Below are 279021 nucleotides of genomic sequence, written 5' to 3'. Positions count from 1 at the left end.
AGAAGGTCTGATTTCATGATCCATGACATGTTTTTCATGGCTGTGAATTTGGTAGGACCCTAACAATAAGCAGCAGGGAAATCACTCCAATTTTTATCATCTTTTAAGCAAGAAGTTCCTGACATCCCACTCCAACACATAATTATAAGGTGCACAGGGCACAGAGTTTTCTGTCTCTATGAACCAAAGTTCTTGATAGGTCATCTATTAGTGGAGAATGAGGTACATAGAGACAGTTTCCTCTACTGAAGTGCAGGATACCATGAATGCTGCCTGGAGGATGAGACTAGAGGTGCAGGGGTGTGGTAAGTTCTGTTTATGCATCTTGTTTTTCGCACCTTGGGGTTAGGCAGACACCTTCATTCTCTGAATAACCTTTCGGCTTGCCCATTCCAGCTTGATGTGAGGGAAGTTTTTCCTACCACAGGTCCCTTCACTTTTACTCTTTTCCTAATAATGTTTTTTTGCAGCTACTGGCCCTTGTTCTGTCAGTTTCTCCCTGTCCCCACTTCATACTGACTGCTGCCACATTTCTACCACCTTTCCCTGGCTGCTACTAATTTGGTAAGGTACTGTCACAGCACTGGCATTGAGCAACTTTGTTTCATGCCTGATGCCATACAGAGTGGGGAAGGAGGTTATGGGATATGATGTGGATGGATGGCACCCTGTGCAGTGCTCTCAATTTGGGGTTCCCCAAAGATAGCCTCTATTCAGGCACAAGGCAGAGAGGTAGGGTATAAACACAATCATACCAAATATGCTTTGAGACTGCATCATCCAGTGCAACTGATGTTGCGATGCATGGCTAGAAAGGGTTAAACATCCTGCAAAATAAATAACCCTCAAAAGACATAGGGCGATAACGTTTGTGTTTTTGTGTATTTACATATATATGAGTAGGGTCGACAATGTAATCAACAGTCCCTGTCTATGCTGTATTCTGATAATTCAGAGGTGAAAAGAACATCCTACCATTTAAAGGTTTCAGAGTAACAGCCGTGTTAGTCTGTATTCGCAAAAAGAAAAGGAGTACTTGTGGCACCTTAGAGACTAACCAATTTATTTGAGCATGAGCTTTCGTGAGCTACAGCTCACTTCATCGGATGCATACCGTGGAAACTGCAGCAGACTTTATATATACACAGAGAATATGAAACAATACCTCCTCCCACCCCACTGTCCTGCTGGTAATAGCTTATCTAAAGTGATCATCAGGTTGGGCCATTTCCAGCACAAATCCAGGTTTTCTCACCCTCCACCCCCCCACACAAATTCACTCTCCTGCTGGGCTATCACAACCTAAGGGAAGTGAACATTTGTTCAAAAAACAGACCAAAATCCCTGTCTCCCTTTGGCATTTTTTACAGTGGATGTTAAGAAACCATGTATTTCTCTGAAGATGGTGTACAAGGTGTGTCCTGAGGGCATCCTTTGTTGATTCTGGAGTTCTGTCTTCAACAAGCCCTCTACTCTCTGTAGCCAGCTTGTGAGAGGTGTGTGAGAATCACCTACTCTTTACTTCTGGGACTTTTGAGGGTTGGGGGTTTTAAATCAGAACAGTGTTTTGGATATTTGGGGTGACATTCCCCAAATAAAGAGGTTGAAATTTTGGTGGTGGTACACACCCAACTCACAGAAATTAATAGTCATTCTTTGGCAGGGTACCAGTTCACACTTAGAATAGAAAGATAGGAAAAGGAAGATTCCAATATCATTGTTTGATGTGCTGAGCATTGTCTCTCAGGGTAGCCAGAGCTCATTCTCCTTTAATGGTAGCTATGTGCCTTCTCTCTGGGTTCATTCTTTAATCCTGGACACTTTTTTATCATTCCTTTCCCATATACCAACTGCCAGGATAAACTGGCTTTTCTTTCTTGTGGTGATCTCTTCCATTGTCAAACACTGCAAAGAGTGGCAGGTATGACTCAGCAGTTAGGCAGCAGCATAGATGGTTGGGTTTCTTTAATAATACCAGTTTCTGAACCAAGGCACCATTCATCAGATTAACACTTTTTACCTAAACAATAATATTCAGATTTATTTTCCCATAAAATTTCCCTTTACTTTTAGCCAAAATATCCCTACTTAAAATGCCCTATGGCTAATATAAAGTACACTTACAGATTTCTAAATAGTATTCAACTTAATTTTTGTAAAGGTCCATAACATATTGTCCCCAAACCAGGATATTTATACAAAATGAATGATTGAATTCTAGCTATCAAAGCTAGTCTTGCTCCTTTAAATGTCTGTTCTGTCTCTTCACTGGCTGACATTTACCAACTACAGTACAGTTCAAGGGTAACTGGCTGTTTCTTTGTATGTAATTAAATATTTGTATTACTATCTTGAAATTAATACAAACAGAAAATAATACAATTGAGGACAGGAAGATACAATCAATGAGGTCATACAGTCCCACCTCTGCTTGCTGTGCCCTCCCTCTCCAAAAGACCTATATTATAATACTGAAAAGTAGAGTAGAAGGGCCTTGTGATGGGGTGTATGAGTCCAAGAGGCCTCCTGCTGGAGGCCTCACAATCCTACCACTCCCCATCCCAAAAAGAACAGTGGAGGTAGGTCCTCCAAGCTGCCTAGAGGGGCTGCGTGGGATGCAGCCAATCAGAAAGAGGCTGCAGGAAAGCAGCCAGTCAGGGCCCATCAGGCTTGTATAAAAGGAGCTGCAGGGGTAGAGTGAGTTTAGTCTGCTGGCAGGGAGTGGGGGAGCAATGAAGGTGCTCTGAGTCCTGACTGGCTGCTGGGCCTCAAAGAAGATAAGGGCGGGCCGTGGGGAAGTGGCTCAGGGCAATGTAGTTAGTTAAAGGGATGTGGAACGTGGCTGCTACTTAGAGGGTCCTTGGGTTGAGACTCAGAGTAGTGGGTGGGCCTGACTCTTGCCCCCCCCCCCAGAGCCATTGTGGAAGTAGCTATGCCCTGAGAAAAGGAATTTAAACAAGCCCAAGAAAGGGGCAGTATCTGGAACTGTGTTACATCCATGGAAGGGGGCCGAACTGAGGGCATGTCTACACTACAAAGTTAAGTTGACATCCAGCTGCCGCAGTAATTGAGTCGGTCATGTGTGTCCATGCTCATTGTGTCAGTGGAGTGTGTCCTCACTAGCTGTGCTTGCATCGATGCACAGAGCAGTGCAACACTAATTGAACACACTACACTAACTGAAGTCACAGCACCTTCTATAGTCATTTTATTCAGCATCTAAAACCAAATCCAATTTTTTTCTAAAGTATTGGTGGGAACAAGGGGAGGGGGAGGGGCGAAGAAGCCATGCCTGCCCTATCAGATGCCTTTTCAGTATGGAGAAAAATGATAGCACAGAGGTCAACAGCCTGTTGTGTTAATGCCAGAATACCAATAAACTGGCACAGATCACCCACCTCATACCTTCTCCCAATAAAGCTTACTTGATGAGGATGGATGATACAGTGTAGAATAACTTCCAACCTTTTAATGACTTAGGCAAAATTTTGCAGTTTGAATTAATCAATGCTATGGGAGTGTTACAGACAGAGTTATCCATAGGCTTGTTGAGTTTGAATAGAACTGATCTGAGAGCTGGCTGTAGAATAGGGGGCACTCCTGTAGCTTTGGCCTAATTGGCATGTCAAGAATCATCATGTCTAGCTGATTTTAAAAAGACTGATAAAATTCTTTAAGAGAACTATCAGATCTCAGGGCCTTCCCTGCCTCCATATTTTTTAATGGCATCCTTTTTTCCTAGAGCTTCTGATTTTAGGTTTTAACCAATAAAATACATGCAATACAACAATAAATAAATCAGTGTTTTTCCAATAAGCACTGGAAATGGTTACTTATATCAAAGTTAACACAGAGCAGTAATGCGGACTACAGGGATGTCACTTCTAAAGCACACTAACATGTTGTGCATTAATTGGTCTGTGTAGACCCTGCTGGTGCGCACTAAAGATTCTCTAGCCCAGTGGTTCTCAAACTTTTATTTTCCCGAACCACTTGAAAATTGCTGAGGGTCTTGGCGGACCACTTAATGATCTTTCCAAATGTTGTTTGTACCGTTAGCTAACTATTGTAAAGCGCTTTGGATAAAAGTGCTATATAAAAAACGTTATTATAATGAACATTTTTTTGTTCTACAAATAAAAGCGTACAACTCATATTTTAATATCAGTAGTCTTACCTTTCTAATGTGATGGATGTGCCCTCTCTCCCCGCTGCAGCAGCCCCCGAGCTGGGGTTGGGAAGAAGGGGGGTCTCTCCCCAGCAGCTCTAGCCCTGGAGCTGGGGAAAGTCGCCTCTTTCTCTGGCCACTGCAGCCCTGCATGTCCCAAATTCCCCCCACCCCCTCTTCTCACCCCACTTCCCCCTCCCACCTATCCCCTATTCCCCCCCCAAGGCCACCACCTCATCTTACATGTGTGTCTTCTCCAGGGTCCAGGCACATAATCAGTGGAGCCACGCCTGCGCGGCTCCACTAATTCGGTGGGTGGCCCTTCATTCTCTTGTGTGCAGCCACCCAGGCGTACATCTTAGAGGGAACTATCCACGGACCACCTGAATGGAGCTCACAGACCACTGGTGGTCCACGGACCACAGTTTGAGAACCTCTGCTCTAGTGCACTTTACTATAGTGCTGTTTGAAATAGTATTACATTAAAGTGTGCAAGTGAACATTACAAAGAGATTACTCATCACAGTACATACTACTGTAATGAGCGATGTGTAGAGTATGCATTACTCATTACAGTATGTATAAAGAGCGCCCCCAAACCTTCCGATTTTTAGACCTCTTCATAAAACTCAAAAATTGCTAAAAAATAAACCATGAAAAATAGAAGCCCTCTTTATTCCCTACAATTCAGTGAGGGCTTCAGAGAAATCCATTTAGTCTTGGGCTAACTTACAGCCTGGTAGTATATCCACAACATTATCAAGGTCCTCATTTGAGGGGAATGGATCAATTGTGTATAATGCCGTACAAAATTCTGCTGAGGGCCAGATCCTTATCTCACGTAACCTGGCCTAGCTCCATTGACTTCAGTGGTGCTGTGACAGTTTATACCAGTTGAGGATCTGGCCCTGGGTTCTTATCCTTGCTGTGAAGTGTGAAATGTGTCATAGGATTCTTGGACTGTAGCACTTATGGCTCTCCCTTGTTTTCTGTTAAGTCAATGTGTTATAAGTTTCTTTGTCTCTCCTTGGATACTTAATAGGATTGCTGAAGCCTAAATGCAGTTAATTCAGCCTGGGCAATATACTTAATATCTAGTTTCACAAGCTTTTCAGGAATGGGGATAACTATTTAATTCTTTCCATTTAATTGGGAAATCTGTCAAAATAAGTTGCTGGGGTTGGGGTTTTTTTTGTTTTATTAGGTGTAAATGCTGCCTTTCTTCCCCTGAAACAAGCTTTCATAGCTTTCCTAAGGGTGGCTTGTAAAGCTGCTAACTGGTTGTTTGTATTCAAGTACAAGTTTCTGTTTCAAGAAAGGTTTCTTGTCTATCTTCTTTGACGGGATGAAGCTGATCCAGGCTTGTCTAGGGTTAAAAAAAAAAAAAAAGTGGAACGTTAATCACTGTGGGATCCCCCTAGCACACCTATAACATACCATCTGTCCTCATACAAGTGTTCCCAATGGTGCACAGATGTTGCAGCCGTCGTTTGGATTACATTTGTTTCAAGCCAGGCTATCTACTGAGAAGTCTCCATTTCCAGGTCTCCACTGGTGGAGATCACTGGTGTAATTGTCCCAGTAGTACAAATAATCTTCCTAATTTCTGGTTGTGGCCTGTTTAATCTACTTTTTGCACTTCACTACACATGGGTGTAGTGGACAAACATTGGCATACTCTAAATCGAGCAAAAGCTGGGATGGCAAAGACTGATGACAGTATGACCAAGTGGAAGCTGAGGAATGACCCCACATGTATGTGGAGAGTGTGGGCAAACACTTGAACACTGCCTGATGCAATGCCCCCTGACCTGTCAACATCTTGTACTTCTGAGGAACTACGTGTGAAAACACCAAGTCTTGGCTGCAGTTTTAGAGTGACAAGCTGTGATGATGACGACATCATTGGCCAAATTGACCAGAAGCCATGAGGCTGTACAAGTAGTACTGGCACTCAAATGCACACTGTTTTCACAACAATCAACTAATTCAAACTCATCCAATTCTGTTGCTACCTATTCTAGTCCTGGGACTAAGCTGAACACAGACTGGCAATTGTATATTGATTCTGTGAAGTGTGCAAATGGGAGACTGAACTGAGAGACTGTTTCTCCATCCAACTCTTACTCCTTTCCATGTATGTGCTGGGTAACTTGTGTGGCAGGAGGTCAAAGGTGAACATAGTAACCCACTGTGTCACAAGGCCCACACTATACAAATATGAGATCACTATGATAAATGAACCTCTCTGTGGGTTGAGACATTACCAGGACCCTGTCCATAAAAGTGATTGCCCCTGTAAACCTAGTGTTGGTATCATCTGCAGGCTCCACTTGTGGTGCTTAGTAACAGATTCTCTCTGAAATCTTCCCTCTTTGTTTCCTTGGACAGAGGGAGATTCAGATACAGAGGATCTGACAGCCTTTCAGCTCCTTTATTGCCCCCCTAAAGATGAGCTGGAGGGGGTCATGCTGCTTTGACATTTCATGGAATACAATTTGAAACCATTTCAACAAGATAATTCAGAAGGCAGCTGGTTGGCATAGCAACTGCATTTCCCATGGCTGGTATTGATGTTTTATGTTGTCTTTCTTCCCTCCCTTTAGTCCTAGCAGGAGATTTTTTGGAGGAACTCCCCTCCCCTCCCCCCCCACTATTTCAGAGATAAATATATTGTTTAACTTCCCCTGGGTTGGCAAATTCATGTTAAATCAGAAACTAAACAGTGTGTGTATGCATGAGAGGGAAAGTGAAAGGATCTCCCAAAAAGAGGGGCTGAATCGGTGTTTTGTGACTCATGAGGAGACAATGTCAGCATCATGACATGTTACCCTACTTGCCTCCATTCCTAATTTCATCTCTTTCTGTTCACTAGCCCATGCATTCTCTATGCTCCTCAAATATGGCTTCTCACTTTCCTCCCCATATCTGTCCAGAACCAATGCTACACTCACCCATCTTCTGGCAATGCCTCCTTGAACTCCCTCCCTCACCTGGAGCAGGCTTTGAGGAAGTAGGATATTAGGAAGGGATGAATTAAACCTCCTTCTCTCCCCTCTTCCTCTGGTTACTCCCTCTAATCGGCATAGGGGGGCACTTGACCCTGCATGCTCCACCACGCAACACCTCTGCTGGCTCTGTATCTACCTCCCAGGAGAGAGCAGTTATTTCTCATGTTGAACTCTGTTGGGAGGATGAGCTGGGCTATTGTTATGTTGCAAGATGTTAATGAGTACCATTGAACAGGTGGCAGCATGTGTTCCCCCTTTCCCTGTTCCAAATGTCCCCAATAATCAGGAAGGTTTTGGCCACTGATGCCTAAAACATTCCCTGAGATTTTGGAATTGACTGGATCCCGCATTAGAAAGTTATTGCATCAAAAAGTCCACCAACTAGCAAATGTTTTTTTCAGAGCTGTACTGATCTAGTTAAAAATGCAGAAACTCAAATGTAATCCCAGGTCAGGAGAGACCGAGTCATTACAATTTGAAGGCTGTTTGGTAGCCCGATGTGAAATTAGTTGTAGGGGAGAGGAAAGGTACTGCGTTTCAGTTCCTAAGAGACAAGTGTCCACATAATAAAAGCCACCCCACACTTGGCAGTACTTGACACCCAAGTTGGCAATCTTGATAGAGAAGCCAAAGATTGTTAGTGTAATGGAGACTGAACTCCATTTGTACCCCATAGGGATAGTCCCACACAAGACAAAGCATGTATGCAGGGGGGTGAACCAAAGGCACTGCTGCAGATGCTGTATTCTGTGGATAAAATGCGACAGCCTCCAGGGGTTGTCAATACAACATTTTTCTTGAATACTAAATTAACTTTAAGAGGAACATATTGTGCTTAAGCCTCAATTTACTGTTCCTTTCCATCACTGAAGTTTGTACGTTTGTTTCTACTGTGCCACTTACTTCCATCTCTATTGTAGGAGTTTTCCCTATTGTTTGATATTTAGCATCAATTTTGCATGGTATTCAGCAAATGTTTGTGCATACTGTTATGTGTTTGAATTTAATAACGATTTGAGATTAAATAATTCCATTTGAGCCTGTTACTTGACAAAGATTATTACTCTTTGATTAATACAGCATTATATAGAATACAAAAGAATAGATACATCAAAGGTGTTAATGTAAGGTAAAGAGATGACCTCTCTCAGCCTGCACTCCTCACAATAACTTCTAAACACTGGGTTTATGGTTTATTACAACAATCTGTAACCCACTAACCCCCTCTTTTTGTCCAGTGACTGCATAGGTGTTAATGGGCCATTCTACTTTGAATAAAAACAAGGAGGAGTCCTTGTGGCACCTTAGAGACTGATACAGACTAACATGGCTACCCCTTTGAAACCTGTCTACTTTGAATGGTCCCTTACAATATGTGCTAACTACTTACGCTAAACAATCTGTTCCATCTTGCATAGATGAACCAAAGCCAGAATTGCTAAAGCAAGTATGACCTTTGGCAGACTTTGTGCAAATGTGTGGGTGGGTAGAGGCATTAGTTAACAAACAAAACTGAAGGTCTACAAAGCCATCGTGTTGCCAACTCTTGATATATGCACGTGAAACCTGGATGGTGTGCAGACACCATGCTGAGAAGCAGAATCACTTTCATAGGGGCTGTCTGAGGAAACCGGTGAGGATAAGATGGCAAGACAAGGTTCCAGGTACTGAGGTTCTCATACGGGCAGGTATTCCAGGCATCCATACTCTGTTGATGAATTCATAGCGAGATGGCAGGCCATGTCACCAGAATCTCAGATGAGCAACTGCCAAAAATCTTTTACTGCGAGCTAACGGTGGGAAGGCGCTCTCAGGGAGGCCAGAAGAAACATTTCAAGGAGTCCCTCAAGTTATACTTGTGGCATTTCAACACTGACCCAGAGTTTTGGGAAGATCTCGCTCATGATCATTCTACCTGGCAAAGCCTTATCCATACTGGAGCTACAGTCTATGAGCAGAGGAGAACTGCTGAGGCAGCGCAGAGCACCAGCAGCATAAATCTCACAACAGCAACATGTCTGCTGTTAACCAAGTAACCCATAGCGGCATCTCTTGTTCAGTGTGCCACAGACTGTTCAAAGCTCGAATTGGCCTGATCAGCCACTCATGTGTTCACAGAAACCAAACCAACCAGTGATGTTATGGCCTTCTTCAAACTCCACGGATGAACAACACTAACGTGCTAACTGCTTATGCTAAACAATCTGGTTCATCTTGCTTTTAGCTGTAATGCTAGGAGTACCTTGCCCAGTCCTGAAGAAGAGCTCTGTGTGGCTTGCAAGCTTGTCTGTCTCACCAACAGAAGTTGGTCTCAAAAAAAAAAATTACCCCACCTTGTCTCTTTCAAACCCTCTATCATTTTCTAGGTGTGAAACAAAAAAAACTCCTTTTTGGAGAGAAAATACTTTTGCATGATTAGTTTTAGCATGCGTTCTGTTTTCATAATTACTAATGGAATCTCTTATGGTCCTCAGTTTACCTGATTGTGGAGCACACAGCAAGCAGTAATAACAGTGGGAATATTGGTTTCACTGAGGTCTAAGCGAGTCAGTAAACTGCGCCAGCGCGCCTTTAAACGTCCAAATGCACATTCTACCACCATTCTGCACTTGCTCAGCCTGTAGTTGAACAGCTCCTGACTACTGTCCAGGCTGCCTGTGTACGGCTTCATGAGCCATGGCATTAAGGGGTAGGCTGGGTCCCCAAGGATACATATAGGCATTTCAACATCCCCAACAGTTATTTTCTGGTCTGGGAATAAAGTCCCTTTCTGCAGCTTTTGAAACAGACCAGAGTTCCTGAAGATGCGAACGTCATGTACCTTTCCCGGCCATCCCACGTTGATGTTGATGAAACGTCCGTTGTGATCCACCAGAGCTTGCAGCACTATTGAAAAGTACCCCTTGCAGTTTATGAACTCGCCAGCTTGGTGCTCCGGTGCCAAGATAGGGATATGGGTTCCGTCTATGGCCCCACCACAGTTAGGGAATCCCATTGCAGCAAAGCCATCCACTATGACCTGCACATTTCCCAGGGTCACTACCCTTGATATCAGCAGATCTTTGATTGCGTGGGCTATTTGCATCACAGCAGCCCCAACAGTAGATTTGCCCACTCCAAATTGATTCCCAACTGACCGGTAGCTGTCTAGCATTGCAAGCTTCCACAGGGCTATCGCCACTCGCTTCTCAACTGTGAGGGCTGCTCTCATCTTGGTATTCATGTGCCTCAGGGCAGGGGAAAGCAAGTCACAAAGTTCCATGAAAGTGCCCTTACGCATGCGAAAGTTTCGCAGCCACTGGGAATCGTCCCAGACCTGCAACACTATGCGGTCCCACCAGTCTGTGCTTGTTTCCCGAGCCCAGAATCGGCGTTCCACAGCATGAACCGGACCCATTAGCACCATGATGCATGCATTGGCAGGGCCATGCTTTCAGAGAAATCTGTGTCCATGTTCTGATCACTCACGCGACCGCACTGACGTCGCCTCCTCGCCCGGTATCACTCTGCCAGGTTCTGGTGCTGCATATACTGCTGGATAATGCGTGTGGTGTTTAATGTGTTTCTAATTGCCAAAGTGAGCTGAGCGGCCTCCATGCTTGCCTTGGTATGGCGTCCGCACAGAAAAAAGGCGCAGAACGATTGTCTGCCGTTGCTCTGACGGAGGGAGGGGCAACTGACGACATGGCTTACAGGGTTGGCTTCAGGGAGCTAACATCAACAAAGGGGGTGGCTTTACATCAAGGAGTGTTTCAGGCAGGACTTCACGGAGGGTTCCAATAAGAAATGGTGCACCTAAGTTATTGTTCTTATTGGAATAAGGAGGTTAGTCTGGCCTCTGATTGATACATGGCTAGATTTACCTCGCTGCACCTTCTCTGTGAGTGACTGCAGTGTGACCTAGAGGAATGAGTCCCCTAGACGGGGGAGGAGGGGAAGCAAATGAGTACAAAACAAATCTGGTGTATTTCTTGTTTTGATCCATTCCATCTATCTTTTACATCTTTGGCTGGCAGCAGACGGTGCAGAAGGACTGCATGCCATCCACATCTCATGGCTGCCTGGCAGAAGATGATGCAATAGGACTGCTAGCAATCCGTATCACCTGCCTGCTTACCATAAGACGGTTCAATAGGACTGACTGCAGGACTAAAGAGAATGACCTGGTCAAGTCACTCCAAATTTAGTCCCTGCGCCCATGTCTGCCCAAGCGCTCCTGGCCGACGTGGCCAGGAGCACCTCGGACATGATGATGACGGCTACCAGTCGTACTGTACCGTCTGCTGACACAAGGCAAGGGGTTGATGCTGCTGTGTAGCAATGCAGTACCACGTCTGCCAGCACCCAGGAGACATAGGGTGACGGTTACCTGAGCTGGCTCCATGCTTGCCGTGGTATGGCGTCTGCACAGGTAACTCAGGAAAAAAGGCACGAAACGATTGTCTGCCCTTGCTTTCACGGAGGGAGGGAGGGAACGGGGGCCTGACGATATGTACCCAGAACCACCCGCGACAATGTTTTAGCCCCATCAGGCATTGGGATCTCAACCCAGAATTCCAATGGGCAGCGGAGACTGCGGGAACTGTGGGTTAGCTACCCACAGTGCAACACTCCAGAAGTCGACGCTTGCCTCGGTACTGTGGAAGCACTCCGCCGAGTTAATGCACTTAATGCACTTAGAGCATTTTCTGTGGGGACACACACACTCGAATATATAAAACCGATTTCTAAAAAACTGACTTCTATAAATTCGACCTAATTCCGTAGTGTAGACATACCCTGACGCAGGTCACATGAAAACACCCCCAGGCAGAGCTAAGCAAGTTACTGCTTGCACGAACTTCTCAGATGCCTCCTACATGTGCAGAGAACTTCTGTGTAGACACAAAAATAAACACCATCAAGCAGAGGAACATTATTTATTTTTCTAGTACTATTTTCTGAGAAGTCTGATAACATTCAGGGTTTCTTTGTCATCTAACTACAGACAATATAAGCCACCCAGTCACAATCAGTTGAACTACTGCTCACCTTAAACATGGCTTATGTATGTGCCCTTATTTCCAGGGCCGTCCCAACCCATACGCAAAGTACACAGATGCGTAGGACACCAGGAAATTTGGTGCCCCAAGCAGCTGTGTGCTGCTCCAGCCCCTACTTCACATCTTCCCCATGCCCACCCCACCCCACTCTGCGTCAGCCCCGCCTCTTCCTACCCCTGCTCTGCATAGGGGGGCTGCATAGGGCACCAAAATGGCGGCGGGATAGCTCAGTGGTTTGAGCATTGGCCTGCTAAACCCCAGGGTTGTGAGTTCAATCCTTGAGGGGGCCATTTAGGGATCTGGGGCAAAAATAAGGGACGGTACTTGGTCTGGTCCTGCTTTAAGCAGCGGGTTGGACTAGATGATCTGAGGTCCCTTCCAACCCTGATATTCAATGAAAGCTAGGGACAGCCCTGCTTATTCCTCTCAGGCTTACCTACATTGAGCTTTTCTTAACATTTCCCACAGCTGCAGTCCCACCAGCAGTAGGAGTTCCAGTGTAGACAGTGGCCTGGTATTTTTACCACTGTATCATCCAGTCCTGCTCAGAGTGAGTCTGGATGACATAAATAGATCTAAACACACCGGATCATTGCGGACGCTAGCATGTGTCCATTGATATCACCAGTAGAACTGTGCTGGTGTTAGCAAAGGTGAGAAATGTTTGCCTATCATAGACAAAGCCTAACATGTTTCTGCCTACATAGGCAAGAGGCATAGGCATAGGAATAAGCTACAGTAATATTATAAGACAGCAGATGGCATCTAAGTGCAAGCAGCCAGTCCAAGGGGACCGATATAGAGCATCCTTACAAATCCTTACCTACAATAACCATATGGTTGAAGTATGATAGCTTGAAAATTTTTCTAATATGGATCATAAACCCCTAGCTACCATAGTGTAAATAAAGTGCAGCCATTCACACATTAAGGCCAGAAGGGACATCGTGATCATCTAGTCTGACCTTCTATATAATACAGGAGATTAAATTTCACTCAGTTACGCCTGTATTGAGCCCAATAACTTGTGTTTGGCAAAGGAAATATAAGAAGCAGAGCTATCTGATTTTAGTTCTGGTATATACTGAAAATACTGGCAATTAACATCAATGTTCTCTCTAATTTTTTCCATCCACGTGCGGAATGAATTTTGTTCTGTGCACCAATATCAAGGTAATGTGCAGATATGTGTCACCAGTAGAAACAAAAATCCTAGATATAATATATATATATTTTAAAAGCTACCATAGGGATAATTACTCCAGGCAGCATAGATTAGGCATTTTAGAACTCACTATTCAAAGAATTAATTTTAAGCACAAGAGAAATAAAATTATGAAATGCATAGACCAGTGAAAAAACTAAAACAACAGCACTTTGAAAGACTAAAATTACAGAGAATGTATGTACATTGCAGGAAGTACCAAGAAGTATGTGTTGGGAGGTGTGTGTGAGAGAGACTGGGTGTGTGTGTGTGTATAGATATATGTGTGTTTGTGTGTGTGTGAGAGAGAGAGAGAGAGACACACACACACACACACACAGAGCGAAGTTCCCGCTAAGCTGTGCAGCCATACAGCAGCCTATAAAGCGCCGCACAGGCACTCAGGGCTGTGGCGGGGAGAGATGCCTCTCCCCCAGTCCTGGACCTGCCAAGGCCATAGGAGAGGTGCCCCTCTTCCAGCCCTGCTGCGGCCAGGGGAGAGGTACCCCTTTCCCGACCCGAACCCAGCCTGGCCCGGACCTGCCGTGAATGGGGGAGAGGCACCTATCCCACGGCCCTAGCCCCGGAGCTGCCACGGTGGGGAGAGGCACCTCTCCCCACACCAGCCCAGGTACTGCTGTGGGGAGAAAGAGCTGGGGGGAGTCCTCTCTCCCCGCCGTAGACCCGAGGCAGCCTGGACCCCAAAGCCCTCATCCCTGGCCCCACCCCAGAGCCTGCACCCCCAGCCGGAGCCCTCCCCCTCCCCCCCGCACTCCAACCCTCTGCCCCAGCCCTGAGCCCCCTGCCACACTCTGAACCCCTCGGCCCCACCTCTGCCTCATTAATTTTGTTATGTGCAGCAATATCACCTCCATATTGGTGCACATAACAACAAAATTCATTACGCACATGGGTGGGAAAAATCAGAGGGAACTCAGAGACAGTGAATGTGTGTGTGTGCTGGCTGCTGGGGAAGTCTATGAGAGACTGCGTGCTGTCTTTTTAAGCACAGTGGAACTCATCAGGAGGCTCATTCAGACAGCAGCTGCTTCTGGCAGCTCTGTCCTGCTCCTGAGCCCTGTCCTCCCTCCCCTGCTCTGTGAAGATGGGGTACATGGGTGGAAGGGAGGCAAGGGGAGGGGGACACCCTGACATCAGCTGCCCCCCCACCTGCCTCCACTCTGCATAGCAAGCAGGCAGGTTCCAGGAGCAGCTGGCCAGGGGCTCCAAGGAAGAGGGTAAGAGCAACGTGGCTGCAGAGAAGCAGCTGGGAGGGGTACCTGAACACATGTTGCTGGACGTGCGGGGCTCGGCTAATCAAGTTTGCGGCACTTGATTGATTCTTGGGCAGCCATGTGGCTGCACAGCTTAGAGGAAACACAGATTAGCATACTATAAACATAGCTCAACATTCCCTCACACTGCCAGACACATATGAGCCACTGATTCAAACATACAGGCCCCCACTCAGAGCCTAGTGTACTACATCTGTCCTCCAAAACACTGAGTGGAATTACCCCACATATTTTCAGCCTCCACTCAAATACTACAGCATCTTATGTTGAGGATATACAAAGAGAGTAGAGGCTGTTTGTGGAAACTTAACTTTGACTTTCAAATATTTGTCACCACTAACTTTAATTTGAATGTCCAGGTGTTCAAACATTTTGCTTTTGTCATAACTACAGCTTTCTCTAATAATGCATTAACTAATATCTATGTCCACTCTTAACTGAATCTTCAACTTTATATAATCATGATCTTACATATAAAGCATGTTTTGTAAGGTATCGGGGAAAGGTTATGATCTGCTGAAAGTCATTTCTCTATCCATAGATGTATATCATTAATGCATATGAAGTTATGAGAATTGTGTTGTATGCTTGTCACTACAACATGCTATAAGTTGATGAATCAGCCAGATATTAGCTCCCCAGAGGCAACAACAAGGAAAGTAACCAACTCCCGAGCAGGGTGTCAAACAACCCGTCAACAACCATTGTCCAGCAAGGGAGCTACAATTCATTGACTCATCTACATGAGGCCACACCAGAGGAATTGCTCAACCTTGCCCGGAGACTCAGCAATGCCCCCAGACATTCCTGGACTTGTGCTCCCCAAGCATATGGGACTGAGGGTATAAAACAGAACACAGTGGCCACATGCTTGGCCTTTCTCCTTCACCCACCTACACTGCAAGCAACAAGGATATTCTGAAGACTCGAACCGAGGGGACTGGCCCAGATTTCAAGGATGAAATCTGTGTACTATGAACTGCAATAGCAAGTGGGGTGAGAAAAACTGCTTAATCTAGATGTTGTCCAGTCTAATAGGGTTGAGAGTTTAGACTGTGTGCTTATATTTTATTTCTTTTGGTAACTAATTTTGACTTTTTGCCTATCACTTAATATCACTTAAAATCTATCTTCTGTAGTCAATACATCTGTTTTAGTATTTATCTTTACCAGTGAGTTTGTATGAAGTGTGTGGCAGATCTGCTCAGGTTTTGCAAAGGTTGGTGTATATCCACTTTCCATTGATGAAGTGGTGAACCAATTAATAAATCTGCATTGCTCATCTTGAGCAGTGCAAGATGGTATGGGGCTGGGAGCTGGGGGGATTTGGCTCTGGTGCCTTTCTGTGTGTGATTCATGAGTGCCTCTGGGAGCATTCATGCAATCTAGCTAGGTATGGGGTCTCCACGTGCAGTTGTGCTGAGTGATAACAGCACCTGAAGGGGTTTGCTGCTGGTTACTAGCAAGGCATTGTGAGAGACAGTCCAGGCTTGAGAGAGTTCAGGGGGCACAGCGGTCCCACAGTCCCAGGCTGCACCCTGGGGATGCCATCACACATCCCAGTGGAGAAAGTATACCCAACTGCTGAGTAGGAGGCAATTGCTTGTTAAGAAACTACTACTGTAGTCCGCAGTTCAGACTTTTCTTCCATGCCATACTGTCTGTGTCTTTATTGACATAAACTGTGACCTTATAGATCATTGTTGCAACCAGGGTCCTCTGGTGGCACCAGGTCTTGTACAGAGGAGGTCAAGTGGGGTGTCTATGGGAAGGTTGTAGTTTGCTGGTTATGATTATGCTGTCTGTATGTGTGTATCATTTTTGTAGTTGAAGTTATGAATATTGGCTATGTATCTGTTTAATTCTAAGTAGCCTCAGTGAAGCATTTGGTCAGCTTCTTGAGAAAGGACTATTCTCAGTAAGTGCCCAATCAAGAAACACTTAACTGACAATGGACTTTGGGAGATGCCAATCGACATCTGAGCTTTCCTGGGAATGTTCAAACTAACATGTAAACAATGGTGTTGGCCTGCAAAAAGCTGAATCATTCATAGACATTTGACTTGCCCAGGTGACTGCAAACTCCGTCTTGTTGAGGGGATTTTACAGAGGAGAACAAAGGGGTTTCCACTGACAAGAGAGAGACTATATAAGGCCCTGGAAACCCCTCCATTTTGTCTTCAGCTGGCTCAAAAGAAAGCCTCTCCACCCCAAAGAGATGTCTGAAAGAAACTGGAATAAAGGACAGTAACTACGGGGGTGTGAGTTATTGCTGGACCCAGACTAGGAAGGAGTCTGGTCTGTCAAAGAAGCTCACTGGAACATCTCTGAGGGTGAGATTTACCTGCATTTAGTTTCTTACTGTATCAGGCTTAGACTTGCGTGTTTTTGTTTTATTTTGCTTGGTAATTTACTTTGTTCTGTCTGTTACTTGGAACCACTTAAATCCTACTTTTTATATTTAATAAAATCACTTTTTACTTATTAATTAACCCAGAGCTAGTAATTAATTCCTGGAGGAGCAAACAGCTGTGCATATCTCTCTATCAGTGTTATAGAGGGTGAACAATTTAGGAGTTTACCCTGTATAAGCTTTATACACAGTAAAACAGATTTATTTGGGGTTTGGACCCCACTGGGAACTGGGCATCTGGGTGTTGGAGACAGGAGCACTTCTTAAGCGGTTTTCAGTTAAACCTGCAGCTTTTGGGTGACATGGTTCAGACCTGGGTCTGTGTTTGCAGCAGGCTAGCATGTCTGGCTCAACAAGACAGGATACTGAAGTCCCAAGCTGCCAGGGAAAATGGGCTCAGAGGTAGTCTCAGCACATCAGGTAGCAGTCCCAAGGAGGTTTCTGTGACTCAACCCATCACACTGTCCTCTTCCTGCCAGCTTTTTATCTGTGATTAAAGGGGCTGACAGTTGTCTCCTCAAGCCATGTTCCTCTCTGGAAGGAGGAGAGAAAGAGCAAATCAATTCTGGAGCAGGAGAAAACAATTCACTGGTGCCAAATTAATTATCTCCAGAATTGGCAGAAGTACCTGTTACATAATAACAGAAATTAGAAATGAAAAAAACATAATGTAGTTTATCCTCCATGCTTGCTGACCAGTGAAAGATTACTCAATACAGTATATACCCCAGCGTGTTGTTTAGTTCCTGTGGGGCTTCTATTGCACACTGACTCAAGTCACTCCTGGGCTCAGGACAAATCACTACCACATCGCCATTCAAGAGTAAAGGAACCAGAGCGGTTTTATTTGGCTATCACCCCATTAGGCAGGACACCATCTATCACTGCCTGCCTTTGCAGCCACAGGGAAGTCATTGGTAGCAAGGTTGAACGACATTTACACATCAGGCCTACCTTCCCTTCAGGGATGCTCTGACTGGCTGTAGACCCTCAAGCACATCACAGATAGGACATCACAACTATAATCCTGCATCAGGCTTGCTTTCCCTCAGGCATACTATGGTGACAGGCACCTGTCTCTTAAGCAGCCCCTCCCTTCCTCCCTGCCTGCCAGCCAGCCAGATCTGTCCCACATAGTGAGAGCTGAAGGTCTGCTTTCCTTGTGAGTCAGCCCTCAATTGAACTGTGCTCTCCCCTTTTAACCTCTCCCTCTAAACCTGCCACCGCAGGTATGCTGGGGCAGGGCTGACTGAGACCATAGCAGCTCATTCCTGGTAAGTGTGCAGTTGTATTCCCCATTGCACAGATGCTGGTTTCCTCCAGGCCCCAGAGGTGCTCAACCCCCAGCTCTGCCCCCAACCACCCACTTCCCCAAGCCCCCACCCTGCCTCGCCTCTCCCCCGCTGCTTCTCCCCACCCCCACCCCAGCTCCCCCCAAGCTCCCACCCTTACCCATTCCCACCCCTGCTCTGCCCCACCTCTTCCCACCCAGTTCCACTCCCTCCCCCAGGTATGCCCTGTCCCTTCTTCTCCCCATTGCCCCCCCCCCACAGATCCTCCTGCATGCTGCAAAACAGCCGATCACAGTAGGTGGGAGGCACAGGGAAGGAGGGGGAGGCTCTGATCAGCAGGGCCACTGGCAGATGGGAGGCGCTGCAGGGGGGGAGGGGAGGAGCTGGCTGCCAGTGGGTGCTAAGCACCCACTAATTTTTTTCCATTAAAAGCACCCACAGAGTTGGCACCTATGCCCCATCGCAGTCTCCTAGGGAGATTATTCCAGTCAAATGGAGATCACTGGCAGGAGATCTATTTTAAATGTAATACCGCCACCCATCACAGTGGTATCTGAGTACCTTTCAAATAAAATTGATAGCAATAGTGAAGTCTCTACTGGATTTAATGGAGTAGCTGCCACTTCTCCCTTTTTGGGGCAAAAATTTTAGTTGGGGTGTGGGATTCATTTACCCTTTTTTCAGTTTGATGTGTTACAGGGTTTGGGGGGAATGACTGGGGGGAGGCGTTAAAGTAATATTTGTTTCCTGTATCCAGCTAAAATTTTCCTTTACTCAGATTCACTCAGTTACTCTTATTTATATCCCTAATACCATTTCAATCAATCCTTCTTCCATGGTGTTTACATCCTTCAAGTTTTCTAGGTAGTCATCCTCTTCCCCTCCGTAGTTGTTAAGTCAAGTTATATATTTAATTATTTTAATCTTTTCTTGTGCGTCAAACTCTTGATCTTTTTGTTGTTGTTGTTCTTGGAATATTCTCTAGTTATTCAAAGTCTTTCTGGACTTGAGGTGCCTGTCACCATACTCTCTATCCCTTTTAGGTCAGGTGTTCTTAATCTTTGACCTGGTATCAGCTATCTGGTAATGGCAGAATGAACTTGTGCTACTCCTTTGCCATTGGCTTGACAGAGAGAACCAGGTGTTTGCGAAAAGTTTCACACAGCACAATGTACACAAAGGGGTTGAGGCAACTGTTCGCATAGCCTAGGCTGATGGCTGCATTATATGTGTAATAGAAGATAAGAGTGGGGTGACTGATAGACAGCTGTATCAACTGTAGTAAGTGATATGGTGACCAACAGATAAAGAAGACCAGGCATATAGCAATGGCAATCACTCTTCTCATCCTCAGCCAGACACTGCATTGGTTAGCTGGGACTACAAAGGACTTCATGTGTCGAAGTATCTGTGCATATGCGGCAACAATAACTACAAAGGGAAGAGCGAAGGCCAGGAAGAACTGGTACAAGGTGAACCAGTACAGGTCAGTCTCTGGATTGGGGAGGCGGATGTCACAGCCCACAGTACCACCAGGAAATGGGATGAGCCTGGCAAAGAGCCATACTGGAGTAATGCTGATGAACAAGAGTGCCCAGAGGAGGCAGATGACCGAGGTAACGACAAAGGGCTTCCTGAATCTTGAAGAGGAAATGGGGTGAACCGTGGCCAAATATCGGTCTATGGACATAGCAGTAAGAATATAAGTGCTGGTGAACTGGCTGTTGGCATCCATGGCAGTGATGAGTGTGCACATGATTTCACCAAAGTGCCAGATCCCATTCCCCATGAGTTGGTGGACCATGAATGGCATGCCCAAGGGGAAAAGGAGGTCCACTACCGAGAGATTGGTGATGAAGATGTCTGGGACATAATGGCACCAAGGAACTTGGATTTCTTCACTATTGTAAAGATGATCATAGAGTTGCCAGCAATGCCAAAGAGACAGATGATGCCAAACACAGAGGGCAGGATGGTGCTGGTATAAGAAAAGCTCTGCAGTCGTGGCCACTCTGAAACCAAAGGAAACATATTTATAACAGGTGGACTTTTGTCATTTATGTTTGTGACAGAATTTGGTGCTGGAAAAATGACTCTGCCAATGCACCTCCAGACTAGCCCTATCACACTGTTTGCTGTTCCACACAAACTCTGCCAATGCAGCAGCCTTTGTTATTCCAGTTCTGGGCCACACCGCTCTACCAATACACCTCAACAGGAACACAGGAATTGCCAAACTAGATCAAACCAGTAGCTCCTGGAGTCTAGTATCCTGTCTCTAATAGAGAGCAATAAGAGATTCTTCAAGGGAAGATTAAAGAAGACCCATAATGTACAATTATGGCATAATTTACCCTTTGAGAAAGTTTCTTTCTGAATCCAGACATTTCATGATTAACTTATACCCTGAAGCGTGTGGGATTTTATCCCTTATACTTTATTATCCTAGTTAATGTAACTGCAGATGTTCTTCTTATCTGTTTTAACCAAAGTCTAATCATATTTGAAATCACAGTAAGCTCTTGGCCTCGATATCTTGTGGCAGTGAGTTTCACAAGTTAACAGTGTATTGTATAAAAACGTGTCTCCTTTTAGTTGAGTAAATGCCCCTTTTGTTGTTGTGTTGAAGAGGGAGTAATAAGCAGCATCCAATGTACCTTCTCTGGACTCTGTATTATTTTCTATACCTCTATTATTTTCCTTTTTATTAATCTCTTTTCTGAAACAGTTCTAGTCTTTTCAGTTTCAACATGGAAATCTCTCCGTGCCTTTATCATTATTACAACCCATCTCTGGACCCTTTCTATTTCTGCAGTATCTTTTTTGAGATTTAGTGACCAGGCTGAACCCAGTTGTAATGAGGTGGAACAACTTCATTCTGGCACACAGGGGGTTAACTCATCCTGTTGGGCTCAGCTAACCCTGCCCCTTCCCCCTGGCAGGAAGTGTAGGGGTGGGGCAGTAAATATAAGAGCAGGAACCTATTGCTTAGTTGAGAGGAGACTAGGGAAAGAGTCAGATGTCCTTCCCAGGGAGCTGAGCCATCCATGGAGACAATGACTGGCTGTGGCAGGCAATGTCTCCTGAATCAGCCTGGAGACAGGCAAGTAGAGCCCTGCGTGGATAGCCATGGATATAAATTGGTATCTGTGGAATGGCAGGGCTCTCCTGGGAACTGCAGCAACAAAAGGAGCAGAACATGAGGTTGCTGCTCCCAGGAGCCAGTGGCCCATGCTGGTGGCTCCTCTGGCACAGCTGTACCATCTCCAGCCCCGCCCCTGTCCCTTCCATGCAGCTGTCTGTGTCTCCTGTCTGGGGGTGTGTGTGCCACTTGAACACAAGAGCATGACCAGTGACAGCTGCCGGTCAGCCTGGTGCCTGCCCCAGTGGTCGAGGCTGGGGGTGATACAGCCGTGCCAGAGGAGCTTCTGGTGTGGGGCGCTGGCTCCTGGGAGAGGCAGCCCCATGTTCTTCTCCTTTTGCTGCTGCAGTTCCTGGGAGAGCCCTGCGGTTCTGCCGATACTGATCTATATCTGCATCTGTGGGTATAAATTTGTATCTGTGCAGGGCTCTAAAGGCAAGCCACTGCCCTGGGAGGCTGAGGAACCCACAGAGAAAGTGGAGAATGAGCTGTTCATCAGGGAGCCTGGGAACCAGCTCCCAGCAGCTGCAGAGCAATCCAACCAGATGCCGATAGGAGCCAGTCCAGGGAAATGAAACATTGGCTTTGTGTTGCTCGGAGGCAAGGCAGTGACTTCATGTTTCCCTGACAACCCAGTGATGGGATCACCTGTTGCTTAAAGGGCCCTGGGCTGGAACCCCTTGGCCCTGTCCCTGCACTTATGGTTGGATGAGTGCTAACCCCAAGGCCAAGAGGCCTCAGCTATTGCCTGTTTATTGGCCCAGCCCACACCCAGGAAGCCTGAGCTATTGCTTGTTTAGTTGCCCCTCTGGATGCCAGGATGCCTGAGTGATAGATCCAATGTGGATGCTGAGTCCCAAGTGCTGCCAAGAGGGAATGCCCTGACCCTGAGATGCAGGAGCCATACACCAATATGCCAGGTGAGGGCGTACCATTGATTTATATATGGCATTATACTCCTTTCTTGAGAAAACAGCTTGATTCAGAACTGATAGGGGGTTTTTTTGTTTGTTTTGTTTTACACTGTGCTTTTAGCCCTGATCCTATGCTATGGTTAAGGAGCGCTCCCAGCAAGCACTGAAGGGAGTTGCAACAATGGCTTGGGGGTCATCTCTGTCTGGTCCCTGGCATATATTAAAAGCCCAGGTTTCAGAGTAACAGCCATGTTAGTCTGTATTTGCAAAAAGAAAAGGAGTACTTGTGGCACCTTAGAGACTAACCAATTTATTTGCGCATAAGCTTTCGTGAGCTACAGCTCACTTCATCACTTCAAGTGAGCTGTAGCTCACGAAAGCTTATGCTCAAATAAATTGGTTAGTCTCTAAGGTGCCACAAGTACTCCTTTTCTTTTTATTAAAAGCCCACAGGGTGTTCTCTGATAAATTGGCTGCCAATGGCAGCTGGAGATCAGAAAGCATAAAGGAGCTTGGTCACACGCAGTTTCCTCCAGCAATGCCCCTGACACCAGCGGCTGGGGGGAGGGAGGGTACGGGGTTCCTTAGGAGGCTCTGTAGGAACTCTGCCACCCAGGAATTCCTTTACTCTTGGGAAATCTTCAACTGGCTTGATATGCTCAGTTTAGTGCTGCTTTGTAGCAATGGACAGTGCAAATCAGCCCCAATGTACCAGAGAAGCAGGGCATTTTTCTTTAAATTTCCCACCATTGTAGCATTGGTGCAGCTCCATCAGTAGCCGTGATAGCTGAAGTTCTTGTGTAGACAGGGTACCAGCCACTGCTAGTATTGCAAAACCTTTGTCATCTAGGCCTGCTCCAAACAGGGTAGAGGACATAGTGGCTAAAATGCCAGAAGCCTATCTACACTAGTACTCTCACAATTGGTGGAACAGCAACAGTGGGAAATAGCCTGCAGACACAGAACCCAAGAAATCTAACAGGAGAAAGTTGGGCTATATTATTTAAAAATTAATCTTGTTCCTGATTTCTTAATTCTTTCCTCTCTTTCCCAGGACAGTAGCAGGTGGGTTTATTATTTTGTGGGTGGAGCGTTTTTGGGTCTAAGGCCTACTTTACACTTAAGATTTAGGATGATATAGTTACTGTGATCAGAGGTGTGAAAATCCACATTCTGAGTGGCATAGTTATACCCAACCTACCTCCTAGCTAGCATTGCTTGGAGAGGTGGTATTCCTACAGCAACAGAAAAACGCGCAGAAATGCCTGGCTGCCTCTGAGCCTAGGAGCCACAGGGACATGCCGGCTGCTTCCGGGAGCCACCTGAGGTAAGCATCGACTGGCCAGAGCCTGCGCCCCTTCCCGCACCTCAACCTTTGGACCCAGCCGTGAGCCCCCTCCCGCACCCAAACTCCCTCGCAGAGCCCGCACCCCAACCTCCTGCCCCAGGCTCAGCCCGGAGCCCCCTCCCACACTTTGAACCGCTTGGCCCCAGCCCAGAGCCCACACCCCAACCTCCTGCCCCAACCCAGTGAAAGTGAGTGAGGGTGTGGGAGAGCGAGTGATGGAGGGAGCGAGGATGGAGTGAGAAGGGGCAGGGCAGGGGTGTGACCTTGGGGAATAGGCAGGGCAGGAGGCAGGGCAAGGGTGCTTGGGTTTGTGCAATAAGACGGTTGGCAACCCTAATGTAGCCATAGCGTTATTCTGTGAAGCTAAAGGAGATGGGTGGGAGGTGGTCTGGAAGACAGAGACTTAGAACCTTAAGTGTCAAGTGTAGCTGTCCACCATTGGGTCCTGGTCTGGAGCTTGGCGGACGGGACAGGCCCAGAGGATATTACAACACCAGAGCCTTTCACCTAAGGTAAGAGGCCTGCTGGAAAAGACCTTTATTGCTCAAGGGCCCAGACCCCCAAATCCCTGTACTGAAGAGGAAGGCTGGACACCCTTGGGGTGGGAGTGCTGAAGGGCAGGTGTTTTCAATGGGGAGATGACCTGTCTGACCACTAGGTGGCATTGTGGGCAGTTGTGCATCTTCTATAGCCTCAGATTTTTGTTTCCCAGATTTCTAATATCTACTGCTTCAAAACACTCTTTTCCCAATATGCATCTCATTTTACCCCTCACCCTCCCTTGAGCTGGTTACTGGCAGGTTTCAGTTCATTTGGCTTCTGTACTTCTAGTTACAGAGACAAAGTGGGAGAGGTAATATCTTTTATTGGACCAACTTCTGTTGGTCAGAGAGACAAGGTTTAGAGCTTACACAGAGCTTTCCTTCAGGTTTTGCAAGCAGTTTGGTTAAAAGGTGAATTACTTATATCACCCATTGAACCCCCCATCACACTCCTCCTCCCTCCCTGGGATAGAAAGCTATACTCACTGGTGGAGGTCAGAGGGACTCCAGGTTCAGAGCTGATGCAGATATTCAGTTCAAGAGGCAGCTGATCCATGGTTACATCTCACTCTTCCCCAGCTGATCACTCCTGTGGTCTCATGCAGATTACTGCAGCCTCAGTGCTAGCAGTTTCTTGTAACAGCCTCTCTGATTCCAAGGGGGAGGGTCTGTCTCCCAGCGTTGCTGCTTCACTGCTTACATTTGGTACACACCACTTTCTCTCCTTCCTTCTCCATCAGTTCTCACGGACATCACCCAGATACAGTAATATGCAGAAGGAGATATAAATTAACCTTTTCCCTGCCTGTCAGATATACCAACACTGCAACTTGCATTTGCTAATATTGCTACATCTGTGGAGATGTTGGTCAGCCAGAGAAGCTAACCTTCACCTGCCTATCTTTGTTTTCATAGAAAGGTTCACCAGGTGTTTGGGACTTAGTCTCTTTAGCTGAACAGTTTCTGACAACAGCTTTTTTACTCACTGCAACACTGGGTTCTACAAAGGAAAAGTATTTATTTACTAATTTTTAGAGTGTGCATTGCCATAGCAGCATGGGGTTGCAACTACAAAGAATAAAACAAAAAATGGATTGAAAAACCAAAACATAGTCAGCCAAGTGCTAAAGACAATAAATGCCTCTCCGGCTGCTCTGAAGGTTGCTAGACTCAGGCTCTGTCAAACTGCTAATGGGAGGGGATTCAAAGATGGGCTCCCTCAATTGAGAGAACTCTGCCCCTAAACATGGAGGGCTAGAATCTGGTCTGTCATTCTGGTGTAAATGGGAGTTGTTCCCCTGACAGTAGATTTACACCAACGTAAACTGAGAGCAGAATCTAGGCTGAAGTGTTCAGTTGCAGCTTCACCAACAATTTTAACTGCCATAAAGGGTGTAAGCTCTAAAGTTAATAACCATCAACTTGAACTGCAGTAGGAAATATATAGGAGGCCAGTGCAGTGTGATCGCTGTCAATGATCTTGGCAAATTGGAGAATTGGCCTGAAATCAATAAGGTTAACTTGAATAAAAACAAGCATAAAGTAAGCACTTAGGATGGAAAAAAATAAATGCACAAATAAAAAAAAGGGGGGGGAATAACTAGCTGGCAGCTCTGGTCAGCACTGCTGACCAGGCCATTAAAAATCCGGTCGGTGCAGGGCTGGCAAGATCCCTATCCGGCTCTACGCAGCTCCCAGGAAGTGGCCAGCATGTCCCTTCAGCTCTTGGGTATAGGGGCAGCCACGGGGGCTCCGTGTGCTGCCCCTGCCTCAACCCGAGCGCTGGCTCTGCAGCTCCCATTGGCCAGGAACCGTGGTCAATGGCAACGCTCAGAGCTGCTTGGCCATACCTCCACGTAGGAGCTGAGGGACATGCTGCTGCTTGCAGGGAACTGCCCGAGGTGAGTATCGCCTGGAGCCCACCCTCTTCACTTCCTCCCGCACCACAACCCCCTTCCCCAGCCCTGAGCTCCCCCCGCACCCAAACTCCCTCCTGGAGCCCACACCCCATCCCACGCCTATGTTTACCAGTTTTGTCTGCATGGTTTGATGGGCAGAAGATGCTGAAAGAGAAGGGGAGGAGTCCTTCCCTTTTGCTCTCTTAAGCCTGCAAAATGTAACTCCTAGTTCTTAACAGCACATAGGAGTTCCAGAAATCCAGCAAGAATCGTAACAGCTCAGCACATTATTATTTATTTAGTTATTTGTATTAGCATAGCGCCTGGGAGCCCTACCAGGACCCCATTGTGCTAAGCACTGTACAAACACAGAACAAAAAGAGATTTCAAAGCATCTTACTAAGGAAGATAAGTATTCTTATATCTCTTTTAGATGCAGAAACTTGCCACACTATGGTAAGTGGCAGAGAGAAGGCTAGAACTTAGCTTTCAAGTCCTAGTCTAGTGCCCTATCCACTGGAACCATACTACTGTGTTGCAAGATATAGTGGCAACCAAGGATTAGATTTAACATATGTAAATCAAGGTGGGTGATCTTTATATCATTTGAAAAACTTCTCAAGCTGTGTGTGGGATGTGAGTACCAGAATGGGACAATCCCCTTACCCTCCCTATTGACATTGGATAGAAAGTGCAGAATAAGGAGCCAGAAGACAACATTAGGGTATTGGACGAATGAGAAGGAAATATTTCCTGAAAGCCAGATGATACTTATTACAGCAAAAGAAAAATCCTCTCTCTGTTTTCCTCAGTCTACAATTCATTAGGCCTTTGTTCAGGCAAAGCCCAAACAACTGGAATATATGAGCTTGGCTCCATCTAGGGGCAGGAGTAAAAAATTCACTAACCACAGGTTTCAGAGTAACAGCCGTGTTAGTCTGTATTCGCAAAAAGAAAAGGAGGACTTGTGGCACCTTAGAGACTAACCAATTTATTAGAGCATAAGCTTTCGTGAGCTACAGCTCACTTCTTCAGATGCATATCGTGGAAACTATATAAAGCCTGCTGCAGTTTCCACGATATGCATCTGAAGAAGTGAGCTGTAGCTCACGAAAGCTTATGCTCTAATAAATTGGTTAGTCTCTAAGGTGCCACAAGTCCTCCTTTTCTTTTCACTAACCACAGTATTTCTTAAATTAATAGCTTATATGTTTACTGGTAGTAAAAACTGTAGTTAGTAAGCCTTCGCTGTACTTTCCAGATGAACCACGCTTTTTCAGCACTCATAACTTTCTAAAACAAATTCCCCAGGCTTGGTCTCTGCCCAAAGGTGATTTTTTTGAAGGTTTGAGTAGAATTGATTTGAGCTGCTTGAGTTATGTCAATGTTAAAAGCAAGTGAACAAAACAACCCATTTTTCCTATTTCTATTGTAGTAGCACCCAGAAGCCTCAAGCTCAGGACCCTACTATGCTGTCCCCTGTTGAAACACACAGGAAAATATGGTGCCTGCCCAGAAGAGCTTATATTAACTGAAACATTGGTGTTCGCCTAACAGCTGAAGCCAGAAATTCCAAACTTGGCTTCAGCTCTAAAGTCCACAGTGAGCAAAGAAAACCAGTTGCACCTTATGCTTGGAACACTGCCCTTCGAACTAGTCCATTAGGCCACTACTCTCTCCTCCTCAAGACATACTTCTGCTTTGACTACAGGAAATCAGCCAGCTAATGATGGCTAGGTCAGAGGAAAAAAACTTTTAACATAATTTGGGACTAAGATGTGTACATACTAGCATCTGTAAATTCATTAACCACCTCTCTTATCTCCTATTGTTTAACCACACTCATTCGTCATATCTCCTCGTAAATTAGACTGTACATTCATATATATGCACACGCACCCCCCCAACATATGATTTGTATGTATCATCCCTTCCTCACTTCTTTGTTTGTATTACACCTAATAAAGACTGTAAGATCCTCAGGGCAGGCACTTTTCCTTGTATATCTGTCAAGTGCCATGTATATCTCTGGAAGTGTACAAATTATAATGATTGTTAACAACATCAGCAGTGTGGTCAAATTAAAATTGCATCAGACACCTTAACTTTTGAATATCCTGACTCTTGTGTACTTTATTTCTCAGGCTTAATGTTACTTTCACATCAGTTTTTGCATTTCATTTTTATTAATAGTGAAATAATGTATACTGTTATTCACTGAGTAGCCCCAATGTGCTTGATACTGTATGAACATGTAAGAAAACACAGTCCCTGACAACAGTATCGTATAGTCTAAATCAGACACAAATAATCCAGTACAGATACAAACAGTATACCCTGGTGAAAGGTCTAATCTTTGGATCAGCAGTGCAGATATTTGTTTTGTTTTTGTTTTTTTATTTTTTGCATATCATATATATAAAATACAGTTTTGAAGGGGCAACCAGACCTGTCCAGATGACTGTTTTTAATTAGTCAGTGGGTATGTCTAGCAAGCATTTTGGAGCAAGCTTCTTAGTTGGGGATGAAAAACTCCTGCTAGTGCTCTAAAAATAGCCATATAGACACCTTGTTGAAGTTGAAGAAGAAAAGGAGTATTTGTGGCACCTTAGAGACTAACAAATTTATTTGAGCATAAGCTTTCGTGAGCTACAGCTCACTTCATCGGATGCATTCAGTGGAAAATACAGTGGGGAGATTTATATACATAGAGAACATGAAACAATGGGTGTTACCATACACACTGTAATGAGAGTGATCACTTAAGGGGAGCTATTACCAGCAGGAGAGCGGGGGGGATGACACATTTTGTAGTGATAATCAAGGTGGGCCATTTCCAGCAGTTGACAAGAACGTCTGAGGAACAGTGGGGGGTGGGGGGGCAGAAATAGTTTTACTTTGTGTAATGACCCATCCACTCCCAGTCTCTATTCAAGCCTAAGTTAATTGTATCCAGTTTGCAAATTAATTCCAATTCAGCAGCCTCTTGTTGGAGTCTGTTTTTGAAGTTTTTTTATTGAAGAATTGCAACTTTTAGGTCTGTAATCGCGTGACCAAAGAGATTGAAGTGTTCTCCAACTGGTTTTTGAACGTTATAATTCTTGATGTCTGATTTGTGTCCATTTATTCTTTTACGTAGAGACTGTCCAGTTTGACCAATGTACATGGCAGAGGGGCATTGCTGGCACATGATGGCATATATCACATTGGTGGATGTGCAGGTGAACGAGCCTCTGATAGTGTGGCTGATGTGATTAAGCCCTATGATGGTGTCCCCTGAATAGCTATGTGGACACAGCTGGCAACGGGCTTTGTTGCAAGGATAGGTTCCTGGGTTAATGGTTCTGTTGTGTGGTGTATGGTTGCTGGTGAGTATTTGCTTCAGGTTGGGGGGCTGTCTGTAAGCAAGGACTGGCCTGTGTCCCAAGATCTGTGAGAGTGATGGGTCATCCTTCAGGATAGGTTGTAGATCCTTGATGATGTGTTGGAGAGGTTTTAGTTGGGGGCTGAAGGTGATGGCTAGTGGCGTTCTGTTATTTTCTTTGTTGGGCCTGTCCAGTAGTAGGTGACTTCTGGGTACTCTTCTGGCTGTTCCTCAGATGTTCTTGTCAACTGCTGGAAATGGCCCACCTTGATTATCACTACAAAAGGATTTTCCCCGCCCCCGCTCTCCTGCTGGTAGTAGCTCCCCTTAAGTGATCACTCTCATTACAGTGTGTATGGTAACACCCATTGTTTCATGTTCTCTATGTATATAAATCTCCCCACTGTATTTTCCACTGAATGCATCCGATGAAGTGAGTGTAGCTCATGAAAGCTTATGTTCAAATAAATTGGTTAGTCTCTAAGGTGCCACAAGTCCTCCTTTTCTTTTGCGAATACAGACTAACACGGCTGCTACTCTGACACTTGTTGAAGTTGCGGCTTGCCGAGCTCCAACCCTTGCTGTAACATTAATGTACTGTCTATACAGCTATTTTTAGAGCACTACCACAAGCCCTGCTAGTCAGTTTGTCATCCTGGGCTGGGAGGCTTGCTACAAAATGTCTCGACATACCCAGTAAGGTTTCAATAGGAGGTAAGCACCTTGATACTTTCGTGGATCTGAGTCTAATGTATTTCTCCTCTGACCAGATGGACTCAAATCTGCCTTAAGCATTCTGAATTATTTGGTCTCGGCCTTCACCCTGGTGGTCACTGCTCCAGATCACAAAAACATATAGGGCCAGATCATCCTCCCACAGATCAACGCATGGAGGAGTCCTTCATATGGGTCTCTATCCTCCTCCACATGGAAGTGGGACTTGGGTGCCTGGGTCTGCTTGTAGGGAAGGAATAGAGTCATGGTAGATCAGGGCAAGGAGGACACACATCTTGCCCTCCTTCAGACCAGTACAACTTCACTAGAAAAGTTAAGTCAGTTTCAGAGATTAACAACTCTTTTTGAGGACCTGTCCCCTAAGGAAGCCACTGCCAAGGGAGCAGAGCCTCAGTTGGAGAAGTACAGAGACTCTGAGGGGATGGCTTTGACTTCCTGCAGTACATCTAAAAAGAAAAGGAGGACTTGTGGCACCTTAGAGACTAACCAATTTATTTGAGCATAAGCTTTCGTGAGCTACAGCTCACTTGAAGTGATGAAGTGAGCTGTAGCTCACGAAAGCTTATGCTCAAATGAATTGGTTAGTCTCTAAGGTGCCACAAGTACTCCTTTTCTTTTTGCGAATACAGACTAACATGGCTGTTACTCTGAAACCTGCAGTACCTCTGTAATTCACCAGTTTTGGAGCCTGTCCTCCTGATGGAATGATGCAGGTATATCCCAGTGCAGGAATCCTCATAGATATGCTCCATTAAAAAGTCTTGTGCTTCCACAGCTTTTACCAGAAAGGGGGATGATCTGGGCCACAATGAGATATAATTAGTCATCTCTGCCCAGTAAAAGCTCACAGCTTAAATAACAGGGATGTTGCATCTCAGTGAAGTGGTAGAACCATATTGTTTTCATTTTATATAATATGTTCATCCAGTGCTCCGGCAGCATACATAAGCTTTAAAAAAAAAAAACCATCACTATCCCAAGTCACCCATAATAAGGTAGTTTTCCCATCTTACTATCATGAGCGAAGGTCAAAAACAAAAGTAAAAATCCCCTTCTCTTCAACACTCAAAAAGAGTGCTTGTTCCTGTAAGCAAGGAGTAGTGTGGCCTAAGGAACAGGGCACTGGACAGGGAATTAGAAGACCTGGCTTTAGTTCCATCTCTGCTACTGATGTGCTGCGTGATCGTGGGAGGGTCAATTTGCGTTTCCTTGTCCTCATCTATAAAATGGATATAATATTTAGTCTCCTTTGCAAATTGTTTTGAGACCTACTGGTGAAATGTTATTAAAAACCCCTGTGATTTGTAGATTCCAAGACCAGAAGGGACAATTATGATAATCTAGTCTGACTTCCTCTATAACTCTGGCCAAAGAACTTCCCCAAAATAATTCCCAGAGCAGATCTTTTAGAAAAACATCCAATCTTGATTTACAAATTGTCAGTCAAGGAGAATCCACCACAACCCTTGGTAAGTGGTTCCAATAGTTAATTACTCTCACCATTAAAAATTGATGCCTTACTTCCAGTCCGAATTTGTCTAGATTAATCTTCCAGTCATTAGATCATATTATACCTTTCTCTACTAGACTGAAGAGCCCATTGTTAGGATATAGATATTCAGGCCGGTCTGTAAAGGCCTATACTCTAAGAATTTAGGTGTATTCTTATCACTTAGCTAGTTATAGAGGTATAAAGAAAGAATCAAAATCACTGTCTATCGGTGTAAGGGCCTGCTCTTACTGTGACAGTCTGAGGCCCTGTTCTTAGGCTAAGATCTTTGGTTAAGCAGCAGAGGCAGCCATAAGCTGGGAAGCGAACGGTCACATCCTCACATCTCAAACTAGTCACATTGAAATAAGGTGCTATTGGGCTCTTAGGAATACAATCCTGTCCTGATAATGCCTATCACCTCCAGAGAAAGGGAAGTGCCTAGAAAATGTAAAAGGAAACTTAGTTTGATAGCATCCTGTTTGGCAAGAACTCACTTATCAATAGCTGGGATGTGAAATCCTCATTTCGGTGTTGTTCTATCACCGTAGTCCCCATTTCCCTATTGTTTGTCTGTATAATCTCTGTCTGGTTCTGTGATTGTTTCTGTCTGCTGTATAATTAATTTTGCTGGGTGTAAACTAATTAAGGTGGTGGGATATAATTGGTTACATAATCATGTTACAATATGTTAGGATTGGTTAGTTAAATTTCAGGAAAATGATTGGTTAAGGTATAGCTAACAGAACTCAAGTTTTACTATATAGTGTGCAGTCAATCAGGAAGTAAGCGGGGGAATGGGAACAGGGAATGGGGGTGGGGAAATTGGAATCATGTTTTGCTAAGGGGGGGAATGGGAAGAGGGACACAGGTAAGGCTCTGTGGTGTCAGAGCGGAGAAGGGGGACACTAAGGAAGGAAACTGGAATCATGCTTGCTGGAAGTTCACCCCAATAAACATTGAATTGTTTGTACCTTTGGACTTCGGGTATTGTTGCTCTCTGTTCATGCGAGAAGGACCAGGGAAGTAAGCAGGTGAAGTAATAAGCCCCCTAACACCCACTGTTAACTGTTTGTTCCCCATGTAAATACTTATAGATCAGGGACGGGCAACCTTTGGCATGCAGCCCGTCAGGGAAATCCGCTGGCGGGCCGGGACGGTTTGTTTACCTGCAGCGTCCACAGGTTCGGCCGATCACAGCTCCCACTGGCCGCGGTTCACTGTTCCAGACCAATGGGGGCTGCAGGAAGCCATGTGGGCTGAGGGATGTGATTCCCAGGATAGAATCCCCCCTCTGTAAATATGGCCTACATTTTTTGTTTGTTTGCTTTGTCCAGTTTTCCACATGATCCAGATCTCTCTGAATCAGTGACCTGTCCTCTTCGCTATTGATTACTCTCAAAATTTTTGTGTCATCTGCAAGTTTTATAGTGATTGTTGGGGACACTGGGGCATGGCCACTAGGTAACTCGAGGGGATGGAAGACCACGAGTGTCGATGAAGCCCCCTCGCACTAGGCCCAGGTGTCCTTGGTCCCCCGCTCCCGCCTGGAGGCACTCGCAGCAGCTCTGCGTACTAGGCCCAAGTGTCCTTGCCCCCCACCCCCCACCCCCAGGCCTGGAGGCACACACAGCAGTTATACTGAGGATCTGCAACAATATGCTGCAGAGTCAGACTGCCTGAAACTAAGCAAGGCCAAACAGGACAGATATGGAAGAACAATGCTGAATAAAGCAGCTTTATGTATAGTTTAACTAATGATACAGAGAACCAGGGAACTAGCTGGGAACTGGATTGGCTGGCTATATGGATACTTGGGGCAGCTTGCTATTGGATAAGTATGCTGGGAAAAAGGATGTATAAAAGCCTGTGTAATTTCCTGCTCTGTGTACAGGATTTGAGATTCAAATCTCCCTGTAGCTATTTGAAGCTTCAAATAAACTTTTCTGCTTCTCCACCCCGTTGTGATTATTGGGTGTAGCACACCAGGTAACGAACCACTCAAGCTGTTGTTCAGCCTCTCGGCACTGGGCGCCGGCAACATGATTATTTGTTTTCTTCCAGGTCATTGACAAAAATGTTTAATAGCATAGGGCCAAGAATTGATCCCAGTGGGATCCATTTAATGTGTACCATGTTAATTTTATATTGTTCTAGTTTTTTAATCAAAATGTTGTGTGGAATCAAGTCAAATTTCTTACAGAAGCTTAAGTATGTTATGTCAACACTATTACAATTTTGGTTGATAAAAGTAAATTCATCAAAAAAAAAATCAAGTTAGTTTGAGATCTGTTGATTTGCATTAACTACATTACCTTCCTTTAATTCTTCATTAATTGAGTCCTGTGTCAGCTGCTCCATTATCTTGCCCAGGATCTATGTCAGGCTGACAGGCCTATAATTACCTGGGTCATCCCATTTACCCTTTTTAAAAATTGGCACAACATAATTTTCTTCCAGTCTTCTGGAACTTTCCCAGTGCTCCAAGACTTATTGAAAATCAACATTAATGATCCAGTGAGCTCTTCAGCCAGCTCTTTTAAGACTATTGGATGCAAGATATCGGGAATTGCTGATTTTAAAATATCTGATTTTAGTAGCATCTGTTTAACATCCCCCCAAGATACTAGTGGAACAAAAAGAGTAATATCGCTATATGATGAGATGAAGGAAAACAGGACACCATCACCTTCCCTCCTCTTGCGAACTCTGCCTTGAGTACCCCAGTGTGATTTTTAGAATAGATGGAAAGAGGGAAATAAGTATTCCTAACCTGTCATTAAACCTTCAACTCCCTGAGAATGCTTTCATCCTTGGGTATATTTCAACTCATCAAACTTTTCTCTTTTCACTAAATTAACTGAGGGAACTAACCCTGTCACAGGATTTAAGAGTAGAATTACTTTGTCTGGATTATTTGCGTAGCTAAAGCTGAACTGGATCCTCAGCAAACAAATTGGGTGCGTCAGGATTGGGCTTTGGGGTAAGGTAAAGTTTGTGTAGCACCAGGCTACAATTTTTGCGAATACTCCCACTTTTTGGATTATTACATTAATTACAATGAGCTCCGTGGGTTAATTTTGCATTGCGTAAATGTTTTCTTCTATCATTTGTATATTTGTTACCTTTCATTTGTACAGTGTCCCCTCATTCCTGTATTATGAGAAGGTAAATAGGAATGCCCAATTTACCTTCTTTATACCATTCATTATTTTATACCTCCTTCATGTCCCATTTTATTTGATTATTCTCTCAGGTAAACAGTCCCAATACTTTTCAGTTTCTCATCATATGAAAGGTGTTCCATGACAATAAGCATTTTAATCCCTAGTTTCTGGACCGCCCCCCCCTTCTGCAATATCTTTTTTGAGATAGGATGACCAGAACTGAATACAGTATTCCAGATGTCCCAGTTATTTATATAACGGTTTTAGAATATTCCCTGTATTATATTCTATCCCATTCTTTATGCATCATAGCATTTTGTTTGATTTCTTGACCACCACTTCACACTGAGCGGAAGTTTTCTTTGAGCTGTCCATAATGATGTCCAGGTTCTTTAGTTAATTTAGAATCCAGTAATAGGTATAAGTAGTTCAAATGACTCTTACTAAAGTAAAATGCTGTTGCTCTGCATTAGGTATATTTACTGGGCAAACATACCCTTTGTCTCAGCAAATCATTACTGGATCTTTACATCAAATCATTACTGGGTCTCTACATCAAATCATTTCATGCTTGGGTCTCCTTTCTTGGTAGCTGTATTTGCGTCTGAGACAGAGTTGTAAACTTTAACCACTAGAGGTCATAGACTATCTGCAATTCAATATGACAGGTTTCAGAGTAGCAGCCATGTTAGTCAGTATTCGCAAAAAGAACAGGAGTACTTGTGGCACCTTAGCGACTAACCAATTTATTTGAGCATAAGTTTTCATGAGCTACAGCTCACTTCATGGGATGCATAAAAGTGGAAAATGCAGTGAGGATATTTTTATACACACAGACCATGAAATTCAATATGGTTAGGTTTGGAAAGATTTCATTTTTATTGGTAAATGTTGATTTCAGCAAACACACAACAAATAATGAAACAGATGATGATTGAAACGTACAGCTAGGCAAAGAACAAAAACCACCACTTTTGAACTTAGCAGAGTTTGATTTAAAGCTATTTATTTTGTATAGTTTGACATGATGTTGACAACTTGTGTGTTAGGTTATAAAGCTTTAGCTTTTTGAATCTCAATTTCTACTGTAATTGAACAATTATTGTCTTACCCCCTCACATAAATTCCTGCAACTGTGAAAGTTTAAATGGATAAAAATAAAAAAGCTTAAAATAAAATTGATATTTTCAAATTATTTTTAATAATGTCTATTTAATTTTGCCAAGTCTAAAGATGGTACTTGACAGGTGAAAAAATGTTTTCTACAGAGTGGAGGAAAGATGGATCCTCACTCCTGCCCAGCGGCTCCCCTGCTGTCCTCGTGCTGGGCTCCCGGCACAGATTTATACTAAGTTGCTGACCCAGTATTTTGGGATGTCTCTTTTCTGGGCCTGCAGTGTCGGTGAAACGAGATTTCCATTGCCGCACTGATCGTGCCGCCCTCCCTTGGGTAAGGGCCGCCCATGGCAGGTGCCCCGGCGCCCGGGCACACGGAGGGAGTTCCAGGGAAGTTTGAGGCCTCATGGGTACTGTCCCTTTAAGAGTCCAGACGTCTCCTCCGTTCCCCAGGGGACTAAACACTCTAACCTCGCCTACTGCCGAGGACATGATTTCTATCTTCTAATTGGCTGCTTTACAAGACAGTCACAAGTAGTTCCGCCCCATCCCCTCTCGCCCTGCCCATTCATGTCCGTTAGCTTCCCAGGCCGCTCGACAGCCACTGGTTGGCATTCGTGACACTCAACTAGCTCCGAGTATGCCGATTGGCAACAGGAGCTGTCAATCATCTAGCCTAGGGGCGGGAGGGGGCGGGGCAGTTTCCGTGGCTGAGGGAGCCGGCGGCGGCGAGGCAGGGTTACCACCAGTTCGGGGAAGTTTAGTCTCGGGGGGCGGCTCCGGAAGGGGACGAGGCGATGCCGAAGCCGGGATGGAGCCGTGACCAGGTGCGTGGGAGGCTCAGGCCTCGGAGAGAACCGAGACCCCTCCCCCCCCTTTGCTGCAGGGTCCCTCCGTGTAAGGGGGAGGGATCCGCCCCTCCTCGGAGACCCTGGGGCCCGCTCCCCGCCTGTTAGCGCCGCGGATGGTTCTGCGCCTCCGGCACGCCGCGCCCCCGGCACGCCCCCCCCACCGAGACCGGGCCCCTGCTCGCTGCCGGCGGCGCCTTTCCCTCCGCACTCGCTGCCCCGGGGAGACACCCCGTATCCCGCAGCGCAGGGAGACACCCCGCCCCCGACCCTGGAGAGGCCCCTCCATGAGCTCCCCCCCCCCGGGAGATGCTTTGTTGCCAGCCCGCCCCAGTTGAGACCCCTCGTTCTCCTCTCCTCAGTCAGGGCCCCAGTGAGATTCCTCGTTCCCTTCTGAGACCCCCCGTCCCCCGAGAGACACTTCACCTCTGAGAAACCTCTTCCGCCCCCCCAGAATAACCTCTCATCTCTCATTACCTCATCCTCGTGAGCCCCCCCCCCGTTGAGACACCTCATTTCCTCCTGCTCCTCCCTCTCTGCTCTAATGAAACAGCTCCTCGTTCTATGAGTCTGCCCGTGAAATACGTCACCCCCCGTGAACCCCCTTCCAGCGAGCTGCAGAATTCCCTCCCTGAGACACCTGAAGTGCTGAATCCCCCCCGCTGCCCCAGCCCCTCCTGTAATGACCTGTTGTATCTTTCCCTTTCCTTCTCTGTGGCCTTGGATTTTCGCTGTGTGGGTAATGCATATTTAAAGGAACTCGAATGCCGTGGTGGATCAGGAGCTACCTAGAAGACTCCCAGTTCTTTACCTGTGTAACCCTAGAATCTTGCATGAGAAATACTTGTATGTTCTGATGTAAGCAGAGTGATCATATGTGAAAACTGATTTTTTGCATTAGTGTGTACTGGTGGTGCAACAAGTATTGCAAATCATGTTTGTGAGCAAAACATATAGCAAAGACCTTTGTCCATGATATCTGTGTATGTGTTCCCTACTGCATCATGCAAACTTTTAGCTGATGTGGTCTTGTCATGTTTCTGTTCTACCGATGCTAAACCTAGAGTGGGCTGGGCGAATGGTTTTGGATTTGTTCGTGTTTACAGCCAAAAATATTTATTTTAACATTTTTAAGTTCTTTCCTCAGCATCCTTTAATCCTGTCACTTTTTTGTTCACTGAAGATAGTTCTGAAAGCATCATTCTATGACATCACAGGTACCAGAAATCTTATTGCAATGATGAGATTTCCTTTCCTTCATCCTTGTAAAGCTTAAGTAGCAGTGCATTTGCAATTGCGTCTCAGCCTGTGCTAAACAAGAAATGTGTTGTGAAGGGTTGCAAAGTACTTACGTTTGAAACTATTTTATAGATCTTTTACAGAGCATTTTGTCTTTAGGTGAGCCAACAGATATTCAGTGTACCATAAGATTTTGATGAGAAAGTTGCTGCAGAACATGGGGGACTTTTACTGTGTACTTTGCTATGGACTATAACACAAAATTTAAATTGCAAAGCTACCTAAGCACAAACGTCTGTACTTACTACCTCCACCAAGCATGCTGAAGGGGACATTAAGAAATAAATATTAGCTAAGCCTTAATTGTTTTCACTTCGAAATGTGCATGTCTGAAGTGGGCTGTAGCCCATGAAAGCTTATGCTCAAATAAGTTTGTTAGTCTCTAAGGTGCCACAAGTCCTCCTGTTCTTTTTGCGGATACAGACGAACACGGCTGCTACTCTGAAACATGTCACTTTTGGTTTGTGAAAATGTCCTTGAATGCATCATTGCAATAAGATTTCTGGTACCTCTGATGTCATAGAATGATGCTTTCAGAACTATCTTCAGTGAACAAAAAAGTGACAGGAGTAAAGGATGCTGAGGAAAGAACTTAAAAATGTTAAGTTAAATATTTTTGGCTAGCTCCTCCCCGCCCCCCTCATGGCTTTTGGCAGGATTTAATACACATGAGATAAATTCAGTCTTTATTGTACCTTTGTATTTCACCTTTATAATAAGTTTACCTTGCTATTCTATCTTTTAACTGCTCATAACTGTGGTTTCTTAACCGAGTAATTCTGAAAGGTGTGTTGACCTTCAGAAATACGTATAAGTGAACTCTGCAGCATCAGTTCCAAAGTGTATCTTGTTTCTTGTATCTAAAGCATTGATCAGGGAAGTGGACCATTTGTTAAAGCATTGTTATAATTCATAAAAAGAAAAGGAGGACTTATGGCACCTTAGAGACTAACAAATTTATTTGAGCATAAGCTTTCGTGAGCGACAGCTCACTTTATCGGATGCATTCAGTGGAAAATACAGTGGGGAGATTTATATACATAGAGAACATGAAACAATGGGTGTTACCATACACACTGTAATGAGTGATCAGTTAAGGTGAGCTATTACCAGCAGGGGGGGAGGAGAGGGTCGAACCTTTTGCAGTGATAATCAAGGTGGGCAATTTCCAGCAGTTGACAAGAACATCTGAGGAACGGTGGGGTATGGGGGGAATAAACATGGGGAAATAGTTTTACTTTGTGTAATGACCCATCCACTCCCAGTCTCTATTCAAGCCTAAGTTAATTGTATCTAGTTTACAAATTAATTCCAATTCAGCAGTCTCTCGTTGGAGTCTGTTTTTGAAGTTTTTTTGTTGAAGAATTGCAACTTTTAGGTCTGTAATTGAGTGACCAAAGAGATTGAAGTGTTCTCCAGCTGGTTTTTGAATGTTATAATTCTTGACGTCTGATTTGTGTCCATTTATTCTTTTACGTAGAGACTGTCCAGTTTACCAAGGTACATGGCAGAGGGGCATTGCTGGCACATGATGGCATATATCACATTGGTGGATGTGCAGGTGAACGAGCCTCTGATAGCATGGCTGATGTGATTAGGCCCTATGATGATGTCCCCTGAATAGATATGTGGGCACAGTTGGCAACGGGCTTTGTTGCAAGGATAGGTTCCTGGGTTAATGGTTCTGTTGTGTGGTGTGTGGTTGCTGGTGAGTATTTGCTTCAGGTTGGGGGGCTGTCTGTAAGCAAGGACTGGCCTGTGTCCCAAGATCTGTGAGAGTGATGGGTCATCCTTCAGGATAGGTTGTAGATCCTTGATGATGCTTTGGAGAGGTTTTAGTTGGGGGCTGAAGGTGATGGCTAGTGGCGTTCTGTTATTTTCTTTGTTGGGCCTGTCCAGTAGTAGGTAACTTCTGGGTACTCTTCTGGCTCTCTCAATCTGTTTCTTCATTTCAGCAGATAGGTATTGTAAGAACGCTTGATAGAGCTCTTGTAGGTGTTTGTCTCTGCGTGAGGGGTTGGAGCAAATGCAGTTGTATCGTAGAGCTTGGCTGTAGACAATGGATCGTGTGGTGTGGTCTGGATGAAAGCTGGAGGCATGTAGGTAAGTATAGCGGTCAGTAGGTTTCCGGTATAGGGTGGTGTTTATGTGACCATCGTTTATTAGCACTGTAGTGTCCAGGAAGTGGATCTCTTGTGTGGACTGGTCCAGGCTGAGGTTGATGGTGGGATGTAAATTGTTGAAATCATGGTGGAATTCCTCAAGAGCTTTTTTTCCATGGGTCCAAATGATGAAGACATCATCAATGTAGCGCAAGTAGAGTAGGGGCATTAGGGGACAAGGGCTGAGGAAGCGTTGTTCTTGGTCAGCCATAAAAATGTTGGCATACTGTGGGACAATGCAGGTACCCATAGCAGTGCTGCTGATTTGAAGGTATACATTGTCCCCAAATGTGAAATAGTTATGGGTGAGGAGAAAGTCACAAAGTTCAGCCACCAGGTTAGCCGTGATATTATCGGGGATAGTGTTCTTGACGGCTTGTAGTCCATCTTTGTGTGGAATGTTGGTGTAGAGGGCTTCTACATCCATAGTAGCCAGGATGGTGTTATCAGGAAGATCACCGATGGATTGTAGTTTCCTCAGGAAGTCAGTGGTGTCTCAAAGATAGCTGGGAGTGCTGGTCGCTTAGGGCCTGAGGAGGGAGTCTACATAGTCAGACAATCCTGCTGTCAGGGTGCCAATGCCTGAGATGATGGGGCGTCCAGGATTTCCAGGTTTATGGATCTTGGGTAGCAGAATACCGCAGGTCGGGGTTCCAGGGGTGTGTGTGTGGATTTGTTCTTGTGCTTTTTCAGGGAGTTTCTTGAGCAAATGGTGTAGTTTCTTTTGGTAACCCTCAGTGGGATCAGAGGGTAATGGCTTGTAGAAAGTGGTGTTGGAGAGCTGCCTAGCAGCCTCTTGTTCATATTCTGACCTATTCATGAAGACGACAGCACCTCCTTTGTCAGCCTTTTTGATTATGGTGTCAGAGTTGTTTCTGAGGCTGTGGATGGCATTGTGTTCTGCATGGCTGAGGTTATGGGGCAAGTGATGCTGCTTTTCCATAATTCATGTTGTAGGAGTGCTTCAGGTGCAGTGCACTTGAGGGAGTGGCAGAATGGAATCCATTGTAATAGTATCTCATTCCTGTTGATTAAGGAATAGTTTAAGGGAGTCTGACCTATTCATACGGTCTGGAATTATATTAGCTAGCAGTTGTGGTCTAGGCCAGGACACCAAAGTGAAGATAGAAAATAGCAGCGTAACTGCAAGTTGACTCTAAACTCCTGTTTCTGTTCTTTACACACTCCTGCTGAAAGGAGGAGAAAAAGCCTGATCACACTTGAAAATAAATGCCACATAATCTTGGGAGAAAAAGGAAAACTTGGTATCTCTGTCCGCCGTTAGTAACTTGCTGAGAAAGGGCCCCATCCACCTCCTTTCATTCCCTTTCATAATATTTGTGGCATCTGAATTGTCAGGAAAAAAGGACATTTTAATTTCTAATTATTGCTGCCTTTGCAACAGTTTTCCTTCAGCAAATAAAATATATGTAGATAATCTGCCTCTGCTCTAGTGGGTTGAATCAGTAGTTGTGTTAACATCAGTTCAGCTTGGACAGATCACTTTTTTATCATTTGGGAAAGTTGGCAACACCTTTTTTTAGAGACAAACAGTTTGTCAGATATGACACACAGAAAGAAATGGTATTCAGGCAGTGTGTGTCTGTGGGGAGTGAGTATTGTCTGAAAGTATCATGATAACAGTGATATGGCAGCTTCTCCCCTTAAATATGAAGTAACAAGAGATCCTTAGATTCAAAGATTGATACTTGCTTTCGATTGTAAAGCAGAGGGATGCTTTGGCTCTTAGTGCATTTTGCTTGTGTTCATTCCATAAAAATCTGTATTTTGCACTGACCCTTCTATCCCTAAATCCTAACAGGAATGTTGCATCTTCCACCAGTTAGCCATCCTTGCTTTTCAAGGAAAATGTGACTTCTTGATTTCTCTTAGCACTGATCTCTGATCATATTGCAGATTACCCTCAATTGCAGGGATAATAGATGTACAGGAAAACCAAAGCAGACTACAGACAGTTATGGAGTTTAGAGTCATGGGAGCTGTAAGCAACAAAAGGTGACTGGCCCCAATAAAAGTGAAGTCTTGCATCCAGATAGAGGAAATAAGCAGCCCAAATAGAGAGTGGGGGGTAGGAAATGTAACTCAGCAACTGTTCCCATTCATTAAAGGGATTTTTTCCATCCTGTTTCATTAATACTATGCTAACATTGTTTTCATTACATCAATCTCTAACTTTCACAGGGAAGTTTGGAATTGTGTGGCTGGGAGAGGAGGTGTGCAACAGAGGGGTGCTCTCTTAATAAATGGTCCACACTGTGAATATATTTGAGAATTGTTCTGTAGTGACACCTATACAAGAGACCACCTTTATGAGAATATTCAGTCAAGAGACTACCCCAGAATATTCACTGATACCCTGAGTACAACTCTGCTGCACCTGTAATAGAAAACTATCTCCAATAAGTTAAGGATTTGTCAGTCCCTTTAGTGGTTGATTCAGACAAGTTTCATTATATTAAATACCTGAAATGTTTTTAGAAATACAGTGGAACCTGCTTAAAACTAAATTGTATCTAGTAAATCTATAGTGACGCAAAACTGGTTGAAATTCTGTGGCCTGTATTGTGCGAGATGTCAGAGTAGACAATCATAATAGTCCTTTCTGGCCTTAAAATATATGAATATAGGAAAACAAAATTTCCACATCGTTCAGTGTTTTGAAAAATTATACAAGATGCAGTGACCCTTTGCCGGGACTGGCTTTAAGCATCAGCAAAGCCCTGTAACTTATGGGCCAACACTCACTCTCTCCTGGCCAGTGGGACCAGAATGAGAGGCAGCTCGTAGCCTGGATTTCCACTCTGTTGCCCCATCTTTTTCTGGAGAGGAATTCCATGCTGCTTAAATTGAAATTCTGGGGTGAGGGAGAGAAGGGGATTAAATGCTTCACTATAAGAAAGTTTCATTATACCTGTTAAAAATGTATCTCTAGTTTACTTAAGTGAATCTGATGTGTATGAAGTGGTTTCATATATGCTTTCTACCCAAATATACTCAAATACAAGGTATAGCAACTTTGATGAGTCTTCAGCCTCTCATGCTGTCATAAGACTGTCTCAATAGCTGCTCCATTCTTAATAATTCACTATTACGTGTAAGATGCCTTTTGAAAAATACTGGTGATTTACTTGTAACTAGATCTAATGTTCAATAAGTCCTATGTATTACACAGTATTCTTCCTTTAAGGATTTTTATTTAGCAAAGTTGGGGTGATGGTCAGATCTTCTTCTGGGAGACTGAAGAGGAGGAGGTGGTAGTGTTATAAGCTAGGAAAATTAATTTGTTCGTCAGCCTGGAACTACCAAATCCTTCCTCCAGGCAAGTGAAATGTAATTGTTTCATGCTGAACTCAGTGCTGAGGTGCATTGATGAGTGTATCTGATCTGAAACTGAAAACTAAAACTGGCATATGAAATGGATGATTATCTGCTCAGCCAGCCACTTTGGTGAATTTTCTTTTCTGGCTACCTTCAGCTAGTACCATTCTGCACTTCAGGAAGAGAACATATGGTTAATTACATATGTACATTGCCCTTCACCTCCCCCATTCACGTTGGAGTGTAGCTCCTTTAGAGGAAATGAATGGGAGTGGGATGAGAACAGTTTTAATTTTCAGCCTCCTGTCTGAGGTGCTGGTCTGTTGCTTCTCTTGAGATTTTTAAGTGCAGGTTGGATCAGCAGTGTGTCCTTGAAGGAAAGAAATGACATGCATTCTTTATATGGGAGCCTTCCTTCTGCCATGATGTCATGTTTTTGGCAGTGAGAAACAATGGCAGTAACAGTAGTTCATCCTCTTCAGCCCCATTATTGATCCATATCAATTTCTGTTTTGAGACAAACTTATTTTTTGGTCACTTAATTTGTCTTTGGAAATGTTATCTTCTATTTTGTATCATAGGTTCAGCTTTATATTTAAGAAATCAAAAGTAATGGATATAATCTGTATAATGCTCTTTTCTTCTGTGCTTCATACTATCATTACACCACCTCTGTAGTTTCAGGCATTGTCAGATTAGTTAGTTGAATTTTTATATAAATCTTTTAAAAATTAACATACTCTTTTTAAAGCTTAGAACCTGAATTATGAGTTGCTAATTGGGGGTTTCCTTTTGGTCTGTTTGTAAAGTACTGTTATGTCCTGCCTCTCAGGTGGAATTCTAGTCCTGTTTCATTTAGTCTTGTTCATGGGCTTCTCTTTCAGTTTGGTCCTCCCTTCGTAATAGGAAAGGCATGTAGCTTCCTCTTCCATAGCATTCAAATAATTGTGGGCCATGAAAACCCTTTTAGCCAGAGACCTCAGGTGCACAATTAATTTAATCAGAGGGAGGAAATGAAACATGAGATTGTTTTGAACTGCATATAGAAGTCACACGCGTTTGACTTTTCTCTTCTTGGGCAGGCAAAGAGCAGGATAAGGAATGCATCACTTTGTAATCTGGATGTGTAGCATGTACTTGGTAGCCCCAAAGTCCTCTCTGTTCGCAAACCACACTTAAGTAAACCACCAATGTGGTGATTTTTGTGAATTTTTGATAAGGTGAATATAGGTGTGAATTGAACATAGGACTGGGAGCCAGGTGCTCCAGACTTCTGGTCCTGGCTGTTACTGACAGCCTTTATGGAATTGGACAAATTATTTAACCTCTAATTCTCAGTTTCCTTAAATGGAGAATTCTTTCTCTCCTGTTGGCCGTTAAAGATTAATACTTGTAAAGTGTCTCAAAGATGAAAATCACTATGAAAGTATTAATATTTTATTATTATGGACTGAGGCCTAATACTAGTATGGTTTTGGCCTCAGAATAAGCAGTTCACTCTTTCTTATTGACAAAAAGTGTTCCTTTTCTGTCATCACACTTGGTCTCCCACATTTTCTTCCTCTGCTGTGCACAGTCGAAAGGGGAGCCAATTTTCTGTCATATATTAGGAACAGTTCCTAATCTGTTAAGAATAAATAAATTTCAGGGGTGTAGTATTAGTGGAGAGATTTTCCACAGCAGGAAAAGTGTGAGAGTGAGTATAATGAACTATTTGCTTTGTGCCCTGTTAGTGCATTGGCCCAAAGATATAGTCTGTGTATAACTGTATATTATGTATGTTAGAATATGACCGAGAATAGTAGCTGTGTAAGAGGGTGAAGACTCTAATTCTGGCAGTCTGTCAGAATTCAGGTTGGTTTAGTTGTACCATTTGCTGACTTTGCTTGGGACTGATAGCCTTAATTTTTCCAACCCATTTTATGTAAATGCTAAACAGGAGGGTTTGTTTTTTTTAGAAATGTTGGGATAAAATCTCATTCCTACACAGATGTGGAACAGATTGTAATCTCTTCAGTGGCACAGCTTTTAAAATATTTGCAATCTCCAGCAGCTCCATTTTCTAATTTAGTTTATAAAAGCAGCAAGTAAGGATTAGATTTGCATCTGAGAGCCCATGTTCTCAAAAACCGAACAGTGGGAAATATGTGGGGGACAGCATGCAAGTGTAGGGTGACAAATGATATAGAAGGATTTAGAAGTTCCCAGGATTGGTTTAACCCATAAAATTTGAGAGAATGTTAGGGAGTGATGCTCTACTCTCTGTGATGCTCCCACAGGTACTTAGGGTTTTGAGGTACTTCACCACCACCACCTGCCCTTAATGCAAAGCAGTTTTACCTGCCGTATCTCAGCACCCTGAAACCAACAGCTTCTGGCCACAGACAAGCACTGACTTCCAGATCTCTGCAGACCTCTGTGCTCCTCTGAAAGCCATCCCCCTCTGTAGTATCCAGCTAGACACTAGAAACTCTCAGAAATAACCAGGGAAGCTGTCTCCGAAGAGACAGTGTACACACACAGTTTGACTGGCACAACTCAGGACCATATCCTTTATGATAACACAGCATTGGAATCTACTTACTGAAAACACTTACTTAATGAAAACACTTATGTTTATTTATAAAGATTAAGATTTTTAAGAGATTACAAGTAAAAGAAAAGGAATAACATGTTTCTTAGAGTTTAAACTTAATTCTGACAGGCTAAATTTTTGTCTAAAGCAATTTCTCACCGAGAGCAATCTCCCAGCGTCACTAGCCCACGTGACCAGATCAAACTTTCATGAATGCAAAAAGCACTGTCCTTTTGACTTCCTCATTGCAGGATAAGAAAGGGGTCATTTTCCTTTCCTCATATGGTCCAGTAAACTGTTGAAATGTCCCTTTTGAAGTGCACCCCCAGATAAGACTCTTCTCCCATGTTGCTTGTTCAATGTGCTTCCCCCACTGTTGGTTTCACATATTCCTGTCAACCATTTTTCTCATTGTCTTCCTGTGCAAATTGGACTTCCATTGTGTTGGCTATACCATGCTTAATTTACATCAAAGACCGGGATAGGTGAATAGCTATGCTTATATCTGGCAGAAGACCTGTTTGTTCACTCTGCCTTGTTATAGACTTTAAAACATAATTTCAGTGTGTGTATATATACGCTTCTTTATATAGTGTCAGTAGGTACATTTCACAGTGATATTAATGGCTAGTGTGTCATATAAAACACTTTTTGGGGAATTACTGGGAAAGCAGTGTTTTGTTGTCTAGTGAGTTTATCAGACCAGATAGGAGCTTGGTGATATAGACTAGTGAACCCGTTCCCAACTGGCACCAAAGGACCTCTGTATCACACCCTCTGTGGCTGATTTTACTAGTTTATTAGCTGGGAATTTATCTTACTTATGGATTGAGTTGCGATAAATTACAGTGTTAGTGGGCTCAGATACAGTTCAATTGGGCAGCAAGCCTGAGGCTGCTCATAAAGTAGGCATTGCACAGCTGCAGGGAAGACAGCAGGTGTGAGGAGGGGCAGCTATGCAACTGAAATATCAGTTGCCAGTAAAGATTGGTGTGGAGAGATGCAGAGAACTCCGTTTCTCCACAATCTAAGGAGGGAGGTGAATGTGCTGGCTCCACAGCACCACTTTCTAGTTTAGGGGAGCAAGAAATCAAAATTGGAAAGCTAGTCTTGGTTTTGTGCATGGTACTGTGTGAAATTAGGTTTGCTTTTTGTTCATGTTATTGTGGGACAGGAGTCCACATCACAAATTGCTGTAATCTCATTTAATTCTTTTTTTCATCCCGGTTGACGGTCTGAGTGACCAAGAACTGATAGATGAAGAATGAATTCTGTGCTTGTTCTTTTAAGTCTTTACTGCAAAGTTGACTGAGTCCCTAACTTGAGTCCCATTCACATACAACCCTTAACCTGAGTGTAGTTGTGCTTTCAACTCCAGTTGGCTGACCCATCAGGGGGTATAGGCTAAAACTCAAATTAGCAGAACCGGTCAGTTGCTAACATGATGACTGAAATGTGGATGCAGGCTAGCACCACTCAAGTGGCACTAATCTTACAGTGCCTTTCCACAGTTCCCCCCACTATGTGGATAGAAAGGATTGGCAAATTCTCCCACAATTCAGTGGGAAAGAATTTATAAAGTGGCTAAGCTTACTGTAAGTAAATGGAACCCTGGGCTATGCCCCCAGAAGTCTGTTCCACACACATCAGTGCCAGTGTGAGCACGGCAGCTTGAGTGTTGTTTTGAGGTGTCTGCTCTCACTTGAGCTGGGCTAAGTCAAGAGGAATAACTTGAGTTTAGACAAAAAGAAAAGGAGGACTTGTGGCACCTTAGAGACTAACCAATTTATTTGAGTGTAAGCTTTCGTGAGCTACAGCTCACTTCATTCACTGAATGCATCCGATGAAGTGAGCTGTAATACTCCTTTTCTTTTTGCGGATACAGACTAACGCGCCTGCTACTCTGAAACTTGAGTTTATATAACTCAGGTTAACTCTGCAGTGAAAACATACCTAAGTTGGGGTTCCTGCACTTTTGTGCCTGGAAGTGGAGGAGGAGGAGGAGTATGTACTGAGTCCTTGTGCTCTACCTTTTCTACTGTTTCTATGACTGTCCATCTGGTACTAATCACCAGAACAATTCATGTAAAGGCTTTTAAAAGACATAGGTTCAATCTGAAAGGCAGTTTGGCTGCAGGAACAATTGGGTACATAAGAACATAAGAATGGCCATACTAGGTCAGACCAAAGGTCCATCCAGCCCAGTATCCTGTCTGCCGACAGTGGTCAATGCCAGGTGCCCCAGAGGGAGCAAAAACCTAACAGGTAATGATCAAGTGATTTGTTTTAAACCTGCTGCCCATTAATTTCATTTGGTGGTCCCTAGTTCTTATATTATGGGAACAAGTAAATAACTTTTCCTTATTCACTTTCTCCACATCGCTCATGATTTTATAGACCTCTATCATATCCCCCCTGAGTCTCCTCTTTTCCAAAATGAAAAGTCCTAGCCTCTTTAATCTGTCCTCATATGGGACCCATTCCAAACCCCTAATCGTTTTAGTTGCCCTTCTCTGAACCTTTTCCAATGCCAGTATATCTTTTTTGAGATGAGGAGACCACATCTGAACGCAGTATTCAAGATGTGGGCGTACCATGGATTTATATAAGGGCAATAAGATATTCTCCGTCTCTCTCCCTTTTTTAGAATAGAACCTCAGTTGCCACATTCAGATCAGAGACTTGTGCCAGTTGGTAAATTTCCATGCTGTTCAGCCACTCCCAAGTTCCAAGTCACCAGCAAAGGCAAATAACCTATTGTAATCACTGGAGTAGCAGCAGTTTGGCCTGAACATGTAAACAGTGGTGTATAAACATTTCCATTGGATGAAGAAGGTTTATTAGCAAGATGAGACGTCTGCATTTCTTAAAGATGATGACACTCCTTTTTTTTCTTCCGAAAAACTTAGGTGGTAGAATTTTGCCTGCAGTGGTTTCTTATAGTTACAGGCAAAAAGGAGTGGAAAAGTACGTACTTTTTGACCATGTCCTGGTAGAGGCAGGCAGTAAAGGCAATCTAATTAAAATATTCTCCATCAATAATGAACAGTTATCAGATTAATCTTTGCTCTGTGACTGAGACACTGAAAATCTTTTCCCATTGCTTCTTCTCTTCAGGCTCTTAAAATCAAAAAAGGACATGTTAAGTGTTACCCAGTGACCAAAAATTGACAGGCCAGCAGTAGTTCAGCTGAAAGGCCTCACCAGCTCCTCTCAATTTTCATGTAAGTGGAGTTGCTCTAGAGGTCACTTACAGTCTACTGGTAAAAGAAAAAGGGAGATTGCAAATGGAGTAGGGAGTTGTAAATAAGAGTTATCAGTACAATATGTTGGAAATAAAAAAATCGCAGGAAATGCACACGCATGAATGTTCTTCAGAGCTTTCCATTACCCAATGTTTAGGGCACAATCTCCATAAATAATATAAGGAAGTCTAGCAGAATCATCTTAGGAAATCAGTAGATAACAAGGCTTTTTATGCAGCAAAGTGAGAGACTAAACTTTTGTCTTATATCATTCTCTACCTTTGTGTTTAGGAGACTTTCCAAGGTGTTTTGAGTCTTCAGGAATAATTTTTTTAGCCTTGCCTAGCCTAGGAAAATTAGGATCTGTTTGTCAGTGTAGCCTCACCAGTGCTAGCAATGGTGGAGGAGCAGTGTGGATGTGAGACCAGCATATATATTCTCCCCCCCTCCTTTGTTGGGTTGTAAGTACAATCCCGTGAATTTGTCAGAATCTTTCTAAAAAGATGTTTTGACTTCTGCTACGTGTCCATTTTCGTAAGCAGGCATTTTGTGTTGACATTTAAATGGTCAGAAGTAGGTCTAGAAATTAATAACTCATTGAGGTGAATGTTGTAAGGAGTGGGGGCCATCTTGGCTGGTTTGGCTGGCAAGGCTGGACAGTGCTACAGTATACAGAGTTCACGTGAAGGATAGAAATGTTTTTCACAATGACAGTTCAAATTCTGTCTGAAGATCTTAAAATGGCAAGATCTTCAAGTTTAATATTTGCGTCAGTTTAGATTAGTGTGGTAATAGTTTAACCACCTTGCAGTGTGCTGCCTCCAGGACAGTAGTTGGCCAGGTAGAAGTGGAATTCTTTCTAAAAAATTTATAATTTTGCTGTTGCCTTGGACATGTGTTTCTCTTCTCAGCTTTTATGCAGTGGAGTGAGTTTTTTTTACATTTGGGCCTGTCTCGTAACTGTCCAAGCACCTAAGTGTAGGTCACATGTTTCTTCAGTCCTCTTGACCCTATCCCTTCTGTTGCTCATAATATGTTCTTTTGCACATTCCCTACATTTTTCAGCCTTGCTCTGTTACTTCATAATGGCTCCAGGACTGTCAGGTCTGAAGCCTGTACAGTGAGAAGCAGAGGCTGTTTTTTTTCCAGAGATGATGTGATAATCTGCCACTGACTGCAGTCATTTCCTCCACCTCTTTAGTGTGGTGGTAGTGATGTTTTTGTAGCCCTTACTATAAACAGAAATGTATTTTGGAGTAGAAAGCAGAATAAAGTTTTGTATCTGAGGCTATGTCTACACTACTGCGGTAAGTCAACCTACGCTACACAACTCCAGCGATGCGAATAACGTAAGTCTCCCGTTGACTTACCTTATTCTTCTTGTTGGGGGTAGAGTACATGGGTTGACTGGAGAGCGATCTGCTGTCAATTTGGTGGGTCTTCATTAGACCCGCTAAATCGACTGCCAGTGGATTGATCTCAGAGCGTTGATCCCGGCTGTAGTGTAGATGTAGCCTGAGTCCTTTGTATGGCTACTCATCATTTTATTATGAAAGTTATATGTATGGAGGATGGATGTGAGTGAGGAGAGCCCACAGTTAGTGGTTGGAAACCTGTTTCCATCCTTACTGTCTTCTCATTAAGATGGCAGGCTTTAAGGAGGATCTGAAATAATGACTAACCTTAGTTTCTGGTCCGCTTTAGTTAGTGTTTCTGCCGTATGTTCATGTTCAGTCTATGGCACCAAGCAAAAATAGGGGTTTTTAACGTTCACATGTTTAACTCAGCATCTCACATAAGGTTTCAAGAAAAAGTCTGCAGAAATATAAGATTTCTGTTGCAATCTTGGCAAAGTCATGCCATGTATGCTGCTTTTGTCTTCTCTTCTCTTCTGTTTGGATGGGTAACATGAAGAAATAAACTAGTCATAATGTTCTCCCAGATTCCTCATTCTATGTTTAGGGCTTGACTGGTTGAGGGAGAGGCAGCTTGTGTACTGAATATTGTTGGCACTCAAGGTCTCAAGACAGTGTGGTCCTTGGAACAGAAAGATCAACAAAACTGAACTAGAAGTGATTCTTTGGCAGTGCTAAGGGTGCAACTGCCAAAATGGTAGGTGGTATTTACCTGTTTCAATCCTACTTTTGTCAATGTGTGTACCAAAATACTTAAAGGTAGTGACAAGAAACCCTCTGGGAGGAACTCTGTCTCATGCTAAGACAGAATGTAGGCTGTTTTGTGTATGAAGAGCCTTGAATTTGTGTTCGTTTTTTCCCTTTTCAGTGATCAGAGGTTGCTGCTGGCATGGAACCAAACTGTGTTTGTTTGTGGGAACTGTAAGCAAGGTATGTATAAACATATTTCCCCTCTATCCTCTCCAGTCTTATACCTTTGTTTTCAAATCTATTTGCTCTTTTGTATTATATCTTTATATTTACCATTGCTTTGTTGGCACTATCCGTGATGGTCACTGTCATTGCCCTACTCCACTGAAGATGGAATTTTGGAAATCCATATAGACATGAGACCTGACAGCTTCCCAGAAGAGATAAAAACACAGGACACAGCTATACTAGTACCATGTCAAGTGTAAACAGACTTTGACATTCTGTTGTAGTTACATCTAACACTGAGAGCATCCATTTTTTCTAGTCATCAGAAAGTTAGTTGTACCTTGCTGAAGAGCCCAGTTTGTATTGTTTTGTCCAAACAACGTTGTTTCTACCCATACTGTTTCAGCTGCTGGTCTCAGTACAGAGAAGTGTGTTAAATACAGTATGTTCATATGGGATGTTTTCCTGTACTGAGACTGTTCTATATAAATTCTTATACCAGGCTTGTATCTGAACGCCTTCATGGTAGGTAGGCTGGCTCACTCAGTTGTACACAACAAGGGGATTCTGTCTACACAGAAGAATTGCCATATTAGAACTCAATTATGGCCTGGCACTTGTGATATAAACCTGCCCAAAAGAAGGGATGATGCAGGGTAGGCCTCAGGATCAGGAGCCATGTGTTAAACAATCATTTTTGGCCATAGGCTAAATGTAGTCATCTGTATCTGTTACAGCCTGGTTACTAACTTGATAAAAGTTTACTGTAGTGGAGTCCAAAGAGATAGAAAAGCATTAGTTCATTTCTAGTAGCACTGACAGGAAGGCTGTAAAGCCAGGCTTAAGGCTTGTTTTAGATTTCTCCAATGTTCTGGTTCAGTATTACTCCTTTTTTTTGGAGGGGGAAAAAGAGCCAGCCTATTTGACTGTAGTGGAGGCTGAATCCTTTACCGCAGAATTGGTAAAGTATGGGCAACACCAATGCAAACTTCTCCCACATTATTTATTACCCATTTATTCTCCACCAGTGTGCCTTAGGTCTCAAGTGATAGGGCCACGTTTAGGGTTGAGAAGAATAAATTTCCCCGCCTATTGAGTCCTTAATACCTTTGGCTAACACACCAATCATCTTGGGTGGAATGTTAAAATGTTCTAAAGGAGTGGTGGGAAGCCCTTGGGATGCCCGTCAGGGTAATCCGCTGGCAGGCTGCAAGACCGTTTCTTTACATTGACCATCCGCAGGCACAGTCGCCCACAACTCCCAGTGGCTGCAGTTTGCTGTTCCCAGCCAATGGGAGCTGCGGGAAGCAGCGGCCTGCACGTCCCTGCGGCCTACGCAGCTTCCTGCAGCTCCCATTGGCCAGGAACGGCGAACCGTGGCCACTGGGAGCTGCGGGTGGCCGTGCCTGTGGACGGTCAATGTAAAGAAACTGTCTTGCAGACTGCCAGCGGATTACCCTGACGGTCAATGTAAACAAATTGTCTCGCGGCCCACCAGTGGATTACCCATATGGGCTGCAGTTTGCCCATCACTGTTCTAAAGCATACCAGGATCATTGCTGCAGATGAAACTGCCTAGACAGTTGCAATAGCTGGAAATCCATAGGTTGATGTAGGCAGGTGTCACAATGGAAATAAAAGGAGTAAAAGATCTTGGATAATTTGGTATCATATTCTGGCCTTGATATTGAAATAGATGTCATGTTAGTATTCAGAGAGCTGAAAACCATATTGAAGAAACTGGGATTCCAAATTGGGGACCACTGAGGGGGAAGGTAGGGAAGTTAAACTCAGATTGGTGTAACTCCTGGGGATTCCACATCATGTGAGATTCTCATGATTAGAGAGAGTGAATGGGCCTAGAAAACTTCTGGCAGTCTCTGCTCTTGACCACACGGATGGGTTAGTCTGATTTTAAAAAAACTTCAGGGAGTATACCTCTTCAGTACCTGTAAATTAGTATTCCTCCAAATCCTCTGCTTTCCACAGTAAAGGTCTTGTATTAATAACTCACCAGCCTATGTGAATGAAATAAACCTGGCCCTTTGCTCTGCTCTTGAATGGTAGTGGTTGCTCTAGAATGCCAGAGAAAATTATTTTATACTATGGCTGAAACCTTTAAAGGAATATTGCACAAAGTGGGCAGTAAATTGTACCACAAACAATATTTGAGCTGTGTATAAATGGGATTAGATGCTCATTTGGTGACTTTTACCAGTTCAAAGTTTAATAGATTGCTGCTCTTGAATTGTAAGGAATTCTTCCCCTCACACCCACTGCAGGGCTTTAGTACAGACTTTGATGGGAAAAAGAGGTTATTTTCATGTTTTTGAGCAGGATTAGTTTTAGTAAATACCACATCATGAGTTTCCTAAAACAGTGACAAGTGACACTTCTGATACCGCAGTCCTTTGTTTTAATGTCCACCCAGGCTTCTGTTGCAATGTTCGAAGAGTTTGAAAGCCACAGAATGCCTCCTATAAGCATTGGATTATGAAATGTATTTGAAAATATTTGGGATTCTGGTCTGTATTTCTGAACCTGCTATTCATGTATTCAAGAAATAAATGGTCATTTGACAATTATTTTTATGAGCTTTTGTTTAAACCTTTATCACTGCTGGACTGAGTAAAATGAATGTGAATTTTTTTGAGGAAAATTTCTATAGAGCATTAGAAATATGGTCCTGGATGAGAGTGGGTTTTTTAAGGCTAATGGGGGAATTGCCTTTATCTACATGGATTTATCAGCCATTGTACAGATGATGCTGTTTTTGATGCAATTACGCAGACATGCTCATTCTTGCTCCTTCTCCTTCTAAGCCCTAACAAACAGCTGTTCAGACCTTTTAGTCTGATAAGATTTCTTGCTATTTCCTTGCTGGCCCCAACATGTTTTGTTTTGGATCTTATATTGGCAGATTTGCTCAAGGCAACAGTGAAAAGATTTCAGGTGATCTTCAAAGATGGCCTGTCCCCTACTCTTTAAGGTAATTGGGGCAGGATACAGTCGTGGCACCACACCCATCTGTTCCTTATCAACTTTTCTGTTTGCATGTGTTGCAAGAATGTTTTTTTTGTTTTGTTTTTTGTTTTTTAAATGAAGGCCTGGAGGATGGTGACTCAAGGAATCAGGGATGGGATAAACACAACCTTTCACCTTGGAGTCACTGGTCTAATCCAGCCTATGGTTAATAGTAACTGAAAATGGTTCATTTGCTTTTATGAAATGAGTTGATCACAGTCCTGTTCCCAGAGGACCAGTGTCTGAATTTTATGTTTACATATAATAATAAAAAAATTGCGCTAATTAATAGATCATGTCATGGGCATTCTCTGCAGCAGAGGCTGTCATTTACCTTAAGGTGAGTTCCCCGACGTCAGAGATGTTGCACGCTGTCGAGATGCAGAGTTTGTGAGAAGCTTGCACTACTGCTGCCTGTGCTATAGTATAGACAGCTATGGTGTCAGTCTTCAGGCCAATCTGCCCAGACCTAAATTTACTGGAAAAATAGTCCTGTCTCCATGTGTTGCCTACTTGCAATCTAAGTGGAAGTATACTGAATACTTTCCTTACTATATCATTTTGGAGACCCTTGTGGAGGTAACTTCCTTCATATCCAAAGATAAAAGGAAAGATTGAGAATTGCTTCACTTCTGGAGAACCTCTTACTGGGCAAGCCATGGATTGACATTGACTTAGTGTGGCTAGAATGGAGGGAAATGGAAGGAGGCATATTGAAAGAAGTGGTTGAGCTAGCAAATTAACATTATCCAGTCCCTCTACGATAGTCTTGTATCTGATTTTTTTAAGTCAGTGGTCTCCAGCCTTTTTACGCCCAAGATCACTTTTTGAGTTTAAGGGCAACCCAGGATCTACCCCGCCCCTTCCCCAAAGGCTCGCCCCACTCACTCCATCTCCCCCTCTCTCTGTCACTCGCTCTCCCCCACCTCACTCTGTTTCACCGGGCTGGGGTGGAGTGTGGAAAGGGATGTGGGCTCTGGGTTGGGACCGAAGGGTTTGCAGTATGGGAGGGGGCCCTGGGCTGAGCCTGGGGCAGTGGTGGCCACCTGAGCCTGAGAAGGAGCTGGAATTTACCAATGTACATTGCCAAAGAGACACAGTAATACGTCAGCAGCCTCCCATTAGCTCCCCCACTCCCAGCACCTCCCACCCACCAGCAACCCTGCTGATCAGAACCTCCCCCTCTCTCTCGACTCCTCCTGATCAGCTGTTTTGTGGCATGCAGGAGGTTCTGGGGCGGGGGGAGGAGCAAGGGCACGGCAGGGGAGGGGGAGGGAAGGGGTGGAGTGGGGGCAGGGCCTGTGGCAGAGCCAGGGGTTGAGAGGTGAGCATTTCCCGGCACATTGGAAAGTTGGCACCTGTAGCTCCTGCCCCAGAGTTGGTGCCTATACAAGGAGCCGCATATTAACTTCTGAAGAGCCGCATGTGGCTCTGGAGCCACAGGTTGGCCACCCCTGCAGTAGGCGGTGAGGGTGCAAGTTCTGGGAGGGAGTTTGGGTGCAGGAGGGGGCTACAGGCTGGGTCAGAGTGTTGGGGTGGAGGACAGGGTGCTGGCTCTGGGCGGGGGGGGAATCAGGGCTGGGGTTTGGGCTGCAGGAGGGGGTTTGGGGTGCAGGCTCCGGGAGGGGGCTCTGGGCTGGGGGTTGGGGTATGGCCTCCTGCTGGGCAGCACTTACCTCCGTCAGCTCCCGGTTGGTGGTGCAGCGTGGCTGCCTACCCCAGCCCCACACCTCTCCCAGAAGGGGTCAATCTGCTCCTGTGGCCCCTGGCGGGGGCGCGGGTGGGCAGCACATGGTAATGTGCGCTGCCCCTCTCTGCAAGCACTGTCCCCACAGCTCCATTGGCCACAGCTCCCCGTTCCTGGCCAATGGGAGCTGCGGGGGCAGTGCTTGGAGGCAGGAGCAGTGCGTGGAGGGATACCCGCCCCCCCGAGTGGCGTGGGACCAGGGCAGGCAGGGAGTCTGTCTTAGCAGCAGCCCCGCTGCGCTGCAGGAGATCGTGATCATCTGGGAGATCCTCTAGGATTGACCAGTTGATTGCAATCGACCAGTTGGTGACCACTGGTTTAAGGGATGCTGTGTCTGAGTTTGAAATTCAGAATTTGTTGTCAGCCACAAAAAGTCCCATTGGGGGATTTTCTTGGAGACCATTTGGATATTTAATTGCTTTCTCCTTCAGATCATTAAACAGTGTTTCAGGGCTAACAGAAATCTTGGAAACCAGGACTTGGTTTCACTCGAATATGCATATAGCTGTCTTCAAGCAGCTTCAGAGCAAGGGAGGGTATTTTTACCAAGAAGCAGTCAGGAACTGGGACAGTTAGCTCTGAAAGATTGTATAGTATGTCTTTAGAAAAACTCTCCACTGAAGACATTTGTGTAAAATACTACATTGGGGAGGCAAGTGGGAACAGAAGTGTTGCTTCCCATCCGAACTTTCTTAACCAAAGAGGATTTCCTTATTTCTGTCTCTTATTTTTGGAATTGAGGAGAAAATCTGATCAGGGTTAAATTTCTGTAATAGCCTCATGTCCTTTGTTTTTGTGTAAATACCATGTTCTTCTGTGGCTGGGATTCCAGTGGTGTCGGAGCAAGCCTGTGCTTCCTTATGGAGTGCACACATGATCTTTGTTTTATAACTGTTTCCTGTGTTTTACTTTACTATAACTCTCTGAAGTCCTGAACAATCTGGCACAAGACTCTATACTTAGAGATATCTAAGTGATCAGATATTCAATGGCAGTTGCTTTTGGAATTTTGTATAATCTTTCCAAAACATTTTAGACTCTGTGGCTCAGTCTTCCCTTCTCTCTGCTCCAGCAGCCTTCAGCTTCACCAGTTTCTTTGCTCCTTTGTGGCTTTGGCAACCATTAGCCAATTAATTATCAATGTAAGTTAAAAAAAATTTAATGGGGTAGGGGACACAGACATTTCAGAACTTAGTAGTGTAGCAGCTGAGCAACCATAGGCCACTACATTTACTATGATTAGCCACTGATATTTGTGGATAATAAGCAGAGCACTCATGAGATTTTATTTAGCAGTATCTCAATTTAACATATTGCTGATGCTGCCATTTGCTTCAGATTTCCCTTCTCCTGGATTATTCTGCTGAGTTGTGATGATCTGGAGGCACTGATGCCTCTGGGCACAACATGACTGTGTCTCTTCCTTCTGTTCATTCATCTCAAAGCCTGATCCACTTAAAGCCACTCTGCTCCAAGATTACCTCTTCTTTTGGCTGGCTGATCACAGCTGGCACAATCGTTTAACAGAAGGCTGTTCTTAAGTTTTAAAAAAAAGTGACTACCTCTTCCTAAAATAGCCCAGCTGTACATGCATGCTGCTGCTGTTAGCTGCTCCAGGTTGCTTAGCAATTCTTAAATTGATAGAAATTGCTATTACTCTGGCAACACTGCAAATGCGAACAGATTTCAAGGAGAAAAAAAATGGGAAATGCTGTTCATAGCAGTATTGTCACTTGACTAGGAAAACGTATGGTGGGTTTTTCTTTCTTCCTCTTTTCACCTCCCCCCATTTTTAAATCTGTTTTGTCCTGAAGGGTTTCTGTTAGTATTTACTGGCATTTCATATTGGGGAAACTATTGCTGTTTTTTTAATTAATTAAAATATTCAGTGGTAAGGACTGAATTCCTTCCCTACTATGTGAAACTATCACTGAAACCCATGGGAGGTCCATGCATTGAGCATCTACAGCACTGGGACTCTAATGAATGTGTGTATGTATTTGGGTAGAGAGACTGTAGGAACACTTGATCTCTCTCTCACCTCCCTGGAAAGTAGTCCACTTCTCTCTGGCAGTATGTTAGTCTCCAGCAAGTTTATCAAAAATATTATTGATATCTATGTAACGATCCTAAATCTTGAAATTTGTTTGTGTGGCCGCTACTATAGGCTAAATTTCAGAGTAGCAGCTGTGTTAGTCTGTATCCGCAAAAAGAAAAGGAGTACTTGTGGTACCTTAGAGACTAACCAATTTATTTGAGCATAAGATAAGTCTCTCTTGAATTTGGAGTGGTCTGATGCATTCAAAACCCAGAAGACAATGGGGCATAATCTCCCCCTGGGGGGAGAGGACAGTCTTTTTTTTCTCATTATCTGCATGACCAACACTCCAGTTTTCATTGACTGATTCCAGAGACAATTGTTTCTGTCCTTAAATGGAGAGTTGTTGTGACCCAAGTCTTTTGACTGACAGGGAAATAGGGTTAAAATCTCAGAAGACCCTCATTCCCCAAAACTCTTATTGGCTCCTTATTTTTATGTAAGGATTCTCCATCAATCTTCTAGCTCAATTCAGTTCTTCATGTTGTTGTATATTTGCTTCTGTGCAGAATGCTCTTATTTTTTTTAAAAAGAGTGACAGCACAACAAAAATTTTAAATATTTAATTATCTTCTAAATATTAATGTGTGTAACTGACAGCTCACTGTAAAACGCTCTTGTTGTGCATGTGGCATGAGGGATTGCTACTGAAAAGATCAAGCTTCTGGCTATAGAAGTCAAGATTCAGCATCTTTTGCATACAGCATTTGAAGCACCATACCAAATTCTGTCAAACAAAACTAACTTTTAACAAACCACCACACCTGCTTCTTCCCTAGGTGATGGTTGAATCTCATCAGTCTTTGCATCCTAGTATTCGCAAAATATCTGCTTTTCCTGAGACTTGTAGGGGCATTGACTGTCAGGAGCACTCAAGATGCAATGAGCTTGGGTTGCTGCATTTGTCAGACTGCTGTTTTTCCTTTGCAGTCACTGTTTGTAAAGTGGTCCACAATGTGGAACAGAACCCCACAAAAGGGAGACACCCTCTATAAGAATTAAATACAGTGCAGTCAGGGATTTAGAGTAACCCATTTGCTCTCATTGCTCATATCCATTTGAAAGTAGCACTTATGTTTCTGTTAAAGAGGAAATGTACTTAGGAAGGTGTAGGCATATTTTAAATAAAGTGTGATGTAAAACCAAATACAGTACTTCATATTGCAGCAGACTTGTTTCACTTCACTAGAGTCTTGTCAGAACAAGCACTGATTTCCTTTGACTTCTTCATAGTCTTTTCTGCTTCCACCTCCTTTCCCTTGCTTGTTCTGATTAGACCATGACCTGGGATCTGAGGGATGAATATATGACAACATAGGTGAAATAACTCGGTATGCAATTTGCCACCAGTTCTCAGTATTTATTTGTGCATGTGCTGTGTTTGCAGTGTTGTAGCCATGTTGGTCCCAAGATAGAAGAGAGACAAAATGGACAAGTTATTAAGCATTCTTCTGAGAAAAAGTTACTACAACTTAGTACTTTGGTATTAGTTTTCAAAGTGCTTTGCAAACATTAATCATCTCTGAGATGGGGGAAGAAAGGGAAATGGAAGCAAAGTAATTGAAACCTTGCCTACAAAAGGGGAATGGGAAAGCAGTTTGAACCAATTTCAAACTGGTTCAGGTTAATAGTTTATGTGCTGGCCATTTGGATCAATATACATGCCAAGAGTGGGAAGGCTGTGGAAATCTTTAACTAAAAAAGTTTCTATTTTTTTTGATTGAACAGTAAGTTCTGCACCAGGTTTAGGGCTTGGCTACGCTTGCGTGTTCGAGCGCATTAAAGCAGCCCCAGGCGTCCTAACTCATGACATGTCCACACTGGCAAGGCACGTAGAGTGCCCGGACTCCGCGGCTGGAGCGCTCCTGGTAATCCACCTCAACAAGAGGCATAAAGCTTGCTGCGCCCCAGCTGGAGTGCCGCAACGCCAGTGTGGATGCCCTGGTCTGTTAATGCGCTCTGATTGGCTTCCAGAAGTGTCCCACAATGCCTATTCTAGCCACTCTGGTTATCACTTTGAACTCTACTGCCCTGCCCTCAGATGACCAACCATCAGACCTGCCCTTTAAATTCCCTTGGAATTTTGAAAATCCCCTTCCTCTTTGCTCAGCAAGGCTTGGAGTGTTCTCAGTGAATCTTTGCAGGACCATGCCTCCACGTGCCAGGCTATCCCCAGTATGGAGCAATGGCGAGGTGCTGGTCCTCATCAGTGTTTGTGGGGAGGAAGCTGTCCAGTCCCAGCTGCGCTCGAGCCGTAGGAATTACGATACCTTCAGGCAGATATCAAGGGACATGATGGAAAGGGTCCATGACCGGGACACACAGCAGTGCAGGGTTAAAGTGAAGGAGCTGCGGAATGCCTACCGCAAAGCCCACAATGCAAACTGCTGCTCAAGTGCTGCCCCTGCGACCTGCCGTTTCTACAAAGAGCTGGACGCTATACTTGGGGCTGACCTCACCTCCACTCCGAGGCTCACCATGGACACTTCAGAGCCCAGTTCAACAAGGCAGAAGGAGGAGGAGGAAAGTGGGAGCAAGGGTGCTGAGGAGGAGGGAGACACCCTGGCATCCCTAGATGCATGCAGCCAGGAGCTGCTCTCAAGCCAAGAGGAAGGTAGCCAGTCACAGTGGCCGGTGCTTGGGGAAGGACAAACACCCGAGGAAGTGCCCGGTAAGTGGCTTTTATTTCGGGAAGGAAGTTGTTTGGTGCAGGCACTTAGGGCGAGGAGGGTTAGGGCTGCATGCGTGCCTAGATGCGGAATAGGGTGTTGATGTGCTTTCTCACATTGTGGTAATTGGCCTCAGTGATATCTTCAAAGGTCTCATGCAGAAGCTGGGCAATGCACTTGCACAGGTTCCTTGGGAGAGCTTCTGTGCTCCTTGTCCCAGTCAGGCTAACATATCCGCGCCGCTGTGCCGTGAGGGGCGGGGGTCCATTGCTGCACACAGGCAAGCTGCATATGGGCCAGGGCGGAAGCTGCATTGTAGTAGAAGACCCTCCCTTGTTTTCCAGGTCACCCTGAGCAGCGAGATATCTTCCAGGATGAAATCCTTTGGAAAATGTGGGGACAGTGTTCAGTATAGGGGCCCCCTGCAACTGTTGGCTCTCCCCAAGGCACAGGACCCCAGAGGACAGTACGACAGTGAAACAATCAGTCCCCCTCGACCCTGTGCTTGCTGATCATTTTGGGGCTCCTGTGGGTTATGTGCGCTCGCTTTGGGATGGGCAAATTCTGCTATTGTGTAGACTGTGCTTGTCTTTAAGTATGGACAAATCATTGCTCTCTCTTGTGTGAACAATGCTGCCTCTGTTAAATGTTGCATTTTGCCTTTACAGATGCAACCTTGAGATCTCAGCCGTCTGTGTTATCACCGGCCAAAAGACTCCAAAGAATTAGTAAGAGGCCATGTAGAAGCAAAGAGGACATTATAGAATCATAGAATATCAGGGTTGGAAGGGACCTCAGGAGGTCATCTAGTCCAACTCCCTGCTTAAAGCAGGACCAATCCCCAACTAAATCATCCCAGCCAGGGCTTTGTCAAGCCTGACCTTAAAAACTTCTAAGGAAGGAGATTCCACCACCTCCCTAGGTAACGCATTCCAGTGTTTCACCACCCTCCTAGTGAAAAAGTTTTTCCTAATATCCAATCTAAATGTCCCCCACTGCAACTTGAGACCATTACTCTTTGTTCTGTCATCAGCTCTCACTGAGAACAGTCTAGATCCATCCTCTTTGGAACCCCCTTTCAGGTAGTTGAAAGCAGCTATCAAATCCCCCCTCATTCTTCTCTTCTGCAGACTAAACAATCCCAGTTCCCTCAGCCTCTCCTCATAAGTCATGTGTTCCAGTCCCCTAATCATTTTTGTTGTCCTCCGCTGGACGTTTTCCAATTTTTCCACATCCTTCTTGTAGTGTGGGGCCCAAAACTGGACACAGTACTCCAGATGAGGCCTCACCAATGTCGAATAGAGGGGAACGATCACGTCCCTCGATCTGCTGGCAATGCCCCTACTTATATATCCCAAAATGCCATTGGCGTTCTTGGCAACAAGGGCACACTGTTGACTCATATCCAGCTTCTCGTCCACTGTAACCCCTAGGTCCTTTTCTGCAGAACTGCTGCCTAGCCATTCGGTCCCTAGTCTGTAGCGGTGCATGGAATTCCTCCGTCCTAAGTGCAGGACTCTGCACTTGTCCTTGTTGAACCTCATCAGATTTCTTTTGGCCCAATCCTCTAATTTGTCTAGGGTCCTCTGTATCCCATCCCTACCCTCCAGTGTATCTACCTCTCCTCCCAGTTTAGTGTCATCTGCAAACTTGCTGAGGGTGCAATCCATGCCATCCTCCAGATCATTAATGAAGATATTGAACAAAACCGGCCCGAGGACCGACCCTTGGGGCACTCCACTTGATACAGACTCCCAACTAGATATGGAGCCATTGATCACTACCCGTTGAGCCCGACAATCAAGCCAGCTTTCTATCCACCTTATCGTCCATTCATCCAGCCCATACTACTTTAACTTACTGGCAAGAATACTGTGGGAGACCATGTCAAAAGCTTTGCTAAAGTCAAGGAACAACACGTCCACTGCATTCCCCTCATCCACCGAGCCAGTTATCTCGTCATAGAAGGCAATTAGATGAGTCAGCATGACTTGCCCTTGGTGAATCCATGCTGACTGTTCCTGATCACTTTCCTCTCCTCTAAGTGCTTCAGAATTGATTTCTTGAGGACCTGCTCCATGATTTTTCCAGGGAGTGAGGTGAGGCTGACTGGCCTGTAGTTCCCAGGATCCTCCTCCTTCCCTTTTTTAAAGATGGGCACTACATTAGCCTTTTTCCAGTTGTCCGCGACCTCCCCCGATCGCCATGAGTTTTCAAAGATAATGGCCGATGGCTCTGCAGTCACATCCGCCAACTCCTTTAGCACTCTCAGATGCAGCGCATCTGGCCCTATGGATTTGTGCTCATCCAGCTTTTCTAAATAGTTCCGAGCCACTTCTTTCTTCACAGAGGGCTGCTCACCTCCTCCCCATGTTGTGCTGCCCAGTGCAGCAGTCTGGGAGCTGACCTTGTTCATGAAGACAGAGGCAAAAAAAATATTGAGTACATTAGCTTTTTCCACATCCTCTGTCACTAGGTTGCCTCCCTCATTCAGTAAGGGGCCCACGCTTTCCTTGACTTTCTTCTTGTTGCTGACATACCTGAAGAAACCCTTCTTGTTACTCTTAACATCTCTTGCTAGCTGCACCTCCAGGTGTGATTTGGCCTTCCTGATTTCACTCCTGCGTGCCCGAACAATGTTTTTATACTCTTCCCTGGTCATTTGTCCAATCTTCCACTTTTTGTAAGCTTTTTTGTGTTTAAGATCAGCAAGGATTTCACTGTTAAGCCAAGCTGATCGCCTGCCATATTTACTATTCTTTCTACACATCTGGATGGTTTGTCCCTGTAACCTCAATAAGGAGGTTTAAAATACAGCCAGCTCTCCTGGACTCCTTTCCCCCTCATGTTATTTTCCCAGAGGATCCTGCCCATCAGTTCCCTGAGGTTGTCAAAATCTGTTTTTTTGAAGTCCAGGGTCTGTATTCTGCTGCTCTCCTTTCTTCCCTGTGTCAGGATCCTGAACTTGACCATCTCATGGTCACTGCCTCCCAGGTTCCCATCCACTTTTGCTTCCCCTACTAATTCTTCCCGGTTTGTGAGCAGCAGGTCAAGAAGAGCTCTGCCCCTAGTTGGTTCCTCCAGCACTTGCACCAGGAAATTGTCCCCTACACTTTCCAAAAACTTCCTGCATTGTCTGTGCACCGCTGTATTGCTCTCCCAGCAGATATCCGGGTGATTGAAGTCTCCCATGAGAACCAGGGCCTGCGATCTAGTAACTTCCGTTAGTTGTCGGAAGAAAGCCTCATCCCCCTGATCCAGTGGTCTATAGCAGACTCCCACCTCAACATCACCCTTGTTGCTCACGCTTCTAAACTTAAACTAGAGACACTCAGGTTTTTCCGCAGTTTCATACTGGAGCTCTGAGCAGTCATACTGCTCTCTTACATACAATGCAACTCCCCCACCTTTTCTGCTCTGCCTGTCCTTCCTGAACAGTTTATATCCATCCATGACAGTACTCCAGTCATGTGAGTTATCGCACAAAGTCTCTGTTATTCCAGTCACATCATAATTCCTTGACTGTTCCAGGACTTCCAGTTCTCCCTACTTGTTTCCCAGGCTTCTTGCATTTGTGTATAGGCACTTGAGATAACTTGCTGTTTGTCCTGCTTTCTTAGTATGAGGCAGGAGCCCTCCCCTTTCGCGTTCTCCTGCTCATGCTTCCTCCCGGTATCCCACTTCCCCACTTACCTCAGGGCTTTGGTCTCCTTCCACTGGTGAACCTCGTTTAAAGCCCTCCTCACTAGGTTAGCCAGCCTGCTTGCGAAGATGCTCTTCCCTCTCTTCATTAGGTGGAGCCCGTCTCTGCCTAGCACTCCTCCTTCTTGGAACACCATCCCATGGTCAAAGAATCCAAAGCCTTCTCTCTGACCCAGCCTTCGTAGCCATTCGTTGACTTCCACAATTCAACGCTCTCTACCCAGGCCTTTTCCTCCTATGGGGAGGATGGACGAAAACACCACTTGCGCCTCAAACTCCTTTATCCTTCTTTCCAGAGCCATATAGTCTGCAGTGATCCGCTCAAGCTCATTCTTGGCAGTATCATTGGTGCCCACGTGGAGAAGCAGGAAAGGGTAGTGGTCCAAGGCCCTGATGAGTCTCGGCAGTCTCTCCGTCACATCGTGAATCCTAGCTCCTGGCAAGCAGCAGACTTCTCGGTTTTCCCGGTTGGGGCGACAGATAGATGACTCAGTCCCCCTGAGGAGAGAGTCCCCGACCACCACCACCCACCTCCTTCTCTTGGGAACAGTGGTCGTGGAACCCCCATCCCTACAACAGTGCATCTCATGCCTTCCAATCGGCGGAGTCTCCTTCTGTTCCCTTCCTCAGATGTATCATCTAGTCCACTGTCCGCATTAGTACCTGTGGAGAGAACATGAAAACGGTTGCTTACCTGTATCTGCGCTGCTAGTACATGGATGCTCCCCTTTCTTCTTCAGGAGGTGACATGTTGCCAAATTTCTTCACTGTCCTCTTGAAGTAATGCAGCAGTCCCTTAATGAAAATCAAAAAGTGCAGGAGTGGTGGGAGAGTGAAAGGAGGGTCCGCCAGCAGAATGCGGAATGCCAGCACCAAAGCACGGAGCGGCTGCTAAGCATTATGGAGCACCAAGCGGATTCGATACAGGCGCTCGTAGCTATGCAGGTGGAGCACTACCGCGCCCGCCCCCCCTGCAGCCCTTGTCACAAAACTTTCCCTTGTGCCCCCATGTCACCTCCAACCTACTTTTCCCCACATCCGGGTTCTTATTGCCACCAGCTGCCTCCAACACCTGTAGCTTCACCACCCAGCCCTGCAAACCATGACCCTTACCCACTGCACTCAACCCCCATCACCATGCATTTTAGCTAGCCTGAAGTGCCGCACTCCAGACAGGAAGGCAGAGTATGAGAACGGGACATACGCAAATCTGTGATTGAATCGTTCCCCACTCCACCCCACCCCCTTGCCCTTTCTGTTTCCCAAGCAGTTGTGTTTCTTTTTAATGAATGAATTTTCTTTTAAATAAATGGATTTTTTTTGGCTTTGAAAACATTCTTTATTATTGCATAAAGTAAAAGATACCTTAGCCCAGGAAAGCAACAGGCACTGCAAGTCAGTGTAGCAAACACAGATTCCTTCTAACATTGGAACCACTGCTCTTCACTCCCGTGCAGAGCACCAAACATTACTGGTGGCTTTCAGCCTCAGAGTGCTCCCTCAAGGCAGCCCTAATCCTTGCAGCCCCGTGCTGGGCCCTTCTAATAGCCCTGCTCTCTGGCTGTTCAAATTCAGCCTCCAGGTGTTGAACCTCTGAGTTCCATGCCTGAGTGAATCTTTCACCTTTGCCTTCACAAATATTATGGAGGGTACACCATGCGGATATAACCACGGGGATGTTGTCATCGGTCAGGTCCAGCTTCCCATACAGAGAGTGCCAGCGGCCCTTTAAACGGCCAAAAGCACACTCCACAGTCATTCTACACCGACTCAGCCTGTTGTTGAAATGCTCCTTGCTGCTTAAAGGGAAAGCAGAGTCTCCGAGGATCACAATGGGCATTTTGTCTTCCCCTATGGTGATCTTCTGGTCTGTGGAAAAAAAGTCCTGGCTTGCAGCTTCCTGAACAGGCCAGTGTTTCGAAAGATGTATGCGTCATGCACCTTTCCGGGCCAGCTGTGTTAATGTCAATGAAATGCCTACGGTGATCCACAAGCGCTTGGAGAACCATAGAGAAGTACCCCTTCCAATTAATGTACTCAGAGGCTAGGGGGCTGGTGCCAGAATTGGAATCTGCGTCCCATCTATTGCTCCTCCACAGTTAGGGAAACCCATTTGTGCAAAGCCAGCCACAATGTCATGCATGTTACCCAGAGTCATGGTTCTTCTGAGCAGGATGCGATTAATGGCCCTGCAAACTTGCATCAACACGATTCCAACGGTCGACTTTCCCGCTCCAAAGTGGTTAGCGACTGATCGGTAACTGTCTAGAGTTGCCAGCTTCCAGATTGCAATAGCCACCTGCTTCTCCACCGTCAGGGAAGCTCTCAATCTTGTGTCCTTGCGCCGCAGGGTGGGGGCAAGCTCAGCACACAGTCGCAAGAAAGTGGCTTTTCCCATCTGAAAGTTGCCACTGCTCGTCATCCCAGACTTGCATAACAATGTGATCCCACCACTCAGAGCTTGTTTCCTGAGCCCAAAAGCAGCGTTCCACGGTGGTGAGCATGTCTGTGAATGCCACAAGCAATCTCATGTCATATGTGTTATGCTAGTCGACATCATCATCTGACTCCTCACTGTCAGTTTGTAGCTTAAGGAATAACTCGACTGCCAAACGTGACGTGCTGGCAAGACTCATCAGCATATTCCTCAGCACTTCAGGCTCCATTCCCGCAGACTGAAAGGGAAGACAGCGCGCGCAGTACAAAAAACATTGCAAGATGGTGCCAAATGTGGACTGAAGCACAGGGATTGCTGGGATGCAAAGCGATGCATCATAGGGTGTTGGGACAGGACCCAGAATGCCCCGCCCCCTTCCCACAAGCCACAGCGCCAGAATGGGAAGAGGTCCTCTGTGGGATAGCTGCCCATAATGCACTGCTCCCAATGCCACTGGAGGTGCTGCAAATGTGGCCACACCAGTGCGCTGTCAGCTGTCAGTGTGAATCCATGGCAGTGCTTTCCCTACTGCGCTCTCTGAGGGGTGGTTTAACTCACAGCGCTCTACACCTGCAAGTGTAGCCATGCCCTTAGGCTTTTACACTGTTTGGAGGGTTTTCTAGATTAGATAGAGATTTCCTGCTGAATTTACCTTTTCTTCATAGCTAGCTCACAACTCTTTAAAATGGAAATTTAGCTTCTGAAAAGCCTTCAGATTGAGGCATGGCTTCAGCACAGCCAAAGTAGTGCAGGGCTGTTTGGCTTCTCAGTCTAGAAGCAGTGCTAAGGAGCAGGAAACTGCCATACCTATCAAGTGCATGTGAATGGTCCAGTATAAATTGCCATTACCATGTAAATATTAATGTTAGTAACCATTTTACTGATGATTCTCATATGGAAGCCAGCCAGTCATCCAGTGTGCTTCAGTCTGTGTAGCTGGATATACTACTCGTGTCTTGGATGTTCCAGACATTTGAAAGGGAGTTGCATGAAAGGACAGCTGTGAATTTTAAATATTCACATTTAATCTGATTGTTAATTCAGATTTTGGATAACTGAGGCTCTTAATCTTGTCCTTTACATTACTATTGTTCAGAGATTAAAGAGGAAAACGCCTCAGTTTGTTTACTCTGTGTAGCTGACAATACTTTAAGATTGTTTTCTCCATAGTAAACTTTCACTATTTACATGGATTTTTTGCATAATGGGGAAAGATGGCAACTTTTTAGGTGTGAAAATCTGTGTGTAAAACCACAATGGCAGGTGAACGCGTGCATTTAGTCCCTGAAATTACTTTCTTCATTTTAAGAAAATGACTAGATTTTAAGTTGATAATTAACCTTTTAAGACCATATATTGCTATAAAACAAGGGGATCCCTTAAAAAGAGATCAGCAGGGAAGCTGAGTAAATGTGGTTAACTGGAAGATTAGGAAAGGTAAGCAGAATCAAGCTTGTGATCTTTACCCTGCTTGAAAATGTGGGCATTGAATTACCAATAGGTTGAGGATGCTGACCTGATAGATGGGTAGAGGGCAGGAGGAGGGTGATCATGCTCAGTAGCACGGCTAGCAAGCAGACTCAGCAATGATTGTGTTGAGGAGAAGAAAATGCCATATGAGTTTTTAACCCAGTGGGTGTACTGGGTTTGAATGACTAGTGGTGGGTTTGAATTGAACTCAGTTGAAAATGAATTCTAACAAAGATCTAGAAATAACATTGGTTTTAAATGTAGAGATACCATCTACAGCAAGGGAGGTGGGATAGTTCACTGTATAATAAGTACCAAACTTGTGTTCTCTGTCCCTTCAGCAGGTTGCCATCACGAAAGCCAAAGTGGATTTCTCCGGTGTGGTGTGCCTGCCCCCTTCCGCCATTGCTGGAAATGGGCTGGACGGAGGAGGGGCTGGCGAAAATGATGATGAACCGGTGTTGGTGTCGCTTTCTGCGGCACCAAGCCCCCAGAGCGAAGCTGTTGCTAATGAGCTACAGGAGCTCTCCCTGCAGCCCGAGCTGACCCTGAACCTTCACCATGGCCGAAACCCCAATCTCCCTCCGTTAAGTGAGAGGAAGAATGGTAAGTGGCACAGTTATCTGTGATGTCTTTGTTCCTGGTAATCCGGCTTCAGACGATACAGCAAGTTGACATGGCACATGCTTTGAATACAGTGCCACTTACATTCATAATATATAATTAATATGAACAGTTTGTAATCCAGAGCAGGTATAACTATGAGAAACTGAGGCAGAGCAGAAGAAGATTGACTTCTATGGAGAAGGATTGGTGACTTGTGTTGGCTTTTGAAGTCCCAGAGGACTCTAACGACGAATGCTTGTGGGTTATTGACCTGTGTAATTGGCAGTATAACTATCCCATGCTGTGTGGTGGTTAAGAATTGTGCAAAACCAAAAGATAAAAGCAAAGGAAGTGTCATCTAATCTTTAGGCTATCGTCTTGGAGCTGGTGACTCTTCTATGAGTCGTGTTTGCCTGTGTTCCGTCAGTGAGAAATCTTTCTTGCTATGACTGGCTAAAATGGCCAGTTAAGTTTATTAAAGTTGTGAAGGATCCTGAATTCAGAAACAGCAGATGAGCTAAGCCTGACTTTGTGTGGACACATCACCTAGGGCCTGATTCTGCAAGGTACAGTTGATGCTGAATGCTCAACCCTCATTGACACCTTTTTGTTTATAATTGCAACCCAACAAATCTCAAATTGGGAAACTTGAAATGGCTGTGGAGGCCATTGCTCAACATTTGGGGGAAAATGACTCCTAATTAACTGTGGTGGGTTAATTTGGGGCAGGGAGACTTTCAGGATGGATAAAAAAATTGATTAAAGAAAAAATTTGCATTTTTTGGGTTTAAGTTAAATACAGGTTTATTTTAAAAATGTATTTAAAATTACATAGGTTTTCAACTTTATATTTAAATACCTAAGCTGCTTATCTATTAAAATAATTTAATTTAAATACAGAAAATAATACTATGCAGTACATGTTTGCTGCAAAGTTTTAAAGAACTTACTGGCTAAGCACCTGGAACCAGTTTGTTGAATTGCTAAATCAGCTTTTGAGAGCAGTAGCCTCTTTTGGTGGTGCCAAGAGAATATTTTCTTTTTCAGTTTATTCGACTAGTTCAGTTCAGTGACTAGTTCATCCAAAGTTAAGAAAACTATTGGATGTTGAAAAGTAGGAAACCTTGTTTTCCTCTTCCAATCTATAAATTAAAAATCTGAGTGTGAAGATGAAATTGTCTAGTTTTAAAATCTTGAAGGATCGTAACCAGAAACAGTTTACAATTCTCTAACTATGAATAATACTTTCTTTGTTGAACAAATCAGTTTGTTTTAAATACAAAACATGTTTTAATAAACTTTTTGATAAATGTTTTTATGTATCTATCACACTTAAAGTTGTTTTATTTAATACAAAAATTTAGATGTTTTTATGCATTTTAAATTGAATTTTAATTTAATCCAAATAGAATTTGGCCCAAATGACAAGTAATAAATTAATCGCCTAGTAAGAAAGAAAATGTGCATCACTCACCATTTTCTAAGGTGATAAAAATGTAAAATGTAAGAATCTGAATAAATGTAAATTAAGCTATGTAATAGTTTAAATAAATGCATATAGATACACTATCTTCGTGGTTAGCAAAAAGAAGCACCAAATTTAGTGTAGTGATTTTATTTAGATTTCAGAGTAGCAGCCGTGTTAGTCTGTATTCGCAAAAAGAAAAGGAGTACTAGTGGCACCTTAGAGACTAACCAATTTATTTGAGCATACCATCTCAAATGCATGCATCTGATGAAGTGAGCTGTAGCTCACGAAAGCTTATGCTCAAATAAATTGGTTAGTCTCTAAGGTGCCACTACTACTCCTTTTCTTTTTGGTTTTATTTAGTTGCAAATCAACATGTTTTAATGGATACCAACCAGTTAGAATCAGTCTTTCTTTAGAAAAACAACTAAAATCTACAAATGTGGAATGTGATTAAAATCAGTTATTTCAATCAAGGTTTCCTGCTTCCTGATTTAAATCATGATTAAAATTGATGATTTAAGTCAATGTACTCTGCTTTTTGGGCTTATCCATTTTTTTGACTCAGGAAAGCTGGGAATGCCTTTCTCTGGAGGCTAACCCAATTACCTGTGTAACCTAGAGGGGTTTTCCTTAGCAACAAAAGTAAATCTCTTAAATGGGACAGGTAGGAAGGCAAGGGGAATTATTCATCCCAGCCGTTTCCCCTTATGCTGTGGTTACAATGTCCGCAGTTGAATATATTCCAATGGAGGTTATGTTTTATTTCTTGAGGCACGTCTCCTTGAGGTACAGCACTTAAGGATTGAGTCTATAGCTATATCACTGCGGGCTGTCATGTACTTAGCACAAACAAGTTAAACAGGGTTGGGTCTGGAAAGTACGTGAATGGAAGCACCTCTCCACCCACATTTTTCCTCAAGGGGAAACTAAAGGTACTGCAGGAAATGGTGTTAGTGATTGATTATGTGGTTCTCTGTAGGGTTGATACTGAAACAGTATCCAGCATGATAGGGGGAATTATGTTGCTGGAGGGTGCTATCTTTCAGACAAGACCTAAAGTCCAGTGTCTATAGATGGTCATGTTCACTAAAGATAACTTGTAATATTTTTGTAAGATCTACAAATGTTAGTTCTGGTGACGGGTGAGATTCCCAAGTCAGGTAACCTAAATACTTAAATTCCCCTTATAATTTCAAATGTATTCAATATTCTTCACTCCTAAAGCTGTGGTTTGTTGCTGTGTGCGTCTGAACAGCTGCTGTGTTTCATTTGTGGGCAAAGTGATCTGGGTGTGTATTTAACACTAATACATACACACACCCATTCTGCCTATAAGATACTGTAGGATGAAAGCTGTTACATAAATACAAGTATCTACAAACTGTGTCAATGTAAAAGGACACTCTGTTTAATGGTTCATGAGTTTCTGCAATGAATGATTTTGCTTGTGACATAATATATTAATGCATCTTAGATCAATAAATTTGTTCTTTAAAAATGTCTTTATAGAAGATATTTAAAATGGAGTTCTTAGTGACATTGATGGGATATTGATATTGATGATAGATATTGACCACTGTAGTTAGTTGTTTATGTAGGTGTGACTCTATTTCCAATTATATCTTTTGTTTTAAACGCTGATCAAAAAATCTCAGCTGTTCTGCCAGTTGGGTTGACATTTGATTGCCTGAACATTCCTTAGCTTTGTCAAATTGACTAGGGAAAAATGCCATGTGCAATGGAACTGCTTCTGTGACAGCTGACCAAACCCAAGGTATTGAGCAGTGGGTAGGGCGTGGCGGAGAGATCTTAAAATGACAGAGAAATGTTGGAGGTGCCTGTGTGTGTTGAAAGGGTGTATTTCATTTGCAGTTGCAGACAGGCACTGCTGACTCAGAGCTGAGCTAACTACTCGTGTCTAGTGGCCTTCTAACAGGGGTTAAGCCTTTGTGTTCCTTAAGCTTACAAAAGACTCTCTTTCTCTTTACAGTAGATGTTTATAGGAATAAATGTTGCATGTGCAGTTACACTAAACAACCATTACTAGGACTAATCCATGTGCTTCAGGGCATAAATTGATCATTTGTCGAGGTCGAGAAGAGACTTCTCTACACAGTGTAGTATTGCACAATTTAAATGCATAATGGGAGTTTACGCTTTTCTCTGAAGCATTTGGCATTGGCTGCTCTTGGGAACCTGGACTAAAAGAATCCTGGACTAAATACGTAATCAGTCTGTTCTAGTGTGGCAGATTCTATGTTCTTACTGCTGCAGAACCGAAATGCAAGAGACTATCAGTTTGTGTCCAATTTTTCCAAATCAGAGAGGTTCCTCTCTAGATTTCTCTGAACTTTATTACAATTACAAATGATCTTTGTGAACCTCACAGTGAGAAGATCTTTGGATGTCTTAGCACCCATAATCATGGTATCTGAGTGCCTTTCCCAGCCCTAAAGGCAAAAGATCAGACTTAAGAATTTCATGCAAGTTGATCACTTTTTTTTAAGTGAACTCCTTGTTTAGCTTTTAATTTCAGTCACATGGGAATGATTACCTCATCCTATCCTTGGCCTCTACCCACTGACCAGTCTAGTCACTAGAAGTCGTCATCTCTATGTCCTGAGGCCATGTAAAGTGTTCTGGAAGGAGTCTGAGGCTGTCCTGGTTTCTTCTTTCATTGTTTGAATGGCTCTGCATTCAGTTATGTTATTCAGAAGATCACTGCAACTACAGGTTTGGACAGAACTTGCAGTTGCTTGTCATATTTTTGGTTTGAGTTTGGGATGCTTGCACTCTACAGAACGCCAGGGGCATCTGGGGGGAGAGACTCTACTGGTTGGAATGTGTGGAGTTTCAGTGTGGTGACTGTACTTCTTGTAACAGGCATGTATGTGCTTTAGGTATCTGAGAGCTTTCACCGTGCAGTATAGTGAATGGTTTACAAAACCATGGAATTAATTTTTTGCCGCACTGGCTAACGTAGACTGGACTCTGCTAGACATTGCAACATAAGTATCCTGTAAATGGTTTTAAGGGGCTCAAACACATTTGTTCCTACACTTACACAGTTTTTAAATTATAGATGTTAATATCTTAGATGTACTGAATAGCGTTCAGCTTCATTTAGGGAAAGGTGCTGGTGGATGTTCCTGTATTAGCACTCTCTCTACCCCCGATCAGAGCAATATTTGTTAAAACAGATTCAGAAATGGTTGTCAAGCATAGTTTGCAAATACCTTGTTAAGCTTTTTAACTTACTTTTAGCTAGCACAGTTTTAGTATCCAGCACGTATATTATTTTCTTCAGAATAATCATGCCAGAAACTATCCCCTTTAACAAGTTTTGTGGCTTGTGAACATGTTTTTAAGAGAGTAGAGTTTGCATATGCCAACAGCAATTGGGATTAACACTGAACACTGTCATGATATTACAGGGGACATGGTCTTTGTAAAACAGTCTCTCCAAGCTTATTTATTTATTCTAGAGTGGGTAGTGCTTTGGGGGTTGCCCTCAATCCCTGTATTTGGTTATCAGGTGATAGTTGTTGCCTTATTTTGTACTTAAATGTGGAAAGTACACTAAGGATGTTGTAACAGTCACACACCAAAGGCAGGAAGTTCATAGTTCTAATTGATTTGTCCTTCACACACATTCCAAGTAGGCTTGCAGTCCCCTCACAGTTGTGTGAGTAAAAGGAATGGTATGTTGGTATAAGAACAACCAGTCTGCCTTGGATAGATTTAACGGAGAAATTGTTAGTTACATGTCTTAAAAGATTATGCCTTGCCCAAACATTGCTCATGCTTTTTTGAGGCGCAGATCTTGCTGGAAATGTTGGACTAATATTGATAGGGATTATCATACAGCACAGAAATTAGTCTTTTGGAATAAATCATGGTTAAAAAATACTGTCAAATAGTGATAAGGGCAAAGTAAATAGGCAGTTAAAAGTACTTAGTGAAGGCTGTCTTTACCATTAATGCGCTGGCTTCTTTATCAAGCTTACTCTCAACATCAGGTTTTGTTTGTTTCTACTGAAGACATCATGATTTTGTTTACCACCCCCCCCCCCCCGGTTTATGCTATTGCTCTCTACTTTTTCCTCCTTCCTCTCCTCTCTTTCCCCTCTGAGGTATCAAGGTGACATTGTGTGTAACCCTGTGGTTATTTAATACAGTCCTTGTTAATACATGGAAATGGCTCTCTAAATAAGCCAGGCCCAGAGCTGGGAATTGGTCGTTTTGGCCATTTCTTCATCCTGGTCATCATATTAATCATGGCTGTATAATTGCTTATCTAAATATGTATAGACATAGTTTATTTCCCTGGTTAGCAAAAATAAACTCCATGTGTATTGTAAAGGCTATTTTAAGTGCAAATAAAATGTTTCAGTGGTTACCAATGAATGAGTGTCAGCTGTTCCTTAGAATAAAAATTACAAATGCAAAACATGATTAAAATCAACAATTTAAATCAGGGTTTCCTGCTTGCTGATTTAAATAGTGATTAAAATTGGTGGTTTAAATCGCTTTGATTTTAAATCAGTCCACCCTGCAACTACCTATCTGTGTTAGTTTGGTAGGGGAATGTGAACACCAGTAATGGCACCTGAGTGTGGAGTAACTTCTAGGGTGCAAAATAGTGCTTTTCCTTGGTATTGGAAGGAAGGGCTTTCTGAAGGGGAAGGGAACTGTTTCTCTCATTCTTCCCTCCTCTTTCCCCCCCAAAAGAAGGAAACGCAAAGCATTTTTGTTGATAAACTAGGCGTCTCTCCCTTTGTTTATTGTGGATGTTCAGGTTTAAGATATTCTCCTATGGGTGGGCCCTGGATAAATTGTCAAGGTTCAGTTCCCTACTTCAGCTCCTCACTGTGTATGCTTATTAAGTAAAATCCTAGCCTTAAGGTCCGCATTATTATGTATGGACTGGTAGAACTGCCAATTAAGGTTGCTCAATGCTTCCCATTATAAGACACAGTTTTCAGTTGCTGTAACTTTGCCAAATTTGAAACAGGCTGAAATTTTCCATGCTGAGTGTCTTCCACTGGCTGAATTTGGAATGTTCACTATTTTCTGAGAATGAGGCTAGAGAAAAATGTTTTTGTTTTTTCAATGTTTTAAAAAAAAATTCTTGGTTAGCTTTTCTTTGGAAAGCTGTAGTGCTCCCATGTTTTGGAGCAGGGACTTGAAATTTGTCAGAGTGGCCAGTCAAAGGTCAAAGTTGTGTGCCTTTGTCAAAGGTGTGTGCCTTTTTGCCATTTCCATGAAAGTCTGCCCTAATAAGACTAAATTATAAGCCTTTGAAAAATCGCAGTTTCCATGAGATCAGTAGAGATTTGCTGGAGTTTAACAGCTAATAATCCTTGAGCCTCTCACAGCTTCTGTGGGTGATCAGACTATACATACACCAGTCCGTCCAAGTGACTGAGGCCATGTCTATACTACCACTTATGTCGGCAAAACTTATGTTGCTCAGAGGTTTGAAAAAAACCACACCCCTGAGCCATAGAGCTGCTACACAAGTGATCTTACAATGGCAAAGGGGACTGGGATCAGCAACTTGAGTGGAGCCTGGGACTGAATAGATGAAGGGTCAGTGATGAGGTACAGCTAGGCCAGGCCCAGGTTGGTGGGGATGTGGCAAAGAGGTCAAGCTTGGGGGTTGGGCAGAAGAGTCTGGCCAACTAGAGAACTCTACTCTGAGGAGACTGGAATGAAATCCAAAATCCCTGAGTGTCTCCATTCCTCTGCTGTCAGCAAATATCTGTGGAACCCATTGACAGTGTCATCCTCTGTAGTGCTGAACCACATAGAGGGTAGTCTACAACTGCTAGCAGTTAGTCCATTAGCTCAAGTGGCAGAGATTTGCGTGGTGGATCTAAACATTTCAACTCTGTGAATCAATCGTGTACATGTGTAAAATGACATGTTTTTCAGTTTGCTTTTTTAAAAGCGTAGGAAGTTGCACACAAAGGTATTAAAAGAACATTAATAAGATTGCAAAGTTAAGTACTCAAAAGCGAGAAAATGAGGCAATCTTAATCCTGAACCCATGTCTGTATGCATTATGATATAGTCTTTAATTGCAGAACTATGTACAAAGTTTTCCGCTGGACCCTGCCTCAGTCAGGGCTCAGAATGGATGCTCATTAAATTAGAAGCTGTTCAATATTTTGTTCTCCTCATTGTCAATGTGTAGTCCCAGGCCTGCTTTACTGCACGCTATTCAAACCTTATTCTGAAGACAGAATTATTAATTTCCTCATAGCTTTTCTGTGGTGCTTATCATGACAGTAAATGAGTGCTTCACATACATTTAATGAATTTATTGTCACATTCCCTATGAGATGAGGGGGTGATATTATCTCTGTTTTATACATGGAGAGCTGAGGCATAGAGAGATTAAGATCAGAAGTGTCCATTGACTTTGGGTGCCCAGTTTGAGATGCCTATGAACTGATTTTGCCCAATAGCTGGCTTCATATAGCATTTCATATGCACAACTCCCATTTACTTTAGTTGCAGCTCTGGCTGCTCAGTACTTCAAGAAATCAGACTCCAGAGTCTCAAATCAGGCACCTGGAAAATGAGGAACATCTGTGAAAAATGTGGTTTAAGTGACTTGCCTGATATCATACAGGCACTCTGTGACAGGGTCAGAACCCAGTTTCCTAGAGCAGTATTCTACTGCCATAATTGTGAGGTTGTCCTTTCTCTTCCTGTGATGTTCCACCTTGTTCACTACATTCCTTCAAACTTCTGCAACACACAAGATAAGGTCTTACAGACCACTGCTTCCTTCAATACATAACCCCGATTCATTCCCAGAGCACTGTCCATTCTGTGCACTGAATAAGACAAGATCCTGTGGAAATAATAGTGTGAGATCATGTAACTAAGCCTTATCATGTACCAGGCCGAATTAAGTTTGCATAGCAAACTTCATTTTGGCATTTCCTAACTTTTGAATGCTTGACTTTGCAACCTTAATGTTCTTTTAAGGGTGTGCATGTGAGAGAGAATATAAGCCTTGAAGCTAGGACTGCATAGGTCAGTGGTTCTCAAACTAGGGGTGCCGCTTGTTCAGGGAAAGCCCCTAGCGGGCCAGGCTGGTTTGTTTACCTGCCGCGTCTGCAGGTTCGGCCGATTGCGGCTCCCACTGGTTCGCCGCTCCAGGTGAATGGGGGCTGCGGGAAGCGGTGTAGGCCGAGGGATGTGCTGGCCTCCCTTTCTGCAGCCCCCATTGGCCTGGAGTGGCGAACCACAGCCAGTGGGAGCCGCGATCGGCTGAACCTGCTGATGCGGCAGGTAAACAAACCGGCTCGGCCCGCCAGGGGCTTTCCCTGAACAGGCGGCGCCCCTAGTTTTAGAACCACTGGCATAGATGGTATTTAGGTGAGCATGGTACCTTAAAGTCAAAAGGCCTAAATTATGTGTTGTGATTTAGTCTGTTTATGACACACTGTTGGTGTAAAAAGGATGGAAAACCAACAAACAGCCCTGCTGGAATATCACCTGCAGAAGGGGATTCCCTGGATGGTTTAAATCTGTCGTCATGAGACTGCTGAATCCTTCACAGACCCAGAAGTGTTGGAGGAGGAGGAGATGTTGCTACAATCTTCTGCACTTGGCTCTTCTAAGATGTTGTGCAGCCATTAGGGGACCATGACATGAGAGTAAAAGCAGCTTTGAGATCGGTTTAATTTAGGGCATAGAGGTGGGGATAAATAGCAGTGGGTACCTCCCGCACGTGGATTCTGGGGGCAGCAACTACAAGGATCCTGCTTTGCATTAATGTAGTCCTGTTTGAAGAGAACTATGTTATCGTGCACTATGAACCTTTTAGTTTGTACCCAAGTGTCCACACAGGGGAGTTACAGCACATCACTGTGGTGCATAGTAGTATTCGCTCAAACTGCAGGGCAACATAGACTTGCTGTTAAACAGGGATAAGGGCCCAGAATGTAGGAGGTGCAAATGCACCTTTGCAAATTCAGGTACTCCTCAGCTGAAAAAAGCTCTGCCAGAACAGAGACTCTGGCTTAACCCAAAGAACTTGAAGTCTAAAGGTGGGACCATGCCACTGTCTATTTGGTGCCTAACATGTTTTTGATCCTGATATAAGAAATAAATATAATAATTACTTACTGGCAGATGACCTAATGAGAAACACCACAAGCCATGGGGGAAAATGAAGATGGGGAAACAAGGGAGTGCTGCTCTTGGGACAGAAGAGTTGGAGTTGGTTCATTGCTAATTTAAATTATCTTAATCAAGTTACTTGAGACACTCTGTTCAGGGATCAAAATTGAAGTCCACTTCTGGTTGGGAGCCGGAGTTGCCCACTGAGTGAAAGTTATCCAATCTACTGTCCTAATTATCAGGAAATATTCAACTATAAAAGCCCCAACCCTCCCCTCCCCCCAACCAGCTATAGTGCATCATCTGAGCATGGGAAACATGGTTTAATTTTCTACTTCTTCAGCGGAAATGAGGGTTAAAGGGAGGCCATAGTCTGGAATGGAAAAGATTGGAGGTGGGGGGAAGAAAGAATACATTTTTAAAAACTGACTTTAAAATCTATTTTAAAAAGTTCTAACCCTAGGCTTTTAGTGCCTTGGGCTTAGCAGCCAACAAGGTGGAGTGGGGGAAATATTGCCAACTTTCTTCATTGATTTTTCTTCCTATTTGTAAGTATGACCAGACTTAATGTGGCAGACATGGGCAGCGTACTGTATTATTTTTAGCTTTGCTCTTTCCAAGTTAAGAATGTCTGTGTTTGTTAATGCAGGGTCTCCTTGTTCTTGGAACGAAACTGCTTCATCATCATAGCCACTTAGGGGATTCAAAGTTCATATAAAATCTCAGCTTCCTTTCTCAAAAGGGAAAAGCTGTCAGTATGCATTTTTTTGGAGAGTGTCGTCTTTTCTCCCCCCATCCCTCAAACTGCAGCATAGGGCGGAGCTTATTGTTGAAAACCACACATCTTAAGTTCCAGCTTGAGTATTCATTTTCCTACTAGCAGTTAATTGATTTTGGGCTGTCCCAACTTGTCTGTAGAGTGAATAAGCCAAGAACTGTGCAGGGAAAAGGACTGAGTTCTCAGTCACTGGAGTTGATAGCATTCAAGGGTGCTTTGTGGAACGTTTGGACAAGCCTGACGTCAAGATTCCTCTGTCTGTTTTTTTATTTATATTTTTAATCCATTGTTGCTGTTGAGAAGGGGACCAACATGACTCTACTAGAACCAGAGAAGCTGATGATGGCAGTCCAGTCAGGTAACACTCCAAACATATCTCATTAGTTAAAAATTGCTAGTGTGCCGGGCAGTTAGTTAGGGAGTGTGAAGAGGGTATATGATGCTGCATGAAAAACGGACCTAGAGATGGAATTGGGATGACTTCATGTGTTGTTGAAGATAGTGCAAATGGAATGTTACGTTTTGAACAGTTCAGGATTTTAATATGAAGAAATTAATATTTTTCCTTTTTTTTCCCCCCACTCCATATTTGAATAAATTAAGCTCTTTGGCTCTTGAGAATCAGCAAATACTTGCCAAGCCGAGGGCTGTGTAGTAAAGAGACTCAATTTGAGGCAAGCCAACCTACTCTGTTTAACTGTTAGCTGATTTTATTTCAGTTATTTTTTACTTGGTTTTAATGACTGATATAGAAAGTACTGTTGATACCTCTTGGGAAAACTTTGAATTGCATTGTGTTGGAAAAACTCTGCTTCTGTCTTGCACCGCTCCTCACCTTTCCTTTGTAGCTTACAGGATCCCTAGTTTCCCTAAGAGTTAATGTGTTCTTGTAGCATTTTCTCCAAGATGATGTCATCTTCCTTTTGTGATATCACAATTGGCTGCTAGAAATGCTTCAGATGTTGTACAGAATTGTGACTCCAGGGATGAGGATTAGTCATCAAGTTAGATGAGACTTGATACCTACCCATAATAGTATGGTGCACTTCTCACCTTTTTTTGAGGATCTCAAAACACTTTGCAAATATGAAGTCTCACAGAATGCCTGTCAGGTAAAGTTCCTTCACTTTAGAGATGGAGAAACTGACACGGAGATGGTGACCTTGGGCAGGTCATATACTGAATCAGTGGCACTTAAGATCAGTCTAGAAGTCTTGATTCACAGTAATTTTTAGGCAGTGCCCCTAATAAAGTTAGCTTGATTAAAGTTAGAATAGCTGGATTTAAAAAAAAACAAAGTCACACACAGTGATCTCTTCTAAATATGTTTTGTAAAACTTCTTCCTTTTCCACCTTCTGGTCTGGCAGTGGCTCTAAATGTATCTTTCATTATTCTTTCCTCCTTTTTTTTTCTGGTAATTTTATTTTATTTAGCATGTGGATAGTTGTCTAGCCAAGCGATGGCATCTTCAGTGGTGTGTTGCAGTTCTTCTAGGCCACCGCTGAACCTAGTCAGTAGGCATTCATTGACAATGTGCATCAATGTCTGTGTTGCGCCACAGCTGCACAAGGGGCTGTTGTGAAGGCCCCAGTGATACTGGTTGGCTGCACAGAGACCTTGCCTGGTCCGGATCCTGTTCAACAGGGACCACTGGTGACGGGGCTAATCAAAACAAGGCGGGCAAATTGTGGGGTTGTCGATGAGGGACTGGTTGGGGATTATAACAGATATCCATTCCTCTCGCCAGAGTGTTTCCACCCTGACATCCTGGTGTGGCTGATGAGACCATAATGGATAATGTAATGACAGATGTGCAGCTGGTGGTTTAAAAAGGTCATTGTGCAGCGACAGGCTTGAGTTGGCGCATATTTTCTTCAGTAACCTGCCAGTGGCAACCTCTCATCTGATATGAGGAGGTGCAGTATTGCTCAGAACTGGAAGCCATGGGAGTAGAGTCAGATGCAGGGTGCCAGAGATGATACGCATGGTGGCACGTAACTGCGTATCCACCAGTTTGATGTGTGACGATTGACTCCAAACTGGTGCACAGTACTCTGCCACCGAATACGAAGTGGCAAGAGCTGATGTCCGCGAAGTTAGAGCATGAGCACCCCAAGACGAACCTGCCAGTTTGCTAAGAAGATTGTCGCACGTCTTAACTTTAGCTGCTGTCTTTTTTATGTGGGCATGGTAACCCTATGTGCGGTCTAAGGTGACACCTAGATAGACCGGTTCTACTTCATGCTTTTTTTGGTTAAACACTTTAAAAAACATACAAAGCAATTTCTAAAATAGCTCATGTTGCTTTAGTTTTCTATCGTAGTTTGCGCGCTTCCTGTTTTTTAGAGCTTCTCTAAAGTGGTATTGAGTGATCTTCCTTCATCTGATGGCCTTCCTTCCAAAGCGGGAAGAATTTTTCAGTTCTGGCACTTCAGCAAGGGGATTTGATTCTACAGCATATCCTTGGGAGGTGGAGAGAGAGAGAGCGAGCAGGAGCCTTCTGGGTTGGTGGAATTATGAGAGCTGTCTTATGGGAGATAGTTGCTTCTATCCTTATTCTTAAATGCACAAAAGTTGCTTTTGGCCCTATACTTATTTGGCCATTCTCTAGTGATATACTTTTAATTTGCCATTCTTAGAATCCATATTTAAGCCCTAATAACATGCTTGGTTCTATACAGGACGCACATAGCAAGACAGTTCTGGCACTGCAAAAAATGTGTTTACATCAAACAAGCTAACTTGATGTAAAATCCTAGTGGAGACAAGACACTAGTTTGACCTCAGCTAGCTACACTGAGGTAAAAATACCTGTGCCTTGTTTCCACTAGGATTTTACATTCTTTTTGTAGTTAAGATAAAGGGCCATGATGATTTACAATCTAGAAGCCCATCTAACTGGATCTGTGCATGGCATCAGCATTGTAGGGAAATTCACAGAATAAAGCAAAGCTTCCTAAAATGAAGAAAGTCCCCTTACGTGCAGATGAAATTATCCTTTTTTCCAAAACTTTTACAGTGGCTCTTCTCTCTTATGCTCCAAATGATGAGAATCTTCTGGGATTTTTTTGTTCTTTCTTAGTTCCTATGATGATTCTTCCTTCATTTAAAGAGTGCTTGGATGTGGCATAAGCTAGAGTCCACTACTAATACCCCTGGGTCATCCAGAAGAATCATGCAGTGATGAGGCAATTCTTTGGTGTTCTTAACCCATGGAATGAGGGATACAAACCGATCACCACTTTATCTGAAATTGCAGTCCTTCCTTTGGCCAGGTCAACCACTGCCTAAAATGATAAGCAGGAAATAGGGAAGTGGGGTGAATTCATACAAATAAAGGTGATGGAAGTGAGCCTGAGAAATGACAAAAGGATGAAGGGTTCAGAGGGGTAGAGTGCAGATGAACTTCAGTGCTTACTGTAGTGTGGCCCTTGCTAAAGCCTAGGCCTAAGGTAAGGCGCAAAAGATAGACTACCACTATGCATAAAAGCCACTGACAGAAATGAAATATCTGAGAGGGGGCAACATGAGTAAAATCTGGAGGGATGTGAAGACTAGGGCCTTGTCTACGCTGCCAAGTTTTTTTCACCAAAAGGCAGCTTTTGGTGACTAAACAGTGGGAGGTGTACTCACTGCAATGCCACTTTCGGTGACAAAATAAAACCACCTCAATGAGAGTCGTAAGGCTTTTTATGCAAAAGTTTTGTTTTTAAAGCTCCAGTGTAGACACGATGCCTGATTTTTTTTTTTAATCACTGTAATTGGCCTTCGGAAGGTTGTCCCAGAATGCCCATCATGACCACTCTGGTCAGCAATTACAACTCCGCTGCCCTGTAGCCAGGTAACCGACTGACCGTCTGCACCTCCTCCTTTAAAGCCCTGTTAATTTTTGAATATCCACTTCCTGTTTGCTCCTGGAGAGCTTACATCGCATCTTCCCAGCTGACCATGGTGGCTACATGCTGCAAATGCTTTCCTGCTTGGACCACTGTGAGTCTGTTCAGTATTTGGAGAGAGGAGGCTGTGCAGTCCCAGCTGTGCTCCAGCCATAGGAATTTCAATACCTACGGACAGATTTATCAAAGCTTACATGAAAAGGGCTACGTTCGGGACGTGTTACAGTGCAGAGCAAAAATCAAGGAGCTGAGGCGGCATGCATATCAGAAGGCAAGGGAAGCTAACTGTCACTCCGGTGCTGCGTCCCAGACCTGCTGTTTGTATAAGGAGTCGGACACTATCCTCTGCTGAGACCACACCTCCGCTGCCAAGAGCCCTGTGGATATTTTGGTGGGACTGGAGCCAGAGGAATGTGGGCCTAGCCCTGAGGACGAATTCATTGACAAAGAGGTAGAGGCAGATGACGATGTGCAGCCCACAGCAGGATCGCCTGGTGGTTCATCCAGTCAGGAGCTGTTCTCCACTCCAGAGATGACTCGGCAGTTGCAATCCGGCAAGCAAGAAGCAGGAGAGCAGATCCCTGGTAAGTAATTTTGCTGTGTGAAGTGTGGAGGTGGGTTGAGGGCATAGACATGTACAAGGCTGGCTTTGTTTCTTCTGTGTGCTTGACATTTCCCTGTGCAGCTAAGCAGTACGGTGGAACAGATTGTTGATGCACACAGAGATTTCACAGGAATCCTCCAGAGAGATCTCTAGGAAACTTTCCTGCAAATACTTGGCAATCCTCTGCTGAAGGTTCCTTGGCAGAGCTGCTTTGTTCCTTGCCCCATTGAAGGAAACTTTCCCGTGCCATTCTACAGTCACTTCTGCAGGGACCAAAGCAGCAAACAGGCGAGCAGCATAGGGACCAGTGTGGAAGTCGCAAGCATGTTGTAAATGCACTGTTTCTTCCCTGCTTACCCTCAGGAGTGAGAGAGCAGGCAGAATGACACCCACCCGTGGAAAAGGGTGGGAAAATTTAGAATATTGTCCCTAGTTGACTGTACCACGACTCCCTTTCATATTGATTATCTCCCCATGTACAATGCTCCCCACCCCGGGAGCTTGGGGTGTTTGCCAGGCTTGGGGTGTTCGCCATCATGTGTGTTTGTCAAGGGTCAGTGAGAAAGTGATTGATATGTTGTTAGAGGTGTATTTTACTGCTCTGTTTCAATGCTCTGTGTGTGCTTGTGTATTGTTCCTTGTGCTTCTGCAGATGTCGCCTTGAGAGGCACCTCCTGCACACTGGTGGAGTGCTTCCCCTGGATAAGAAAGCGCCTGTGACGGAGCAAGGAAGAACTGTTCCAGGAGGTGATGCAATGCTTGGATGCCGCAAACAGAGAACACAGGCACTGGAGGGAAATCAAAAGGCAAGACAGACAAGAAAATCAGACCTACACTAGGGATGTAATGGAGAGGATGATTAAAGTTATGGAGAAGCAAACTGAGATGCTGCAGTCCCTCATAATGCTCCAGACTGAGCAGATGCATGCCCACTCTCCCCTTCAACACATTCAGAACTCTTTCCCATGCCCTCCCCAAACTCCACCCGCAAGTTCCTTTCTGCTCTCTGGGACTTCTCGCTATCCCGTTCATTCCACCCAATGGACACCTTTTCAAATGATAGTTGGACTTAAGCACAGCCCTCCCCTGATACTTCCCTATGTTCCCCTATCCCTCCAACGATATGTGTGTGTGTGGTGCTGTATATTTTTTTGTGTGCAATAAAAGTGAAGATTTTTGAATTATAAATAATTATTTGTCTCCTGCAAATTGTGATAGCAGATGGCAGCAACAAATACATCAGCAGTTAAATCATTTGCTTACATTGAATTCTAGGCCACAAAAATCACAAGTGCTTCCTTGCACAACTCAATTTCATTAAGCATTGTAGTCCAGAGCATAGCAACATACACTACTGGTTCTCATCTTCAAAGTGTTGTCTCAAAGCCTTCCTGATTTGAATAGCCGCCTGTTGTGGCCCTCTACTAGCCCTGGTAGCTGGCTGCTCAAAATCAGCTGCCAGACGTTCTGCCTCAGCAGTCCACACTGAGCAAACTTTTCACCCTTACCTTCACAAATATTGTGCAATGTGCAACACGTGGCTATGACCGTGGGAATATTATCCTCAATGAGGTCTAATCTGCCATAAAGACATCGCCAGTGTGCCTTTAATCTGCCAAAGGCACATTCTACGATCATCCTGCACCTACTCAGCCTATTGTTGAACTGCTCCTTACTGCTATCTAGGTTTCCTGTGTAAGGCTTTATGAGCCATGGTAGGCAGAGTTTCCCAGAATCACTACGGGCATTACAACATCCCCTGTTATTGGTCTGGAACATCTTCTGGTCTGAAAAGAGAGCTCCCGCTTTCGGCTTCCTGTACAGGCCGGTGTTCCAGAAGATACATATGTCATGCACCTTTCTGGATCACCCTGCATTGGTGTTAACGAAACACCTGTGGTGATCCAAAAGCACCTGCAATCCCATGGAGAAATACCTTCCTTTTGATGTACTCCGTCATAAGGTGGTCTGGCCTAAATTGGAATATGCGTGCCATCTATCGCCCCTTCGCTGTTAGGGATCTCCATTTCCGCAAAGCCACTATTTCATGCACGTTACCAAGAGTCCCGGTTCTTCGCAGCAGGATGCGATTAATGGCCCTGCACACTTGCTTTAACGCAGTTCCAGTGGTCGACTTCCCAACTCCAAACTGATTTGCGACTGACTGGTAGCAGTCTGGAGTCACCAGGTTCCACGCTGCGATTGCCATGCGCTTCTCCAACAAGAGGGCAGCTCTCATTTGGGTATCCTTGCGCCAGAGGGCTGGGGTGAGCTTAGCACACAGTTCCAGGAAGGTGGCATTCCTCATCCAGAAGTTCTGCAGCCATTGCTTATCATCCCACATGTGCAGAATGATGTGATCCCACCACTCACTGCTAGTTTTCTGAGCCCAAAAGTGATAGTCCACCGTGTGCAGCTGTTTTGTGAAAGCCAAAAGTAATAGTGTTGATCCTATCCAGGTCAGGTAGCACATCAGGCAACTGTGAATCCCATTGAGTTCAGAACTTCAAGTTTAACTGCACTGCCATTCGAGATGTGCTACTGACAGCTAGCAGAGCCCTGGAGAGCAGTGTGGGATCCATTCTTTCAGACAGATGACGAGATGTTGAAAAATGTCATAAATTTTATGTGCACTGAGATAATGTGCAGATGTGCGCCACCAGTAGAAACAAAATTACTCCAGCCAGGACAGGTTAGGCATTTTAGAACTCATTTCTCAAAGAATTAAAGTGTAAGAGAGAAATACAAATTATGAAATGCATAGACCAGTCAAAAAACTAAAGTAACACACTTTGAAAGAATAAAATTACAGAGAATATATGTGAATTGAAGGAATTACCAAGAAGTAACAACACCAATAATAAAAGTTTCTGTTGGGAAGTGAGTGTGAAAGTCTGTGTGTGTCTTTAAGGCATTCTCACTGACTGCCAGAAGGCTCGTTCAGACCTCAGACCACAGCAGCTCTCCTGCTTCTGAGCCCTGGCCCCGCTCTCCTGCTCCACAGAGATGAGGTACAGAGGCGGTGGGAGGGGGGAAGACAGAATGTGTGTGTGAGAGAGATTGAGATTCATTGTGTGCGCTGGCTGATGGGGAAGTCTCTGAGAGACCATGCGCTGTCTCTCTAAGGCACTCACTCACTGCCCGGAACACTCGTTCAGACCTCAGACTGCAGCAGCTTTCCTGCTCCTGAACCCTGTTCCTCCTCTCCTGCTCTGTAGAGATAGGGTACGGGGCAAGGGAGGTGGGGGACACCCTGACATTAGCACCCTCCTCCCCCTCCCACCCCTTCGCTCTGCACAGCCAGCAGGAGGGTCCTGGGAGCAGCTGGCCGGGGGCTCCAAGGCAGAGGGCAGGAGCAACAAGGCTGCAAAGCAGCGGGGGAGGGGCATCTGAACACACAGTGCCGGATGTGCACGGCTCTGCGTATCAGTGCGCTACACTTGAATAACTCCTGGGCGGCCACGCAGCTTAGATGGAACACAGTCGCTGGGGGACACCACTATTTACCTTTCTCCATTTTGAAAACAGACCATTTATTCCTACCCTCTTTGTTTTTAATCAGTTGCTGATCCATGAGAGGACCTTCCCTCTTATCCCATGACTGCTTACTTTGCTTTAAGAGCCTTTGGTGACGGACCTTGTTTAGGCTTTCTGAAAGTCCAAGTACATTATATGCACATTATATTAATTATATACCCTTGTCCATGTTTGCTCACCCCATCAAAGAGTTTTAATAGATTGGTGAGGCATGATTTCCCTTTACAAAAGCCGCATTGACTCTTCCTCAACAAATCTTGTTCATCTGTGTGTCTGATAATTCTGTTCTTTGCTATAATTTCAGCCAATTTGTCTAGTACTGAAGTTAGGCTCACCTGCTTATAATTGCCAGGATTGCCGCTGGAGACCTTTTAAAAAGCTGGTATCATATTGGCTACCCTCTAGTCATCTGGTACAGAAGCTGATTTTAAATGATAGGTTATGTACCATTTAGTAATTCTGCAATTTCCTATTTGAGTTCCTTCAGAACTCTTGGCTGAATATCATCTGGTCCTGGTGACTTATTAGGCAATTCAGTTTTATCATCCGATGAAGTGAGCTGTAGCTCACGAAAGCTTATGCTCAAATAAATTGATTAGTCTCTAAGGTGCCACAAGTACTCCTTTTCTTTTTGCGAATACAGACTAGCACGGCTGCTACTCTGAAACCTGTCAGTGATGTTAGGGTTACCACTGCTATCTTAGCTCATGTCAATCCTCCCCTGTAAAATTGTTAAAATATAAATACACAGTGGATTGATAATGCACAGTCTCCTTGCTCTCACATAGGGTATGTCTACATAGCAATTAGACATCTGCAGCTGGCCCATGCCAGCTGACTCAGGCTGGTGAGTTTGGGCTAAGGGGCTGTTTAATTCATTTGGGCTTGGGCTGCCCGAGCTCTGGGACATAACCTTGCAGGGTCCTTGTGCCTGGCCTGCAGCCTGTGCCTGAATATCTACACTGCAGTTAAACAGTCCATTAGCCCAAGCATGACTCAGCTGACATGGGCCAGTTGCAAGTTTTTAATTGCAGTGTAGACAACCCATCTGTCGTGTCAGTCTGGCTTGCAAATCAGACAATCCCATAAAAATGGGACTGTGCCCAGCAAATGTGGCTGGGTGGTAAGTCCTGTGTTGCCTTCTACAGGTTACTTTTGGCAGTTTCTCCTGCTCAATAGTGAAATGACTCCTGTGAGGTAACAGTTAAGTCCAGCAATTGAGACAGTGAAGGTTAGTGAAATCTAATATTTTGGGATATTTTAACGTGCTTGTGACACCCTTCCTATTTAAGAGCACTCCTGGCTATTGTATCAGTTCCTGGTATATTCTTTGTGTTCACTGGGAGTGGGGGAGGTTTGCTTGACTTCACGGTTCTTCATATCTTTCTTTTCTCTGGTTATTACACTTTGCTTCAATAAATTTTCTTCTGTGCTTGCAGTTGGATATAGTATTCTTCACTTCCTCTCCTAAGCTGTGTTATGTTGACCCTGCCCACTGATAAGTGGCTAGCTTCACTCCAGAGCTGGCTGACTATTCGTGAGAGTGAGTGATCTCTATAAACAAATTCTATTTTTTTAATCTTCAAGATGAAAAGTGCTAAATAAATAAAAGTTAACTTTATCACAGAATGACCAAATGAACACTGTCCTTTGGATTTTAATGCATTCTCCTGTTCATTCGCTGAGATATTTAGGGAAAACCACCCAAAAAGGTGTGTAGGCAATAGTTAGACTGTTATACTTCTTTACTGGTCCCTTCCCTCTCTACTTACCCTGAGATATGCTGCTGTTATTGACTGATGCTGTTGCACAGACCAGAAATGGGTTATTCTAAACTTTGTTATAAATATAATTTAGATAAACAGAGGTAGCATTCCCCCATATAGTTGGAAAATAAAATGGCTATGGAAGAGTGTTTTAAACTCAGTGTAGAGTAAATATATATTTTTTTAAACCATATTTTTCAAAAAAGTTAATTCCCTTGTCTAATCCTCTGTCTGAGCATCTCAGAAGGAAGGAGTGGAACGTTCACTGAAGAGCTACTCGATGCTGACATCTTGAACTGAGCATAACAGTTTATTAAACTGCCATGGAAGACTGTTTTTGGCCTAAATGGGCATATGTTAAATACCAATCTGTCATACTAGCGAAACAGATACTGATCCAGTTCTCTTACTCCTCCTCTCCCCTTCCCAAAAAACACAACAAAGTAAAAAACCTTCTCTCACCTTAAAACAAGTCAAATAAAGTTGCTCTGTGAGGTGTCTGGTGCTAAATTTTCTTCATGCCCTATGAAAAGGGAACAGGGACTGAGTACTCGAAGAAAAGTCCCGTCTTCCCCCACTTTCCTCTTAAGCAGCAACCTCAGTGCTGCGGTTTCTGTGTTTAGAAATTCCATTTTCTTCTCCCCTTGTAAATAAGTTGTTTTTATTTTTTTATAAAAATAACCACTTCTGCTTGCACCAGAATGAAAGACGGTCAAGTTAGAAATCATAATTCTAGATAGAAAAAGTGTTTCTTTACCTGTGGAACTAATAAATGGATCTTTTTAAAGTTCTACAACTTCTTGCTTGTGGATTTTGTTTGCTTTTTGCATTGCACTTGTTATCAGCAGTGAAACTAGATTGATTGGTTTCACTTTCTGGGTCTCATGATTCTAATTGAGTGTTTGGGTTGCAACGCTGCCAGGGACCCTTAAATCTAAAAACTCCCTGATTTCATTTGAATGTAAAAAATTCTGAAAACATTGCTGGCTGGTACAGGTTGAATAGTTGCCCCCTCTAAAACAGAATCTACATTTTGGGCTTGGTGCCAGTGCCCTCTGTAAGGCAGTGCTTTTGCACCTGATAGCAAGCTTGTGGGAATGGGTAAGAATTTACAGGGTGGCGATGGACTTTCCTGAGGGCTGTGTGTGTGGATGGTGATGATCAGTTTTTTTGAGTTGTGTTATTCCCCGGGCCTATACCAGAATTCCGTATGAGATCAGAAGACTGAACAAAGCCATGTGAGCCTCATCATCAACATGCAGTGCTGAAGTAGCAAATTGGACTTTTTTGAAGGAAATCTTTAACTGTGGAAATCTTTATGCCAGAGCCATTTGCTGAATAAGGATCTGTGTTGGCTCTTGTAGGAAATGGAGTGGAGGGAAGCCACCCCAAACCACAAAGGTACTAAGTCATTCCATTAATGAGAGAACTGAAAATAATCTTTTGATGTCTTTATCCTTGTGAGTAACCAGTGAGTAGCCAGATAATTCTGTACTTTGGTGTCAGCCAAATTGGAGGATTTGGGATTGTACTGAAACGGTCACTTTTTGAGGCATGCTTCTGTGGATCGCAATATGAACATACATTATGTTATGTGTCTGTGGCTGGATAAATATCTCCTTTCTGAAAAGGCTGTGTGACGTCTACATTTTCCCTCCCTGGATATCTAGCAACATGTTTCTTCCCAGTGTTTGGTTGGAAATCCCGTTAATTTTTCAGGTCAAGTCGGCACCTGTAGCCACACCCATGGTAGTAACAATGGAACCTTTTATTTTTAAATTATACAGTAAAAATGTCTGTGCCCTGTACACACTGAGTTTACCATTGCTGCCACAGGCAGAGATGCATAAAAACATAAATTTGTTTAGTACATGCAAGGCCTTGGTGATCACTGGTGACTATTATTAGTACTGGTCCGAAGCCAGTTATAGTAGAATCAGGAACTATGTGAGGTTCTTAAAGCTCTGTTGTTGTTTCAGCTACCATGGTTGTTGCAGTATAAGCACCAGCATAGATCTTAGTCTTGACTGTTAGCACTCCCTGCTTATGCCAGGCTTATGATCCTCAGAAAATTTTTCGCACCTCAGTCATAATCTGCAGCACCCTCTGACATTCTGACCCCTCCCTCCCTCCCCCCATATTGCATTGCTGATGCGCCTCATCTGTTCTCAGAACCCTCTGCTGTTCCAGTTTTGGCACTCTCAGGCAGACTGCCAGTCATGCCAAATTATGTTGTTTTTATTTGGACAAATCTCATCTGGTTGTTGCGAGATAAACCTAATGCTTTCTTCATTTGTGACCAAGCTAGATTTAAACCCAAATCTCTGGAGGTGAAGCTAAAATTGTTTCCTCCTTCCATTCAGATTTCCAACAGTTGATTTAACTAAATTGGTTCAGAAACTGATTTAATTAAATTGGAATAGTCCCCTTTTGTGAACAGTCATATTTTGGTTTAAACATGGCTCATTGATCTAGATTTAATTGGCAAGGAATGAAGCTAAATGAACACGAGGCATTCTTAAACCAGAATAAGTGTTCACACAAGGGGCTTGCACCAATTTAACAAATTTATTATGTAGGTGAGCCCAAAATTTGGGTGCAATCTCCTGTTGCCTGGGAACACTTGTTAGCATCTTTCTGGCATGAAGTTTGTTTTGAACAGGTGTTAATAAGACTTCCTGTGCTGTATAAACAGTATTTTTTTAGTTCTCAAGAGTTCCATCAGAGCAGGGGTGGGCAAACTTTTTGGCCCGAGGGCCACATCTGGGTATGGAAATTGTATGGCAGGCCATGAATGCTCATAAAATTGGGAGTTGGGATATGGGTGGGGGGTGAGGATTCTGTCTGGGGGTGCGGGCTCTGTGGTGGATCCAGAAATGAGTTCAGTGTGCAGGAAGGGGCTCCAGGTTGGAATGCGGGGGGCAGTGAGGACTCTGGCTGGGGGTGCAGGGTCTGGGGCGGGGCTGGGGATGAAGGTTTGGGGTGTAGGAGGGTGCTCCGGACTGGGACCAAGGGGTTCGGATGGCAGGAAGGGGATCAGGGCGGGGGTTGCGGCATGGGAGGGGGTCAGGGGTACAGGCTCTGAGTGGCACATACCTCAAGCAGCTCCTAGAAGCAGTGGCATGTCCCGCCTCTGGCTCCTACCCAGAGGTGCGGCCAGGCAACTCTGCATGCTGCCCTGTCTGCAGGCACCATCCCTGGAGCTCCCACTGGCTGTGGTTCCCAGCCAATGGGAGCTGCAGGGGTGGCACTTTGGGCTGGGGCATCGTGAGGAGCCCCTTGACTGCCCCTAACCCTATGTGTAGGAGCCGGAGGGGGAACATGTTGCTGCTTCCAGGAGCAGCGCGGAGCGGGGCAAGTCCTGACCCCATTCCCTGACTGGAACGCCGGAGTGGGGCAAGCCCCAGACCCTGCTCCCCGGCGGGATCTCGAGGGCCAGATTAAAATGTTTGAAGGGCTGGATGTGCCCCTGGGCTGTAGTTTGCTCACCCCTGCATTAGAAGAAAGGAAACCTTTTGGTTATCCAGTGTGTGAATTAGAGTAAGAAACATGTATCTGCTGTTGTCTCCTCTCTTGTCATCTTATCCCTACCCTGTGGGGTCCTTTTACTTTCTTGGCAAACATCATCTTTGAAGAAGCTGCTGTACCTTCTGAAACAGATGGTACAAGCTCTTGTTTCCAGTCCATAATGAAAAGTCACTGACTATCCAGAGATTGGGGAAAGGACTAATGCTGACTGCTTCCATTTCTGTTACAGGTTCTCCGCTGTTAGATCTATCATCCCAACTCTTGCTCAATATTTTAGATTTGGATTTTGCTTTCACCTGTGTCATTCCTGGTTAATTTTACCCTTTAAATTGATATAATTTTATTTATAAAAGTATGTACAAAGTAAGTGCCTTTGAACATAAATTACAAAAAACAAGTCAAACTAAAATCAGCATTTAATCTTGCTAACAGCGCTCTTAAAGCTTGACCTACAGCAGAACTCTTTCTAGCCTCAGCCCTCTACCTCTCCAAAAACCCAAGCAAATAGATACATTTTGCAGCATGTCTTAAAAGTCAGTGGACCCCAAGCTACTTCACATCAAGGGGGAGCAGATTCCAAATCCTCATAGAGAAAGCTGTACTGCCAGCCACTGCTCCTAAATCTAAAGGCCTCCAGTTTGAGTGCCTCAGCTAACTGCATCTGTAGCAGTCTGACATGTAGAGAAAGGTGGTCTCTGAACTAGGAAAATGCCAAGCCATTTAGGGCTTTAGAGGTTGAAGCCACCAACTCAGACTTCACCTGGAAACAAAGAGGCAGCCAGCACAGATCACGGAGCACTGAGAAACACTGCCTAAAAAATTAGCTGCAGCATTTTGCAGCAGCATATATTTGTTTGAGACACTTAAATTCCACATCAAGCTAAGCTTCCTGCACTGCACTTCTCATCCCTCTCTCTCCTTTTGTCTTTCATTCTGGGTCTCTGTCTTACATTGGCAGGGTGAGTGGTATAGTGCTGTACTCCTCCCACTCTTCCACAGAGAGAGGCAGTGACTTGTGTTTGCTTTAGTCTTTGATTTAGTGTCTGGGAATCACTCCCTCGCAAAGGGAGCCTGCGTCATTGAGAAATGTTTAACCTTCTGGCCTTGAAGTGAGGCTGGAAACTTTGCTGACAAGAACTAGAAGCTTGAACTAGAGTCTGAAAACATTCCTTACCCAAGCTGCCCTCTCCCTTGATCTGATTAGGAAGGGGATTCAAGTGAGATAAAAGTTTGGTTTGTGGGTCGAGCAGCCGCAGTTTTTTGTGGAGAAAGGTGGCTGTTCAGTGCTAGATGAACAGCAACTAGGCACGGGTTTTTTGAGGGAGGAGGGTATATGCAAGGAGGAGGGTGGCTGACTCAAGAGCAGACTCTAGCATTGTTGCTTTTCTTTTAAACACACTGACTTCCTAAAACTTTCCTCTGATTTTGTGTAAGGGGCTGGCTGTGCATAATATTACTAATAGAGTTCAGTATTAATGGTGTTGAGAAGCAAAGCAAAGCAGCACAGCCTGCCAGACTATTTTAGAGCTGAAGTTCCTAGACTGTGGTCCTGGGAGCACTGTTGGTTTGTGGAAAGCTAACAGTTCACAGTGTGCTAGCTCTTCTTCTTTTTCACAACTGTGACTATAGATATCCAAACTCTACCTGATAGAGAAGAGTCTGGAGGCCTGTAAAAAGATCTAGAAATGAGAAGGAGACAGTCTAACTGCCTTCACTAGACACTGATGCTATTTGAAAGGACAGAAACCACCTTCAGGGACTTGGCATGTCTCCAACTGGTGTCTGGGCAGTATGTACAGGACAGTGATCCACAGGACCAAGTGGCTGGGCAGTATGTTCAGCAGGTCAGGGAACTGTGTTCAGAAGGAGAGGAGAACGAAGCAGAGAAATATGTATGAATGGGGAAGCAGTAGACATGGTATATCTTGATTTTTATTAAGGCTTTTGACACAGTCCCATATGATATTCTCATAAGCAAACTAGAGAAATGTGGTCTGGATGAAATTATTATAGGGTGGGTGCTCTACGGTTGAAAGACTATTCAGAGTAGTTCTCAGTGGTTCACAGTGAAAGTGAGAGGGCATATGTAGTTGGTTTCCCCAAGGGTCAGTCCTGGGTCCAGTACTAGTCAATATTTTCATTAATGACTTGGATAATGGAGTGGAGAGTATGCTTAGAAAGTCTGAGGATGACATCAAGTTGGGAGGGGTTGCAGGCACTTTGAAGGATGGCATTAGGATTAAAAATGACCTTGACACATGGGAGAATTGGTCAGAAATCAACAAAATGAAACTGAATAAAGACAAGTGCAAAGTACTACACTTGTGCATTTGAACTTTTCCTTTCTAATTACAAAAGGGGGAATAACTGGGTGTGTGTTAGTATTGCTGAAAAGGATCTGGCAGTTATAGTGGACCACAAATTGAATGAGTCAACAATGTAATGCCGTTGTGAAAAAGGCTAGTATAATTCTAGGGTGTATTAACAGAAGTGTCATATGTAAGATACCTCTGGGAGGTAATTGTCCAGCTCTCTTTGGCACTGGTGAGGGCTCAGGTGGTGCACTATACCCAGTTCTTTTTAGGAAATGGGGAAAAATTGGGGAGACTCCAGAGGAGAGCAGCACAAAGAACTTGAAAAAGAACTTGAGGTATGAGAAAAGGTTACATAAGCTGAGCATGTTTCTCCTTCAGAAAAGAAGACCAAGCATGGACCTGATGAGTTTTTCAGTTATGTTAAAGGCTGTTTATAAAGATGACTGTGATCAGTTGTTCTCCATGTCCACTGTAGGAAGGACCAGAAGTACTGGGCTTAATCTGCAACAAGGGAAATTTAGGTTATTAGGGAAAACTTTCTAACTATAAAGGTAGTTAAATTCTGGAATAGGCTTCCAAGGGAGATTGTGAAATCCCCAACATATAAGAATAGATAGTCTAGGTCAGTGGTTTTCAAACTAGGGGCACTGCTTGTTCAGGGAAAGCCCCTGGTGGGCCAGGTCGGTTTGTTTACCTGCTGCATCCGCAGGTTTGGCTCCCACTGGCTGCGGTTCACCGTTTTTAGCCAATGGGGGCTGCAAGAAGTGGCGCAGGCCAACAGACGTGCTAGCCCTCGCTTCGTGCAGCCCCCATTGACCTGGAGCGGCGAACCGTGGCCAGTGGGAGCCGCGATTGGCCGAACCTGCGGATGTGGCAGGTAAACAAACCGGCCTGGCTTTCCCTGAACAAGCGGTGCCCCTACTTTGGGAACCACTGGTCTAGGTTTATTTGGTCCTGCCTCAGCACACAGAGCTGTACTTTATGACCTTTCGAGGTCTCTTCCAGTTCTCTATTTCTATTATTCTATTTATGTGCAGGGAGAAAGAGAGATAGATGGAGGGGAAATATGAAATGGAGAGCTATCTAGTAGAAAATTAAAAAAAAAAATACATGCCTCATTAAAGAAGACTAAAAATACAAAGAATTTCCTAATACTACTTTTTCATGTTAGCAATTGGGGCATTTGCCCCAGCGATGTTATGCAACTGTGAATGTGGGAGGAGGTAGGCCAGGCAGCTGCAAAGCGTGGTCCATGAGACTTTCTTTAAGATGTTATCCACAATCTCATCTTATAGTTATCCTGTCCAGGCAGTGGCAAGAATCTTTGATTAGAGGTGGAGGGGGTGGGGAGAGGTATGTGTAGGTTGTATCAATTTGAATTTAGTATAGCACATTCATCAGAAGTCAACATATGATAAGGTCTGTGTTGAAAAGTACAGATCTGAAGAGTTTGTGCTTAAGTGACTTGCATGTTCACCCTGCTGTTGGATGTGTCAGGGAGTGGGATATTTAGATGTTTGAGTATACAAACTCAGTTATTTGTCAAAGTGGAGAACTTCTTCCTCAGCAGCATGTTTGTCTGTTCAGTTATGTCTTCAATAAGCTTGTTTTATAACATCCACACTACAAATTCACACCTTTGTACTTTTAGCTAGAAAAAAGATTAGCAGCAGCTCCTTCATCTCTAACCAATAAAACCTGTAAGAGTAAAGGTATCAGGAATATGGTTATTCATGAACAAAGTTATGGCTAGGTCGTTCTTCCTACTGATGAGGGATGCAGCTATGGAAGTGCATTTTAATTGGAGGCAGTATAATCTTATGGCTAGACCAGAGCTGGAGGGCAGGATTCCTGAGTTTTAATTTTGTCTTTGACACTGACTCACTGTGTGACTTGAGTAAATCACTTAACACTGTATGCCTCTGTTCTAACTCAATTTAACCAAAGAGAATACTTCCCTTCTTCAGAAGGGTGCTGTGAGGCTTACTCACTGAAGATTTGTGAAGTACTTTGATCTCTTCAGATGAAAGGTGCTGCAGAAGTTCTAAGTATTAATGCCCCACATCCTTCTTTCATTCCTAATATCCCAGAATAAAACTGTTTTAGGCTGAAGTGTTAACATAGTTGTACTGGCTAGTGTGCACTAAAGTAAATTATTCTAAAAATACTTGAGAGCCCATTGTAAATGAGGCCTCTGCTGCTGCCTCCTATTCTGTACTTTTCTCCTTCCTTTCGTGCCACTTCATAGGCTTGGAACAGCATCCCAAGTCCCATATGCCAGTGCCTTCACCATCTTCCTTAAATCACTCGAAAGTTCTGCAGCCACTGGTCATCATCCCAGACGTGCATGATGATGTGATCCCACCACTCAGTGTTTGTTTCCTGAGCCCAAAAGTGGCTTTCCACTGTGGTGAGGACCTCTGTGAATTCCACAAGCAATCTCGTGTTGTAGCTAGTATGTGTGGCGAGATCAATGTCGCACTCCTCTTGCCTTTGTAGTTTAAGGAATTACTCCACTCCACTCCACTCATGACATATTAGTCAGAATGAGCAGTATATTGGTCATCAGTGCAGGATCCATTCCTGCAACCCAAAGAGGCAGAGTGTGCAGTACATAAACAGTTGAAAGATGTCACCAAATGTGGATGGAAGCACAGGAATTGCTGGGATGTGAAGCAATGCATCACTGGGCCAGGGCTGTCCTTACCCATACGCAAAGTACGCAACTGCATAGGGCACCAGGAAATTTGGGGCACCAAATTTCCTGGTGCCCTGCGCAACTGTGTGCTGCTCCAGCCCCTACTTTGGCTCTTCCCCACGCCCCTGCCCTGCCTCTTCCAGCCCCTGCTCTGCCCCAGCCCCGCCCCCATTCCCTTGAGCTCTGCAGCAGGGCTGGGCCTGCAGTCACCGAAGCGGGGAAGTGCAGCAACCCGGCCCCAGTCGTGCTGCCAATGAGTGCTGAGGGGTGGTTCCCCCATACCCTCCAAGCCACACCCTTCCCCCTCCCATGGAGGCCTGCCCCCCCCCGGGGAGGCTGCAAAGGGCCCCAGAATAGCTAGGGACGGACCTGCACAGGGCAATGGGACAGGACCCAGGATGCCCTGTGACCTCCTTTGCCTTCCCACAACTCTTAGCGGCAGAAGAGGAAGAGATGTTCTGTGGGGTAGCTGCCCAGAGTGCACCTCTCCAAATACTGCTGCAAGTAGGAACATGCTATTGTGCAGGCCACTGACAGTGTGAACACACAATAGCGGTTTCCCTTCAGTGCTCTCTAAGTGGCGCTGTAGCTCTGCCTGTGTAGACATACCCTGAGAGAGCTTTTCCACATTACACTCTTCCACTGATGTCCATGCATTTTCTTGTGCCTGAACTGTTGTCCTGTGAATCTGTTGTCCTGTGTTCGGCATTTGTCTGAGTTAGCCAGCAAGCTCTTTGGGGCATCAGACGGTCGCCCCACCGGTAGGGGTGTTGAGGAGCTATCGATCGCATTACCTCCCCTGGAACCAACCCCAGTTCCTGAGCCTGATCCAGGTGTGGTTGGCCCCGACAGAGAGGCTGGACAGGAGGCACGTGGAGACCAAGAGGGACAGGAGGACCCTGTTCCCCCTTTAGCCTCCTCGTTCCACTCCCCGGATGAGGCGGTTGCAGGCACCTTCATCTGTGCACCGCTTCCCATGGACCAGCCGTGCCCACCAGGACCACCTCCGCAGGGTGGTGCGAAATATGGGCTTGCAGGTCGAGGAGGTAGTAGATTCAGAGGACCTGGTGGTTGAGATCCTGGCCCGGGAAGGCCTGTCGAGGGTGGCTCTACTCCTCATCAAGACTATACAGGCCAATGCTAAGACCATTTGGCAGACCCTGGCCTCCATTCCTCCCACTGTGAAGGGTGTGAAGAGGAAGTCTTCCCATCTAAAGGGTACAAATACCTTTTCACAGACCCACAGCCTTGCTCATGGGTGGTGCTTGCAGTAAATGAAAAGGAGAGGCAGGGAGAATAAGCCCCAGCGCCTAAGTCCAAGGATGCCAGGCGCCTAGATTTATTTGGTCATAAAGTGTATTCTATAGGGGGGTTGCAACTCAGGATTGCCAACCAGCAGGCAATTCTGAGTAGATACAACTTCAACTCCTAGAACTCGATGCTCAAGTTTAAGGAGCTGGTGCCAACAGAGTCCAGGGAGGGGTTTGGAACGATAGTGGAGGAGGGCAAGTTGGTGGCATGGACCTCTTTACAGTATAAAGACGCTGCGGACTCAGCGGCATGCATCTTGTCCTCTGGTATCGCCATGAGGCGTAGCTCATGGCTGCAGGCCTCGGGACTCCCACCTGAGGTTCAACAGACTATGCAGGACCTGCCTTTTGATGGGGCAGGTCTGTTTGCGGAGCAGACTGACTCTAGGCTGCATAGCCTAAAGGACTCCAGGGCTACCAGGAAGTCCTTGGGTATGCACACTCCAGCAACCCAATGCAAACATTTCAAGCCTCAGCAACAGCAGCAGCGATCCTATCCTCCTTGGCCAAGGCAGGACTTTTATAGGAGAAGGGGCAGGAACGGCAGACGCAAGCCTTCCCATCCCCCACCCAGGCAGGGCCAGGCCTGACTAAACCACTGTCAGGTTTCAAGGAGGCCTTTTGAAGGTGTGCCTGAGGACGGTGCACCAGTCACAATTCCGATCCTTCCCCGCCTTTCTTGAATTGTCTGTTCCACTTCTACCGGGCTTGGTCCCAAATAACTTTGGACTGCTGGGTTCTCCATATGGTAGAAGTGGAATATTCTCTCCAATTCTGCTCGTATCCTCCTCCCCACCCCGCTTCCCCATCCCTCTTCAGGGACCCTTCTCACGAGAAGCTCCTTATCCAGGAGGTGCGGACGCTCCTTGCCATGGGAGCAGTGGAGGAGTTTCCTCAGGAGGTCAGGGGCAAGGGATTCTATTCCTGATACTTCCTAATTGCCAAAGCCAAGGCGGGAGGGGGTCTCAGACCTATTCTAGATCTGCGAGGACTCAACAGATTCATGGTAAAATTGAAGTTCCGCATGGTCTCCCTAAGTACAATTATCCTTTCTCTGGATCAGGGAGACTTGACGTGAAAGACTTGTACTTCAATATAGCTATTCGGCCTGCACACAGGCAATTCCTATGGTTTGTGGTAGACCACAAACATTATCAATTTATGGTCCTTCCATTCAGCCTCTCAACAGCTCCCCGGGCATTCACCAAGTGCATGTCGGTCGTGGCCGCTTTCCTCTGTCGGAGGCAGGTGCAAGTATAACCCTACCTCAACAACTGGCTCCTCAAGGGCCGCACTAGAGGGCAGGTGGAGTCTCAATTCCAATTGGTCAGATCCACGTTTGAGAGACTGGGTCTCCTCCTCAACTTGAGCAAGTCAACCTTGTCACCAACCCAAAGACTAGAATTCATTGCGTTGGTGTTGGACTTGGTTCAGGCAAGAGCACTTTTGCCAGATTCCCGATTCCAAGCCATGACAGACATCATTCAAGGCCTCCAGCGATACCCAACCACTACAGCAAGGCGATGGCTGAATCTCCTTGGCCACATGGCAGCCTGCAGTTGTGACATGGCATGCCAGACTGAGGCTCAGGCCTCTACAGGCGTGGCTCACTTAGGCCTATCACCAGGGACGCGACAGCCTGAATTCAGTGGTCATGGTGCCGGGGTAGGTGCTCGAGTCCCTTCAATGGTGGCTTGACCCTTGGGCAGCCCTCCTTGTCCCTAGTAATGGAAAAACTGCCATGTTTTACATCAACAAGCCGGGTGGAGCCTGGTCCTGTCCCCTATGTCAGGAAGCCCTTCAGCTGTGGGAGTTCTACATAGCCCACTCCATTCACCTGGAAACATCCTATCTACCAGGAGTTCAGAACGCACTGGTGGACCACCTCAGCAGGTCCTTCCGCAATCACGAGTGGTCTATCCGACTGGATGTCATACACCTCGTCTTCCAAAGGTGGGGGTTTCCCCAGGTCAATCTGTTTGCCATCTGGAGCAACAGAAAGTGCCCAATTTTCTGCGTCTTCCAGAAACACAGCCCAGGCTCAATCATGGATGCATTCCTGCTATCCTGGGGAGGCCGCCTGCTCTACGCCTTTTGCCTGTTCCCACTCGTACGTAAGGTCCTACTCAAGGTCTGCAGGGATGGAGCAGAGATAATTCTGGTGGCACCAGCGTGGCGTCGACAACATTGGTACACCACACTCCTAGAACTGTCGGTGGAGACCCCAGTCACGTTGCCTCTCCTCCCTGACTTCATTAGTCTGGACCATGGTTGCATTCATCACCCTGACCTGCAATCCCTCTACCTCACAGCTTGGAAGCTTTATGGCTGACCCCATGGATTTTCTATGCTCTTAACAGGTAAGGGAAGTCCTACTTGGCAGCAGGAAGCCCTCTGCTTGAGCCACATATCTGGCAAAGTGGAAGAGATTTACTTGTTGGTGTGACCAGTGTCGTACACTTGTGTCCAGGCACCTGTACCTCTCATCTTAGAGTACCTTCTGCACTTGAAACAGCAAGGCCTGGCAGTGTCCTCTATAAATGTACACCTCGCTGCTATCTTGGCTTTCCACCTGGGAGCATCTGGATGCTCTGTCTTCGCCAACCCTGTAGTTGGTCGGTTCCTCAAGGGTCTGGGATGGCTGCATCCCCAGATCAGACAGGCTGTCCCCGCCTGGGACCATAACCTGGTCCTCTCCAGGCTAATGGAGGCCCCCTATTGAACCGCTGGTGACTTGCTCCCTTCTCTATCTGTCGTGGAAGGTAGCCTTTCTGGTCGCCGTTACATCAGCAAGGAGGGTTTCTGAGTTAAAGGTCCTTACCTCAGACCCACCTTATATGGTGTTCCACAGGGATAAGGTGCAACTCAGACCTCACCCGGCCTTTCTTCCTAAGGGTGTCACACTTCCACACTAGTCAGGAGATTTTCCTGCCTGTTTTTTATCCTAAGCCTCATGCCAGTAGCCGTGAACAGAGGCTGCACTCCTTGGAAGTTCAGCGAGCATTAGCCTTTTCCATTGAGTGCACTAAGCTGTTCAGAAAGTCGAACCAGTTCATAGCGATGGCAGACCGGATGAAAGAACTCCGGTCTCATCTCAGAGAATATCTTCCTGGATTATGTCATGCATCCGCACATGTTACGAGCTGGCCAGAATACCAGCCCCAGCTCTTATGGCACACTACATGAGGGCTCAGGCCTCATCAGCGGCATTCCTGGCCAAGGTCCCGATACAAGAAAACTGAAGGGCAGCAACTTGGTCTTCAGTACATATGTTCACCTGTCATTACACCATCGTCTGGCAGGTCAGAGATGATGCAGCTTTAGGCAGAGCGGTGCGCCAATCAAAGATCCCATAACTTCGACCCCACCGCCTAGGTAAGGCTTGGGAGTCACCTAATTGGAATTGATATGAGCAAGCACTCGAAGAAGAAAAAACGGTTACTCACCTTCTCGTAACTCTTGTTCTTCGAGATGTGTTGCTCATATCCATTCCAAACCCCCCGCCTTCCCCTCTGTTGGAGTAACCACCAATAAGGAACTGAGGAGGCGCCAGGTCGGCAGGGTCATATATTGAGCGCCATGAAAGCGCCACTCCAGGGAGCTCCACAGCCGACCCGACGGGTGCTGCTAGGGGGAAAAGCTTTCTGACGACTGTGCATGCGGCGTACACACACCTAATTGGAATGGACGTGAGCAACACATCTCAAAGAACAACAGTTACGAGAAGGTGAGTAACCATTTTTCTTGGTGACTCAGCCTGTGTGTGATTTCCCAACATCTCTCACTTGAGCTTTATTTTGTGTGCTTTTTCCATAAAATGAATGATTTTCCATGTTTAGTTAGGAAACGTTGAATTTTTCGGGGTGGGGGGAGACATAGTGTACGCTTTTGGGTCATTTCAGGTTACCTGGAGAAAATACGATGCTGAGGCTTGTTGGCAGGGAGGCTTATGATCATGTTGGGGAAAGGTATGAATGGAGTATACAGTGGGAGGGGCGAAGCTTCACATTTGGATTAAGGTCCTACTTTCCAGCATCGCCTTGAATAGCTCAAAGAAAAATAAATGTTCAGTTCAGTTCATGCAGTTAAGAATGTAGGCCATGGAGCGGGAAGGGGAGAGGAGGGAGCACTGTTGAAATAGCATACACCTGGAGTTATTTCCGAATGAGCCAGCTCAGGAAAGGCATTAAGGGACATAGCCAGAATATATCTTTTCTCTTTAAGAAAAAGCAGAATAAGTTAATTCGACTCAGCAACGCCCCCTGCCCCGAATAGTTCATTTTACCTCTGCACCATTTCCGTCGTTCCTTGGTCATGTTGAGATCTACCATATGCAAGGCCCCATGTCCTACAAGGTACATTAATCTGAATTTTGCAGTGGGGACACACAGATTATGTGGTGCTTCCCTCCTGCATGCTCTCGCTCATAATTCTTCCCTGAACCAGTCCAGTACATTCTGTGCACTTTCCATTGCTATATATTTTGCTATTAAAGTAATCTATTTTATGTTGCCTCTAGACTGTCAAAATTTCAGTGTGCTACAGATATTTGTATCAAAAACATAACTTTAGTTGTAAAAGTTGTCAGGGAAACTGGAAGCTTTGGCATTTGGGCAGGGAACTGTTCAGTTTTGGCACCCAGGAGGCAGTTGAAACTTCAACATAGGAATAAAGGTCTTTTGGGCACAGGGAAAGGTGAATTTAATTTTAAAAGGACTAAATTCTTCTTCACCTCCAGCAAAGTTTGAGAGTAAGTATCGGTCCTATTTCACCCCATACCTGGTATCTGCCACAATATCCCGTCATGAGGCCCTCTAGCTTTGTTTCTGCCAAAATGATAGAAAGTGAAATAATCAAGAATGTTGACATCAAAAAATGCCATTGTTAGAATCCAGAGTGTTAATTACTCATTGAGTGAATAGGACTGTTCACACCTTTCACAATTGTATCTGAAATAGTTTAGTTGGTGAACATTTTGCAAGCTGTCTTTGCAACTGGAGGGGGTAAATATTAATTTAATTAAAGCCTACGTTCTGGGGCATAATTTGTATCAAATTAGAAAGGATATTTATGTGGCATTTTGCATGACTGGATAATGTCATACACAGGGCTCTGATTCTATTATCATGACATAGGAAATCTCATATCTCTGTAGAAAGACATTGGCCTTCTGGGCCAGTCTCAGTCATAGGGGTGAGAGTGAGTCTTGCCCAGTAGCTGTCTATAAATCTAGCACAAACTGAGAAGCAAATGAATGTTGCTATCATTGCTGATCCATTCACAAGTACTGTATACATCTGTAGTGTAGATTGACTGTTTCCTCTCTTATGCTTTATGTAGAAATAGCTTTGGACCAAACTGACCTTTCTAAATGCTTCACATAGCCCTCTGGATTTAGAGGAAGGGGGAGTGTTGGAAGGGAGAGTCTGTACTGAAGGGACCTAATTGCCAGAATCTGAAACGGGGAGGGAGGAATACTTTCTGCTCAGCAAATATCGGAGTTATTGCAAAAACGTCTTGGACTTTGGGCATGCTCCAGCAAGAAGGAAGGTAGTCTCTTCTGTCCTATCCAATTATTCCCTTTTCAAAGAAAATTCATTCCAGAAGACACCTTATAGACGAACAGACATATTGGAGCATAAGCTTTGGTGGGTGAATACCCACTTCGTTGGATGACGTGCATCTGACAAAGTGGGTATTCACCCATGAAAGCTTATGCTTCAATACGTCTGTTAGTCTATAAGGTGCCACAGGACTCTTTGCCACTTTTACAGATCCAGACTAACACGGCTACCCCTCTGATACTTGATTCCAGAAGACCGTTTCAGAGAATGTCATCCCCCCCTCCCCATTTTCTCCTCACCACCTGAAGCAAGAACTTCCTCTCTCTGCTGCTTTCAGTAGCAATTCCAACTTTCTTATAAATGACATTTAATTTACATTGATTTGAACAAAACCACTGCAAGAAAGAAATACCATGTTATGAATACAAGAAAGCAGTTCCTGTTCCTGACTTGAGATGAAGTAAATTTCTTGTGTCTCTGTACAGTTTAATGGAGCTTTTGGCCATTCCAACTCTCCGTCTGCATACCATATGGATGAAAGGATTTGGGATTTATGTTGCTGAAATAAGGGACCCAATAGTAGGTGACAGGAGGGATGATTTAATGAGACCAGACCGTGAATGTGAGCAAGTTAAATACCTCTCCTAGATCTCTGACTCTTTGATGATTTGGTTCCATCAGAACACAAAGATACTATTGTTAGGTAGTTGCTTCAGTCTGTATTATTGATTGCTCTGTCTAAAATATTTGCTATGTGGCCAGAAAGGTTTCTGATCCAAGTGTCTAGTCTGTGATGACCAGAATTTATCAAACAAAATGGTGAAAAAATCAATAAAACATGACTGGATGTGTCGAGTGGTGTACCAACCCTGTCTTCAAGGGAAGTGATTTGAATGGGTGCTGTTATGGTTTCATAGCAGGCTTCCAAATACTTGCTTTTAAAATCCCCTGTCCCTGTCATTGAAGTTCTCTGTTGTGGCCACTGTCCTCTGCCCAACCAGCACTTGGAGTGATCCCTTTGGATAGGAAGCTCTACATAGGCATAATTATTTTATAATAGTAGAGCTTATGTACAGCCTGCTTGGGCCCCCTATTAACAAAACTGTCTCAGACTGGATTTTAAAAAAAAGTTTTTGGAGTTTTATTTTAAATAATGTAAAGGTTTAGTTGACTTGTTTCTCTATTTTATTTAAGTTTACATTAAATTCTTGAACTGTATAGACTCCTCAGCATGTACTGAACTGGTGTAGCAGTTCATTCTAGCAGTGCCTAGAAAATTGTGTTGCACAATACTTCTGCTTTGGCATGACCTGGAGGGTTAATCAAACTCTGATCAAAGTGGGGTTAGATATCCAATCCTTGAACTGGACTGCTGTCCCCTGCATGTATATTTCACAGAAAAGGTTTGTGGATTTGATGTGCATGTTTGCAAGGAAAGGCAAACTGGCAAACCTTGGATGTGTTTCAAGGGTGAGAGAGTTTGTGTACGTGGTGAGGGTTGTTTAACTTTTGCTGTTCTGTAAAGTATACTTTGGCAGCTGTAAGATGCAGAGAGCAGCATTCAGAATTGGAGACAGTGATGTAATGAGAAAGTGACATAGAAAGGAAGTGGTGGGGAGTGGGAAGGGCTCAGTGTACTTTGACATCATCTGATAGATTTTCCAGCCTGCTCAGCAGCTATTTTTACATCTCTAGCTCACAACATTTAGAACTCAGTTTGTCAGGCAGTGAAAGCCAACTTGCCAAAAGTGGGGGTGGTGGTATATCCCAGGATGGGTTAAGGGGCTGCAGAGCTGTTCTGCAACTAGGCAAGGATCCAGATTCCCAGGCCTGCGTGCTCTTACAGAGAATCCACAACTGTGCTTTACCTTTAGCCACCTGTCTCTCATGGATAGGAATATTCTGAGCTGGCTGTAGCAGCTGTGACCAGATGATTGAAAGGATCAGTGTATATGAACTACAGGCTTCTCCTGAGAACTAAAGAGGCAAGCTTTTGACAGTGTTCCCAACTTAGTCTCTTTAATTCTCTCTGAAGGTCTTTATTGGTGGGAGGTAGAATTCTGGGAACATCCAAAGTTAACTGTAATTTATGTAAAACAATCCTTATCAGTTAAAAGGGTCACAAACCACCAGTATGGGAGTTTTTTCCACTATTTATTTAGGAAGTATTAACAGGTTTACAAATTCTTGTCATGTAAATATTGGAAACAAAACTATTATCATTAGAATAATGAGCTTTTGTTTAAGGAGATGTTATACAGAAATACAGGAATCAAATCTCTGTATTTACCCCTTATATTGACTCCTTGACATCCTCCACTATTCCTCCTCCTCAAAGATCGCTCTCCCTATTAATTAAGTCATCTTAGACCTGGCAAAAACTGTATGGAAAACTCCAGTGTCGGTAGCGCCTACCTGCAAGTGGGTGAACAAAATATACTATGTCTCCACCATGGAATCTGAATTCCTCTTCTCCCACCCGCCACCCAACTCTATCACGGTGGATGTCGTCAACTGCCATCCTGTGGCCGACACCACTAGTTGAGGGTCACTCCCTATGATTGGGACTGGAAGCACCTGGACCTTTTTGGAAGGAAGGTGTATTTCTCAACCATTCTTCAATTACATCGCCAATTACCAGGCCCTCACAACAAAATATGACTAATATAAACTGTTCAAAACTGAATGAGTTTATTGAACAGATGCTGGAGTCACTTTGTGACTAATTTGAGGCTATTGTCCAGAAGGGCCAGTTAGTGGCAAAGACATCTCTGCAGTCTGCCCTTGCCGCAGTCAACATAGCGGCTAGCTCCATTTCCACGGTGGTGGTGATGTGATGGGTGTCTTGATTTCATCAGTCAGGCTTCCTGAAGGAGGTACAGTCTACAGTTGAAGACCTCCCTTTTGAGGGCACAAAGTTCTTTGCGGAGAAGACTGATGCCTTCCTTCACATCCTGAGGGACTCTAGGGCCACTCTCTAGTCACTAAGACAAAAAAAGACGGTTCAGTCTCCAGTCCCAGTATAGATCACACATGTCTCAATATCCGACTCAATGCCACTATGAGCTGCAAAGAAAGAAGGGCAAATTTCACAAGTGCAAATCATCTGGCCCACAATCTTCTTCATCCCAGCCTGCTGTGTCCAAATACCAGTTTTGACGGGCGGGTTGAGGCGCTGATAAGCCACTCCCCACAACTGATACAGCTGACCATTGCTTTACACTCATTTGGCCGCCTATTGGCAGCATTCTGCAATGCCTGGGGACACATAACATTGGACCAATGGATCCTAGAGATTGTTTGAACTGGGTACTCCATCGATTTTACCTCCCTTCCCACTCCACAACACCCTTCCCTGTCCTTCTTCAGGCACCCTTCTCATGAGAGTTTACCACGACAAGAGGTAGATTGTCTCCTCCTATTAGGAGCCATAGAACCAGTACCTCAACAAGTTTGTCAAGGCCCAAAAGTTCAAGATGGTCACCTTATCGGTGATCATTCCAGTGTTGGAACAGGGAGACTATTTGTTTTTTGGCCCTCGACCTTCAGGATGCCTATTTTCATATCTCAATCCTACCAACTCACAGATGATTTCTCATTTTCACTCTGGGACAAAACCACTTCCAATACAGGGTGCTCCCCTTTGGGCTATCATTGGCCTTGAGAGTATTTTCCAAGGTTCTCTCAATGGTGGCCGTTCACTTAAGCACACAAGAGATTATGATTTACCTGTACCCAGACAATTGCCTTCTCAGAGCCTGATAGCTCCAGGAGGCTCACCAAGTCACTAAAGCTGCTATGCACTTGTTTATAGAACTGGGCGTACAGATCAATACCCAGAACTCAAGCCTTGTCCCAGTGCAACACCTGGAATTCATAGGGGCCAACCTCGACTCATTACAGGTGCAGCATGAGGAGGGACAGCACATGTGAGGGCCTAACAGACACTGCTACTGAAGTTCTCCAATCAGCAATGCGCAGGGATGCAAGCACACCTACAATGGAGCAACCATAGGTTCACGCATCTTGAAGAACCATCGTTACTGCACAAGGTGAGCAACTTCTTTCCAGTGTGCAACTGTCTGCATCACATGATGTCATCTATACTGCCTAAATTTTTGTACTTTAAAAAAAAATCCCACAAACTCGCACAGCTCTCCTCGCTGTCTGCCATCACTGATAGAAGCATGAAGCCTGCATAGCTCTGCACTGTTGCCATAAGTGTTGCAAGCACAGGACTTAGAATCCTCTGGTATTTGCAGAACTGTAAGAAGAACTGAATCAGCATGGAACATGACTGTTTCTTGGGGGATAGATGGCTGTGGCACATAGCAAGAGCCAATTCGAGATTGTTGGTGGCATTCACAGAGCAGTTGCAGATGGTAGAGAGAGCACTGCTTCTGGACCTGAGAAATGAGCACTGACTGGTGGGATTGCATCATAATGCAGGCTTGTGATGATGATAAGTGGCTGCAGAACTTTCACATGCACAAGGCCACATTCCTGGATCTATGTGCCGAGTTCACCCCAGCCCTCCAGTGCAAGGACACCAAACTGAGAGTCGCACTGACAATGGAGAAGCGAGTGTTGACTGCACTGTGGAAACTGTCAACGTGGGATTACTACCAGTCAGTGGGAAATCATTTTGGAGTGGGGAAAATCCACTGTGGAGGCCATTGTAATGCAGGTGTGCAGGGCCATTAATCATCTTCTGCTATAGAGGACTGTGGCTGGCGGCAATATGCAGGACATAGTGGCTGGATTTGCAGCAGTGGAGTTGCCGAACTGCAGTAGAGCAATAGACATTGCACCTGCCCTGTTTTGGCCCCAGAGCACCTTGCTACAGAGTACATAAAAAGAAAGGGCCGCTTTTCTATGGTTTATGCAAGTATTGGTGGACCATGGATGATGTTTCACTGACATCAGTGTTGACTGGTCAGGGAAGATGCATGATGCTTGTATCTTTAAGAACACAGGACAGTTCATACAGGTACAAGCAGGGACCTTCTTTCCTGACTGGCGGGTTACCACTGGCAATATTAAAATGCCAATAGTGATTCTGGGGGACCCAACCTACCTGTTAGTCCCCTGGATCATGAAGCTGTATGGCAGCCACCTTGACACCACCAAGGAAAGATTCAACTACCAGCTGAGCAGGTCAGATGACAGTTGAATGTCTTTCGTAGATTGACGGGACGCTGGCTGTGTTTACTCACCAGATTGCATGTCAGTGAAGAAAAACCCCAATGGTTATAGCTGCCTGCTGTGTCATGCATAATATCTGTGAAGCGAAGGGGGAAGAGTTGCTGCTGGGATGGAGGTGGAGCAGCTGACTGCTGAGTTGAACAGACAAACACAAGGACTATTAGAAGAGCTCAATGCAGAGCCATATGGCTCAGTGGCTTTGAAAGAGCACTTTAACAGTGAGCCACAGTAATGCATTATGATGTACTATGTTGTGCCTGACCTTGCTATTTTGGTGCCTGTTAATAATTGTGTGGTGCTTGGAGTACATGTGTGAATATAACACTGTCAATGCACCTATTAATTCTGCAGTGCTTACTGTACTGCCCCGATGCAACATGGAATATTAAGGGCAGGCGCAGGGCACAGTTGCCAACTTTCACGTGGTAAATAAGCACCCCGACTTTCACAATAAGCCAAAACTCAAACTAATCCCATTTCAAAACAAGCCAGTCCCTAAGAACCCCAACACACTGTGACTAGATCTCCCCGGCTTGCAGTCTGGGACTGTGGTGGGTCTGCAGTGCACCCTGACTCTCTTTCTCCCTTGCCCCTGCTTGCCCCCCCTTATCCCTGCTTTCCAGGAGCCGATCCAAAAAAAGAAGCAACAAGCTATAAGCCAACAAGCAACTCACAAGTCAATTAAGCCAAAAACAAGCCCAGTTTCTGGTTTTTTTTTTCCCCCCATGGGTTTGGCATGTCTGATGCAGGGAGATGTTTTAATGGAGTTCTTCACTGACTGCAAACGGAGGTGAGCCTGTGATTCTTGAACCTGTAGATCCAGAAAAGTCTGCAGCATCTATTTGTTGTCAGAGAAGCCCCATTATGTCCTGATGCAGCTCCCTCCTCTTTTTCTGCTTGAACCTCTGGACCTTTCTCCTGTGCACCCTTTCCTTCTCCAGGCTGTCTTCAGTGTTTACCCTCTAGGCCCTTTACTCATGGTCTGATGCAGCACTGGCTTGCAGGACTGCATTGAACACCTCTCCTTTCTCCTCCTCATCTGGCACGTGGAGGGGAAACCCCTCAAGGCAGCAACCATAGCAGCTGCAGATAGTACACACAGGTTCCATTGTCAATATAGTCATAAGAGAAAGCAAAAGTTAAGATTCAGAACACCCTTTCCTCACTCCCCTAATGTTTTAAAGAAGACGTGCTTATTGTTCTGCTTCTGAGTGCTTGTGCATGGTGCCACTCACAACACCAGCTGTGGTGAGTATGGCCTGTCAGGGGTGAGGAAAATGAGGAGGAAACTGCTGCATTGCATGAAACTGAGTGTAGGGCACTGGCACTGAATACTGACACGATTTTCCACAGGTGATAGCGGTTGTAGCTGATATCTCACTCCTTAGGGTAACTAAGAGAGAGCCCTGCCGTTGCTGGCGTCCTGAAGTGTCCTGGGCCCGTATGCTGCTAGCCTGGGTACTGCAGTGGTGTCTGCTGAAATTATCACAGACTGGCCGAGAAAATGTCTCACTATGGAGGAAGAAATAAGGCTGCTATCCCTAGAAACTTAGGGGAGAGGATTGCAGAGTGCCTCCATGAAAATTTCATCAAGATCTCTCAGGTGGATTCAAGGGGCATCCCTGTGTGCATAAACTGCTCTGCATGTCCCCTGCCTCCCCGGCTCACCTATCTACTGGAGAATGAAAAGCCGATAACATCACTTCTTAGTTGAACTGTTACCTCTTCTAGTACAAATAAATGTATGTAAAGTTGATAGCTGTGTCCTTTGAAATCGGGGGTGTCATCACTGTAATGGAAAATAAATTTATACACTTGAGGATTCTTCCCCTGCTGTTCGATTACTGGGACTGACTGGACTGAGGTGAAGTCTCAAACAGGTCTTGCCTTGTGGCATAGCTGGACCCACGAGTTAGATGTCCCCACTCCTTATCTCCCTCCTCCACCACCTCCTTGCTGTTCACAGCAAGAGCCTGTGACTCAGGCTTCTCAGAGGTAACGACAGCGTGATGGGTGGTGGTGGAGACCCCACCAAGTATTGCATGCAGCTGTTGGTAGAAGTGCCTGGTCTGTGGCTCAGCACCAGATCAACTGGCCTCCCAGGTTTTCTGATATTCCTGCCACAGTTCCTTGGCTTGCATGCAGCACTGCTGCTGGTTCATGTTCTACCCCTTCTCTTGCATCCTCCATGCCATCTTCTTGTAGATGTCCACATTTCTATGGCTGGTCCGTAGCTGTGCTTACACAGTCTCTTATCCCCACAGGCTCTGGAGATCCAGTATCTCCTGTCTAATAATAAGCTGGAGCCTGCAGCCAGCATGGTCAGTTGGGCAGTTGTACACAACAATGGAGAGCTGTTAGGTGTGCTCGCCAATCCGGATAATCAGGAGAAGGCATTTCAAAAATCTGCAGGGCTTTAAAGGGGGCCGGGCCTTCTGGCCTCCGTGACCCCTGGGCAATGAAGGTCACAATTGTGACCAGAGCTGTCGGAGTTGTGTATTTTGGGACAGCTGTTGGAGGACTGCTAGGGTCAACATAAGTAACAGAACGTCTACACTTGTGCTTCATCGGCCTCAGTACATTGACCATGTCTCAGTGCCACTTGTGGAGGTGGTGTTATTGTAATGGGGTGCTTACATCAGTGGGAGACAAATTTAACTGTAGACCCTTGCACAGCTAGGATGACACAAGGGGGCTTATATTAACCAAATTCTGTAGTGTAGAGTACACCTTATGCAGAAGTCTGTTCCACCTTGTATTTAGCTATGACATTCTGCCTATCTTTTGCAGACTGTTAAAAACTCAAAATAACTAATTTTTAAATCTCCAGTTTCCAACAGAGCATGAATAGTCTAACCTGAAGTTTTTCTTTATTAAAAAAAAAAATGACAAGGAAAGCTTTGTGCCTCCTCCTCTGGTGATGATGATATGCATCTTCTTATCAAAGGAGAAACTGGCTCTGATCCTGTAAACAGTCCTGTTATGTTGTGCCTTTGTGGAGCCTTGTTGACTTATGTGGAACTCAGTAGGTGCAGGAACCTGTCTGCATGGAACAACTTGATTATTTCTGGACAAAAACTACATTAAGATGGAGTTAAGGCTGAGAGCATGCATGAGTAATTGAGGGTAAAAACCATTATAGGGATCTTGTAATTATCCTCCCCAAAAACATTATAAGCACAGGAAATTCAGACTTTAACTTAAAAGAAATCCAAACACATTAACATAAGATATGCACTGTTAAGGCACCCAAGAAGTCTTAACTTTGCTCTGTTGTGACACTATGAAATAACAATACAATTATGATTAACATATACTGCCTTTTAGAGATACTTTGTTTTTTCCTTATTGTATCACTATGGAACAGAATTAAGGTTCCCCCCACCCCCTTTTATTGTTTTTGGTATTTGACTGAGTTCAACTTTTATTTTTCGTGGGGGCGTTTTTCAGTCAGAAATACCAGGCCTTCACAGATACAAAATTTGTATCCGCATCCGATCTGCAATTCGCAAAAATGATCCATGCATATAAAGCGGATGTCCGTGGATTTGCAGGGCTCTGTTCATTTTATCAAGTCACATGAGGCCATAATCCGAGCTGCAATCCACTCTCTCCACCCCAGTCCAAGTACATTGCTCCCCAAAAGTGAGTTTTGGAATGGGGAGAGCTGCAACTGAGGTTATACCCTCATGTGACAACATAAAGTTCTCCAATTAGTGAAGAGTTAAATGAGGACCTATTTTGTCTCAATTAGAAGTGCATAATTTTTTTAGGGATGGAGGTAGGTATAGAGTTGGAGCTTTTTTCCCCCATATCTTTGTTTTTGTCTTTTACTATCTTTTTACCTTGCCGTTCACCTTTATGATCTACCTGTCTAGACATCATGCAGATGGATGCATTAGAAATGTATAGGAAGAAACTGATTTATAGTAATCAAAATTAGGCTTAAAAATAAGTGATATCACATGCAATGTACTAATTTTTGTTACCTTCTTGAATTGCATGAGCCCCACAGCATGTGTAGGAAGATACAATTACAGCAACCTAATTTAAATTACACAACAATCTAATGGTAACAAATGCAATGACCTAATCCAAATCAGTGAGAAAATCCTCAATTTTTCCTGTCAATTTAGTTGTGATTCTGCTTTTGTATGAAAGCAGTTTTTGCCAGCATAGAGCATCATTTGCTTGAATGTGTCTGAAAGTGAAGCTGAGATCAGTGAGAAATGTGACTTTTTTTTTTCTTTTTGTTTTTGCCATCAGATAAGTTCCTTGGTCATTAATGCAGACATACCTTAATTTTTTTTCTTTAGTGCTTCTCATGCTGTTAAGTGACTTTAGTTTTAATATTACTTGGATTTTTTCCTTGTGGTTTTTACTCCGTTTGCTCAGCATAGTGATTGGATGGCCCCCAGACAAGAGAAATTCTTGTTTTGATTTTGGGAGATGGAAAGCTTAGACTGAACTGTTCTAGCCTTGCATTAATTAGCCTTCAGGTGCGTAGGAGTGGTTATTCCCCCCCCCCCTTTTTTTTTTTTTGGCAGCATCTATATGGCTGTCAATACAGTACCTCAGCCCTTTAGGATAACAGCTATTACTAGTGACATATTTCTATTTGGAAAGATATTGGAGTGTCCTTGTAGTTGGTATGTGTGTATAAATCAACCCATTTTAGTCTTTGGAGTGTCCTTGCCTTCCCCACCCTCAGTCCCATCTGTTTTGACAGGCATTCTCTGCTAACTATAAAAAACATAGAGGTTGGGCATTGCATATCCCAGTCACCTGAGCCATCCAGGGTCTTCCTCTGCATGTTGCCAGTTCCAGTCATGCACTGGTATGTAGTGAATAAAGTTCATTAACCATTAGACAGTCATTTGATGATTTGTCACACAAATGTCCACATGACATAGAATCATAGAATATCAGCGTTGGAAGGGACCTCAGGAGGTCATCTAGTCCAACCCCCTGCTCAAAGCAGGACCAGTCCCCAATTAAATCATCCCAGCCAGGGCTTTGTCAAGCCTGACCTTAAAAACTTCTAAGGAAGGAGATTCTACCACCTCCCTAGGTAACGCATTCCAGTGTTTCACCACCCTCCTAGTGAAAAAGTTTTTCCTAATATCCAACCTAAACCTCCCCCACTGCAACTTGAGACCATTACTCCTTGTTCTGTCCTCTTCTACCACTGAGAATAGTCTAGAACCATCCTCTTTGGAACCACCTCTCAGGTAGTTGAAAGCAGCTATCAAATCCCCCCTCATTCTTCTCTTCTGCAGACTAAACAATCCCAGTTCCCTCAGCCTCTCCTCATAAGTCATGTGTTCCAGACCCCTAATCATTTTTGTTGCCCTTCGCTGGCCTCTCTCCAATTTATCCACATCTTTCTTGTAGTGCGGGGCCCAAAACTGGACACAGTAGTCCAGATGAGGCCTCACTAATGTTGAATAGAGGGGAACTATCACGTCCCTCGATCTGCTGGCTGTGCCCCTACTTATACATCCCAAAATGCCATTGGCCTTCTTGGCAACAAGGGCACACTGTTGACTCATATCCAGCTTCTCGTCCACTGTCACCCCTAGGTCCTTTTCTGCAGAAAACCCCACCACCACATACCCCTCCACCAAATTGGCACTAATTCCAAGCCTCTCTTTTACTCCCAGCAGAGGAGCCACAGACTGAACTCTGCCAATTGCCATCTGCGAAGAGGTTTCAGAGGGGTAGCGGTGTTAGTCTGTATCAGCAAAAACAACAAGGAATCCTTGTGGCACCTTAGAGAGTAACACATTTATTTAGGCATAAGCTTTCGTGGGCTAAAACCCACTTCATCAGATGCATAGAGTGAAAAATACAGTAAGCAGAATATATATTATAGCACATGAAAAGATGGGAGTTGCCTTACCCAAGTGGGGGGTCAGTGCTTACGAGGCAATTCAGTTAAGGTGGAAGTGGCCTATTCTCAACAGTTGATTACCACCTTAATTGAATTGGCCTCGTTTGCACTACAAAAGTAATTTTCCCTCCCTTGGTGTTCACCCCTTCTTGTCAACTGTTGAGAATAGGTCACTTCTACCTTAATTGAATTAGCTTGTTAGCACTGACCCCCCCACTTGGGTAAGGCAACTCCCATCTTTTCATGTGCTATAATATATATTCTGCTAACTGTATTTTTCACTCCATGCATCTGATGAAGTGGGTTTTAGCCCATGAAAGCTTATGCCCAAATAAATTTGTTAGTCTCTAAGGTGCCACAAGGACTCCTCAATGTTTTATCTGCTAAGAGGTGGTTCTTCCAGGTCAGGGTGCAGGTATATTAAAGGGGGCAGTGTGTGTTTGGAAGGCTGCACTATCACTGTCTGAGTTTACGTTTTCTGGGCCTAAATAGAGGATCCTTTCCCAGAGCCTTGTCTCTTTGTTTTGTGTTAATAGTGGGGGTGTGGGGGAGGGGAGAGAGAAGGGGGAGGATAGGAATGGGACACGGTCACGTGATTTTGCTTGTCTGGCAAGTGTTAGGGGTCTGAGTAGAGAAACCAACTGTGTACTATTTTGGGTGAATGAGGTTGGCTGTCGCTGCAAGTCGTTTCACGAAGAAGCCCACCCCTCTGTTATGCAGACTGCAAATTGAGATCTATCCCCCTGCATGCACACTCTGCCTATTGAAGCAGGGAGGTTTCTGTGGCCGAGCCTGGTGCTGACAGGAAGGAAATTTTTTCTTTTTTTTGCTGGGACTTGTTGTTTCTAATCAGGATTTGTCACTGCCTCCATTGTCTATCTGTCCCTGTGCAAGCTCAGCCTTGGAGTCTATCATTAAGTAGCCTTCTCAGTGCAGTGACAGATAGTGACTGGGGCCTTCTGTGAGGATTAAACAGCCCTTCTTCTGGCCTAAGGGACATCCTCTTTTTTACTGCATCTGCCTTCTGATCCTGGGACGTCCTCCAGCATGTTGGATAAAGCCAAGACGCTCCAGCCTGCCTATGTCGGGATTGTGCCACTTGCAGAGACTGTGTCGAAGCAGGGGAAGAGCTGTTCAAACACTTGTCAGGATTCATACCACAGCTTACGGGAAGGTTAGCAGTCTCTGCCCTGTTTGCCTTTTTTGTTTGTATCTTGAATCTCTGGTCTTCCCTTCACATTTCTCAGCAGTCATCCAGACTTAGGTGTTTACTGATGGCTCCTGTGCTCTGCAACCCCAGAAGACCCATAGCCATTCTTACAGAGTTGTATTAATACAATGTATAGACTAGTGGTTCTCAAACTTTTGTATTGGTGACCCCTTTCATAGAGCAAGCCTCTGAGTGTGACACCCCCCCCCCATATAAATTAAAAACACTTTTTTACATTTAACACTATTATAAATGCTGGAGGCGAAGCAGGGTTTGGGGGTGGAGACTGACCGCTCATGACCCCCTGAGTGGTCACGACCCCCAGTTTGAGAACCCCTGGTATAGAGTGTTTCATCAGTGCTTAGTTACTGTGGATGGCTTCCGTTTTCTTTCAAGGTTCTAATTCATCACTGTATGTGCATAGAGGGCTCTTGTAATCAGGAGATGGGACTTTTTAGTGAGAAGTGTAAGGACTTGGCTTTCATGAAAGCCCTTTGGCCTTGGAGTGGGAGGATGTGGCACTTTTCGGGGAGTAGGGGAAACCCCCTCCCTTTCACAGGAAATGGTTTAGGCACAGGGTACCTTAACGTTTGAAGGAGGTCTGAGACAGAGCTTTTCCATGAATATTGAATACAATTTTATTTTAAACATTTTTATTGTGCTATAAATGTATTTGATACTTTAACAAACAGATGAGCCATGTTCTCTATCCCAAAGAGCTTACAACCTAAACACAAGGCACAGGACAACATTCAGGAGAGGAAAAGTATGAAGAGCAGTGGTGCTGGGAGGATTGTTTGAAGGCGTGGGAAGACGATGATTGATGAACGAGGGCAAGAAGAGTGTTCCAGGCATAGTACGCAGTATGATAGAAGGCAACAAACAAAAGCTGGGACATGGGATGAAGAAAATAAGAGGGTTAACTTCATCAGAATGAGTAGTGGGAACACTTAGGTAGGAGCAAGACTATAATAGACCCTTGTAGATGAAGACAAGAATCTTTAATATAACATGCTGAGAGGGAAGCCAGTGGATGGATTCAAAGAGGGGAGTGATATGATCTGAGTGAGAGGAGAGGAGGATGAGTTTAGCAGTGACATTTTGGACAGACTGGTGAGGAAGAGTTGAGAGGCAAGGAGCCAGATGGGAGAAGGTTACAGTTATTAAGGAGAGAGAGATGGTCAGTGCATAGAAAAGGATTTTAGGAGCTGGATTTAGATTCCCTGCACCCTTTCACCTCCTCTCCCACCCCCAGCTCCAGGACTGCAGAGGCTGTCAGCACAAAGTGAATAAAGCCCCTACCCAAACCCCTATATTAAGTGTAAAAAAGAAAATGTAAAACTTTTCTGCATTGCAGGTGTGTTAGGCACTCTCTCAGAGGCAGAGGAGATACCTGTGGCATGCCACTCCTCTAGTTTTGATCATTGATCAGAGAATTTAATTTCAACTAATCTGTGACTAATTTCCTTTCCTCTTCCCCCATTTCCAGTTAACAAAAGGTGTTTAATCTGCAAAAAGACTCGGAGTTTTCCCTTTGTTCCCAAGGCATTAGTTCCATGAGAGGATTCCTCAGGGAATCTGAGAGGCTTGGGTGAACATCTTGAATTTCTGTTAGGAGACAGCCAGACAACACTTGTGTATGCTGTCCTGTTATAGATCTCTTGGTGATCAGTGCTCAGATGGAGAGAAGGTGGAATTCTGTAATCTCTTCCACAGTAGATGATAGTCTGGTACTGTCCCAATTGAGAGATGTATGTTTAGTGGAATAAATTAAGAATGCTGAATTTCTGGGTAATTCTAATCCTTAAATCACGTTGTAAACTGTATATAAAGATTGTGTAGGTATAGGATGATAGCAGTAGTTTAGTAGTTTACCACTTCTCAGTAATCAGTTAATACTGGATACAAATACCATATGAAATGGGAAAAGGCTGTTTTCACTAACTACCCTCTAGTAAGGGCAGGAAGAAAGAGAAATGGATGCTGTTTACTCCTTTCTTCCTGTCAAAGGGAAGGAAAGAAATAGCTGTTACCATAGCAAAAGGGGGGCATGACCCAGTAACCTAAGCGCTACTCCATTCATTCTCCTGCGTTCTCAGGATGCCAGCTGTATTTATGCCCCAGCATGCACTGTATTTCTGCAATTGCAGAGCCAAATGTCGTGAGTTCTGGGGAGGCAATAAAGTTTAAACCTGGTCTACACTAAAAAGTTAGGTTTACCCAGCTGCGTTGCTCTGGGGTGTGAAATATCCACATCCCTAAGCAGTGTAGTTAAACTGACCTAACCCCCAGTGTAGACAGCCCTCGATTGATGGAAGAATTATTCTGTTGACACAGCCATTGCCTCCTGAGGGGGAGGTGGATTACCTACATCAAGGGTGAACCCCTCTCGTTGGTGTAGGTAGTGTCTTACGCTGAAGTGTTACAGCAGCACAGCTGCAGCATTTCAAGTGTAGGCAAGCTGTTAATGGAAGTTCTGGAGCTCAGGGATGTAGAATGGAGTTGCAATACCAAGTCAACTATATTGTACTACCTTCTGCTGGAAAGTGGCCAACAGCATTCTGCTCCCACCAAGAGCAGGAAACTATGGCATTTCTATTCCTTGCTGCCACTGCATCTGTAGTGGGAGAGTTCGTTACAATGTCTCACTCCACACCAAGTTAGGCTTTATTGAAATCTGTGGATGCAAATTCCTGAAAATACAAAGTTTTCCTATCTAGTAAATATTCATGCCATCCTTCTTTGCAACCAACCCCCTCATCTCCACTCAGAAGCAGTTGCCTCTGGGGTAGACCTCGTTCCCTTCCCTTCCCCTGAACCGCTGGTAATATGTGAGCTGAACTTCCATCAGTTCATTTCTTAAATTGTGTGTGAACCCATAAAATTTTGGAACCACTGATCTATGCTATATGTCAGTGGGTTTGAGGCAGGGAAGTGAAGCAGGGACAAGTGTTTTTGAGAGAGGGACAGGCGAAAACAGTGACACAAAGATAAAATAAGTGGGGGAGGAGGAGAAATGAAATCAGCAACGTTTAGCAGTACTTGAAAGTTTATTCCCACTCGCATCTAACTCCTGACACTCAGTCCTTGCATTAGGACCCTTTCCATTAACTTTCACAATTCTGCTGGACCAATGATGTACTTCATGTCAGTTGTAAATTTGAGTATTTTACATATCCCCCTTTACTGTCACTTACATTCTCCACAAAAACACTGTTCTGGACACATTCCCTCTTCCTGCCTCTGTAGGTCTGAATCTCTGCTGTCATATAGGAGGAGATAAGAGTTTGGGGCAGGTATGGTGGAGGAGGTCCCACAGTGAACTTCAGACTTGTCAGCCAAGTTATCCCAGACCTACTTGAGGCAGCCCTGCTTATAGACATGGTGAAAGGTGATGGCATGTGCATATTTTGTAAAAGGTGTGGGTGTTGGGGCTGAAAGATTTGCAAATTTCAAAAGTCTATAAGCAATGTTTTCCATTCAAGATTCCTTGGGAGTGAGTGGGGCTTCAGAGTATTATAGGAATGTCTGTTCAGGTTGTAGCATCTGCAGAAGTTCTCCTGGGCCTATGAACACTGCAAAGCGTGCCAAGCCCCTACATAGTGTGGGAGGAGGACATTACTAGATTTGACAAACTTCATAAAGCTAGTCAACGGCTGATAATATTCATGGGATCCTACTGAGGGGAACAGCTCCAAAAGTAAACATCTCAACTTCTCCAGAACTGTGCAACAGCTCTCACCAAGAGCTCTTGAATGAAACAAACTTTGTTTGGACTTATTTTTGTGAGATGATTTGCCAAAAATGGTTTAGTTCCTTCCAATAGTGATAGGGCTTTTCTAAGACCTGTATCTCAAACTGCTTTTACAGTTCACCTCCGTTTTTGCCATAGATTCCCTGGTCACAAACCACATATGAAAAGTTGATGTCTGGGATTTTTTCTGAAGAGTGTTGGTGCTTGTGAAAATATGCCTTATCATAGAAACCTTGTTACGACCTTTATTATGCAGACAGTTTTTCCATAATTTTTGAGAGCTAATGTTATGTGGGGGATTAACCATGGAACTGTAAATAAGAATTCCTGACCACTTTTACAGACTCTGTCAATGACCCATTCTGGGACCTTGCCCAAATAATATAACCTCTTTCCTTATCTATAAAAATAGGAAGATCCTCACAGAGGTAGGGGGATTAACAGTTGTTAATCTGTACAGTGCTTTGAAGAGGTAAAAATCTGTAAATGTGTGTTAATGCACAGGTCTCAACTCATGAGGTAAAGAAAGTCTCCATTTGTTGTCATGACACCTCCAGCCACCAGAGGGCAAAAGTATTACAAACTGGTAGTCTTAACATTTTTAAGATCCAGTAGAGCAGTGGTCTCCAAACTTTTTGGCTCGCGCACTCCTAGGGTGAAGCCCGGAAGACCTGCCGCAGGCTGATCTCCGGAGGGGAACACCAGCTGTGGACGTGCAGAGCTGCCGCCAAAGAAAAAAAATGGCGGAGTGCCGTCCGGCGGTGCTCCTGCTGCCATGCACCCCCTGGGATCATCTCGCGCACTCTGTGGGGTGTGTGCACCCCAGTTTGGAGACCACTGCAGTAGATAGCAGAAAAGCACATATGGTATGTTAACAATATTGGAAAGTCTAAGCAAAATGTACAGATTCCTAACAAGGGGTTTGTTCCTGGCTATTTGTTCCTTGATTTGTCTGACAGCACAGCCTTGGAGTTGAATGTTTTCTATAACTGTTTTTTGTGTCGTCTAGTTCAGAATGGACTACAAATGGACCTGAAGGGGCTGTGAAGGATATCACTATGATGTGTGATATAAATGTATGGATGGATAATATGAGAAATTAGGCAGTATTATTGTCTTGGGTTTACAAGATGTAATGGGTATGTGTCTGAAATATGACGTGATATTCATCACTATACTGAATGAACTGCTTATTGGGATCAGTGATTCAATCCTGAAGTGGCTACTGTATAGAGTATCTGTTACACGGGGAGCAGATAGGCTGGAGCCTCTTGTGGCAGATCAGAATGCACATCCAATGTAGGCAGCTGGAATCTGTGTAACTACAATATTAGTAAACACTTCTGAAGAATATTGCTGACAGAATGATTGATTAGACTGCTCCTAAAGGGTGGGGTGTGCAGTGGACACAGCTTCCACCTTATCCAGTGAACGAGCTGTGATAATCATGTGCTAGTGTGAAGTGGCTCAAGGGCAAACTGGCAGTTTAGGCTTTTTCTCCTAATCCTCAGCATGCCATCCTTGGCCATACAGATTGGAGAAGTTGCAGCGGAGGCTGGTAACTGGTGGATATGAAGATGTTGGACTGGAAGTTTTTGGGAGAAGGGCTGGTGTTGGCAGCTGTATGAGAGGTTTTCACAGGTCAAGTAGGAAAGTTTGTACCCAAAGCCATGTCTACCCAACAAGTTTTGCCAATGCAAGTTATGTCAGCATATAGTTGCTGTGGTTAGCGTATCACTTGCGTGTGTGCATACTTGGTTCCTTGCATCGGCACTGCACATACTCACCAGGACTGAGTATTGATGCACAGTGTGGTTCACCATGGGTAGGCATCCCAGAGTGCAACCCGTCACCATTCAGCAGGTAGTTTTGGCAACATATAGTGGGCCAAAACCGAGTCATACAGAGACTAGGAGCAAGGGGTCAACCTCCCATAATGCAATGTTCTTCATCCGATAATACCATCTCTATCCCATAATTTTCATCCCTGTTTTCCATTTCCCATGAACCTGTGCATGTCGCTGCCTGCCATCTCTGACAGAATTATGAAGCCTGCACAGCTCTGCACCACTGTCATGAGCGTTGCAAGCACAGGATGTACTATCCTCTAGAGTATTTGCAAAGCCAGAAGAACTGCGGGGTACATGATGATTTCCTGGTGGTCAGTTTGCTGTGGAACATAGTGAGAAACAGTTTGAGGTGGCTGTTGGTGTTCATTAAGGAGCTGCAGATGGAGCACTGTGTCTGGGCTCAAGGAACAAGCACTGACTGATGGAATCACTTTGTAATGCAGGCTTGAGATGACAAGAAATGGGTGCAGAGCTTTCAGATGTGCAAGACCACATTCCTGGATCCGTGTGCCAAGCTCGCCCAAGCCCTCCAATGCAGGGACACCACATTAAGCTACACCGATAGTGGAGAAGCTAGTGGCGACCACACTATGGAAACTTGCAATGCTGGATTGCTACCGGGCAGTGCAAAGTCATTTTGGAGTGGGAAAATCCATTATGGGGGCTGATGTCATACAGGTGTGCAGGATTAGTAATAGTCTCCTGCTATTCAGGACTGTGACTCTTGGTAATGTGCAGACCATAGTGATTGGCTTTGCAGCTATGCAGTTCCTGAACTGTGGTGGAGGAATAGATGGCACACACATTGCTATTTTGGCCAGAGTATGTCAACAGAAGGGGCTATTTTTCTATGGTTATGCAAGTTCTTCGAGTGATTGCTCATGTCCATTCAGCTTGGGTGTGTATGCTCTCCACATGCACAGGTGCTAGAAGTTTTTCTCTTAGCAGTATCTGTAGGGGACTGGCTCTGGCGCCCCCTGGAGTGGCACGCATATGCCGTAGCATATAGGGCGCCACTGGCCCCCTCCACCTTCAGTTCTTCCTTGCTGCCAGTGATGGTGCCTGGAACTGGTGCTGTTTCAGCTAGAGCTGTTGCTTTTTGTTTGTTTGACGACTTTTGCCTCTTGCAAATATTACTGTATATAGTTTCCCTCTACTTTAGTTCAGCCTATTTGTTAAGTTAGAGACGTAGTAGGTCCCTAAAGGGACTTCGCCTCAGGACTGGGGCATGCCCTGGTCCCCAGGCTTTAAACCCTGCAATTGCTACAAGTGGATCTACAAGCTGGCACTGGTCTCCTTCCATGGCTCCAGCAAAGAAGCCCAGGAAGACTGGGTGAGGAAGGTCTTCAGCTTCCCGCAAGGGAAAGGACAAATCTGTGGTGGACCAAGCCTCTGCCTCGGGCGCCTCTTCGCCCCCTTTGGGATCGCAGGCCCGAGCTCAGGTTGAGCAGTGTAGCCCAGCCTGCTCCCCGCCGGCTGCCCCGGATAGTGGTGGAGGTCCTTGTCCGCTCCGGGTGTCCACGCTGGAAGACCTCCAAGCGGTGCAAGACATTGTCCCTCCTGGTGCCGCCCACTCCAGTCCCTGCGGGGTCCCGGGGTAAATCCGCATTGGGACCATCATAGTCTCCCCCTTTCCAGCAGCGCTCCCCATTGCGGGGGACATCCCGCCAACGGTCGCCCTCTTGCATCTGACATGCTTCTGACTGTGATAGGCAGAAGCTTCATAGCCCCATCCGGTCTCCAGACCTAGAACAAGAGCAGAGAGACTCAAGGTGCGGCTCGCCGGTAACCGGGCACAGACCTTTGGAGGCATGCCTGGAGTTTTGGAGTTGGCGCCTGGAATCTCCGTGGTACCAGTACTGCTCCAGGGATAGATCAAGGGACCGACGGTACCGTTTCCCGAACCGTCGCTGATCTCCCGCCCGGGCAGCATCACTGCATGCGGCTACATCAGCACAACGCCAAGCCTGTTCTAGTTCCCATTCCTGCTCCACATCCTGATACCACTCTTTAAGCGTGAGGCGTAGATCGCCAGCTCAGGACTGTCGTGGATTCGCCTAGTGCCATTGGTTGCTGAGGCCCCAATCCAGACGCTCATCGAGGTCAGCCAAATCCAACTCCGGGAGGGACAACCGGTACTGTTTGGGACACAGCCACCAATCAGCTCCGTCTTAGTCGCAGGGGAGCAACCGCTCATGGTTCTGAGCAAGGTTCCCTAGCGACAAGACAGGCTCTGGCACCTACAGTGCAGACTTATGTCAGTGGCACCGCAGCCAGATCCGTCACCTCAGACTCCATGGCCGGCACAGCGGTACCCATGGGGGTTCACTCAGCCCTCTCAGGCCGCCTGCTCGGTATCTGGAGCTTTGGAGAGATTGGCTACCTCCCTCTCCCACCCCCCTCCAGCCCAAGAGGCCTCGGCTCCCGGCACCTCGCAGGCACAGGAGGAAGCGAGCGAGCAAGCTGCCGGACCACCTATGGTTGCGGAGAATCCCTTGGTACCAGTTTCCTCCTCCTCGTCGCCAGACAAGGCCATAGTAATGCCCCCTCCACCAGTGCCCCAGAATGATGCTAAGACGCATCAGGAGCTGTTGAAGAGGGTTGCCGCCAACCTGGGCCTCAAGGCGGAGGAGTTAGAGGAACCTGCACACTCCCTCTTTAATGTTCTCTGCCCTGTGGCCCTAGCCAGGATAGCTTTGCCTCTACATGTCGAGGTCGCTAAAATTACAAATGCCCTCTGGCAAACCCCCTCCTCCTTGCCTCCGATCTCCAAGAGGGTGGCGCGCAAGTACTTTGTGCCATCCATAGGCCACGAGTACCTTTATAGCCACCCTATTCCCAATTCCCTAGTGGTAGAGGTGGTCAACCACAGGGAGAAATGGGATCAACCAGGGGCTACCGCTAAGAATAAAGACTCAAGGAGACTGGACTTGTTTGAGTGTAAAGTTTATTCGTCCTCCAGTCTACAGTTGCAGGTGGCCAACCATTAGGCCTTACTAGGCTGCTATGATTTTAATATGTGGCAGGCCATGACCAAGTTTGAGAACGCCCTTCCTGAGGCTTCTAGGAAGGAATTCTGGGAGATCCTGGATGAGGGCTTGACTGCAGCCAGAGCAGCTCTCCAGGTGGCATCGGTTACGGCAGACATCACTGCCCGTACCATGGCATCGGCTGTCTCATTGTGCAGGGCTTCGTGTCTGCTCCTGTCTGGTCTTTCCTTGGAGGCTCAGCAGTCAATGCAAGACCTCCCTTTCAATGGGCAGGCCCTGTTCGCAGAACAGATGGACATTAAGCTTCATGGCCTGAAAGATTCCCATACAACCCTAAAAACACTGGGCCTGTATGTCCCCGGCCCTGCCTGCAAGCAGTTTAAGCCGCAGCAGCCTCAGAGCCAGGGAAGCCACCCTCTCCAGGAGACTCCCCACAAAAGATCCAGGGGCTACAGGAAGCGCCCTGGTCACCAACCCCTGTCTACATCCCAGGCGGGCTCGACCCGCAGTAAACAGACGGGCAAGCGCCTGTTTTGACGGTATGCCTGAGGGCAACCTACCTGACTGTTCCTTGGATCCTTCTTCCCCTCTGTTTGCCAACTGCCTTTCTTCCTTCCCTCCCTGCTTGGGCGTCTATAACAGCAGACCTCAGTACAATGTCGCAGGGTTACACGCTTCAGTTACTTTCTACCCCCCCTCCCACCCCTTTTCCCCGTCCCTCTTCAGGGACCCCTCTCATGAGAATCTTCTCATACAGGAGGTAGAGGGTCTACTACAGCTGAGTGCTGTGGAGGTAGTTCCTGTGGAGTACAGGAATAAGGGGTTCTATTCCTGATACTTTTTAATCCCAAAAGCCAAGGGCTGTCTGCAGCCCATACTAGACCTGCAGGGCTTGAACTGCTACTTAGCGAAACTGAAGTTCTGCATGGTCTCCCTGGCTTCCATCATCCCCTCCCTGGATCTGGGAGACTGGTACCCCGCTCTTGATCTGAAACATGCATACTTCCACATCACCATCTTCAAGAGACACAGACGCTTCCTCCGGTTCATGGTAGGTCCCGACCACTATCAATTTGTGGTTCTCCTGTTTGGCCTAGCGACAGCACCATGGGTATTTACCAAGTGCATGTCAGCGATGGCAACTTACCTCAGATGTTGGGATATCCAGATCTACCCATAGCTCGACGACTGTCTTGTCAAGGGCAACTCCAGGTCCAAGGGGACATCGCGGTGCTGCTGGCCACATGCTGTCGCCTCGTCCTGTTGGTGAATGAAAAAAAATCCACGTTAGTTCCAGTACAGACGATAGAGTTCATCGGAGCGGTGCTCGACTCAACCTGCGGTGCCGCTGGAGAGATTCAGGGTACTGACGGACCTCATTACGGAAGTCTCTGCGTTTCCTCTGACCACTGTCAGGGTTTGCCTACACATACTGGGTCACATGGTAGCGTGTACATATGTGGTGTGCCACGCCAGGCTCCAGATGTGACCCCCTGTAGCAGTGACTAGCGACAGTCTACTCTTAGTCCAGGGACCACCTGGAGAAGGTTGTCACCATCCGCACAACAGTACTTACCTCGCTGTGATGGTGGACCGACCCCAGGAAAGTCCTGGAAGGAATTCTCTTTGTCAGCACTCTTCATTCAGTTGAGTTGGTTTCGAACTCCTCAGATTGGGGGGGCGCACCTTGGCACCCTCCAGACCCAAGGTATGTGGTCCCCAAAGGAGTTGACGCTACACATAAATGTCAAAATGCTCAGGATGGTGCGCAGAGCATGCACGGTCTTCCTACCTCACCTGTCGGGCAGAGTGGTCAGAGTCCTCACGGACAAAACAGCCTTGATGTTCTACATCAACAGGCAAGTGAAGTGCGATCCTCAGCCCTTTGCCAAGAGGCACTCCATCTCTGGGACTTCTGCATCGACCACGGAATCCATCTAGAAGCGTGTCACCTTCCGGGGGCCAGGAACATGCTAGCAGATCACCTAAGTTGGGACTTCTCTCACCATGAGTGGGTGCTCCACCCGGAGGTAGCCGGCGTGATCTTCCAGAGGTGGGGAACTCCCCAAGTGGATTTGTTTGCCACCAGGCAGAACAGGAGATACCACAGGTTTTGCTCCAGACAGGGTGTGGGCAAGGGTTTCCTCTCCAATGCCTTCCTCCTGCCGTGGGCAGGAAGCCTGATGTATTCATTCCCTCCAATTCATCAGCAAGGTCCTAGGAAAAATCAAGAGGGACAAGGCACAGGTTATCATGATCGCCCCTGTGTGGCCTCGCCAGCACTGGTTTGGGACACTATCAAGCTTTTCAGCGATCCCCCACTGGCCCCTGCCGAACTGACTGGACCTGCTGTCACAGGATCACGGCCAACTCTTGCACCCCAACCTTACATCCCTCCACCTCACAGAGTGGATGTTGCGTGGCTGAACCTGGATGAACTGGCCTCCTCGAGAGTAGAAAGTGGACGAGGTTCTCCCACTGGGCAGCTGAACGGGGCATCTCCTGTTCGCATTCTTGGACTACTCGATCTTGGACTACTTGCTTCGTTTAGACTAGATGATCATAATGGTCCCTTCTGACCTAAATATCTATGAATTTAAGGAACCAAGGCCTGGTGCAATCCTCTATTAGGGTGCACCTGGCGGCCATTTCGGCCTTCCATCTGCCAATGCAGGGGCAGATGGTGTTCTCCTATGACATGACTTTAAGGTTCCTTAGAGGCCTCTAAAGGCTCTTTCCTCAAGTCTGGTCCCCGGCCCCTCAGTGGGATCTCAACTTGGTTCTGTCCAGGCTCATAGGTCTGCCCTTTGAGCCTTTGGCCTCGTGCTCCCTCTCACCTATCATGGAAGGTAGCTTTCCTGGTGGTGGTGAAGTCAGCGAGGCAAGTCTCCGAGCTGCGAGCCCTGACCTCAGAACTGCTGTACACAGCATTCTATAAGGACAAGGTCCAGCTCCGGCACCACCCAGCCTTCCTTCCCAAGGTGAGTCCACTTTCCACATGAGCCAGGACATCTTTCTTCCGGTCTTCTGTCCTAAGCTCCCTGAGACTAGTGAAGAGAGGCGCCTTTATGCTTTGGACGTAAGAAGGGCTCTGGCTTTCTACCTAGATCGGACAAAACCTTTCCGTAAGTTGACTCAGCTTTTCATCTCTACAGCTGACAGGATAAAGGGCCTCCCAGTGTCCACGCAAAGGATTTCTAACCGGATCACCTCTTGCATTTGGACCTGCTGTGAGTTACCGGGTGTTCCTCTTCCGCCGATCATCAGAGCCCACTCCACTAGAGCGCAGGCATCCTCAGTGGCATTCCTGGCACACGTTCCAATCCAGGACATCTGTAAAGCTGCAATGTGGTCTTTGGTACACACGTTCATGGCCCACTATGCCATCACGCAGCAGGCCAGGGACGATGCTGGGTTCGGCAGAGCTGTATTGCAATCTACATGTCCGTGAACTCCTACCCACCTCCAGGGGAACTTCTGGGAGTCACCTAAGTTGAATGCACATGAGCAATCACCTGAAGAAGAAAAGACATTTACCTTTTTCCGTAACTGGTGTTCTTTGAGATGTGTTGCTTATGTCCATTCCACAACCCGCCCTCCTTCCCCACTGTCAGAGTTTTTGACAAGAAGGAACTGAGGATGGAGGGAGCCGTCGGTGCTCTGTATGCCGCGGTTTACATGTGCCACTCCAGGGAGCACCAGAGCCAGTCCCCTACAGTTACTGCTGAGGAAAAAACTTCTGGCACCAGTGCATGCGGCGAGCACACACCTCGAAGAACACCAGTTATGGAAAAAGGTAACTGTCTTTTCTGGTGGATCACTGGGGATGCTTCACTGACATCAATGTTGGCTCATCAGGGAAAGGAGCATGATGCTTACATCTTTGAGAACACAGGACAGTTCAGAAAGCTACAAACAGGGATCATCTTTCCTGACCAGCACTTTACTACTGGTATTGTTGAAATGCCAATAGTGATCCTGTGGGATCCAGCCTACTGCTTACTCCACTGGCTCATGAAGCTGTACATTGGCCACCTCGCCAGCAGCAAGGAAACATTCAACTACCTGCTCAGCAGGTACAGAACCTACTCCTGGGGAGTTCCGCGCTAAAAAATTAAAAGTTCTGTGCACAGTATTTTAAGATTCTGCATATTTTGTCAAAATAACAATATAATCATGCCAAGTTCAATTATTTTGGTAATTTTATTTCAAAATACCAATCAGCAAATATGTCTGTAACAATACAGACAACAAAAAAGATTCAGGAAATGTTTTTCAACAAATAGATTCTTTACTATGCTTATTAATACAGAACTTTGAGTAATTGATTTAAACTACAACACAGAAACGTATTTCCCGCACCCCTCAGAAGCAATGCAAAGGCTTGGGGGTGTCCGGGGCAATGGAGGAGTTGAGGGAGAGGGAAGTAATTGCTGAGAAGGAGCTGTGACTGAAGTGGGGGTGGGACAAGTATGGGACAGGTATTTTTGGGGGGTGGGGGGAGGGTTTGTTAGGGAACCTCCCCTATGCAGACCCTGGCTGACCCCTAGCTTCTTCCATTCATTCAGGCACATCTGACCCGGTCTCGATGTGCCCTGGCACCCCCACACCATATCATAGAATATCAGGATTAGAAGAGACCTCAGGAGGTCATCTAGTCCAACCCCCTGCTCAAAGCAGTACCAATCCCCAATTTTTGCCCCAAATCCCTAAATGGCCCCCTCAAGGATTGAACTCACAACCCTGGGTTTAGCAGGCCAATGCTCAAACCACTGAGCTATCCCTCCCCCCCGAGCCCACTATGCCATCACGGCCCCCATATGTCCCTGCTCCCCCACTCCCATTTAGCCCCTGCCCCAATTTGTCCCCCCACCCCATTCCGTGCCTCCTTACCTGGCCCTAGGGGCAGGGCTCTCTGAGGAATGCGGCCTCTCCTCCCTATCAGCTGCTGACTTCTAAGCCTATGAGCTGGCTGTCCTCATTTCTGGCACCACAGCAGCCCCTGGTGGGCGAAAGGCATAACTGCAGTGCCTCTCTGTGCTGGTGCAGAATTCCCCCAGGAGTAAAATGACTGTTGAACATGCTTTTGAAAAAAGAAAAGGAGTACTTGTGGCACCTTAGAGACTAACCAATTTATTTGAGCATAAGCTTTCGTGAGCTACAGCTCACTTCATCGGATGCATACTGTATGAGCCAATGTACAGCTTCAAATAAATTGGTTAGTCTCTAAGGTGCCACAAGTACTCCTTTTCTTTTTGCGAATACAGACTAATACGGCTGTTACACTGAAACATGCTTTTGAAAGGTTTCTAGCATTGTTTACTCAACAGATTGGATCTCAGTGTGAAAAATATCCAAGTGGGTGTAGCTGCCTGTTGTGTCCTGCATAATATTTATGAAGCAAAGGGAGCAAAGTTGTGGTCAGGGTAGAGCAGGAACTTGTGTCTGCTGAGTTTGAACAGCCAGACACAAGGGCTATCAGATAAACGCAGTGAGGAGCTATATGGCTTAAGGCAGTGGTCTCCAAACTTTTTGGATCGCGCACCCCTAGGGCCAGCTCTAGGGAAGCAAAAAAAAAAAAAGGCCAAAAAAAAAAAACTGCCACCGGCATGCTGCCGAAGACGGAGAGGGGAGAGCCTTCGGCGGCGCTCCTCCTGCCACTCACCCCGCTTTGGAGACCACTGGCTTAGGGTATGTCTACACTACGGAATAAGGTCGAATTTATAGAAGTCGGTTTTTTAGAAATCGGTTTTATATATTCGAGTGCGTGTGTCCCCACAGAAAATGCTCTAAGTGCATTAAGTGCATTAACTTGGCGGAGTGCTTCCACAGTACTGAGGCTAGAGTCGACTTCCGGAGCGTTGCACTGTGGGTAGCTATCCCACAGTTCCCGCAGTCTCCACTGCCCATTGGAATTCTGGGTTGAGATCCCAATGCCTGATGGGGCTAAAACATTGTCGCGGGTGGTTCTGGGTACATATCGTCAGGCCCCCGTTCCCTTCCTCCCTCCGTGAAAGCAAGGGCAGACAATCGTTTCACGCCTTTTTTCCTGAGTTACCTGTGCAGACGCCATACCAAGGCAAGCATGGAGCCCGCTCAGGTAACCGTCACCGTATGTCTCCTGGGTGCTGGCAGACGCGGTACAGCATTGCTACACAGTAGCAGCAACCCATTGCCTTCTGGCAGCAGACGGTGCAATACGACTGGTAGCCGTCATTGTCGTGTCCGAGGTGTTCCTGGCCATGTCGGCTGGGAGTGCCTGGGCAGACATGGGTGCAGGGACTAAATTTGGAGTGACTTGACCAGGTCATTCTCTTTAGTCCTGCAGTCAGTCCTATTGAACCGTCTTATGGTGAGCAGGCAGGCGATACGGATTGCTAGCAGTCGTACTGTACCATCTTCTGCCGGGCAGGCAAGAGATGAGGATGGCTACCAGTCGTATTGTACCATCTTCTGACGAGCAGCCCTGAGATGTGGATGGCATGCAGTCCTTCTGCACCGTCTGCTGCTAGCCAAAGATGTAAAAGATAGATGGAGTGGATCAAAACAAGAAATACACCAGATTTGTTTTGTACTCATTTGCCTCCTCCCCCGTCTAGGGGACTCGTTCCTCTAGGTCGCACTGCAGTCAGTCACAGAGAAGGTGCAGTGAGGTAAATCTAGCCATGTATCAATCAGAGGTCAGACTAATCTCCTTGTTCCAATAAGAACAATAACTTAGGTGCACCATTTCTTATTCGAACCCTCCGTGAAGTCCTGCCTGAAATACTCCTTGATGTAAAGCCACCCCCTTTGTTGATTTTAGCTCCCTGAAGCCAACCCTGTAAGCCGTGTCGTCAGTCGCCCCTCCCTCCGTCAGAGCAACGGCAGACAATCGTCTGCGCCTTTTTTCTGTGCGGACGCCATACCAAGGGAAGCTTGGAGGCCACTCAGCTCACTTTGGCAATTAGGAGCACATTAAACACCACACGCATTATCCAGCAGTATATGCAGCACCAGAACCTGGCAAAGCGATACCGGGCGAGGAGGCGATGTCAGCACGGTCACGTGAGTGATCAGGACATGGACACAGATTTCTCTGAAAGCATGGGCCCTGCCAATGCATGCATCATGGTGCTAATGGGGCAGGTTCATGCTGTGGAACGCCGATTCTGGGCTCGGGAAACAAGCACAGACTGGTGGGACCGCATAGTGTTGCAGGTCTGGGACGATTCCCAGTGGCTGCGAAACTTTTGCATGCGAAAGGGCACTTTCATGGAACTTTGTGACTTGCTTTCCCCTGCCCTGAAGCACATGAATACCAAGATGAGAGCAGCCCTCACAATTGAGAAGCGAGTGGCGATAGCCCTGTGGAAGCTTGCAATGCCAGACAGCTACCGGTCAGTTGGGAATCAATTTGGAGTTGGCAAATCTACTGTTGGGGCTGCTGTGATGCAAGTAGCCCACGCAATCAAAGATCTGCTGGTATCAAGGGTAGTGACCCTGGGAAATGTGCAGGTCATAGTGGATGGCTTTGCTGCAATGGGATTCCCTAACTGTGGTGGGGCCATAGACGGAACCCATATCCCTATCTTGGCACTGGAGCACCAAGCCGGCGAGTACATAAACCGCAAGGGGTACTTTTCAATAGTGCTGCAAGCTCTGGTGGATCACAAGGGATGTTTCACCAACATCAACGTGGGATGGCCGGGAAAGGTACATGACGCTCGCATCTTCAGGAACTCTGGTCTGTTTCAAAAGCTGCAGGAAGGGACTTTATTCCCAGACCAGAAAATAACTGTTGGGGATGTTGAAATGCCTATATGTATCCTTGGGGACCCAGCCTACCCCTTAATGCCATGGCTCATGAAGCCGTACACAGGCAGCCTGGACAGTAGTCAGGAGCTGTTCAACTACAGGCTGAGCAAGTGCAGAATGGTGGTAGAATGTGCATTTGGACGTTTAAAGGCGCGCTGGCGCAGTTTACTGACTCGCTTAGACCTCAGTGAAACCAATATTCCCACTGTTATTACTGCTTGCTGTGTGCTCCACAATATCTGTGAGAGTAAGGGGGAGACATTTATGGCGGGGTGGGAGGTTGAGGCAAATCGCCTGGCTGCTGGTTACGTGCAGCCAGACACCAGGGCGGTTAGAAGAGCACAGGAGGGCACAGTACGCATCAGAGAAGCTTTGAAAACCAGTTTCATGACTGGCCAGGCTACGGTGTGAAAGTTCGCTTTGTTTCTCCTTGATGAAACCCCCCGCCCCTTGGTTCACTCTACTTCCCTGTAAGCTAACCACCCTCCTCTCCTCCCTTCGATCACCGCTTGCAGCGGCAATAAAGTCATTGTTGCTTCACATTCATGCATTCTTTATTCATTCATCACACAAATAGGGGGATGACTACCAAGGTAGCCCAGGAGGGGTGGTGGAGGAGGGAAGGAAAATGCCACACAGCACTTTAAAAGTTTACAACTTTAAAATTTATTGAATGCCAGCCTTCTTTTTTTGGGGCAATCCTCTGTGGCGGAGTGGCTGGTTGGCCGGTGGCCCCCCCACCGCGTTCTTGGGCGTCTGGATGTGGAGGCTATGGAACTTGGGGAGGAGGGCGGTTGGTTACACAGGGGCTGTAGTGGCAGTCTGTGCTCCAGCTGCCTTTGCTGCAGCTCAACCATACACTGGAGCATACTGGTTTGATCCTTCAGCAACCTCAGCATTGAATCCTGCCTCCTCTCATCACGCTGCCGCCACATTTGAGCTTCAGCCCTGTCTTCAGCCCGCCACTTACTCTCTTCAGCCCGCCACCTCTCCTCTTGGTCATTTTGTGCTTTCCTGCACTCTGACATTATTTGCCTCCACTCATTCATCTGTGCTCTGTCAGTGTGGGAGGACAGCATGAGCTCCGAGAACATTTCATCTCGAGTGCGTTTTTTTTTCTTTCTAATCTTCATTCTGGGAAGGAGAAGATCCTGTGATCATTGAAACACATGCAGCTGGTGGAGGAAAAAAAAAGGGACAGCGGTATTTAAAAAGAGACATTTTATAAAACAGTGGCTACACTCTTTCAGGGTAAACCTTGCTGTTAACATTACATACATAGCACATGTGCTTTCGTTACAAGGTCACATTTTGCCTCCCCCCACCGCGTGGGTACCCCCTCCCCCCTCCCCGTGGCTAACAGCGGGGAACATTTTTGTTTAGCCACAGGCAAAGAGCCCAGCAGGAACGGGCTCCTCTGAGTGTCCCCTGAAGAAAAGCACTCTATTTCAACCAGGTGACCATGAATGATATCTCACTCTCCTGAGGATAACACAGAGAGATAAAGAACAGATGTTGTTTGAACGCCAGCAAACATACACTGCAATGCTTTGTTGTACAATGATTCCCGAGTACGTGTTACTGGCCTGGAGTGGTAAAGTGTCCTACCATGAAGGACGCAATAAGGCTGCCCTCCCCAGAAACCTTTTGCAAAGGCTTTGGGAGTACATCCAGGAGAGCCGCGAATGCCAGGGCAAAGTAATCCTTTCACATGCTTGCTTTTAAACCATGTATAGTATTTTAAAAGGTACACTCACCGGAGGTCCCTTCTCCGCCTGCCAGGTCCAGGAAGCAGACTTGGGTGGGTTCAGGGGTCCTGGCTCCTGGCTCCTGGTCCAGGGTGAGAAACAGTTCCTGGCTGTCGGGAAAACTGGTTTCTCCGCTTGCTTGCTGTGAGCTATCTACAACCTCATCATCCTCATCTTCTTCGTCCCCAAAACCTGCTTCCGTGTTGCCTCCATCTCCATTGAAGGAGTCAAACAACATGGCTGGGGTAGTGGTAGCTGAACCCCCTAAAATGGCATGCAGCTCATCATAGAAGCGGCATGTTTGGGGCTCTGACCCGGAGCGGCCGTTCGCCTCTCTGGTTTTCTGGGAGGCTTGCCTCAGCTCCTTAAGTTTCACGCGGCACTGCTTCGGGTCCCTGTTATGGCCTCTGTCCTTCATGCCCTGGGAGATTTTGACAAAGGTTTTGGCATTTCAAAAACTGGAACGGAGTTCTGATAGCACAGATTCCTCTCCCCATACAGCGATCAGATCCCGTACCTCCCGTTCAGTCCATGCTGGAGCTCTTTTGCGATTCTGGGACTCCATCATGGTCACCTCTGCTGATGAGCTCTGGATGGTCACCTGCAGCTTGCCACGCTGGCCAAACAGGAAATGAGATTCAAAAGTTCGTGGTTCTTTTCCTGTCTACCTGGCCAGTGCATCTGAGTTGAGAGTGCTGTCCAGAGCAGTCACAATGAAGCACTCTGGGTTAGCTCCCAGAGGCCAATACCGTCGAATTGTGTCCACAGTACCCCAAATTTGACCTGGCAAGGCCGACTTAAGTGCTATTTCACTTGTCAGGGGTGGAGTAAGGAAATCGATTTTAAGAGCCCTTTAAGTCGAAATAAAGGGCTTCATTGTGTGGACGGGTGCAGGTTTTCATCGATTTAACGCTGCTAAATTCGACCTAAAGTCCTAGTATAGACCAGGGTTTAGGGAGGTTTGAAAGAGCACTTTACTGTGACTTGCTGTTAATGTGCTGTAGTGTACTTTGCTCAACCTAGGTTGTAGTTCAGGGACCTATTAGGAATTTGTGTGGTGCTGCTGCACAGCTGTGCATATATCATGAATGTTGGGGTGCTTGCTGTACATTTGATGATTATGCTGTTTAGGACTGGTTGTAAGTGTACAAGACTACTAATAAGGCATTATGCACCATGCACCAGCAGGCATTATGCACCATGTGTTGTAAATGAATAAAGATGAATAACTTTCAAAACAAAAGTTTTATTCAGTTACAAAAACAGCTAAAAAAACCTGAAGAACTTTAAGTAAATACATTTTAATTCAATTTTTTTTAGGAACCTTAATAAACAAATAGGAACGAACATTGATGTCCATTGTAGCTATATATCAACTGCGGCTCTCACAGGTCATGTATGTGAAGCTATGGTTATCCATGCTTTTCCCCAGCGTGGAGTAGGTTTGCAGACCCTGAACCATGTGGAATGCTGAGTGAGGTGTAGAGAGGTGCTGTGCTGTAGTTTTCCACAGACTGCAATGGGAGTCGAGCTCAGGATTGTTGAACCTGGAGGTTCACAAGAGTCTGCAGCATCTGAGTTTGCTGAAGAAGCTCATTCTGTCCTGGTGCATCTCCCTTCCCCTTCCCTGCGCCTTTCTCCTGTCTGCTCTTTCCTTCTCCATGCAATCTGCCATATTCACCCTCCAGGCCCGCTGTTCAAGGTCTGATGCAGCACTGGCTTGCAGGATCTTGCAGAAGATGTCCTCCTACATAGTCTCCTTTTTCTCTTCCTTATTTGGGTCAGTTGTTCCGCTGCAGTGGAGGGGGTATCCCTTAAGGGCGCAGCGGCTGCAGCAACAGATAAAACACACCAGTACCATTCTCAATATAGTAGGAACAGAAAACAAAACTTAAGATTCAGGACTTCTCTCTTTCCTTGCTCCCCTAAAATGTTAAACACGACATGCTTATTGGCACTTCTGCTTTGGTGTGATTGTGTCTGGTGCCCCTCTCAGCTCAAGCTAGGATGAGTGTGACCTGCCAGGCGTGAGGGAAACAATGACAGAATTGCTTGCTTGCATGAAAGTGAGTATAGGGCACCGGCCCTGAATACTGGCACCATTTTCTACATGGGATGGTGGTGTTAGCTGACACAGAAAGAGCACAGCTGGTGTCCCAAAGTTGCCTTTTTCCATATGCTGTTAGCCAGTTTATAGTAGTCGTGCCTGTTGAAGTTATCAATGACTGGTGTAGGAAAGTGTCCTACTGCAAAGGAAGAAATAAGGCTGCAATCCTTCAAAATGGTTGGGAGGGAATTGCAGAGTACCTTTCATCAAGATCTCTGAGAAGGCTTCAAGGGACTTCCCTATTTACATAAACTGCTCCACATTCCCCTCCACCCACCTAACTCAGAGGGGAATGAAAAGCCTCTGGCAACTCGACCTCTGTGTTATACTACTACCTCTTTTAGTACAAATAAAGTTATGAAAAGTCAACTGCTGAGTCCTGCTAAGTTGAGGATGCCATCAGTGTAATGGGAAATTTAGTTCCGCACTTACTCAAGATTCCTTCCCCCTGAGTTGGTGATCACTCGTGTTTGACTGCAGAGACAGGCTGTGGTGGAGTCAAAAAGAAAAAAAAAAGTCCTGACTTACAGCACGGCTCCGGTCACCTGTCCCCCATATTCCTCTTCCTCATCCACCTCCTCATTCTCACTGTTTACAGCGGAGGCCTGTTACCTGGGCTCCTCAGAGGTATTGACTGTGGTGTGTGTGGTGGTGGTGGGCTCTCCTCCAAGTATGGCATGCATCTCTTTGTAAAAGTGTCTGCCTGCGGCTTGGCACCGGATTGATTTTTGATCTTCCTGGCCTTCTGGTATGCCTGCTGCAGTTCCTTGGGTTTCACATGGCACTGCTGCTGGTCCCTGTCGTACCCCTTCTCCTGAATCCCCTGAGCAATCTGCTCATAGATGTCAGTGTTTCTACGGTTGGTTCGAAGCTGTGCCTGCACAGCCTCTTCTCCCCACAGGCTTAAGAGATCCAATATCTCCTGTCTGCTCCAGGCAGACACATGTCTGGAACATGAATCTAGCATGGTCAGCTGGGCAGTTGAGTACAACCACGAAGAGCAGATAGTGATGTGCTCACCAAGCTGCTCAACAACCAGAAAAGGGCATTTCAAAAATTTGCAAGGGTTTTTAAAGGAAGGGAGGAAGCTTTTGGTATGTGTGCACCCTGGGCAGCGGAGTTAATGATTTTGACCAGAGTGGTCAATGTTTGGCATTGTGGGACAGCTGGTGGAGGACTGTTAGGGTTAACATAGGTAACAGTGTCTACACTGCATTGACCATGGATCTGTGCTGTCTGGGAGCTGGTGTTCTTATGTTGGCTTAATGGGGTCCTTACATAAGTCGGAGACAAATTTAAATGTAAACACATGCACAAGTAGGTCGATGGAAGGCATCTTATGTCGACTTAAAATTGTGGTGTAGACCAGGCCATAGACTTTTAAAGCTGGGCTCTCTTCTTTTTCTGTCCTGTTGCCCTAATGTTTTTTTAATGTGACGTTCACTCTCTCGTTGGAGTCTAGTGAACTATTCCTGTCAGTATAATGATTCCCACCTGTTGCTTTAGCCCTAGCTATTTTCATACTAGGAATGGAGGAGGAGAGGGAAGGAAGGCTTGTTTACTAACTGTGATCTAGTTGAGCTCTCAAAGTCTAGCATGAAACCCTCTTAGCAGGAAGTAACACTAAAACGAAAGCATGGTAGGGCTCCCACATGTAAGAGAGAGAGGCAGGGGAAGCAGATACATATACAAAATGACAGAATAGAATGGGTGTGGTGCATTCTGTGCAAGCATCGATAGTATATATCAAAACAACCTTTGTACTAGTAATGATACCATGTAAAATTTACTGTAGAAACGCCCTCACCTATCAACTGAATCTCCTTCACAGTTTAATCAAGCAAATTCACCAGGCTTGAAGAGGCTGGGAAAGTGATCCCTAGCAAACCATTTGTGTGGCTCTGCATTTATTTGCTGTCTAAAAATATATTCAGTGTATGTATATACTTTTAAATGTCAGATAACTAACTGCCTGATGCTTCAGACAGCCTGGTAAGTGCTGAAAAGCAGGAGCTCTTCATATATAACACTTTTTGATACTTGCACTCTTGACGCTCTGCCTGCACTGCATAGAGAAACTACTTTTCTAGTGAAACATGCTTCAGCACAGTTCTTGCTAGAAGATTCTACCATGGTTTCCCTGTCCAGCATAGCTAGGTGCCAAAGAGGGTCAATAGTCTCTGCTTATAATGTCTTCAAAGCCAGCTGACAGACTGTTTGCATAAATCTAATCTCTGTAGTTATACTGTGGTGTAAGATGTCTGTCATTTCCTTCACCCCAAGTTATTTGGTGTTCTCACATGTTTTAAGTCATTGATCGATGTTAAAGAAATACATGCCAAAAATAAGTGACCTGCTCAGAAAACTCCATCTATCCAGCTTTCCCTGAGCATTGAATTACTGATCCTGTCATCTGCTACACCAATAAATTTCAGTTCAAAATGTCAAAGCAGTACTTCTCTTAGCAAGAGCAATCTCTCTGCCAACCTGTAGTAAAGAATGGGAGGTGGAACAGGCATAACTAATCTGTGGGATGAAGAGACTGCTCCTGATGCCCTCTCTCTGATAGGGGATAGTGGGTGGATGCCATGTTAACTTGTTAGGGTACCATGAACCAGACTTCCAGTTTCCCCTTTCTTAACTAAGACCAATGGAAAATGAGATAGATAGACCATATTCATTCCCTGTGGGGGAGTATCTGTAGCTCAACTGTAGTAGAAAATAGCTCTGTTCACACCAAGAACAGAACTGTGCTAGTTACAAATGTGTTTAAATGTGATGGTTGCTAGCAAAGACAGTAACGTTTTCCCTGTCTGTTGTGTGCAGGGATTTTTTTCTGATAAAAATCATGCTAATCAAACTGATAAAAACCTACAGGCCTATCTGCACAAACCATAGAACAGAATTTAACAATCATGCTTAACCAGGGTTTTATTGTCCATATAATGCAATAGGTGCCTTTACAAGGGAATATAATGGTGAGCTCCCTGATCTGCCGTTTTGAAGTCTAAAACGGGACCAAACACTTAACGCAAGGTCAACTGACTTGAAGGTATAGGGAGGACAGTGTTAACAACAGGAGGGGATGGAGCCCTCTTGGGGCATAGCTTTTCTCCAAGGGTGAGCTGAAAACTTGGTGGCATTATAGCTTTCTGGATAGTCTTTCATTTATCCCCTCAAACCCTTTTTTAAATAAAATCCTTCAAGTTTAATAACTCAAAAGGATGGTGTTTCTCAGGAGTTAGGGTCTGTGGAAAAGTTTAAACTGACGTGGCCAGTGTGGATTCTTGCATTGAGTGGACAGGGACAAAATGCTTACTGAAAAGTGAACTGTCAGGCTGGTAGAAGCTTTCCAGTGGAGTTTCTCAGGGATCGGACTTGGGACCAATCTTTTTAAACATTTTTATTAATGACCTTGGCACAAAAAGAGGGAGCACGCTAATAAGATTTGTGGATGACACAAAGTTGGGAGGCATTGCCAATACGGAGGAGGACTGGAATATCATACAAGAAGATCTGGATGACCTTGTAAACTGGAATAATAGAAATGGGATGAAATTAAATAGTACAAAGGATAAGGCCATGCATTTAGAGACTAACAACAAGAATTTTTGCAATAAGCTGGGGATGAATCAGTTAGAAGTGACAAAGGACGAGAAAGACCTGGGTGTATTGATTGATCACAGGATGACTGAGCCACCAATGTAATGTGAACATGAAAAAAACTAATGTAGTCCTAGGATGCAACAGGTGAGATATTTCCAGTACAGCTTGGAAAGTGTTAGTACCATTATACAAAGCACTGGTGAGACCTCATCTGGAATACTGTGTTCAGTTCTGGTCTCCCATGTTTAAGAAAGATGAATTCAAACTGGAACAGATGCAGAGAAGGGCTACTAGGATGATCCAAGGAATGGAGAACCTACCTTAGGAGAAAGAACAGGAGTACTTGTGGCACCTTAGAGACTAACAAATTTATTTGAGCATAAGGTTTAGTAGGCTACAGCCAGCTTCCATGGGCGACAGCCCACTTTGGGCTGTAGCCCATGAAAGCTTATGCTCAAATAAATTTGTTAGTCTCTAAGATGCCACAAGTACTCCTGTTCTTTTTGCGGATACAGACTAACATGGCTGCTACTCTGATACCTTAGGAGAGGAGACTCAGCTTGGCTTATTTAGCCTAACCAAAGGAAGGCTGAGGGGAGATATTGTTGGTTTCTCTAAATACATCAGAGGGATAAATACAGGGAGAGAGAGGAGTTTAAGTTAAGCGCCAGTGTTGACACAAGGACAAATGGATATAAAGTGGCCATCAACAAGTTTAGGCTTGAAATTAAACGAAGGTTTCTAACCATCAGAAGAGTGATGTTCTGGAACAGGCTTCTAAGGGGAGCAGTGGGGGCAAAAAACCTAACTGGCTTCAAGACTGAACTTACCTTCAAGCCCTGCTCTCCCTCCCACCCTCTGCAGCCTCAGCTCGCTGTGCCTCCAGCGCTCGGGCTGCGAGCTCCTGCTGGGCAACGCAGTGGCATGGCTGGCTCTGGCTGGGCGACACGGCTGCCAGTCCTGCTGCTCTGAGCGGCATGGTAAGGGGGTGGGGGAGTTGGATAAGGGGCAAGGGGTCCCGGGGGGCAGTCAGGGGACAGGGAGCAGAGGGTGGTTGGATAGGCGTGGGAGTCCTGGGAGGCCTGTCAGGGGGCTGGGGTGTGGATAGGAGTTGGGGCATTTGGGACAGGAGCAGGAGGGGTTGGATAGGGGGTGGGGTCCTGGGAGGGGGTGGTCAGGGGACAAGGAGCAGGGGGAGTTGGATGGGTTGGCGGTTCTGAGGGGGGCAGTCAGGGGGCAGGAAGTGGGAGGGGTGGATGGGGGTGGGGGCCAGGCTGTTTGGGAGCCCCAATGTGGCCCTCAGGCCAAAAAGTTTGCATACCCCTGGACTAGATGATCATGATTGTCCCTTCTTATCTTAAAGTCTTTGAGTCTAAAGATCTCACCCTATGGTTTGCATCTCTACTGGCTAGTCAAACTATTAGAACTCAGATTATTCACAGTTGAAGGGTCATCCACATTCCATATATGGACATATTAATGAACTAGTTCCGATGTTCTTCCCTGATAACGATACATCTACTATTCATTAACACATGCATTCAGCAGCTGTTCCTGGCCTAACTTCTTTTTCACACAACCATGCTGTTGTGTGGGAAGTGAGTGACGCTGATTGGCTGACCACCTTCCAAAGGTGGAGACCCAGTTTCAGCGCTCTCTGCATGGAGTTTGCCCTAACTTTACAATGCCAATATGATGCTTGCATGGGGCTAATCTCTCTCTGGACAAAATAATTAGTATAACTTCGTAAAGTCTGGCTACAAATGGAGTACTGTTCCTTGGCTGTTTGTCATTGGAAAGCCCACAGCAGATGCTGGAAGAGTGCTTAGAAATACACACTTCTGCTGGACCATTTGATCACCATTACAAACGGCATTCAAGGCCCTATACTACCCTCCTCAATCTGTATCTCTGATCTCATCGCCTTTTAACTCTGCATCGCCTTGTGTCCCCACTGTGTCCCCCTGTTTCACAAATGATACCAGGCTTCATGCTTCGTTTCTTCACTTCTCTCACTCCCAAGCCTCTATGCCTCCTCCTGTGCTGCTCCTGTGCACCAACATCCTTCCAAAACCTATTTGCCAAGCCGTCTTCCTCACCTCATCCAAATCCCTCTTAAACCTACTTTTGCCATCTTGCCTGAGGGCAGTAGGGGACTGAAAAACAAAACAAAACTCCCAAGTGAATGGAACTCTTGTGCCTCTCTGAGTAACCATGTGAGTGTATTGTTGCTGATGTCTTTTTGTTGATCCTCACTTTTGTGTTATGTAGATTGTAAGCTTTTTAGAGCAGGGACCTTGTCTGTACTTGATCTGTGGTCATGCAGGCCATTGTGAATTGCTGAGTTTGGTTTGCTGATGTTAATAAAATTCTGGCATCAGAGGTTGTTGGGTTTTTTAATTATGGATCAATGCCCTGTTGTACTCGGCACTGTACAAACAAACAAACCAGTCCCTGCCACAGAGAGTGCTCATCCTAGGATATAGACTGTGTACCGGAGGACATGGTAATAGTAGAAACAAATGTGTTAGTAGACTTTTCAAGAATTCCAGGTTGAACACGATGGGACGAATAGGATACTTTTCCACATCAGGGAAGTTGATATGCTTGTTGTGTATATGGTGAATTTGGGGGATCCATCCTGTCTACTGCTGATCTTTGTGGGGGAGCCTCATTTCTCCTGTGACAGAGATGCATGCTTCAGATCACGTCACATGGTGATGAGCATGGTTTAAAAACTTAGAACTTTTTCTTGAGCAGAAGCTGAATGGTGGTGGAATTTGCTTTTGGGAGACTGTAAGGAAGGTGATGGTCTACTGCAGCACAACAGTAATGACCTTTAAACCTCTGAAGTGATGGCTGCAGGCTGTGTGCTCCACAACCTCCAGAAAAGCAATGAGGAAAGTTAGCTCACAGCCAGAATGAAGAGTGCAGGGTAATTCCCTTCAGGCAGCCTGAAGTTTTCCTTCTGTGAGAGGACGAGGGTATAGGATGGCAGCCAGTGGCAGAAGTGCCAATGAGATAAGGAATCCCTGTGTCATTAATTTGCCTTTATATGTGGATGTTTAGAGGAGGACAAAACTGTCTTTGTCAGAGATCTTATGAAACAATGGTCAGTGCAGCTAATCAAACAGACATTACCTAGAAATGAAAGTCTATAGCCAGCTAGTTTAAAGGCGCTGAGATGTGATTTCTAAAAGCTGATTTCTTCATCCCTAAACATAGTTATTTTATGCTTATATCCACATACAGTAAAACCTCAGTTACAAACACCAGAGTTATGAACTGACCAGTTAACCATACACCTCATTTGGAACCGGAAGTATGCAATCAGGCAGCAGCAGAAACAAGAAAAAATAAAGGGAAAGCAGCATTTTTCCTCTGCATAGTAAAGTTTCAAAGCTGTATTAAGTTAATGTTCAGTTGTAAACTTTTGAAAGAACAGCCACAATGTTTTGTTCAGAGTTATGAAAAGCCTCCATTCCCCAGGTGTTTATAATTCTGAGGTTCTACTGTACTTAGAAGCACTCAGTTACAACTTTTCTACCACCAGCTACAACAAATTTCCTCTAAGTCGCACATGATTCTAACTCACCATCTTACGCATTCGTCTGACGTGGATTGTCTTGGGGAAATTCTTTGCAGGTTCTTCTTCCAAAGGTTGTACAAGGTAACATTAGTCCCTCCCTGTGTGGCTCTTCATGGAGGCTTATAGATACTCATCGCTCAATGCAGACAGCAACACAAGCTGCTGTGGGGGGCCTATCAGTGGAAGTTGCCTTCTGCTGTGTGAGGTCAATTTCTTTAGCTGGAGGAGGATGAAAACAGTTGTGTTCAAAGAACTTTGTAGCAATAGAAATATAGACATCAACGAGTAGGTTGTTTGTAATCTTGTGACCTTGCTGTGTCATTTTTCTTAGGCCTTGTTTCTTAGATAGCTTTTTACATGTCACCTTAGTGGACTCGGAACATCAGTAAGGTTCCACAGATTCAGTTCATACATAGTTATTATAGCCACACTTTTCACCTAACCCCTATTTTGAGACTATAAATGATTTCATGTGTCATAGGGATTCTAATCCAAATCAGTGCAGTGATTGAAAGCAGTTGTATTTCAATTGACAGGATTTTTGTAGATGTCTCCATGTCTCTTATCCTGCAAAGCGTATGAGATTAATTTATGGGATTGCATTTGGGAATGCTGATTACAGTCCCAGTGAGTGTTTAAATGTTGATTGTTACCCATACCAATACTAGAATACATAGAGTAGATTACCATGGGATCAATAGGAAGATCCCTTTGGTACGTAAGAGTTAAAATATTTTTTTAAAAGGTAAAATTTCACTTCAAAGGGCAAAGGCTAGAATTAGAAATGAAAATGGCAAATGTTAACATTTATTTTTAAACATTGAAAATGTTAACTATATAACAAAAATAGCAAAAATTTAAATTAATTTGAAGTTGATTAAAAAAAAGCAAGTGTTTAAACCAAACACACCCAGAATCTCCTAGGGTTAATTTTAAACCAACATAGAAAAGAACTGTGGTTAAATAGAAAAAAAATATATACAGAAATTAGGCATTTAAAAAAATTAGTCAAGGGCAACATTTGGGTTTTGCTGTTATAGGTCCCAGTACCATGAGCAGTTGCATACATGCTTAGCTTTATGCATGTGAGTAGTTCCCCTGACATCAATAAGACTACTCATGTATGCAAAATTAGACACACACAACTATTTTCGGAATTGGGAACTTAGGTTGTAAGCTTGTCAGACAGATAGTGCCTTCTTTATGTGTATGTATGTACAGCACTTAGCGTAATTGCCCAGTATCTATACTTCACTTCCACTATAGTGCACACATCCATCAGTCTTAATTATTCCAAACTTTACTTTAAGGATGGACCTTTTGTGTGCCAGGTATTGACTGACTACAGCTGGAAAAGAGGGGAGAGCCAGTAGCATGTGATCATCCAGGCTTCCGTGGGTCAACAGTAACATGTACCATGAACCACAGTTTGGGACCTGCTGCTTTGAGGATGAGGATCTGAGCTGATAGGTGCTAAGAAATGCTCTGGTTACCTTGTTTTTCATAGGCCTGGTCTACATTACAAAGTTGGGTCTATGTAAGTCACACTGCGTCAATCTATTTGTGCATGTGTCTACACTTTAAATCTGTCTCTGGCTGATATAAGTGCCCAGTTATGGTGGTGCAGTAAAACCACCTCTCCTACGGTGGTGAGCCATGATCGACCTGTTGCCGTCAATGTAGTGCAAGTGTACACAATACAGGACTTGTGTTGGCCCTAACAGTCCTCCAGCAGCTATCTCACAATCCCCCATGTTCTGTGACAGTAACCACTCTGGTTATTGTGAACTCCACTGCCCAGGGATGTCAGACCAGAAGCTACCTCCCTCTCCCCTTAAAAACACCATGTGTAATTTTGAAATGCCTCTTCCTGATTGCCCAGCTCAGTGAGCACACCTAGCAACTTTCTCTTGTTGTGTGCAATGGCCCAGCTGCCCAGGCCAGCTCCAGGCACTACATGTGCTCCTGTCTGCAGTAGACAGGAGGTTATTGGATCTCCTGGGCCTGTGGGGAAAAGAGGTTGTGCACTTACAGCTACAGACCAGCCATAGAAGCATGGTCGTCTACAAAAGGATTACGTGGGGAATACAGGCAAAGGGTTACAACAGGGATCGTCATAAGTACTGCATGAAAGAGAAGGAACTACGCCAGGCATACCAATCAAACTGGTGCTGAGATGTGGACCTGCTGTACTTGGTGGAGACCGTACCATTATCCCACCAACCACTGTAGATACCTCAGAGGAGCCAGTGCCAGAGATGCATGCTGTGAAAAGCGAGGAGGAGGAGATGGGTGGGGGGTGGAGGGGATGGTAGGGTGTACAGCTATGTGCTAAGCCAGGATCTGTTCAGGACTCTTATCACACTGTAACTTGTCCTGCCAGCTGAGCATGGACAAGCTTGATGAATAGGAAGGGACATCCTTGGGTAAATGTGTACATGCATTTTCCCTTACAAAGTGTAAATTAAATGATGATGCTGAGCCCAGCCCTAAGTTAACAAGACACAGGTATTGACTTTTCATTGCTTTACTTGTAAGAGAAGAGGTAGCAGAACACGAAATGGAGGTAGAGTTGGTATCTACTTTTCCTTCCGCTGTGGGGTTAGGTAGGAAAAAGAAGAAAAGCCCTTGTGGAGCAGTTTGTTTATATACATGGGGATGTCACTTGAATCTTCCTGAGATCTCAGCAAAAATGCAGTCCTCTTCTGAAGGCTTTGAGGAAGGCAGCCTTATTTCTTCCTCTGTAGTAGGACACTTTCCCATGTCATTCCATGAGGAGTTTGGTTGACACTATTGCAATAAACAGGCTAGCAGCTTATGGGCCAAGGTGACTTTTGGACTTCAGTAGTAGCTGAGCTCTGTGCCTTTGTTACCTGTGGGAGTGAGATGTCAGCTAAAATCACCACTGCCTGTGGAAAACAGTGCCAGTATTCAGTGCCATTGCCCTATACTCAGGCCCGTGGGATAGGGACCAAAAATTTTATTGTTTCATGCATCTGACACCACTTCTTCCCTCTCCTCCTCCTGTTCCTGGTGGACCATATTCACCAGGACTGGGGCTGGAGAGCAGTGCTAGGAAGAGGCACTCCAAAGCCAAAGTGTCAGTAAGCATATTACATGTTTTTACGGCAATAAGGGAAGGGAGTTTTGAAACTCTCTTTCCCTTTCCACTGTGATTGTAAATCTAGTGGTACATTTGTATGTTTTTATCAGCAGCTGCTGCTGTTTTGGCCTAGAGGGGTATCTCAAATACCTGCAGAATACCTGACCCTGATGAGGATAAAGAAGAGAACATGGTAGGCCATGTTCAGCAAGATTCTGCAAGCCAGGGCTGCAACAGAGTGCAAACTAAAGCCTAGGGGCCTGACATGGAAGACGGCATAGAGAGAGAGCAGACAGCAGAAAGGCCCAGGAAAAGGAGAGAGACATGCATCAGGGCATAATGGATCTTCTCAAGCAGCAAACTCAAATGTTGCAGACCCTGGTTGATCTACAGGTCCAAAAATCCTGGACTTAAGTCTTTGGAGAATTCCATGGTATCAGCTCTCTATACCACGCAGCACACCACATGGCCCCATGGGCCGCATCCTTACCCCACCACTCCATGTGAGGGGACAGAGAGCAAGGAATACCACAGCTTCATATACCACCGAGCTGTGAGAGCCCTGCTTGGTGTATATGTAGCCAAAGTGGACTACATATGTGCACTGAAATGAACAGAAATGTTAGCTACCTTTCCAATTTTAAAGGTCCATTCTGTTCATTTACGTTAAAGGTTTATATTGCATTGACTGTTTTTTGCACATTGTTTCTCTTCACTGCTTTTGCCACTCAATTTCTGATTTTCGAAAACAACACATATTGCAGAATGCATTGCAGTACTCAAAGCACCCAGTATTCAGAAATGAACATCATTACAGAACTTATAGCTTCAGTAAAAGACAATATTTACAAATGTACAGCAAGCTCCACATAATTCAAATCTTCAGTAAAACACAGTCATAATTATAAATAATAGCAAGCACTCCCAATTCCTAACAGCACCCAAAGCTTCAAGAACAGTCCTGCACAGAAGACTACTGTGGCTGACCACTGAAGTGCTCTTTCAAAGCTTCCCTCAACCCGATAGCTCTGTGTTGGGTTGAGCTCTTCTAAGGGCTTTTGTGTCTGGCTGCTCAAACTCAGCAGACAGCCACTCCAACTCCTCCCTTGCAGCAGCTTTCCCCACCTTAGTCTCACAGATATTCTGTATACAACATGTAGCTTATAATTATTGAGATAAAAAGAAAAGGAGTACTAGTGGCACCTTAGAGACTAACAAATTTATTTGAGCATAAGCTTTCGTGAGCTACAGCTCACTTCATCAGATGCTCACGAAAGCTTATGCTCAAATAAATTTGTTAGTCTCTAAAGTACCACAAGTACTTCTTTTCTTTTTGCGAATACAGACTAACACGGCTGCTACTCTGAAACCTGTAATTATTGGGATGTTTCTGTCACTGAGATCAAATCAAGTAAGTAAACAGTGCCAGCATCCCTTCAGTCTACCAAAAGGACATTTAACTGTCATTCTGCATCTGCTGAGTTGGTAGTTGAATCTTTCCTTGGTGCTGTCAAGGTGGCCAGTGTACAGCTTCCTGAGCAAGGGGTCCCCTAGAATCACTATTGTCATTTCCATATTGACAGTGGTAATCTGCTGGACAGGAAAGAATGTCTCTGTGTTCTTAAAGATGTGAGCGACATTCAGCTTCCCTGACCATCCTGTATTGATGTCGGTGAAGCATCCCCTGATGATCCACCATTGCTTGCATAACCATGGAACAGTAGCCCTTTCTGTTGATGCACTCTGTGGCAAAGTGACCTGCTGCCAAAATAGGGATATGCATGCTGTCTGTCATCCCACCACAGTTTGGGAACCTATTGCTGCAAATTCATCCACTATGTCCTGCACATTTCCGAGGGTCACAGTCCTGCATAGCTGGAGATGATTAATGACCCTACTCGCTTGCATGACAGTGGCCCCCACTGTGGATTTTCCCACTCCAAAATGATTTTGCACTGACTGGTAGCAATCGCTAGTCACTTCTCCACTGTTAACGCAGCTCTTATTGGGTGTCCCTGTGTTGAAGGCCTGTAGTGAGCTAGGCACACGCATCCAGGAATCTGGCTTTTTGCATCCGAAAGTTTTGCAGCCACTGCTCATGACTATAGGATGTATCTTCTGCCAAACCAGTCTCTTTGCTAAAAGCTGTCTTCCCTTTTATAGGGCGGGGAAGGGGGGGGGGAAATCTCAAATACATTTTTAAAAATCAGAAACCGGAAAAACTTTTTTTTCCCTTTTGAAAAACCGCTGGCTTATGGTTTCTAGCCTGGCCCTAGATTGTCCCCTGGCATGGAAAAACCAAGTAAAGGAGCCCAGGAAAGGAACTCCGAGGAGCAGCTTGTAAAATTTTTCCCAGAGCATTCAAGGTTGGGGGTGGGAAGGGTTTGGAATGAGGTTGTGGTTCAAATCCCAAGCTCTATTGATCCCTTGGAGGCAAGGACCCTTTGCATAAAAACCCTGATGTCTCCTTCCAGGTGGCTTTGCTCCAGTGCTGCTGTGCTACCAAGGCTTCCCCTGGCTGTGGGTTCCCTGGGTATTTCTCCTGTTTGGCCATGTGTGTCAGTGATCTTCCATGTGTGTTGGATGAACAGAGCTGTGGGAGGTGGCATAGGAGTAATGGGTGGATTGCCTGTCCTCCCACTTGCACTGGGGCTGAACATGCTGGTTTCCACAGTGCTGGCTGGCAAAAAATAAACTTTTATCATTTACAAGGAACCACTGGTGATCTAAGTTCTATTTCTTGATGGGTTCTTGCTTTGTAGGCCTTTTCTCTGGACAAAGGGAAGCGGCTCACAAGCCAATTTCTCCCAACACTTCTGCAATGAGAAGAACCAATGACATGAATATAAATAAGGATGACTCGCTTCTGGTGTGAAAAGTTCCTCCTCCTAATGATTTTACAAACTAACCCAACAAATTCCCCATATCTCCTTAGTGTGGTTGCTAAGGAAGAGATGAAGAAACCACTTGCATTTTAACAGCAGCTGTTGCTGCCACACTGAAAAAAGCGGTAGTGAAATGTATAATGGTCTCAAATAGTAAAGAGAGGTGAGCTCCTGTGTTACTGGTTCTTTGCTCAGGCTCATTACAGGCCACTCTTTTTCAGTTTACATGTTTATGGAGGGTGAATATGTGGACGCTGTTCACAACAATAGCAATGGAAAGCTGCAAATGCTGAGTGTCGACGGTGTGATCAGTCTGCTGCCTGCTGTCCCCACATGGATATATGAATTATTGGCGGTCCTGTTCCCCAGATAGAGAACTCAGCCGTTTAATCCCTGCAGTTCAGTTGTCATTTACAGTCTGCTTCACTTAAATGCTTATGCTTATCAATTAACTGCACAATCAGCTGAGGGTGCAAGCCAATGTGCATCCTGCATCAGCTGTCAGTGGATTAAAGTGCTGGTATGCTCAGAAAAGTCACTTTGAAAAAGACACACTATTCAGTTTTCAGGGCAAATGATTTTTTCCCCCTAACCCCTGCTGCAGAAAACTCCGCTTGGGACCTGAGGCCCTGTCTACTCTACAAGAAAAACTTGTGCTGGAAAAAATAATTTAAATTGACGACTTCAGCGTTAGGCAGTAACCGAACAGTGAGCATTGTTTTCAAAATCATTTTGCCCACAGTGTCTCTACTCATATTGGGGCAACACTTGCTAGCTGTAAGCATTTTAAAAATGGTTTCTTAGCATTTTTTTAAAATGTAAACAAAACCTTTGGATCAGGTTGAACTCTGCCCCTGCTGCTTTCACCATCCATAAAGATTCTGTAATTGGAACTTACCAGACTAGGCTGATGCATGAAGTGAATTTGTGTGGGGGCGTGGAGGGTGAGAAAACCTGGATTTGTGCTGGAAATGGCCCAACCTGATGATCACTTTAGATAAGCTATTACCAGCAGGACAGTGGGGTGGGAGGAGGTATTGTTTCATATTCTCTGTGTGTACATAAAGTCTGCTGCAGTTTCCACGGTATGCATCCGATGAAGTGAGCTGTAGCTCACGAAAGCTCATGCTCAAATAAATTGGTTAGTCTCTAAGGTGCCACTAGTACTTCTTTTCTTTTTGCGAATACAGACTAACACGGCTGTTACTCTGAAACCCTTATTCGTCTCTGTGACTGACGAAATGGCCGATGTTGATATGGTGGGTCCCGGGCTTTTCTTGGCAGGGGGGCTAGGACTCCACCTCTTGCCCCTGCTCTTGGGGAGCTGAGGGCCCCGCTACTGGCCCGGGAAGGTGGTAGAGGAGGGTAGCAGGGAAGGGGTCTGGGTTCGCGCCTCGCTCTGAGCCCCAGCACCTCTCAACCCTTGTGGGTTTCTTCCCCCTTGGGTAGGGTTACCCTTGGTCCTTGACGCTGGGGGAGGGAGTTTCCAGCCACTCCCTCCAAATTCCTCAGCCACACACCTCCAAACTCCAATCCTCTCTCCTTCCTCGCTTCACCTGTCTGCCTGAAGAAAGGGTTTTGTTTTAGGTTCCTGACAGGGCCTAATTGGCTACTGGTGCTCCAATTAACCTGTAGTAACTTTCCCTAGTCTACAGGGAACCATGCCTTTATTAGCCTAGGGCTTATGCCTGTCCACTTCCCAGCACCCAATAAGACCACTCTCCCACTGCTCCCTGGCCCTGCTGTATCACAGTCTCCCTCCGCTAAAGCAGTTTTGGCACTCCAGAGCTAATAGGAGTCAAAATTAGCTTTTATAAATAGGTGTAACTTAAAGCTCCACAAGGAGCAGGTGCCTGGAGTAAGAAGGAAACTTTTTTAGACTACATCTGCATTTTAAAGAATAAATTCATAAATAAAATAACCTATATTAAGAGGGTGCAAGCAACATCCATTGAAGTGAATGAGTTGCATCCATTTATTCAAAGGCTGACTTTGGCATTAAGTGCATAACTAGAGTGACTTACTGTATAATACATATAAAATTCAAAGGCAAATTGTCATCTTAATATTAGAATTATTCCAGGCGAGTGAGTGGTAAGAGTATGCAGCTGACGTCACCTTTCAGATCATTGTTTACATAGCACTGATTTTTATCAGTCAGTTTCTAACTCCAGTAGTTTGTTAATTAGAGTAATAGGCTTAAGTATAAAAACAGTAACAAATGTAGTTAAATAAAATTATTTATGCTGTTAGAGACTGTGTTCATGTGTTATACAATGAACTTGGTCATATACATGTCCTTGGTGTAGTCCGATGGGTGTATGTTGAGGGTACTGCTTTTTTCACTTTTATAAAATGTGTTAGAAAAATACACATTGCTGCAATTTGTGCCCTGATACCAGATCACCTTAGAATGTGATTTTAAAGAAACTCTCAAATTAATCAGAATCAAATCAGGTCAGTGCTTTGACCCTATCACAATTCCAGGAAAAACTTACAATTCTACATGAATTGAGGTGCTGAGTTAGGTGATGCTTTCCATCTGAGTCCATACTGCATTAACGTGGTGTCATGATGTTAGAGGATACTGTGCTGCTGGAGTTCTGACTTGCAGATCTGATGTCAGAGGTATTGAGCACCTGTAGTCATTAAAGGTCCCAGGTTACTTTTTTCAAGAGTAAGGTAGTTAAAAGAAGACTTAACATTGTAAGTCATTAAAACTGAATGTTAAACATCTAACCTCCTTTTCACTTTTTATACTTTGCACTCTTCTTAGCTTTGACAATAAAAATAGACTAATTTCACTTTTTTTTGTTTCGTGCTAATGTCTCTTTCTAGCTATCTTTCCCAGTAAATCCTTGCAAGGGAAAGTTTTTAAATCCAAACTGTTTTGATTGAAATTGTACAAAATCATGAAATTGTTTCTATTTACATTAGGTTCTGGAAATTTAATGCGCAACACACCCCCCTCCCCCAGCCCAACATGTGCTTGCACAATTCTTTGTCTAAATTATGTGACAGTGTGCTTTTAATGTCAATATCCTGACCAAATTCCAATTTGGGTGATTACCTTCTGCCTACCCTGTTCCTCCATATAGTTCAATTGGCTACAATACTTTTCTTCACTTCCTGTTCTAAACTGTTGTTTGTGCTATTTAAATAATTTCACCTTAGTGCTGGTCCCTCTGGGTATTCACTCTGTGTGCCCCAGACTAGAAGACTCTTCAGCAGCAGAGTCCTTTGGTCCGTGTCTGTTTCCAACACCACCTTGTGCTCTGCACTGAGTATATAAGGGGTGGCACAGACCAACTGACTCTCCAGTTCCTTTCTACCGCTCATGGTCTAGGAGGGAACCCGTCTGTATTCGTAGTCTTTCCAGCATTCCTGATTGAACTTCAGCTCTATTAATAGAGTTATAAATATTTTTTTTTAGATAATTAGTAGGGCTGTCGATTAATCGCAGACTAACTCAAAAAAAGCAATCGCGATTAAAAAAATTAATCGCAGTTTTAATCGCACTGTTAAACAATAGAATACCAGTTGAAATTTATTAACTTTTTTGGACGTTTTTCTACATTTCGAATATATTTATTTCAATTACAACACAGAATACAAAGTGTACAGTGCTCACTTTATATTATTTTTATTACACATATTTCCACTGTAAAAATGATAAACAAAAAAATAGTATTTTTCAATTCACCTCATACAAGTACCCTAATGCAATCTCTTTATTGTGAAAGTGCATCTTACAAATGTAGATTTTTTTTATGTAACTGCACTCAAAAACAAAACAATATAAAACTTTAGAGCCTACAAGTCCATTCAGTCCTACTTCTTATTCAGCCAATCGCTCAGACAAACAAGTTTGTTTACATTTACGGGAGATAATGCTGCCCTCTTATTTATAATGTCACATGAAATTGAGAACAGATGTTCGCATGGCACTTTTGTAGCTGGCATTGCAAGATATTTACGTACCAGATATGCTAAAAATTGGTATGCCCCTTCATGCTTCGGCCACCATTTCAGAGGACATGCGTCCATGCTGATGATGCTTAGTAAAAAAAAAAAAAATAATGCGTTAATTAAATTTTGACTGAACTACTTGGGGAGAATAGTATGTCTCCTGCTCTGTTTTACCCGCATTCTGACATGTTATTTCATATTATAGCAGTCTCGGATGATGACCCAGCACATATTGTTTGTTTTAAGAACACTTTCACAGCAGATATGACAGAACGCAAAGAAGGTACCAATTTGAGATTTCTAAAGATAGCTACAGCACTCGTCCCAAGGTTTAAGATTCTGAAGTGCCTTCCAAAATCTGAGGGGGACAAGGTGTGGAGCATGGTTTCAGGAGTCTTAAAAGAACAACACTCTGATGTGAAAACTACAGAATCCGAACCATCAAAAAAGAAAATCAATCTTCTGCTGGTGGCATCTGACTCAGATGATGAAAATGAGTGTGTGTCAGGCCTCACTGCTTTGGATCATTATCAAGCAGAACCCGTCATCAGCATGGACACATGTCCTTTGGAATGGTGGTTGAAGATGAAGGGACATATGTATCTTTAGTGCATCTGGCACGTAAATATCTTGCAACACCAGCTACAACAGTGCCATGTGAACGTCTGTTCTCACTTTCAGGTGTAATGTAAACAAGAAGTGGGCAGCATTATCTCCTGCAAATGACTCTACTAAATGGAGGCTTGAGGATGGTAAAGTTAAACACCATCATAAAGAAGAACAAATTGCTCCATAGTCCCTCTAAGAAAAGACCTGCTGCTCTCCTCCTCTCCCTTCTCCTCAGTACCAAGTGAGACTATGCGACCGTGATGGCGGATGTGTCTGGAACTTATGGGGAGCGTGGGCTGGCATCATGGGTACTGGGAGCTACCAGTGCTCCAAAACTGTCTATGAAAGGAGCAGGACTGCCCCCTGCACTGCACAGGGACAGAAGGAAATGTTCACACTCTACAAATAAAAAGAAAAGGAGTACTTGTGGCACCTTAGAAACTAACCAATTTATTTGAGCATGAGCTTTCGTGAGCTACAGCTCACTTCATCGGATGCATACCGTGGAAACTGCAAGAAGACATTATATACACACAGAGACCATGAAACAATACCTCCTCCCGCCCCACTGTCCATACCAGCAGGACAGTGGGGCGGGAGGAGGTATTGTTTCATGGTCTCTGTGTGTATATAATGTCTTCTGCAGTTTCCACGGTATGCATCCGATGAAGTGAGCTGTAGCTCACGAAAGCTCATGCTCAAATAAATTGGTTAGTCTCTAAGGTGCCACAAGTACTCCTTTTCTTTTTGCGAATACAGACTAACACGGCTGTTACTCTGAACTCTACAAGTACATTACTGCACCGTTAGAAGACTGCTGCACCCAAACTTGCACTGGTGGATCTGCCTGTACCAAAGAGTCTGGCTAGCTATCCTCCTGCTGGGCCTTGATATGCTCTTCTCGAGGACCTGGTGATTTACACTGATAACCAATTGCTGATCCATTCAGACTTCATATTATCGAGGGAAGTCACTACCCAGTCATCACATTATTTGCTGATTCCCAGCACCAGCCGTGCCGTGGAGGCTGCAACATCATTGGTAAACTATTTGCTGGTTTTTGCCTCCAGCCAGACTGTTGCAATACAGATGGTACCATCAGCTCTGCCTTAGAGTTGTATGACTGGTATACCTTGGAGGAACAGTGGTTCCCCCGGTGGTCCTGAGATGAGAGTGGACAGGGCTTACAGAGCCTTCCGGATGCCTCTGCTTCCTCATGAACCACATTATTGGGCTAGGGACCAATGGTACCCTCGAAGGGCCCGCCTCTGTACCCTTATATCCCACCCACTGGTCATACTGGGGCTCCTGGGATCCATACTTTTGGACCCTGGACTATTAGGACACTGGATCCTACTTTCAACAAAGACACTCTCCAGATGAGGCAGGACACTGGCCTCTCCTTCACCACGAGGCGATTATAGGCAATACCAGGATCTCTTGAGGAGGATTGCTGATATTCTCCAGATCTCACTGGAAGAGGTTCAGGATCCTACCATGAATGCCTGGGTATTCTCCAGTCTACAGCTCCTTCCAAGGTGGCAATCTCTATTAAAGACTCCACTTTGGAGCCCACTAAGACTGTTCGGCATACACATCAGCTACCTGTGCCCCAGCCCCAAAGAGGGCTAAGAAAAAGTACTTTTTTTCCTCCAAAGGGATGGAATATTTGTTTTCCCACTCTAACCTGAATTCTTTAGTAGTCCAGGAGGTCACAGAGTGAAACAGGCTACAGCAGCTTAGGACCACTCCTTCGGACAAAGACTCCAAGAGACCTCTTCAGTAGAAAGAACTTTTCCTCAGCCATCCTGCCGGCCATTAATGTCCAAATAGATGTTATTAGTTACAGTAACCTGTCAGAGTTTGCTAATAAGATACCACAGACCCCTATTCCAGGTCTTCCTAGATGAAGGGAAACTGGCTGCTAGATTGCCCATTTAGGCATCGCTCGATATTGCAGACACGGTTTCACACTCCATGGAAACCTTGGTGGCTATAAGGCAGCTTCTTGTTTACAGCCCTCAGGGTTCCCTAATAAGGTTCAGGCGACAGAGATCATCTACCCTTCAAGGGTGGTAACCTGTTGAGTTTGAAAACAGATGAATCGCTTCATGTCCTCAGGGACTCTCATGCCACTCTCCACTCTTTGGGGATATACACCCTGGGACCTCTTAGGAAATGCTCTAAGCTGCCGCCTCATAGATACTGTGCAGCCCCTCAGCCTTTCTACCATCAGAAGGGCTATAAGACAACTAGGAAGAGCCAGAAGCTACGGTGTAGCTGACACACCACACAACTGCCATCCCCCTTTCAATCCGAGCCACCTAGCAAGAAGGCATTTTGAGGGGATGCTCAAGAGCCATCAACCATTCCCTGCACAGACAGTTTCCCCTTGCTGCCTTTGGTGGCTGCCTGGCTCACTTTCTCGTGATGTGGCAGCGTATCACATCAGACAAATGAATTTTAAATATCTTCTTGACTGGCTACGTGATAAAATTCCTTTCTGCCCCTTCTCCAAGATCCTCCTTCACATCCCTCTTCAGAGACTTTTCTCTCAAAAGGATTCTCAAACTGGAGATGGATTCCCCAGTTAGGGGAATAGAGCCCATATCTCTGGACATCAGGGCAAGGGCTTTTACTCTATATATTTCCTCATCTCCAAAGAGAAGGTGAGGCTAGAGACCTATCCTGGACCTCTAACAGCTAAATGTCTTCATTCAGCATTCAAGATTGTGGATGACTACCTTGGCTTCAATAATCTCCTCCCTGAATGAAGGCAATTAGCTTGTGGCAGTCTATTTGAAAAATGCCTATTTTCATGCAAGAGACAGGGTGGGTGCTGTAATATCTTTTATTAGACTATCTTCTGTTGATGGAAGATAAAAGCTTTTGAGCATCACAGAGATCATCTTCAGGTTTGGAATATATGTTTTCATATGGACATTCAGCCAGCACACAGGAGATTCCTCACTTTAAGATGGGCCTAGAGCGCTTTCAATACATAATGCTCCTCTTCTGCCTCAACAGTCCTGTTGGGCTTTTTTTAATTTTTTTTTTGAAGGTACTGTCTGTGGTAGCAGTATACCTGCACTGAAAAGGCAGCCCAATATTTTCCTATCTAGAGGACTGTCTGCTTGCAGGATGATAATAGCAAGAAATGCAGGCAGCAGTCACTTCTTCCTTACCCGACCTCTTTCACTCTTGAGGACTTCAGGTAAATCCACAAAAGTCTACTTTAACCCCCACATAAGTTTATAGAATTTATTGGAATAAGTCTGAACTCAACTGTGGCCAAAGCTTGCTTACCTCAGGACAGAGTCCTCATGTTAAAGGACCTCATCACCTAGCTTTGACTCAGACCCCAGATAACAGTCCGATCCTCCCTGTTAATTCTAGACCATATTGCTTCATACACCTACATGATCCCCTTCACAAGGCTTCACCTATGGTACCTCCAGGCATGGTTAAAGATGGTCTATGCTCCGAGCAGGGACTCCTTGGATCAGAGATCTGTAGAGCAGTGACTTGAGTCTCCATTCACAACTTTACTAGGAGGCATTATGCCATGGCTTGAGCTTTTGCTGAGGATGCTTCCTTTGGATCATTGATCCTAAGATCTGTGATGCAGAATACTTCCTCACACTCACTTCCTCAGTGAGCATAGCTAATACCCCTAGAGACCAGACCTCAAAGAAGAAAAGGTTTACTTACCTTATAGTAAATGGAGTTCTTCAAGATGTGTGATCCCTATGGGTAGTCCATGACCAGCCCTCCCTCCTTCCCCTCTGCTCAGATCCTCGTTTGATTCATGGTAGAGTAGGAACTGGAGAGCCAGATGGTCTGGACCACCCCTTATACTCTTGATTCAGTGCATGAGGAGGTATAGGATGCAAGTGCAGACCACTGGACGCTGCTATTGAAGAAAAAAAAGGAGTACTTGTGGCACCTTAGAGACTAAGGTGCCTCAAGTACTCCTTTTCTTTTTGCGAATACAGACTAACACGGCTGCTACTCTGAAACCTGCTATTGAAGAGTCTTGCAGCCTCAGGTGCAAGCACATGTGCAACCAAAGTGAATTCCCTTAGGGACCATACTTCTTGAACTCCAGTCAATATAAGGTAAGGTAAGTAACCTTCTTTTTGATTCATTTTACAGGTGGCTTACACTTCATTGCAATGCTGGTGAGTGAAATTTTTATAGTTTTGGGATCCTTCAGAATGCAAGGCAGTATAGAAATATGATTATTTCAGCAATAAATGTCCTATATCCAAGGTATCTCAGGGCCTATCCACTAAATAGCTCTTGCTTTTAATCTACATATTTCTTTGTTTCTTCTAATGAAAAAGATAATTCAGAGCATAGTATTTTTTTAAAACTTTTGACACTGTGTAATGTCTGCTGTGATGAAAGCATCTTCTTCTTTTTTTTTTTTTTTGGTGGTTTCACCTTGTGAAACACTGGGGGATGTACTGTCTTTATAATTCTGGTCATACTTTTAAACACTAAATATAGTTTACAAATGGACAGTTTGCACTCTCATACGCATATTTGAAAAACACTACTGCTGGGTTAGATGACATGGTGGTAAAAGTGACTGAACTCAGCCTTTGCTAGTGTTCCCACCATTGTTAGTGCTGATGCAGCTCTGCACTAATGCAAGAATAACAATAGGAGAGTTCCCTAAATAGATGCAGCCCCAGTGAGTTAAGCTTCCAGCTCCTACCAGCCATTGGTAGGTGAGTTACTGAGCTCTGGTCTAATAGGGTTTGTTTGTGTAATTCTGCACTGGTGCAGCTCTAGGGTTAGATTAATAGTAGTAAAAACATCAGTGCTATGTTTTACCATCAGTGCAGTGCCACAGGTAGTAGCTGTAGTGTAATTGTCTCCGATTTTTGTTAGTATAGACACACTCATACCTATTCCTTCCACTAGAGCACTGTGCCATCTCCCACCTTCTCTCTGGAGCTTCTTAATAATATTTCGTTCATCAGAGGCTTTCAGACTCCTTTACAAACTTTAATTAAGCCTCACTTCATCTCCTTCTTGTGAGATAAGGAAGCATTATTATTCCCAATTTACAGAAAGGGAAAATAAGACACACAGGCTAAGTGACATGCTCAGTGTTGTACAGTCTTTGGGGCAGCTGGGAATAGAACACCCGAGCTTTGATTCCTAAACCCCTGTTCTGACCACTAGATGTACTTTCTTCTTTAACAGAGAATGAGATTAGTCCCTATTATCTTTGATTTTGAATTAATTTTAAATACGTGGGAGATAGGGGGAAGTGCCATTTTCTGAATATTAAAGAAAACGGAGTGAACTAGTCCATGGCTGTAAATGGCTTTTATAAAACTCTCCTCGTTCTTAGCAGACCTTTGTGAATGACAGCCTTGAATTGGCTCTAGGGACATCTGTTACCCTATATATAGGAGTCACACACTCGCATACGTGAACAGGTGATCTCCTAAATATATGGAATTCAATAATACCTGGAATCCAGAGTACTTATTTATGCCAAAGGTGTCTGGGGGAGGGGTCCTTCCCTCTTCCATCCCCCTCAAATAGTGAACTGTGGAATAACCCTTGAAAAAGTGCATTTTATGCTGGCAATGTTTTACCCTTGAAATCTTTTGTGTGCATGGACGAAGTATTCTCTCCTGTTGATATCAGTTGATAAGGGATGTACCTTTTAGGATATTTTTTTCTCTGTAAATGACGTTGGGCTAGATTTTAAAAGCTATTTCAGTACTTACGTCACAATGGAATCATTGGGAGTTAGGTGCCTAAGTACCTTTAAAAATCTGGTCCTTTTTTCCTTCTAGTCAACCATATTCGCAGTGATTGGTTTCTTACTGTAAAATTAGGCCTTTTGAATACAGTAAACAAATGAGAGAGAAGAGTTCAGTTCAATCCAAGGTTTTGTTAATAGGAGTAATGGAATGAGATTTGAGCAAAGGAAAATTTAGAATGAATATCTGAAAATGTTTCTTATTAGTGAGAGCCACTGTTGAACTGTGGAGTAGTGTCCCAAATATGTTGTTGAAAGTTCCATCACTTGAATACTTTAAAACAGAGTGCGACAAGGCACTGGAGAGCATACTGTTGGGAATATTCTGCATTGACTAGAGCATGGAGATGGGAGAAAGATGGACTAGATGTGACCACTACAGTGACTCTCTCACACCCACATTCATGTCTTCAAAAGGGCTAATTTCCTCAAAAATTAAGAAAATTATAAGCAAAACTGATTTGGAGGAAAAACTTAGATCAGTATGAATGAAGATTGGATGCTCTTTAAGAGAAGATTATTAGATGGACAAAAAGTCACAATTCCATGCCCAAGGAACAGGATGACTTTGACTAAAAGCCCATCCAGGTTCAGTGGCAAAATAAAGGCAGCAATTAGAGATTAAAAATCAACATGTAACTAACAGAGAAAGGGGAAATAGCAATCGATATAAATTAGAAGTCATGAAGTGTAGAAAATTGATAAGGGCGCTTAAGATGTCAGGGAGAAATCCCTGGCTGGCAGAACTAAGGACAATAAGGAAGTTTTTTTTTAAAGTATATTAGGAACAAAATAAATCATAGAAATTGTATAGGTCCATTACTTGGCTGAGGTTATAATGCAGAAAAGGCTGAAGTGTAAAATAAATATTTCTGTGGTGGATTTGGCAGGAAGCAGGATTGTGTTCTCTCATCATATGGGGATGATGAAGTACTTTGCAATTCATTAATAACTAGGGAGGATGTTAAACAATATCTTCTAGATACACATTTTTAAATCAGACCCTGATAACTTGCACTTAAGAGGCCTAAAAGAGTTGGCTGAGGAGATCTCTGTCCCACCGATGTTAATTTTTAATAAATCTTGGAATACTGGGGACATTCCAGAAGACTGGAAGAGGGCTAATGTGCCAATATTCAAAAAGAGCAAGTGGGATGATCCGGATAACTATAGGCTGGTTACCCTGGCATCATTCCTGGGCAAAATAATGGAAAAGCTGATACAGGATTCCACCATTCAAGAATAAAGGATAGAATTATAATTAATGCCAGTCAACATGGTTTTATGGAAAAATGTCTTGTCAAACCTTATTTCATTCTTTGGGGTGACCAGTTTGGTTGACAAAGATAACTGCATAGATATAATATAATTAGACATGTGTAAAGTGTTTGATTTAGTACTGCATGATATTCTGAATTTTAAAAAAAAATAGAAGTATAGAATATCTCAATAAAGCATATGTTAAATGGATTAACTGGCTCTCTGAGAGATGTCAATAGGGAATCCTCATCAAATCAGGGTTATTCTAGTGGAGTTCTGTAGGAATCGTCCCTATGCTAGTCAATATGTCTTCAACTATCTGGAAGTAAATATAAAATCACTGCTGGCTTAAAAAAATGTGGGGATGACACCAAGATTAGCAGAGGGGCAAATTTTGCTAGGGCAGTCCTACAGAGTGATCTGGGTCGCTTGTTGAGTTGGGCCCATTCAAAACAAATGTATACTAATGCAGCTGAATGTAAAGAGGATTATATCCTGAAAAGGATCTAGGGGTCATAGTGGACCAGCATCTCAACATGAGCTCCCAGTGTGATGCTGTATCTAAAAGGTCTATTCCAATCATTGGATGTATGAACGGGAGCAGTGAGTAGGAATAGGGAGGTGCTTTTTACCTCTGCGTATATTATTGATGAGACCGTACTGGAATACTGCATACTGTTTCAGTGTCAGCCTTTTAAACAGGATGGTGAAAGATTGGAGGGCATACAGAAAAGAGCTACAAAAATGATTAATGGGTTAGAGAAGATGCCTTACGCTAAGAAACTTAAAGAGCTCAATCTTTTTAGTCTATTGAAAGATTACTTGATTTGTGTGTAAATACCTTCACAGGGAGAAAATACTGGGTACTAAAGGGCTCTTTAAACTAATGAAGAAAGATGTAACAAGAACCAATGGCTGGAAGCTGAAGCCAGACAAATCGACTTTGTTAGACAAATCTAACAAATCGTTAGACTGACCTAACACTTGGTAAAGCAACCCACATCCTTTCACATATTTATACCTGCTCCTGTATCATTTACTTCCTACATCTGGTGAAGTGGGTTCTAGACCAGGAAAGCTTATGCCCAAATACGTTTGTTAGTCTCTACGGTGCCACAAGGACTCCTCGTTGTTGTTTTTTCTGAAATAGAAACAAAGCACAAATTTTTATCAGTTAGCATAATGAATCTGGTGGATTCTTCATCTCTTGAAGTCTTCAGATCAAGACTGGATGCCTTTCTGGAAGATGTGCTTTAGCCAAACACAAGTTATTGGGCTCAATACTGGGGTAACTGGGTGAAATTCTATGACCTGTAATATACAGGAAGTCAGATTAGGTGATCTAATGGTCCCTTCTGGCCTTAAAATATATGAATCCTTGCCTTGAAGAGTGCACAGGTTAAATTCAGGTAGATGGACAAAAAAGAGGCAATTGGAAGAGGAAGGACAAGGGTTATGATAAAATAATGAATGAGTCTGTAAGGCATGTGCATATGTTAGTGGTTCCATTGTATTTGTTTTGGGGTTTTCTTATCCGTCTTCTCGCAGACAATGCTGAAAAAGTCAGTTTCTTTGCCTTTCAATTTCTCTGGGTCCAGGCAAAGAGCTATGGCATTCAGCATGTGACACTGTGTATCGACTGTTTTGAACAATTGCAAAAGCTCTTTTCTTAAATGGGAAGAGCTTGTCTACTGTGAGGCTGTAGATACAAGTACCTTGACAGAGGGGATAGGACCCAATATTTATTAGTATTAGCTCTGTTTTCCAAGGGCCATCTTATTGTGGGAGCTGTACTTTGATGTTAGATGGACGCCCCCGCAACTCCTCTCCTGAATGAATAGTTTTAATGGACGAACCACTCCCTCTATAAGGCTGCATGCTGCAGTTGTAATAAGTATGTTGAAGGCTTGTGTTTGAAACTCTGAAACAGTTTTATTTGTATTAAACATTTTAATGCGTCACCAAAAACTAAAATAAAATCCCAGTAATGGTGAAAGGGTTCCCTTGAATCTGGGGTAGGGTCTCTAGATATTCCTTAGATGTCACCTTGAGGACATGATGTGAGGATGCTACAGAATTTGCAGGTAGAGGGGAGAATCAGTCATGTATCTTGCACTTCAAATACATTTTAGTGACCAAGATATTATATAAAAATAATCGATACATGGGCAATTACAATTTTAGGGGCTGTTTGGTATTTTAGTGTTGGACCCTTCCTACTGGAGCACAGTCAGTCCATATTTTGTTTGTTTTTAAATGTTCATGGTTTGGAGAGAGAACATGGTGCTCTACAGCTTCTTGAGAAACAGGCCTGGCTTTTCTGCTTTGCGGATTTTTATCGTCCTGCCAAGACCCTTTGCAACTTCCTCTCCTCATCACCCACAGCGAATACGGAAACCTTGCTGCTTAAGGCCACTTCTGCAATTGCAGGAGTGCAGATGAGTGAGGTGGGAGGAGTGGGCTCTCTCTTCCGTTCTCACTTATTTTGGAGTCAGAAGAGGAAAATACAGTGTATTTGAAAATGTGCCCCATGTTGTGGTGTCTCCGACTGATCTGTTTCCCCCTCTCCTCTCTCTCTGCCATCCTGCAGTGCTGCAGTTGAAGCTCCAGCAGCGACGGACACGGGAGGAACTGGTGAGCCAGGGGATCATGCCGCGTAAGTATCATTTAAATTTTTTTCTTCTCTCTGGGCATTTCTGTCACCTGCTTGTGAATGAAGGGAGGTGGTTTATGTACCGGTTGAAACATCTGACCCTCAGTTTCTGCATAAAAAATGCTAGATGTGAGAGCCCCACCCCATTTCACCAGACTGCCTTCTAAAGTATTAGGGCTACCTGTAATACCAAGAAGCAGTGTTGGCAACAAGTTTTTTTAAGTGTACTCAAAATACAGTGGCTGTACTGCTTGCTATGAAAGCCTTTTGGAGAGTGAGTGCCATATTAGAAGTGCCTTACATACTCTGCACATTCTGGTAATCACTCTTAGCAGGCTTCCTGCCTTTAGAGCTTCCATTCTTGTCTGTCAGCTCCCCATAACTCTCGTGTGGCTGTTGTGAATTAGTCTGTCCATATCCACACACTTGGTAAGATTTCTACTCCATGCATACAAGATGTCAGGGCAGCAAGGTAGCTCTGTTCCTACCTTGGACGGATTGTTTGAAACACATTTAGTAGGAATCTGTGGGGAACAGCAGTTTCTGTTGCAGGGAGAAAAGATCTGCAGACGCTGTAACATGGTAATGTTAATGGATGAGGTAAGTATACTGCAAAACTGAACTTAATGTGTGCATGACTAAATCAGGTTTGGAGAACATAAGAACGGCAATACAGGGTCAGACCAAAGGTCCATCTAGCCCAGTATCCTGTCTTCTGACAGTGGCCAACCAGGTGCTTCAGAGGGAATGAACAGAACATGTAATCATCAAGTGATCCATTCCCTGTTGCCCATTCCCAGCTTCCGGCAAACAGATTAGGGACAACGTCCTGGCTAATAGCCATTGATGGACCTTTCTAGTTCTTTTTTAAACCCTGTTATAGTCTTGGCCTTCACAACATCCTCTGTCAAAGAGTTCCACAGGTTGACTGTGCATTGTAGGAAGAAATACTTCCTTTTGTTTGTTTTAAACCTGCTGCCTATTCATTTCATTTGGTGACCCCTAGTTCTTGTGTTATGAGAAGGAGTAAATAACACGTCTTTATTTACTTTCTCCGTACCAGTCATGGGGAACAGCTTTTTGAACATACACAAAGATGCCTGGTAGAAATGGGGCTGAATAATTTGGTGACTCTGAACTGGGTGACATTTTGCATGTGCATGAGGAGCAAGCAAACAAGGGAGCACCAAAGAGTAGGTGTGAGTTATTTTTGGTGTTCTCTGCATTTCCCCTAAAAGCCTTAGGGGCAGTCCAACTGTTTCCTCTTTAAGAAACCTCTCCCATCGCACACACCTCTTTATTGTCAGCTAAAACCAAAAGTGGTTATGTTATCTCTTTGGGCAGGGGAGGTAGGGAAGAGGATTCCCTGGGGTGTACACTGAAATGATAGTGCCTTCCCCATCTAAAATCATAAGACAGTTTGTCAACTCTAAGTTTGTGTAATGAAAACCTGTCAACATCACTCTGTTAGCTGGAGTACTTCAGTGTAAGGCTGTGATCTGCTCCTGGTGGCTTGAGAGACCCCCTTTTTAAAATTCCACCACCAAATTTAAAAGGGAAGATTGGGTTGATTTGATGGATTTTGCTATTCTCTTGGATACTAGTAACTCATGTCTACCTGTGATTATTTTTATGTAGGGCTGTCGATTAATCGCAGTTAACTCACACGATTAACTCAAAAAAATTAATCGCGAGTAAAAAAATGTATCGCGATTAATCGCACTGTTAAACAATAAAATACCACCTGAAATGTATTAAATATTTTTTATATTTTTCTACATTTTCAAATATATTTATTTCAATTACAACATAGAATACAAAGTGTACAGTGCTCACTTTATATTATTTTTATTACAAATATTTGCACTGTAAAAACAAAAGAAATAGTATTTTTCAATTCACCTCATACAAGTACTGTAGTGCAATCTCTTTATCATGAAAGTGCAACTTACAAACATAGGTTTTTTTGTTACATAACTGCACTCAAAAACAAAACAATGTAAAACTTTAGTGCCTACAACTCCACTCAGTCCTACTCCTTGTTCAGCCAACCGCTAAGAGAAATGTTTGTTTATATTTATGGGAGATAATGCTGCCCACTTCTTAATTACAATGTCCCTGAAAGTGAGAACAGGCATTCGCATGGCACTGTTGTAGCTGGCGTCGCAAGATATTTATGCGCCAGATGCGCTGAAGATTCATATACCTCTTCATGCTTCAGCCATTGTTCCAGAGGACATGCTTCCATGCTGATGATGCTTGTTAAAAAAATAATGCGTTAATTAAATTTGTGACTGAACACCTTTGGAGAGAATAGTATGTCTCCTGCTCTGTTTTACCCACATTCTGCCATATATTTCATGTTATAGCAGTCTAGGATGATGACCCAGCACATGTTCATTTTAAGAACACTTTCACTGCAAATTTGACAGAATGCACAGAAGATACCAATGTGAAATTTCTAAAGATGGCTACAGCACTCGCCTCAAGATTTAAGAATCTGAAGTGCTTTCCAAAATCTGAGAGGGATGAGGTGTGGAGCATGCTTTCAGAAGTCTTAAAAGAGCAACACTCTGATGCGGAAACTACAGAATCCAAACCACCAAAACAGAAAATCAACCCTCTGCTGGTGGCATCTGATTCATGATGATGAAAATGAACATGCGTTGGTCTACACTGCTTTGGATGGTTATCAAGCAGAACCCGTCATCATCATGGACGCATGTCCCCTGGCATGGTGCGTGAAGCATGAAGGGACATTAGAATCTTTAGTGCGTCTGGCATGTAAATTCTTGCGACACTAGCTACAACAGTTCAATGCAAACAAGCTCCTGTTCTCACTTTCAGGTGATATTGTAAACAAGAAACAGGGAGCATTACCTTCTGCAAATGTAAACAAACTTGTTTGAGCAATTGGCTGAACAAGAAGTAGGACTGATTGGACTTGTGGGCTCTAAAGTTTTACATTGTTTTATTTTTGAATGCGGGGTTTTTTGTACAAAATTGTACATTTGTAATTTCAACTTTCATGATAAAGAGATTACACTACAGTACTTGTATAAGGTGAATTGAAATATACTATTTCTTTTGTTTTTTACAGTGCAAATATTTGTAATCAGAAATAAAGTGAGCACTGTACACTTTGTATTCTGTGTTGTAATTGAAATCAATATATTTGAAAATATAGAAAAAGTCCAAAAATATTTAAATAAATGGTATTCTATTATTGTTTAACAGCACGATTAATCGCGATAAATTTTTTAAATCGCTTGAGAGCCCTACTTTTATCTATGGGGCACGTACAAATAATTCTACAGAGCAAGCTGGTTGCCTTTAGGAGAAACCAGATTGTCCCAGTAGTCAGATATTTTCAACAGTCTTTCCTAGGAGAAAACATTCCCATACTCCATACAGGGCCTTCACCTCCCCAGTTCAGTTTACATACCTGAATGCTGTCTGGTGCCGTCAGTAGTCTCAGTATATTTGTCAGGTTCAAAGCGCATATCTATCAGAAGTTTGTTTTTCCCATGCCGTTGTATCTTTCCTTGTCTGCAGTTGTGAGACAGCATTAAATCTACATTTTCAAAATTGACTAGTGATTTGGGGTTCTTCAAATGTTGGGCAACCAACTTTTGAGATACCTTAAGATACCTGATTTGCAAAGGGTGGGTGCTGAACCCTTTGAAAATCATGTCCCTTTGGGGAGGGAGGGTGTCTCCAAATCACTGAAAAGCCCTGTCTGTACTGAAGAGAAACTATCATAGCAGAACTGTTCTTAAATATGATTTAAAACCAGTTTCTTCTAATCATATTACCAGCATGGTTTGTCTGTCCTCTATGAATCAGGCATAACTGTTTTAAAGTAGTGTTTAAAATGTTCCTAAGCTGGGTTGCATGTTAATGAAAAGCTCAATTGTGAAATGAGAAGCCAAGATCCTCAAAACAAAATTCCCTTTTTAGCTCTGGAAATGGAACATGCCACATAGCCAGCCTCTGCTCCAATAGGGAGCTCACACTGAGGGCAGCTTGGTGTGTCTACTTTGAGCTCTGTAGTACAGAACTCTCTGCCTTTTTAACGCTGGGAATGTCCAGGTTCCCTATCCCTCTCCATACCTCTTCCCCATGCACCTTGCCTGTGAAAATGCTCAGGTACTCGGTCTTATTCCCTATCCCCTACTGTTGCAGAAACACATACTCTCAGTCATGTCTCTCTCATAAAGCCTTTAATGAGGAGACAGACAGGCATCGGACATCCTAGATATGCTGTTTAGTCACAGAAGCCAGGAGGAGGCTTGGAGCTGGATTAGGTGATCTCATGTCCTCTCACTTCTTGAGACTCTGGTTTGCGTCTAGCCCCTGTTTGCCATCTGGAGGGCCTTGGCAGTGTGTGAAAGAAATGTGGTAACTGAAATACTTTCCAGTTCCTGGTTCCTCCAGCTGTACAGTGATGTGAATTGGAGAAGCTGTTTGTGGAGGGCATAGAAGCAGCTGTTTAGTGCCTGTAGTGCCGGCTCATCTTCCAGTACCCTTCATTCCATTGTCTGAAACATGAGCCTTGTTTCTAACATCATTTAACTAAAAACCTCGACTGTGCAGAGAGCTCCAGACATAGGGTTACATATTCCACATCCCTTGCTTCCTCTAGCTAAAGACTGCTTAGGCTCCGTGTACTGGAGGAGGTCAAGGTGCTGCTACTCAAGTTAAAGTGCCAGCATGTGTCATGTTGTTCTGGGGGTGTGCATTTGTGGGGTGGTGGTCTCAGAAGAACAGAGTTGGGAGTAGAGCATCTTGTTCCCAACTGGAATTTTGTTTAGAAGTGGAGGAGAGTAAAGTGGCATATTTTAACATTTGTTATCAAGTACACTTAAGCTCACTTGAATGCCCTCTCAAGGCTGCCTACCTCCTGTTGGAGGGATGCGTTTTACTGTGTGATGTAAATGTCTCACGGTTAGAGCTAAAGCTTTTATGTACATGAAGAGAGGATTTAAAATAACTGGGTGGTGTGCCTTTATTAATTCTGTTGGCACCAGAGGCTCAAATTCTTTCTTTTTCTCTGTTTTTTCCATTTTGTTTTTACTTAGTTACCACTGGTGCAAGGTCAGAGTTGGAGATCAAATTTTCTATTGCCCCCAGAGCACGTACAGCAGGGGGAATGAGTAGTGCACTGTGCCTGCAGCTAGTATACTGGAGCCTTGACCAAGTGGGGTCTCTTCTAGCAATGAGAGGAGTTGAGTGTTCATGGTCTGTTCAGTTCTTGGCCTTACTGTTATTGGAAGCTCGTTAGTTCCAGAGTCAAGTTTTTGGGTACTTGCATTTAAAAAAAAAAAATATTGTGCAAACAGTGTGAATCAGCCTTTCCCCTTGACATGTTAATTGAACACAAAAAATAGCTCCCCATTCAGCCCTTTTCTAAGCTGGTGTACTGTAAAAGGAATAGGAAGATGTTGCCAATTGACAATTCTGGAGTTCAAAGCTGTATTCTTAGTGTAGATTACTTATTTTTTCCGTGGCATTGGAATATTGAACACGATAAGATAGCTGTCTGTCTCCCTCCATCCTGAAATGACCACTTGTGCGACAGCTGTGCAGCCACTTATGGGGTGGAATGCAGCTGTGATGGGTTAGACCCGCCTTCTGGGTTGCCACCTGATGTACTGGGATTTCACTGAGCCTGCCTGCTCCACTAGCCTGGGGTACCTCTCCCTGTTTTGCTGAATCAGGCTCTCCGACAGCATCCGCACAGGTAGGGAGCAACAGGTGTAGAATCACACAGTCTGCAAACAGCTCTCTATGAGACAATTCAACTAGGAAATTGCCCAGCACTCAAGTGCAGCTTCCCTCTGGAAAGCACACCCAAGATAATATTGTCTTCTGCTGTATAGAAAGATCTACAGTGCTATCTCATAAAAATTCACCCTCTCCTTCAATGTGAAGAGAGATATTCACAACTTCTCCTCCCCACCTCCCCCAGTTATAAATTGCACAAACTGGGTTATGTTATAAACAAGAAATAAGTTTATTAGCTATAAAAGGTAAATCTTAAGTGATTATAAGAGAAGGCAAATAGAACAAAGCAGATTGCTAAGCAAATAAAACAAAACATGCAAACTAAGCCTGATTCACTCAAGAAACAGATTACAAAATGTGATTTCTCATCTTAAATGTTAACACTCGGCAGGATGCAGAGTTTCTGTAGCTTAGATTTCCAGTTATTTCTCTTTACAGACTCGACTCCTCTGTGTCAGGGTTTGTCTACACTGGCACTTCGGCGGCAAAACTTTTGTCGTTCAGGAGTGCCGTTTGTGGGGGGGTGGAAATATTTTGTTGGCAGTAGAGCTCTCTCCTGCCGACAAAGAGCAGTGCCTTTTAGCAGCATGGCTGTCTCTCTAAAAGCCTCATAGTGTAGCCATAGCCTCAGTCTAGATTCAGCCCTTGCCTTTCCCTCAGTTTAGTTCCTTTGTCTCTTCAGGTGCTTTCAGCAGCCTGTCTTCTTGGGCAGGAAGGCAATGGAGAAGAGTCTGTTTGCCTTACTCCCCAGCCTTAAAAAAGATGAAGGTGGGAATCTTTTGTTTCCTAGTCTTGACAGTCGTTCCTTCCCCCCCCCCCCCTTTTTAGTGGAAAATTACTAGAAGTCCAAGATAGTGTTTACAAAAACAACAGGGAGTCTGGTGGCACCTTAAAGACTAACAGATTTATTTGAGCATAAGCTTTTGTGGGTAAAAACCTCGCTTCTTCACATGCATGGAGTGAAAGTTACAGATGCAGACATAAATATACTGACACATGAAGAGAAGGGAGTTACCTCACAAGTGGAGAACCAGTGTTGACAGGACCAATTCGATCAGGGTGGATGTAGTTCACTCCCAACAATAGATGAGGAGGTGTCAATTCCAGGAGAGGCAAAGCTGCTTCTGTAATGAGCCAGCCACTCCCAGTCCCTATTCAAGCCCAAATTAATGGTGTTAAATTTGCAAATGAATTTTATCATACGGACCCACGGAAAGGAGGACCTTGAAGAATTCCACCTGGATTTCAACAATTTCCACCCCACCATTAACCTAAGCCTGGACCAGTCCACACAAGAGATCCATTTCCTGGACACTACAGTGCAAATAAGTGATGGTCACATAAACATCACCCTATACCGGAAACCTACTAACCGCTATACTTACCTACATGCCTCCAGCTTCCATCCAGGACACATCACGTGATCAATTGCCTATAGCCAAGCCCTAAGATACAACCGAATTTGCTTCAGTCCCTCAGACAGAGACAAATACCTACAAGATCTTTATCAAGCATTCTTAAAACTACAGTACCCACCTGGGGAAGTGAGGAAACAGACTGACAGAGCGAGACAGGTACCCAGAAATCACCTACTACAGAACAGGCCCCAAAAGGAAAATAACAGAACACCACTGGCTATCACGTTCAGCCCCAGCTAAAACCTCTCCAGCACATTATCAACGATCTACAACTTATCCTGGAAAACGATCCCTCACTCTCACAGACCTTGGGAGACAGCCCCCCAACGTGAAGCAAATACCAGCAACTACACACCACACCACAGAAACACTAACCTAGGAACCAATCCCTGTAGCAAACCTCGTTGCCTACTGTTTCACCATATCTACTCTAGTGACACCATCAGAGGACCCAACAACATCAGCCACACCATCAGAGGCTCATTCACCTGCATGTCTACCAATGTGATATATGCCATCATGTGCCAGCAATGCCCCTTCGCCATGTACATTGGCCAAACCGGACAGTCCCTATGTAAAAGAATAAATGGACACAAATTGGACATCAGGTATGGTAACACACAAAAGCCAGTGGGAGAACACTTCAGTCTTCCTGGACATTCTATAACAGATTTGAAAGTAGCTATACTTGAACCAAAAAAACGTCAGAAACAGACTTCAAAGAGAAACAGCAGAACTAAAATTCATTTGCAAATTTAACACCATTAATTTGGGCTTGAATAGGGACTGGGAGTGGCTGGCTTACTACAGAGGCAGCCTCTCCTGGAATTGACACCTCCTCATCTAATTATTGGGAGTGGACTACATCCACCCTGATCGAGTTGGCCCTGTCAACCCTGGTTCTCCACTTGTGAGGTAACTCCCTTCTCTTCATGTGTCAGTATATTTATGTCTGCATCTGTAACTTTCACTCCATGCATGTGAAGAAGTGAGGTTTTTACCCACAAAAGCTTATGCTCAAATAAATCTGTTAGTCTTTAAGGTGCCACCAGACTCCCTGTTGTTTTTGTGGATACAGACTAACATAGCTACCCCTTGATACAAGATAGTGTTTAGTATTTTTAAAGTCTTATTGTTTCTTCCTAATGGCCCATTAAAGCTGATGGCCTGCTGTGTGGTGAGTGTTTCCCAAATACACACACAGTTGTAATTGTTACATAGTCAGTATTCCTAACTTCAGATACTGAAATGATACAAGCATACAAATTGGATAATCATATTCAGTAAATTATAACCTTTCCGATGATACCTTACAAGACCCATCCTGCGTAAAATATATCTTAGTTAGGCCATATTCATATCATAACCATATTCCTATGAGGAATATGGGGTGTAACGTCACAGCAGCATCTACTTAATAGAACCAAACAACTTTATGTATCTGAGGACGTGTAGAAAATGTCAGTTAAAACAGCAAAAATGTTATGGAGAAGATATTTGGCCCAATATACCTGAGCCAACAGTCTGCCTTGCAAAATGTGCTGTGGGATCTCTTAATTACTAAAAGGGTCAAAGCTCTGGTTTTACATGCACTTTGTATTAGTGTAGATTTTGATCTCTGGCTACTAGTAACACGTACAAATCAATTGTAAACTGTAGCCAGAGCAGGACCAGTTGCCTTGTGGTTAGTGTCTTACACAATCCTGCGAGAAAACCAGTCTGTTGTCCTCTCTAAGGACAGGCATTAAAGAGCCAGCAATGCTGATGAGAAAGAACACCTTCTGTGGGCGAGTGTCTCATGCTTCTCTATAGCCCCCTTTTGTGATTAAAGCCTTGTCTACACTGGCAAGTTTCTGTGAAGTAAAGCAGGTTTCTGTGTTGTTACTCCTGAGGTGTACACACTGCCAAGCCACTTAGTGCGCAGAAACTGCGCAGTTGCAGCACTGTGTTTACAAAACAAAACAAACAAAAACCCTGATGAGAGGCGTACAGCTTTCTGTGCCAGGGCAACAGCGACACCCTGGTTGATTACCGTGCTGCAGTTGGCCTCCAGGAGGTGTCCCACAATGCCTGTTCTTGCCTCTCTGGTCATTGGTTTGGACTCTACTGCCCTGCCCTCAGGTGACCAACTATCATCCCTACCACATAAATTCCTTTGGAATTTTGGAACTTCCCTTCCTGTTTGCTCGGTGATGCAGACAGTGGTCTCAGCCCGTCTTTCCAGGTGGCCATGCCTGCTTCAGACACCAGGCGATCCCCCACTTGGAGCAATGCCGAGCTGCTGGACCCCATCAGCATTTGGGGAGAGGTGGCTGTCCAGTCCCAGCTGCACTCCGGCCGTAGGAATGATGATACCTACAGACAGATTTCACGATGCATGACAGAAAGGGGCCGTGACTGGGACACACTGCAGTGTAAGGTCAAAGTGAAGGAGCTGCTGAACGCCTACCACAAGGTGTGGGAGGCAAATCGCCACTTCGGTGCTAAGCTCATGAGCTGCCGGTTTTGTAAAGAGGTGGACGTGATACTCTATGGCGATCCACCTCCACTGTAAAGTCCACTGTGGATACTTCAGTGGCTCGTGTGCCAGTCGAGAGTGGACCAAGCCAGGAGGAGGGAATCTTGGGCGAGGAGGGGGAGGGGGACCCAGAGGCAGAGGACAACTCGGAGGTCAGAGATGCATGCATCCCAGAGCTCTTTTCTACCCCGGAGGAGGCTAGCCAGCCACAGCTGTTGGATCTTGACAAAGCACAAACAGGAGAGAAGCCCCGGTAAGTGGATTTGATTTTGGGAATCACTGAAGCGAGTTGTTAGGAGCAGGAGGGTTACAGAAATCAGGCTTGTGTCTCTATGATGCGCATAACACCACATGCCTGGTCTGAGTGGCAGAACAGGGTGTTGATTGACTCCCTCACAAGAATCTGCCTCAGAGATCTCCAGGAAACTCTCATGGAGACATTGGGCAATCCGCTGCCGCAGGTTCTTTGGCAGAACTGCTTTGTTTCTTGCCCCATTAACGGTAACTTTCCCACGCCACTCTGCCATCACTGCACCATTGCTGCACACAGGCAAGCCGCATAAGGGCCAGGGCAGAAGCTGCAGTCTTGGAGAAGACCCTCCCTTGATTCTCTGCTCACCCTCTGCTGCGAGATATCTTCCATAATGAACTCAGCGTGTGGAAAATGTGGGGACAGGAATGATTATCAGGCCCCCCTACAGTGCTGGCTCTCCCCAAGAGCCATGTGCCCAGTGTACAGTAGGGACCGGGAACACTGATTTACCCTGCCCCTGCAGCTGCTCACCATTTTGGTGATCTTGTGGCTCATGTGTGTTTGCCTGGGGTCAGCCAATTAGTGACAGGTGTGAATACTGGCTGTGTTTTAAATCACTGAAGCAGTGTTCTATGTGTTGCAAAAAATACTGCTTCTATAAAATGTTGTGTTTTGGCTTCACAGAGAGGACCGTGGAAGCCCAACCTCCCTCTGTTATCGCCGGCTGAATGGCTGTGCAGAATTAGAAAGCGGCCACGAAGAACTAAAGAGGACTTTGTGTGAGGTTATGATGCACTCCGTGGCCGAAAAACAGGAATTGAAGGAGTGGCAGGACAGCAAGAAGAGGGACCAAAAGGAGAACATGGCGCGCCAAAATGAAGCCACGGAGTGGCTCTCAAAAGTTATGGAGCGCCAAACAGACATGCTCCAGGCGATATTAGCACTGCAAACTGAGCAACTATGTGCCTGCTCTCCCGTGCAGCTGCTGTCGCAAAATTCTTTCCCATGTAGCCCCCGGATACTGTCAAAACACTCTTATCAACCTCCTGGCTCCAGTCTGTACCTGCAGCATTCCACTCCTCCCCCATCACAATCCAGCCCTGCGGACTCCCAGTACCCACTGCACTCAACACCAGTCCCTCTGCAGTTTATCCCTGTTGAAGTACAATACCTGCTGCACTGTACTCCAAAGGAGAAGGTTGGATATGATCCCTGTACATACACAAATCTTTAACCATCCCAGGATCCCACTTCCTCCTGGGACCTCCCATCCCGCTCAGTTCTGATGTGTTTTTTGTTGTTGTTGTCGCTCTCCTCCAGTTGTTTTTAATAAAAGAATTGTGTTGGTTTGAAAGCAATCTTTATTCTATTAATTGAAAGCAAACAGAGCCCTGCAAAGCAACAGGCAGTTACCTTAAACCTTCATATTGCATCATCTGCACCAATCACAATAACCTCCTAGTATTACAAGGACTGCACTCTCAAGCATAGCAACAAATATTAGTGGCTTTCAGCTTCAAATTGCTGCCTCAAGGCATCCCTGATCCTTACGGCCCCTCGCTGTGCCCCTCTAATAGCCCTGATTTCTGGCTGTTCAAATTTAGCCTCGAGGTGCTGAGCCTCAGCGGTCCAGCCCTGAGTGAAGCTTTCACCGTTCCCTTCACAAATATTATGGAGTGTACAGCATGCGGCTATAAGCATAGGAATATTGTCATTGGCCAGGTCCAGCTTCCCATATAGGCAGCGTCAACAGGTTTTTAAACGGCCAAAAGCACACTCAACAGTCATTCTTCACTTGCTCAGCCTGATGTTGAACTGCTCCTTGTTGCTGTCAAATTGCCCTGTGTATGGCTTCATAAATCATGACATTAAGGCGTAGGCGGGGTCTCCTAGGATCACAATGGGCATTTTGAGTTCCCCTGCGGTGATCTTCTGGTCCAGGAAGAAAGTCCCTGCTTGCAGCTTCCTGAACAGGCCAGTGTTACGAAAGAACGCTGTGTGTTATGCATCTTTCCGGACCAGCCTGCGTTAATGTCCGTGAGACGCCCACAGTGATCCACAAGTGCCTGGAGAACCATAGAGAAATACCCCTTCTGATTAATGTGCTAGGTGGTCTGGTGTCGGAATTGGAATATGCATGCCATCTATCGCCCCTCCACAGTTAGGGAAGCCCATTTGTGCAAAGCCATCCACAAAGTCATGCACGTTGCCCAGAGTGTCTGTTTTTCGGAGCAGAATGCAATTAGTAGTGCAACCGATCGGTAGCAGTCTGGAGTAGCCAGCTTCCACAGTGCAATCGCCACGCGCTTCTCCAACGACAGGGTAGCTTTCATTCTCATGTCCTTGCGCTGCAGGGCTGGGGCGAGCTCATCACACAGTCCCATGAATGTGGCTTACCTCATCCGAAAGTTCTGCAGCCACTACTTGTTATCTCAGACGTGTATGACGATGTGATCCCATCACTCAGTGCTTGTTTCCCGAGCCCAAAAGCGGCATTCCACTGTGGTCAGCACCTCCATGAATGCCACAAGCAATCTCGTGTCGTAGCCAGTACGTGTGGCGAGATCAATGTCGCACTCCTCTTACCTTTGTAGTTTAAGGAATAATGCCACTGCCACTCATGACGTGTTGGTCAGTGCGAGCAGCATACTAGTCAACAGTTCAGGATCTGTTCCTGCAGACCGAAGAGGCAGAGCACGCAGTACATAAACCGTTGAAAGATGGTGCCAAATGCGGACAGAAGCACAGGGATTGCTGGGATGCGAAGCAATGCATCATGGGGTATTTGGACAGGACCCAGGATGCCCCACCACACCCTCCGCCTTCCCACAGCTCTTAGCAGCAGAAGAAGAGGAGATGATGCTCTGTGGGATAGCTGCCCAGGGTGCACCGCTCCGAATACCGCTGCAAGTGCCGCAAGTGTGAACACGCTATTGTGCACGCAGCTGAACACACAACAGCGGTTTCCCTTCAGCGCTGTCTGAGCAGCGCTGTCACTCTGCCAGTGTAGACATATCCTAGTATCAGAGAAGGCATTATTCTGGTTGACAGCTGCAGTGCAGAGCCTGAGGGGCAGTTTTCTTTCTCCCTCCTCCTTAATAGGGGTCTTATTTCAGCCAACTTTGATAGTCGACTCTGACTATTCCACTGGTGTATTGGTGTGTTTTAAATGTCTTAAGTGGATAGAATGGATGTAAGGACAGTCCAGCCCAAAGGAAATAATCCGTCCATGTCTGTTTAATGCCCCTCTAGCTACTGCTGGCAACTGGGTGAGTGAACAAAGATTCATGGGATTTACCAGCTTTGCTCTCCTCTGACAGTTTATGCAGGAATTTGTCTGACATCAGTTTCCTCCCCATCCACCAGGCTTAATCCTAACGCCTATTGTCTCACCTTTTGTTCTCCTTCAAACTGTTTGCACAGATTATGGAAGCTGATTGAGAATGGAGCCCACTAGCCCCGAAACTGAGTGTTGGGTGTATCTTATCCAGAATGGAAGGAGTGTGTGTTCTGGGTGACTCCACTCACTTTATTACATTGCTGCACATTGGCTCTCTGTTCTGTGCAATTTAGAACATCACCACTCTGATCCAGTTTACAGTTTTACGCTGATGGGGCTTTGGTGTCATTGTTTCCAGTTTCCAACTATATTCTGGAATATAGGGATGGATCCCTGGGTGTTCTCATGCTCCATTTCAGATTCTCAGAGACAAGAGATTTTGCAACTAGGGCACTGTATCCCTCATTGCAGGATTGTTGTCTAAAATACTATAGTTTAAATTCCAAAGGAATTATTAACTGCTTTAATCCCCTGAAAGTGGATTATGCTCATGTTACAGACATATGCTACCAGTATGCTCTGATCACACCCAGTACTTTAGATATAAATTCTTTGAAGCAAGAGCTGTCTTTATTTTCTTTATTATAACGTGCCAAATATATTTGGATAATAAACAAGTATCTACCATATTGCCCCATTTATGACTCTCCTGATCAAAGAGACTGTGGCGGGAATCTGTACATTACACTGAGAGCCACACTGAAAACTTGTCAGTAGTGTAAGGGTTTCACCTAGTTTGTCTTTCATTCCTCACTAAACAGGAGAGATGTAAAGATCTGCAAGCTGGTATCTTTCTTTTCCTTAAGGTGGAGTATAAAGCAAAAATAAAAACTGAGTTAATCCCAGATTTATCTACTGAATGTTGTTAGTAACCAGGCTGTGGGGAACCTATGGTATGGAAGTTTTAACCTTTCAAAATGCTTTATTTGCTCTATGAAATCTTCTTGGCACTTCCTGGTTCACTTATTGTACCCAGAATTACAAATACCAGAGGTTGCAGTGAGACTGCTGGTATTTGTGATGTCATATTTTGAGAGAGCTGCAAGAATCAAGAAGTACCAGACCAAACAAAAGAATTTTTTAATGGCTAATTCAGATTTATTTCTGTTCTGAAATCCCCCTCCCCTCAACATGGTCCGGTTAGCAGCACATAGCACAGAAATTTGGAATTAACTCATTTTTACTTTTTGTGCTGCAGTTCACTTTTAGCTTGTCTGCTTCTCGGGGCATGGGGTGGGGCGTTTCGCCATATCTCTGACTCTGATCACATCTCTTAAAACATGCTGCATCCTGCCTCTGAGTCTGACCTTGGGTGTGCGGGGAGAGTCTGTACATTACACTGAGAGCTACATTGACAACTTGCCAGGAGCCTAAGGGCTGTATCTGGTATGCCTGTTCATTTCCATTTTAAACAAATACAACCAAACATTGAGTTGTATGCATTTGTACCTTCCTTGATTAATAAAACATGCTTGGTGATTTAGTTCACTGCCGGTGAAAATCTGCAACTTACTCAGCTTTCTCCTCACTGGAGTTATAGGAAGCGGAGGATGAATTCAAGGATTCCATAGGCGGCAATTGACTCTTAGATGTCCCTGTAACAAAGCAATAAATGTATAAATACAGACTGCTTTCCAAAGAGGCATAGTCCAGGGCAATAAAATCATGTATGGAAATTACCTTTGAGGGGGACTGGACAGAATTCTCTGGGGTCCCCCTCCCCGGGCAATGCAACCCACTCCTCCTCTGGACAGCCCTTCTGCAAGCAAAACTTTTTCTTTTTGCTTGTTCAGATCTTTGCTTTTTGTGACAGAGGCTGGGAATGGACTTTTTAATTTTTTTTTGCCCAGGCATTTTGCCAAGTTGGCAGAAATATTTGTTTGGGCAGAGGAGAGATTATTCATCAAAGGGACAGACGTAAAGTCTGGTCCAAGAATGGATGAATCAAAGGATTCCTGTCAGAGAGCCTCCTCACCCTTCCCCGCTCATTTGGAAACTGAAAAGCTATAGGTGTCCTTCCTGACCCTTTCTTAATTTTTTAAACTCTGAGGGTTTTTAGCAATGCACACTGCATACCAAGAGTTAATGGAAGCAGACATTTATTTCCAATTCTGTATCTCTTCTATAAATGAGATGAAATGTTTAATTAAAGTGATGCTTATTCATTTTAGAGGGTCTGGTTGTGATCATAGGTAATGTTTTCTGTTTTGCACTTAAATATGGATTCAACCTCTTTGTTTTGTATGGAAAAATACATCATATTCTCAACAAAATTGCAGCACTCTTAAAGTACAGAATGAATTTTCTGGGAACTGACAAATAGATTTGTTAATTGATTTGTGTTCAAATTAACTAAAAGCTGAGTTTTTAAAGAAACTTAGCACTGTCAGGTTTTTCTTTGTTCCTAATCATTTTAACAGTGGAATAACATACACACATCAAACTTTTCAAACAGTTAAAATGAATTGAAATCTTCTGTGTAGGCTATCTTTTAAAGAAACTAAGTTGTAATTAAGCTTTTAATTATTATTTTACCTATTTGCTGTTGTGTATGCTAAAGACTGGTTCAGATCAACAACTGAAGTAATTGACATCAAACTTATCTCAGCCATCTACCACCCTTCCTCTGCAGCTAATTTGTATGTTACAATTCTGTTGGTTGAAAATACTTGGGCCTGGCCTGCACCTAACATTTAGGTTGACCTAGCTATATGGCTGCGATATGTAGTTAAGCCGACCTAACCCCTGGCATAGATGCTGCTAGGTCGATGGAAGAATTCTTGCATTGACCTAGGCACTGCCTCTTGAGGGGCTGGATTAACTACAGTGACAGTAAAACCCCTTCCATTGCTTAGAAAATGTCCACCCTACAGCAGGTTATCTGCAGCTGTGCTGCTGAAGTGCTTTCGGTGTAGACATAGTGTATAAGGGGAAGTGAGACACAATGTGTCGAGTTCTCATTAGTAGAATACTGGGCCCAAGTGTCACTGGTGTCTAAAGATTCCGTGGCTACATTCTAGCTTTGGTTTCAGAGTAGCAGCCGTGTTAGTCTGTATCCGCAAAAAGAAAAGGTTACTTGTGGCACCTTAGAGACTAACAAATTTATTTGAGCATAAGCTTTCGTGAGCTACAGCTCACATCCGATGAAGTGAGCTGTAGCTCACAAAAGCTTATGCTCAAATAAATTTGTTAGTTTCTAAGGTGCCACAAGTACTCCTCTTCTAGTTTTGGATATTAGTGCTGGAAAGGCTACTCATGCCACTTGTCTTGGCTCGGCTTCATTGTACATTGAGGCAGCATTGCTGGGGGAACACCTAAACCACAAAGACGGTGGGACTTCTGGAGTCATTCCCCCCAAGCCCTAGTCTTCCCTTCATGTAATGCCAGTCTCGCTAACCCAGCCCTCTGAACCAATAAGACAGTTGCAAATTAAGGGCCAGATTCACTAATATGCTTTACCTGCTTTGTGTTGCTCAAGTGCTGCAGAGCAGCTATAAACCCAGCTTAACTGGTTGGTGCTCTCTGACTGGTTTGTGCTGCTTTGGTGTGTTGATGAATCTGTTCCTAAAAGTTAAAATTAAAAATTTAAAGTTTGTACTACACATCTTCAAGTCATTAGAAATATTTCATGGTAATGTTTTCTTTGAGTTTATCGTTTACGGTTTATGTATGACATTTTTAAAAACAAAGTACATTCCCAGACAAAAAACTGATAAGATGGAGTTAAATTTGAGAGTACATATCAGTAACTTAAAGATAAAAAACATTATGGAGATGTCGGAGTTATTCCAAAGCCAGTTATTATAAACCCAGAAAGTGCAGAGTTGAGGTTACACTTAAGATATCCAAACATGTTAAGCTAAGAAATGCACAGTTAAGGTATCCAAATACAGTAGAACTTCAGAGTTATGAACACTAGTGTAACAAACTGATCGGTCAACCACACACGTCATTTGGAACAGGAAGTACGCAATCGGGCAGCAGCAGAGACCAAAAAAAAAAGAGCAAATACAGGACAGTTCTATGTTAAACATAAACTACTATTAAAAAAAATAAAGGGAAAGTATTAAATTTTTTTTGACAAGGTAAGGAAACTATTTCTGTGTTTGTTTCATTTAAATTAAAATGGTTAAAACCAGCATTTTTCTTCTGCATAGTAAAGTTTCAAAGCTGTATTAAGTCATTACTCAGTTGTAAACTTTGGAAAGAACAACCATAATGTTTTGTTCAGAGTTACAAACATTTCAGAGTTATGAACAACCTCCATTCCCAAGGTGTTTGAAATTCTGAGGTTCTACTGTAATGTTAACTTGGTCCTGTAGTGCTGCCACCAAACGAAAAATGTGCTGGGAAAAACATCTCTTTAAATTTAATCAGAGTTCATGAATACTATTATGCATGAATCATAGGATTATTGAATGGCATCGCTAAAGGGCAGTGTGAAGGCTGTTTAGGTGCCTTAATTGTGTTTCTTGCCTTACCATGTTTGGATTTCTTTTAAGTATAACCATAACTTTGAATTTCCTGAGTTTCTAATGCTTGGTTTTGGAATAATGGCAACATCGTGTAAATGGTTTTTACCCTTAAATTACTGATACATACTCTCAACCTTAACTCCATTTTAACAGTTTGTGTACAATATGTATACATTTATTAGTTGCTTATACCCTTGATTGTGAAGTGTTCTTTCTTCTTCCCACCCCTGCCACATACACTGTGGGCACAGGAGGTTTCAGCTTCTTCTAGAGCAATGAGGGCCTGATGCAAAGATTCCCATTGACTTCAGGTTTCAGAGGGGTAGCCGTGTTAATATGTATCTGCAAAAACAATGAGGAGTCCTTGTGGTACCTTAGAGACTAACACATTTATTTGGGCATAAGCTTTTGTGGGCTATAACCCACTTCATCAGATGCATCTAATGAAATGGGTTATAGCCCATGAAAGCTTATCCCCAAATAAATTTGTTAGTCTCTAAGGTGCCATAAGGACACCTCGTTGTATTTTCCATTGACTTCAGTGGCCCTTAGATCAGGTCCTGAGTGGGAATTACCCATTAAGATCAACTGTGTGTGTCCCATCTGATTTCCCTGCAGTTGTGTAGGAGAAGGAATGGTATGGAACAGGATACTGGTGGTAGACCTCTCTGTCATTTCCAGCTTTCCTGGTTTTTTCCCCACTATCTTGGTGTTTTTAATGCATGTTGATATCCAGTGTCTTTTTGCTAACTTTGTATTTGGAAATGAGCTGTGAAGATGATTTGGGAGTTCCTTTGAGATCACTGTCCTTAATGTGCTGAAGCTCCCACAATGTGAGAGAAATAGTGTTTGTGTTTGTCTACACTCCAAAATTATGTTGACCTAAGCTATGTCTGCATACAGCTGCTGCAGTAATTAAATTGCTTTTGCGTATCCACACTACGCTCCTTGTATCAGTGGTGCATGTCCTTGCCAGGAGTGCTTGTACCAAGTGTTCTGTCAGTGTGAGGCATTGTGGGATGGCTTCTGAAAGCCAGTAACAGTAGACTTAAGCAATGCAGTGTCTACACTGACTCTATACCTCTTGTGGAGGTGAAGTTAGTTAAGTCAGCATAGCAGGACAGTTACATTGGTGGGAGAAAAATTTTAGTGTAGACACTCACATAGTTAGGTTGACATAAGATTGCCTTTTGGGATGGAGGTTGAGGAGAAGGAGCCAGCTGCCCAAGGGTTGGTTAGAGATTTCTGTTTCTGATCAGATGGCACTTGGAGAACCCCACCCTGAGCTAACAAAGGAAACCATCAAACATCTTTGTGGCTCTTATCTAATTTTTTACAAGAGGGTAATAAACAGAAGAGAAAAATTCAAGACATACCTGAGGAGGAGATAAGTAAACAGCTGGCTGCTCTTTACTGGTTCTCCTGAAGCTTTGAATTAAGTCAGCAAGTCTGAGGTTTAGTTTTGGGTGTGACACAAGAACAAGATACATGTGTTAGGAAATGGTTGGTGTGGAGCCTTGTTTGTCAGAGCAAAGGGAGATTGAATCTTTCCCTCACCCACATATTGATTTGACAGCAAAACAGAATGTTCAAACTCCCACTTCAAGGTTTTTTAGTCGAGTTGTAGTATTTAGTTCCTTCTAACTCTGCCAGTTGTCTGGCAGTTGATTTTGGATTCAGACATTACTACGTACCCCCTGACACCTCGCTCCCCTCCCCCCCACCAGTGTGATATTGGGATTATGGGCATGTGCATTCAGTACCTGTCCAGTGCTGCAGAGCTACATGACTAGAAACCAGTTGTGGCTTTCATCTGTTGTTTTTACTCGCAAGAATGTGAGGAGCCTCCAGCATGTCTTATTACCCATAGGAGTGGAGGGGTGCTGCAGTATATCTATTTCCTTGGACGGGTGGGGTACAGAGTACCATCCAAGACCTTGACATCCTTCATTATTCTGTTTTCCTGCATTGACTTTGGTGTCTATCTCTGAGCCCCAGATGCAAACACAGGATGTGTACTGAAATGTTTTGTCTATTACTTTTGACCTCCATTTCTTAGATCAGATCAACTCCTCCCCCACTGTTTCATTCTTAGAATGAACATGGTTCACAGTTCTACTTATTTCTCACTCTAGGTAACGGGAACTTGGCTATTTTGATATGACTTTCTGTTTCGTGGCCTTGACCCCTCTTCAAGTCCGAATTTTACTTTCAGGTTCTGCAGAGTAAAGACAGAGATGAAAAATGGAGTCTGAGCTGATATGCATGACTTTCATTGTCTGCTCTGCTGTATGGAAAACAAAGATTTGATTCATGATCCCCTAGGTCAGGAGTGCTGTAGTAGCCTAGTATGATGCCATAGGAACATGATGTGACATTACCCAGAGTACAGTCTGGACCGTTGAACAACAGTGTCCCCTCAATTTTCCAACTGGGGGTACCCTTTACACTGCTTCGCTGTGAGAGCAACCACTCCTGGCCTGCTCTCACACAGCATCTAGCATGTAAATTACTTCCAGCTGAGCAATGAGTGCTCTAGCCAGTCACTCCTGAATTATATTGCAGAGTGACACCAGCAACTTCCCAGTCCAAGACTTGTTCCCAGACATGTGCATCTTGTACTGCCCAGCCCTTTTCTGGACAACACATGCTCATATCAAGTCCGTTATTTCATCAGTAGAAAATAATATGCACAAATCTTGTTATCCCAAACACTTCAATCCAAATGCACACTGATTTAGATAAAGCAATAAACCGAGTTTATTAACTGCAGAAAGTGATTAAACGTAATGAGGCATAAAAGTCAGAACTGGTTACAAAGAAATAAAAGATAAAACCAAACGAATACCTAACTTATCAAGTTAAGTAAATTCAAAGCAAAGATTTCTCTCACCACACGTCTTAGCAGTCTTACTGGCTGAACTCCTTTCATACAGGATTTCCCCCCCCTCAGTTCAAAGAAGTTTATCAGGTGATGTGGTTGCTGTGGATAGAGAGAAAGGAGGAATATTTTGAGGCCTCTGTTCTCCTTTCTTATAGCTCTCTTTTCTTTAAAAATCATCTGCAGCTGAGGTTCAGGAGACAGTCAGTCTATGGAGACTGGAACTTCCAGCTGTTTGTTGCCAAGATGTAAAATTCTCATTCACACCCCTTTTTCCTGCCAAAGAATGGCCACTCAACCAGGTGATAGCCCATTTAATTTCATTGACATCTGCCTGAGGTATCAGTTTGCCTTTTGTCTCTGAGGAACTGGTTTGTGGCTGTTTCCTGAGATTTAGACTATATCTTAGGAACATCATACTGTAGAATTTTATAACTTTACATATAATGTCTCCACACACATTTTACTGGGATTATAATGTTCAGCAGATTATGGATTTTCAAATGATACCTCACAAGGCATACTTTGTACAAAATTTATCAGTCTTGTAAAAGTGGTGAACATAAAGGTACAGATTGTCACACATGACAGACAGTGAGGGATAAATGGATTCCCTTCTCTGGGCTGCAGGGAGGGGAGTTCTGTGTATTACTATAGATAATTGAGGAGTGGGACTGAAGACTTTTGAAGATCAGTCTGTCGGGATAGTAGTTGCAATGCATGGCCTCAAGGGTGGGAGAAGGAGGGAGGGATTGGAAAGCAATAAGGCTTGGAGAGATTCTCTATCTCCAGAATGGATTTCTCCTATGTGCTAATGGTATTAGAATGGAGAGGCTAATGCTTTTGATTAAAATCTCAACTCTAGGAATTGATAAGGAAGCATCAGAATTATCCACAACCGACATCCCTGCCACCTACTGAAAGGCGAAAGAAAACCTCTAAGTCTGTGTATTGGATTTCTGGAGCTTCTCACCAGCCAATCTATAAGAGGAAAATGACCTTTTGATAGTGGTCGTCAGCAAAGGGCTTGTCGGGACTCCCCTCAACAGATATTAAAATGGGTTACTTATTAGAGGGAATAGGACAAAACTATTTACAACTCTGTTGCAGAAAGCTGAACCTGGTGGAATGTGCTGTCTAACATGTTTTCTGTAACAGTATTGACAATGATTTATCTCCTCTATTCTAGCAGTTAAACCACATTTAATACCAGTTCAATGGGACCCGTTACTGACAACCATTGGTAACATCAGGGCATTTTCCTAATGTGGTTGGAGTGTAAATGTGGCAGTCTGCAGCCAGTGAGTTTCAGGTCCTGTGGGCTATTGGGTGCCATAAAGAAAGGACTTGGGAGTTCATATCTCTTCCTGATAGGATAGTCCCACTGAATGTAGAGGTAATGAGACTCCTGTGGGGGGACATCTCTTACATTTCTGTACTATACACTTTGGAAAAATCTTGGTTTTGCTGGTTCTTGGGGACTTGCAGCCTGAGTTTCTTCTCTCCTACGTCTCATCTCTGAGCTTTCCACTACTTCTTCACAAACAGTGATGCCTTATGCTTTTTATTTTTTCATAGCCCAGAATGAAGGCCCTGTTGTGCTGGGCACCAGAGGGGCACAGTAATAGACATGCCCTGCACTGAATGGTTCACAATCTAACATAAGACAAGATGTAGTGAGTGGGTTTAACAAACGGAAGGAACATGTGAGTAAGGATAAATAGAAAACATGGTTACACAGGCTAGCTCTGTACACATACTCCATGTTGGGATAAGGCACTGTAGTTTTGTAGCTTATTTTTGATTGGCCTCCCAAAGGGAGCAAACACTCTAGGTTGAGCAAGTCCATGATGAGAGAGAAAACTTAAGGTTTTTCGGCTTACCATGAACTTCTCCCTCATCTAGAGCAACACTGCACCAGAAAACTTCAGAACCGAAAAGAATGTTCTTAGTGGGTGTAAGAGAATGGGCTTGACGCTCCATGACAAGGTTCTGCGGTGTATTGTTGTCACACAACCCTGTTGTAGCTCACAAGCTGTAGTGTTTGGGTCCCAACATGCTAGATCTATGTGGTATTGAGCTTCCCTTGCACTGAGTAGGCTGCAGCACTCTCTCTTTCCTTGGCAACACTGGTATGCTTCCTGGGCACAGGTTCTCTGTCACACATTTGTAGAAAAGGGACCCTGCAGCCCAGGTGCCCTACACCCCCTACATCAGTGCTGCCACCCCTCACCCTCTGACTCCCCAATAGCTATGCACATCCTTTCTCAGAGCTCCAACATCATGGGTGCTCTGGGTTTGCATTTCATCTGTGCAAAGACACATGATAACAAAAGCAGGTGGACATGCAGGCTTTGTAAGGATTCAGAAAACCAATCACTCATTCCTTTAGCTAGCACAAGAAATGCACAGATCTACACAAAATAGCAAATGCATACTTTCATTAACCTGCCTCAGTTTCCTTACGCCTCTGGAATGTTATTTGACTTAGGTCAGAGACCTTTGAGGAGTTCAGAATCCCTGCTCCTGCATATGGCTTCTTCTCTGAATCCTAGTCAGTCTCTCTCTGACCTTTGCAGTCAGTGCTGTCCTGCCTAAGCTTCCTCTGGCTCTGAGTCCCTCTAAATTCCCCAGTGTCTACATCTGAGTTCTCAAAATCCTAGCACTGTCTAGACAAGCTGGGCAGAACTCCACCCAGGCTGCAGCTACCCCTTGTTTTGTTAGGGGTGATCTATTCAGGTGCTGATGATTGTCCTGTTCAAGGTCAAAAAAAGAAAAGGAGTACTTGTGGCACCTTAGAGACTAACCAATTTATTAGAGCATAAGCTTTCGTGAGCTACAGCTCACTTCATCAGATGTTGTTCATCACATCTGATGAAGTGAGCTGTAGCTCACGAAAGCTTATGCTCTAATAAATTGGTTAGTCTCTAAGGTGCCACAAGTACTCCTTTTCTTTTTGCGAATACAGACTAACACGGCTGTTACTCTGAAACCTGTTCAAGGTCAGACACACCAACATTCCTCCCTTCCTCCTTAGCACAAGGGCTTTGATGTAAGAATATAGTAAAAGACAGCCAAAAACATAAGGATACTGACAGTTAACAAAATCGAATTGGAATTCATAAGATGTACATAGAGAGACAAGGTGGGTGAGGTAATATCTTTTATTGGATCACCTTCTGTTGGAGAAAGAGACAAGCTTTCGAGCTAAACAGAGCTCTTCTTCAGGTGTCTGTGTAGCAGAGCTCTGTGTAGCTCAAAAGCTCATCTTTCACCAACAGAAGTTTGTCTAGTAAAAGATTTTTACCTCACCCATCTTGTTTCTCTAATATCCTGGGACCAGCACAGCTATACCAACACTGCAAGCAACATAAGCTGTACATAAACATTCATAAATCATCACAATTATTATTTATTTTGATGTATAATTTACTAAAATTACAGTTATCCCAGGTTCTAGAGACTGTTGCCATAAAAATTTAAGTTATAGTCCTATAAAAGGATTGGATAAGCAGTGGTTCCTTACCACAAACTCAGGAAATAATGAACCACAGATTAAATAAAATCCAAGAAATAATACCTTCCTTATCATAAGTACCAGCCCTTATCATGACTCTCTGGGCTTGTCTATACTGCACGCTAAATTGGCACTGCTGCGTTTGATGTAGTGTCATGAATTTAGTGGGTCTGGTGAAGACACGATGAGTTGATGAAAGAGTGCTCTCCCATTGACTTCAGTACTCCACCTCCTTGAGAGGTGGAAGGTAAGTCAGCAGGAGAGCATCTCCTGCCAACATAGGGCAGTGTAGACACCATGTTAGGTCGATGTAAGCTACGTTGCTCAGGGAGATGATTTTTTTCACACCTTACATCGATTTAAGCTGCAGTGTAGACCAGGCCTCTGTCTCCAAAATGCTGGGTAAAGAAATAGAGCCTGAGGCATGTCCTGATGGTCAGATGATTTGGGCTGTTTTAGAGCAAAGGGACACAGTGGAGATTATCTGCTAGTATGTGCGCTGCCAACAACTCCCTCTCTTTATAGGAAGAGAGCGCCAACTTAAGTGCCATGACTGAGTGCAGCTGTGACAGTAATATATGGGCAGAGAGGTGGTCTCTCAAGTAACCAAGATGTTAGCCAGTTTAGGGCTTAAAGGTCAAAATCAATACCTTAAACTTCATTTGGAAACTCAGACAGCCAGGGCAGATTGTAGAGCACAAATCATTTACTCCTAGCAAGATACATTTCTTATTAAGTAGGCTGCCATATTCTGCATCAGCTTCAGTTTCTGGTTTGATTTAAGGTGTAGATCCATGTAGGGAGCATTTCACTCTTTAATCTTAGACATGGATGGTGGTAGAAAAAAAATTACTGTTCTCCTGGTCAGATGAAGACTGGGGAGAAAGACAGTCCTAGAAACTGCTTCTACCAGCAGTTGGGGATCCAGTAACACCACCCGGATTGCAAACTCTATTGATGAATGGTGGACACATATTCTCAATATGAGGGGGACAATTTCAGCCATATCTCCTAGTTGCTTACTCCTACCCACCAACATTAATGTTTTCCAGACGGAGCTTCAGTAAGCTAACTCAATTTTATGTCCCAGTCTTAACCAAACACTGGGTAAAGCAATTGACATAACTTGTAGGCTCAGGTGAAATAGAAAGCTGGTTGTCTTCAACATAATGAAAACACTGCAGCCCAGGTCTCCTCATTACCTCTCTCACTGGCCCCATATATACATTAAGTAGGAGGGGAGGCACAATGGAACCTATGGGACACTACACAAAAGAACCCTTGGGGATGACCAGGAACTGTCCACTACCTCCCTCTAAGAATGCTCAGTACAGAATGAACAGAACTGCCCAAAAGAAGCCTCATCAACGCCTGTTACAGTCTGTAGGCAAGTCATTATCTCCTCGTAATCAATAGTATCAAAGGCAACTGATAAAGTGTGAATACCTAATCTTTTTCTGGCACCAGAGAAGATAAATAATTATCATCATCAGTGCAATTAATGTGCTGTTCCAAAGTCTGAACCCAGATTGACATGGGACAAGGAAATCAGAAGCATCTGGTACTCCTAGAGTTCTCACCACAACCTTCTTAAGATTAATCAAAAAGGTTAGATTCTTGATAATAGGTTGTCAGCCTCAAGAGATGATTCCTTGAGTAAATACCATACAACAGCTTCCTTAAGAGAGTTTGATAAACTGCTCTCCTTAAAGATGGCATTGACCATCTCCAGCAGTGAAACTAAGTCTTCCGTCTTGGCCTTCACCGGCCAGAAAGGACACGGGTCCAGAGGGCAAGTTGTGGAACTGTGCTGCCAGTAACAGGTCACTTTTCTACCGTAAATCTTGTAAAGGGAGTCCTGATGGCTCGAGAGAGACTCAACCATTAGGTCTTTCATGAAGCTCCTATCTGGCTCCTTGTAGTCATGTGTCCCAAATCCATACAAGTTGGGATAGTCAGAGACAGTGCTTTAGTCACCAACCAACTGACAAGAACATAGCTGCAATGTGGTATAGAAGACAGTTGGAACTTTTGGGTTCTATTATTAGGTGTTCTGTGGACGCTCTCTGTATGATTGATGCTGGGCAAGCGTCACTTAGTCTTTGTGCCTCAATTTTGCTGTCTGTAAAATGGGCCTAATACTTTACAGAGGTTTGAAATTTAATTAATTAATGTCTGTAAAGCACTCTTATATGAAAGGCTTGGTAGAAGTCTGAAATCTTATTACGTATTGTTTTCAGGGCCTTTGTCAGCTACCTTTTTGTACATGTTCTTTTATTAATGTTAGGAGTTTGGGTGTTTCCCTCCCTTTTAAGGAAGGAGATATTCACATAAACTGTACGCGTGTGGTCTGGAGATATAGTGCAACTTTAGGTGGATGAGATTCTCCCATTAAAGTGGAGCATAGGTTCTTCTTTGAGTAGATGCATCTGGGTATTCCACACAGGTGTGTGCGCACCCAGTGCACCAGAGCCAGAAGACTTTGCCTACCAGTACCTAGAGGGGCAGCATTTGCGTCTTGTGGCCTTAGCCTCTCCCCTGGCCATATAAGAGTAGCACCAGCCCAACCCCTGTTAGTTCCTTCTCATCTCCCATAGCTGGATGTCCATTGCAAACCAACAGGTGCTGTTCTCTAAGAATGATTTTGTAAATTGAGCCACGATTTTCTAAATTTATGGGCAAGTTACCAGCAGCCTCCAGAGAGGAGTTCAGGGCATTTGTTACAGAAGACTGGTTGATAGCCAAGACTTCACAGCAGTCATCTCTGGACGTGCTGGATGCCTTGGCCAGAATTATGGCTTGTGTTGAAACTATGAGGAGTGCCTCATGGCTGCAGAAATTGAGCATTGCGTCCAATGTGCAGCAGATAATTGTGACGCAGTGGGATTACCCAAGGAAGGGTTTTAGATACCAGAAGAGGAGATCTTCTGATTCAGGGTTCACCCAGCCAACATAATCCCCTTTTACCCATCCCCGCATCAGGCAAGCACCCATTTTGACTTCTGTGTCCAGAGTAGTGATCAGTGGTGACCTTTCCATCCCCATCCACCCTGTTTGGGGACAGGCTGGCTTGTTTTTGCAGTGTTTGGGACTCAACTACCATGGCCAACTGGGTCCTACGCACCATCAGATTGGGTTATGCTATACAGTTCCTTTCCAACCCTCTGCCCCATTCCTCTTCAGGGACCAGTCTTATGAGATACTGATTCTCAAGCAGGTTCAGTCCCTACTAGTTTTGGAAGCTGTAGAGAAGGTTCTCCTACTTTGTCGGGGTCATGGATTCTACTCCCGGTATTTCCTGTTTCCAAACCCAAGGGAGGGTGAGACCTATTCTTGACCTCTGTGACCTCAACAATCAGATATGTGAAATTCCAGATGGTCACTCTAGCAACTATCCTCCCTGCCTTATAGCCCAATGACTGGTTTGCTACCCTGGCTCTTCAGGACGCTTATTTTCAGATAGCAATTCTCCTGAGTCACAGGAGGTTTCTCTCCAGTTTGTTGTGGCAGACCAGCGCTGTGAGTACACTGTGCTTCACTTAGGTCTGTCTTGAGCCTCTGTCTGAGCCTCTCTCTCCTGTTTGTGTCAGACGATTGCATTCCTGCTAGCAGTATCATCTGCAAGGGAAGTATGTCAATTGCAGGCCTTGATGGCAGAACTTCCTTACACAAAGTTTTCCAAAGGCAAAGTGACCCTGCGGCAGCACCCTACGTTTTTGCCTACATTTCACTTGAACCAAATCATATATCTACCAGTGTTTTCCCCTATGCTGCATTTAACCCCCGAGAAGCAGAATTTCCACATGTTGGATGTCAGGCGACATCTAGCTTTCTACCCACACAGGACTAAGCCCTTTCAATCCTCACATCATCTGTTTGTGTCATGTGCAGACTGAATGAAGGGTTGAGCAGTCTTTCCAGATGATCTCCAGCTGGATAACTTCCTGCATACGAAGTAGCTTAGACTACGCCTCCTCCCCCCGACCTCCCCAGGGTGTGAACTCATTCTAGAAGAGCCCAGGCAACAATGATTGCACTTCTGAGTGACGTTCCCATTTTGGACATTTGCAGGGCTGCCACTTGGTCCTCTGTACATGCATTTATGAACCACTATACCATTACAACTGCATCCTGCTCAGATGCAGACTTTGGGAAGGCAAGGCAATCCTGCAGTTCTTCTTTAAATAGACTTCGAGCCCTACCTCCAGTGGTTAGTGCTTGTGAGTCCACCTGCATGGAATACATGGCTGCATCTGTGAGAAGAAGAAAACAGTTACTTACTGTAACTGTTGTTCTTTGAGATGTGATACAGATGTGTATTTTACAACCCACCCTCCATCGCCTCTGCATCAGTCTTTGCCTCTGACATTCGGTGTGAAGGAACTGACGGGGGGTCAGGGCAATGCCTCCCCTTATATAGCCAGGGGAGGGGCTAAGGCCATGAGATGCAAGGATTGCCTCTATGTGTACTGCTCGGCAAAGTTCTCTGGCTCAGAGTGTGTTGGGCGTGCATGCACCTACCTGGCATACACCTCTTCCTCACATCTCAAAGAATATCAACAGTTCCAGTAAGTAACAGTGTTTTACTGATGTCCATAAACCAGATCTCTCAACAGCTAGCCTGCCTCTCATGGCTCTAACCTGGAAAAAGTCTTCCTCTTTGGTCATTTGCCATCTCAGTGGCTAGTTAGCAGAATTGTTACACAGATCCAGGCTGTTTGTTATGCAGTTGTTTTAAGGCCAATGTACAGGGTTTGGTTAACTTTGGATGGAGTAAGATAATACAACAGCCACCCTTTTCTGATATGTGAGCCCCCTGATAGAGCACTAGGGAAAGCAGGGAAGGATGTGTGCCCCCTGGACGTTTTCAGAGGTCAGATATGAAGTTGTCTGTCTTGCTGCCAGGATAGAGCAAACTACGAACCAAAGGAATACCCATGAGAGATTAAAATTGCCCTTTAGGGTAACTGTTTAGCCATCCTGCCATACTTTTTTTTGTTTTGTTTTTTTTATCAGGAAAGTCTCCTCCCTCTTGTTTGGTTTGTCTATATTCAGAATGCTCCCTGAACTACACATGAAGCTAACCAAACTGAGATAGGTTGCATCATAAAGATGGTTGTAACTATGTCAGGAAAAAGAAAAGGAGGACCTGTGGCACCTTAGAGACTAACCAATTTATTTGAGCATAAGCTTTCGTGCATATAGCTATAGCTCACGAAAGCTTATGCTCAAATAAATTGGTTAGTCTCTAAGGTGCCACAAGTACTCCTTTTCTTTTTGCGAATACAGACTAACACGGCTGCTACTCTGAAATATGTCAGGAAAATTTCATTTAACTCCCACAACATACACACAGACATGCTGCTTCCAGTATGATGGCAGAACTATGCAGAAAGGAAAGTTGGCAGAGCTACTACAGAACATAAGTATTAGTCATGGAGTGCTATTGAAAACTCAGGGTATGTCCTGCTTTGGCATCCTCTCCCAAATGGCTCTTCAGTTGGTTCCCTGATGCACAGTATCATTATGTGTTGGGGGAAGAAACACAAACCTATGTTAACATCTTAATTATTCATATGTGCCATGCACAAAATAGAAGTTAAGGTTAGTGTTTGTTAAGGGGGATGGGTGTGGGTTCACAAACACCTTTCTGTGGCTTGAAAATAACTTTTCCCAACAACCTTTGTCTCTTGCTGTTCATCAATGACTGTCATAAATTACCCAGAAGTGTAATTGTCTCAGCCAATCAGAATGTAGAGATTTTGTAGTTATTGGGCCACAATTCTAGACGTATTCCCTGCACTCCCCATGGCCAGCTTGCACAATACCTTTTGGTTATTTCTCAATAACCAGATAGCTTGAAAATCCCATTTGCCTGGCTCAGAGCCATTATTAGCCCATCAGAGTGCAGGTATTTTTATACTCACTGTGGTTATTTCTCAATAACTGCAGTTACTGTACAAATTGTTCTACCCTGGCTACTGCAGTATAAATCTCTTCTGTTATTGGCTACTGCCCCTCAAATTCCCAGTATATGGACTAAATCTGAAGTAACTCCATCACATCCCACAATAGACATGGCTGCATCAGCTTCTGATCCTTACCCACCAGACCTCATCCACTCATCCTTCCCCCTGGGTGAAACCTGAGTGCACCACACACATTGAGTAACTCCTCTGTACATTAAATTTAAGCAAAGATTTTCACATTTTGAACAATTTTCTAATGTTCCATTATTAAACCATATCTCCCAAACAGCTTAACCTAGAAACAATAAAATTAGTCTTATTCATTATTCTTGGATGAAATCTAGTGCCTGGGACTATTTTATAAGGCCTGGATACAACATTTTGGAGTTATTCATCTTTGAACTTTGAACCTCTAATAGCAGTACCTAGCTCATATATATTGCTTTTCCTCTTGATCCCAGAACGCTTTACAAAGGAGGTCAGTGGTCATCCCCATTTCACAGATGGTGAAACTAACTTTCTATGATGTTGAATGGCAGTGGAGAGGTTTTACAATTCATGAGGCTTCTCCCCATCATTCCATTCTCACATACCTCTTCAGGTATGCTGGTGCCTACCGCTGGAGTCAGGGTCCAGAGTATTTTACCACCATGGGAAAGCTTGCTGAGGGTATTTTGTAACCCCATATCTAATTTTTGACCCTCATTCATGCCCCAGCAGATGAACAGATGAAGTTTACATGTGGTAGTTCAGTGGCAAATCCAAGTGAACATCTAGCTCACACTATGGATTTTAGCAAAATCAATAAGGGTCAAATCTCCAGCTGGTATAAACTGACATAACGCTCTTTGAGGTCAGTAGAGCTATGTTGATTTACACCTGCTGAGGATTTTATCCAGTGTGTTGAATATATGCATAAGGCAGTTGCTGTGAGCATTTCTTGCAACTTTAGTTTGCTAGCCCTAAGTGACTTGGGGGTGGAGAGGATAGGGAGTCCACCATTCTAATTCATTCTATAAATGTTGTCCTCCCAACAGCTCTGAAAAGTCCAGCTGCATTTCATGAACAGAGAAGGAGCTTGGAGCGCGCCAGGGTAAGAGAGTTTGCTCTTTCAAGTTTAAGGGAAATTGGGCTTGGGAGGGTATTTTCTGTTTATTACCCTGGAAATCCCATGTCTCTAAATGAGACAGCAAAGGATACGTCCAAATTCTGGAAGCACTATGTCACACATGCACCTGCATTTATGCATTTTTGTTTGCGGTGATGACTTCTCCCCCACTCTGTCTGGTCCTGACCAGGTTACTCCTGAGGGAATTCTGCGCCCAAAAATTAAAAATTCTGCGCACAATATTTTAAAATTCCGCAAATCTTATTTTTCAATAAATAAATGTGGAGGCTCTGGCACGGCAGTGGGGAGCACAGGCTGCATGGAGGTGGGAGATCACTCTGCAGGTGCTCCCCCCACTCTGGAACACAGACTCAACAATGAGGCTTCACCGAACCCTGACACAGCTCAAGAACCGGGCCTCCCCTGGCTCTGCCTTGCAGGATCTAAGTGTGGAGGGGCTTAGTGTGGATGGATTCAGGTGTGAGGTGAGAGGATTCTGTGTGGGGTAATCTAGCAGCAGGCAGTTCACTGGGGGGTCGGGTGCAGGGGAATCTGGATGCACAGGGGTTCATTGCGGGGTTCCGGGTGCAGTGATAATGGAATTCTGCAGAGGGGTCCAGGTGAAGGTCCTTGGGGCTCAGCAGGGGGGTCTGGGTGCAGTTGGTTGGGGCTCAGTGGGGTGGAGGTCCAGGTGTGGGGGGCTCAGTAGGGTGGTCCAGGTGCAGCAGGGTGGGGCTCATTGGGGTGAGGGTTCAAGTGCAAAGGACTCAGCAAGGGGTGGTCTGGATGCAGGGGTGGGGATCCAGATGCTAGGGGATGGGGTTTGGCAGGGGGTCTGGGGGCAGGGTGCTCTATCTGCAAGGGGTGAGGTGCGGGGGAGGGGGTTTTTGGGTGTGGGGGGCTCAATAGGGGGGTTCTGGATGCAGGGTGGTGAGGCTTGGTGGGGGGCGTCCAGATGTGCAGGGGTTGGGCAGATGGGGGAGCAGCTGCCCACACAATGACCCCTCTCCCTGCAGCTGAGGAGCAGTGGAGGCAGGAAACAGGGATGGGAGGCATGGAGCTTCCTGCAGCCTGGGGAGGTTTCTGGGTGTGGGTCTGCCCCAGCCCCATCTTGCAGGGGAAGAGCAAGTCCCATTTTCCCCAGTCCAGCTGGAACTAGTAGCTGAGCGCGGTGCAGGGTAGGAGGCACCAGCTGGGCTGTCCCAACTGTACCCTCTCCCCCATCCCCTCTGCTGTGATTTACCTCTCCACCAGCTGCTCCAGGCGCCCAAAATGACATGCTCGTGCTGCTGGACAGGGATGCATGACCACTTTTGCGGCTTCCCTTTGCTTCCCCACAGAAAAATGACTTTCTGAAAGGGAAGCAAAGAAATCTGTGGGGGACATGAATTGTGCACATGCGCAGTGACACAGAATTCCCCCAGGAGTAAATGCCAGTTTAGGACAATGGTTCAAGTTTCCCCACACTCTTCTTTCTGGAGATCACCAGTATTCATAACCCCACGCACACCTGATGCAGCTATTTTTGTGACATATTTTCCACCCTTGGGTGGCAATAGCCTAAGTATGTGTTGCTTCTTTTGAACCAAAGGATGTTACTTCTGTGCAGTGTGCACACTTTTGTTAGTCTGTAGTGCTCCCAGACCCTGGGCGTATCTTCCCTTTAAAACCAACAGCTTGATGGAGGAGATCCCAAATAGTCTTGGGTAGAAACTAAAAATCACAAACCTGTGGCTCTTGAGAAAGAGGAAGCCAAGAGTGAGAGAGAGGCACCATACTTCATGTTGTGGCTGCTTGTACAGTGGAGTTTCTTGGTGATTTCAGTTCCCCAAAAGGCCTCTGGGGAATGTTCTTCAGAACAGCCCACAGGGGAATGGCGCCTACTCAGACACTTGGGCTGAGTTTTATTTCAAAAGTGAAAGCAATGCAAAATTAGAGAAATGACACCTCTGATGGAACATCCCAGACAACACCACCAGTACAAGCTTTCTGAAAAGACTGAAACAAGTCCCGCTATCTCAGATTTGGTTTGCTTGGAGAGCAGCATCCCCTTGGCTGTAGATTCCTCCTCCTGTTTCTTCTAAAAATTCATTGTTAAATTATTTTTTGGGTTTGGCAGTGGGTGAGTGCATTTTTATGTTTGAAAAAAAATTGTTATAAAGCCTCCAACGGGTCCATTCCTGTGGTCTGCACTTATAGTTCTGCTATCCATTGACCCTAGTCTCCCTTTCCCTGGGCTTTCTGGGAGTGCAGAGTAGGAAGCATGCAGAGCTTGTGGTGGGGTTTGCCCAGGTCCAGCTGGTCAGAGAAGTAGACAGCGTCTTCAGTTTAACTGCTCCATTTGTTGTAAGTCCCACTGTGTGCCCAAATCATGACCCAGCTTCCAAATCCCAACATTGCTTTTGTGTGCATTACTCTGCAAACAGTTGACCCAATGCTCAGCATCATAAACAGAAACCCATTGTCTTGAGTCTCTCACCTTGAAGGCTGACACTGACTTGGTCTGGCAGTATTGTGTATGGAAAGAAAGGGGTTTGGGTCTTTGAAGTTCCTGCTTCCTGCCATTCTGCTGAGGACTGGCAGCAGCTGCATCCTTACTCTTCTTTCTTTCAGGGATGGGATGAAGAACAGCAGGCAGTCCCTTGGATAAACTGGTCCTGTGTTTGAGGCTCTAAATACTATAAGATCTTGAAGGGAATATATCCCCTTCTATGTGCAGTTCATTTCCGTCTCAGTAACAACAAAAGAGGGATTTAAAAAAGCCAAATACCCAGTGCTTCCCAGGCCTATCCTAGGCTATGTCTGTCCACTTGATTTCATTGCATTCTTGTCTGTCTTTGCTGCAGACAGAGGACTATCTGAAACGGAAGATCCGGTCCCGGCCAGAGAGATCGGAGCTGGTCAGAATGCACATTCTGGAAGGTAGGCACACTTTGAAGAGAAAAACTCCAAATGTGGTGTGATCTACAACAAGCACTGACTCTCTCCATACAGTTACTAGCTTGAGACAGTTACTGTCCACCCTCGCCCAAACCCTTATTCAGCTGGGAGTGGGCAGACGATCATGCCAGTTGCATAATACCGGAGTGGGTGAATGCATTGTGGAGGGGGGTGTATGAGATCAGGGATCTCCCCAGTAATGAGTCCAGAAATCATCTAATCAGGTCTGCTATGTTTAAGGCTGCCTTAGTTCTATGGCTGTTTAGGAAGGACTCATCTGCTTCTCACGTGGCTTATTTGGTCTACAGAGAGATCTGCCATGTGAACCCCAACTGTGCAGAACCATTAGTTCAGGCTGAAGGATGGAGCAATGGGGTGTGTGTGCTGACTGTTCTGCTGACCAGAGAAGAATTTGTTTAAAATGCCCAAAGGTGTGAGGCAATGGAAGGTTCAGCTGGCGAGTGTGTGGCCAATTTCAGGGTCAGGGAGGGAATGGCATACTCCATATATAAGGATACAAAGCAAAGAGGAAAAGATGAACATGAATTGAATGACACCAGTTTGAGTGGAGGGAGCATCTCCCATCCAGCGTCAGAGAGCAAGGCTCTTTCCTTCCTGAATGGAAGCATAGTAATGCCAGCATGCTCACATTAGGCACCCCAGGATTGATCCCATCTTATTTACTTCTTTCCTGTCCAGAGACCTCAGCTGAACCCTCCCTGCAGGCCAAGCAGCTGAAGCTGAAAAGAGCAAGACTGGCAGACGACCTCAATGAGAAGATAGCCCAGAGGCCAGGTCCCATGGAGCTGGTGGAGAAGAACATCCTTCCTGTGGAGTCCAGCCTGAAAGAAGCCATCATTGGTAAGTGTGGTAAGGGATGTGTATTTCTGGGGAGGTTCTCAGGTAACACATCCTTTTGCCCTGTGGGAAAAAATACCATGAGATTTCATTCCCATGCCAAAACTTCAGCCTCTCCAGTCCCAGGATTCTGGAATGCAAAGCTCCCTTCCCAGCCTGGATAGCGATGGAGAGAGATTAGATTATAAGGAATGCTGGGCTCACAGAATAAAATGAAATTGATCCCCAATTCCCAGGACTGATGAACCATTGTGGGATTGTGTTTCCTAGTTTGTGCATGCCCTCTCTTCCTGAAAATCCCTCTATCTTTAACCCTTTGTGAGAGAGAACCCACTGACTAAGTCAGATCAGGAGGGAAGACAGCACATGGGTGAGCAGATGTGTGGAAACAAAAGCTTTCTGTTGGTTTAAAATCTTCAGAGGATTCAACTCCTTTGAAAATAAATAGGAATGGATGTAAATCATTCCAGTGCCATTGCAGGGGTGAAAAGGAATGCTGAGGAATAGCCCTCCCACAGCCTGAGTGTATTACCCACTCCTAATTAGGCAGGCTGTATGAAGCATAGCCGCACCCTGCTGAAGCATGGGCAGTCACTGAAGGAATTGCCACCTCCTTCAGAGACTAATGGAGGCATGCTCATGAGCAAGGGTGCATACATTTCAGTGAGAGGTGCCAGGCTGTGGTAGGAGCGAGCCTGGCTTCATCCTCACACAAGAATTGGTCAAGGAAGAGAGGAAGAATTATCTTGTGGTTAAGAAATGGAGCCCCGTCCGTCCATCCATCTGTCTATCCCCACACATCCCTCCATTTTGGGCTTGAGAGATTTGGGGTCAATTGCTGGCTCTTTGGGCACATCACTTAATTTCTCTGTGCCTCAGATGGTCATCTGTAAAATGGGGATGATCACACTTCCCTACTTCACAGGGGTGTCTTGGGGATAAATTAATGTTTGTGGGACAGACAGATACTATGGTTGGAGGGCGCCATATATGTACAGATATAAGTCTGAGGAACAGTTAGGGCCACCTCTTGTGATTGACCCTTGCGCTTTGTGTCTGGAAAAAGAGAGTAGAGAACATCTGGGATCCCAACTAAAAGAGACCCTCAACACCTCCTTTGAGGAGGAAGATCCTTCCTCCTATCCTATATCATGCAGCTGGCCAACACTAAAGAAATCATTACTTGAGACTAGACAATGCAAACTAACACACAACCTTCCTAATTGAGAAGCCACCAAACCAAGTCCCCAGTGCCCCTTGTCATGTGCCATTGCCCTGGATTCCTCTCAGTCAGCCTTTAGGTCTCAGGGTATGGTATAAGCCGACAGCCCAGCGCCCTCCCCCACCTCCCACTGGCCAGTGGTGACTGTAATCCCATTCAGTGTTTGAAATTATCTTTTGTTTTCAGTTGGGCAGGTGAACTACCCAAAGGTTGCAGATAATTCCTCTTTTGACGAGGACAGCAGTGATGCCTTGTCCCCAGAGCAGCCAGCCAGCCATGAGTCCCAGGGATCTGTACCGTCACCAATGGATGCTCGGATTGGTGAGCCGCTTCCCAGCACCACTGTGTCATCGCCAGCTCAGGTAAGAATGCTGAGTGTTGACTTTTGCTGCTCTCTGGGACCTCAGAACCCTTATTAGATTGGGGCAGTGCAAATGCCTGGATCCCTGAATGAGGGATGAGGCATAGAGACATCTACAAGGTGTCATTGCTAAGAGACTGATTTGTTCTTCAGTAATTCATTAATGAGATATCACTGAAGTCACATGAGATGTCTAGGTTCTAAATGGTACCAGCAAAACCATGTGTCTGGTGCCCCTGTAGGTAGATGCAGTGGGAAGCTTCCAGTGATTCCCTAAAAGTAATAGGAGAGGGCACCTAGTTGTGCCCTGTTGGGGATTGGTAGTGGGAATGGTTTTGGCAATGCCATGTATGTTAAGAGTATGTGACTGTTCCTGGGAGGCAAAGGGAGGAGAGGCATAGAGTTAGAAGTGGGCTTTGATTCCTTCCTTCTTCTAGGATGCTTTGATCCCACTGAAGCATGCTTCTCCCCAAGCTGGATAAGGGGATCTCAGGGAGTGGATTAAGAAGCCAGGTGGCCATTTAATGGCTGGTAACCTGTGCATAGCAACTTGAGTGGAATGCTCCTACAGCCCTCTGCTTTCTGAAAGGAGGGCAACATTGTAACAGTGGAGAGGAAACTTTTAGCTGTGTGTCTGTTTCTTGAGTGATGCTATTTCTTCCCCTTGCAGGTTGTGTCCCAGTTACAGATCAATGCAGATGCCAATGAAACACCTTTCCTACCTGAACAGCCACTCCCTCCTCTTCCACCACCACCTCTGCTGCCTCCAGGCTTCACCAACAGAGCCACTATTCCTGCTGCCAAGCCCCCACCAACACTCATTAAGGTATGGGGAGGAGGGATGTCACTCCATTTTTATAGACTAATAGAAGTTAATGTGGCTGTTCTGGGGATGATAGAGAGTGTTAGACTAAGATGCTGAGTGTTAGACTAAGATGCTGAGGCGCTGGAAGAACATCTTGCATCATTCACTGTCTCCCCCTGGTCTCTACTTAGAGGACCTTCCCTGAGCTTGAGCTGAATCAATGTCTAGATCTTCTTCAGTTAGAGAGGACTTGTGGCACATTAGAGACTAACCCATTTATTTGAGCATAAGCTTTCGTGGGCTACAGCTCACTTCATTGGATGCTGTAGCTCACGAAACCTTATGCTCAAATAAATTGGTTAGTCTTGAAGGTGCCACAAGTCCTCCTTTTCTTTTTGCGGATACAGACTAACACGGCTGCTACTCTAAAACCTTCAGTTAGAGAGGAGCTCATTGAGACAGGGATTAGGTCAGGAAGGTGTCTCCCCCCTTCCAAACATATTATAGTGCAGTTGCCAAGGGTCCTAGATATAAAAGTTTCCTCCGAAGCATCTAGCATTGACCATGGTCAGGGAGAGGGAGTCTGAGCTAATTGTTCAATGGTCTGTTGCGCTGTGGCAATCCTTCTTGTCTCTCTACCCTTGTTCCGGTGCTGTGTAAGGTCCTGGAGGTAGACGAGCTGCTGAGTGTGTACGATTATCCCTGCTTTAAGAATGTGGAAATGCCCCAGAGTCAAATCTGGAGAGAGTTTTGAAGTAAAAAGCCTGGTTTGCTTGTAGGTTTTGGTTAGATGTTAATGCTGTTCCAGTGCATCTCCTACATCTATTTTTATTTTCTTCCTTCCCTGCTTCTCTCATTGAATAGCAAAGTCAGCCCAAGTCTGCCAGCGAGAAGTCTCAGCGCAGTAAAAAAGCCAAGGAACTGAAGCCGAAAGTCAAGAAGCTTAAATATCACCAGTACATCCCCCCGGACCAAAAGCAGGACAAAGGGGCTCCCCCCATGGACTCCTCCTATGCCAAAATATTGCAGCAGCAACAGCTCTTCTTGCAGCTCCAGATCCTCAACCAGCAACATCAGCAGCACTACAACTATCAGACCATCCTGCCAGCCCCACCAAAGTACGGGCCCCCCAGCACTACCCCTCCTTAGGGACCCCCTGCCCTCCCACCCCTGCGCATGGTCTCCGGGAGCGGCACAATAGCTACCAGACCATCCTATTGGCCCTGCCAAAGGGCGGGACTTACTGCACGCTGCCCACAATCCTCTCCTGTCTCTCCCCACCCCTCGTGAGGGTCTCACTCCCTTAGTAAGTTCATCAGGTCCCAGGCACGCTGAGCTCTGAAGGGGTGAGGCATAGGAGTTGTAAATCCTATAAAGTCACTGTCGCTCTCAAGAAGTGGTCTGTGTTGGGTGAATCTGTCAGGCAAGAGCAGCTGAAGTTAGTTGGTTTTTCAGTGGCCAGAGTGGAGTATCTCGGTACAGTGAGAAGGTATTTACTGGCATGCTGTAACACTGGGGCTGCTGGTGCCCTAGATGCTTCCACAGGCACACATTGCTGCAAATGTCCTTGTTTGGCTTCTCAGCACAGGTGGTGGGCTATGAGGATCCCTTCCACCTTGATTCTGATATCTACACTTTTTCTTCCTGCAGGCCTCCAGGAGAGCAGCAGAGTGGCACTAGTGCCCCTGCCATGCGTAATCTCTCTGCTACCGTCAGCAGCGCATCTTCTGTATCCTCCAGTTCTAGTGGGCTGATGCGACAAAACAGTAATGCCACAGTGGGCAAACCAGGCCCTCTCCCTACCAACCTAGATGACATGAAGGTAAAAGTCCATGCCGCCATCAGCGCTAAAACTAATTGGCCCCTTATTGGCATTGTCAGCAGAGAAGGCAAGGACTGAATGAGGTGGGCTCCGGAGCAGGGCTGAGGCACACTGACGGGGCAGTATGTAGTGGCAGCTTGCATTGCTGCTGCACCTGGGTGTGGGAATAAAGGGACACCTCAGCCTGCCGGGCTGTCAGTTCAGTCCCTTGCCTCATGACTCACATATGTGTTAAAGGCTGGTCCGGTTGGGGTGGGTTTTCTTTTAGTTGTAACACAGTTTTTCCCTTCTTAGGTGGCAGAGCTGAAGCAAGAATTGAAGATGAGGGCGCTGCCTGTCTCGGGCACCAAGACGGACCTGATTGAGCGGCTCAGAGCTTACCAGGAGCAGAATGGCACAGCCAGCACTCCCAAGCCCAATGCAACAGCCATCCTCCCAAAAGCTGCTGAGGTGGTGGTAGCCTTCCCAGCCGCTAGGCTGAGCACTGGGCCGGCACTGGTCACTGCTGGCATTGCATCAACAGAGGTAGTTGTGGCCACCGTCACCAGCAATGGCGTGATGAAGTTCGGGAGCGCAGGCTCAACACCACCTGTTTCGCCCACCCCTTCAGAGCGTTCACAGATGAGCACTGGGGATGAGAATTCTGCCACTGGAGATGCCTTTGGAGAGACGGTGACTTCGCCTCTGACCCAGCTCACCCTGCAGGCATCTCCAGTGCAGTTCCTGATGAAGGAAGAGAGTTCTAAGGCTACCTCCTGCAGCCTAAATCCAGCACCCAGGTTGGAGTGGTGCAGCGTCAGCAGCAGCAAGGATATGGAGGTCCAGGATAAAGACCAGATGTTGCAGGAGAAGGACAAGCAGATTGAGGAACTCACCCGAATGCTGAAACAGAAGCAGCAGCTGGTGGAGATGCTGAGGCTGCAGCTAGAGCAGGAGAAACGGTCTCAGCAGCCACTACTAGCCATGGAAACCGGAGTGGGAGGGGTGGTCCCTGCCTCCAGTCCAGTGGCTTTTGGCACCCAGATTAAGAGTGAAAATGGCTTCCCGAGTTGCCAGTCTGCAGGGCTGCCTGATGGCCAAACGGATCAATTCAACCCTGTGTCCACCGCTAGCCAAATGGACACTTCGGATCCAAGCTCAGTGCCAAAGAAAGTGGTGATGGTGAAGCAGGAGGTTCTGACAGCAGAAACGGAGCCACCATGCCAGTCCCACACCCCGCAGCTCTTCCTGGGTCAGCAAGGGGGTGCCCTGAGTGACCTCATCAAGGGGGCCCCTCCCCCTACCCTCATCACAGATTCCACGGGGACCCACATTGTCCTTACAGTGACCAATCAGAATGCTGAGAGGCGGGGCCTCTCACCACAGGGGAATAGCTGCACAACATTGCAGGTAGGCTTGCACTGTCCCTCCCATGCTAGTCAATCTAGTCCTGCTCTACAAGTCCCTGATGGTTATTATGGGGGGCTCATTTTATCACAGAGTGACATCAGAATTTGGAAAATAATTTTACAAAATACTGGATGATTTTATGACTGCCTGCAAAATTTGGAGCTATGGAAACCGAGATGAGTGTAATCAAATCTTCTGCTTCAGGGCAAAAACAGATCAGTGCCAGGGGATGGGAGGGAATTCCGTGCTCACAGACTTCATGTACAGTGTTGCATAATTAACTAAGTACATTAGAGGCTTCTTAGCCTTGCTCAGATCATCAGGTTCTGGTTACAGTCACAGGTGGGACACTGGGCTAGGCAGACCAATGGTCTGATGTGGCACATTGACTCCTGGCTCAGAAGGTTTGAAAGAACAAATTTTTACTATAGAGACAAGGTGGGTGAGATAATATCTTTTATTGGACCAACTTCTGTTGATTAGAGAGAGGAGCTTTCAAGCTTACACGGAGGTCCTCTTCGGGTCCCCAGGAGAAGAATTGTGTAAGCTCAAAAGCTTGTCTCTCTCACCAACAGAAGTTGGTCCAATAAAAGATATAACCTCACCCCACCTTGTTTTTCTAATATCCTGGGACCAACACAGCTACAACACTGCATACAGGTTTTTACTGTGCTGTAGTAAAAGGTAGTGGGAATTCCACCACTCATCACTTTGTGGAGAGAAAAGAGATTGTAGCTCGCGACTTCCAGTAGATAATCTTGTCTAATTGAGGTTTGAATGCTGAAATCAGAGCCCTGGGAACAGGAGTGTGTGTCTTGTTAAATGCTCTTTTGTTTTGTTCTTCCATGTGCCACTCTGTAGTGGAGCTGACAGAAGGCAAGGCCTTTCATTGAAGAGGATAGAGACGAGCCCACCCAAATCATTTTCCCCTTTGATTTTGGTGGGAGACAAGTCAGCATTTAACACAAGTACCTTGAACACCAACTCCAGAAGTCTAGTCAGGGACAGAAACCCTCAAGCTTCAGAGTATAAGCCAACCTCTAATGATTTGGGGTTAGGAAGAAATAGGAGTAGTTCTTCCCATAACTGACTACTGCAGCGTTTCTTGCATCTTCTTCAGGAGCTGCTAGTAATGGTCACTGTCAGACAGGGCACAGATTTGGCCTGGCAATTCCTATGTACCTAATAGTAGACAGTGTTCCAATTTTCTTGCTGGGAGAAACTAACAAGTGAATTTCCTAAAGACATAAGGGTTGGGAAATACATTTAACTTCATCGTAGCTTCAGCAAAACTAAACCTGGTCTCTCCTTCCAGCCTCCACAACACCCTCAAATAGGACAGCAAATAGCTTTGTTTTCATTCATCTTTTTCTTCTCAGAGAGTACAGTCGTCACCCACTAAAATATCCAGCCAACCACAGTGTCCGCTACCTGCAAGCAACTCGCAGCAGCAGCAGCAGCCTCCCCCCAGGCTACCGAACCAGCCCGTCAGGAAGGTAGCTGATCACATGCTTGCGTCCCTTCCTGGTTTCCCGTTTGCCTGGTGGTTGGCTGAGTCACAGAGGGGACAGGGAGCACATAGGCAAATCAGTTCTGAGACCGTCACTACAGAGGGAGAGACCCTATTGTACTGCCGTTTCCTTCCCCATCGCAGGTTGCAATTGCATAGTGCATTGGGTTCTTGGCCCAGGAGCTGCCAGCAGCATGCGGGGGAATGAATGGGGATCGCACGGTGCTCCCATTTCATATCTCCAGCCTTCTGCTGAAACAGCTTTGTTCAGCCACTTATAACCAGTCCTCCTCGGGGTGTCAGAAGTGCCATACACCTTTGAGCCTATTTCCCATGGTAACTCCTACAGAAGAGCTGTAGGCACAGGGGCAAAGGATCCTGGGATGCATCTGAGGAGGTTGAACATGGGATTCATGGCATGAAGAATAGTTGAGAATCCCTAAAAATATATTTGCTCTGACCCTTAGGATATGTCTACACAGCAAAGAAAAACCTGGGCTGGGATGTGCCAGCCAACTCAGGCTTGCGGGGCTCAAGCTGCAGGCTGGCTGCAGATTTTTCTTTGCTGTGTAGACATACCCTTAATCACACGGCAATTGAACAACCTAGTAGTGTGTGAAAGTGTCCTTACAAAGTGATTGTAAACAAATAAAGGGCAGGATTATGTTCTCTTTGTTCATGCTGTAGTTCCTTACCCTTTGAGGATTCCCGCTGGAATCAAAAGGCAGTTACGGCACTGGGGTTGGCAGGGCTTCTCTCCATCCTGGGGTGGGGTATGCGCTCTGAGAAATCTCCTTCCGGAGTCGTAGGTGTCATGTTAAAACCTGGGTCCTGATTATCCATCTTGAGATGCCCCCCTCGTCTCCCACCCTGAATTGTTTTCCTTTGGTTACGGATTGTGTCTGGCTGTCAGAGATGTAATGCTATAAAGAAACAAGGTCTGAAGACGTTATAACCCTTCTCAGTCACAACTCAGGAGTTCCTGCTCTGCATCTGTTCCCTTCTAGATCAGGTGATAATTCACTGTGTTCCGTAGTGCATCAGTTAGGTTAGAGCAAGTCTATGAAGGGTTTTAAGGATTAGGAGGGTAACTTTTGAACTGGATCCTGAAATGAATGGGGAGACAGTGTCCTTGTCTGAGTGATGTGATCAAACCTCTTCGTTCTGTTGCTCTTACCCATTTGCTGTGGGACCATCTTTGAAGAGGGTCAGTGCCTGGGTTTGATAAGGCCTTTAATACAGAGGTCAATGCTTTTTAACCAAAGGCACCTTTCTCCATAGAAGAGTTAAATTCCTTAGGCCAGCCAGAATCTGTGATTGATCTTAGCTCACATGCCATGCAGGGGTTTGTAGCTGTCTTAATCCTTTTGTCTCCCTGTAGGCTCAGAAGCCAGGTCTGCAGGTGGTCACTGGGCAGCTGCCCCACACAATTTTGTCTTTCTCAGCGCCTCCAAACCTGCAGCCCTTTTTCCTCAACGGCTTTCACAAAGGATCCCTGAAAACTGGTGCTCCTGGCAAAGCCAACCAACCCAGTGTGCCAAAAAAGGTAGCCTCCCTGCAAATCCCATAGAGTCCATGTCACAGTGCCAGGTTTCAGGCCCTCTAACTTTGAGAGCAGACTCGTAAGGGATTTTGGAGGCTGGATATACAGGAATCACTTCTCTGCACCAGCATTGCTGCCCACAGTGTTACAGTGAAGGAAAGTGAAAAATAATGTCCCAGATGAAAATCCCAGAGAGATTTAAAGAGGCATGTATAGCTATCTGAGCTGGAGTTCCTCCAGGGTACTTGGACCATTATTCCTACTCTAACGAACCGTGGAATGGATCTTTAATGATCATAGTAACGGCTAAGGCCTTCACACAGTAGTTTTAGTACATCTCTGGGGCACTGGTTCAGTGCTGAGTCACCAACACCACTTCCTGTAATACCTTGGGTTTCATTTGGAGAGCTCTCTTCTGAGATCTGTCCCCACCCTCTCTGCTAGGTTTGTGAGATCTGATGCTCTCTGAGCCTGCCGACTTCTCCACAGCCAGTGTTTTGTGGACAGTTTTTTGTTTCCAAAGCAGACTCATTACGGAGAGGAAAGGGTAAAACAACGATTCTAGGCTGTTGCATACAGATTACATTGAATATACTGTAGGGATAGTCCTCTTGTGTCTCTGTGAAGTGCTGGGGGAATCCACCCACCAAAACAGATGAGCTCCTCCTCACCCCAGGGCAGTCCTGTGGTGATTTGTGGCATGGGTGTGTTCCAGGAGAGGATTTCCATTTGTGATTTTGGGGGCGGGTGGGGGGGGGGCGGAATTGTACCACGCACACAGTGAAAGAAGGAGCAGAGATACCGAGAGCAGAAGCACTGTGGTTTCTGCCCAGCGTTAGCGGAGACCGAAGGGATGGTCTCTCCAGGATACATGGGAGCAGCCGTGATGTGGGAGATGAAATGGGCTTTCTGCCTGTTTACTTCTTTCTCCTTCATTCTAAACAGTCATCCTCACAGCCAGGCTCTCCTGCTGCCACTTCCCCATCCCAGATGGACCTTGAGCAGCAGCACCCGCACCCGTCCCTTTTCGGAACCCCTCCACCTCCTCTCCCTGGCTCCTCGGTGCCGATGAAAGAACCACCAGGCTATGAAGAGGCCACGAAGCAGCAGCCAAAGCCCCATGAGGTAAGAGCAGCCACTTCCTTGTGCTTCCATGAGGAACTTCTTGGGGAGTGTGTGGGAGGGCTACCCGCTGCAATTCAACATCCACGTTGGTCCCTGAATTCAGGGGGCAGCTGCCTAGGAAATGGAGAGACTGAAACACACCGGGGCCTTTTCTAACTGACCTTGAGCTGCACACAAGGAGTCAAGGTGAATTCCCTTGGTGGCGTTTCAGTGGGAATGGAGTCACCTTCCATTTCACTCTTTGGCCCGTACGCCTGTTGAGACTGAGATAAGATAACTTCCTGCTTAGGGCGTGTCTACACTGCAGATGGAGGTGTAATTCTGAGCTTGGGTTGAACTAGCCTTATTGAACTAGCCTGCTAAAATAATCTGTGTGGCTGCGAGGGATTTGGTTAACTGCCGAGGACAATCCCTTCTAAGATCCTGTTGTGCATGCAATTGTGACCCCACAGATACTTTTAGCACAGCGAGTAAGAGTATGTCTGCCTAAGCTGGGAATTACCCCTCCCAGCTGCAGTGTAGACATATCCTTAATACAGGGGGAATGGTGGGGCTGTAGGACCCCACACTGCTATAAACACCCTGCTTCCAGTAAAACCTTGGGGTGACAGAGGTCATTGGTGCCATGCTGCTATAGGCACCATCCTACCAGGTCAGTGTGGAAAGGGGAAGGAGAAGGACCAGGACAGCAGATTCGCGGTTACTGTGTGTCTTGTAAGTGTGGGTCTAATTCATCACACTCTCTTCCCAGGAGAATGGCTGTTCGAGCCAACAGATGGACGACCTGTTTGACATCCTCATAGAGAGTGGAGGTGAGGAGAGAATCACTTGAGGTTTCTGGCTGGTCACCTCTGGGTTTGAGTCTATGGCTTTTGTAGCACTGAGCTAGTGTGACTCCCACCCTTTGGCTCCCCAAGAGGGAGCGGGGTTGGTGAGATTGGTCTTACCACTAGTGTACATATCCCCTGGCCTGGGCCCTTGCTTATTCTTCATTTGGTGCTGTCCTTAGCATAAGCAGGGTATGGTATGGCACTACAAAACAGACTTGTCAGGCACTGCTATAATATATCATAAAGCTCCTGTGGCTGCTGCATTGCATCAGACCTATGGTTGCTCTGGGCTGGCCTCCCTCACATAGCCCTGGTCCTGGCCCATGATGGTTAAGGCAGGTTTAAAACTCCCCTAAGCCAGCCTACTGTGTAGCTAGGAGAGGTTTCTTGACCCCAGTTGGTGATCAGCGTGTGGCCCACAGTGTCAGGATTGAAGATGCTCTAGCTCATGAGGGATCTGACTCCCACTAACTGGAGCCTTTCATCACCCTGGGACTCTGTCTTCTTTCTTTACAGAGATTTCAGCTGATTTCAAGGAGCAGCCATCTCCAGCTGGGAAGGAGACATCAGTGTCCCCAGCATGCGCCTCGCCGCCCAACAGCCACCATTCTTCTGAGCTTCCCCTGCAGATGTTCCTTGGCCATACCAGCTGCATTAATCCTGTCACAGCAGGCCGGCTGGAGGACTTCCTGGAGAGCAGCACTGGCCTCCCCCTTCTGCCAGCAGGCCACGATGGGCCTGAGCCCTTGTCCCTGATAGATGACCTCCATAGTGAGATGCTGAGCAGCTCAGCCATTCTGGACCACCCGCCTTCACCAATGGACACGTCAGAATTGCACTTTGCCCATGAGCCTACAGGGGGACTAGCCCTGGACCTAGCTGAGGCTAACTTGGACAGCATGGATTGGCTGGAGCTTTCGGGGGGCCCTGTCATGAGCCTTGCTCCCCTAAGCACTGCAGTCCCCAGCCTCTTCTCCACAGACTTCCTTGATGGACACGATCTGCAGCTGCACTGGGATTCTTGCTTGTAGCTCTCTGAACTGAGATGGAAGGGAATGGGGGGGAGGGCACAGGCATGGGGGCAGGGGGAGAGGCCAGTCAACCAAAAATGAGCCCCTTGAGTGTAAACTCTTCCCCCAGTCGTGACCTCCTGTAGTGAAACTCGTACCATTGGGAAGGGCTGGCACAGCTGTTGGTGGGTCATTGTGCTCACTGGGGCTACAATCAGCAGGTTAGAGCAGTAACCATAGCTGTCAGGGGACAGGGGCTGCAGGGGTCTGAGACTGGCTGGTTTCCTACCTATACCCCTTCTCTAAAGCTGAAATAACACCACTGTATGGCAGGGAGACCTCCCCTGCTCCCTTGGCTTGCAGGAACAGCTCAACTGGGAGCCCGGAGAGGGGAGTGGTATGGGGCAGCCTAAACGCAATTAGGAAACAAAGGGGTTTATGCTGTTCTGGGAGGGCGGAAGGGTGAATGGTCACTGACAGGGACTCCTTGTGTTAGGCAGCAGCTCAGCTATTCCTCCCAGCTGCTGTTTAAGGAATGGGGAGTGCTCCCTTGAGCACTGTGAGCCATGGCCCCGCTCTTTCTCCAGGCCAGAGCCATCATGCCAGTCTCACAGGAGAGGCTTCAGGCCAAAGGGATGCTCGAGCAATAAGACACGTTCCACCAGAGGCAGTACAAGGGACTGGAGAGGTTAGGATCTGCTGTGTGGCTGGAGGGGCGAGAGCTACATCAGGGAATGACCAGACAGCGCACCCTTCACTCTGGGGAGCCCTACAGTCACAGATGCTAGTGCCCAAAGACATACCCTCCCTCTAGCAGGTCAGACTCTTGCTTGTTAGGGGCCCTGTGCTAAGCCCTTCATACAACCCAGAATGAGAAACCAGACCAGGGAGAAGGGGATCATGACTGGAAACCCAGCCCTCCCATGAGCAAAGTGGAGTAAGTTGCCACAGGAGCTTGCAGGGCACGGCAGTTTAAAACTCAGGCAGTCAAAGGGGCTCATGAGCTTTCTGCCACTCAGGTGGAAGGGCGACTACATGGCCTCCACTTTCCAGCTCTGAGGTGCTGTTACTCATGGTAGAGCAGGTACTTGCCTAGAATCCCATAGGGTCGAGCTTCAGCTTTGTGTGTGTGGCTTTTGCAGGGCTCTGATCCTGCGTGGGGTGTTGGGTGGGAGGAGGGGTAGGTGTGTCCTCTGCAGCAGGTGTAAGAGTCATGGCTGCAGCTCAGAAAAGGCTAAGCCTGCTGCTGGGTTCATGCTGCACAAAAGGAGACTTTAGCACCATAATGCAGCTTGGGCCAAAGTCCTGCTCTTTCGATCGGGGCCCCAGCCTCCCGCAGACCTGGGGTGGGCCAAGAATCCCAACACCGAGGCTGCAGCAGGCCCTTTGCCCATTCTGCCCCCTGGGGTTGGTACTCAGTCTGCAGCCCAAGCCATGGGGACAGGGAGACTTCCCTGCTGCTACAGGGCTTCACAGAAACGAAGGGGAGAGGGCAACCTGAGCGGTGAGCGCCAGCTGTGCTCAGGCTGCCCTGCAGCAGTGGCAGACGTTTCCTTGCAGGGCAGGGCTCTGGGAGGCGTGTGGAAGGCGTCCCTAAAGCAGGTGCAATGGCAGGACGTTCGTACCACGTTCTCCCCAGTCCCAGAAGAGTAAAAGGAAAATAAATCCATTTTCTTACTAGAAATTTAACAACCAGTCTCCCTTCCACCCCACATTTTGACCTACCCCTGTGAATTCCCTATGCTGCAGTAGGGTGGGGATTTTAGCTTAGTTTATGGGACCTAGAAATGGCTGCCTCAACCAAGTGGCTTTGGTAATTGTGGCTGAGTCCTAGTTCCCTTCTAGGCTTGTTGTCTCTGGTCATTCATCATCCTGTGTGTGAAAAGTGAACCAGCCATGCTGTTTGGATCCTCCCCTCTTCTGCCCCAGACAGGTGCTGGGCCTGTGGGAAGTGGGTAGGTCTGCTGAATATCATGTCAGTGTATCTTACTGTCTGGAGTCAGTCCCTGGGAAGAGACATGCCTCAGGGTTGGGGAGGGCGTCATGTTGTTTTCTTGCCTCTTGGTACCTGCCCTTCATTAGTAGCTAAGGAAGACACTCTGTACACGCGTATATACCGCTCTAGCTGTTCTTGAAGGGAAACTGGGGAGGAGTTGCATCCACCCTCCTACTCTGTGTCAAGGCATAAACAGCAGCTGGGCATGGTGTGGCTGAATCACAGTGGAGGAGTGTGTCTTGCTTTGCTGGAGTCCCTTCTGCTTGTTCGGGGAGGAGATCTGGTATTTTAATTCTGTGTGGTTTGGGGAGGAGATGGAATCAGGCCATGGCTTAGCTGTTCTAGCCTTATTGCACGTGCCAGTGAAAGCAGATTGCCTTTTTCTACTAGTCTCAGTGCTGAAGCTGTGCTGCCTTCCCTACTCCAATGGTGTTGTGGAGAAGCCATGTGTCCTGAGCTTTAGAGCAGTTGTGTAACTGTCCTTGTTCCCATTCTCCCCTCCCTCTCCTGGGCATGAATGGACTGCTGAACCAGGCTTCTCGCTCATGGTCTGAAATAGCCCTAGCTGAGCTCTCTCTTGTGTATCAGGGCAGTAGAAATAATCAGTTCTTTCCTGGGGGGCTCACACCACCAGGGCTGCTGCATCTGTTTTGCCCAGAACTCTACATATCACTTCACCCTTTGGAGTCTGAGCACGGTGTCTATGTACATGCACCCACCTGAATCACTTACTCAGTGCTCTTGGGGTTAAAGAAATTGTGTATGAGGCAGAACAAACCCATGTCGTTTAACCCTTGGGACCCAGGCTGGAGGGGCTTCCAGCCTAACCTAAACTGCTCCAGTATTGTGTGAAAACCAGGCTGTCAGTATGGCCTTGGAGGCTGTTTTTCTGTGTACCCCAGTGATCCCTGGCCCCCCTACTGGAGCCTAGCTAATTTTTTTTGTACAAATAAGAACCTAAATACAACAGAGTTAATATTAAGCAGAAAACAAATTATCAAAGTGCAATGAGATAATGCGGGAAGGTGGCATCAAACCAGTTCCCCAGGTGGGGTAGGGGGAGAGGGTGGGTGTACCAGGTTGCTCGCCCCTGCTGCTGGGGGAGTGCAAAATCCACAGGGAGCTATTGCTGCATAGGTTAGAGGCCTAAGCCCCTCTGTGGACTGAGGTAGCTGGTATTGAAATGATACTAGAGCTGGGCTCCCATTGCTGGTGGTGCTTCTTGGTGGAGGGTCAGGTGGGGAGGTGGCCTGTACTGGGAACAATTAAAACCCTCTCTTCCAGAGAGTGACTCAGAGGTCCTTGCTGAGAAGCAGGATCATCCACTTCTCTGTACTCTTGGAGATGTTCCGGCAAGAGGCCCTTTTGCATCTCTCACAGAAAGACAGAAGCCTGATGTTCTGCCTCTACCTTGAATGTAACTCTGAATCTTTCTGCTGTAAACCACTACTTGTGTATTTGAGTTGCGTGCACTCGCCCTTCCGCTATGCAGCATGAGCAAGGGCTGATCAGCACAGTCTGAGGCAATAGGCTCCAGCATGAACACTCAACTGGAAAAAGACAAGAGTTAAGAGGAGAGAGAATGGATCCTTCCATTGAATTATTTTTTCAGTTACAAATATTTGGAAAAAAATCCATTTTATTAAAAAATAAAGAAAAAACATGATCAAAAGCTCTGTCTTGTAGGCAGTGGTGAAGGGAGAGATACAGGGACATCTCTGCCCTCGCAGGCTGAGATGCCTTCATCTTTGTCTTTGAAATGGAGGTATGGGAAGCGAGGAGGAGGTGTGTTATTTGTACCTACAGCAGCTTCCCAGCATGCTTGGTCTCGTTTTCAAATGCTGTTGAATTTTGTTCTTGGTGACTGGGCAGAAATGATGGGAGGCACCGGCAGGGACATTTCCATACACGGAGGGGAACTAACCACCTGCACATAAACAGCAAGTTTCTCTTTGTGCTTTCTTCCCTGAGGACAGATTTTAACCCACTTCCTTTTCTCCAAGACTAGTAAGATGTCTTCCCCTTGGTTCAATGTGGAGGGGAGTGGGAGATTTAGTTATGTGCCCTGATGTGTGCTCTGCTTTACGACATGTATGCACCCTGCACTCTTGACCAGAGATTGTAAATAACTGTGTCAGTGGGTGAGTACCTGTGAAGTGCAGGGTCTTGTGCTCCCAGCTGAAAGGACATATGGAGATATAGACCCATCACCACTCCAATTCTTAACTGCCTACAGCTCAAGCTAGAGCAACTGCAGTGACAGCTGCTTCCTGGCCTATTAGTTTTGGGTTTTCCCCCCCCAAGTTGTTGCACAACTTTGGGTGGGGAAGGACTCTGAAATTCTTGCCCCTTCAGCCTTTGTGGTCTATGGCACTTACCCAGATTATACTTAAGACGCTGAGGTTCCAGCCCTGTCAGAGCTGCCACAGGTCTTTTCCTTATAGTGATAGGATCTGTAGCTGTCTGTAGTGCCTCAGAAAAATCTCACGTCCCATCCAAGTGCAAAGTCTGCATGGAGGTTTAAGGGCAGGTCCCACAAGGATAGAATGGCTAGACTGAGGCTCCTCTTCAAGGAACACTCCTCAGCCCCAACCTCTCAGGCCATACCGGTGACGTCTAGACTCAGTTTCAGAGCTGAAGGCCTCTAAAAGAAGAAAGCCACTTTCTCCTGCCAGAGACTTCTTCAACCAAGCAGCACCAAGAGGCACCTTCCTTGGTGCTATCTGACACCTCTAGCAGATGCATCTAGAACCAAGATCACCACCTCAAGAGCACCAAAACCAACAGCCTCTTGAAGCCTCAGAAACCACTTGGACAGCTCCCAACCAGCTGCAAGTGCCTACCTACATACAACTCCTAGGCCATGTCAGCCTCTACATTCATTATGCCAGATGCAAGGCGGCATCTCAGATGGTCAAGCCTTGCTAAGGATTATGTATACCCCAGTCTTTCCAAACAAATCACTGTGCTTCCATGAGTACTAGTCTCTCTTAGGTGGAAACCCCATTCTCAAGTCTGCTACCCTCAAAAATCTTCACACTGGCTGCCTCTTTTGGGTGGGGTGCTACAGCACAGGGAAAATGGTCCTCACAAAACAGAGCGCTCCAAATCAACATCCTGGAACTAAGGGAAGCACACTACTCATGTTAGCACTTATTTCATGACAGAAAGGGCCCCCCTGTCGGGGTAACGGTGGACAACAGTGCAGCTCTGTATTATGTAAACTGATGAGAGGGAGTAAGATCTTGGTCCTCATATGCAGAATGGCTGTGGTTCTGGTAAATCTCTCCTCACATAGATACTTCAGTGGTTTACCAGCAGTTGCGAAGTCCCTGCTTTCTCATCCTTGAGACTTGCTTCTGATTGATAGCCATCACCTCAGCTAGAAGAATGAGAGAACTCAGGGGGTCTCATGGCAGATCCACTATGTCCTAGCGTGACAAGGTCATACTGCACCCCCATCCTTGATTCCTCCCTAAAGACTTGTTGGAATTTCACACCACCCAAGATAGCCATTTACTGGTATTTTATCCTCAGCCACTACCTTAAGGGAGAAAGCTAGTCTCCAAACATTAGATGTAAGTAGGGCCCTTGCCATCTACCCTGCCAGGATTAAGACTGTATCCTTGGCCAAAAGGATGAGGGGACAGCTGATTTCAACTCAGCCTGTCCAAGAGGGTTTAATTGTAGCTTGACCTGCTGTGAAATATCCCCCTGAACAAGTGAAGGCTCAGTCCACTGCTCTAACCTTCTTTAAGGACATCGCCATCTCAGAAACCTGCAGGGCTGCAACCTGCTCCTTGGTTCACACATTTGTCAAACATTACACCATCAGCCCTGCATCCACAGCTGACATGACCTTGGGTGACAGTCCTCCAACCTGTCTTCAGTTCACCTCACCACCCACCTCTGTGTTGACCTAGTGCTTAGAGAGGCTCCGGTGTAGGAGATTCCTCAGGTCAGAGAGAGGCTACCTAGCTGTACAGTGATGTGAGGTCTTCGAGATGTTTTATGCCTCAGGGTGTTCTACCTCCTGCTCGTCTTCCAGGTGTTGTAGCAGAGAAGGAATTGGAGCAGCAGTGGGTTTACACTGCCCTGTATGTCCCCACTTGGAGTGCAAGGTCTGGTACTGCAACACTGTTTAGTCTCTGGTAAGAGTGTAGGGTGTGTGCACATCCTACAGTGGAGCACCCCCAAGGAGCAGGTGTCCTGCAAGTGGATCCAGTCCTGCTAGAGTAGAAATAGGCTGGCATGCCCTGTGTTCATCCATACCCTCTCCCATTTGTCTCCAACCTTCTTGAGGTTTCCATCGGTCATGTTTAGGACACAGGAGCACACAATTCCTAAAGAGCTGTCAAGTGAGGCTCTCCTGTTTTCTTTGCTTCCCTGGTGGAAGTATAAAGGGCACCTTACCTCTTAACCGTGTTCAGCCCTGGACTCTGTTTTGAGACAGTCTCTCTTCCCCACTATCCTACACTGAGGCATGTGGTTGCCTTACCAAGAACACGCCCCGCCCCGCCCTCCCTTTTTTTCTTGACAGATGAAAAAGTTCAGAACAGCTTTTCCTGCTGTGTCTTTTTACACTGATAAGTACCAGGGGATGTGATTTTTATTTGTACAGTTTAAAACTGTTGTTGACAAACATCACCCTTAGAGGTGTCCTGAATATTCCATCCCCCTATGCTCTCACTAGTTCTGGTACCTGCTTTAGTCAGCAAGCCAGGGTTTACATAGTCTTTCCTGGCCCTACTGTTGCGCTGTAGAATTGGTGCTAATGCAGTACCCACAGCTGAATATTCTGTTCTGCAACACAGAGGGGCACCTTGCCCTGCAGGGGTGGGGATACAATTCGGTGTGCCTGTAAGTCCCACTGCACAGTGCAGCCTTGTCCAATTTGCTAAATTCCAAACCAAGCCATAAAGGATTAAGACCCATTTCAGCTGGAGACAGGGACAAAAGAGAGGAGATGATTTCAGGGTCACTGAGTGAGATAAAGACTAATTCACTGCTCCTTTAAAGCCATTCCTCTTTGCCTCCAGGAGCACAAAGGGCAGGCATCCATCTTAAACCCCCCAAAGACCCGCAAAAGCAAAGCAAAAGGCTCACCTGCCAGCCCCTGCTGGAGAAAACCACCAAAGCTCTCCCAAGATGCACTTTATTTACAATCCCAAAGGCTAAAGGAAAGTAAGATTCTAGTGTTATTTCATGAATAGTTTGTGCTCACAAACAAGTGCTTTCATTGATAAAGTCACAGACTCCATGGAACAGAGCTACCCTACAGAAGTAGTGATGCTCCACTCCTAGCTTACAATCCTCAGCCTCTTCCCCCAGGGCAGGGGCTGAGTTAGTCTCCCTGAGCCAGCTCAGGCCTGAACCCATTTCCTGAGCTAAGATGATGCCAAAATATACAGATATGTCTAGAGATCATTTACAGCTTTTTGGTTAATTTAAAACAACACAGCTAGAGGCTAAACTGACAGCATGATACTCCCTCAGGCTAGGGGAGAACGGGGGCTTCCCTCCACACTTTTGAGAAAAGGCCCCATCCCCTAAGGCAGTTGTAGTTGGTAACTGGCTGCTCCCTTAGGCACATCTTGTCAGCACCCCCATCTGTCCCTGTCAGTACTAGGGCAACAAGACAAAAAATCTTTCACAGAGGGAGGCTCCCAAAGCACAAGTGACAGGGAAGCTGAGGTCAGCCAGTGGTTCTGCTGCCTCTCCCCCTTTTCCTGCCACAGGCTGGTGAGAAACACACAGCTCCCCCCCACAGCCGCAACAGACCCCGCAGTTATCAAGCAGCCAGGAGAAGCTGCCTCTTCAGCTGCTGCCCTCACGTTCTGAGCTACAGTGGCACTTGGAAATGTTGTACAGACACAAAGATCTGCTCACTAACCCCTAGGACAGGAAGGAGAGGGGGTCATGAGGCAGATAAGAACCCTCTCCCAGAGGAGCAGCAGGGTGGGGCAAAAGGGAAGCTAGAGATCTGGCCAGTGGAGTGTCCCCCCTTCCCCGAGCAGTGCTTCCAGCTGGGGGGCAAGGGAACACATGGGAATGGGAGCTGGGCAGCTGGTGCACTGCACAGGCTGGGGGAAGGATTTCTGCCTGCAAGACCACACCATGCCTTCAGAAGACTAACCACACACAGCCCTCCACCCACCCATTGCCTCAGGTGCAGTGCCCGCCGAGCTGGAGAGGCTGTCGCTTCAGCTGGGCTGAGAGCAGTCACGGGTGAGGGTGGGAGAGGAGTGTGTGTTGCGTGTGGCAGTCTAGAAGGTCCACAGTGGGTTGGGTCAGCCATCTATGTCCCAGCTGAAGAGATGGTGCTTCACCAGCATGTCCTGCACTCCTTCCTTCAGCGGCTTCTTCTCCTTCTCCTGCAGGAGGACAGGAAAGGGCCAAGAGTCACTAAGCAGCCATATGCAGGTGTCATCGGACCCTACGTGCAGGTGGGGGAGAAGGGGAGTGACTTCTGTAGGCAGCTGCTGCTCCCCACCGCTTGCTCTCTCTCCCTCCAAGCCCACTGTCTCAACCCTGCAGTCTAGTTGGGGTATGGAGGGAACGGGTGCTCAGGGAGACCACCTGCCCCTGGCCCTTTGCTGCTGGTGCAACTGAATGAGTCAGAACCTTGTTCTCCAAGGGTCCAGTGCTCACGCTCCTAGCCAAGAGAGGACAAAGCAAGCAGAGAAGCCACGCTCCTTGGGGTATGAATAAGAACCGGTGTGGGAAGAGCCTGCAATTTGCTCCACCCTCACTAACCCCACCAGGGGGACAGAAGCTGATCCTCTTTTCAAACACCCAGGATGGTGTCGGTGATTCTCAGGAGATCGAAAACCTACCATATTGCAGAATCCTGCGCAGCTGAGGAGCCTCGCCCTGGCTCTGCCAGACCCAGGCAGAGGCTGCTCCACCAGAAAGGGCTCACAAGGTGGGGAGACGACCAGACATCAAGTTCAGTGTCAATTTGGGTCAAGTCCCCTTGAATAAAGTGCTTTCTGCAGCCTGGGGGCTGTTTAACATGCAAGGAAATGGGGAGGGCAGGCTACTTCTGGGGCAAGGGGGGGCGTCCAGGCCCACTCTCAGCCTGGTCACTCACCTCTCTCTTTATAGGAAGTTCCCAGTCCTGAGAGAGACTGAATGCAAATCTGGAGAGGACTCTGCAATACAAGGCAATGGTTACGCCCTTACAAAACCAGCTATGCCATGCATCTGTAGCAGACTTGCAGCTTTTATTAGCAAAAGAGAGACATGTTTCTAGTCCTCAGGCTGTGGAAAAAAGCTTGAAAACATGACCTAATTGCAACTGATGCAGAGATGTCTGCCTGGGTCTGCAAGCAGCCTGAAACAACAGTTCAGAGAGGTGTGAACTGCCCCATGCATCTTAATGGGAAGTTAACAACAACATCCACTGCTCTGGGGCCCTGCCCCCACCACCCAGCAGAGGACTATATGTCACAGGAGGAGGAGGGTGTAGTAGGTTCAGACCAACCCAATACACCCTGGGGGCTTCTACAGCTGCTTCTCCCCACCTCTCTGGGACAGGAAGCGGGGACGCCCGCTCAGCATTGCCACTCCAAGCAGTAAGTGGACCCAGAGCGGGCGCAGAGGGGAACCGTCAAGCACTGGAATACCTTCTTTGGGCCTTGCCCTCACCCCCCAGGGCTGGGGTTCTCACCACACACACACACACCCCTTGAGAGAAACAGAAGCAGCTGAGCTCACCCCAGTGTCAAACAGAAGCGTGGGAGCTGATCCTCAAACCCTTCCGCAGACAGCTAATGTCTGCCCAGCGAGGGGAGGATGAAGAGCACTGAGCCTCCTCCCGCTGGTCCCGATGGAGAAATTGAGCTCAGTGAGCTCGCCAAGGCCCAGCAGCGACAGCGCTGGGACTAGAGTTTCGCAGGTGCTCGCTCATTCCTCAACAGCTCCTCAGGGCTCCCTCCCCCGGTCAGTACCCAACCCAGAGGGCCAATAAAGGTGTTCATGGCAAATCCTTCATTACATGGCAACAGAGAGCTGCCCCCATTCGATCCTGGGCTTCAGCTCCCCACAGTACATTCCACCCATGCCCCAGCAGGCTTAGTCTCAGCCTCACCCCTTGGTGGCTCTCCTTGTTCACCCATGGCCTTTCGGCACTTGGCCAGCTGAGCCCCCGTCAGGGCTTGAAAGTTCTTGCCATACACTGTCCCTTCAGCCAGGCTGTTTTGTTGCATGGTTGGAGTTTCCAAAGGAACCTGCTCTCATGTCCTGACGGTGGGCAAGGTTGGGGTGTGGGGTATCAGGAGCAAAGAAGCAGCTACATGCAGACAACTGCAGCTTTTTCAATGGAAAACCTTCTCCCTGCTTCAAGAACATCCCAAGGAGAATGGGGGATCCTGAGCTGCAGCAATGGGGAACATCATAGCTGCTCCAGGCCGGCTGCCAGCTCCTGGGATGGGAATCTGTCACACTCCAGCCCCGGGAAAGGGGGATGGAAGTAACAGGCTGGTGAAAGGGCACAAGCCATTTCCAGCGGGAAGAAGGGAGGTAGAGGCAGTGATGGAACGTGTGTCAATGACACAGGCTTGGCCTGGAGCTGGTTCTTGAGACAGCATCAGAGCTCCCAGGAACTGGTTCATTTCCCCTCCCCACAGCAGTGCTGGAGGGGACAGGAGTGCTGGGGGTGGGGAAGCCCAAGCCCACCTGCTGCTCCTCCAGCAGGGCAGGTGTGGATGGGTACGGAGAGAAGCCATTCAGTTTGCTTCAGCTCTGCCACTAGGTTGAAGCCAAGTTCCCTCACCATCTCGCCATTTAAGCTGGGTCTTGTCCTCTGGCTGGCTTGATGGCGGACTCCCATCTAGGCCTCCAGTTGCTGAGCCTGCAGCCAGTCACCCTTCCTGGCTGAGCCTTTGGGGAACAAATCATCTCGCTACCAGTCCCAGTTCAGGCACTGTCAGCAGCTCCTCCTCCCTGCCGGATTCACACTGGCCAGCCCCACTAGGTGCTAGACTCCGGGGAGCATGGGTCCTTCAAGCAGGGAGGGGTTTTGTAGGTTGCTCCATTACAGCAGGCTCAGTGCAAAGCAGCTAGAGGCCTGAGAGCAGCAGCCACCTGTGTGTAGATGCTGCTTCCCACACACACCCTCACCAGGCCCTGCTCTTAATCAGAAAGTGAGAGAGAGAGTTCCATTCAGCCAAACACAGTGTAAACAGCAGCTGCTTCTCTGGGGTGTTTGGGAGGAAATCCCCAGGAGTGGGGTGCAGCTCTGCTGGCAGAGCTCTGTGAGGACGTGAGTGTGACACGAATGGTTATTGTGGCAGGTTACACAAACGGCAGACCACCTGCTCACTGCAGCACGATAGCCAGCTGAATGCTCAATAGCAAGGGGTCAGCAAAGGCCAGGAGGGCGCTGCAGCACACAGGGCCATACTCACCTGAGCTCACACTTGATCTGTACCCAGCCGGGACTGCGCAGGAAGGACCAGGGATGGAACCATTTCTCCACTGTCTGCAGGCTTGAGCACAGCACCTCCAGCCACAGGTGCAGGACCTGCTCACTGCATGAAGGGAGGGGGAAGAGTCACTAGAAGCCAGGGCCGTTATCAGAGGACTGGGTGACCCCTCCCTCTGGGACACACAGTTTCCAATCCAGCCCCTGACCGCAACTCATCATTCTCTTCCCCTACAGGAACAGGGAGGACACCAGGGAATTGCTCCCTCAGGGGAGAGTCTGGGTTGAGTGTACCTGAAAATAAGGCACTGGCTTCTGGTCAGTACTCTGCTCCTGCCCAGTGCTGGTGGCCACTAGGGATGTAAAAGATTAAACTGTTAACTGGTAAGCATTAGGCTTACCATTAACCAGAACTTAACCATTAACCCCCGTGCTGTGCCGGGCGGGCTGGAGCGGTGCCGGACACACCAGGCCGGCGAGACCCCAGCCCCTGTCGCCGTGCTGCCGGACCAACCTCAGTTAACGGTTAACCATTAAACGATATAATTTTAATCATTTAACTGGTTAACTTTTTCAACAAATATTTACATCCCTAGTGGCCACTTGGGGGAGGACAGAGCTTGGTGACACAAGCTGTGTGGGGGAGGAGACTAAAATAACTACTGATTCCCAGCTTGTTCCAAACCCCCCGCAACCTCCTGCCTGTTCCCCAGATCCCCTGCCGACCCCAACCTGGCCCCACCCCCTCACCTCACTGTCCCGCCTCCTACTCACTCCCATCTCCCAGCCTGCCCCAAGCTCATCACCGAAGCAACGCTCAAGGAAATGGGCTGAATGACTCACTTGAGTCCAACACAGATGAGGGAGCGAAGCTTCACGTCCATCTGAGCGTGCGCAGCATCGTGCGTCATATTCACGGACTGCACTGCCTGCCGGGCGGGGAGGAGGTAGTTACTACTTTCCCCAGGGGGCTCCCACATGGAGAGCCGCTACAGCTACACAGCCTAGTGCACGCTCTCCCTGCAGTTCTCCTTCGCTCAGTACCATCCCAGAGCTCAAAGAAAAGGAGTACTTGTGGCACCTTAGAGATTAACCAATTCATTTGAGCATAAGCTTTCATGAGCTACAACTCACTTCACCAGAGCTCTGTTTACCACTTCCTGTAGGCATCACCAGGACCACAGCTCCTGTAGCCTTCCCTACAGTGCTGCCTGCTGGGAGAGGCTCAGAACAACTGAACAGGCTGCACAGACCAGGGGAGGTGCAGAGGTGGGTCTGGTTGTTTGCCAACCCTTCAGGATTGGCCTGGAGTCTCCAGGAATTAAAGGTTAATCTTTAATTAAAAATATGTCATGTAATGAACTCTCCAAGAATACATCCAGCCAAAACTGTCAACCCTAGTCTGGCCCCTGTGCGGGCAGGGCAAGGTACTCACCCGGTAAAGCAGCTCTTCTGGAGTCAGAACTTTTCCATCTTCATCGAGTCTATAAAACCAAAGCAGAGGCCCACGTTACCCCACAGAGTCATCTGCCGACTCAGGCAAGACACGGCTCGGCAGGAGCGCACCCCAGAGATGGGAGCCACGCTGCTCGGAGAAACACACAGCTCAGCTACTGCCACCAGGAGACTGGGGCTGTGGGTCCCGATGCTGGCTACTGCTAGGGGCTGAGAGACAGCCACAGCCATACCACATGGGAACTGGGGGTTTTTAGAGACAAGAACCACCTGTCGGCCCCATGTGCAGTCTGTGTCAGTATGGCTCCACTCGCAGTCCCAGGCGGGGCAATGCAGGGCCCATTCGGAAGAAGCAACATGTCACGGCCCAGAAGAAAAGCACGACCTTTCCAGGCGGGAGAGAGGAGTGCAGGCTTGACAAGGAGGACTTGGGGCACGAGGATGCGAGCCTGTCAGTATGACTAGAGCAGCCTCACCTGTAAGTCTTACAGAGCACGAGGCGGGAGTATACTGAATCGAAGTCTCGTTCCACCTCCCGTCCGGCAGCCTAACGGGAAGAGGATGCAGTCAGACCTACAGGCTGTTGACAGCACCCCCGCCCTCACATACAGAACCTCCAGCAGGAGCACCCCACACACAGCGGAGGCAGGACACACCTCAAAGTGCCCAGCAGGGAAGAAAGCCGAGTGAAGGCTGTGTTACTGCGGTCTTGCTGGACCAGAACCCAGCTATCCCTACATCCCCTGTCCCCGAGTGCTACTCTCACCTCTTCGATAAACAGCCAGGGGTGGCAGGGCCCGCCCAGCAGGGATGGCTTCTTTAACCCATGCTCAAATATAGACTTCAGCGCTGGACAAAGCGTCCCTCGAACCAAGTCTGTCACCCCCTCTGTGACCGAGTCGTCGCCAGCAATGGAGTACTGAGGAATGAAAGGAGTTAGCTCTTAGCCTCTCGGAGATGGAGACAGCCCCCCCAGAGCAGAGAGGTGTGGGGTGGGGACACAGAGCCATACCTCTTCTCCAGACAGGCCCTCCCACCCAGACTCCTCTATCTCCTTTCGTCACCCACTCTAAACACTCCCCTACCCCACTCAGAGCCGACAGCCCCAGGGACTGGAAGCTGGTACGTGAGCACAGAACTTGCTTTGCTGGGTTGTACTGATGTCCGGACTAGCAGGTCTGTGGGGAGCAGGGCTGGTTCCATCAAGACTTAGCTCTTGAGAGGTCCCCCTCCCCATGCTCTCATTGACCACAGCTGAGGGTCTCATTAACAGAGCTACTTGCTTCCCCGGCCACACTCAGGGCCCGATGCAGCCCATACATCTCTCTCCAGGCAGGGACTTTGAACTGTTGGAAGCCAGACATCCGCAAGGCCCCTGAAAGGATGCTCTTGAGGTTAACACCCAGGACTCTGGGTCAGAAGATGTGGGACTTATTCCTGGCTCTGCACAGACTGTCTCTGTGACCTTTGGCAAGTCAATTCATCACTCTGTGCCTCGGACTCCTATCTGAGTTGCAGCTAGCAAGAGATGTTAAGAGTAACAAGAAGGGTTTCTTCAGGTATGTTAGCAACAAGAAGAAAGTCAAGGAAAGTGTGGGCCCCTTACTGAATGAGGGAGGCAACCTAGTGACAGAGGATGTGGAAAAAGCTAATGTACTCAATGCTTTTTTTGCCTCTGTCTTCATGAACAAGGTCAGCTCCCAGACTACTGCACTGGGCAGCACAGCATGGGGAGGAGGTGACCAGCCCTCTGTGGAGAAAAAAGTGGTTCAGGACTATTTAGAAAAGCTGGACGAGCACAAGTCCATGGGACCGGATGCACTGCATTGAAGGGTGCTAAAGGAGTTGGCGGATGTTATTGCAGAGCCATTGGCCATTACCTTTGAAAACTCATGGTGATCAGGGGAGGTCTTGGACGACTGGAAAAAGGCTAATCTAGTGCCCATCTTTAAAAAAGAGAAGGAGGAGGATCCGGGGAACTACAGGCCAGTCAGCCTCACCTCAGTCCTTGGAAAAATCATGGTGCAGGTCCTCAAGGAATCAATTCTGAAGCACTTAGAGGAGAGAAAAGTGATCAGGAACAGTCAGCATGGATTCACCAAGGGCAAGTCATGCCTGACTAACCCAATTGCCTTCTATGACGAGATAACTGGCTCTGTGGATGAGGGGAAAGCAGTGGATGTGTTACTCCTTGACTTTAGCAAAGCTTTTGATACGGTCTCCCAGAGTATCCTTGCCAGCAAGTTAAAGAAGTATGAGCTGGATGAATGGACTATAAGGTGGATAGAAAGCTGGCTAGATTGTTGGGCTCAATGGGTAGTGATCAATGGCTCCATGTCTAATTGGCAGACGGTATGAAGCGGAGTGCCCCAAGGGTAGGTCCTGGGGCTGGTTTTGTTCAATATCTTCATTCATGATCTGGAGGATGGCATGGACTGCACCCTCAGCAAGTTTGCAGATTACCTCTCCTCTCAGTTTAGTGTCGATACGCTGGAGGGTAGGGATAGGATACAGAGGGACCTAGACAAATTAGAGGATTGGACCAAAAGAAATCTGATGAGGTTCAACAAGAACAAGTACAGAGTCTTGCACTTAGGACGGAAGAATCCCATGCACTGCTACAGACTAGGGACTGAATGGCTAGGCAGCAGTTCTACAGAAAAGGACCTAGGGGTTACAGTGGATGAGAAGCTGGACATGAGTCAACAGTGTGCCCTTGTTGCCAAGAAGGCTAATGGCATTTTGGGCTGTATAAGTAGGGGCACTGCCAGCAGATCGAGGGACGTGATCATTCCCCTCTATTCGACATTGGTGAGGCCTCATCTGGAGTACTGTGTCCAGTTTTGGGCCCCACACTACAAGAAGGATATGGAAAAATTAGAAAGAGTCCAGCGGAGGGCAACAAAAATTATTAGGGGGCTGGAGCACATGACTTATGAGGAGAGGCTGAGGGAACTGGGATTGTTTAGTCTGCAGAAGAGAAGAATGAGGGGGGATTTGATAGCTGCTTTCAACTACCTGAAAGGGGGTTCCAAAGAGGATGGATCTATACTGTTTTCAGTGGTAGCAGATGACAGAACAAGGAGTAATGGTCTCAAGTTGCAGTGAGGGAGGTTTAGATTGGATGTTAGGAAAAACTTTTTCACTAGGAGGGTGGTGAAGCAGTGGAATGGGTTACTTAGGGAGGTGATGGAATCTCCTTCCTTAGAGGTTTTCAAGGTCAGGCTTGACACAGCCCTGGCTGGGATGATTTAGTTGGGGATTGGTCCTGCTTTGAGCAGGTGGTTGAACTAGATGACCTCCTGAGGTCCCTTCCAACCCTGATATTCTATTCTATGATCTGTAATGGGGAAGGATAAGAGACTTCCCAATCTCACAGGGCCATCACAGGGTGTGTGTGTCTCATTCATTCACGGCTGTGAAGCACAGATTCTGGGGTGTGTGGGGCTACAGAAAGATTCATATTTTGCAACATTTGCAGGATGTCACTTCTTGGGCTCTCCTTGAGCCAGACTGTGGTTGTAGGGACCTCAGTCACTGCACAAGACTCCCTCCCATCCCACCCTGTGAATCTCCATCTCTGACCATCCTGTGGGCAAACATTTGGCAAATGCCCAAGGAAACTATCACCATCTGGCCACACTATTACGCTATGCCCTGACAGCGGGGCGGAGAAAAAGTGGCATATAAACACGGATAGCCAGAAGGAGTGATGGCAGCAGGGAAGACACGCATGGGTTTTGGTAAGAAGGACAGTGGGGTTTGCAAGGTGACCTACAAAATACAGGAATTTTTACCTCTTTGCTCCGTTCATCCAAGACCTCCACAAATTTTGCAGGAAACCAACCTACAAAGAGGAGACAAAGGGTGAGCCTGAGACATCGGGAAACCCTCACATGGACATGAATGAAAACCCAGACTGGCTGCAGATCCTGGGGGAGGGAGGAGAAGAGAGGTGTGTCCCTATGGGCCCAGCCTGGGGAAGAAAACAAGCAGCACTGGAGCTTCTCAGTGTATGTCAGGAAATCCAAACAGCTGCGAGCCTAATGTCATCGAAGGGCATTCTCCCTACAAGCACTGCAGACAGCGCCAGCTCCCATGCTCCAGAGCAGCCCCCTACCCGTCCTCACCCTGACTGTGAAAGTGCACCTCAGCTGCTGCATCTTCTGGGAATAATGAGCATGCCTAGCAAGGAGCTGCAGCCCCACCCCACCTCCACACCCCTCTCTCCTCCTAGCCATGCACAGGGATGGGATGTGCATTCCCAGGCAGCTCCCCAATGGGGCTCAGCTGAGCCTTTGGCTATAAGGGCAGAAACTCAAACGAAAGGCAAACCCACACGCTCCCTGAGACAGGGCGGGCACAGATGCCAGAGCCATTGTTGAGGGCAGCAGCATCTCTGTAACATTAGCAATTGCACTCCTCCTCTCCACAGCTTTCCCTCAGCCTCCCCTCCCCCACCAGCCTTGTCTGTTCTCACCTCTCAGTCCATTCAGTTCCCCCACCCAACAGTGCTCGTCCTTTTGGGATATGATCTGAAAGAACAAAGAGGAGAGATGGCAATTTGAGAGTGAGACAAACACTGACTCACAAGGGCCATGGAATGGGAGCAAGGAGGCAAAACAGGGCTGGCGTCAGGCTTTCCCTCTCCACACATCCCACCCAGGACAGGGAGATGCATTGCCATGGAAACAGTATCACCTCAAAGAGAGTGAGCATGTGCACGTGGGTAAGGAATCACTTTCTTCTCAACCATCAGAGGTAGACATGGGGACTGACTGACTGAAATTCAAGTCACCAACCATCACTAGAGGTAGGTACTTCCCAGACACCAGAGACAGGAGTAACAAAACACGGAGTCAGGTTCTTTGTGGGGACTGAACCTGGGACCCCTGAATCTAAAAGCATAAGCCTCTCCCATAGGAGCTACAGGACCAAGTCCACTAGCTCAGCGGCTGTAGCAGTCTCTTTACGTGGTTCAGCCACTCGATGGGGATAAAGGGCCGCTCTGGGTTAGCATGGGTTATGCAGGCACCCTGGGCAAGAGGCAGGAGTTCCTGAGGGTGGGAGAAGAGGAGTTAAATGATGATCAGCCATTGTGCCAAAACCCTCCTCCCTTTTTCTTCCCCATTGGTGGTTCTGTTGGCCCCACACTACTTGGGGGTAAAAGGCTAGTTCTACTCGCCATGCGGGTGCAGGACAATGCTGCCAACACAACACACCCCACATCTGACAGCTATTCAGAGCAGTAGCTTCTTGCTCTTTGATGGGCAGCGGGTTTCCCTTTCCTCCCTCTCGTGCCCACCCTGGGATGTAAAGAGGTGGTGCCAAGGTTTCCACACTATTGGGTGCCCGTAGATGAGGCTGGGCTGGCCCAGTGCTCTGGTGGCACAGAGCACTGAGTTAACTGTGATCTGAGTTCAAATCTTATCTGCCTTTCGCTCTGGGGGCGTGGGGGCTTTCTGATAGCCAGGGTGATCCCCTAACCAGTTCCAGCAGGAGGTGGCAAGCATCCCCAAAGGAATTCTGTGTCCCGCCTGGATCAGCCAGAACCCCCAACCACAGACTCCATAACCGGCAACCCAGCATAGGGCGCTGGGAGGGACACCTCAGCCCGACTCCCCAGGGACGAGGCTATAAGGGGGACGAAACACTTGCCCTATGTGGTGGCTCGAGGTGGGTGCCTGTAACACGCCCCTCTCTGAAAGGGGGCAGAGAGGGTGTATCACGCCGCGGGATTCTGCCCCCACCCAGCCCTCGTACTGTGATGATGTCGTTCTTGCGGAAGCCTAACTCGTCATCGTCATGGCGCTCGAAGTCCAGCAGTGCCTTGGCTCGGCGCCGACGGTGCTGGGAACATGCCACATAGTTTTCATGGTCCCGCTGGTGGCTCTCCATGGTGTAATCCGGAGTCAGGTCCTGAGTTTGTGCAGAAGAGAAGCACAGAGGAGCAGTAAGAAGGTTACTAGAAGTACTGGGGTGCTCCCCAGTGTTTAGTACCGCTCTCTGCTCCCCCCCGGTGGATAGATTAGCTCTGCTAGCTCCAGGATCAAGCATGGCTCCCTTCCCTCCACCTGGGACAGGCAACGTGCAACACAGATCCTGCCCATGGCGGATCTCCTTGCAGTCCGGCAGCTCCTCCAGGGCTGGGGTAGGGGGACCCGGCCTTGGCCCTGCAGCACGAGGGACCCAGGTTTAGCCTTGTACAGTGCGCCCCCACTCACAATGCTGCAGTTCTTTGGATCCACGCACTGGAAGTGCCGTGCCACCTGCAGGATCGCCTCACGAAGGTCAGCCACCAGCTCCGTCTGCTTGATGTTCTTGGCCTTCAGTGCCTCTAAATCATCCTCACCTGGGATTGCGGGACACACGGGGGTGAAGAGAAAGGAAACCCCCAATCCCATGCTGGGAAAAAAGGTGGCTGTCCCCTCCCTCAGCCTGAGAAGAGACAATTACGACTGCTCCCTCTGGTCAGAGTGTAACCATTGCTCTGGCCCCACCTGAACATCTGGGCCCCGCTCATGGCTAACAGGAAAAGGGGGCGATATGAGGGGAGGGAGAGAAACAAAATACTGCATCCTGTCACCCTAAGGCCCAGGCACCTTTATGCCAAGTACACAGGGGACCAGGACTGGGGCTGGATTCAGCCTCCTTCTCCCCATGCCAATAAAGGGGAGGCCAGTAGGAGCCATGAGAAAACAACAGTTCTCAGCTGACACAGACGCTCGTAAGCTGTCTGACCCCATCTGAAGAGAGCCAGTTGCTCATCTCCCCCTCTCTGCCTGCGCACTTCCTGGGCAGGGAAAAGATGGGGAGTGTGTGCACTTCCTCTGCCCCTCAGGGCCCTCCCACTGCCTTATCCCCCTGCATGAAGGATCTGGCCCTGCTCCCATCCACGTCACTGTTAATACTCCCACTGACTCCAAGGGAGCAGGAGCAGGCCCTAAATGAGCTCTCGTTAATCATTTCCCTGCCTGCCTTAACGTGAGGCATATACACACCCCACCAAAGGCCCTATATTATTGGCAGTGCAGGTAGCAGGGCCTATAGTAGGGTCCTATAATGGGAGTGTCACACAACCTTGTTTTCAGTTGCCTATAACTTTGCTAAACTTTAACTGTTCAATCAGGCTGAAATTTTCCATGCCGTGGGTCCACCTCGGGTTGATTTTTTTGGCGAAATTTCAGCAAAAATGGTGTAACCATTTCTGAGAACAAGACATGGGAAAATACATTTTGTCCATGTTAAAAAAAACCTCATACCACCATTTTGTCGAGAAGCTGAGGTACCTCCCTGCTCTGGAGCAGGGATTTGAAATTTGGCTGGGTGTTGTCCTGGTACCAAGGATGAGTCTCTTGCCGTCCTCATGAAAATCTGCTCAAATTTGGCCTCTGAAAGTCTCAGTTCACACATGCTCAGCTGAGACGTGTTAGAATTTGGTAGCTAAATTCTCCGAAGAATCTCTCTTCACTGAGCATGCTCCTATCACTGGGATGCCACCATGGCACTAAGCACAGGAACCAAAAGCAGGGAGCCTGTCTGTCCTGTGTCTCAATGCTCCCCCTGGTGGCAACCAGGCAGCAAGGAGAAGGGTGCAGCCTGACTGGAGCGCAAAGGAGAGAGGAGCTGGACTTGTGGGTGATGAGACTGGTACTAGGAACTGGGTGTGGGGGAAGGGAACCGTGACTGCGGCAGAAGGGTCTGTAACCACTAGATTACACTCATCCTAGAACTTGGAATAGAATCCAGGAGTCCTGAGTCTCAACATTTCTCTGCTGTCAGAAAACGGCTGTGAAACCCACTGGCAAATATGCACCTTTAGTGCTGCTCCACTCAGAGGATAACAGCCTACTACTGCTATAAGGTACTGTTAGCTCAAGTGACGGGGTCTGTCTGGTGAATCAAAAGATTCTAACACAGCTGAAGAACCATGTGGGTGCCAATATGGTTTCACGAGATAAAATTTCTGGTTTTTCAGTTTACTTTTTTAAAAAAACATAGAAAATTACATACAAAAAAATTACATTAAAAGAAAGTTAAGTTTGTAAAATCAAGCACTCAAGATAGGAAATGCCAGAATTAAGGTTTCCTGTGCAATCTTAATTCGGCCCCCTTGTGCATATGCACCATGATTCAGCCTTTAATCTCATGATCACTACTCTTATTTCCACAAGACCTCTGCTCCATTCAGTGCACTGAATGGACACAGTGCTCAGGAAATTAATCAGGATTGTGTAGTGAAAGGAGGCTGTTATCTGTCGGTTCCCTGCCTCATTTGTTGAGGTTGTTGAAAAGTGTGTAGTGAATGAGGTGGGGAACTGCAGGAAAAGACTTGTGGTTTAGGCAGTTTAAATACTGCTCTGGGGAATTGGATTCTCTCCTTGCCTGTACCGCAGAGTTCCTATGTGATGCTGGGCAAGTCACTTAGGGTGGGATCCACGAAGGGCCGTAGGCATTGCGATGCTAAGCATTACGGCGTCTAACTTTTACGTGCTAGAAAAAAATCACAGGAACAGCACTGTGACCCACCAAGCCAAGCACCTGGGCTGCCTACACCATCAATGGAGACAGATAGGCACTGAAGAATGCGATCCACACAAACCAGCACGTGCAGTGGGAAGCCACCCAAGCTAGGCAATGGGTGATGCCAACAAGAAAGGTGTGTGCTAAACCCTGCCCCTGAGGAGGAGGAAGTGATGCATAAATACTTAAACAGCCTTGAGAGAGAGAGGGAGAGTCCAGTGATCAGGGCACCCACCTGGGAGATGGGAGACTGAGGGGCCAGGCTCCCTGCTCCAGCCACTCTTTCATTAGTTTTCCAAACCAGAAGAGCTTCAGCAGGAGAGATGGAGAGAGCCTACATCAGAATGTCCCTTAGCTCAGTGGTTAAAGAGCTCTCCTGAGAAGTAGGAGGCACCTGTTCAAATCCTCTCTCTGGACCTGGGTCTCCCACCTCCCAGGCGAGTGCTCTAACCACTGCTCCGTAAGTTATAAGGTGGGCACTGGTACCACCATCACCAGGCTCCTCCTTTATTTTGAATGGGACCTGATCTGGTAGGCAGCCTCTGAGCACGCCTACTGGATTGGGCCCTGCACACGACTGAAGTGCCAGAATGCCTATCCCCCCTGGTTTGTGAATCGCTCTGGGGCTGAGGCACAGGATGTGTGTCCGGATGCCTAGCGGGAGGCAGCAGCACACACACGCAGAGAAAGGAACTTAGGCACCAAGGGAACTTTTATTCTGAAAATGTAAACATTGCCTGAGTTTGGGCGCCCATGGAGTTGGGTAGGAGTTTTGTGGATTGCAGTAGAGCTTGAACTGGGACCTACAGCTACATGAATAATTCTGTGAAATCCGTGCTCTGAATAAGGCAGGGTCTTGTGATAATTGTACGTGATCCTGTAATTCAAGACTGTATCATAATCCATATGCACAAGGGGGCCAGATTTAAGTTGCACAAGTAACATTCATTCTGCCATTTCCTAACCAGTGAGTGCTTGACTTTGCAAACCTAACATCCTTCACTGTATTTTTTTTTTAAATGCAATAGTATATAAGCTTGTAGTTCCCCATTAACCTGACAGAAAATACTGAAGGCACTCTCCGCAGCAAGGCCAACACCACACGAGTTCAGAGTTTCACAACCAGGCCATGATGAGCCAGGAGAAAAGTCAGGAAAACTTTCAAGAAATTAATGACAGGGGGAAATGTTTTGGCCCTAAAAACACCATTCCTAATTTTTACCAAACTTCCCCCCACCCAAAAATCTGCCCTGGGATAAGATATGGTACTTTCTGGAGGATCTATTTCTTATGCGGGAAGTCAGCTTCTGCTACTCCATAAGGTATGTATTTTTAAATGCATGCATAATGTTACTCTTTGCTTGTGCCAGTGGTTTTCTTGATGTTACATGTTGGGTGAGCTCACCCACAATGAAAATTAAAATGTGAAAGTGTTCAGAGTAGAGATCATGGATGAGGGTAGGGGCTATGGATAGTCATGGGTTGCATTTTAAGTCTCCAAAGGATAGTCCTGAGGACATTCTGTGCCAAAAAATGAAAAAGTCATTTTTCTGTGGGGAAGCAAAGAAATCTGCAGGGGACATAAATTTTGCACATGCGCAGTGGTGCAGAATTCCCCCAGAAGTAAAAGAGGGACTTTGGACATTCCTGTCCTAAATGGCTTCATATTTTGGGGGTGGCTGGACCTGCAGCAAGAAGATTAAGGGCTAAAGAGCAAAGCACGCTACCTCCTGTGGCTATCAGGAAAAGTCTGCTTCTTCCCTCAGTTTTGGGGAGTGCAAACTCAGCAAGTTCAAACTCCCTTCTCTCCTCCTCATTCAATCTCTTCCCTTGTCTTACTTTCTCTTGTTGCTGAAGGAATGTTCACCCACTCCATTTCCCCATGCCCAAGCATTCCTCTGCCTCCAGACTATTCTTTCACCCTCCATCCTGACAGCACCATCACAACATGCAAGGAACACACTTGTCCTCACCGAAAAGCAATGAGGTAATGCCAGATTTCCTGCGCTGGGTCCTGCGCCGCACAATCTGAAGGGGGGAAGAGTGAGACAGAGTGGACTCGTGAAGAGAAATTAGAAGAACTAAACATGTATAGATTGGCATAAAGGGGCTAGAGTAGGGCAAGAGGACACAGCGACTGTCAGCAAGTCTCTGAGGGGTATACACCACAAAGAGAGAGGGGAACTGTTTGGAGTGGTCCCAGACAGAATGGGCAGTAACCAAACCACTCTGAGCAAGAGGACCAGCAGGAATGATTTTTGACAGTGGGGTCTATCAGGCTGTGGATTAAACTGGGAGTGGATGAGCACCATCAGGGGCACTCAGAACAGGACTGGACAAAGCACAAGAACAGCCAAGCACTGACTGGTGAGGGGGAGAACAGGAGATGACCCATGGATCTATTGCAACATAAAATTAATTCATTCCATGAAGACAGTGAAAGGCAGTGTTTAGCGCTTAGCTGGCTGCCGCGATCCCTCGCATGTGGGCTGGCTGTGGCAGGTGTGGGAGGTCTGGTGGCTGTGGGAGGTCTGACAGCATGGTCTCCCGGTAGTGAGAACAGTACATGTGGTCAACTCCCACCACAGTCCTAGCACTCACTCCCCCTCACTGGGGAGCTGAGAGAAGGGAAGTTTATCATGGAGCCAAAGCCTGCTAAGGCAGGGTGGCCTCATGCTAACAGAGTGTTATAAGGGTGAATGACCAGCTAGCCCAGAAGGCAGTGTCATGAAGGGGATCTGCAGTCCCTAACAGCCCAGATGGGCAGGGCTCTGTGCACTCACCTTGGATAGATTATTGACAGCGGCGCTGGGGTTGAGTAGCTGCCCTTGGTCAGCGATGAGGTAAGCCAAGTGCTTGCGGCGCTGGGTCTCCACCGCCATGTCTGTCAGTGAGCCAGCGACGCGCATGGCCTCCCGCAGCAGCACCTCCGCGTCCTCGATCTGAGACGGGATGTCCGAGAGAGTGTTGAAGATGGAGGCAGAATTCTCCGACTGGATTAGCTCATCTTCCTGCGGGAATGGGGAGAACCCACACATACGTAATATGCTGAGCATGTCAGTGACACTCACTAGGACTGCTAAAAGCCCTGCTTACACCTCAGAATGCAGTCTAGGCCCAAAATTTACCTCAGGAGCAACTAGATTTCTTCTTTAAAGTTTCAGTAAGAAAAAGTCCAAGCTGCTTGGTCAGGAGATAGCAGCAGCATCTCACACTGCTCTAGCGCTTTCATACCAAAGAATCCCACAGCACATTATACCAGAGACATATCCAGAAATCACTTCATCCACCACGGAAATGCAGCCACCTCAGGGTGCTGCACAATCGCCATCCTGCACCAGCAATACTATACAAGTGAGTCACAGGATAACTTCCCCTGAATTGGAGAAAGTTTAGGGTGGCCAAATGTAATCACCCAAATTAAATGTGGCCAGGACAACAGGGCTCACACCCTCGGACTTGTGCGAACAGCACCAAAGGATCTTTTATCATCCCCAAATGGTCAGCACCTTGGTTTTACATCCCCATCCACAGGTAGTAAAAAACAAAGAGCTCTCCAGAGCCAGGGAGGGCAGGACAAGTCTCCAGTCTGTGTTACTCTCGGCTCAGGAGTCAGAGGGGTGTAGCAAATGAGGGAGGGTGATGGTGAGACATGCGGAGTGGAGGTGAGGGGAAAAAGAGCAGGAACGGGAAGCCATCTTCTTGACTGAGTCTCCCAAATCTCAAACAATGGATTGCTGACTGACCTTCTGCCAGGACACTCTTCACATCCCCAGATTCTGAGGAAATCAAGATGGCGGCTCTCGCTCCCCTGCAAAGTAAACTCCTGAACCATGTACAACCAGTGGGTACAGGAGGTCCCCACCCCTAGAATCCTCTTTCTTCCTCCTTCCTGAAGAGAAAGCCAGGCTGCTAGAAATCAGGGCACAGGAGGTGGTTGTTACCTTCATACTGAGCATGCCCAAGGTGACCTGGAAGAGCACTAGCGAACCCTGGTAGAAGAAGAGGTCCCAGATGCGCAGCAGCAGTTTGATATGCACAACGCTAGCGAAGCACGTGAGGAACCAGTGCAGGGTGATCAGGGACAGCTCTGTGTATGAAGAGACAGAAAGAGAGAGACAGGTGATCGGGTGACCACAGAGGAAGAGAGCCTGCACAGAACCGCTCTCCCAGCCCAAAAGGGACACCCTCAACTACTCCTCATTCCCAGGGGGTTCTCCAGGTACCGTGACGATAAAGGAGGACAACTCTGTTGACATCAGTCAGAGCATGAACAGCTCCGGGGGGAGGGGTGGGGAGAGGCTCACATGCGTTGTGTTTAGTAAAATAAAACAGTCATAGGAATAAGGTCATCTTCTTGGGACCTAAGATAGGACAGTGCCCCCTTTAAACAAGTCTCAATCAGAACATCCAAAACCACATGGGACATTGTGCGCACGTACGTACAGCCACAGCCACACACCAGGAATTCAAAACTCCCCCTCCTCAAAAGTTTGTCACTCCCCATTCCCTGTGTCCCCCAAACAGGAGAGAGGGAGAGATGCATCTCCCCCTGTCCCAGTGCCAAAGCCTCCATGACCTCCTGGTTGTCAAAAAACCGCAAACACAAGACTCCCAGGCATCCTTGGGTGAGAAAAGCCCTCCGGTAAGTTGAGTCCAACCCTGAAACCTACAGCTTCTCCCCAAAACACAACCACAATGCTGTAGCTCTGCATCATCAAGCCCTGCAGCATATTAAACAGAGTATGGAGTAACAGGAATACACTGACTTCATCACTGCCATGTGAACCAAGGGACACTTTATTGAGTGTATTCAGCTGGAGAGGGGTACTGTGGGAGTAGCCTCACAATTGAGGGGTTCCTACCATATCATTTCAGTTTAAGGTGCTGTGCAGTACATAGGGCTCGCTAATCTGCACACACACGCATGCACGTACATACGCATGAGCCTGGGTCATGCCTGCAGGCTGAAAGCAGCACCCTGGGTCAAAAGATTCAATGGCCTTAGGGGCACCTTTACCAATGTCATGCTCTTGCAGGAGCTTGTCCAGCCGTGGAAGGTACTGCACGATGAGGTGGCGTAGGACACGCTGGTCGGTTTGCACTCCCATCAGCGTGGTGCTGAAGTAGGAGGCAGGTACCAAGTCCTCGATGATGGCGCACATCATCCAGAAGGCATCTTCCTCCTCCAAGAAGAGCAGCAGGGAAGCCGCCACCTAGTGAGAAGGGGAAACAGAGATGTTCATTCCAAGCCTGCACTAAATGGGACATTCACTAGTGCTTAGGTGGAATGGAACCTGGACAAAGTCTAGAGTTTAGGAGATGGAAACATCCCTCATTTCCACACCCAGAAGCTTTGCTTTGCTTTCTCCCATTGGTGGAATTTCTTTTACACTCCACCCGAAGAGATTCTTTGCTATTTCAGTCACATCAGCCAAGTCTCATGTCAATCAAACAAACAATATCACTCTCCCTCCACAAACAGATTAGTTTCGTCCGTGTGCAGAATTACTCCTTCCATTTCTCCTGCCCCGAGAAATGGCTCCATTTGGTCTGTTCCCCTGACCTAATTTGGTTCGCATGGTGCCCAGCTGCACTGAAGCTGGCTGAAATCAGCTGCTCTGACTCACCTACTGCGGAAAGAATGATCCCTAATGAAGTAACACAAAGCAGGGGCAAGTGAAATTACCATGCCGGTGCCTTGGCAGTATCCAATCTCTGGGTAAAGCCAGGCTAGTCCCCGGAGTATCCTGCGCAGTCGTGGCACCCCGATGCTGTTCATGTTGGAGAAGCAGGCATTGCTGGGCATGGTGCGGAGCAGGTCCTTCTCGATCTGGCAAGCACCCGTCACAAACAATTGCTTCAGACTCAGATCATATAATCTGCTTAACAGCCTCCTGCTCCCTTGGCCTCCCTGATGCCCTGCCCTGGCCACACACTCCCTTGCCTTCCCCACACCCTTTTAAAATACATTTGGTGCCAGTGCAAGGTCCTGGACTGGCACCATCTGGAACCTGAAGGCCTCTGTTTACCCCCACGACAGCTTAGCCAGGGACAGAGCAACTTCTCAGACACACTCGCCAAGGTACCTAAACTCTGCCTCGGAGGGACTGACCTGAGGGACAAGAGGGGACTTCATACTCCTTGACCCATTCGGTTCTTGGTGTCACCCCTGAGAATGGCAGCAAGGTGGCCAATTAGTACAGTCTGTGCTGCTGGGGTTTGCAAAGTGGACATTTATCCACCGGGATCTGGAGTGAAGACACCCCACCCCGCCCATTTCAGGCAGGCCACCAAACCACGATCAGACAGCAAGAGCCTGGGCTTGACTGCAGTTGGCGATTGTGAGTATAAAGGCTCCATATCACAGGCCAAATCCCCTGAACCGTTCAGTCCCTCCCTCTGTCAAATGATTTTGGTTTGTTACCCCAGGAGCTTGGCGAGTTTGGGGCAGAGATAGAGTTTGGCTATAACAGTATTACAGAAAAGAGGGGAGGGGAGGGAAGGGAAGGGAGGAAATTCCCTGTCCCAGCCTTGCTGGCACCTTGAGCCCTCAGGATTCAGGAGGAAAGACAAAACCCTGGGAGACAGCTGCTGCCACTTGAATAGGGCATGCACCTGCTGTGGGTATTTCAGTCCCAGGGTTCCCTTCCCTCCTTAGTAGGGCCCTACCAACTTCATGGTCCATTTTGTCCATTTCACAGTCATAGGATTTTAAAAATCGTAAATTTCATGATTTCAGATATTTAAATCTGAAATTTCAGGGTGTTGTAATTATAGGGATCCTGACCCAAAAAGGAGTTGGGGGTGGGGGTCTCAAAGTTATTGTAGGGGGGTTGCGGTATTGCTACCATTACTTCTGCGCTGCTGCTGCTGGCAGTGCTGCCTTCAGAGCTGGACGCCCGTCCTACCGCCGCTGCGCTCCAGCTGCCCAGCTCTCTAGGCAGTGCAGAAGTAAGAGTGGCAATGTCACAACCCCCCTAAAATAACTTTGTGACCATCCTGCAACTCCTTTTTGGGTCAGGACCCCCAACTTGAGAAACGCTGGTCTCCCATGTGAAATATGTATAGTATAGGGTAAAAGCACAAAAAAGACCGGATTTCACGGTCCCTGACGCATTTTTCATAGCCATGAATTTGTAGTAGTAGGGCCCTACTCTTTAGTATCTTGGTCAGTGTTTGTATCTAGGCATGATTCACATACATATATTCACAGCAGAGCTGTCTGCCCAATGTACACAGAAACCATCACAGCCTGAGGACAGTGTGGGTGCTGACTAAATCTTTTCCCCTCCCCTCTTGGGAAGGCGAATTGAGCCCCTCAAACTACCTTCCTAATAAAGGATGAGAAAAATTAACGAGTAGCATAGTCCAACCTCTCCTCCCCCCTCATCTGTCCCTGCAGGCATTAAGCAAATTCGTCATCCCCCCAGTACAACAGATCACCATGTTTCCACCCCAAGCACTGGAGCGTGGGCATCAGGCAGGCTCCCGACCTGTTTGGCAGAGATAGTTTCATCATTGGAGCTGTTTTTCACAATGTCTCGGTAGGACATCTCCGAATTCCTCTTCTTCTGCAGGGCCCCAGAGAGACGCATCCACAGCTGGAGAATTGGGGACATGAAAAGAAAGGGTGAAGAGCGGTCAAAACGCAACCACAACAAACCGAGAAGTGAAACCAACAGGAACTGGTCTCTCATTTCATACTCCCTGCTTCCCCTTCTCGTGACTGTGCCTCAGCACCTCACCTGAGGCCTCATGCTGTGTGGTATGCCAGCCAGTACCAGTGAGCGCAGCTTGTCCGAACCTGGCAGTGTGACCTCGATTTTGTCCCAGGTGAGGTCCCCCACGTCATGGTTGTGCGTGAATTCCAGGTGGGCCTGCCACTTCAGCCTCTGCTGTGGCTCCTCTGTCAGCGGAATCCCTAGCAGCTTGCTGGAGTTCGGCTCAGCGCCATCTGCATCAGGAGACAGGGGAAGGCAGAGAAGGCAAAGAAACAGACAAGAAAGAAAGGGACTAGGCGGGGACCAGTGACAGACAGAAACGGAGAGATCTGTCTTCTGTAGCTGAAAAAGCCAGAGAAAAATATCTGAGCCTGTGCACTGGTGGCGGTGCTAGGGATTCAGATGCATGTGCCCTGCATCACAGCAGTGACAGCCTGGATTCAAACTGCACTCGCCACCCAGCACCGCTTGTGTGGTCACAAGCAAACCACACTGAAACCCCAAGATAGAGAAGGCTGGGACTCATATGTGCCTATTCAAAACATGAGCCAGCCAAACACTGGGTCATCAAAGTTAAATGAGAGCCTGGCAGCGGCTGTCCCACTGGATTTTGTAACTTTGTATTTAATAAGGCTCTTTAATCTAATAGACAAAGGCATAGCGAGATCCAATGACTGGAAGCTGAAGCCAGGTAAGTTCAGGCTAGAAATAAGGTGCAAAATTTTAACAGTGAGGTTAATTAACCATTGAAGAAACTTAATAAGGGAAGTCGGGCATTCACTGTTATTGGCATTCTTCACTCAAGACTGGCTTTCTAAAATATATGTTTTGGCTCAGCCACAGGACAGGAGCTTGAAGCAGGAATTGCAGGGGTGCGGTTCTGTGGCCTGTACTATGCAGGAGGTGTTAGATGACCAGAATGGCATTTATATCCATGAATCTATAATATGCTGTAGAGGAACAGGCACTCCCTTTGCCATACACCTCTACCTGTGTCACTGTCCCTGGGGTGCTTCCCCCAGTGCTCAGTACACATACACACATGCACGTAGAGCAGTGGTTCTCAACCAGAGATACACATACCCCTGGAGGTACGTAGAGGTTTTCCAAGGGGTATATCAACTTATCTAGATATTTGCCTAGTTTTACAACAGGCTACATAAAAGGCACCAGTGAAGTCAGTACAAACAAAAATTTCATACGACTTGTTTATATTGCTCTGTATACTATATACTGAAATGTGAGTACAATATTTATATTCCAGTTGATTTATTTTATAATTATATGGTAAAAATGAGAAAGTCAGCAATTTGTCAGTACTAGTGTGACTGTGATACCTTTGTATTTTTATGTTTGATTTTGTAAGCAAGTAATTTTTAAGTGAGGTGAAACTTGGGGTACACAAGAAAAAATCTGACTCCTGAAAGGGGCACAGTAGTCTGGAAAGGTTGAGAACCACTGACATAGAAAACACAGCCTCCTCCTGCCCTTTCCAGGGGGCCAATCTTGTTCAAATTAGTTTTCCCCTTTCCAGGGTACAGCAATGCAATGTGACATCTCCTCAGATGGCGACCAGGAATCTTCCCATTGCCAGCCACTCCATTTCTTTTCCTCCTCTTTAGCCATGGCAGCTGCCTCCATAATTAATGCCCAGCTGCATGGGTTCTCCAGCCATTTTAACCCCTTTCTGATTGGTCCTCCGTTCCTGCAAGGTGTGCAGCTGAAGCAGGTTGCTGGTTCTGTCCCTACTCAAAAAGAAAAGGAGTACTTGTGGCACCTTAGAGACTAACCAATTTATTTGAGCATAAGCTTTCGTGAGCTACAGCTCACTTCATCAGATGCATGCTGTAGCTAACGAAAGCTTATGCATCCGATGAAGTGAGCTGTAGCTCACGAAAGCTTATGCTCAAATAAATTGGTTAGTCTCTAAGGTGCCACAAGTACTCCTTTTCTTTTTGCGAATACAGACTAACACGGCTGTTACTCTGAAACCTGTCCCTACTCAGGCACCCTTGGCGAAGCTGCCAAGGGATTTCCCATCACCTGGATGGGTAGAATAACCTATCACAGTTGCCCACCTTGGGATGGAAACCAGAGGTGCTTTGATAGAAGGTCTGAAAGGTCATTGGGTTTCACTGTAAGTGCTCTGCATTGCACTGTTGAAAAGCTATAGTGCTACTTACCACAGCACATATTGCTCAGTGAATTGCAACAACTGTACCTCCCCCTCCTGCAGCAACAATGTACCAGCGAAACACACTTTCCCTGCCTCATGATGGCAAAGTTATACTGGGGTCACAGACTGTGCTGGGCCAGCGCTCCAGCATTTTAGACATCACTTTCCAAGAGGGCCAGCACTTTTAAAGCACACCCCTAAAAAAAAATCTGAAGTCAGGATAGTGCTGGGAACTGAAGACATCGCAGAGAGCGGAAGGGAGATCCTATCGCATGAGGTGCCATGGGGATAAAATGGTCCCAGAAAGAGTGTGGGGGCAGCCTTACCTTCCTTATCCACTCGGAAGCCGAATTCATCGTACCGGAATTCTGGCTGCTCCACCAACTCTTCTTTCTGGGGGTGTGAGAGAGAGAAAGTAGAGATAGCACTGATTTCCATCATTCGGCCACTAGGTGGGGCACCTGCTTAGAGTGCCAGACTGCGTCACTGCCTGGGCCCCAGTAAGGGAGGAGCACTCCCAGCTCCTGGGATGCACCCTAAGACCTTCATCCCCGTCCTGAACCACAGTGCCCTGTTCAACAGGCAAAATATGTTAGCCTAGCCTCACTACACAGCGAGGAAAGGGCGTTGGCTTCTCTTCAATAGATTCTGCCTTGACTCCCCACCCACATCGCTCTACCCTGGCTTCTCATTATGGAAAGGAGCCATACCATCTGCTTGGGAGAGGCAGTGGATCTGGCTCACTACTCTGAGACAATCCCCACGTGTATGGGAACTCCTGGGAATGCACCCTAACACAGCCCCCCCGTAGGTGCTCCTCTAACACATAGTTAGCCCTTCATTATCCTGTGTATGCACCCCGGGCCACTGCCCCTCCAAGACCCTGTCTACATTCCAGCCACCAATGCAACTGTACCAGTGCAAACCATCGGGGTAGGCAGGCTAAGCTGGTGGAGCCTGTCCTGGTTTCAGTCAGAGGTTCTTTCAGCTCCACAGCACAAATACCAGCTTTCCTTGCTTATTCTAGAGCAGAGGTTCCCAAACTTTTCTTATTGTGTGTCTGCTTCCAGATCTACCAGCTGCTTGCGTGCCCCTACCCTTCTCATCACTGATACTTTGTGTGTTCTTCTTAACACTACCTGTCCTTAGCCATCTGTCCATACTTCACTGTTACATACAGCTGTAGTTATAGTGTGACGTATACAACCAAAAAACCCCCCTAAGTTCTGAGCTCAGTTAGACTGGACGCTTGCTGGGCAACTGAACGCACGCTGTACGGTGATTGGAGGTGAGGGCTCTGTACGTCAATGTCTCTGTATTCTCATGGGTATATCTTGAAGTAAATTAACTAACGTATTTTATATAACAAATTCCCTCACAGTTTTAAAGCTTCATCTGAGTAGTCTATTTTGAAAATGCAATAAATAAAAGAATTCACAAATAAAATCCACCATTACACAATTTCTCCCACGTACCCTGAGATGTTGCATGTACCCCCAGGGGTATACGTACCACAGTTTGGGAACCCATGCTCCAGGGGTTGGCACAGGTGCAGCTATGCTGGAGGCTGAAATCAGGGCTAATCCCATGTGTAGACAAAGCCTAACCCAACCGACTCCTAACAACTGCTCAATTGTGCACTCCTAACACTATCACTCTTGCATCCCCCCACAGCACAGACTGGCACCAGTCAGTCAGTGCACCCCTAACAAAGGTCCCTATGTGTGCTCCCCACAAGGCACACAGGTAGCCCCACAGATATACATGCTCTTTCACTGCACGAGTCTCTGAGAAACAGGCTCAGAAGCCCATCCCACCAGGCTCCATGACTCACTTGCCTTTAACAAACATTACTGGCGGGTTACAAAGCTCTACACTCATCCCTTAACTCCTCCCACAGTGACATGCTCTGGTTTAGCTTTTCCGACAATGGATTAGTCCACACAGGGCTGTGGAACCCATGACTGACTGGTGGATGGTTAAAAAGAGCCTTCTCTGTATCGTAAAATGCCACCACTTTTACAAATGTGCAAGAGTTGCAAAAGAGCAGGGAAATGATCCACAGAGGTTTCTTCAGGCTCTGGGTGTCCCCTTGGCTCTGTTCAGCAGAGGCTGCGCTCACTACCCAAAACTTAGTTTAACCAGCAAGACCCAGCTGTTTGCAGCTTCAAACACAGAATTTAAATGTCAGCTCATTGCTTAGAACAGTTTTGGGGGGAAAGAGAAAGTCTGCACCTTCCCTGCAGCATTAAGAGTCCAGTAAACCAGCAGCAACACTTCATATTTATTACTCTACCAGCGAAGAGAAAAAAGCAGATACTAACTGTGTTCTCCCCTCCCCTCTCCCCGCTGTACCTGGGTGTACTTTGCCAGGATCTCCTGTGGCCAGATGCTGGGGGTGAGAGCCGAGAAGGGGCCCCCAGAAGAGGGGGTGTAGTTTCCTAAATACAAAGGGATCAACACACACAATAATTAAGAACAAGGAGCAGCTTAGCAAATATTAACTAACACCTAACACTGACAGCCGACAAATTCAGTGAGATGTCAGATGGCTACAATGGCACCTAGGTATTTATACAGCTCTCATCACCTTAGTAACTGTGCGACCATTGCCCAAGGAAGCCAACAGGATCAGCTTATGTTTCCTGTAGCCTCTTTCATCCCTCGGGAACTCAGAGTAGTAAGTGTCGCTCCCACTAAAAGGGAGCATATCTAGGATGGAACATGAGGCAAACTTTTTATACCAGCATTTCAGAAATTTAATGACTAAGTAAAGGCACACAAGGGCAAAATCAGGTATCCTAGGGATAATGGAGAGAGAGTATTCAGGGAAGTGAAATGAACATGTCTCATTGTGATTTTAGGGCTCATCTGAAACATAACTAAACACCATCCCCATGTGCCACATTGGAGCATTCGTTCAATCTTCATGGTGCAACAACTACCACCTGCTGAGTCACCAGTCCAATTCCCACCGCAACTGGAGTTTCCTGGAGCTTTGCCATCCAGACTAGTTTAACTTGTGAGCTGATGGTATCTACATAGACCCCAAATCTGTCTCTTCCAAGAGGAGGCAGCTCCAGTAGAACTGAGGGGTTGGGATAAATCTAACCTCCTCTCAGAGTTTGTAGTGGGAGTTCAACCAGCGGTGGCTGAAACTGCAGTTACAGTAAAAACAAAAAACCTAAAGCCAGATTTAGTCCCATTCCATAGCTCCTCATTTAAAAGAAAAAGGAGCCATGTTCACTAATCAGACTCAACCCCTGCTCTGTTCAGTTGGGAGCATCACAGCTCTGGGTAAGTGGTTTGCTCTGCTGCAGTTGTCCAGCAGCACCTCCACCACGGATGGATGGAACAGAAGGAACTGTTGTGAGGGGAGTAAAAGGGAGATGGGGAAGGATTGTGAATGTGGGGTGAGAGAATCCGAGACTGTCCCTGCTGGAAGGGGATACAGCCCTGGTCTACACCTAAAAGTTAAGTCAGCATAGCTATGGCACTCAGAATGCACACCCTTGGAGTGCTGTGTCTATGCTGACACAGCTAAGTCAATGGAAGAATTCTTCTGTTGATCTAGCTACTTCCACTCAGAGAGGTGGATTTTTGAAGATGACACTAAGCTGGGGGGAAAAGAGATACATTGGAGGGTAGGGATAGGGTCCAGAGTGACCTAGACAAATTGGAAGACTGGGCCAAAAGAAATCTGATGAGGTTCAACAAGGACAAGTACAGAGTCCTGCACTTAGGATGGAAGAATCCCATGCACTGCTACAGGCTGGGGACCAACTGGCTAAGCGGCAGTTCTGCAAAAAAGGACAAGGGGATTACAGTGAACAAGAACCTGGATATGAGTCAACAGGGTGCCCTTGTTGCCAAGAAGGCTAACGGCATATTGGGCTGCATTAGTAGATCCAGGGAAGTGATTATTCCCCTCTATTCGGCACTGGTGAGGCCACACCTGGAGTATTGTGTCCACTTTTGGCCCCCTCCCCCACTACAGAAAGAATGTGGACAAACTGGAGAGAGTCCAGTGGAGGGCAATGAAAATGATTAGTGGGCTAGGATACATGACTTATGAGGAGAGGCTGAGGGAACTGGGCATATTTAGTATGCAGAAGAGAAGAGTGAGGGGGGATTTGATAGCAGCCTTCAGCTACCTGAACGGGGGGTTCCAAAGCAGATGGAGCTAGGCTGTTCTCAGGGGTGGCAGATGACAGAACAAGGAGCAATGGTCTCAAGTTGCAGTCGAGGAGATCTAGGTTGGATATTAGGAAAAACTATTTCACTAGGAGGGTGGTGAAGCACTGGAATGGGTTACCTAGGGAGGTGGTGAAAACTTCATCCTTCGTGGTTTTTAAGGCCCAGCTTGACAAAGCCCTGGCTGGGATGATTTAGTTGGGGTTGGCCCTGCTTTGAGCAGAGGGTTGGACTAGATGACCTCCTGAGGTCTCTTCCAACTCTAATCTTCTATGATTACTTACCACAACAAAAAAAACCCTTCAGTCACTGTGGAAAGAGCTTACACTACAGCTGTGTAGGTGTGCCACTATCACACCTTTAGTGTAGACATGGCCATAGTTTACTAAGGCTTGGACTGAAAGGCTCAGACGTACAAGGCTTCACCACCCCTCAGACTCCTTCCCACCCCAGGCTGATCAGCTGGTAGTTGGAGCAAAGCGGGAGAGAACTTCCGGTACACATCTCTGAAAAAAGTTTTTTCTTCTTTTTGTATTCATACAACATCAAATCCACCATGAGGGAAAGATCCTGGATAGGAACAGAGCTGAGCAAAGTGGTGATGATGATGCATGAAGCAGAATAGATCTCAGCCTCTCTCCCTCTATGTCCCATGGCTGGGGCAGCTTCTGCAGGGCTCCGTGTGGTGTGGTGAGGAGAACTGGATTAATACCAATTGAACATGGGCAGGATCATCTTGAGGGAAGGAAGAGGCATTTTTACAGTTGGTCTCCCAACCAAAGCAGCACATTAAAATAAATGAATTTCTCTGATTACTGACCTCTAACTGGAGGTTCTTCGAGGTGCACGGTCCCTATCTGTATTCCACTGTGGGTTCACGTATGCACACCATGCGCTCGGAGCCATAGAACTTGAAAGCAGTGTCCACTGGTCTGCGCATGCGCCAGACCGACGGGCTAAAGCGTGGGGCAGACTGATCATCTGCCCAGTTTCTTCTCTAGCACAAATCAGAGAAGATCCGAAGCAGAGGGGAAGGAGGACAGGTTGTGGAATACAGGTAGGGACCACACATCTGAAAGAACCTCCAGTTACAGGTAAGTAACTTCCCCTTATTCTTTGAGTGATGATCCCTATTGTTTTCCATTGTGGGTGACAAGCAGTACTTAAATAGGAAGAGGGTGTGAGGAGATAGACGGTAGGGCTGAGCAAAGGATCACCGTCCCAAAGGAAGCATCGGCAGAGGAGTCCTGCACCAGGGCATAATGTCTCACAAATGTGTGAACAGAGCCCCAAGTGGCTACTTACGGATACCAAGGAGGGGTACCTCCTGAAGTGATGCCATAGCTGTTGCTTGTGCTCTTGTGGAATGAGCTCTTACCCAGGCAAGAGAGGAAAGTTCAATAGATAACAGAATAAAATGCAGCCAGAGATCCATTCAGAGATTCTCTGCGTGGAGATGCAGTGTCCCCTCATGCTTTCTGCTATAGCAACCAATAGCCTCAGGAGCATCTTGATTGGTTTTGTTCTTTTCAGGTTAACATCCAAGCCCTGCCAAGCACTGAGGGAGTGGAGTCTCTGTTTTTCTGAGGAAGGATGCAGTTTCGGACAGAACACAGTTAAGTGAATCCACTGGTTTAGATGAAATTTTGAAATTACTTTTGGGGGAGAATTTAAGTGTAAACGCAACGAAACCTTATCCTTACGGAATACAGTGTAAGGAGTATCCGCCATCATTGCTCCAAGCTAGCCAATGCTTTTGACTGAGGTGATGGCGACAAGGAATGCAACCTTCATGGAGAGATGTGCAGCAAGAAGCTAAAGGTTCAAAGGGTGGCCCTGTAAGAGCTGAGAGAACAAGGTTCAGGTCCCAGTGAGGAGCAGGATTCTGAATAGGCGGGAATGTTCTGATTAGGCCTTTCCAGAACCTGGTGATCAGTGGGTGTGCGAAGACAAAGCAGCCCTGAGAAGGTGGACAAAATACACTGATCACTGCCAAATGGACTTGCAAGGAGGTAATGGACAGGCCTGGTATCTTTAGAGAAAGGATATAGACTAAGATGAGAGGAATATCTGCAGTTTCTGCAGATTTCTGTGCTTCTGATGTGCTCAAGAAGAAAAGCGCCTCCATGTAGCTAAGTAACATCTTCTAGTAGAGTCCTTCCTACTGTTAGAAAGCATGTCTTGTACAGCTGGGGAACATGAACGTTCTAAGGATGATGCCCATCCAAATACCAAGTGGTCAGGTGAAGCAGACACTGGTCAGGCTGCTCGATCTTACCGTTCTCCACTGGGTCACGGGCTATGAAAACATTGGGAGGATGATTGGTACTTGGTATGACTTGCATAGGAGGTTGGGAAACAAACTGTCTGGGCCAGTAGGGAGTGACCAGGATAATCTGTGCCTTGTCTTGCCGGACTTTGCATAAAACTTGTGGCAGAACAGTAGCGGAGGGAAGGCATAGTTCAATTGGTCCGACCAAGAAAGAAGTAGAGCGTCACACTGGGAGTGGTGACCTAAGGCTCTTCTGGAGCAATATGTGATGCATTTCCCGTTTGTTTGAGAGGCGAACAGATCCCTGGTTGAGGATACCCATAGAGTGAAAATATTGTGCGGTACTGAGTCGTGGAGCTCCCACTTGTGGTCGACTGCAAAATGTCTGCTGAAGGAGTCTGTAAGCACATTTTGTTTCTCTGGAAGGTGGGCTGCTGATAGGATGATTTGATTGCTGACATGTCAGTTCCATAGGCTGACCCCTTCTGCACACAAGGGGATGGATCTTGCTCCTCCCTGCTTGTTGATGTAGGAGAAAGTCGTAAGGCTGTCTGATATTATAAGGACACGATGAGTGTGGATGAATGGAAGAAAGGACTGCTCACAATTCCAGGATATTGATGTGCATCCTGGACTTGCGAAATGTCCAGGTACCTTGTGCTATGCATGTTAATGTAGACTCCCCAACATAATAGGGATGCATCTGTAATAATGGTCCTGTCCGGTGAGGAAGGCAGAAAGGGGATGTACACAGATACCTGGTGAGGATTTGTCCACCATAGAAGGGAAGATAGCACCTTGGCGGGAAGGGTTACCATTAAGTTCATGGGAAGGCGGTTTGGCGAGTATACCAACTGCAGCCATGTCCGAAGGCAGCGAAGGTGGAATCCTGCGAATGGGGTAACGTAAGTGCATGAGGCCATATGACCTAAGAGGCAGACATGTCTTGACTGGTACCTGGGCTATAATATTGTTCATGGTCTAGAACCTGCCCTTGGGCAAGTACACTCTTTCAGTGATAGAATTCAAGGTGACCCCAATACAGAAATTGTATAGGGGTAAAAACACATTTTTTGGCATTTACACTGACCCTCAGTGAGGAGAAGGGGTGCAGCATAATAGAAGTTGATGAACACATGCCTCCTGGCCTTACTTAGTGATAAGGAGCCAGTCATTGAGGTGGGGGAAGACAATGAGACCAAGATATCTGACATGAGCTGTCACTGCTGAGAATACTTTGGTAAAGACTCTGGGGGCAGTTGCTATGCCAAAAGGGAGCACTCTATTGAAAATGGTCAGAGCCCCTACGAATCTGAAGAGTCTGTGAGCAGGGTGAATGTCTACATGAAAGGAGGTGTCCTTCATGCTGAGAGCCATAAACAATGTCCTTTTATAAAGATGGGATTATAGATGCCAATGTGACCATGCAAAACCTGAATTTGTGAATTAGGTGGTTGAGACGGCGGACACTGAGTAGTCTCCAGTCGCCCTTCTTTTTAGGTACTAGGAAGTCAAGTAAAACCTGCTCCCTTGGTGTTGAGGAGGGACATGTTCTATTGCTCCTTGCTCCAATAGGGAGTCCATATCTTGTTTGAGAATACTCTTGTGAGAGTGGTCCCTGAAGGAGGGTAGGGATGGGGGTGCTTTGGAGAGGCAGGGATGTAAACTCTATTGTATAGCCGGAGTGGAGGATTTGTTCAGCACTCACTTGTCAGTTATTGCACTCCATGTGTTGAAAGAGAGTGCTAGATGACCCCCAAATGATGGGGAGGAGGGGGCTGGAAGGTATTGGGCTTAGTGGTTCACAGCTCTCGAGCTTCCATCAAAAATAATGTTTAGCTGGAGGCGAAGATAGGGTGCAGAGGGTGGGGGGAAGCAGGTCTTTTGAATCCTCTGCCTCTTGTGTGGTGGTTCATAGGGCCTCTGGTTGAAAAACTGTTGAGCCATAGGCCTAGGTCTAGATGACTGGCAGTGAAACCTCCTGTTAGGGGCAAGCATGTATATGCCCATGGAGTGAAGGGTAACTCTAAAGTTCTTCAAGGTATGGAGGGACTTGTTGGTCTTTCATCAGACGAGCTGCGATTCATCAAAGGGATGGTCCTTGACATTATTCTGGACCACCCTAGGGTATCCTGATGCATGGATCCATGACTCCCTATGCAGAACAATGGCGGTAGGCCACAGCTCTAGCAGAGATGTCAGCTGTATCAACTATGGACCGGAGATCGGTCTTGGCTATCAGTTTGCCTTCATCTATCAGAGCCCAGAATGAGCTCTGTCCTGTTGTGGACAACTGTCAGTAAACTCTGCAAGCCTGGAGTAGTTCAGGAAGTTGTACTTCGCCATTAGTGCTTAGTAATTGGCTAGCCTGAACTGGAGACTAGATGATGAAAAGAACTCTCTCCCCAACAGGTCCAGACGCTTGTCCTCTTTATCTGTAGGAGTAGACAAGCAGTGTTGCGGTTCAGCCCTTTCAGAAGCAGCCTGATGACCAGTGAGTTGGCAGTGGGGTGAGAAAACAAAAATTCTGTCCCTTTGGCTGGCACGTAATAACACTTTTCTGACCTCTTTGGAATGGGAGCACATGTGGCAGGTATGTGCCAGACCATCTTAGCTGGCTCCAGTATGGCTTCATTAACAGGTTGTGCTGTTCTGTTGGATCCAGATGAGTGGAGGACATCTAGGAGTTTGTGGTGGGAGACCTGGACTTCTTCAAGAGGAATGTGTAGTTCTGTCGCAAATCTGTAAAGAAGGTCCTGGAACTGTTTGAGGTCACTATGGGGAGAAGGAGACAAAGTGTTCACTGCTTCGTCTGGAGAGGAAGAAGGCAGTCTTACTAATTCCAGCTGAATGACCAGATCTGGAGTGTATTGCTCCTCCTCCTCTGTAGGATCCAGGGGCAGATCTGAGCGTCCTCTTTGAGGGGAGGCAAGGGGCAACTCCCCTAGCAGATTGGACCAACTCTGCAGGGGTACTGGTCCCAAGACCCCCAATATGGCCCGTAGAAGGTGTTGATGGGGTTATGGAGGCCCTTATGGCATGGGATATTAGCAGCTCTGAGTTAGATGAGGTGGAGATTGGTCCCAAACTGGTATAAGTCTTTTGGGCAGCAGAGGATATGTAGGATGGAGGAACAAAGGTTCATCAGGTTGTTTGGAGTCTCCCGAGGAAGAGGTGGCCAATTCTGTTTCCAGTGGCAATACAATCAGTGTTGCTGGAGGGGAGTTGTATCCCGAGTATGGAGTGGTTGACTCTCCTTGTCGTATTTTTCTTGAGATAGAGGGACCCACTGGAGTAAGGGATTCTGGATCTGGGAGAGCAAAAACATCCTGTGGAGCAGCAATGGATTCAGTTCTCCCCAGTGTAAAAGGGTTCTATCTGTCTGAGCTCCTGGAGCCAGAGGAGATTGTTTTACTTTTGAGGAAGATGGTGCCATGGATAAGTGAAGTTGGCAATGATTAGTCTTTGTCAGTGCCAGCAGATCCTGGGGCTTGGGAGGTGCCCATGATGACAGTACTGACCGATCGTGGGCCAGTACTGATGTAGCCCAATGTTTGTGGGCTTTTTTGTCATGCATCTGGGACTTGGGACATACTAAGTTCCCTTAGGCCAAGCTGATGGGCTTGCTCCGAGCCACATCCGACTTCTCTGAAGTGGATTTAGAAGGAGACTTACTCTCAATGCTTATGAGAGTGTTTCTTTGATCCCTGACAAACTTCTACTAGATTTGGACTTTGCAGCATTTTGATTGAGGACGCGTGGTCTTCTCCATGAGGTATTTCCAAAGATGAAGTTCCCACCTTTCTCAGATATGATTGAGGAATGACCAGCAGATACTGCAACTCAGTGCAACGTGAGCTTCCCCAAGGCAGTACAGGCAGTGCTGGTGGTCACTCCTGACTGAGAAGGATCGCAGGCAGGAAGTGCAGAGTTTGAAGGCCAGAGTCTTGGGCATAGTCCACTACCCATAAGGGCTACGGGGAGGTGGATGTTTCCCCCTTGAAAAGAGTCTAACACTAACATCTATAAAAACACTAAATTATAAAACTGTATAAGCTGCTAAAAGCTATTAACAATGCTAGATCTAAATCCTATTTTGTAGGCTGACGCTAAAGCTATGAACACAGGGAGGTTCTGACCCAGACCATGTGGCGGTGAGAAGGACCCTTTTTCCCGTTGGTCGGAGGCATGAGGTTAGCCAGGGCGCATTCACGCACCAAGAGACGCTACTTTCAGATTCTTGACTCCAGGTGCATGCATAAACCCACAATGGAATACAATGGGGACCATCACTCGAAGGGAAAATGGTTCCTTGAGACAGTAGCTTACCAGCAGCAGTTTATGTGAAAAGAACAAACAGGCTCTTTCAATAGAGCTTTATTGTTGCTGGTCCCGCCCTCAGACATAGACAGGAAAATATGCCCCAAGGCCTGGCATCCTCTACTTACCTGACATGGTGCTGGAGGAGTGTGCGTGATGGAGGGCGACGTGTATCTCTAGGCGTGCTGCCCTCCAAAAAGTCTCAGGTCACTGCTCTGCTCAAGAAAAAAAAATAAAGGTAGAAAAACAGAAGTGATCAGGAGAGTATTCATTCAACACCTGGGGTCAACTGTGTCCCGGTTGCTCCTAATGAACAACCCCCCACCAATTTTCCACAAGATGAAATCCCCTCAACCCAAGACCTACCCACATGGCCTGAGGGAAATTCCTTTCTGACCTGAGTAACAAAGGGATATGAGCAACGGTAAAATGATCTCTTTACACCATTCTTGTGATACTAAAATCATGTCAGATTTAAAGGGAAAAGAAAGTCAAAAATCAAGTTGCTGCTCACCACAGAAGCTGTTTGTTTACTTTTACATCACACTCAGGATCCTGCATTCAGTGGTGGGCACTAGGAAAACATGACCTGGAAGGAATTCAGATCATGATTCAAGACTGGAGGGAACGCCGCTAACCGTAAACCAGGAATTACAGGGAAAGCTTTAGAATATCTTGCACAATAAAAAGGGTGTAAACCTTGAGGCTGTAGAGGAATTGTTCTGAATGGTACAAGGGGACATAACTAGGAGTAATAAGAGAGAGAGAGAAACATTTCATAAGAGTGAGGTCTATTAAGCTATGGATTAGTCTCCCCAAGGGATGCAGTGGGAGTCTCACCACTCAACACAGTCTGAGGCCTGGTCTACACTACAAAGTTAGGTCAATGTAAGCTGCTTTCTGTTGACCTAATCATGCATGTTTCTACACTTAAATTTGTCTCCCACCTATCTAAGTGCTCTGTTATGCCAACACAGTAAGACCAGCTCTCAGAGTAGAGGTCAACGCAGCACAAGTGTAAGACACCACATTACTTATGTCAACCCTAACAGTCCTCCCGCAGCTGTCCACAATGCCCAGTGCTGACCGCTCTGGTCACAATTGTTAGCTCCACTGCCCAGAGGTTACATTGACTGGAAGGTCCCTGGCCCCCACTTAAAGCCATGCAAATTTTTGAAAAGACTTTTTCTAATTGCCTAGCTTGGTGAGCACACCCAGCAGCTCTCCACTGTTGAGCGCAACTGCTCATGCCAGCTACACGCTCCAGATGCACTCCTACCTGAGTAGTCAGGAATACTGGATTTCCTGAGCCAGGGGAGAAGAGCCTGTGCAGGCACAGCTCCGATCCAGACGAAGAAACACTGACATCTATGAGCAGATTGCTCAGGGAACGCAGGAGAAGGGGTACGACAGGGACCAGCAGGCATACCAGAAAGCCAGGAAAGCCAACAGTCAATCTGGAGCTGAGCCCCAGACCTGATGCTTTTACAAAGAGCTGCATGCCATATTTAGTAGAGACCCCCACTGCCACCCATCATACCACAGTGGATACCTCTGAAGAGCCTGAGTAACAAGCCCCTATCGTGAACAGCAAGGAGGAGGAGATGGGCAAAGAAGAGGAGGAGGAGTATGGGGGACAGAAGACCGAGAGTTCAGGACCTGTTTTTGACTTCACCGCAGTACAGCTAGTCTCTCCTGTCGAGCTCTACGCAGGGGAGGGAATCTCGGGTAAGTGTGTTAATAAATTTCCCATTATAGCGATGGCAACCCCAACTTAGCAGGACATGGCCATCAACTTTTCATTAATTTACTCACACTACATGAGGTAGTGGTGCAACAAAGAGTGGAAGTGTTGCTATCTGCTTTTCATTCCCCTCTAGAGTTAGGCGGTCGGGGACCATGTGGAGCAGTATGTTTATGTACACAGGGAATGTCCCTCGAATCCTCTGAGAGATCGCAATGAAGCTTCCATGCATATACATGGCAAATCCTCTCCCAAAGATTTCTAGGGATGACAACTGTATTTCTTCCTGCATGGTACGACACTTTCCCACACTTGTCTGTGATAACTTCGGCAGGCACCACTGCAGTACACAGGTTAACAGCATACAGGCCAGGGCAACTTCAGGTTGCCAGGAGCAGCTGTGATCTCTCTGCCTTTGTTACCCTCATGAGTGAGACAACAGCTAACATCACCACTACCTGTGGAAAAAGGTGCCAGTGCCCTGTACTCAGTTTCATGCAAGCAAGCAATTCCCTCATTGTTTCCCTCACCCCAGCAGGTCATGCTCACCATGGTTTGACTGAGGGGGGCACCAGACACCATCACTCCAAAGCAGAAGTGTCAATAAGCATGTCTTGTTTAACATTTTAGGGGAGCAAGGAAAGGGGGAAGTTCTGAATCTTAGGTTTCACTTTCCGTACCTACAATACCAAGAATGGTACCAGTGTGTTTTATCTGTCACTGCAGCCGTTGCGCCCTTGAGGGGTACACCGTCACAGCAGCGGAAAGACTGACCCTGATAAGGAAGAGAAAAAAGAGACGATGTGGGAGGACATGTTCTGAGAGATCCTGCATCAGATCTTGAACAGACAGCCTGCAGGGTGAATATGGCAGACTGCATGGAGAAGGAAAGAGCAGACAGGAGAAAGGCGCAGGAATTTCTGGCTGCCACTCACAATGAGTGAAGTGCTCAGCCTGGCAGGGCTAGAGGCTGCACGCTCTTTGATCCTCTTTCTCCTGGGGACGGGAGAGGGCCTGGGAGACCCAGCCAGCTCTGGCAAAGGGTGAGGTAGGACAGGGCCACAGCACACCATGTCCCCCGGCAGGACAGTAAAGAAGTTGACGAGGGGGAGTAAAGGCTCTGTGGGTGCTGGTGTCTGGGCTGGGGGGTGCCCCATGCCTTGGCTCTGTGGGCCAGGGGGTGCCCCGCAGCTGGGCTCTGGGGGGATGGGAGTGCAGGTGTCTGAGCTCTGGCAGCCCATACAGCCCCTTAAGCACCCCCCAACTGGAACTCGGTTGTTATAGAGGTTTCTTTAACTCTACTCCTGCGAGGAATCTTGTTTGCCGTTGTCTGTATTGTTGACATACTTGCCGACAGGTGTTTTGAAATAAATTACCAAAACAATTGAAACTGGAATGATTATATTTGTGTTATTTTGACAAATAAAATATGCAGAATTTTAAAATAGTGTGGCCAGAATTTTTAATTTTTTGATGCAGAATGCCCACAGGAGTAACCACACAATCCCTAAAAGGCCCCCAGTCTGGAATGTCAGGTTGAGCACAATACACCACAGCACATTATTGTGGCTCACTGCTAAAGTGCTCTTTTCAAAGCCTCCCCAACCCGTACAGCTCCTTTTTGAGCTTTTCGGATAGCCCTTGTATGTGGCTGTTCAAACTTGGCAGACAGCTGCTCCACCCGTGGCTACTTTTCCCACTTGGCTTCATAAAGACACAAGAGTCAGCTATAATCATCAGGATACTTTTTGCACTAAAATCCAATCTGATAAGTAAACAGTGCCAGTGCCCTTTCAATCTACCAAAAGCACATTCAACTGGCATTTTCCACCTGCTGAGCTAGCAGCTGAATGTTTCCTTGGTGCTGTCAAGGTGGCCAGCATATGGCTTCAGAAGCCAGAGGAGTAAGGTGTAGGCTGGATCCCACAGGATCACTACTGGCATTTCAACATCACCAATGGGAATCTGCCAGTCGGGAAAGAAGGCTTTCAGAACGGTCTTGTGTTCTTAAAGATGCAAGCATCATGCACCTTCCCTGACCAGCCAACATTGATGTCAGTGAAGCATCCTCGGTAATCCACCAGCACTTGCATAACCATGGAAAAGTAGCCCTTTCTATCTATGTACTCTGCAGCAAGGTGCTCTGGGACTAAAATAGGGATGTCCATGCCATCTACTGTTCCACCGCAGTTCAGGAACCCCACAGCTGCAAAGCCATACACTATGTCCTGCACATTGCTGAGAGTCACAGCCCTGCGTAGCAGGAGACGATTAATAGCCCTACACACTTGCGTGACAACAGCCCTCACAGTGGATTTTCCCACTCCAAAATTATTTCCCACTGACTTGCAGTAATCTAGCATTGCAAGTTTCCACAGCATAATCGCTACTTGCTTCTCCGTGGTCAGTGCAGGTCTGTTTCATATTCCTGTGATGGATGGCTAGAGTGCGGTTGGCACATAGATCCAGAAACGTGGCCTTGTGCATCCAAAAGTTCTGCAGGCACTGCTCATCCCAAACCTGCGTTACAAAGAAATCCCCCCAGTCACGGCTTGTTTCTTAGGTTCAGAAGCAGCTGCTCTATGAATGCCACCAAACTGGCTCTCGCTCTGTCCCACAGCAAACTGACCATGAGGAAATCCTAATGTTTCCCACAGTTCTTCTGCTGGCTCTGCAAACACCAGAGGCTTGTGTGGCTTGTGCTTGCGATGCTCATGACAATAGTGCAGAGATGTGCAGGCTCCATGCTTCTGTCTAAGATGGTGGACAGTGACAAGTCCTGTGCGGGTTCGTGGGAAATTTAAAATACGTGCGAAAATTATAGGACAGAGCTATTATGGGATGGAGACCACCACATTATGGGAAATTGACCCCTTGCTCCCAGTCACCCCTGCGCAACTTATTTCTGCCCCATCTTCCAAAACTACCCAAAAGACAGCGTGCTGAATGGTGGCAGGATGCATGCCGGGATACCTATCTCTGGCGCATCGCACTGTGCATGGACACAACCTCTCCTGGTGTACACAAGCAGCACTGATGCATGGAGCCAAGTATGCATGTGCACAAGCGATATACTAAGTCCAGCGGCTGTATGCCAATGCAACTTGGGTCAGCAAAACTTTACAGTGTGGACATGGCCTAAGGTGAACTGGGCCCTGCACAGGAGAACACACTATAGGGAACAATCCTGATTGGTTGGAAGATGGTCTTGTCTATTACAGGTGATTCAGCTCAGACAGTGAAGCCAGACTATTTGGCTTCATTTCTCAGCTCTCTAGCATGTGCAGGTTTGTAGATGGTTTGCCAGGACTGCAGGAAAGATTTCAATCCAGAAATAGACTTGTTACATTGAATGTAAAAAAGAATCATGCCATTTGTTGTCAGGTTTGGTGAAACTTTTTTTTAATAAAAGCCCACTAAAATCTAGACTTGGGACTTTAAATTGTTTTAAAGCATCCCAGGTTATACCAGACTCCCAAACACAGACTTGGTCCATTACGGCTCATGGCTTCAGCACCTGCTGAACTCCAATGGCAAGCGATGACATCACTGGAACTACAGTGGTCCAGGATCCCTAGCTGGGCAGCGTGTAGGCCATTGCTACAGAGTGGAAAGCAGCTGTTTGAGAACATATATGACAATGCTCCTTCCTTCCTTATCTGAACAGCTGTCTAAATAGGATCAGATGGCATGATCAGTGAGTAGCGAGAATCAAATTTAGCAGCAGAACTTCACCTACTGAACCCTACCTATATTGGTTATTTCCACCACCTGTAGTGAGAAAAACCTATAAACTTCTCCCTTGGGGCAGAACTTGTTTGGAACTTATGCACAGCACTTATCTATGCTGTCCTCAACTGCTTCCTGCATGTAGTTCTGTTAATTCCCCTGAGTTCCGCCTTGCATCCCTCTTCCTCTTTCAGTGCTGGGTCTTTCGTGAGCGGCTAAAAGGAAAACTATGCAATGTGAATAAGCCACCACCAAAAACTGAGCTTAGAACCTCCAAACTCATTTTACTTGTGAGCTTTAGCTGCATCTGAACCTCGTAGATAGGTTTGGTTAGGAGCTTTCCATAAGGGCTATTTCTTCCCCCCTCGTGCCTCATTCTGACTGGCACCTGCATTTTGACACTGCCTTTTTAAGGTTGCTACCACCATGTCTTAGGTGATTGGGCCCAGGGTGTAGGGCGCTTGGGCCACATCCTACCGTTTGCTAAGGTGACCATATTTCCCAAAGAGAAAACGGGATGCCTCAGCTGCTCGCCCGGGGGCCCCCTGCCCCATAGCTGTTCCCCATCGCTGGAACCCTGCGCTTCTCCCCCTCCCCCCGTGCAAGGCTGTTGCCTGGTCACTGGAACCCTGTGGGGGCTCACATGCTGGAATACTGTCCTCCGGCCTTCCCCTGCGGAGGCTGGCATCTATGTAGTCATCCCTTCTGCACCGCATCCCACTTTTTCCCCAAAAGTGGGCACTTGTCCTGTTTGCTCTTGCCAACTGATCAAGTCAGCAAGAGCAAACGGGACAAATGCCCACTTTTGGGGGAAAAAAAATCAGGACGGCCAGGACAGGGCTTTAAAAAAAAGGGGGGGACCTATCCCGGTCAAAACGGGACGTATGTTCACCTTACCCTTTGCTCATGCAGCTTCACTGAAGCCAATTAGAGTTGCAGGGGGATTAGGTCAGGGTGGAATTTGGCTCCTCGCCCTACTTGTTTTTCTGAGTCCCTTTAGGTTTCTTTAGACTCCCTGGTATTTCATTGTGGTTTACGTTACATTCACTCTGAATCACTGACCAGCACCTGAGTGGGGAGCATTTTACAATGTTGCTGTTCTCTGTCCCATACTCTGCACAGCTCAACCAGTGCACCCAGCCTGTCAGCTGCATGTTAACGAGGGGCCAGCCCAGTGGGTTGGACACAGCTGTGGAGGAGAAAGTGAACTGAAGGCAAGTTAATTATCCAGCCTGCTAGCGAATGAAGGGAGGAGGGAGAGGTCTGCTGCTGGGGGTGATGAGGGTTCCTTCCTCATCACAGTGCAGTCACAGAGGAACACAATACCTTTCCTTGCCCACTTGGTCACAAACAGCCCTTTCTAACAGTGTCCCCTCTCCCCACCAATTGCCTGATCACCACACCTGCTCCTCCTGCCTGCACCCCTCCCTAGACATGGGCCGGATAGTAAGGCACTGAACTTGGTGGGCAGGTTTTTCCTGCCTTCAGTTGCTATGGAAACCTTCCTGAAAGCAGTCATCTGGGACCTGCCTGAGAGAGAAAGAGAGCCCTGCTGCTGGCATGTCAGAACCAGGGGCGTGAGCGGCCAGAGTGGAGGTGGATAAATCATGTCAGGAAAGCAGGAAGGTGCCATCAGCTGCTGCACAGGGAGCCAGTGAATAGGAACCTGTCCAAGGGTCCAAGGATCCAAGCGTCTCACCGTGAAAGTGCCAAAACCATACCACAATAGCCCTCTGACTCCCAACCTCTGTGGGGCAAAGATTTCTCCAAACCAGCTGATCTCAAAGGGGGTCCAGCAGTTGTCTTGGGAGGACAATTCCACTCCCTAAGCACAGCTGCTCATCTGATCCATCTCGAGTAGCTGCTAGGGGCACCCTTAAACTATTTGCCTGATCTCAATGAATCCTAGTAGTAGTAGTATGAAAAAACATTCATAGCACGAATGTGCTTTAGAGATTAAAACATTAATTCAGTTCACTCCCTGCCCCAGCTCCAGTAAAACGTCACAGGAAACTGGGGCAAAGGATTCTGGGGCACATCAAGGGCTCAGTGGGGAGTGGGTACATGGTGGAGGAGAAAGGCCAAGAATACCTGCTCTACATATTCCCTGTGGCCCCATACCACAATGCCACTCCCTTGACTGACTGACGTCAGGCCAAAGCAGCCCTCCCCTCTTCCAAGGAGACAGTCTGTACTCCCCTCCCCCAAGGAACTTCCTGCTGATACAAAACCAGGAGGTGCAATTTTAAATGGATTTAAGAGATGGACAGAAAGCTAAGGAAAGGGACAGAGGATGAACCAGAAACCAGTTAGAGTGACAGTGGATGAGTCGTGAGACAGACTGTTAAGAAGCCAGTGAAGATAACATAGGATGAGGGTCCCCATTTCCAAGAGCAAGAGGATTATACAATTTCAGCACTGTGGGGCCCCGTGCATTTTAGAGAGAAGTAATGGGATATTGAAAATACAGAGGATCTTACTGGAAAACTCCAGTTACAGGAAAAGTGAAGCAATGAACTACCTTAAAAAAAAAAAAAAAAAAGAGAGAGAGAGAGAGAGAAAATGTTATGGCTGCAAGGTCAGCATCCCAAAATTAGGGTATTGTCTATATAACCTTAACTCTGCTCCCTAAGAGTCTGTGTTATGATAGTCCTTACATGATTGCATGCTATTTTTCATGTAGGCTTGACTGCCAGTAGTGCTGAACACCCACAATTCTAACTGCAGCCAGTGGGAACTGTAGGTGATTGACATGTCTGAAAAATCTGCCCCATACAATTTTTTCTATTACCCCAAATACACATTTCCCCTTGTAGTGACACCACTGATCTGTACACCAGGCCATAAAATAATTTCTATACATAACAGGTAGTGAACAAAGCAAGAGCTCTTGCAGAGCTTGTTCAATGCACACATTCACTATTGCAGCTAAGTTAGCCATGCAATTCGGAAAATACACTCTTCCCACAGCTACAACATGGGCAAGGAGCACTAAGAAATTATATCCGTGGAAGTGCAAGCTTTCAAACCCTCAGAACTCTCTCAAATCAAACCCAGTTTTTACCTAACATTCACAGTCCCACTTGAGGACAATTTCCATGCAAAATGTCAACTTCCAGTATCGAAACATTTTGGTGCTACAGCTACTAGCACCAAAAGACCAACACAAAAAACCACAATGTACGGCAATAATATCGACAGATATAGTTAAATGATATGGAAGTCCCCTGTGATGTTTTGGGGAACATCCACACCAGTAGTATTCTGTCACAGCCTGCTTTATGTGTGCCTTTATGCTGTCCAGTTTTGGTTCAGAGCCCTGACACCAGTAGCTTGCCCACAAGCACAAAACATATCTACATTACAAAAATACCCTAATACCCCCACACCTGTAGCAGCGAGTCTCAGTGCCCGGGTCAACTGACTTGCAGGGCTCACACTGGAGGGCTCACAATCTTGCTTGGGTTGGAGACTGGGCTCTGAAACCTGGGGGAGGGGGGTGGTTCTCAGAGCTGGGGCTTCAGCCCAGAGGGAACACCTACACTGCTACTGTGAGTCCCACAGCGAGAGCACAAATCAGTTGACCTGGGCTCTGAGACTCACTGATGCGGGAATATTTTGCAGCGTAGCAGTACTCAAAGTCTCACCCTGGCTTCCACCAGCCTAGTAACACCGTGCAGGGTGACACCAACATCACTTCCAGTCCTGCGTCTCCCCAAATCCAGCCACCCTGAGTTCTTAATTACCAGACACTTGGGATTTTTCCCCTCTGGTTCATTACCCCCGAAAGTGTGAAACTAATCCCCAGCTGGCAGCTTGCTTTGGCATATACTCTCCACACAGTTTGCACATCAGAGACGTGCTTGAGGCAAAAAACAAACAAAAGGTGTATTTAAGAGAAATATCACATTCAAGAAATGGAACTAGTGCGGGAGACCAAACATACAAAAGTTACACTGCAAACAAAGATGCATCTTCAGGATTTATACTTTTGAATTAGATAAAAATACCTTTCCTAATACAATTTACCTGTTTCCTCAACTGTTTCCCAGCGTACCCCATCCCAGAGAGGATCCAGCATTTCATGGCTAATACCTGTCAAGTGACTGTCCATCACTTCAAACCCCTTCACTTTTTAAGAAATTTTCAGGTTTCTTTTCTTCTTTAGTCACTATAAATATCAAAGTGGGAAAAACACCCTTGTTTCTTAGGCCTTGTCTACACTACCACTTAGAGCTGAAACTTTCTTCGCCCAGGGATGTGAAAAAACACACCCCTGAGCAATGCAAGTTTCAGCGCTGTAAAGTGCGACTACACAGCCGCATTAAAGCACTGCTGAGACAGCGCTTTAACGTTGGCTGTGTAGACATATCCCTAGTTTTCCAAGACTGGTGTTTTCTTTTCAGTTTCAGGTTGTTTCAATGTTTTCCCATGAACTTTAATGGTTCATCATTTGTCTTTTCCAGCGTTGTACAATTCTAGGTGCTCGGAGCTAGTCTTGTCTGGCTGGGGAGGCAGCCCCTTCCCTGCCTGATGCCACACTGAGAGATAGAGCTGAATGTTGCCACACAAATTATGAAAGCAGTTTTATATATATACACAAATACATACATTCATAGCCACAGTCTCCGTGTGTATGCGTTATCATAATGATGTTCGTGTTCAGAACATTACAAGATTTCACAAAAGACCTTATTCAACATATTTTACAGCATAATGACATTGTATACAATCTGTTTATTCAACTGATTATTTTGGGAGGAGATTTAACCCCCTATTCTCCTCTTGGGGTGTCCAGACCTTGACTGTTACCCCCGAGCCACTTGAAAACAATTGAACCCCTTCTGTTCAAACTTCCACACGCACACACAAGTCATCTCTGGGTGGAGAAAATTCCAACTTGCCAACTGAAAATATGGACAGTTATGTGTGAGACAAACAAAGTTGTAACTGGAAACAAACATCCTCAGCTACAGCTGACTGCAGTGTTCCAGCTACAGTACACTTGTCAAGCGTGTAACCATGCACTTTACAAGGATATACAGTAAAAGCTTTGTTATCTGGCATGTTGGGAGAATGGGGGTGCCGGTTAGTCAAAAATTCTGGTCAACTAAGAGTTATACTTACCAATGGAATACCAATTTTCAAAGAATTAGAATACAATAAAATGAATAAAGTATAAAATAGAATACAGGTACTCACCAATCCAGTAGTAATACTGCATGGCAGAGTGTTGGTTTCTTGAAGCACTTAGGTGTATAAAGGTAAAGTTTTCTATATAGTAGGTTATCTGATGACACTACATATCACTATGGGCAGCGCATGGCGTACACCCAGATCACTAAAAACAACACTTCAACTAAAACAATACTGAACATAATTTAATCTTTCTTTGATGATTCAGATGGCACTTCAGGATCTTGCAGTTCCTCAGGGTCATCATTAATCAACATCAATTATCATTGTAGATGTAGAATGTGTAGGAGATTGGGCTGAATCTGTACTGACCCTATGACACACCCTGGAAGCTGTTTTTTTGCCTAATTTCCTTATATCAGCTTGCTTACAGGTCTTCTGCCTCTTTTGCATAAAAGTAGAGTGCAGAATGTGCAACTGCATAACCTCCTGGGCAGTATAACATGGTTGCCTTTCTGCAAATTTAATTATTGTATCAAAAGCTGAAGCAGCCTTTCCCCAAGTTATTTTGTCCTCTTCACTAAAATCATCTTCTTCACTGTCTTTATCAGTGTCCTTTGACTTTTCAGTTTTCAAAACATTCGCTATTATTTCCGTATCAGTAAGTGTGTGTGTCACTTCAACCTCCTTGTCAGCTTCAACCCACTCTTCTAGCTCACTTTCATGAAGTTTGTTGATGGGGTGTGAAGGAGGAGTATCCTTCACCATTTCAAGAATTTGTGCTAATGTATTTTTTCTAACTCTTACTTTAAAGCTTTCAAATTCATCTTCATCAGAAGACACTTCTGCAAACATAACACTAGGCCACAATTTTATCCAAGCTCTCCTTAATGTTTCACTTTTAACTGAATTCCAGGCACAAGCAACATTAAAAACTGCATCTTTTATATTATAAAGAGATTGAAAGTCCTGTATAGTGCCTTCATGATTGATCAACTTTCTCAGGAAATCTCTTCTGTAATAACATTTCATATTCTGGATAATGCCCTGGTCCATAGGTTGAATCAATGAAGCAACACTGGCAGGCAGGAAGATGGTAAAAATATTACCAGACACTAATTCTGTTTCATGAGGGTGAGCTCTACAATTGTCTAGCAATAGAATAGCTTTGCTATCTTCAGGTAAGCTTATTTTTCTAAAATGTTCTTTCACTGCAGCTACAAAAACATGATGAAACCAATCATAAAAAATTTCTTTGTTCATCCATGAATTACCTTGTGCTTTGTAAACAACAGGTAAATGTGCAACACCTTTGAAAGCTCTAGGATGACTATACTTCCCAATCACCAAAAGTTTTATTTTATGCAAGCCTGCAGCATTAGCACACGTAAGAACAGTTAGTCTGTCTTTATTCTGCTTAAAACCAGCAGCTCTAGATTCACTTGCACCTGCTACGGTAGAATTCGGCAAGCATCGCCAAAATAGGCAAGTTTCATCAGCATTATAAATTTGTTCAGGGGATAGATCATGTTCAGCAATTAAATTCCTAAAAAATTCACAATATTTTTCTGCAGCTTCATGGTCAGCCGATTTTTGTTCGCCGGATACATCTAGCTTTCTAATGCCGTGACGAAGTTTAAAACATGAAAGCCATCCATCAGAAAATGCACATGGCTCAGTCAATTGCATTTGCTTATAAAAATCTTTTGCCTTTTCAATGAGCATTGGGCCAGATATAGAGGCACCCTCTGATCGTTTCAATAAAAACCATTCATATAAAACACTGTCTAGCTGCTCCAATTTAGGCGTATGCAGAGTACGGCGTTGTTCAACAGCTTTATTTGACTCACAACTAGCAAAAAATTTGAGCAGTTGTCCTTTCTGAGCCTTGATGTCATATATTGTGGACGAGCCAACATTGTACTCTTGCATCAAAACATTCCTATTCTCACCCTTTTCAAGACGTGTACAAATATCTATTTTCTGTTTTAATGTCAACACAACTCTCTTACGCTTCTTTCCTTTGCTTTTCGCTGGTATTTTGGATGCCATGATGGTAGGGTGGTGTTGATATTTTACGATAAACACAGGACAATGCACAGAGTAATAAACCGACCGATCACAATGGCGATACAAACAGAAAGAATAGCAGTCAGCTTTTCTCGGCTAACTCGAGCCTAGTCCGACTGCTCTCGGAAAAACTTGGGTCCCGAATAGCTTCAGCATCGATTCTGGTTAGCTTTGGCATTGGTCCCAGTTACTAGATTGAAGATTTGTATTGGCAGAGATCAGAAATGCTGGTTTCTAGAGCTTTCTGGTTGGTAAAGTGCTGGATAACACAGCTTTTACTGTATACAGTTACTTTTTTTTTTTTTTTTTTAAATAGTGCAGTTTTCCTTTAAAAACGGAGGTGTGGAAAAGACAGATGTAAATTCACTTGAACTTCCGCTTCACACTGCTGAGCCAGCTGTTAATATTCCTGCTTTCTCTCTCACAGCTGCAATAGGAAACAGCTTTCAATTATCTGGCTTTAGGCAAACACCCAGATAACAGTCTCCTATTGTGTGTTTGTTTTACCTGGTCAGCCCCCTTTGCCATTTGATCTCCAGTTAACCCTCACATGACAGCAGTTCAGCTTTGGATGTGAAGCAGACTGGTGGAGTCAGATATGAGCTCCTTTCCAGTACTGGCTGCCCAGGGTCTCTAGCACAAGAAGAGAAACTTCCACCCAGGAGTGCCCTTCCTCAATTGATACATATTATATATATATATATATATAACAATGAGAACAATAAGAATCCATTTAGAAAGGAGTAACAAAACAGCATCCCATCTAGCAAGTTTCCCAATAAGTCTTCAGCAAGACAAAAACCAATAAACCTAAGTTTTCAGTAACAATACAAAAAAGAGCAATCAATGGAAATTGTTAAAGTGACACAATCAGCTGAGAAGTTATACTTCTCACTGGAATTATTTTTTTCCCACTAGTGTTAAGAGTAATATCTACTATGACTATAAAGAAGTGAGCAATGGAAAAATACCCCACCTCACCCCCCCGCTTAATTTGTACATTTGACAGCACTTTGCATATACTTAGTTCCCTATTTCCCCTGTTCTTTCTGAAAAAAGAAAAGGAGTACTTGTGGCACCTTAGAGACTAACCAATTTATTAGAGCATAAGCTTTCATGAGCTACACGAAAGCTTATGCTCTAATAAATTGGTTAGTCTCTAAGGTGCCACAAGTACTCCTTTTCTTTTTGCGAATACAGACTAACACGGCTGTTACTCTGAAACCTGTTCTTTCTGAGTCTGTCATACAGCAACAGGACAGAAACATTTTAGAAAAGAAGATAGACAGACTGTAAAGACACAAACATTGGCCCAGGGACTTGGAGACAGATGTGGCACCAGAAAGCTTTCTCAGTACATATTTTAAAACTGCATGCTGACAGTGTCAACTTCAAACATCCAGATTGAACCTCCCAGTCACAGAAACGAGAGATGAAAAATCTGTATTTGTTCTAGTTCATCTCCTCCAGCCCTCACAAAAAGTTTTTGCTTTAGAATTTGAATCAGGATTCACCAAATCAAATCCGCTACAGCAAGTCCCACCCTCACCCTTGCATCTCCCCTTCCCACTCAGGTCAGGTGGTAGCATATCCTGGATCTGCAAGTGCCATTTGCTCCTCAAGTCAATATTTGCTGTGAGTGCCTGTGAAACCGGAGTCTTCCTCCCAACCATAATTAAACTAGCAATTGAAGAAGGCGGAACATACACCTGGGAGAAAGGAAACACAAGATCCAGGAAGGGCCTATAACAGACAATGCAGGGTGCTGCCCTACCCTAGCAGAGTGACACCCAGTTAAGTTTTTACACCTATGCACAATTCCACGTGGATCTCGTCCCTTATCACATCCAGATTAAACAGTTTCTATTACACTTGTAGACCTGACTCATTCCAGGAAACGTCTCTGCAAGGTTTATAACCTACTAGCCTAGCAGTGTTTTGGGTTGCTGTAAATACACAGTATAAGGACAGGAATGATGCAATGACAGTGAATTAACCCTCTGACTTTATCTCTAGTGACCACATGATTTAGAGCAACAGTTAAAGGAGTTTAAATGACTTCATCCTCGTTCCCCCTGTGCATCACATCAGACCTCATAAAAGTCTGCTGATGATCGGGTAGTCACTGCTCCAAAGGGATCCTTGGACTGGAATAGCAGGAGGTGTGCCAGGTCAAAATTGGGGTTTCATGGCAGAGCTATGTTGGTAAGTGGGCACAGAGGGATGGTGGCTTGCCAGGATCTAGAGTGTAGGGAGAACACTCAGTACTTAAATGGTCCCCAATCACTGAAATCATTGTGAATGAAGGAGACTGATTGTATGTTTGCGGCAGGAGGAAAGGGGAGAGAAGACAAGACCTATCCTTTGTCTCCTGCAGTGCCTCCTATCACACAAATCCAGAGCTCTACAGTTGGTAGAATGACTCAAAATCTAGAATTAACAACCAAAGAAATGCAAACTGGAACTCCTTGTCTCCTCCCAGCTTGAATCTACTACAGAAGTTTGCAAGAGGCTTTTATGCACCTCTTTGAAAGTGTAATTATGGTCAGAAAAGTAATTAATTTAAAATGCCATCTTCTTAGGCAGCAGATCTGCTCCCTATGTGCAGCAGTTGTCTCATTATAACAGCAAGAAAAATAAAGGTTTTATGAGCCCTGCAGACTCATCACTCAGCCCATCCTGGCTCATGCAAAAGCAACAGAATGATTAATTAAATTTCCAATTGCAAGGCCACATTCAAACCTCTAATTCACTTTGAAGATAACATAAGAGAGGACAGAATCTTGTTGCCTGGTGATAATAAGCCAGGAAGAATCCAGCTTGACTTTCAGATCACAGTTTGACATAGTAGGGCTGGCACAGAAAAATTAAAAATAAAAAAAATTATACACTGTGCACATCTGATTATGGAGCCATTGAGATACAATGAACATGGAAGTCCAACATGCCAACATTTTTCAGAGCAGAACTGCGCTTTAACATTCATTTTAAAATACAAAAAAAGGAGTGGTATTTTATCTACCGGGCTCCAAAGCAGACAAATCACTCTGTGCAAGAGAGACATGCTGGCCAGCTAGAATCATGAGAGGCTCTAGCATCTGCCTAAATCATTTATCACACTCTAAACCTGGAGACTGCAAAGCCCACCCACATTCATCACAATAACAGGTCTGTGAAAGGAAACCTCAGGCCAGGGATTTGCAGACTCCCTGGGATACCAGTGCTGACCCCTCAACCTTCAAGCCCTTGGAGAAGCAGAGAACAGCTGATAAATTCCTGAGGGTAGCTGGTACCCAACCCTATATAAAAAAACTGAGTGTTAAGATTTTACTGTACTGTTCTGGAAAAGAACTAAACATAGTCCACCATTTTGCCGAGACCACTTACCTTTGCCAAGTGGACGTGCTTTTCCCTCTTGAATGTCCCACGCTGCTCTTCTTTTCATTGGGTTGGAGAGAGGACCTTTGGTGGGAGGAAAGAGAAGCACGCACAGTGGTCTTCATACAAAGAAGAAATGGAATAGGCAAAGCACCCACAAATATCTATGGTTTAACATTGGAAGGGGTATGTATGGGTGTGTGGAGAAGATGGACAAAATATGGCCTAGCGAAGCCTTTTCCATCTCTAATTTCTATTATATGTTGAAACATCCTTTACTCCAAATGTAGACAGTGATCACTTTAGGGATATGTTAGCAAGTGGGGTACAATTATGCCCAGATTCCCATGTGTGTCTAGCGCATCTTGAAGAACAAGGCTGAAGGTTTCAAAGGCCTTCCTTATTAAATGCTACTGCAAAAATGTAACCAAGTGTTTTATAACTATAGGTTATAAGGAGTCACCAAACCTCTCCTCCCTGGGGATGTTATACCCAATTTCGGCAAAGTCAAAGTTTTTTCAGCCAATTAAGCATAACTGTAATAGTTCCATTTAGGTATAACTTTTCATATCCAAAGCACTCTACAGTTAATTAACCCTAACAGCTTCCTGTGACACTAAGCATCACTGTAGTCACACCCTACACATGACCGCAATAATAATTGCGCAAAATATGCCTTGTGAGGTAACATTTTAAAACTACCACCACATTGATCATTAATATTTTTCCACGATGTATGCACACAATGGGTATTAAGAGTTATGAATATATGCTAGAATTATAACTAAGGTGTGTATAAACCAAATATACACAGGGGGATTTGGGTCTATCTTAAGCAAAGGAATGTGTGTTTACCTCAATTTAAATACAAGCAGTAAACAGATCCATCAAACTAACAAGGAGTGGAGGCAAACCATACTAACAAGTGGAGGAGAAGACACCATGGTGTTTACACCCAGGAGAGAGAGAAGCTTGGTCTGGGTTTTACTTTTTAAACAATCAATTTCAAAGGTTTATTGGTCTATAAAGACAGGGGGATAGGAAGCCCACAGGAAGGGGAAGAACAGCAAGACCGATGGATTTTGGGAGAGATAAGCAAAGACGGAAGCCATCTTTGGCATCCATCACTAGACAGACCCCTTGCAAGCTGAGAAAAATGGGTCCTTCAAACAAGGGGGGCTGAAGTCTCTGGAATTGAATATAGATGAGAAACCTACTTAGACGAAGATCTTTCACTTAAGGAGACAAAGGAAACCAGCACCTTGTACTTCTGTGGAAGGTCCTGACTGAGGGAAAGTCAGCCATGGCTGGGTAGAAGAATGACTGATGAGAGAAACCATCATGAACAAAGCCTGTAGCTAGCTAGATTATGTTTTAGACTTTTAGAAATGTATTTTGTTTTGTTTCACTTGTAACTCTTTCTATCTTCATTCCTTATACATGTTTAATCATATATATATTTTGTTAGTAAATTTATGTAATTTTTACCATAAATCTACTCAGCTCTGTGTTTAAAGGGAAGGGTGTATTTCCTGCCAGTTAAGTTAATAAGCTGTGAAGTGTTTTGTGTCTTTAGAGGAACAAACAAGCTATATTATTTCTCTGAACTGTCCAAAAGAGGGCTGGACATTGCAGAGCACACAGTTTTGGGAAAATTCAGGACTGTGTTGGGGTTACCCTGCAAGTAGTAACTACGGTTGGTGGAGTGGGGCTGTGGGACCGCACACCACCAGACTACCAGCATACAGGTCACACACCTTGAGTGTCTGTGGGCCTGGCAGCCCTGGTTCAGCAGCTCTGACCCCAGTAGCCTGTCTTCAGCCCCACAGTTCCATGCTGATTTTGGAACCTATTCAGTGACAGCCAGTCTGCTCAGTTTACAAGATTTTTTTTTCTGCCAGCCCTGCAAACTCACCCTGAGACACCAGAGTCAAGCTGAGTTTTATTTTGCTCACCCAACATCACCAGTAATAAAAAGCCCTGCAAGTAAAATTACGGCCTTAGTGACACTAGTACCTTCCAAGGCCTCTGATGGGTTTGCACAGGTTTAACTGACTGGACCTGTAAGTCTGTTGACAATGCACAAGGAAGAACAGATTCCAATTCACTCTCTCATAGCTTTGTTGGCTCTGCAGGGCTAACAAGAGCAAAAGGCAGGACTAGATTCATCAGATGTGACTCTGAATAAACCCAGGTAGCAGATCTGTTGAACACCACTCTGCTGAGCGGAGCTGCAATTTAAGAGCTGTATTCAGGGCCACAGTCAGATGACTCCTTTCAGAACTCTGCTTTTCTTTAAAATCTAAAAACATGACATCCTGCACTGTAAGGCTACTCCCACCCAGACCACTGTCCAGGATCTGCTGGAAATGCTCCTTTATAACACATGCCACATGTTAAACTACTTAGGCCCAGAACCTGCAAACTATTATACACTAGTAACTTTATATGCATGTTCTCAAAGAAGCTGGACTATATTAGGACCATTAACAGCTATAGTGGTATGAGATAAGAATGATGTAAAAGTGATCATATTTCATGCCTGTGGGAATGAGGAAGGATTTCTTTTTCCCTACTACAACTTTGTACACTTGGCCTGCTACATTCTCATTGTTTTCTCCACTCATTCCTCAAGCATCAGGAACTAGACACTGCCAAGGGGAAGACTTGGGACTGACTGACCCAGTAGCACTGTTGTAGGAAGTGATGTACCAGACCAATTACACTTATGGTCTGCCCCAATGTGGTATCTCCTTTGTTTGTAAGTCTCAGAAGTCAAGTCTATTTTCACCTTTCCTAGGGGTATTGTTAGCAAATCCTACTCTCTAAATAGCCAGACCGCTGCATTACCAACATCAATTGTTGTGTTTCCATTTAGAATGAGCAGACATACCACTTCATCAGAAACAAACATACACATGGTGGAACCAACACTCCCTTCTTCTCCAGCCTGATGTTGTCAACAGTACTGATGTGGAGAGCTGAGGAATATGCATCTCCCCTCATCAGGAGGGTCCCTGGAGGTTACTTTGCATGAGATGATCCTGCCTTGTTTTTAGCAGTTCTGATGGAAGGCACGAAGGGAGGATTCTCTTGTTTTATGGCAACAGAAAGGTAGGTGTTTAAACAGAAATAGTTGCTAATGTGAAGCACAGAATGCTGGAGTTGTGAAACTAACACCTGCATTCAGGAACACAGGGCTTGCTGCATTTGATCAGACCACTTGTCCATCTTGTCAGCTATCCTGTCTGAAATGGCTAATTCTCGATGCTTCCAAGGAGAGTGTAAAGTCTCCATAATGCACCTAAACAACTGAACAATACCATACCATATTCTTGACCCTAACAAGTGATTTACAGCTGCAGGGAAGCTTGAGGATCTACCACTTGTAACTGTTACTTTGGCTCTATCACTGCAGAGGTCTTCTCGTCATTCAAAGAAATCTCTAATGCTTTCTGAATCTCAATTTTTTTTCTTCCCAGTTTTTGGTGAGAAGTGCCAGATTAACAATCTTGGAGATGAAAGCCGTTCATTCATTTGCAGAAGATACAATCCAGAGTGTGGAGTCCTCAAGCGATTCCCTCTCTGATATCTCCATGAATGACATCTTCTAACATTACAGAAACACACCCTCAGATCTGATGCCAACTGGCAATAATTTATATATTCTGTTATTTTTAAAAGGGGTTAATGTAAACTTGTATTAGTAAGATATGGCCAATCACCACCCTGACCACTCTGTGTGTTGTGCCCCTTCCCCCTACTACCTCTCTTTTATGTCCTTAGATTGTGAGTTCTTTGGGGCAAGAATCAAGCCTTCTTTTCTGTTTGGAAAGTGCTGAGCACACTGGGGGCACTACAGGTAATATATAATGAAATAATATTACCCAACACATCCCTCTAGTGTCTGTGGCAGCCCCAAGACTGTTCTGGAATCCAGATTATCCAGCAAAAAGCAGTGTTATGATCTGTACTGAAGGACTGTGTACCATTGCTTCTTCTGGGCTGGTAGGTGCCCCAAGTGATTCTAAGATCTAGCCTATACACCCTGCAATGCCTGTTTCCAGTTCCAACAGTATCTTGTATTTTCTCTTGTTCTTTAGCACTAACAGATGCTTGACTTCTTGAAACACACTTGGTGCTTTATTCCGCCCTCCAGATATTGCAACAAGATGCACTGAGGAGGATTGTGATGTCACAAAGCAGGGTGCTATGACATCACATAAAAATAAGTAGGGATGTGGCTGTTGAAATCTACAGCAAGGAAATGCCTGCTTAAATTCAAAACATTCTTAAAGAACTAGAATGAGAGAAATATAAACACAGGAGAAGAAAAGAGATTAAGCCCCATTCACCATGATTATTGTTCCCTCTTCTGCATTTACATATTCTTGTATGAGGAATTACATAAGTTCCCTGCCTTCACTCTGATTTTGATGTATTCTGAAATTCAGAGGGTTTGCATTACACCCATTCATGCCCCAAACCTGGAGGCTATTGTCATGATGCTGGTCATCTTATAGCTGTTCCTCTTCCCTCACCCCCCAGCTTTACAACACCAGACAGAACAGGAGTCAGTCTCTCCTCTCAGCATATCTGAACAGAAACTGAGAACAAGGGGAAATAAAAGGCAGGCAAGATCTGATTAGTGGCAAAAAGGCGAAAAAGTTGGCCACTGGGGATTGGCGACAACCAAGGCAAAGCAATAGCATACCTGTAATTCATGAGCAAGCCTCTAGGCAAGTCTGAATAAAGTAAAATAGAAGAGGGACAAGGGCAGAGACAAAGTGCAAGAAAAGACCAAAGGAATAAAAAAAAGATGGATAGAAAGAAGGCAGGAGATGATGCCCCTAAAACCTAATTAAATCCAGTCATGAATCCTTGTATAAAATGAGTCAGAAAGTTGCAGTGCAGCCCCTGAGTCACCAGATCAAGTGAAATGGAATCTTCCTAGGGGCTGTAGAGGAGAGACCACCCTTAAGTCACCTCAGTGGTGAGGGAAGGGATATGAATAGGGTGGCCAGATGTCCCGATTTTATTGGGACAGTCCCAATTTTTGGGTCTTTTTCTTATATTGGCTCCTATTACCCCCCACCCCCATCTCATTTTTTCCCACTTGCTGTTTGGTCACCCCAGATATGAATACAGAGGCAGGACAGAAGCCTACCCTACCACCGACCAGGGTTCAACCCTCCTTTTGCTGATAAAAATTATAAGTATGGTTTTGGTCATCCAGAAATACAGGAGAAGGAAGATATTTTGTTAACATTTCAGCTCCTGGCAGGGCAGCTGTATTCAAACAGACCCATTTGGTTTCATATTTGGCAGGATTCGTACCTTCCAGGCCCAATTCTCTTAACTGCAAACCACCGTGGAAATCTGGAGGAAGCATACCGAAGTGGAATGTGGGTGTGTACAAAAGGAAAACACCCCTGTATGTGAAGGGTGCCCATCTGAGCCAACAGACACGCACGCAGGTCTCTGTGAATAAACCACCGCTGTGGAGGGGTCCCAGGTGAGGGGGTATTTCCACCCACTGCCCAGCCCGCAGGGTTGCAGGCGTCAGAGGACAAGCTACGCTCCCCCTCAAGATGCGGGGCAGCAGAGTGCCGGGAGGGAGAGATTACGTGCCCCGTGGGCTCCTTATCGAGGCTGTAGGGCCCCATCTGCTCCCTCTTCCCCTGACCCACCCCCGGGAAAGCCGCTTTCTGCGCGTCGGGCCGTTCTCAGCCAGGCGTCCCCGCCCGGCCCGTGGCTGCCCGGCCCGTGGCTGCCCGGCCAGCCGCGCTGGTCTCAGCCCGTCAGGCGCGGCCGCTGCTGACAGAGCCCAGGGCTCTGCCCGGTCCCTCTGTGCCCACGCCCTGCCCCGGCCGCGAGCCGTTCTCGGGCTCCAGCCCTGCCCCCCGGCCGCGAGCCGTTCTCGGGTTCCAGCCCTGCCCCCCGGCCGCCGCCGCCGCCGCCGCCGGTCCCTCGCCTGCCAGCCGCCCCGGCTCGGCCGGCCGGGTCCGTCCCGCTGCACGCGTTCGCCCCCGCGCCCCCGCCAGCTGGCTGCCCCCCGCCCCCGGCTCACTTGCTCCGCGTGCCGCTCCCCCCGGCCGGGAGGGGGGCGCCCCCCAGTCCGCCGCCTCAGCCCCCGCCCTGCTGCAGCCGCCGCTGCTGCCAGAGACCGACAGGTTCAACCGCCGTCAGCACCACCGACTCGCCCCTCCCCCCCCAGCGCTGCGCATGCGCGGCACCGAAGCAGCGCCGGGGGGCATTATGGGGAATGTAGTCTTAGAGGGCCGCGCGGCGGAGCTCTTCCCCCCACCAGCGCGCAGCCTGGCGCCCTAGGCCTGCCTCGCGTCGGCTGCCCGCCACAGCTCCCGCGCTTCCCCCGCCGCCGGCACGCGCGAGGCTGCAGAGCCTGTCCCTACAGCGCGCTCTGCTGTTGAGCTTCCTGACTGGGGCAGGGGAAGTCCCCTTCGGCAGACGTGCCTGCACCCGTTCTCCTCAGCCCCCAAAGGCAGGGTACCCTACCCCACCATGACCGAAACTAGGGCCTTGATTTCCCCAGCCCCCCGCCGACCTAGGTCACTCAGGCATGTGAACGTAAAAACCCCATACTGAATCTTCACCCATTGAAAAACAAGATGTTTTAGAAAACAGGTGGTTCCCTCTCCCCTTTGCTTGACAATAATTAGGCACATTGTGGTAGTTCTGTTTCTCTGCTGCATAGCTAAGAGATAACTCTTGGAAAAAATGCTGTCAGTCCCCCTGTAGCTACCGTCAACAAATTAATTATATAGATATGCAAGCAAAGACAGCGTTACAAAGGGATAGACTAAGGGATCAAGAGAGGGTGATAATGGAGTGAAGGACAAGAAGGTAGAGAGGAGCCAGAGAGCAACACAGTTGCAGGAACACACACTCCCTTTTCAGGAGTCAATGGTGGCCATTTTCAGGGGGTCAGTGCTCCAGAGCATGGTGAGGGGAGGTAAATCGCTCTCTGCTATAGTCACACTCCAGCCAGCAAGTGAATAGAGTCAACTATAAAGATCAGAGAGAGAGAATGAACAGAATGCACTGAGAAAGCACATCCACTCTCTGTCATTACACTAAGTAAAACTATTTCCCCATGTTTATTCTCCCTCCCGCTCCCCCCACTGTTCCTCGCACGTTCTTGTCAACTGCTGGAAATGGCCCACCTTGATTATCACGACAAAAGGTTTTTTAGCCCCAGCTCTCCTGCTGGTAATAGCTCACCTTACCTGATCACTCTTGTTACAGTGTGTAGGGTAACAACCGTTGTTTCATGTTCTCTGTGTATATAAATCTCCCCAATGTATTTTCCACTGAATGCATCCGATGAAGTGAGCTGTAGCTCACGGAAGCTTATGTTCAAATAAATTTGTTAGTCTCTAAGGTACCACAAGTACCCCTTTTCTCTTTAAATCTGTGTTTGACACATACTAGTCACTTTACCCACTATTGAAAAGCAACCTTCATCTCCTCTACACAACAGTACCAAACAATGTGAAACTGAACACTAGCCCCAGTTTTAGGTCTGCAGTATGTAGTTTACCCACATTGGAAATTGCGGCTAATATGTCCCCTCCATTCCTACCCTTTGCTATTGTGAAAAGTGCCATGACTCCTTTAATGGCCCCTATAACCCAACTTAGCACTTTACATTTTCCAAGCACTGCAGAAATACTAATTAAGTCTCATACCACCTGCAAGATACATATTAGCCCAGTTTTTACAGGTGGGTAAACTGAGGAATACTGCTGATACGACCTGGTTAGGGTCACACAGGAAGTAGAAGAACCAGGATTAAAACACACGAGTTCCTGGTACCCAGTCCCATATGCACAGCATTGTCTCTCTACAAGATGTCAGGCCCCTGGCTTTATGCTTCATCCAGAAAATATATGATTTTGTTAAGTATTACAGGGAGTTATCCTAAACCACAAATATATTGACTTTTACCCCCCTATTGCGTGGACTACGGAACTGAGACCTCTTAAATAGGGTAGATTTTGTCCATTCACAGAGACTTCAGATGACTAACTGGCCATCTTATGTTTAGGTCCATCATTATTTAAATATGGCCTACCTAGGTGAATCACAACAGTATAGAGTGTTTTCAAGTTATGCAGCTGCAAGGAATCTGACTACTGAAAAACACTAAAAGATAAGTTTCCAATATCTGACATAAATGAACTATACTGGAAAGCTGGCCATGTGTCAGACTAGCCTTGCATGTGAATATAAAGTGTAAGAGGGGAGATGGTGGGTTCAGGCAAGCAGAGGTGAATTAGAGGACAGCCTGTAGTTATGTCAAAGTCAACTACACAATGGATAGGTGGTACATCTTTAGTACTGTATTGGACAATCTGGTATTCACTATATAAGCCTCATGCCCCTCTCCCCTGCCAAGCCCACGGTGCATAGGCATAAAGTGGCTTAATTTTAAAAGGTAAATGGGCAAGGATAGGAAGGCAGAATTAAGGGTGTGAAGTTCTACAATGTCAATTTTTTGTTTGAAAGAGCAAAGCGTCAACAGATTTTCCTTATTATAGTAATGTGCATATACACACATTACTATAGTAATATCAGTTCTTTTGTTTAGTTTAATCCTAATAGCAATAGGATGAAATTAAGAAAAGAAAAATATAGGCTGAGTAGTCTCTCAAAGTACTAAAAGCCTCATTGCTCAGGATACTTAAAGTTAGGCTCGACAAACCAACAGTCAGGGAAGAATGAATAATCCATCATTTGTATCAGATGAGTTGAGCTAATAAGTCTTTTCTACCTTTCATTTCTGTGATTATTTTTGTTACATATAGTGATCAGACCAGAGGTGGGCAAACTATGGCCTGCGGGCCACATCCAGC

The 279021-nt window shown here is 45.8% G+C and overlaps 3 protein-coding genes and 1 long non-coding RNA gene across 15 annotated transcripts; 1 reads left to right on the top strand and 3 right to left on the bottom strand.

Moving 5' to 3' along the window:
• Positions 1–19530: 19530 nt before the first annotated feature.
• On the bottom strand, positions 19531–24927 carry MCHR1 (melanin concentrating hormone receptor 1). The gene is given in 3 exon segments (XM_073336770.1): positions 19531–20298; positions 20301–20437; positions 24858–24927. Coding segments are annotated over 3 exon segments (975 nt in total).
• An 11907-nt stretch (positions 24928–36834) lies between these two features.
• On the top strand, positions 36835–216945 carry MRTFA (myocardin related transcription factor A). Of its 4 annotated transcripts, none has more exons than XM_073327034.2 (18): positions 36835–36967; positions 51892–51953; positions 54862–54930; positions 69433–69694; positions 165258–165323; positions 196516–196571; positions 199433–199508; positions 200226–200387; positions 201793–201968; positions 202638–202793; positions 203637–203890; positions 204423–204594; positions 204889–205983; positions 207363–207479; positions 208875–209039; positions 209982–210161; positions 210913–210973; positions 211508–216944. In XM_073327034.2, exons 3-18 carry the CDS (start codon positions 54907–54909, stop codon positions 212020–212022), a joined length of 3537 nt encoding a protein of 1178 aa, XP_073183135.2. In that variant the 5' UTR covers positions 36835–36967; positions 51892–51953; positions 54862–54906; the 3' UTR covers positions 212023–216944. The 4 variants fall into 4 exon arrangements, with proteins under 4 accessions (XP_073183135.2, XP_073183134.2, XP_073183136.2 ...); XM_073327033.2 differs by having other exon boundaries at positions 69430–69694; XM_073327035.2 differs by lacking the exon at positions 207363–207479 and having other exon boundaries at positions 69430–69694.
• Positions 137519–155056, bottom strand: LOC140904672 (uncharacterized). The gene is made up of 5 exons (XR_012156556.2): positions 155023–155056; positions 154211–154442; positions 153540–153680; positions 145060–145272; positions 137519–137580 (listed from the first exon to the last, which is right to left on the bottom strand). It is a non-coding gene; the product is annotated as an uncharacterized LOC140904672 (long non-coding RNA).
• SGSM3 (small G protein signaling modulator 3) lies at positions 182130–276353 on the bottom strand. 9 transcript variants are annotated; one of them, XR_012156549.2, is made up of 26 exons: positions 276216–276353; positions 270155–270229; positions 254217–254303; positions 245658–245743; positions 243629–243695; positions 241151–241359; positions 240899–241006; positions 239092–239235; positions 238423–238618; positions 237347–237492; positions 236186–236413; positions 235376–235430; positions 231104–231231; positions 230643–230798; positions 229360–229414; positions 228677–228726; positions 225646–225798; positions 225356–225426; positions 224860–224908; positions 224268–224353; positions 223408–223530; positions 221091–221151; positions 220155–220371; positions 186005–186094; positions 184488–184560; positions 182130–182200 (listed from the first exon to the last, which is right to left on the bottom strand). XR_012156549.2 is itself a non-coding variant. In XM_073327084.2 (24 exons), exons 4-24 carry the CDS (start codon positions 254221–254223, stop codon positions 220288–220290), a joined length of 2262 nt encoding a protein of 753 aa, XP_073183185.1. In that variant the 5' UTR covers positions 254224–254303; positions 270155–270229; positions 275483–275524; positions 276216–276353; the 3' UTR covers positions 215565–220287. The 9 variants fall into 9 exon arrangements, 8 of the variants coding, with proteins under 8 accessions (XP_073183185.1, XP_073183174.1, XP_073183182.1 ...); XM_073327084.2 differs by lacking the exons at positions 182130–182200; positions 184488–184560; positions 186005–186094 and adding an exon at positions 275483–275524 and having other exon boundaries at positions 215565–220371; XM_073327073.2 differs by lacking the exons at positions 182130–182200; positions 184488–184560; positions 186005–186094 and adding an exon at positions 264764–267194 and having other exon boundaries at positions 215565–220371.
• Positions 276354–279021: the final 2668 nt, after the last annotated feature.

This window comes from Lepidochelys kempii, chromosome 1 (genome assembly GCF_965140285.1).
Source record: "Lepidochelys kempii isolate rLepKem1 chromosome 1, rLepKem1.hap1, whole genome shotgun sequence".
NCBI lineage: Eukaryota > Metazoa > Chordata > Testudines > Cheloniidae > Lepidochelys > Lepidochelys kempii.
Note: the sequence above shows the minus strand (reverse complement) of the source record. Positions and strands in the feature narration are given on the sequence as shown.

What these genes read in the sequence shown, in the direction of transcription:
- MRTFA (XM_073327033.2), top strand. Translation starts at nt 54,907, where the DNA reads ATGGCCTGTCCCCTACTCTTTAAG. An exon ending in ATCCTGCCAGCCCCACCAAA is followed by an intron (nt 203,891 to 204,422) that starts GTACGGGCCCCC and finishes TTCTTCCTGCAG; the next exon opens with GCCTCCAGGAGAGCAGCAGA. An exon ending in AGCAGCCAAAGCCCCATGAG is followed by an intron (nt 210,162 to 210,912) that starts GTAAGAGCAGCC and finishes CTCTCTTCCCAG; the next exon opens with GAGAATGGCTGTTCGAGCCA.
- SGSM3 (XM_073327084.2), bottom strand. An exon ending in CCTGCAAGAGCATGACATTG is followed by an intron (nt 237,493 to 238,422) that starts GTAAAGGTGCCC and finishes CTTCATACACAG; the next exon opens with AGCTGTCCCTGATCACCCTG. An exon ending in CTCATCTGTGTTGGACTCAA is followed by an intron (nt 223,531 to 224,267) that starts GTGAGTCATTCA and finishes CCCTTCATGCAG; the next exon opens with TGAGCAGGTCCTGCACCTGT.